The following is a 285633-nucleotide window of genomic DNA, read 5'->3' as shown; positions in this document are numbered from 1 at the left end:
TCACTGCAGAACACAGTGAAATATAATGATATGCCAATAAATAATTAACATCATTAAGACTTTAGATCCTACACCCAGTTAAGATTGCACACTCGAACTAAGCTCAGGCTTAAGCAAATGGTTCAACATAATGACAAGCGGTGTCACGAACACATCTTTCCTGCTTGACTTTGCCACTCCATTAATTTCAGAAAAAATCCTACTTAGACAAAACAACAGCATTGCCTTGCTCCACAGAAGGATCACTGAAGATGTACGTGTGGCTAATAAAATAGCTCTTGGAAGTAACAGCTTAACCAACATGCAAGCAAAGAACAAAAATAGTAGGCCATCCTAATACAAAATTAAACCACAAAATTCTAATAAGGACTTCTAATCAAAACTTAACATAACCTTAGAGGACAAGGAACATGAGAATTAAGTAAATTTACCTATTTTGGCTGTAACACAAGCAGGTGGGGACATCAATAAGGAAATTATTTTAAATCTGCAAGATGAAATCTTAATAGTTATTAATAATTTTGCTTAGAAAAATCCTAAAGACCAAATTCCAGATCTTTAATTCAAATTTTAGTTTTGCTTTTAGCCTAATATATTTAAAAGCTGAAAATATTCCAGAATAATAGGTAGATGCATAATGGCCTGTGAAAGAAAACATATGAAAAATTTGTAGATATAAATCTAACAAATGCAGCATTTTCTGACACCTTCACCTCATCCTAAAATTCAAAGAAGACAGAAACATGAGAAGGTTGGCAGCAGGTGAAGCCAATTCACCTACTGTGACAGGTGTTGGATAATACTAAAGTGCTGGCAATTTCAGACTTTAACAGCACAAGGTCATCCAAGGATACTGGAGCTTTCCCTGTGCCCGTGTTACTTCTGGTGTTCTGGGAAGAATCTTTTGTATGTTGTTCTGAAAGTAGGTAATGGAATACACAGATTTTTCTCTTTGCAGCTCATTAAGTTCACCATCACTTTAACCTTCACAGCATTACTAATCCAGAACTTAATCTGATGCAAGTTATTTATTAGTTAGCACGAGTTTGTTACAGTGGTGTCCTGCTGTTAGCAAGGAGGCTGTACATAGAGCTCCATTTGAAAATCGTTCAGGTTTACTAACGGTGGGCAACACAATTTTATGGACAGGTATGACACTGATATTTGGAGGGTTAAAGGCAACTGTTAAATGGGTGGCCTCACCAACATCGTAGAACCATGAATTAAAACAATCCTTACATACCTATCAGTCCTTTATCTGTGATTTATAAATAGAATCTTAAACTCAGAATATACTCCAAACCATTTTACCTTTGGAAAGCCATCAGATAACTTCTATTTCTACTTCTAGTTTTTATCACACAAATAGTAAACAAGGTCAGAACTGTTAAATTATTCTTTCATACATACACACCTGAAGCTATTCTGGCCACAGTATTTATATAACTTAACAAACAATTCCAAAACCAAAAAATAATTAGCCAGGCAAAAATATATTTGGAGTCTTCCCTCATGAAATTTCTCACGCATCCAGTTTTGTCTTGATACTTTTGACAGAAATATAACATTTTGTTGTTCTGCATAAAAGGATTTAAAATTCCAGATACCAATATGTTAATGTTAAAGCTTTAAATAGGTTTTTAATGTAATATATGTATGTATATTACATATATATATAATTTCTCATTGTTTCCTATTGTAGGCAACATGTACTACCCGCATCAAACTTTACAAAATACCATGTTGGAGACAAAAAGTTCCTCCTGAGGCTGCCTGCTGCTTACAGGTCTTTGAAGACCAAAGTTTCCCTTTATCTCCTCCTAGACCATTGAAATAAGGGAGATAATTTGCTCAGGAGGGAACCTGTATGACTAATATGCTTCAGTCCCATACAAATAGGAAGGAAGAGAGTATACAGAAAGCAGAAGGCTCTGTTTATCTCCTTCCCCTTCTGTATCTTTTAAAAATCCAAGCTCTGTCATTGTGGCAAAAGCTCTTTATTTCTAAATAGCTTGTGAACTCCACAGAAAGTTTTAACATCATACACCTGCAGTGACAGGTAGCATGGAAAGAGATCCTTGCACTCTGACTTGGAGGTTTAAAACTCAATTAGTTGCTGCAAGCTCTCTCTGTAGGCCACAGAAAGGAACAGGGACTTTCAGAGGGTGATTCACTACATAATATAAAATACTTCGCTCTGGTCTTAATAGATCAGATGAGATGTTCTCTGTTAGTTTCCACTGACTGCAAAGGCAACTAGGCTGACAAGCTCAGATTTAAACATCATCTTTCACATATTTAAAGCTGGCTGAGGTGAATCTCTACAGTGTTAACACTGAAATCTTCTAAATATTATGATTAGAACTGCTTGGATTAAAGGGGTTTTGATGCTGTCTCTCACCACAAATATAGAAATTCAAATCAAGTCCAGCTGAAGGTGAACAAATTTTTCCTAAATATAAGAGAAAAAAATACTTCAGATTGTACATATTCAAAGTCTAAATATATTGTGAGTTTATGCTTTTTTGATTCCTTTATTTCATATTTGATTATGAACATTATTTTTTTTTGTCATGAAGCCAAGTATCAGCGTAAAAGACTACTATATTCTAACATGTTCTGTTCTTTCTAGCCTGTTTTTAACCACATTTTAGCCTCATGCATGCTAGGAAGTATTCAGCAAACTCACTAGTCTTAGTTATGAAAAGTTTATTATTCCTGTCTTCTACCCAGGAAAAAGCTCTGTGAGGCATGCAGTTTCATTTTGGTGTGTTTTCTCATACTTTAGCGTAGCTTCATTACAATATAATTTAGCAATTTGCTATGGGGAAAAAATGAAGAACTATCTAGTCCTATTTTCAGTACATAGAGCTGTTAGATATTTTTTTTAATTGAACACTGCTTAAATGTATTATTAAAAGAACTACATAAATGGAAAACAATTATTTTCTTATGTGTTATATACAGAACAATGGGAAGAGAAAAGAAAGGAATGTTCGCTACACCTACATTAAATACAAAGTGTTTGGACTAGTTACCAGTGGTCATCTTGATCTTATCATTGGGTTTACGCAGCACAATACAGAACTCTATGCAGAATACATAACAAGCTAATGTAATTTACTTGCAGTGAGAAGTGCAGAAAACAGCAAAGCTTTAATGCCCCCCACAGACCTCTTGCTTCTGAATGAATGAAATGATGGAGAGAGAGAACATGATATGAATTATTTCTGCACAATAAGGAACAACGTCTTGTGCATACAACAAAATCTAGATGAGAATTCACAGAACAGAATGAAGGGGCAACCTTTCAGTACCAGAAGGACTGATAAGAGGGTTTAATTGCAAGATAGACTGTGATTTTAGATAGATAGATATACAACCTGGTATTTCTTTTTATTGGAGAAGATACAACTAATAAAATATATAATGCATAATTAAAGGATATCTCCACACTGTTGAGTCCACACTCTCTGAAATGGGAAGTATTAATTGCACTACTACTTTTGCATTCTACTTCTTATTTCCTAAATATTCCATTAACTCTCCATTATATGTTGATACCCACTGTTTTTCATGAATTACTATAATTTTACTTCTGATGTTTTGTTATTGGAGGGCAAAGAAGGACCCCCCATTGCTGTAATTTTAAAAGCCAGGAAAAAATAAAAACGCAATAATTGGCTCTAACTGTATTTCATTCATTTCATATTACTTGCTTTCTATTTTGCTTTTGAAATGTAAATATAATTGCATTCATGTCATGGGAGTTATACCAAAGTTGGTCATACACGATGTGTTTTACCAGCTCTGTGGTACCAATTTATTAGTGGTCTTTAACTTTACAAATCACCTTGTATTTGAATCAATTATTTAAGAACACTTACGGTTTATTTACCTAACAAATTGCTTGTGGACTTAAGAAGGAATTCAAGCAGCTTCCCTGGGGTTTCTCATTTGGAATCTGGTTTATCCTATTATCCCTGAAATGAAGAAAACCAAAACCCCTTTGAAGTTCAGAGGCATCAGCACAACCTTAGATTTAAAATATAAATATCACTACAGAGTGGTGTAGTCGTCCTGACTGCTTGACCATTTTACATGGCATGACCACAAACATGCACGACCAGCACAGCCCTCAGGCCTGTGCTGCACAAATTTTGGCTGCAGGACAAACACAACCACCTAATTTTAACAGCAGAGCCTGAAGGCAACTCCCACTCGGTACCAGCAAATACACCACCTGCCTGACCTTGCTTTTATCTAACTGTGCAGCAAAAAGTTCTCATCAGAACATCCCTCCTGTCTGAGAGTAGAAATGATGAATAGAATTGTTTCCTTGTAAGAAAACAAGGAGTAGCTCAAAGGACCAAAGAGGGATAATCTCTTCTATGGATGGGGTCTGTATAGCATGCAGCACAGGCATTGGGAGATATTACACCACCTGGGGTTTCAAGCATCTAAAGGGACATAAGAATACCTAGATTATTTTTTTCTTTTAGTGTTAACTCTAATAAATAGCTTTTTAAATGATGCCTTAAATGATGAGTGTGAGTGCCTTCCTTACCGGGATCTTAATGGAAGAGCAACCACATCCAGGTACAAAACAAGGCATTTTCTGTCATTTATCTTGACTTGAAGATATACTTCCTCATTTCTATGAAAGATATTTTGCTGATGCAAAGGTTAAAAAATAATACAGATACCTCATTATCTAACTAAATGTCCACTGTGAAATGTCACTGCAAACTAAATGGAAGTTGCATTAAATTGAGATTGGTATTTATTTCAAGACCAATTTTTTTTTTCTTGTCTGTACTTGAGGAACTAAATAAAGAAGCACGCAATAGCAAGACTCAGAACCCATAGAAATGAAGGTAACATACATGGTCATACTAGAATTCCAGGTTTAATTCCAAGTTTATTTACCTTATGCACTGACATACAAATCTTCAAAATTAATTTTTACTTTGAATGAAAATAGCATAAAAGAAGCATTTAGGTAAAAGGCAAAATATATCCTTCCTGAATTTTGTGATGTGCGAGTCCTTGAGAAGGGAAGGCCTCCAGACTTACATCCATAAAGTTGAAATCTACATCCATAAAATCGAAGAATTTAATTTTTCATCTTCAAAGGATTTCATTAGCATAAATTAGTCCCCAAATGACTGCAGCAAATTATAGGTAGAAAAAAATCATTGCTCCCTAGTTCTACAGTGAGCAGGAGAGGAACAACAACACCACACAAAAAATTACTATTGGCAATTTTATTTTTTAAGTGTAATTTTGATTGGTGAGATCTTTAAAGCATTGGTAAACTAACATTAGAAGATAATGCAAGGGGTCTACAGAGATGTTTCTAAATCTAGTTTTGACAGAAGCAGTGTGTCTTTTTGTAACCTGCTGTCGAGGAATGGATAATCTGGAGATCTACTTTGGATTTCTTCTGTTTGCATTGTATCCAGGGTATCCCTTAGCAGAAGAACAGCTTGCCATTAGTTTTACAATTGAAGCTAGGGATATGTTTCTAATAAAAGAATACCTTGGCAAACAAGATTATGAAGGGCAGGGAGGAACAACAGAAGTATGTTCATTTTACCATTTTTAAACCTCCTGCTGTCTCCCTTTTCTAATCTACTAAGGAAGACTTCCAGCTAAGTCTGGATGCACTTTCAGTGCAAAGAACCATGCAGAGGAAAGCAGAGATAAGTTCATCTTTTCTGGTAAAATGAATAATACAATTGTAACTAGTTGCTTATACTGGCTCAGAGCCCAGCATGATTAATGGTGCTTTCAAACTTGTTTTAGAGGTGCACTTAAACTTGCCCTTATGAATCTCATGTCTGTCAGTTTTCCAGTGCTTTGCCTGTTTATTTGACGGCCCTGTTGCTTAGAGCAAAACAGCAGGCTAGGACTGAGGAATTTTCAATTTATAAACTTATATGTTGTTAGATGGAAACATTTCTGCCAAAACTCATATGAGAAGGGAAAAATGTGAACTTTGGACCAGGAAATTAGTGTCAGTAGTGATAAAATAGGTTTATTTGGTATCTGACTATTAGCTGCATTGATCAACATGTCCATGGTGTACAGAGTCCAAGAGTGAAATTTCCTTCCTTGCTTTCCTCAGGTACAGGAAGAACTGGAGATGGTGGAAAGGTGGGTCAACCAGGAATTGTCAGTGTACGTGTTTACATTTCTCCCTGAATTGGTCAAGCTTTTAAAAAACAGACTGTAGTACTTCGTTTCATTCAAGTTCTTCCCCAAGTGATATAGTGCACTGTATTGACAGGTCCTACAATACTTACCATTTCAACTTAGGCAAAACTATTTGAAATTATTAATTCTGCATACTAAGAGGAGGCAGATAGAAATACCATAGCTTTTAATTTACTTCTTTTAAAAGATAATTTGCCATGTACCTAGGAGGCACACTACCATCAGAGGAACTTCAGTTGAGTAAGCAATCAACTTCCACTTCTATCCGTCCTCTCCCACAATACTGAGCACTGATTAACAGCTAGATCCCCCAGAGTGCAATCCATTCTTCGTGAAAGTTGATTTAGTCTCAGTGTATTGAACATGCTCCCAAATCTATTTGAAATGCACAAATTTGTTTTTAAACAAAACAGAGAACTTGAAAAAAGTAAAATAATAAAATCATAGCAATTATACTTTTCCATAAATCTTCCTGACCTTCATCTGGTCAAATAATTTTTTAGCAGCAAAATAAAAACATATTATTGATTACAACTTTGTATATATAATTCACAAAATAAAATCATTTAAAATGGAAACTCAAAACATTCTTATGCCATAAGGTTCTTACCAGATACCTCCACTTTTTTTTTTTCCTTAATATTTTAAAATTTTCACTTCTGACTAAAAATGTTAATGTTTGTAAGATCCAGATACATTGTTAAAAGAATTACACTTGAAAATCTTCAACTAGTTTAGCTGTAATACAAGTACTATTCAGCAATGACATCATTCAGGTTGAACAACTACTTCCAGTGTGCTCCTTAAATTTAAACTATCCAAGCAGATGATATATATGCTGACAGAGAAAACATATCACTTATTGACAGCTAATTAGCAAATAGTTAATCCCTAATCATTAATCTCTTCATTTGTTACAGTTCTACTGGGATTTATCTGAAGATTTTATATTGAAAAAAAAATCTTGTTTCACTGATTTATTTTATGTTCTAAGGTTTTTGGAAGCAATAACTTGTTTGTGAAAAAAAAAAAAAAAGAAAAAAAAAAATTACGTTCTTCTCTAACTGACAGGGGAATATCCACTAATCTACAAACAGATTTAACAGATTTATGAGAGATACTCCAGCATCAAAGAGATGAAATCATCGACATTGTTGTCCCCAAACAATGAGGAGAAGACTGGAACTAGAGAGAATTTTAGGCCAGCATTAAGCCCAGCCTTTTCTTAGCAAGCCATTAAATAAAAATGAGATCATAAATCAAGAAAATAAACAAAATCTTGATATCATCACAGGAAAACCTGATGAATAAGTTAATTTTGAAGAGGACAAACTCAGTACTGATAACAGACATGGGAAAAAAAAAGTCAGAGAACTTTCAAATACAAGGTCTTTCCTCAGGCATTAAAACTGAGAAGTACAGAAACAAACAAAACCAAACCAACATATCAAAGTATCAGTCACTTGTACTTCCACTGAAAGGACAGGATGAATTTCTCCATAAACGTCTTGTTTTGGGAGAAAAGTGTTAACTTTCTTTACAACATGAAGAATCTTGGAAAAGAGCACTATTTCTGAAAATGAGAACTTTGCAAGATGAATCCAAGAACACGTTGTCTAAAAGAAGCAATGTCCATAAATTCACTAACAGCTGCACAGCTTATAAATCAAGTTGAAAATTAGATGTCTAGGTCTCCAAACTTGTAAAAGACAGACTCAGTGGAAGAACTATCTATTGCTTTTAGACCTCCACAGGAGAATGCATATCCAAGAGAAGAGAAACAATTCTGATGAAAAGAAAGAAAACAAGACCACAAACTTTTTATTAAATTTGCCATCTAAAGATGAGGTGGGATTCCAATGTATAAAGCAAAAGTATGAAGATTATAATAAAAAAAAGAAAGAAAACAAAAAGGAAGACAAGTCAAAAAAAGAAACCATTAATACATTAAGTCCTTTCAAGGAAAACCAAAAAAAAAAAAAAAAAGTGGGTTCATCTTTCCGGAAACAAAAACTACTTCTGAAATACCAGGGAGGATTTCCTAACTTTGTAGTCCTTGTTTTTTAAAGTTCAAATATGCAAAGAAAGTTATTGAAAATATTAACAGATCTTTTTAAAAAGGACAGGAGTTTGCAAAACAAATCCTTGCAGCGGACACTAATATGAGAGCTTTCAGTTAAAAATAACCCATATAAAGAGAGCTTAAAAGGACAACTATGGGCTGGAACTTCTCCTGTACTGCACAAGAGGCTGTTGCCATCACAGTGGTTTTATGCACCAGAGTAAGGCATGTCTCCACAGTGAAAAGTCTCCTGACTGACATATCAACACTATTTTATTTTAGCAAAATCTGTTATTGAAATACCAAAGAGGTCCCAAAATCATCTAAATAGGGAGAAAGAGTATACAAGCACAGACTAGTTCCTCTGTCAGTTTACCTGGATTGGTCATGCTGCAGTAAGTTGTCGTAGTGAAGGGAGAATCTCCCTTTGTTCCCCACAGCACATCTACTCCTGCAGGACATCAGTTTTCTAGAATGGGATCATTATCCATCTTTATTAAAATCCAGGTTATCAAAATTAGGATTTGTTTGATGAACTTGGGCTGTGAACAGTTATGAATAAACAAACAAAAAAAAAATTAAAAAGAGAAAATCAGTATGAGATTCTTCTGCTTATATTTCAGGAATAAGGATAACTCCCCAGCCAATGATAGTATCATTGAGAAAACCTAGAAAACACACTGCAGAAGTAACACAGCTTCCTAGAGTTTGTTATTCCACATCTGGAATGATCTAAAACTAAAGAAAAATTAGAAAACTGGGGAAGTAGAGTAGAGAAATGGACAGTGAGGTGGACTGAAAACTGGCTGAACTGTTGAGCTCTCAGGATTGTGGCCAGTCACTACTGGTGTGGCCCAAGGGTCTATACCAGGGCCAATACTGTCTAACAGCTTCATCAGTGACCTGAATGATGACACAGAATGCAGTTTCAGTACATTTACAGATGATACAAAACTGGGAAGAATGATTGATAGACCAAATGGGTGCACTGCCATTCAGAGGGACTGCAAAAAGCTGGAGAAACGTGCTGAAAGAAACCTCAATGAAGTTCAAGGCTGGGAAATGCCAAGTCCTCCCCTGGGGAGGAATAACCCTAGGCAGCAGGGCTGACCAGCTGGAGAGCAGCTTGGAAGAAAAAGACCTGGGAGTCCTGTGGACAGCAAGTTGACCATAAGCCAGCAATGTGCCCTCGTGGCAAAGGCATCAACAGCCTCCTGGGCTGCATTACGAAGAGCACTGCAGCAGGCTGAGGGAGGTGAGCCTTCCCTGCTGCTCCGGGGAGGGACACATCTGGAGTGCTGTGTCCAGTACTGTGCTCCCCAGTACAAGAAAGACAAAGACATACTGGAGAGAATCTAGCAGAGGGCCACAAAGGTGATTAAGGGCTTGGAGCACCTGTCATACAAGGGGAGGCTGGGAGAGCTGGGACTGTTCAGCCTGGAGAAGAGAGGGCTCAAGGGAATCTTATCAGTGTGTATGTAAATACCTGATTGGGGAAGGGTAAAGAAGACAGCCAGACTGTTCCCAGCAGTGTTCTGTGACACTCTGTAATTATGTGGTGCTATGATAAAGGCATAGTTGTGTCAGATTTGTTGTCACAAAGGACAGTCCTTATTAGTTTTAAAAATTCACGAGCGGTGGAAATGAGTTCCTTGCTTTTTTGCCATGTGACAGAACCAAAGAAGCTATTTGTACTATTAAATAAACTGTATAACAATGACAGCATAAATTTAATCTTAATCCCTCTTAGCAAAGCATTAGCAACTAAGAAACAAAATAACAGTGGTATGTAATATATAGGACTTCTTTCCATCAGGTTCCTTATTGGAATGACAGTGGTAAAATATCCTTCTGTAAGAGGTGTCATGCTACATTGATACTTTCTTATTTTGCGTACATTAAATTGCGTGAATAAATTGGCGGAAATATTTTGTAGAAAGAAGATCAGCATACATCATTTGCTGTACATTTTCCTAATTTTCCATATTTCCACACATATTGCTGACTTACAGCTATGCAAAACGCAGCAAATTTTCCAAAACATTATTAACATGCCAGTCATTTTTTGTACATTAAAATAGGAAATTTAGTAACAGGAAAAAGACTTTGTACTCCATTTTCTATAGCTCCTAAAGAGCTTCTGCCTAAATGGCAAAGCAAGCATTCTTCAAAGAGAAAAATACAGAAAAAAAAGCTGTTAATAAAAAACTCAGATACAGCATTGATCCCTACACCAAAGATTTCTGGAGCCCTAGTTAAGGAAGGTTCCACAACATTCACCATTTCAAGTGAAAAGAGAAATTTAACTCAACTTGGGGGGAAAAAAAAAAATATATATATATATATATATATATATATGAGAAAGGATATGGAAAAAGTAATTTTACCAAAATTAAGGTAGGGCACAAAAGTAAAATCAATTTTTTTCAGCTAGGAAAAAAAATGTTTTCAGTCTTATTATTTATTTGATGCATGTGCTTCTCTCGGCAAAAAAAGGGAATATTATCCTCATTAGAAATAGTATTTGGAGGATAAAATACTAGCACTTTCTTCAAACAGCAGACATTGAAGACGGATGATACAGCATTTAGAAGGGATTTCAGTATTTCACATCCTTTCAAGAAGATGCAAGATGTACTGGGTTTATGGCAAGGTTTTGGTAGTGAAGGGACTACAGCGTGACCCTGGTGAGACAGACACCAGGAGCTGTCCATGCGTCCAACTGAGCCAGTTCCAGCTGGCTCCAAGAGCGACCCACTGCTGCCGAAAGCTGAACCCACCCACAATGCTGGTGGCACCTCTGGGATAATGTATTTAAGAAAGAGCAAAAAACACTGCACAACAGCTGGGATAGAGAGGAGTGAAGAAATGTGAGAGAAACAGCCCTGCAGACACTAAGGATGGTGAAGGTGAGGAGATGCTCCAGGCACTGAAACAGAGATTCTCCTGCAGACTATGAAGAAGGTGATGGTGAGGCAGGCTGTCCCCCTTGTACCCATGGATGTCCACAGTGGAGCAGATAGCCACCTGCAGCCCATCGAGGACCTCACACTGGAACAGTGGAGATGGCCTGAAGGAAGCTGCAGCCTTGGAGAGCCCACACCAAAGCAGGCTCCTGGCAAGAGCTGCAGGTTGTGGAGAGGAGGTCACGCAGAAGCAGGTTTTCTGGCAGGACCTGTGGCCCACGGGGGACCCTGGAGCACTCCACTCCTGAAGAACGGTACCCCATAGAAAGGACCCATGCTGGAGCAGTTCTTGAAGAACTGCAGCCCATGCAAAGGACCCTTGTTGGAGAGATTCATGAAGGAATATATCACGTGGGAGACACCCCATGCTGGAGCAGGGGAAGACTGTGAGGAGGTAGGAGTGGCAGAGAAGAAGTGTTAATGGACTGACCACAGCACTCATTCCCCATCCCACTGCACCGCTCAGGGGGGAGGAGGTGGAAGAATCAGAAACGGAATAAAGTTGAAGCTAGGAAAAGGGGAAGGGTGAGGGGAAAGTGGTTTTAGCTTTGCCTTTGTTTCTTGCTATCCTACTTTATTTTTATTTGGCAATAAATTGAAATTTTCCCAAGCTGAGTCCGTGTTGCCCATGATGACAATTTATGAACAATCTCCCTGTCTTGACCCTCAGCCATAAGTTTATCTCTCTTTTATTGTCCCAACAACCCATTGAGGAAGGGGAGTGATAGAACGGTTTGGTGGGCAGCTGGCAGCCAGCCAAGGCCAACTGACCACACAAGGTATACAATTTCCAAGTCTTTAACCTAATCAGCAAGATTATATTAGATCTGCTGACTAAAGCAGGAACGAGTAGCAAAGCAAAGGGTTTGCTTTTCTGTTCAGACTTTTTAAAGATGAACAAAAGATCTCCTGGAAACCACTGTGATTTTATTGCAAGTATCACAATATTAGATGTTTTTTAAATCTCAGACATCAAGCTGAAAAGTACATTTTTTTTTATTCAGAATGGCTATAGGGTGGGTTTTTTTAATTATTACTTAGAAGAGAACTGAATTCACTACCTTCCTGTCAAAACCCCAAATATTACCTATCAGTCCGTCCATGTGGAAGGACTTCTTCATACAAGTTTGCCAGATCTTATTTTCTTATCAGAAGAAAAATATGATCTTTATGAGGTATATGGACTGATGGGTTAGTACAAAAATTCTAACAGGAGAAAAAAGAAAAAAAATCTTAAGCATTTAGAAACTGTTCTTGTCACATAGATTTGACATGTACTTTTGCACCTTTCTTCCCTGCAAGTTGTTCTGTTTCCAGCCACAAAATACCACTTGACACTTCAGGCACAGATGGCAGCAGAAAAAGGAACCAGGGACAGCAACATCTTCATTGCCTTACAAGCATAACGTGAATAGATGATGGTACCAGTCAACAAGTGACAAGACAGCTTTACAAAACTAAATGCCAGCCACTCTGTACAGAGGGTACAGGTAAGTTGCTTCTCCTTTTTTATCTCCATTTTGATAAACCAGGAAGATCAGGAATAACAGCAGCACGAGGAAAAGATGATGTGCAGGAAGGATGTTTGGGGAACCAAGGGAGTGTAGGGAATAGTATGATAGGATAGAGGGAAAGAGGACATTGACACAGAGACAGAACATCAGGAAAAATTCTTGTGCTAACTTTTGAAACACAAATATTTAACCATTAAGGTTTTGTAATTGAGATGGAAAGTTCAACCTGGAGGATATTTGGTCCCTTGAATGGCAAAATTGACATTGTTATGATGGTATAGTAGGCAATTCAGCAACACATACAGACAGCTTTCACTGAAAAAAGGACTGGGCACGTTGTTTAGGTCACCATTTTTCAATGCTTGTCAAAAACTGAGGACTGTCAACTGTTCAAACATTGAGCAGACCAAAAGGAGGCTACTCTCAGCAGCTACATCATTGGATAAAATAATCCTGCTGACCAGAGGCAAAATGAAAACTTTTAAATTTTCCCTATTAGATTAGAAAGGGAAATACATGTTTCTCTCTTCTTACACACATCCAGTAAGAACTATGTATTGCCTGGCAAGAATGGTTTAAAACATGGTGATCATGTATTTTCTGAAACCTCAGGGCTATAAGACAGCTTCCTGGAATTATTAGAGACACTTTTCCTGTTGTAATATGCAATTGTTATAGCATAACTTGTTTTTTTTTTTTTTTCCAAAATAAAGACATGAGTCTGTGACCTAATTAAAGTAGAACTAATTCATCTCAGGACCAAAACAGCAGGAAAATGCACTAGAAAATTTTATCTGCAATTTTTTTCAGAGACAAACACAACAAGGAGAGCTAAGGCAGCTAACAGTGCAAACAAGGAAACATTTTGAAATCAATAAACCCTTAATATTGCACATTACTAAGTAGAGTTAATGGACCTATGGCATGAGATCTAGAAACATAATGTATTTGGGCAAGCTGTAAAGAAGCGGAGTTATGGTGTCTGAAAACTTGTGAAGAATCAGAAATAATATAACAGAGTGTGAGTATTTGCTCTGCAGGAATAGAAAGACCACTTCCCTGACAGCATTCAAGCAGTCTCTTGACATTTATATAGCTGCAGAACAGTGGAATAGACAATGAAAACCTGTCTTGACAGTACAGCTTACTGAGGCAGTATGCAGGAGGAGCATGTATGGCTTCTGACTCTTTATAAATAGGCAAGATGAGGCACAGTGGTATTTGGGGCAGATTTAAGCAGATAAGGAGCTGACTCAAAGGTTTTTCTTGTACAATACCAAGAAGGAATCAGAAGAAGCTGAAAGATGCAGGCACAAATTTAAGGAACTTTGAGTCTCATCAGTAGTCAGCTGTTGAGAGAGATTTCATTTCCCCTTTTGCCTGCTGTATAAAAATATTTTTTTAAAGAAAATATTTTATTCTTTTATTGTTCTAACATGATGCAGCATATTGTAGCAAACAAGATATCAAATCCTATTGTGTAACATGGTATATTATACAACCATATTTTTTAACACATATTTTTGAAGTACTTTGGACAGGCAAGCTCTTCTACTTCTACAAAAGACCTAACATATCAGTGGGTATGGGCTGGCTAACAAGTATAATCTAGACTGGATTCTTTGTTCAGTTGTGCTGTTGTTGTTCAATTAAGCTCCAGCACTTTATTGTGATTACTTTTATGTGAAATAGCTTGAAATTTTTAGATGGCAGTAACAAGCTATATTGCACAACTGAAGTTTTACTAACAAAGTGTAATAATTCACTAAAATAAATTTTAACTCAGTTTAGTTAAAATGCCTTTACTACTAATCAGTGTTCACCTGGACAAAAAGTTTCTGGCCCTAAAATGGGTCAGAAGTCAGGAATTAAAATTCTAAGTGTAGGTTATGTTACTGCATGCATGCACAGAGAACACATGCATGTAGTACATATATAATTTCTAGAATATTTCCTATTAATCATGAAGAATTAATATCTCCAAAACCATAGATTATCTATTTTTATGTACTTAAATGCCAGTCTTGGTTGCTTTCCTCCCCATAAGAAAAATCTGTATTTAGACTCCAGAAGGAAGAAGAAAGAAAAGGAAAAAAAAAAAAAAAAAAAAAAAAAAAGAGGGGTTTGGGGTTCCAAGTAAATATACAGTAGTCCAGGACTTGTATCTGAAGAGACTTGAGATAAGTTACTTGAATCACAGAATGGTCGTGGCTGGAAGGGACCTCTGGAGACCATCTAGTCCAACCTCCTGCTAAAGCAGGGTCACCCAGAGCAGGCTGCACAGTCGCATCCAGGCGGGTTTTGCATTGTCTCCACAGAAGGAGACCTCACAGCCTCTCTGGGCAGCCTGTGCCAGGGCTCGGTCATCCTCAAGGTAAAGAATTTTTTCCTTATATTCAGATGGAACCTCCTGTGCTGCAGTTTGTGCCCATTGCCCCTTGTCTTGTCACTGGGCACCACTGGGCCTGTCCTCTTGACACTCACCCTTAAAGGTCTTGATCTTGAAGGATGAGAGTACAAATACCAATACCTCTCATAGAATGTTGTTAAGCAGTTCAAGCAGATTTCACACACCAATTTACACAGATATACCAAAAATCAGTTCCAGTTTTGATTAGTACACCAAGGAAACATAAAGCAGTAACACGTGGAGGCTTGTGTCCAATACTGACAGCACTGGAGAAGGTTATGACAAAACACGATCGGTGACAAGCTGACAGTACTAGACTACCAGTTCAATCACACCAGGACTTACAGTCGATGAAAATCTTTTTACAGCCATCTACTCAAAGATAACCTCCGAGAAGGATAACTCTAATTTACTTGTTCCTGTAAGTCTGAATTCTTTCTGATCTGTACCAGGCCAACATTGTGATGATGACTGGAAAAAATCCCAGTGTCAAGGTTGTGACAAGGAACAACAGAGTAACACAAAGAGGACATTATAAAGCAGGATATTTCAATAGATCAGCATGTTATGCTGTTAAAAACCTCTATCCCTTATGTGTTATGGAAATCTGTTTTACTTGTGTTAATAATAATCAAATATTAAAGGAAGAATCTTAATGAGATCTGTCATGTAAATGATGCATAAGTAATACTGAGATTTCTAGAAAGGGGTGGAACATGTGCCTGAAGATTAGCACATATGACTAGAAAAGTGCACTAGTTATCTTGTAAAAATAGCCTTCTATAATTTATACAAACATTTTTAGAACTGCTTGCTGGTTATCTGTGCACTTATAGGCAGCGACAGACCCAGACAGGTGAAAGCAAGGAGATAGCAATGATTTCATCTGACTCTACATCAGAAGCCTATAGTTGAAGCATCATGACACGTAATTTTTGTTTATGTTGTCTTGTCACAGGGTGAACCAATTGCTGACAAAAAATTTAAAGCTTTGTAACACCCTTGGAGTGGGATGCCAGAAGGTGACAGGGACCCAAATAATGACTACTAATCAGCTTTGGGTATGGGGATACTCAAAGAGATTTTCCTGGGACTGCATAACTCAAGAGGCTATTGATGGCTTATGGAGACTAAGTTCAAAACAATAAGTAGTGAAAACAGTCCTGGCAAGGGGCATCCAAAGATATCCAGGACTGTACAAAAATCTAGGACAGCTACATACAGGTGACAGGCTACTAGCCAGCACGTGGGCACACTGATGGGTTGGAGTGAGCAGCCTGTTCCGCCAAGCCCATGGCACCAGTCTTAACTGGAACACAGGGGTAAGGACCCGTTATACCCAGAATGTTTAAATACAGTTTTTATTTTATTTCACTGAATAGTGTGGTTCTTGTAGTTAACCTACTGTAAATTCACTCAAGACAGTTCTCTATTTGGCCTCCATACCACTGTTTCCATCACTGCTCAAGTTTCCCTCTGAGAATCAAGATTTTTATGACCAATAAATTGAAAAATATTACTAAGCGCTGCTCAGTTGATTGCCTTGGCTAGAGAATTATATTAAAGTTGCACTGTTCCTCCAGCTGGAGTTGTACTTTTCTCCTCCTTGTGCTTTTCTTAAGATTTTGGGAGGTTTGGTAAGGAGCCCTGCTTCAACTACCTGTTTGGGAGAATATAGATAACTGTGGCAAGTGAGAGATTAAAACATTAATATATATAACACAAATATATGCATCTAAATCATCTAGAATATGTTAAGTCATTTCTTACTAGCATTGCCACATAAATATACTGACAATGCTTTTTTTCTGTAACAATAATGGCATCTTGTGGTTAGTAAATTAATTTTTTTATCTGTGAATAATTTAAAGGAGAAGTCTAGACTATATTCAGTATCTATTCACAAGGTTTAAGAAATACAGGCAACAAAAAATTTAAGCCTGACACACATTATTCAAGGTTACATTTTTACATGCTTTCATTTTACTCACACACAGTTCTAAAACCAATCAAAAAAGGGTAATATGGTTTTGCAGACAATATAATGGCATTATCTCACAGATAATTAAAGTATCTTTTAATCATAAATCTTCCACACACTCAGATTTATGCCAAGGCAGATAAAATTAATAATTCAAATGCCTACACTTTAGGATTTTGGAAGGATCTTTTATGAAAGTTTAAAAAATTGTCTTGAATTCTTTGTCTTAGAGTGGGAGTCTGCGCAAGTAAAATAGGATACAGTAATATGAACATTGCTGGAAAGAGCATCCCCAATAGTTTTCTCCGTGTCCACACAAGGTACTGTGAGGATGGATTTTCATGTTTAAAGGAAATACTTTGACTAACTGACGAGACCTAGGATACTGGTATTTTCACTTGTTCCCTCTGGTTTTCTCCTCCCATTTTCTCCCTCCATATGTACAATAACTAGTCACTATTGCTGCCGTATATGTCTGACACTGCACAGTACTTTCCTTAGTAAAGTGCCTCCCCCTAGCCATTTTTTCCACCACTCTGAAAATGCCACATTAGTATTCCTCTCTTCTCAACTTCACAAAGCAGTATTTCAGCACTCCTTAAGTCTAGCCCTACTGATTTCCTTCAAATCAAACCATAGAAGTACATATTCTTTCAAGAAAACAAGTGTCACAGCCAGTGAACAATTTTGGATCCTGCAAGCTCTGGAGGTTTAGACAAGGCACGGTTTAAACCTGAGTACTGAAATTTGTGCTATTAGTTGTTCACAGTAACAGAAGTATAATTTGTCTCTCATGTTCCAGTGTTTATAGATGTCAGATTTATATGACAGAATATAACTCCTCTAAAAATGTTCATAACCACTTAATAACCATATTAGGAGCATACAATGGAGTGCACGAGACTGGAATAAATCACTAGAACTGGTATGCTGGAAATGAGAATTAACTGGTGGTCGCCTTAATGTAAGAATGGAATAGTTCTCAATACTGCTATCTATTAAGTTCTTTTGGATCCATAACTTTCACCATGTCATTAAGAGGCCTAAAAGATGTGCATTCTGTCATCACAACTACCACGTCACCATCCTCAAAGGTGAGTGCCATTCTGCCAAAAAAATAAACCCAAAGAAAAACACCAAGAGACTTACTTGACACTACCAGTCAGAAGTTGAATCTAAATTGGTGGTACTTTGCAGTTCAAAGACCAGTTAGCTCTATAGGCATCAGCGAAGCTTACAAAACTGACATATAAAAAAGGCTGATGATGTCATCACACAAACACAATTCTGTGAACCAGAAATATACCTAAAGGCAATATTTTAAAAATCTGATGACACTACAAGTTTGTTAGGGTGCAGTACCGCTAAACAGTGTCTATGCTTTCCCAGAGCCATGGATGCTGGTATGAACAACAGAAATGGGAAATTTCCAAATATGCTGTTCATCTGTTTAATATTTTTGAATAATTTTGTCTTGCCTTAAAAGAATCAGGATCTTACGCTAACAGTAAGAATTACCTAGGTACCTTTAGCTTGTGACAATATTCTCTTTAACAAGGAAAGTTTAACCTTGTTCTGAGTATCTATAAGACTATCAAGGAGAAGATTAATGTATATATGTGTTCATATATTTTAAAGAGAAGGGCTTTGAGAAAATGAAAGCAGTAATATTTTACACTTCAAATATATCAATCGCTTTCCATATTGACAACTTTTAAAAAGTTCAGAAAGTTTTTACTGGTGATGTCTTTTCACGCTACTAATCAGTATATCGTCACTGTATGCGTACTCTAGAACCACACTTAACTGTCTGTCACACAGTGACCCGATCTCATTAACATCTTTTACCCTCTGGGCCCATTACTCCATCAGTACAACACAAAGCAATTTAGATTTCCCCCTTCTACTTACAGCTGATTGGGTAAGGGAAGGCAATTCTGACACATCAGTGAACACCGGTAGTGAAACACTTTACTCTCCCCTAGCTAGAATTTTATGTTACATATTTGGCTTCTCCTTACTCTATGATTTTTGAATATCAGTATGTTAGAACATGTAATTTATTTTTTTTTCCCAGAACACTATTACTTTCAGTTACATAATGTTTTTTTGTGTCCTGGAGCTGGGAAAAAAGATATTACATCAGCCAAGTGTGTTTTAATTACGGAACAAGAAAATATATTCTTTTTTCTTTAGAAATATCTTTAAGTATAACTAGCACTAGTTAATTTTTCCCTTTTAAGTTGTTCCACATTATACAGTCATAAACTTTAAATAACTTCAATAAGGAATTCCTTTAAAATCCAGAGTCTGTGCCGGATGATGTAACTCACATTGTCACATCAGGTTTCCCAACCTTACACACTTTTTGCTTTGCTGCCTGTGAGCAGCAGAGGGCATCTGAGGACTGAGTGATGCGAATAGAAAACCAAAACACCAGCACTTGCACCGCAAACCACGGCTCGCTCACGTTGGCGTGCATGCTTGAGATAATAAATATTTGAGTATAAAATTTAGTGTTTTCAACATAAATATCAGACCCATAGGATTTAAGTAAAATTTCATATGCGACATTTATTTTATTAAGAGCTATGTTTTCAAACTTGTTTATTGTACATGCACTGAACTACTACAAAAATTACATTTAGACAGTTAAACGCATAGGCATATTAAAACTTTATATAGAATACTCTTACAAAGCAGGGGGGGAAATCTGCACAGAACTCAGTGGCTGAAAGATTTCATTTAAGGAGCAAAACGCTTATTTCAGCAACATTAACCATTTAATTACATGTTCTTTACTTAATTTGTGAGATTATTTATATATCAGGTTAAAACTGGTTTTACATATTGGCTGATTAAAACCACACCATAAGTTTATGTTTTCTTAAATGACACAGTTCTTCAGCAAAACCTTGTGAGTTTCAGATGTGGCTCTTCAAAAATCACCTGAAAAATCTGAATTGAAAAGATACTGATAATGTTTAATTCCTACAAGTTAGCACAAATGGAAACAAGTGCTAAAAGAGCAGCCTTACTGGATGGTTTTAAAGGGTGTACACTCAAATCTGTTTGCCTCACTACACACTCAATTACACCAGCTGAGCTTTTCAAACATGGATACTCAGATGCTTTGATTTCAACTTACATCTGCTAGGGGTGCTTGTGCTTTATCCAGTCTGTGTGGAGTCTCGAGCTGCAGAGCAACCGCAACTGTGCCCTACTGCTGCTTCAGGTTGCAGAGTTTTAGTTTGCAAGGGGGAATGACAGAGCAGTTTGCACAAGCTCAGGCTGAGGAGGAACTTCAGCAGTAAAGTGATGTACATGCTCTCAGCATACAAGGATGTTGTCAACAAGGCCCTGGGACAAGGTTTAGCCATGGAAGAAGGTATTCACCGCATCCCTTCTTTAGCCATCTAAGGTGCAGAAATTGTGATATGACCTGCTTCTCTGGCTGTCATCTTCCACTGCCTGACAAGTCACGCTGTCAAAAGCACATATTCAGGATCGTTCACAGTTTAAGCAATGGTACTAAACATGAATTCCCACACAACAAGTATTATTTTGGGGAAGAACGAAATTCAATCTGCAAACCTTCCTAACTTCCATACACCTGCTGGGTTCCCCCCACAACTCACCATCTACGTTTTGGAAGAGAAACAACAAAATATTTCAGATTTTCATCATACTATTAACCTAAGCAACTATTTAATATCAGATGTGCAGTGCCCCTCTAGGGAGATAAAATGCTCTGGAACCATAATGACTGTATGCAGTCCTTGGTTGCACTGCTGTCTGGCAATTATTTGGTGAGGTGTAAGTAGCTATACAAAAAAAAAAAAAAAAAAAAAGGTTGGTGATCTTGGAGAGTTTCTACAGAAAAGTGCAATTTTCCAGTCTACATGTGTCCATACAGTTTACCAAGAACCTGAAAAACCTGTTCACATGAAAATCAGTTATGAAATAACACTACTTTTGGCAAGGCATACTCCTGCGGGAAATTCCCAGGCAAATGAGCAGTGTGATACTGATCTAATGAAAAGACTGTAATAGTGACAGAGAGGAAAAAAAAAGAAAAAAACCCAACCAAACTCAAATGCCTGACTTTGAGGAAGAGGTGAAAATAAGGGAAAAAAATTGGGAGTGGGGGGTGGGTGGGTAGGAGGAGGAACAAACTTAAAAAAACCCCAGGCTTTTGTGACTAAACAGGAACCCATTTAAGGTCACCTCCAAATTCCACCTAAATGTTTTCCAACATTTTCAAAGCTACGTCTACTCCTTGCCCTTAAATCACCAGCACAGGAAACTCAATATGGATTTTCAGTCATTTCAAGCGACAAGAGACCATGAAGTTCAAGGCACTGGATGAAATACTGCTTTTCTGAAGGTAAACCCTGGGTAAGTGATTGTGGTGGGACAAAGATCTGTCAGGTGTAAGTTCACCTCACATCCAGTGCAGCTTAACTCCTGCTGCCAGTGACAGAGACTGTCCCACTCTCCTGCCCATGCTTGCCTGTGTTTACTTTACCTGGTCTGGTGGCCGTGATGCCAGAGGGTGAGCTGCAGCCACCCTCACTGGCAGGGAGCAGCAAGAACAGGCTGCCCCATGAGGGAGGACACACAGGAGCCAAGGATGGCCATAGTACAGGCAGTGTCCTTTACCAGCCAGGGCACAGTCCTCCTGTGCCTGCATAGCATAGTCCCACATACAGCCCAGTCAGAAGCAGCAGAGACAGCACCAGAGTGAAAGCAAGACTAAAACATAGGTCTGAAATCCATCCAGGAGACAGCACCAGTGGCAATCAGCATCAAACATAGGTCTGAATCCACCCAGGAGACATGACTACAGCCTACAACGCAACTCAGACAAGAACTGACTGCCCAGGCTCAAGCTTAAAATGACCTCCTTAGATGGATGGGCTGCAACTAGAAGTGAATGTTCCAGTGAGACTGGTCAGGGCAGTGAAGGCATATTACTTCTCTCAAGGCACTGACATCTGTGTTGGGGAACAATAAAGTACTAAAGAAGGCTGCTCGATCACTAGGAATACTTGCAGCTATAAGGACAGGTTACTTGGCTCTAGTCTCTTCAGTGTTACGCACCAAATACACTTCTGATTTATCATTTAAAGAACTAAATTGATAAGCTTATCCTCCTAGCCTTCTATTGCTCAAAACAGTAGCTAATATTGATAAACCATGACTCCTTCCCACTCAGGTTTCAATCAATGATACGTTAGGGAAATAATGGCAATGCGCACTGACTTATGTCCTCTTTTCTGCTGGCAGATCTCGCCAACTGGAATTGCGCATTGGTGTCTCACATCGGTGGCTGGCAAACATGATGAGGCATTTACAGCCGTCCTTTAGCCCATGGTTAGTAAAATGACGCCTGCTTTGTTAAACCTGACGAATATGAGACTGCTTGAGAGACCTGAGTGTTTTCCATAAAGGCAGGAGATCACATCAATGCAGGCAGAGGACTTCATGGAAGAAAGCTCTTCTGGGAGGATGCACCTGTGTGTCTGCCTGTGTTCGTGCTGAGGGGAAGAGAACTTCTAATCTGAGAAGGATCCAAGTAACAGGTGACTGGGCTACAGTTAAGACTTTTAGATACATGTAAAATTTTTGAGGATGACAGGCTAAATGTAGGAGAATAGAGGGGTTTGGAAATTCATAGGCTGGCTAATGGACTTGCACATAGCTCATTCTTAATTTTCAGCCAAACAGCTTTAGGGGGAGACCAGGAACCATGAATCTCCCAAGAAAAAAATTAGTCAACATGACAGATTAAAAAGGGGGTATAAAGACTGCAAGGTCTGTCATGGACACAACTTTAACTTCAGCTCCAAGAGACTTTGCTCTTGAAAAGGCAGCAACTGTTCTAGGCTGGATGTCTAATTCACTCCATGTAATAGGGCATGTATAGGTTTTTGAAAGGCATTCACAGAATCATATGGCGCGTGTAGCAGTGACTAAGCTAGGGATAGATACAACAATTTGACAAGAATGGAAAGATCCATTTCCTCATTTTTTCCCTCCTGCATCTTACCATAGAGAGGAAGAAGGACTAAGACTTGAGAATAAAGCAAGTAGGCACTTTGTGCCCCTGCTGGACTGGCACCTATCCTTCTCCTATGTCTTCTCTCACTGCACAGGCATCTCAGCCGGGTCATAATTCTCTTTTCAAGCTGTGAGGCCAAAGAGATGCTGGGGCCAAGTCCTGCCAAATCACCTGACGCATTGAGTTGTTAATATTGTTGATGTAATGCTTTAGTACCACAATATACCAGTTCTGCCAGCAGATATCTGACTTCCTTGGCAGTTTGGATCCTTACAAGTGCCTAGTCCTGAACAGAGATTTTACCAAAACCTGGTTGTACAGGAATACAGGGGCAGGACAGATATCTACCCACAAAGCATGTCTTCAGGGAAATCATCACCTCCTGCCAGCAATCCAGCACAGTCTCCATCTGGATGATACCCTTTCCTTCCCCTACATCTGGATGGAAAAGATCAAGTTACTCCCATTCAGACCACATCTGCATTTTGTTCCAAATGTCTCATAGCTCACTCCAACAACAATCCAGCTTTCCTCACAGACTACCTACTGGTGTCTGTGGTCCTCTTGGCAGTCAGCATCATCCTTCCTGCCTTTGTAACTACAGACTGTTGAAGGACTTGGGCTTCACAGCAGCCTTCAGAGCGCTTTGGTGTGAGAGGAGAGGTATGTTTACCCATCAGCTCAGCATCAGGGGAGGTAAGGAAGGTAGGCACCTGGCTCTTGCTCTGATTATATGTAAGAAGGCGGAGAAGCTGCCACTAGGGACATGTGGCAAGAATAATTGGAACTAGAGGTCTTAGATTCAGCAAGACACATGGCTGCCCAACTCTGCAGGGAGTGCTGAGAGAGGTGGAATGAACTCTGGACCTCAGTGGGCTGTCAGGACACTTCCATACAGTTATGCATCCAAATCCTTTGGGAGCTGGACTGCAGAAGATACTTAATTTCAATGTAAAAGGTACCTAATAAAACAAAAAGCAATACAAGGGGAAAACTTAAAAATACCCAAGATGTCAAATAACTGTGTAAAGATTGTGTGCCCTAAGAGGGTGCATTCAGATGAATCAATGTGATCCTATTTCTCAGGAATGAATAATAAAGGTTATTTACTATGAGGCTCATAATTCTAATACTTTTTGCAGAGAATACAGCCACCACCTACTTCAAGAAGAAACCATCTTATTGTCATCCACCAGCATTTCCCTCTACCACGCCAAGGAGGCAGAGGAACAAAGGAAACAAGGAATCTCCACCCCTTGCTTGTTGTGGGGAAATATATGAATTAGAAGTAAAAACTGGAAAGTCCAAAGATATTACAGTAATAGTGGCCATAAAAAACAAGCTAAAAAGACTTGCATTTCTTGAATGAGTCAGACTTCTTGGCAGCCTCCCATGTAAGTTGTGAGGCCCAAGACTCTTCACCTCATAAGACAGCAAGCAGATAAGACTGTGTAAGTGATAATTAAAGATATAAAATGGCTGAAATGAGGTGGCAGCAATGGACAGTCAGAAGGAGCCAGTCTCAGTGTAATGAAAATATAAGGTAAATAGCCCATGCAGGCACTGACTACACTGAAGTTCAATGACTGAGTGTCACCAAACTTGCCACAGTACTTCAGGTCTGTATGAATATACAAAACTTGAGTTTGACTGTGTTTGTTTGTGTGTAGGAACACTTCTTTATATCAAACACAGTATTGGGATACCAAAGAAAACAGAAAATGTTAAGCATGTAAACCAAAAGCAGCAAAATAGTGCCAGCACAGCAGCAATTTTATATACAATGACATATGGCAGGTTTGGTAGCTGAATCAGCAGAGCTTTCCGAATGGAAACCCCCCACACCCCTTATTTTCTAAAGCTACAAAAATCTGAGTGAAGACGTCTGAAAGACAAGTTGTTGTACATAGGGTTTTGTTTTATGGTGTTCTTTAATTTTATGGTTCTAACTTGTTAGTTTTCCATGGTAAAGATCACAAGAGCAGTACAGTAAGAAAACTCTTTGTTGTGGTGGGCCCTTTTTCCTGAATCATTTGATATTTTTCAGAATATAGGGAAAAAAATGTATTTTTGTGGTAGGTAGTGTGTGTGGTAGGTAGTGTGGAAAAATCACATCGTTAACATCCCAAGAAGGTGTGACATTCACTGGATTAATGTTGCTCGTGTTGGAGAAAATATTACAAAAACATTTACAAATGTCTGTTAAAAAAAACTATAAATACTGTAGTTTCTTGTTATAAAGATCAGGAGAATGCTTACCAGTAGTCAAATAAAAAAAATTCTCCTCAATGTAAGCTATTACTTGTTCATAAATTTCTCTGAATAAGCCAGAGATTATGTGTTCAAATTAAATAACATGAAATTATAGGGTTTTTAATGTAAAATTAAAAATCAGTAAATCAGAAACTGGAGGTTACAGCCTGAAACATACTTTAAACAGCCCAAAAAACCCACCCGAAAAACAAAAAAAACCCTGAATTTAGCTTTAGCTAAGCAGCTTCAGATGTTATAGCTTTGCATTCACACAAAGAGTAATAATATAGTATTGCAGCTGATACATTTAAGGCTCAAATAAACAAGGTTCATTAACACAGCAGTAGAAGCAGTCATGTTCCTAGTTTATCTTGCCCAAGGGTCATCTTTTAAATTTCCTTGTCAAAAAAATTCTTTCCAATTAGTGTGAACTTTTGTCTGTATTCACCTGTTATATTCTTCTGCTCATGATCACTGGTTTGATACATGCTGGCCAAGCTGATTCAGGCTCAGAACTATCTCATTTAATTTAAGGAAGTGAGAAAATGCCAACAGCTGTAAAACAGGGATTACCTGAAATGCTGAATCTAATTCAGCTGAATTATTTCCCCGCACTGAATTTCACAGGTAACTGTCAAAATAGCAATAGCACTAAAACTAGTTCCAGGCTCAACAATTCCTTACAGTTATGCCTGATTGTTATGGCTAAAGAAACATCAGACTCCCAAGAGTTATAAAAATCACGATTCTTCAAAAGCACTCTACTGTTTTTACTAAAGCATTATTTTTTACATAACAGAAGCCAAAACCAGCTTGACTTAATTTTTCCTTGTAATCTACCCTTTTTTCTAGATGGTATATATTTGTCATCTTTTCCATGCTTTGGGCATTTTTTAATAACAAAAAACAATATAGTATCTTTCCTAAATCACACAGCTTTAGGATACATTAAATAAATTACAAACATTAAAACCATAAAGACATTTTAAGTAAGCTTTTTTAAAACTGCTTGAAAAATCAGGGCAAACAATTGTCTGTGTGTGTGTTGTTACTACAATGAAAGGAGAGCTTACTACCCTCATTTAATTTCTAGAACCTTCAAGTAGCAGAATAAAAATTGAGGTACCTATACACGCTATTTAGAAAACTTAATCTAAAAATCTTAGATAATCCTTAATGCAGGAAGCACCTACATTTTACCAGTGATGTACAAGTCTTATAATGCAGTCTTCAAAATGCTTGCCTAAATTAGCGCTTAAGTTTCTTTCAGTAAAATTTTCCATAGTGCTCTGGTTTGGTTTCTGCATACACCCAGACTATCAGTTGGCATGGCAAAGCAGGCTTATAGTTGCTTCTGTGCTGACCCTGACAGAAATAATCAGTAATGTGTTTATTAACAACACAGACTGATAGTTCAGCTAAACTAAAGGGTTGGGAGTAGTCCGACTTTATTTCATTCCCTCCATTTCCTGCCACTGTTAACATTGTTGTAGGGTTACTTCCGTGCTAGTGTGTCTTCCCTGATCCCCTGTGGTCTGACAAAGGCAAGGGCAAAGGGAAGGGCAGAATCACGCAGCTGTGGGTAGGAAAGAGCACTGAACTGCCCCTTTCTGTGGAGCTAGCTGCAGTTCAGCTTAGATGCCACATGCATTATACTTACGTATTGTACTGTACACTGGCATACGAGATACAGACCAAATCAATGCTGTACCAAAACAGCAAAACTCATCCTTTCCTAAAAGAAAATAAGAGAAGACTGAATTTTTTCTTCCGCTTCTTAGGCAATGTCAGTTCAAACTGACAGAGTATTTTCTGAAAAGTAAGGGTATCCAGACTTCTGAGCCCTTCTCAGCTTAAAAGAGCTTTAAACTATTAACACCCTCTCTCTCTAACACAACTCTCCCATCTTCCCAAAGCTGTGTTACAACCCCACAGCACATACACACACCTCCAGACACATCCTGCACAGGGTGATTTTATTTTGACCTGCACTCCATCATGTTCTGTACGCTGCTGTCAGGGCCAATACAGCATTTTTTTTTTTCCTTGTATTTAATATGAAGCATCCTGAAAAGCAGTCTGTAAACTTCATATAGGAGGAATACTTTAATCACTCAGTTTCTCACTTTACCCCAGGAAAGTCTGAGGTTATATCTTAAGTATGAAAGCTTTAGAAAAGTGGTACGGGGACATTTGTGTCCACTTACTCTTTAGAATTTTTATAGTAGGCATTTCTGAATTTCAAATGGTACTTGCAGTTTGAATCAGCGCAAAATTAGATTTACCCTTAATGGGATGAACACTAGCATGATTAAACCAATTCCAGGAGAATTAGTTGTTTTGTAAACATACAATAAAGTAGATGAGTTAGATCCAGTGTTGTTGTTTGCTTGTATTTTTGTAGTGCTCACAACCACTGTCTTGTAATAAGCATCCCACGCACATTTGCAACAAGAAGACAATCCATGACTGAAAAATTTTATAGCTAATGTTAAATTGGAGCAGTGAGAATAAAAAGATTATAGGCAATTGACATAAAACAGAAATGGCAACAGAAGTCTAACGTTCGTTAGTTTGCCTAAGAAAGGTTGAATATCTACTCTGAAGTAAAAGAAGATACCATCATTCCAAATATTCTGGATGGGAATTAAACCACTGTTAAGGCACAAAAGTATATGGGGAAAAAAAATCCACCAAAGCAAAAGATCCAGTTGTGAAATGAAATAAACATTAGAGACGGCAGTGATATATGAAGTGGGATAAGATGAGAAAGGTAACAAATAACTAGAAAGCAAGAGATCTGCAGGTGTGTGAAGATACTGCTGTTTCAGCATTCTGCTCTCCAACACTTAAGGCCTCCAGTCCAGAGAGTGGATCCTAACAAAACCTATGCCATGATAGACATCACACCTCAGGTGAAGATGTTTAAGTCTAATGAAAACAGCTGTTTGTGGGAGGGGAGGAAAATTTTCCAATATGAAGTAACTTACCTTTAATGACTTTCCTGTTAAATAGGTAGATGATGTAAGCTACTTCTGCCTGCAAAGTTCCTAATCAAAGTTTTCTGTTCCACATCACACAGCACCAGCGACCACAGAAAGGCCTTCTCTTTGGACTAAGCAAGGAAGACAATCTGTAGGCAGAAGTACTGCAGATTGGCACATTTTCTCTTGACATTGGCATGAGAAATACTGTTCTTTTGGCATATGTCCATCTCTGGTTCTGCCTGTCCTGTCTCTCTGCCTCAGCAATCCAAAGCCATAAGGCTACCCTTTCTTTTGAGAAGACCTAAATTATGTGGTTGGAAGATTCTGCTGTGGCCTGGAGGATGTTGTTTCATCATGGGCTTTACTGTTTCATTCAGACCTCAAACTGGTTTTCTACGTCTCTGTTATCACAATACTGTATGATTATGGTTCTTTTAATTCGCTTTATGCAATCATGTCTTTCATAAAACAGAACCTATTCTCCATTAAAAGGGAATTAGATTAGTTTACTTAAGCAGATGAGCAAAAATTGTACGATTTATCCCTAATACTAATTTCTTAACACAGAACCATGTTCACACAATCACTAGTTTTACTGAACTGCCCATCAGGACAAGAGAACATAATGATAGTGAAGCTGTAGCTCTAAACCTGAACTCAAAAGATTTGAGTTAGCTCCATGCTCTGTCACGGGCTTCCAGTAAAACCTTGAATAAGTCATTTAAGTCACTTGTCCCAGCTCTGTCAGAATGGTACCTTACTTTCTCACAGCACTGATAAGGCAAAGTTGTGTCTGTAGGCTGACTACCTACTACAGTCACTCTGCTTTTTTTCTGATATCCTGCATGACAGATATTATCAAAGCACAGCAGTTCAGCTTTCAAAATAGAGCCTCTAAAACTGTACAATCCTCATAAAAGACATCTGAACTTATTACACAGTAGCTTCTAAGAGATTTCCAGACATAAGCCTAGGATAAAAGAGCCATTAAAAATATTTGTGTTGCCTAAATCAAAGACACACTGGTAATTACACTACAAGATTGCAAGTGTACAGAATAAAAAAACAAATTATTAAAACTGTTTTAAAACTTGACTGCTAGATACATGCACAATAGCAAATTCAGTTAACATATGTGATTGTAGCTTTATAATTACCCAACTTTTTAAATACATAGATAATGGCAATGCTTCAAAATGTTTTCTTGAAAAGACTGATATAATTCGCTGTTGTGAAACTCCATGGCTGCATGAAATCCTACCACTCTTCTCATAAGCCATGAGCACAACTCAAAGCTGAGCAGGATTTCCTCAGAATCAGAGTTCCCTCTCCTTTGCATCAGGCTGAGATGCAGAAACTAAGTGACAAAAACTGAACAGCAGTTTTTTCAAGCACGCTGAGTAAGACCTCTCTTTGAAGTGGCAAGGGTGTAGGAAGAGGAAGCACTCGTTTGTTCTGGATACATAAGGTTAAATACTCACTTTGAGAAATATGTGAAAACCTCTCTCTGCCACAGCAACCAGCCACCCTTACAGAGTTTCGAGCCACAAAAAATCTATAGCAATTTAAATACTTGGATGACAGTTTGGGGTATTTTCTCCACAGAAACTTCAATTCTTGAAAAAAACATTGCAAAAATCTTAATATGTCAGGAAAATGCACTTTTTGTATCAGTAACCCAGAGACTTTAGCAAAAAATGTCAAACTAAGTCATCTTTGGACAGACAGGTTACTCAATGAGTAGTTGGGGTTAGAATGAGAAGACCAAAGTCACATATGTTTAACAAGGCTAAAACTATTTGATTCAAATCCCACTGAAAACAGTCAGAACTTCCCTTGATTTCAGTAGGCTTTCAATTAGGCCTAATGAAGTTTACCTTTTGAAAAGATAGATAAAAATGTGGATGGCTAAGAACTCACAGCCTTGCAACACCGATGTTAGGTTTTCAATTATATTTTCAGTTCTTTAGGGTATCTGATAAATCCCCCAGGGTTAGGAGCTATCAGTAGGAGAGAAAATGGGGCAATTCAGAGATATGATGTATCTAGAGATATCATTGGCTAAAATACAGGAGATAGGCAGAACCTTGAGAGATTTTCTACTTTACACACAATTTATATTACTTAGGGACCAGGATGGAACTAGAAAATTTTCTATGAAAAAAATGCGAGTGCTCTATTATCTATAGCTTTTAAGAAGAAATGAGACTATTCCAACATTTAAGTATCCTTATCACCAGCCATTTTTCTTAGTCTAACCTGAATCTCTCATGCTGCAGTTTAGACCAGTTACCTTTTGTCTATCTAAACCAAACACGTAAAACACATACTGCCTCCTCTTTGAAGTGGTCTTGTATCACCCCTCAGTATTCTCTCTGTACACAACACACACTACCTTCTTTCAACATGTCCTCTTGTTTCCTAGATCAGTATCATTGTCACTGCTCCCAGCTTATCCCTCTCCACCTAGTCCACATCCTTCTCGGTACACCATACCTGAGAAGAGGACAAGGTAGTCCAGCCCACAGCTAATTTTATAATGGAGCTGCTACAAAATGTGCCTTTTTGCAACAATGCAACATTGTTAATACAAGTTCAGCTTGTGAATCTGCTATAACCTCAAGATTTACATAAAACTTGTATTTAAAGAGTTGCTCATTATCCTGTATTTGCACATGTGTAGAATATTGCACTTATATTTATATTAAATAATTTTATATAAATCTAATCTATATAATTTTTATATATGTTGTATTATTTATATGTTATATTGTTAATTATATAAATTATATAATACATTTATGTTGAATAAATTTACATTCATATTGAATAAATAACTTTCTTCAGGCCTTCCCCCGCCTCCCCCAGGCCACTTCTTCACTGAAACTAGAGACCAGTTCTCAATACATCTGCAGGACTTTGCACTAGTTTCATCCACAGACTTACTAGAAAATTTTTTTGGTTTAAAAAGGTACGAAAAAAGTGGATTATTTTTGTAAACTGGATGATGAATCTGTTAAGTCCTTTGAACATATAAAGGACAAATATTATTTTAGACAGTAGCCTCTTCCTTCATAGCAGTATTCCTTTTAGTTATGGTCCTGACTCCTGGGAAAGAATAAATATTTATCTTTAGGAGGTGATTATTAAAACACAGATTTTATTATTCTAATGCAACAAAGATTGCAAAAGTAGTTAAATAGGGCAAGAGTCTTCAGAAAAGCAGATTTCAGCAAACAGGGAGATGGTAAGTGAAGGCATTTTCTGAAAGAATTTAAGGAAGGAAGGAGTACAGGTAGGATTACTGAAAGATTATTTTGTAAACCAAACTATTCCACAGTAAAAGACAGATAGTAGGAGTAGCAGAGACCATTATAGCTGCATTGAGAGCTCTTCAATAACTTGGAACAGTGAAGAATGAATCATACAGAAAATGAAAGGATGAACATAAGAGACCAAGGACATATCGATAAAAGCTAAGATGTGAGGGAATGTGATATGGCATATGGGGTTATATGAGAAAGGTTTAGAAGTAAGAAGAAACAGGAAGACAATGGGAATAGTGAGGATACCATTAGGAAACAAAAGATGCTGAGAAAGTGAAAATACCTAAAAGATGGAATACTAAACCACTGGAATGATTTGTCAAGCACAGAAGATATTCAGCCTGTTTAGTTTCCTCAGCAGCCTAGTAAATAACAAGTAGCAGTAAACTTTGACATTAACGTAATTTTTAAATGTTGGCCTGCACTGGCATCCTAAAGCACAAGGCTTATGAGCCTTAGCATCAAAAGTGTATACAAGCAGTTGGAAAAACTCACTTTCAAACAAGAAGTTTTCAGTAGCTCCCTGTCATGCTGGGAGAATCCTGTACAACACTCAAAGAGATATTTCCAAATTCCAATTTTTATTTATCAAAACCATTCATGATGGAATAGAAAATACCGTTGGTGAAAGGATCAGAATTTAAAATTATTTTGACAAATCAGTAAAGTAGTTTCATCTTACTGGGTTTGGATCAAATAAAAGAACACAATAATATGCAATTGTGAGAAAATAAAATACAGAATACTCAAACTACAGAATAAGAAATATTAGCTAGATGGTGGGGACAGAAATTGGCTAGTGTTCCAGTGGTTTATACGGTGATGTCCTTCCAAAGAACCATGTCCTTTTAGGATGCAATAATGGGAATGATAACTAATCTTACAAATTTGGCTTTGGTGAGTCCTCACAGGAAATTCTGTGTCCAGTTTATGACCCACATGACTAGCAAGGAACTAGAAAGAATTCTGTTTTTTGTTTTTTGGTTTTTTTTTAAAAAAAAAGAATAAGAGTATTTAAAAAGAGGACAAGTCTTTGAAAAAAGAACAAACGCCAGCGAGTTTGTTTGGTCTAGAAAGGAAGATGGAGGAGACATGGTAAAAACATCAGAAAAAGGACCATAATCAATTGTTCTTCATGTCCAAGGGAGAAGAAGAAGAAGGAATACTATTGACAGCAAAGATTAAGGTTGGAGAAGCTTTTCAGCAGTGTGGTTAAACACCAGATGATACTATCTGAAGAAACTAAGAAAATAACCTTATTGAGAATATTAACAGGTAGTTGAGGTCTTTCTCAGGGATGGTTTAGGCACCCTTGATCGAGCATTGGAGAGGAAATCCATACTGCATGCTCCCTTTGATCCTCTCTGGCCTTAACATTCTGTATTTTTATGTATTAAAAACATGGGGAAGAGCAGGAAGGGAAAGTCACTACAATAGACAAATTACACAATATTCTTTCTCCAGTACTAGGAGGAGAGAGCAAGAAAATACATAATATTTATCAATGCCTAGTTTAATTTCAGAATTCCAGATTAGAAGCATCTGTTCTCTAAGGTAGCTGTCTTCAGCCCGTATCATTTGCATAATTACAATGCTAGACAAGGACCACATGCAAGCAACTACACTGAATAGCAAAACAGACTAGCAGCAACTTTAGTCGCAGCTTCATTTCCCATGGCTCTGAGCAACATCAGATAATTTTGTGGGCCACGTGTACAACAGGTTGAGGACTTTTAAACAGGTATCTTCTCTCCTTCTTCCCCCAAATATGGGTTTATCATTGAATAATGCTCAATTTTACATTACTGATAAGAAAAATTAAATCTGGATAGTTTAACATCACAGCAAACTTCATTTCAACACTTCCACACTATTTTCCATTCTGCGTCTTTATCAGTTAAATGAAAAATTACCCAGGTTAGCTATGATAGCCTAATTTAATAGTTTTTTCAGATGGGTGGCTTGTTTATTTTTAAATATATTTGTAATATATTTGACATGATTATCAATACATTTCTGATTATATACTCCATGAAACTGCTATATGAAAAAGCAGTTACAACAAAAAAATGTGTAGGTTTTTCTTAGAGAAATGCAAAGTCAACAGGACTTTAACTCAAACAAAACAAGCTACCCTGTAGATTATAGCGTAAGGAAACATAGCTATTCCACTATCGACAGGAGGGCTACCCTGTTGTTCCCTTAACGTAATGAAAACATTATGAATTAAACAAAAAATGAAACAGTGATGAGAAGAGGACAGAGTTCAAAGAAAGTGCACATTTCCCTTGTTCACATGAAGATCTATTGTGCATTCATAGATGGAGCCATGAAAAACAGACTTCACTTACTATTTGATTTGGTTTTATACTAAAACAAGAAGCAGTTCCCTTCTCTTGGCAGTAAACACTTCAATATCTTGGAAATTATAATGTAACTCACGTATTTCAGAGGAAGAAGGGGAAAACCCACGTCATAGCTGTTATGAATTATACAGTAAATGGAAAAAAATGCTAAAACCAGAGTTCCCATATAAAGAAAGAATAAGAGTATGTTTAGCTAAAATATTGTTCAGCAGTTTAATGTTGCACTTTATATCTTTTGTGCATTTTGAGATTTACTGAAATAATTATCCCTAATTTATTCTAGTACAATCATGTTGCTGTAAATCCTCAAGGGGACACTGCTCTTCAGTGATAGGTATTTTAGTAAGCTTCCAAGTGTAGATAAGGTTATGAAAGTAACTTGCTTCTGTCTCATTAAACTGTCTCAGTTTCCCTACCTGTGAGAAGAAAAATATATTTCACTGCATTTATTTTGTTCTAAACCCAACCTTAGACACCCAGAATCATAGCCTGTGTCTTTCTCCCTAGGACTGCTACTCCATGGCTTCCACATAAATTGACTAGATTTAGAGAAGAGTGGGACTAGAATACATCCTTGTAGGCTTCAATCACTAGGCACAGAAATTATTCTGCCCTTATATGTCACAAAGAATACCTTTTTTCTGGATTCAAGCAGAACTAATAAACTCAGAACTACTTAGTCCTATCAAGACCTAGGCACTTCCTCGTATGCACAACAACAGAGCTTTAGGTAACAGAGAGTTAGAAAGGCATCCAGGCAAACAAATTACTGATTTAGTTTCTGGTTTATCTATCTCCATAAGCACATAGGTAGATCAATGGAAAAATACTTAAAGATTTACTTCAAAGTGACATTTGTTAGGTGTTTTCTCAATCTTGAATTGCATTACTTTCTAAGTAAACTTTTATGTAATTAAATAGTTTTCAGGGGAGAGATTGCTTTTGGTAAATTGGTAGTACATGTCTCATCCAACATTTCTATCACAATGTTTAACTTGGCCAAGTGCAGATTTATCTTTTTGAACTGAATCCAGGCTTTTACTTAGTAAAATGCTTTCGTTGCTTTATGACTGCTTGTACAATTTGCCCTTTGGATGGGCATTTCAAGCGTGTTCTGTCCACACAGGGAAGTATTAGCAACGGGTCTACCCTGCTTGTTACAAATGCCCGTTATTGGGAGTTGTTACAAGAGTCAGCTCATTTCTCACACCTGCTCTGCTAGGGTGAACATAACAGATCTCAGTGCTCCCAGGAAAAAACAGATGACACTGTATCATAAAAAGACTTCCCGATTTTTTTTCCCCCAGTTATCTGCTCAGCCAATCTAAATGCAAATTACCTGCTAGAGAGTACTGAATGCTGAGGACTTAAATCTTCCAGTGAATGGCAACTAATGTGATACATCCAGGAGCTCTTGGCCCTACTGACTTTCATGTCATACCTTACTGACAGACATAGCAAGGATAAACTAGTCTCTTTTTCCACTTAGTTAAACAGAATGCAGGTTACAATTACTACATAAAATTTACAGTGAGATATAAAGATTAGTTAGAAATTAATAAATACCTTTTCTTTAAATATCTTATGTATCTGCAAATCATACTATGAGAACTACTAGCTGGAGAAAATGATGCCATCTTACTGCTCTGTATACGTAGATCTGGTTCTGCTCCTGAAAACCAAGAAGCATAGCAAAGACTTTATGTGTGACCCTCTACCAGTTGCCATATCTTGATGTCTGTTACCACTACACAGTATATCTGCAATTGCTGTCTATCTAGTTTCCATACTGTGGAAGGACACACAATAAAGAAAACAGCAGAGATGTCTGTCCACTTTCCCTCTCTTGCTAAGCTTTCTGTGGCATCCCTTCCACCATGATCTTCAAAAGTGACTGAGCTTCCTTTAGGCGTCTTCTGTTATTCCTTTCTCTCAATGTCTAACAAGGAAACCCACTTTGACCCAAACATTTTGTGAAGGTGTTAGCACAGGGCTGAGCTGAATGCACCCTGCCTTTTAGCTCATTTAGCACCGCATAATCACCCAGTTCTTATCTGGTGTAAATTTACAGCCAGTTGCCTACGGGCAGCACTGAAATTTTCTTACCTCTGCCTATAGCCTGTTTCTTCTTTCATGTTGAAAGTGATACAAGGGCAAGGCCAGCAAGGATGGCATCCACTTATGGAACCAGATTTTGGATGTGAAAGAATAATTTTGGATACCAATGTTAAAACTGAGTTTCTTGCTCTTCACCTTGATGATGACTTTAAGATTCCCATTTTTTACTTACTTCTATCAAATAAACCAAACAAAGTAAATAAAATATCTAAGTTACTTACAGGATAATACAAACAAGAGGCTATAACTGAATTCCAGCAAAGAATACGTGACTCAAGTTTCAGTTGAAATGTTACATCTACTACCTTTCAGGTGCTTTGCTTCAAGAGTGAAAATTAAAGCATGGGGGCACTTCTCTGTAGTGTCTTTCTACACGGAGTGTCTTCTACACTCTGTAGCGTCTTGGACACAGAGAGTGATCCAAAGACTTTTCATGCTGAGTGGAGCTCCCTAAAGCTGTAAAGAAGAAATATGAGGCAAGTCATCTGAAGTTTCACCCTTCTGGAGATAGACACCGTGAATCAAGACTGCAGGTACCTAACATTAGTTTTCCCTCTTTGTAGGCAAATGCTTTTGCTACTAAGATATATAAATGAAACTAGCCGTCCTCATTACCTTGCTGTGATTTTTAAGCTGCCACTTCTGCTGCTTCCTGTGGAATGCTGAGCAGCCTTTGTCTGCTCAGCTACTTATACTGCATCAATCCCATCTGAAAGATGAGTTTTTTCTCACTGCAAGAGGGATTTGGGAACCACTTGTCTAAGTGTCTGAAACTAATGTGTATTAGGCACCTAATTCTTCAGGTAAATGCTATTTTGAGCATACCAGAAGGCAGAACCAAAGTGAGTTAGGGAATATTCCAATTCAATGGAGAAGTACCCAAGAGGCTTAAGCAAACACAGCGTAAGAGTTACTAAACATGATTTTTAATTTCAGCTTTGAACTTTGCTGTTTGAAGCTTCTCCAAACCACTTGGAGCTAGCTCATGTTAAAAAAAATACAGATTTTTTAAGAAATATTATTGATCTGTAATTATTGATTCACAATCCAAAACACTGACAGGAATGCACATGTGGGCAGACCTTTGTCCACAAGAGACCAATGTTTCAGAATAACATTATCTGTACATACTAAATCACATGGTTTGGCTTCTAAACTATGATTTTGTCTAGCTGCTCTCCTCCTCTGACAATGCTAACATGCAGTAAAAAAAACCAAACCAACAAAACAAACAGAACCCATTGGCAGCTATATCATTTAACAATCAGTTAACAACATGGAGATTGTATTCCAGACAGAAAGAATACTATCGCTTTCAGTTTCAACATAAAAGAAATCATGAAACTCACTTACTTCCCTGGTTCATTTTTATTTATTTTCTTTTTTATTTTTTTATTTATCACTGTTAGCCAACATAAACTTAGCATCTAGGATCTTAATTTAATAAGTAGAAACTGAAAACTTTTAATATTATTTATCCTAGCAAGTTACTGGGAATATTGACAATTCCCATGAATAAACCAGTGGGAAACTTAAATAAAAGAATATTTTTAAAGAAGCTATAACTGACTCAAATACTCTGTAAATAATTGCTGGATTAAGGTTTTCTGTGCTATTAATATTTTCTGTGCTATACAGGTACAGAGCTAATCTTGTACCTTTGAGCAGTTCCAGTGGATTTACAAGCATCAGTGTCCTTGCATATTTTTGCTTACAATCTCGCACTCTTTCAAGGGAAAGCAGCAGTTTTCAGAAGACAGAGCAATGACACACAGCTCTTAGTAAGTAATTATTGTGTACATTGAAAGAGAAGAAATAACCAGGAAGTTGGCAGAGTCTTTATTCTAAAATATTCCTCTCTAGATAAGAGACACTCATGGTTCCTGTCTGCATTAACTGCCGAATTAACAGCATCTAACAGAGCCAGGTAGAGCCATAACGTTGAAGTCTGCATGTGTAGCCATTTCCTCACTGTACAAGCAGGGGATGTACGTGGCAGTCAGCTGTACCCACACACACCTCTCTTTTCCTCTTCCTAGGCAACCCAGATAATAGGACTGTGATAAGAACATGCCCAAGGCATGCTCATTTGAGTACTGAGGGAGCTAGCAGAGCAGCTCACCAAACCATTCCCCAGCATTTATCAACAGTCATGGCTAACTGGGAAGGTTCCAGAAGGCTGGAGGTCAGCCAATGTGACACCCATCTACAAGAAGGGCAGGAAGGAGGATCTGGGAAACTACAGACCTGTCAGCCTGACCTCGGTGCTGGGGAGGGTTATGGAGCAGATCATCCTGAGTGCCATCACGCAGCATGTGCAGGAAAGCTGAGGCATCAGGCCCAGCCAGCATGAGGTTATGAAAGGCAGGTCCTGCTTGACAAACCGGATCTCCTTCTATGACATGACCCACCTAGTGGATGAGGGAAAGGCTGTGGATGTTGTCTACCTGCACCTTACTAAAGCCTTTGACACTATCTCCCACAGCATTCACCTGGAGGAACTGGCTGCTCATGGCTTGGATGGATGTGCTCTACACTGGGTTAAAAGCTGGCTGGATGGCTGAGCCCAAAGAGTGGCGGTGAATGGAGTTATATCCAGCTGCTTGCTGGTCACAAGTGGTGTTCCACAGGGCTCAGTACTGGTGCCAGTTCTCTTTAAGATCCTTATTGATGATCTGGATGAGGGAATCAGGTGCACCCTCAGTAAGTTTGCAGGAAACACCAAGCTGGCCAGGAATATTGATCTGCTTCAGGGTAGGAAGGCTCTGCAGAGGGATCTGGACAGGCTGGAGTGATGGGCCAAGGCCAATTGCATGAAGTTCGACATGGAGAAGTGTCAGGTCCTGCACTTGGGCCACAACAACCCCACGCAACACTACAGGCTTGGGGAAGAGCGGCTGGAAAGCTGCCTGGTGGAAAGGGACCTGGGGGTGCTGGCTGACAGCCAGCTGAACATGAGCCAGCCGTGTGCCCAGGTGACCAAGAAGGTGAACAGCATCCTGGCTTGTATCAGAAACCGAGTGGCCAGCAGGACAAGGGCAGGGATTGTCCCCCTGTACTCAGCACTGGTGAGGCCGCACCTCTAATACTGGGTTCAGTTTGGGGCCCCTCACTGCAAGAGGGATGTAGAAGTGCTGGAGCGTGTCCAGGGAACGGCAACGGAGCTGTTGAAGGGTCTGGAGAACAAGTCTTATGAGAAACAGCTGAGGAAAAAGCATAGAGAAAAGGAAGCTCAGGGGGACCTTACCACTCTCTCCAACTACCTGACAGGAGGCTGTAGCGAGGTGGGGGCCGGTCTCTTCTCCCAGATAACAAGCAACAGGACAAGAGGAAATGGCCTCAAGTTTGGCCAGGGGAGGTTTATATTGGATATTAGGAAAATTTCCTTCACCAAAAAGGTTTTCAAGCATTGGAACAGACTGCTCAGGGAGGTGGTGGAACCACCATCCCTGGAAGTGTTTAAAAAACGTCTATATGTGGTGCTTAGGGACATGGTTTATTGATGGACTTGGCAGTCCTGGGTTAACAGTTGGACTTGATGATCTTAAAGGTCTTCTCCAATCTAAACAATTCTATGATTCTATGATTCTCTAGCCAGAGTAGAGCCATTGATTGGAAATTATACTTCAGTATTTATATTTAAAATGGAGAAATCTGAAAGAATTGATCTGACCTCATTAACATGTAAGATTTTAGGATAAGCTCAGAATAACAAACAGAGAAGTGGATGAAAAAGGACAAAGCTCCCCAGGGTTCAGAAAAAAAGGTATCTCCTTTTTCATTTACCTCTTCACAGCTACTGATAACATCAGGCTAACTCATTTACTAGAGCATTCTACTTAAGGGACTGGTGCTTCTACCTACTTAGTTGTCTAAATTACATCTTTCAGTGCAGTTCACCCACTTATAGCATACTGGTAGTTTTCAAGAAAGACTCTTTTTGGTATGCCTAGGCTTCTCCCCAGTTTCTTCTATCTTTTGAAGTCTTGAAACTTAGTGTTCTACTAGGGCCCTACACTGGAATCTTCTCAGGGAAAATAAATAAATAAATAATGACAAATATGTTTATTTCCTGCTCACTGTAAAGCTTAAACCTTTCTACACTTCCCAAATGTACCTTCAAATACCTTGCGTTTTCTAGAAAGCAAAAAATTACATGGTTCTACCTAACTCCAACACAAAACACATACTAAGACACCTTTTCATCAAGATTTTCATCAAGTTTTTCATCAAGTTAACCCCTATGCAGGTATGCCAAATCACTCATTTACTATATCTTCCTCCAGATGCAGCCATAAATGCTCTTTAAGCTCACAGGTTAACTAAAAACCTTTTCTCTGTGGAAGATAATGTAGGGTTGGATGAACATCTGATCACATATTGCTTTATGAAACAAAGATCCTTCTTAACAAATATATTTCTTTTAAAATAACAGCTTTTTCTAAGGAAAGGGAAGAACAGTACATGTGAACTAGTACGATTTTTCAGGATATTCAATACACTGCATGCTGGGAGATTCTCAGTTCAGCTAAGAAAGGTGTGGGTTGTTCTGAGAAGCATGCAGAACCCATTAAATGGATAATGGCAAGTTACTTGGAGGAAGGATGTCAGACTAGAGGGAAGTTCTTAGTTAATCTTACTGAGTACACTATTAGTATTGGTCTCATTAATATTTCCATTCATGATCCTGTATACGAAAAGCAGCAATGTGGTTATGGAACTTCTGAAGATGAGATCATTATATAGTAAGAAATGAGTCATCCTGATTACCAGAATAATTACTCTGAACTAAAATGCTAAGTACTTGTTTTTGCAACCAATGAATATCTCTGCTCTAACTTTGGAACCTGCTGGTTGAAAAAAGAGGAAAAGAAAGATCTAAGTGACTTAGCAAAGCCACAGAAATAATTTCACCATGAAATAGACAAATATAATTCTTATCAAAGGTGTTTAGCACAGCAGCGTAGTCACTAACATGGCTAAACAAGGTCTTGTGTATAATTTCAGTAAACCATGATCAAGTAAGATGAAACCAAACTTGAAGACATCTAGACAAGAACTATGATAATAAGGAAGGAAATTAATATTTTATTTTATGACATAAAGCTTTGATTTATTTAGCTGGCTTAGAGATTATATTTTTGCATTCTAGAACTACATCAATGAAGATATACATGGTAGAAGGCAAAGAATCTTTTCAGCTACAGATAATGCTGAAGAAAGAACAAACGTGTCTAAAATTACTCTGTGAATATATGTAGGCTTAAAATTAGGTTTTTAATAATCAGAAAATTTCTACTTGGAACATCCTTCCAGTAGTTCAACTGGATTTTAAATGAGGTTTATTATTTTACAATTGAGATTACATGCTATTATCTGAAAAATCAAGGAAACAAACTTGTTAACCCAACAGTCCTTTCCAGTCTTATTCTTCCTATTATTAGAAAAAGAATTTGTCTGAGATGACACATTGATGAACAGAGTTTTGTGATCACTGTGAATTAAAAGTCTTCAATGGATCGATTAGTAGCAACACTGACAGCTAGCTCAGAGTTAGTCCTGTGGCCAAGAAGTTCCAACCTTGTAAAAAAAGAGATATTTTTTTTTTTCACTTCAACAAATTCTACAGGCCATGTGGTTAGAAATTGCAGCCTCTTTTCTGCATTTCTGACACAACAATCTATTGTGAATAAGAAGAAGTGAGTTTTAATGCAGGGTTAAGAAGTGTGAAGAGCACAAATTGCATCAAGGAACTACAACACGCAGGGGCTTTGAGCCTTCCTCCACTTTCGTGTTGAGTTGTGTAAATATGGAGACTGTGAATGATTTGTAGGAGTGTGTGCACAGCCAACAGGGGAGCATCACCGTCTTTTTGAAAGATATTTTTGGCAAGAGGTGGGCTGTCCTGAGGTACTCCAATGTAGCTGTTGCTGACTTGAAGCTGTGTTTACAGACAGCTCTCCTCAAACCCAGCACGTACATTTGTATACATACTTGCATATTGACACTGTACATCTGGAAAAAACCACTCCAGATAAACATACAAGAATATTCCAAAGTGCTTCTGTTTACTGAGATAAGCCCACTCATGTACTTGGAAAGTAACAACTTTCCTGTGGTAACTGGGCTCGCAGTTTCTTGATGCTCCTCTTTAGGGTGGATTTGGTTCAGCTATCCTGGTACAGCATCCCAGTGCCAAGGCAGAACATGGATGTTCCTATCTTTTGTATTTCCTTGGTCTCCACCGCCTCCTCCTCCTTTGCATCCCGCTCTCTCCTCTCACCACCCACCTCTCCTGGAGCACTGCCCCGCCACAGGCCCGCACAGGCCCACCGGGCAGGCTGACCAGGGCCGCGCTGGGCTCTCACGGAGGATCCCCCGGCACAGCAGGCACGCCGGGGCTGACTGCCTGAGGCCCAAGCACCCTCCGCTCCTCTCGCTGTAGTGGACACCGGGCTGGCCGCTGTCGCCCCCAGCGAAGGCGGGCTGCTCCCTCCACCCCAGCCGCTGACATAAACCGGCCTCCTCCAAGCGCAGGGTTCTAAACAGCCCTAAGCCTCCCGGCCCCTGAGGTGGATCCTCCCTCCCCTGGGCCTCCCAACGCCTCAGGTAGAGCGAGGGGGAGCGCCGGCCCTCACCGGACCGTGCGGGCCGTCCGCGCCCCTCCGCCGCACCCCGAGCCGGGCCAGGGCCCGGCCGCGCCGCCGCGGGACGGCCGACAGCGGAGGGGGCGGCGGCGAGCGAGGGGCGGGCACTGCCGGGCCGCGTCCCCGGCGTGTGAGCATGCCGCGCCGGGAGGAGGGCGTCCTCGGCCGGGCCGGGGGAGGTTCGCTCTGAAGTTAGGGCCGGGGAGGGAGGAAGAGGGAGCGCTGCCGGAAGCGGCGGCGGCGCTGGGAGCCCGCGGTGCCCCGGGACAGCATGTAGCTGGGTGACAGCGACCGGAGCGCGCTGCCTCCGCCGCCAAGGGCCGTCTGCCTCGCCGCCGGCGCGGCGGGCGCCGGTGCAGCGGGTCGGGAGCCTCTCCGGGAAGGCGGAGCGGGACGGCAGTCGCTTCTCGCCTCTGCCCCGCTTTCCCCTGTGCCCTCAGCGCCGTCTCTCGGCGCGGCCCTCCTTCAGCCGCCCGCCTCTGCGCCGCCGGCCGGGGGCTGCGGCCGCTCCGCCGCTGCCATGGGGCTGCCCACGCTGGAGTTCAGCGACTCCTACTTGGACAGCCCGGATTTCAGGGAGCGCCTGAAGTGTCACGAGATCGAGCTGGAGAGGACGAACAAGTTCATCAAGGAGCTGATTAAGGACGGCAGCCTCCTCATCGGGGCCCTGCGAAGTGAGTCGGGCGGCGGGGCCGGGGCGCGGGGGAGCCGGGGGGCGGCGGGCAGGCGAGGGGGCTTCTTTTGTTTGAATGGGCGCCGGGAGCGGGCTCCCCTGCCGGCGGCCGCGGAAAAGCGCCTCGTCAACTTTCTCCCCCTCTCCCTCGCCGCTCCGCCTCGCCTCGCCTCGCCTCGCCCGGCCGGCGGCGGGGCTGGGTGGGTTTCCCGGGAGAGCGGGGGCGGCGCGGGGCCCTGCCGCACCCTCCCCGGCGGGGCCGGGGCAGCGGCCGGGGCACGGGGTCCCGCCGGGGACTGGGGCGAGGGCTTGGGCGCTGAATGTCGCCCTGTAGAGCGCCGTACGGACCAGGCGTGCAGTGCTGCCGGGGGGGGCTCGGCCTGGGGCGTCGGCCGTGCTCAGGTATCTTTAGGTAACGGAGATGTCCCTAAATCTCCAAAAGCAAAGCAAGACATTGAAGTGAATCCATGTGAAAGAGAGTTTCTCTCACACCTTTACATCCCGCCTGCCCCCCCCTGCCCTTCCCCCCCCCCCCCATCCTGATGTAGTAGATTAACTTTTATGTATTTTGAAAGATTCTGAAAGAAGAGAAGAACAGGCAAGGGTGAACAGTTTTGTGCTTTTTTAAAGCTCTGTGAGTTGTGAGCTGACAGCTTCGCAGGGCATGAAAACGTCCCTCACGCTTTGAAAAGCATCGAGTGAAAACTAGCAATTGCCGTGAGCATTGCGCGACTGGGCTTGCCCTCCTCTCCTGTGACTCTGCCACCTACTTCTTGTCTTGAAGTCACCTAGGATCTCTCTTACCTGTTACCCAGAGCTTTCCTTCAGGTAGAGCAAGGAAGTAATTTACAGCTTCTCGCGCTGCAACATGAGATGTTCGAGGAAAAGAATCACTTTAATCCTCAAAAATATCTGCCACATTGACATGGTATGCTTTTTTTTAGTAGGATGAAGCACAGCAATGCTGCTTTTTATGTGAACAGGGAACAGGTGTTACTGTGAGCTTCTTAGCTCATGAGAAACCTACACTGATGCTAACCCGGAGTCCAAACCCAAAGTTTGTTTCTTTACCTGGGCTAGGAGGTCAAATTTCGGAGATTTTGTTTAGCCAACAGTAGGATTGAATGTTAACCGTTCTTGTTCGTGCATCAACTGTGTATAGTTTGTTTGCAGCATTGTTTTTACATAAAGCAGCTACTGTCTTTTTAAGACTTTTTTCATTAAGTGCATGTATTTCTGGAGACATCTCTGTTGTTGTGAGTAGCTGGATACAAATCTAGCATCTTATGTTACTTTGTATTAAATTCAATAAATTCATGTATCCATGGCCACAGAATGTGAGGTGATAGAATGCATAGAAAATCTGTCTGTATATATAGCTAAAAACTCAATGGTACATTATTCTTTGAGATCAAAGAGGTTTGGTTTTTAGTCATACCTTAAGTTTCTCTTTGCTAAAAAGCATTCTCCATGAAACAGGAGGCTTGAGCTTGTTTTAAGTGGTAAAATGTAAGTTTAATAAAAAATTACTGTTGCAAACCTGGTCCTGTAAGATGGTATGCACAAATAGTAATGATAGGTTAGGATGCCACATGGGTACTTTTTTTGACCTGGACTAGCACTGGAAATTGACTGCTTTTTATTTCAGATCAAATTCGAACAAATATAACTTTCTTCTTAAGTCATCAAAGACAGTTTGCTGTAGAAGGAGTATTGTTTTTTTGAAGGAATTTTTGTGAAGAATACTTTTGAGTCGTTGCTAATTTAGACCCTACATCTATCTACATGTTTAACATTTTTCTCTCTCTTTGAGGAGAAGCAGTATTTCTGTCTCAAGTAATGATTAACTTGTGAGTTCTCCTGATGTTTTAGAACTTTTTATTTCAAATGTTATTGTGTCTGACACAATGCTTATTGTATTCTATGTGCAACTTTAAAATGCTTTGTGCTATAGTGTCTTTTAGCCTTCGGAAAATAAGGTCTTGTCTAGTGTAGTAAGAAATATTTCTCCTTTTGTTCACTTCAGATCCCTTAGTTTCATTACCATGCTTTGCGCAGCATACTGCCTTCGTTCCTGTGTTAGGATAACTGGGGAGGTGTCTGTGTCTGGATTTTTCTCAACCAAGTAGAAAACCTGGCTTCATGCTGTACAGACTCTGGTGTAGATGCTACAAAGACAGTGTACCTGTTACAGCAAGTAGTGCTATCGTATATTTCGTAGAGAGAACTTCTGACTCCTTAAAACATACTAGCTACTCAGCTTTAAAATGAGTGGAGTGTGAAATACTTGTGCAAGGCTTTGTGTGTGTGTGTGGGTTTTTTTTTTGTCATTGAAAATGTAATCAAACAGGAGAGTAAGTAGTTGATGTCAGAGATGAACTCTTATGATTTGATCTTTGAATATCTAATAACCTACAGGCCCTGGAGAAAAATAGGCATTATTTCGATGTTTTATCTCTTTAGGTGATCTGGGATTTTTCATTTACCTACATTTTGGAGGATCTGTTCTGTTGGGGGAAAAATCTAGACTGTGCTGCAGAGCTTCAGTGGAAATGAGTTTTGGAACGTGTCCTTCCTGCCCATGTTTAGGGAAGAGACAGTGAAGCTGGCTCAATATGATTAGAAAATACTAGAATATTTTTTAAGTTGCCTAAATATAAGATACTATATGAAACCACAATACGTGCGCTGTTTTTCAGGTGGAATTAAACTTCTATGTTATAAAAGTTACAGAATACTAATTTGTGCACAGTCCAGTGTCTAAGAAGCTACTGTAAAAAGGCAATGTTTAGAAATACCTGACAGGAGATTCCACATAAATTGAAGGAAGAAGAGATATGCTTCTTGTAGTATGCAAACATTTTGCATTTTAATTGGAGTGGTCCCAGGGTAAGGTCAGACTTTATTTTAGTGTGGTTTTACTGCATTCGTTCTGAGGAGTGCTGCTTTCCGAAGTAGTTATGCAGAGCTGTAATACTGTGTTCCATGAAGCAGCAGTTTATTGTGAATGCGGTGAGAACTGATAGTGATAGGATTCATACAAAATCCTCAGCAGCCTTTTCCTAGTGTTTTTTGCACAGTTTCCTTCTCTTTCTAAATATGTAAGACTCTGGGAGTACCCTAGGAGAGCACAGATTATATGGTCCAGTTCAGTTAGGTGTCAACATTACTTTTGTATGGCCATTGTGACTATTTCAGCCTTGTCCTACAATTAGTATTTGCAGTAAGGCTACGTTTTCTTTTTCAAATCAGCTGAGGTACTAAATACATTACTATCTCTTGAAAGGCTTAGCTTATGCATATAATAGGTGTTCCTATTATATTAAAAAAGTTATCTTTCAACAGAGGTTTAACTCTGTGTAGGCACAGTTAAGTAGTAGTATATAGTTTTCTTTGCACCTGGAGGAGGGTTTCTTTGTTGTTAACTTACGAATTAGGAAAAAAACCCACAAATGTCTTAGAAAAAAATATCTACAACTGGCCTTCTTGATCATTAAGTAATTGTTGATTTCATAACTTCTTCCAGCACCTAATTTAATGGTTCTTTCAGATGAGTGTTTAAAGTGCATATGCTTAAATGCTTCACATAGTGAGGTCCAGCTGTGGCTGGACTCCTGAAGCAAAATAGAAATTTTTCCTTCTCATTGATTCCAGATTGTTTTCAATTAAAACATCAAGTCTATTCTTCCTGTACTTTTTGCCAGTAGTGTACTTTGTAGTTGCTTTGTGAAAAAGCAGCCTAAACAAGGGTGCTGTCATATAGATTATATAGGAAATTTCATTATAGAATTACTTGTATGCTTTTAGTTTCCATAATAGGCCTACTGTTCTGCCAAAGTTAATGAATATTGTATTAAACAATCCAAAAAAGTAACTTGCATCTTGTATAGGTGATATCATGGCTTATTGCTGTTGCAGAAGCCTTCAGCTTTTCACCTTGATTTTTGAGGCCTTCCTCTCCATGTTGTCCTATTTTAGCAACAAGTTCATCTACTCAAAGATGCGAACTACATACGTTTTGGGTTGAAAGGTTGAAAGTTCAGTGGATTTGCAGCTGTTTTAAGTAATGCTGTAACTTTTTTGAGTGTGTTTTTTGTGATGTAAACAGTAATATAGAGCTATGTTGTCATATAAATAAGATTCAACAGATTATCTTTAGGAATTTGTAATTTAGTAGCAATTGCGATAGTTTATTTTCCTACTTAACATGTGGAGAAACAGACACGAGATGTAAATACCATCTTCTGTGGGGAGTGTGAGGGGGTATTTTTTACCAGGGTTTTATAGAAATTCCAAACAGAAAAGACTGTCTTGAAATTGTTTTGGCATACAGTTTTCAGGGATGATTTTCTTCTCTCATAAACCTAATTATAAAAATACAGTGATGTCTATATGTATGAAAATTTTGGGGTTAGCTGGCTGGGGAAAAAAAAAAAAAAAAAGACAAAATTACAGCAGAAGAACCTGTGATCTTGTTATCTCTCCTGGGAATTTTTTTCATGTAAAAAACCCCAAGCTGTTTGTATCTTTCCAGAGAGATGCATTTTCCCAGATATCCTGGCCTCACATATTTTCATGAGATTGTATCTTTACAATGTCTTTTCCAGATTCTAACTGGAGCAGGACTGAGTTCATTGAATAATAACTGCTGAAGTTTGATAGTAATCATTCTCTTTTATTAATTTAGATTTTAGCTTCTTCATATTCCTTATGTGATACAATGATGGTGAACATGGAGTTGTAAAAGTATAGCATGCTAGTGAGAATTTCAGAAATAACTCATGTTGCCTTTGAAAACATTGCTTCTAGTTGTTTTAGTCCTATAATACAAAAATGCGTAACTTGCCTTTCATAGAATCATCGTAGAATCATAGAATCATTTAGGTTGGAAAAGACCTCTAAGATCAAGTCCAACTGCTAACCCAGTACTGCCAAGTCCACCACTAAACCATGTCCCTAAGTGCCACGTCTACATGTCTTGTAAATACCTCCAGGAAGGGTGACTCAACCACTTCCCTGGGCAGTTTGTTCCAATGCTTGATAACCTTTTTGGTGAAGGAATTTTTCCTAATATCCAATATAAACCTCCCCTGGCCAAACTTGAGGCCATTTCCTCTTGTCCTGTTGCTTGTTATCTGGGAGAAGAGACCGGCCCCCACCTCGCTACAGCCTCCTGTCAGGTAGTTGGAGAGAGTGGTAAGGTCCCCCTGAGCTTCCTTTTCTCTATGCTTTTTCCTCAGCTGTTTCTCATAGGACTTGTTCTCCAGACCCTTCAACAGCTCCGTTGCCGTTCCCTGGACACGCTCCAGCACTTCTACATCCCTCTTGCAGTGAGGGGCCCCAAACTGAACCCAGTATTAGAGGTGCGGCCTCACCAGTGCTGAGTACAGGGGGACAATCCCTGCCCTTGTCCTGCTGGCCACTCGGTTTCTGATACAAGCCAGGATGCTGTTCACCTTCTTGGTCACCTGGGCACACGGCTGGCTCATGTTCAGCTTGCTGTCAGCCAGCACCCCCAGGTCCCTTTCCACCAGGCAGCTTTCCAGCCGCTCTTCCCCAAGCCTGTAGTGTTGCGTGGGGTTGTTGTGGCCCAAGTGCAGGACCTGACACTTCTCCATGTTGAACTTCATGCAATTGGCCTTGGCCCATCACTCCAGCCTGTCCAGATCCCTCTGCAGAGCCTTCCTACCCTGAAGCAGATCAATATTCCTGGCCAGCTTGGTGTTTCCTGCAAACTTACTGAGGGTGCACCTGATTCCCTCATCCAGATCATTGATAAAGATATTAAACTGAACTGGACTCATTGTGTTAGGGTTGGATGAGAGGCAGGGCATTACAACAGGTTACATTTCATTGTCTCTAAATACTTGATTCCCTTAGCAATTGACAAAAAACCCCCAATGTTTTCCATTAAAAGGAAGTTGAAATTCAGTAATTGGCATTAATGTTTTGAAGTCATCTGCTCCCTTGTTGTTCTGTTACTTCTGACAGGCATTTGTGCTGTCCTGCTCAACTTCTGCTGATGTCTAAGTTATCTATGGATTGGGGATGTAACTCAAAAACAATTCCAACTGCGTTCAGCCTTTCATGCAGAGATACCAATGATAAGCTGGTTCTTGGCCAGAGAAGGAGCCTAATTGCTTTCTCTAGTGTTTAAGCAGCTGCAGTCTCTTATCATGTTATCTTTAGCTAAATATATATGGAGAAAACAAATACTAGTATGTGGTGGACTGTTACAGAGCGCAGTATTTTCTATCACATGATTCATTTTGAACCAAGAATCCCTGCAAGTGAGTTCCCGTACTCTGTGACAACTACTGTGTTAATGAAGTCCTTGAATAGCTCAACATGGATGTTCTTGTGTTTTTGTATTGAAACAGGTATTCTTTAGAGAAATTTTGTAATCTGATTACCTCAGGTTACCTAAGGATTGGGTATGAGTTTCAAATACCATATGAAATGACAATTCTGCTTTAAGAAAATATGCAATTTTTTAAATAAGGATTTTCAAACTTTTAAACTGATTTCTGAAACGATCAAATTTAATCTGTTTCCTAATGGGCTTGCTGGCATGTTGTCTATTAAGTGCTTCATTTGCTGTGAATAAGATAAATGAATTCTATTAATAAGAGACCAGCTGCTTCATGAATATTGTCTTTACTACAATGGAAAATATGATGCTGTGGTCACTGAACTTGTACAGATCTCTTGGGTTTATGTGGGCAGAAGTGCTACAGCCATTTGCAGTTTCCTGTAATAGTAAATAATTTCATATCCATCCTCTTTGAAAAATACAGAGGACAATGCAGTCGTCCTTTCTACTGAATGATATGTAAAACAGTGCTATGTCTTTGTCTTCTGATTTTTTTCCTGTAGTCTCAAAACTGTAATAATAAATAAATTCAGAATATAGGAGAATTGGGTATCATGGATTTCCTTTGTTAAATCCAGTCTCCTGCTAGTGTAACATCATGAAATCCCTACTTGTCAAACTCCATTTTAAAAACATTTTTTATCTTTACTGTTTCTGCTAGAAGGCTGTTCTAGAACCTTGTTACTCTGAGGGTTGAGTAACTCATTAAAAATAAACTTACTCTGGAAATTCAAACTTGTTTATGCTCATTTTCCTTTCACTCAACATTTCTGTACTGCTGTTTACTTGAATTTGCTTGGGGAATAATCACATCCTTTTGCTAGACTGAACAAACTGTTCTTATCCTCTCTTCTAAGAGCTTCTCTCATTTCTTGTCATTTTAGTAGCTTTTTTCTAATTCTCTTTGAATTTGCTTTTAAGTGTTCAGGAGTTGAGAAGTAAAAGTAGGGGAAACAAAAGTAATATAATAATGTTCACAGGATAGTTCTTTGTTCATGTTCTGTGAGAACACTGATCATTAAAAGAAATCGGTGTTTACGTTGTTTTGACTATGTGGTGCTATGGATTCCTCGAGTGTATGATTAAAAGGTGAAAAAGTCTTGGAATCTTATAAGCAGTAGCAATGAAGTAAATATTAAACTGAAGAAAAATATCTTTACCTTCTTCCATATTAATATGACATTGGAGTACTGTTGGGCAGTAATCTAACCTCCTGTTGGCACCCTGTGAAGTGCAAATAACTTTCATTAGAAAGATAATATATTTCACAGCATGTTATGAACTCTGGGCTATGTTACAGTATCATTTTTAAGATCAGGGAAGTGATTTAAGTTGGTAACTTCCAACTGTCCTGAATTACGCAAACTCGTATTTCACAGGATGCCAAGAGCTTAAACAACATGTTGTTGTTGTGCTGGTGTTTTGTTTAGTATTATTCAGGCATGGGAAAATAGTATGGAAATTCGGTGTGTCTTCAGTAGTCTTATCTTCTTTTAGTTTAACATTCAAAGCAGGATAGAAGGTGCTGCAATGCTTAGATTGAATAGTTGGTACTGCTGCTGATGTTGCTTGATATTTTGCAGGTTGCTTACAGGAGAGAGGTTAGCATGTCACATGTGCATTGTAGTGTCTCTTTGCAGAGGTACTCTTGTTCCCTGAAAGATACTACGTAAGTGAAAGTAGGTATCACCAGCAGGTTTATTTTTCCTCTGTAGAGAGCCTTCAAGTCAAATAATCATGATGAAAAATAAAACGGGTAGCAATAGAAAGATGATCACTGAGGTCCCTTCCAACCTGATATTCTATGATTTGATCCTGTAGAATTACAAGGACAAATAAGCCTCTTACTTTGATTATTCTTGGCCTTCTGTGCTTTAGGAAAATCTTTCTTCTTTGGTTTCTTGTAGATGAGGACACTTCAAACATTTTTCTTCTATTCCCCACTGCTTTTTCTTTTCCTTCTTTTCCCCTCCTTTTCATAGATGGGAGTCCAGTGTTCTCTGTCAGTAATGCCTCCCTGCTCTGTGGTAGCAGCCAAGCTCTTCCAAAGTCAGAGTGGAAATGTTAAATCAGATTGGTCTCAACATTAGTCCTCAAATAATATCGACATTCCTCTTTTTGGGTGTTTGCCACAAAGCCTTTTCCTAGTTGTATCTTATCTATATAGAATCATAGAATGGTTTGGGTTAGAAGGGACCTTAAAGAACATCCACCCGCCCTGCCACGGGCAGGGACACCTCCCACTAGACCAGGTTGCCCAAAGGCCCGTCCAGCCTGGCCTTGAGCACTGCCAGGGATGGGGCAGCCACAGCTGCTCTGGGCAACCTGTGCCAGTGCCTCACCGCCCTCACAGTAAAGAATTCCTTCCTCATATCTAATGAAAATCTACCCTCTTTCAGTTTAAAGCCATTATCCCCTTGTCCTGTTGCTACAGGCCCAACCAAAAAAATCGATCCCCATCTGTCTTAAAAGCCCCCTTTAGGCACTGGCAGGCTGCTGTAAGGTCTCCCCAGAGCCTTTTCTTCTCCAGGCTGAACAGCCCCAACTCTCTCAGCCTGGCTTCATAGGAGAGGTGCTCCAGCCTCTGATCATCTTTGTGGCCCTCCTCTGGACTCACTCCAACAGGTCCATGTCCTTCTTTTGTTGGGGATCCCAGAGCTGAATGCAGCACTCCAGGTGGGGTCTCATGAGAGCAGAGTAGGGGGGACAATCACCTTTCTCAACCTGTTGGTCGTGCTTCTTTTGATGCAGCTTAGGATACAGTTGGCTTCCTGGGCTGCAAGTGCATATTGCCCAGTCACGTTGAGCTTTTTGTCCACCAACACCACCATGCCTTTCTCCTCAGGGCTGCTCTCAATCCGTTCTCCACCCAGCCTGTATTTGTGCCTGGGATTGCTCTGACCCATGTGCAGGACCTTGCACTTGGCCTTGTGGAGCTTCATGAGGTTCACACAGGCCCACGTCTCAAGCCTGTCGAGGTCCCTCTGGGTGCTATCCTTCTGATACCTTCTAACATAAGCTGTAGTAACTTCCATACTTCTGTAAAGTCTGTTTTAGCATAAAGAAAAAGGTTCTAATGCCTCTTTAATAGAAAGTACAGTTAACATAATAAAGATTCTAGTTTGCTTTGTGTACTTAATGCTTTTGTGAATTGTGTCAGCTGCTGTGTTATTCATATAAAAAGCTTACTAATAGTTGTCAGTCAGTGCCTTCAAGAGTTGGGGACTGGTATTTCACACTATCTTACAGCTTGGATTCTCCAACTGAGTTGTGCTTTGAGAAGCCAGACTGCGGAGGCTAGGCAGAGGTGCAATAGTTGAAAACAGACCTGAGGAAAAGAATTGCTACCTTCCATTGGTAACAGTCTGGTTAAACAGGACTTGGTTTAAGCCACAACAAAGTAAGATGGATTAAAATAATCTTTGGGTGTATTCATTTTTTATTAACCATATGCACATACTTTTACTGAAATGCAATATGACTAGTGCTACTTTCCTGACACATCCCCCCCCATTTCAGTCCAATTATTGTCCAAGTCTGCTGGTAAAACTGGAAAAAATAGTGCAGCTTCCTAAGCATCATGAATGCCTAAAGAGATGTTTTTTGACTCATAAATCTCCATCTAGGAATTAGTATCTGAGTATATTGTACAGAATGTATATTAGGATCTATTCCCTTAATTTCATAAATTAGGTGATGTAATTCCATACCACTGAAGTAGCAAGAAAGTGAATGCACTTTTCTCAACATTGTTTCTCCTTGATGACTGCCAGTGCTTTGCTTTAGTTTTTAGAGAGAATTTGCTTGCTGCTGCTTTTTGTTTTTAAAAAGTATGGTGAGACTTCTGTGTTGGAAAACTTGCTTTTCTTTTCCGAAAGTTGAAAATTGTTAGAATCACAGCAAATGTCACTCTTTGTTGCCCATGTATAGTCTGTTTGGGGACCTTTTCAACAAATCAAGAAGTAGCAAATGTGGCCTGCCTACAGGCCAGTTAACTACTTTTCATAGTCAGTGTTGGTTAGCGGAGGAGGAAGATGAGTACATTTAATAAGCTGAACATGCACTTAGGGATGTGGTTTCGTGGTGGACTTAACAGTGCTAGGTTAATGGTTGGACTCTATGATCTTAAAGGTCTTTTCCAGCCTGAATGATTCTGTCTTTCTGTGGGCTTGCAGGCTGACAGACGCCAGAAACGTATGATATCTGTAAGTATAAGTGGAAGGGGTTTATGGATATTGCCTATATTTATTGTGTTTATGGGTGTTGAGTCTGGTTCTGCTGCTTGTTTTCAGGAGAATGCTGGAAAATTGTGAAAAGTGAGAGAAGATCTTTGAATATATGAAAAGCATATGAAAATGCTCAAGCTCCTTAGAAACCACAAGCACCATAAAGTATATGTTTTTTGCAATTGCTTAATCTGAAGAGAAGGTTAAACATTTATTTATATCACAGAAAAGAATCTTGATGGAATGTTTCTCTATCTAACAGATGAAGGCATATGAAGATCCAAGTGTTGGTAGAAGCTATACAAATTGATTAGAAACATCCAGCTGTAAAAGTTAGTAAGATATTTCCTGAAGACTGTGATGGACTTTTTATTGTTGGAAACTCTTAAACTGTTGGCTTATTTTTTTTTTAACTCCCTCCCCCCATGGCCTGGTACAGCCCCGTTCACTTAGACCTGTTGGATTTGAAGTCCTGAAACTCCTGTTGAATGGTAGCTAATCTTGTTGATAGTATTGGTTCCTTGTTGTCTTAGAAAGAAATATTTTCAGTCTGCTTTCAAGTCTTCAAGTTTACATTACTTGAATGTACATGTCTGTGTGGAACTTTGAAATCTAGAAAGAATACATCCTTAAGATGTTTTATAGTTTAATGTTTGTCACGTTTTAAAATGGTCAGATAGTTCCTTCTGGTACTCTCCTTACTTTGTGTCATCATTGTGATTTGAAATGGAGGTGTTATGCTGTAACAACCGTCTTGGGAGGGTGGTTTTGGTGGGTTTTTTGGCTTTTTTTTTTTTAAGTGTGTGCTTTTTTCTTCTTCTTTTCTTTTCCCTTCTTAGTTTTGGATACTAGACTGCATGGCATATTTTAGTGTTTATACATGCATGTGCAAATATACATTGAAACAAAACCAAACAGTTGAAGATGGTAATACTACCTTTATTTCCATATATATGGACACTGAATAAATATGTTCAGTTCAGCTTGCTATGCTATGTATGTAAAGATAGCAAAGTTAACATTTCTGAAAGTTCCTTAATGTTAGGGAAGTGGGGTTACAAGCTTAGCTTTGTTAGCCTCTTGAGATACAGATTGTCTGAAGTACTTCAAACATCTTAAAATTCTCACAGTTCTTGTTTATACATTGTTTTTTCATCTACTACCAAGACTGGTTTAATCGGGAAATAGACAGATACACTGATTTAAAACCACAGAAGTGTGTCTCCAAGCAAATTCTTGTAGGCATAAATGTAAGGCTTGGCAATATACTTAATGACGTTTTCTCACAAATACAATTGGTATGGTTGGCTTTTTGCTGTGTGAGCTTAGAGCCGCTGCATCTTCATGCTGTTTGGGAGCCTAAGGTCACATGAGAAATCCAAAATATTTCATTTTATGAAGCAGGGTGTAGGCACAGCAGTGCATTTCCTGTTTATATAGCCAAATCTTTGTATGCCGAGAGACTTCCTGATACATTCAGGCAGGTTTTTTGAGTTGCACTTCAGCTGTAACTTTTTTTGCTTAGCTCATTGAAGATGCCATCATCTGCACCCTAGCCATTATGCCACAACTCATTTGCCTGTGGGGAAGGGAACTGAGATGATACTTAGCAAAGTCTTACCACGTTTTGTTTATCCCAAGATTGCAGAATGGAAGATGAAAACGTTGACGCCTTGTTTAAGTCATTGGTTTAGCATTTCTTTATTCAGGTTTCATTGGAAAGTGAAAAAATACACGTTTTCTAACAGGCACAATTTCCCCATTCTTTTTCCTGTGTACTCCAAGAAGCAAATTGGTCTCTGGTCTAAGTAGCCCACAGATTCACAGGATCCACTTGCTTCCTTCGATTACATACAAACTGAAGAGCTTCTGATTTTTGTGTTGCACAGTATTGGTAACTGTTCTGTTTAGTGCCTTCTCTATGAAGTTGAAATACAGCAAGTTAAAAATATGATTATTCTTATTTTATTTACGTTGCCACAGCACAGAAATGACGTGATTCTTTGTTTTATTGATTCAGTTCTTCTGCTCTTGTGTCTTAATGGAGTATATCCCAAATCTCCCTAGGAGTAGTGATTATCTTAGATTTACAAAAGTAATGTTGCAGATCACATCTTCTTTTCCACCAGCTTTCTGACAGTTTCCAAATAATTTGATAGTAAAATATGCATTACGCTAACTGTTACAATTCCTGTTATCACTGGCACTCCAGAGCCTCTTTGATTTGTCTTCTGTGAGAAGCTACAGTTTTTAATACAGCTTAAGACTTTATTTTACAATAAAAACACATTTTCATGCCTGCTTTTGTCACTTGTCTTGAGGAGTCATTATGAAGTACTGGCTACTGTGTTGCTGGGTTAAGTACCAGTCTTGCACTGGTTTTTTTTGAACATTTAATGTACCCAAAGATATTTCATGATATTTTGACAAACACTTCTCTTGTCCATTTGTAAATTAAAATGGCACTTAAACAAGAATATATTTGTACAAATGGAATGAAATACAGGACAGCAGTATTACTCTTTGTTAGTGAACACTAGTGGCTTGGGGGGTGATGTTTTAGTGGATTGATTTTTTTTTGGGGGGTTTGCCTATTTATTATTTTTTTTTAGTTTTCAAACATATTGATTGAAATCTTTGGGGTTTTTTTGTTGTTTTGTTTTTTTTTTTAATTTCTTTCCCTTTGTGGGATATGCAGGAGGGGCTGAGTGCAGTGAATAGGGACAGGGACTCTGAGCTTCTGTGCCAGTGGGAATTGGAGCTTCTGCATATCGAATTCTTGGCAGATAAAAAATTAGACCAGTTGAATGCCCAGTTCTTGCTTTCTTCTTGTCTCAGTTGTCCCACAGTAAAACAAAGCCTGTGGTTTTGGGGGATTTATCTTTAACTTCTGCCTATCTTTGTCTGTATAGATAGTAATTTTGTATGCCCTGTCTTTTACTGTATATATGCATGTGTTGAGTAATTTAAGCAGCAATTATGTATTAAGGGGAATTTCACTTCCATCTTAATTTCTATATATTTTGTATATATTTTATATATATATTTAATTTTTTTAAATTTAATTTAAAATTATTGACATTAACAAAATTATGATCTGTAAGTGTGTTAAATACTTTTATAAAGTTGTTTGGATTTGATTTGTCTACTTTAAAAAAGGCATTTTTTTATGTAGAAGGAGGAATCTTAAAACAGATGATTAGTACTTTGTAACAAAATAGCATAGAAGGAGTTGAGTATTTTTTTCTGAAGCTAAAAAGATTATTCAGATAATATTTATCTGTTCAGTAGAATATGTCATACTGTCTAGTAAAAATTTTGTCATGCTGTTTTGTTAAACTTCATTAAGTGTGCTGGCTCTTTAAATATGAAGTCTGATACCCCATGAACTCCTTATTCATTGTATTTGTGCCTCTCTGAGACAAATTTAGAAGGAGGGATTTATCGTCGTTTTACTATTTGAGAGATCCAAGAGCTACTATGTGGCATTTGGTCTCTCCAAAAGCTGGTTTCTGCTTCTAAAAGGATGTGAAGTATATGAAAAGTTGGTGTTTTCTTAAAGAAACGAACAAAAAACCTTGACATGATAGAACATAAGAGCTTTTCCACTTCTGTAAAACCTGTTTGTTTCCCTATGGAACAAATTAATGCAGTAATTAAGTCCTATAATTACTGAAACACGGGTTCAGATTTTGTGAGGCTGCTTTACTTTAGAGATGTTTCAGCATCTCTTCAGTTTCAACACAATCGGTTGCGGTCACGTTGCCTTCAGACCTCCAGAATAAAACTGACCAGTCGGTGACCCGTGCAAAAGTACTTAGTTTCTAAAATATGTCAGACCCGGAGAACCTCTAAATTGCGGTAGCATTCTGCTAGTTCCCCCAAGCGTCCTCAAATAACCTCTTTTCAGAAGTGGTTTCATCTAACCTGGGTTTGAATCCAGGTTTCCTGTTAGGCTTCACAGCAGTCTGTGATAGCCAGTGGGGAGTTCCACAGTGTCAATATGCACTGCAGGGTCAAAAGTTCATCCTTTGTTGTATGCCTGCAGCTTGGTTATTTTATCTAATGATGGCGATTTTTGTTCTATGAGAAATAGTAACTGTTACCTATATGCATGGCCTCTCCTGGAGTTCATGTGGTTTGGATTTTATTTTTAAAGACCTTTCTTTTCTCTCTTCTTCCTTGCAGGTTTTGTTCCCCAGCTACTCCGAAAAATTCTCGTCTAGTTAGTTTCTGCTTTTAAACAATCAAATCTGTCCCTCTGATTGTCCTTTGTCAACCTTCTTTGTGTTTTCCTTATGGTAGCTGTGCCCTTCCTGAGATGCATTGCAAGAAACTTCATGAAATATTGAAGGCGTGAGTGAACGCATGAAATAATGATATTTTCTGCTTCGTGCTTTTTTTTCCATACTAAACCTTAGTAATTTTGACTGTTGCTGATCATTGAGTTGACATTGTAAGAGAATGGTCTAAAGTGATTCCAAGATCTTTCCAGAATATTAAAGCTAATGTAAATCCCATCAGTATGTGAATGTAGTTATTTTTTTTTTCCTGTGTGCATTACTGTGTGCTTCCTAAACTTAATTTTCCCCTACTTACCTCCCTGACATTTAAGGTTGTGACATCCTTCTGCTTTTCAAGAAAGGAAAAAATAAAAGCTGATTATAAACATCTATATCAGCAGCAAAATATGTTACTCAGTGTTAACATCCTTTTTCCAATTTGATCTCCAGATTTTTTGATGGCTCTGATAAATAGTAAGGCTCCTTTGAGATCCAGAAAGAAATTACTTGGCAGGAAAGAGAAATGTCAAAAGTGATAATACAGAAAATCTACTAGAGTTTGATTCTGTTATAAGAAGCTGCAGCTGAGTGAAGTACTTGTTGCTGCCTTCTTGTTTAATTTTTCTTGCAGTAATCTTTTAGGCATACACTTGAGAGTTATCAGAGCTTCAACTTGCAAGTCTTAAGAAGCCAAAATTCTCTCAAGCCCTTCTACTTTGTTTATCTGTGGGGGGATGGTGAAAAAGAGAATCTGACTATTATTCACACTCAGAAAAGTGTTCTATTTTTTTCATTCAGTAGTACAAACCCATGAATTTTAAAATAAGTTTGTTAGGTATAGTTTGGGAAGCTGTGTATACCAGCTAGTAAGGTTAGCAGCTGCATCATCTCTTAGCCACTGGAGAATTCAGTTCAAGAAGACTTGTTAAGCTGAAAACTTTACTAAATTTTATTGCTAAGGCAGAACTTTTGAGGATCATTGCTGGATTTTTTCTTTGAAGGAAGATTTCATTTTTTGTGTTCGAAAGAGGAGGAAGAAAGAAGGAGGGTGAGGGGGTGTGGGGAGCTGCAACCTGAGAACCTGAGTGTCATTACTGAGAAACCGGCACTGTAAGTCCTAGTTTTTGTTGGACTTGGTGCTTTTTCTTAGTAACTGTGTATGGTGTATGTATCTCGGTGGCCTCCAAGCCAGTAGGAAAAGAATGCTCAATAAGGCTATTTATGTCAAACTTTGTGTTAGTTCTCTCATCCATATTATTTATGATTACTGCTTCCCACGCTAGTTTAGAGCACAGTCTTTACCCAGTTTATCATTAATATCCCACAGTGATCTTTTTTATTTTCTCTTCCAGCCATTATGAAAATTGACAGCAGAACACACAAGATTAATTTATATATTTAGCTTGAGGGTATGATAGCGAAGTTAAAGCTTATTAGCTCTTTGCTACTAAGTAATGAGCATGACCAGCTTGCACTGAGGTAGCTCCAATCATATCAGTGTTCTAGGTTTTTTTCTGTCCAAAGTGAATCCTAGGAGTATTGTTTTGTATTGAAAGATGCTTGTAAAAGGATTTAGCAAGCCTGTCTTTGTGAATAATTGGCTTGATAAAAGGCGTTATAATCCACTGTATATTTAGAGAGCCAGAGAATCACAGTCCTTATTAGGTGAGCTATTGCAACAGTCAGAAGGAGTCACTATGGACTGTCTTGACAATGTGTAGATTGGGGCATCCTTAATTCAGAAACAATTAACAAAACAGAATTGACTCCTTTGGTGAAACCATGTATTGCCCTGCATGTTAGAACCAAAGATATCTGTAAAAACATCTACTTATTGGATCTTGTAATTTTAAATAAAATAATTAAAAATAAATACATTAAAAGAACCTCACCTATCTATTGCTGTGTTTTTCTTCTCCCACAGCTGATATTTTAATGTGCTTTGTTTGCTAATTTCAAGGAAGCTAACATGAATGTTTTGGGAAGAAGGTGTTTTACTTGGCTGCTCATGCCGTCTCTTGAGTAATTCAAAGATCATAGGCTGTTCATTGATTCATATTTACTTACATGTTCAACTGGAGATGAAACAGCATTACAGTCAATACACATTGAGCTCTGAAAAGGCCATGCATTGAAGTTAAGCGTTTTACATGCTCATGAAAAGAAAAAATATTGTACTCAGAAGGCATTGTGTCCAAAATCCAAACTACTATGTTTGTGCTCTGATTGTTTGGTTCATATTTCTCATTGTGAACATCAAATGTTGCCTAGCTGATTTTTTTTTTTTTTTCCCTTACAGTTCTTTCTGAACTTCCTTGAATTCCCTTACAGAGAATTCTGGTTCTGTTTTTAAAAGAATTGATGATTTCAGAATTGCATCCAGTTACAGAACTTGTTTAGTTTTAATCCTGCTAAGATTTCCCATATTTTTGTGAAAAGTTATAACTTCATGGAAATGTTCCCACTTGTGTTAAATGGAGGATAGAGAAGCCAATATGTTAAGTGCTGTTGGACTTTTGAAATGAAATCTACAACTTCTTTAAGCTGCTTTTCATTGAGAAAAAGGAAAGGAAGATGAGCTGGAATGGCAATTCATCCAGCCAACAAACTGAGCTATGCAGAGCTTGTGTTCCAAGTGCAACTTCTTATGTTACGCTGAAGGGAGAATGATGTTATGGTGATGTTAGGGGCACTCTGCAGTCAGTCTTTGGTTAAAAATACAGGCCTAGGGTTAAACACCAAATTTTGTTTTATGAATACCTTAATAACAAGTAACTGGTTCAGGCTCAGAGCATTTCTGGTTTTTTCTTCATCCTCCCAGTGAATTATTGACGATTTACTGACTGTGTGTGGAAACAAGATGGATGTTTTCCAAGAGCATAGTTATCAGCTATTCCAGTGTGGGTTTGTATTTTTCAAGAAGGAGTTTTTCCCATTTCTCTTGGAGGAGACCTGTCCAGGTTTCCCTTAGAACTTGTGTACAAGCAAAGCAGCTCTCTATTTTCTGTCTCTTCAATATTCCTCTGAATATTGATTCTTGAGACTGAGCTATGATGAGGTTAGATTGAAATCTTAGTGTGAATTAATCGTAGTTAGTGGAAATTAACATGATTTTGCAAAAGAAAAATAAAATTTTGCAGCACCTCTAAACTAATGGAAACATGTTATATGCAAAACCCCTATAATAAAATTATTCATATGTAAACTGTTCTGATTAAGAAACATCAGAGTTTAATTGTGCAAACATTAATTGTTTTGTCCTGGTTTTGTTTCAGTCTTCTTTTGTGTGTTTTTTGAAAGATGCTTGAACTATAGTTTAGCAAGTGAGTTTTAAGTAAGCCTGTTCGTGTGTGGAGTGTTCCTCATTTTCTGGGAGACTGACTTGAAACAGATACAGAGCACTAACTAGTGCAGCTGGAGTAACTGGGCATTCTGCAGGGGCTGCTTTAAATGGATTAAAACAAGGTTGTGTTGCTTTTTTTTTTTGTTTTATTTTTAATGAAATTAGGGGTTTCTTCTTTCCTTTTAATCTACAACTTTATTTTTTTTTTTAAATTATGCCCTGTTGGAAGAAAAACTTGCTGCTTTTGTAGGGACAGGGAAGTGTGAGGAGCTGCATTCTTTCCAGCTCTGGTTAGCATCTCCTGGTTTGAAGGAATGGCATCTGGAATAATGGGCATGAAGCAGGGAACCACAAGGGTCTGCCTAATCACCAGTTTGGTGTGTGGCCTTAGGCAGTCTTGCTTTCAGCTTCTCTGTCTGTCAGATAGGGTAATGATGCTGCATATGACATAGAAATACCCTTCTTTTACTGCCTTCCTGGACTTGGCTTCCATGAAGGCTGAGATAATTCTGTGTGCATTACAGGACTTGGATGGTATGCAGTATGCAATAGTGGGAGGCAGAAAGGAGAAAGCAGTACTGAACTCTGAGGAAAAAACAAGTATTGAATAGTTGTCCACATAGTGACTGCCTTCATGCTAAGAAGTAAGTCAGGAAAAGATATGAAGGAAGAGTGTTAAGATAATATGTGTGTGCAAGCACAGAGTATGAAAGGAGTAAAGCTGTATAATCAGTCCTTATTGAAGCCCAAATGGTAGCCTAAATCAACTTTTGTCAGCTATTTATTGATTAATGCAGTTATTTTTGCTGTTAAAAGTTATACTTTGTGTACCTCATAGCAGAAATCACTAAACAAGGCCTTGCTAGAAGGATTACAACCTTGTAGCGTGACTAAAGGCATAGTGGTCTACTTCCTCTGGCTCTGGAGCAGTTAATGATATAGCTTCCATCTACCCATCATCACTCATCCCCTGGAGGATGTCTGCCATGGTTCAGCCAACAAGACAGAACATCTTCATGATCTTTAATTTTGCAGTGTTAAGTCAGTTCCTCCTCCTTTGTTGTTGTCTGTTCCCAAAATAGGTGACCCTAGGTAGGTGGCTGAAGAGTGCTTACTCTTGATGACGTATTGGCTCATCCATAAGAGTGATAACCTCCTGCTAGCAGATGGTGGTGATCAGCTAACGGTGTCTTGAGACATTCAAGTTATTGCAAAACATATGTGTCCAAATCTTCCTACAAAGAGCATAAGAACAACTGTGCTGGGTCAGACCTGAGGCTTATCTGGCGTTACATCCTGTTTCTAGATACAAGCGACTGCTCTGCTGTGAGTTGTTTTTCTCTCACATGCAGCACTGACTGCCCAGGGTAGGAATAAGAACAGGCAGAATGTAGTGATGCTTCCGCTGCCTCTGGCGGTTTGGGGCTTGAAGATTTCCTGAGCAAGGGGTTATGTCTTTAATAGCTCTCAGTGGATTTTTCTTCTGTGAACTTGTCTAGTCCTTTCTTGAACCCACATAAATTTTTAATATCCACAGCATCCGGTGGCAGGGAGCTTCATGATTTAATTACATGTTTTAAGAAAAAGCATTGCCTGTATTTGTGTTGAGCTTGCTTCTTGCTGTGTTAGATGGCTTTTTGTTTTCACTTCGGAAAAGATAGCCATAGTTTCTGTACTGCTTGTAATATTGTAGAACTCTTACGGCTCCCCAGTTGTCTTTTTTTCAGGCTGACGACTGTGAGCGTGTTCCTTTAAACAAGATGTTCTCACCAGTTTAGTTTAACTTTCTTACCTTTCTTACTATGCGTACCTCATTTTCCCGTATCTTTCTCAAGTGTTTTGGGATGATGTCAAGTAGTAAGACAAAATCAGTACATAATGTTTAAATGTAGGTCTCTCATGGACTCATAGAGTGGCATTAATGATATTTCTGTTCCTTTTCCCCAGTTTCAAATAATTACTAGTATTTTATTTGTTTCTTGACCAGGCCTGAGTTGAGTAATAAAACAAGCTAGTTATTATTTATCTGTTTTAATGACAAGGTCTTGTTCATGAGTGATAATAGTTAGTTCAGAACTCATTACACATGCTGTAATATAAACACTACTAGTACTAATGGATGGTAAGATTATTAATTAAAGGATATCACTCTGCCAGGAAGATAACAAGAGAATGTTGTCGTATGTTCGTAAATCTTTTTGTGACAGGAAAGTAGAACAAAATTCCAGAGAATTAAAAGTTGAAAAAAACACCAGTAGATAAAATATGTAGAAGCCTAGTTGGTCCTTCTTACAAGTTACTTGACTTAAGAAAAGCTAGGCAGACTTCAGCAAAACATCATTAAAGTTCCTTATTTTTGTCTGAGAAGTTAATTAGGTAAAAGAGTCCAGAGAAATGAACTTGAGGGATATTTCTCTCTTTCATGTAAAGTACAAACAGCCAGTTCTTTGAAATAGTTTTATATATAGAAACTTCATATGATTACTGCTTTTTACAGGGTTTATTTCTTTCCCTGTCTCGCTGAATGTAGTAAAACTGGAAAGTATGTAAGATACAAAAACTTTCATGACCATTAAGGAAATGATCACATGCAAATTGGAGTTATCTCCGAACTCCTTGGGAACACTTGAACACTTGATTCCCAAGCTGTACAAACAGGAGCTCACCTGGTGAAACAGATTGGTAGTTGTGCATTTCGTTATTTAATGAAGAGTATTTTGTGGCTGTTTTTCCCACTCATTATTAAAATGTAGGTAATTTGGTAACAGATTTTTGAGTTTAGAATACTGCAAGTGATTTAATTTAAACCCTCAGAAATGTATCTTTAAGACTTCTAAGTGCTTTCATGGCTCTTATCTTTGCATTTTCTGAATTCCTTTCATATTTTAAAGGTAGGAGAGGGTTTAACTAGCATATTAGGCTAGTTTGCTATATGAAACTGATGTGTATGGTATCCATTCTCCCTAAGCAGTGAGAAGTAGCTATATAGTGAACCATCTCTGTGGTGGACTGAGTGCAAGAAACTCCTTTAAGCCAAATTTGGTAAAGACACTTAGTGCCATTTAACTTCACTGGAAAAAATCCTGCTTGGTTTGAGATCTCAGTTCTTTCCTCCATGTCTGGAAGTGTATATCTAATTGTCTAAACAAATGTTACATACATCTGTTTGTGTGTGTCTGTATTAGGAAAAAAACCCAACCCACACAACCCTGTTAATGTGCAATAGTGAAGTTCATGTGAGTGTGATATTAGTTGTCTGATCAAAGGAATCTAATCAAGTGTTGTATTCCTAAGCTCTAAAAGCCTGAAAGAATTTCATATAGAAAGTGTTTCATTTCCTTTAAAGCAAAGTGGTAGTATTTTTTTTTTAATGAGCTAAATATACACATTTTAATTCTTTTCCTCTCTCCTCCTCCTTCTGTTCTTACAAAACATTTTACTTTGTTGCCCAAGTGCAGAAAACTGCCAGGAAGAAGGGTGAGCAAAGCTTCTGTTTCCCATGACCCTCAACTCTAATGTTGTTCCAAGAGCTCACTACTTACAAATGCCTTGATAACTGCTTTCATTCCTTTCATCCCTCCCCCGCCATCCAACACAGGCCAATATGACCAGTCCTCTTTTGTGCAGCCCTCTTTGCGGAACAGGGGAATCTACTTAATGTAAAAATCGTGGCACATAAAAGCATTTGAAGATATATTGCAGGAATCTTTACAGCTAAAGATCTGCATGATAGTTGCTGTAGTGATTTCTTCTTGGTTTTCCTGGAAGCAGTTTCTTAGTAGCTCCCTGTTCATGCCAGAACCAACTCTATTTTTTAATTTTTTTCCCCTGGATATGTATTTGGATAGGGGTGCTAGTGGGAAATTGCATCTCATTATACACGTACACGTAGGCAGCGCAGAACTGGCAGAACTGATCTTGCCCAAATAGTCAGAACTGTGTCTCCTTACAAATGCGTTGCAACTTAGGCATTAGTTATATTGTGAAATAATATTATCATATATTGCTTTTTGTTTCACTGTCTGTAAATAGGAATATGCACCTTTAAAATTTCCCTGAATGTATTGTAAGGTTAAGAAGAAATAGAGAAAACTGTATTTTAAACTGCTACTAAAAGACCCACTGATGCACCAATACCTTACATTACACTAGAAATCTGGGAATTCCCGTGTTTTTTCTGACAACTCCTTGGCTGCCAGACAGGAAGTCACTCTGCTTTTTCAACCTCTGGCAACATCTGCTCTTAGTTTCTCTGTCCTTTTTTTGTGGTGCTTCTCTGCCTGCTCACTGCTCGCCATCTCTGGGATATGCAAGGAGGAGCAAGGAATGATGCAGCAAGCCTGATAAAGCATGTTTCAATGAAAGAAACTGGGAGGGAGAAGACTGGGCTGGACCCAGCTCTCTGGAAAAGGCTGACACTGTTCTGGGAAATAAACATCCATGGGGAGGGGGAAGAATGTGGAAGATCATGAAAAAGCATTTAAAATCCCCAGAAGGAGCAAGAGAAAGTATGTTGAGGGTCAAAGCAAATTTGCAGGGAAGAAAGTTAAGGAACCTAGGGTGGTTAACAGAGTGGTAGAACACTATGCAGAAGTTAAAGTAAAATGATATAGAAGAAGATACAAAAAACTGACAAGAACAACAAAACTGTTAACATTCTTTTTCCAGTTCTTTAGGATTTCTATATAATCGTACACTAAGGCTGCTTCAATAAGTGTTTGTCATTCAAATGATTGTTGAAACAAACCTGAAATTAATTGTATTTGAAAAAGGGAGGAATGTCATCATCTATGCAGTGTTTGATGTTCACCAAACAGTTCCACGTGGCTGTGTGTCCTTGAATTGGACACCTTGGTGTGCTGTCTACATTAGTAGTACAGACATCTGAAAGAGGTTATACACATCCATCTGAGATTTTAGAGCAGCCTTAAGTTACACCAACTTGAGATGTTGCACAAGGCTCTCACCAGTATTAATGTTAATACCCTTTTGTTGTGTGAGAATCAGTGTATGATGAAGACTACAGAACAAAAGGATCATCATGTGGCTCAGGTGTAACATCTTGCCACCATGACCCAAACTCTTCTGGTGTGTACAGTAACTTGGAGACCAGCAAACTGCATCTCTTTGGAAAGTGTAGCAAAATGTACTGAAAGGTATAGGAAAAGAATGGTATACAGCCATCAACTGAAGTAAGCAACCTGAATGTCAAATCTATAAATAAGTAGGAGGGAGTGATTATTTACTGTGTGTTATATCAGATATAATCTTAGCTTCTTCTCAGGTATATATCATGTGCTTTATGGAGTGGTTAAAAAGTTAGATTAAAGAGTTGTATCTTCCTGATACAGAACTATGGAATAGTTTTATAAAGGGACACAGGGAAAATACTGGAAGAGTACAGATGAGTGAGTACTGATTTTCAATTATTTGAGAATGGAAAAAAACGGAAATGTGCTTGTTCTTAAAGATTTATTCTTCTCTAACAGGGAAAAAATATTGGAATATTCCAGTATTGGAAATACTGGAATCCTAACTGTGGATGTTTGCCAAAAAGCTTTACTGAATGAAAAGAAGCATATCTGCAAAATTGGCATTCTATAGAGATGTTGTGGTTGAATGTAACTTAGAAAAATGTAATGTGTTAAAAATAGTACTAAGTTATACCCTACAGCCAATCTTTATAATTTCAAAACTAAAATGAAACCAAATGCTTTCTGAAACTTTTTGCCATATTTGTGGAAAATATTCAAAAACCTGCAATTGGTAACAAAGGAAAATTTTCTGTTCTGCTTTTAACCTTGTGATCAGTCACTTATAAGGTTTTATTGTTGCGTTAATTCTGTGAATATGATTTGACAATTGGAAGGTTTAAACCCTAGTAATTCCATGCATAGTCTGTTTTCTTATCAAATGCAGCAGTATTGTTGAACAGTCTTAGAAGCTAAAATATTGAGAAAGAAAGGATTTTTTAGGAATGGTGTAATGAGAAAATGCAAGAATGTGGGAGTATCAAAACAAAATAAAATGACACCACTTAATATGGCAAAGAGCTATGAAGTTATATATGTACCCTAATTTTAGAGAAGCAGATGTGCAGTACATACTGTGCGGTGTCCTCCACATTGACGGTTATAGGGCATACATTTTTAGTTGTATTTTTGTTCTTTCATGTGTTTGTAACTAGGCAAAATCAAAATGACTTGGTCATTTTATGGACTTTACAGTTTTTGCATATTAAACTAAAATTAACTGCTTTCTGTTCTTCTAATTATGTGAATAAAGTTAGATTTACACATTGATAGATGAAGTGAGTTTGGGGTAAGGACAGAAATAGTGAAAAGAGGGATGGGATATTACCAGAATTGTCTTTTGACTGCATAACATTATTTGGTTCAACAGTTATGTTTCTGGGAAGTTTTGGTATGATTTTTTCAAGCAAGCATGCAAATTTGGCCTAAAAAATTCCCCTCTCATTAAATATCACTGCTCTGTGCTTGGGGTGTCTTCTTCAAGAATGTATTGGTTTTAGTGCTTGTCCATAGAGAAAAACTGAGAATCTACAAAATACTGCATAAGTTTCTCATGTATAAAAATGTTGGTATTAATAGCTATGAAGTTTGTAGAAGATACAGAGTTTTCAATAGCTCTTGCATCATAGTGTTAAGAAAGTGGGGATTTTGTTGTATTTGATCAAGGGGATTTCTCAGTGCTTACTAGAATGAGAAAATAAATTGCGCACTTTTCTCATGGAAATATTCCTGAGTAAGAAAATGACACTGAAAAATTTCAGACTGCTGTAGTGCCTTATTTAACCCCAGAGGAATGCAGCAACCATGGGCTATATGTTGACATACTCTGCTGATGTCCTTTCCTTGGAGATCATGAGAAAGAAATGAGCTTTCTGAAAGTAAGAGCAAAACATTGAGCCTAAGGTGGAAAAGTAATGTGGGATTGTTGGGGTAGGGGGTTGTTTATTTTAGTTGCTTATTATTGTTCCATGAATAGCAAGTTGGCAAAGAATACACACCAATGAAGCTAGCAAATAAAAAGGATAAAGAGTTCATTGATAGCAACAATGAAAGACTGTGTCAATACAGAGCAATGGCCCTTGTGTTGCAAAATCTTTGGCACTGGACACTGGATTCTGTATTTCTTTATGGTCTTTTCTTGTGGCTTCTTTGGAAGCCATTATGGCAAGTGGCCAGCATTAGCTTCATCTGCCCCTGCAGATAGCCTTTGTGCCAGCTTGCCCTGTGTTTTGCAAAATTAAGTTATTCTGCAGAAATTTGGAAAAAATGTGATCACTCCTAAAAAGATCTTTTTTTCTTCCTCTTTTTGTCTTCTTTTTTAAATATGACAATCAGAAGTTAATTTGATCCAGAAAATAATGCAGCTGAGAAATAAAGAATAACAAGTGTGTGTGTGTGTATGTAAATAATTTCATCAAATAGACTTCTAAAAATACAAGTGCCATGGACAGTATTCCATGCAATGGTGGTATAGGCTATGAACGATGTGTGGTAGGGAAGACTAGTATTGAAAGCCACTTGAAACTGAAGATGGCAGAAGCTATATCAGCTGACTATGCAGATTTTTGTGTGTGTTTAAAATGCATGTTAACATACATTTTTACATTGCTTTCTAACTATAGGTGATGAGGGCATGTGTCGTGGTGGTGTTTTATTAAGCTGGGGTTACCTGTTCTGGCAGCAAAATTCAGAGTTGTTTTCATGTCCAGCTGAGGGGATTAATTGCAGTACTGAGGTATGTGCCAGCACCCCCATGCTAAGCATTGCTGCTGTGGGCTAATCTGTAAGTCCTTTACAGGTCCACTTGTTTGTGCTGACCTGCCATCATACACATTGTGAAAGTGGAAGATTTTCTGTATATGATAGTTACCTACAGCCAATGACTTACACGTATTTTTCACTTTAAAGCAGTAGTGAGTGACAGAGTGGAAAAAGGCAAAAATTGTGAAGAAAATGTGTTTTGGTGCTGTTTACTTAATTAAGACCAACAACTATGAAGCTGGGATTTTCAATGAGAAAGCCTTTAAGGTGGGAAGAAATTTGAAATATAGTAGTGATATATGCAATCTTGTATGCTCACTGCTTTTAACTGCTTAATCGTTCATTCTGCCTAAATATAATTGTACTGCCAGCTGCTGTGTTTACAGTCTATGATGTGGAAAAAGATGTCCCACTGTGACATGTTCTAGTTACAATCAAATTGACTGTAGCAAACACAGAAGCTGTTGAAGTTCAGTGCTTCTCAGTGGGGTGTTCTTGTTCCTCCAGCTTATTCCTGGCTGTTGATAAAGCTTGCCTCTGTGAAGCTCGTTCTTTTATAAAATAACAAAACCAAGGCAGCTCCTGGTTTATCTTCACGGTAAAGAAGCATGTCATGAAGTATTTAAGGAGACGTGTCTGTCACAAGTATTTTTCTGTTAACTAGTGTTTTACAGATCTATATTTGTAATTCTGAAAGCCCTTTATTCACATGTATGAATTTTTAATGTTTCCTTGCTTCCTTCAAAATAATATCTCGGTTAAACATCTACTTTTTCAACTGTTTAGATAACTTAGCCAGAAAAATTATTTATAGGATGAGAGTTGCTTATGAAATAAATCAAGAAAATAAATTTATTTGTAAAGCAATTAAAACAAAACCAAAAAACACAACAGTGACTCATTTTCAGGTACTGAGGAATAAATGTCAATTAACTAGATTAACTAGGTTCTCCGCATTTTAGCCATCTTATCAAGTACTCTGGCAATATTGTTCAGTTTCTGCTGTGTTTCATTCACATATGGCTCTTTAATGCTTGGGGTTTGTGAGTAGCTTGGATTTTAATAAACCTGTATGTCAGTGCATGACCAAATGAGATAGCTCATCAAGCATGGCACCACAATGCATATAGTCAAACTGTCTAAAGGTTTGAAATACTGAAGTTGACGGTACGTGGTCTCCTTTCCAGTCTTCAACTGTCCTGAAATTCAAATGACTGAAGAATTGCCTCTAATATCCTGCCAGCTCAGCCATTGCCCCCTTGCTTCTCCTGTCTTTGAAGCCATACGGTAATAACTAGCTTTGTGTCAGATCACCAGATACGTTACTGTTACTATTTTAGTCAGAGTGCCTGTTGTTTGAAGTCCCATTTACTGCATTCCAGCTGGCACTCAGGAGTTCATTTAGGCATGTTTAATCTTCTCACTAGGTTTCAACTGCTGTTTTTCTTTATTAACTCAGTGAATGATACCAGACTTTTCCAGGATGATTGACATCAGTCAAGAACAGTGTTGGTTATAGGAACTCTTATTTGCTAATGAAGTCACCTTAGTAAGTAAGCAACTGGAAAGACTTTGGCTTTGATGTATTTGCTGAGAACGTTTTCTTGCAGACTGTTACTAGGGTAGGGATATTGGTCCTTTGCAAGTGCGTGAAGCTGTTGGACCTTGTTTGACTTCTGTCAAAAGCTTGGGCTTGCTTCTTTTCTTCCAGCCATCAGACTGGCAAAACCAACTAACTTTCCCACCCCAACCAAAAAAATTCTTTGTGCTTACCAACTTGTAGAAATCTAGTTAAGTTTCCTTATCTGTAGAACTGTATCCTTGTTGTGGTGGTTTGTGCCAAAACTAATATACTCACTCTTCTTTCCTTCTGATAATATCATCCATAATTTCATCACTTTATTGCAATGTATTGTTCTCTCCTCCTCCTCAAGGCTGTATATAAGAATTTATCTTATAATCTGTTTAGCAAATCTGGGACAAGAAAGTTGAAGAACAATTGTAGTTGAGACTACATCATAGTTTCATTACGGATATGAAAAGAATTATAGAATGGTTTGAGTTGGGAGGGACCTTAAAGATCACCTAGTTCCACCCCCCTGCCACGGGCAGGGACACCTCCCACTAGACCAGGTTGCCCAAAGGCCCGTCCAGCCTGGCCTTGAGCACTGCCAGGGATGGGGCAGCCACAGCTGCTCTGGGCAGCCTGTGCCAGTGCCTCACCGCCCTCACAGGAAAGAATTCCTTCCTCATATCTAATGAAAATCTACCCTCTTTCAGTTTAAAGCCATTATCCCCTTGTCCTGTTGCTACAGGCCCAACCAAAAAAATCGATCCCCATCTGTCTTAAAAGCCCCCTTTAGGCACTGGCAGGCTGCTGTAAGGTCTCCCCAGAGCCTTTTCTTCTCCAGGCTGAACAGCCCCAACTCTCTCAGCCTGGCTTCATAGGAGAGGTGCTCCAGCCTCTGATCATCTTTGTGGCCCTCCTCTGGACTCACTCCAACAGGTCCATGTCCTTCTTTTGTTGGGGATCCCAGAGCTGAATGCAGCACTCCAGGTGGGGTCTCATGAGAGCAGAGTAGGGGGGACAATCACCTTTCTCAACCTGTTGGTCGTGCTTCTTTTGATGCAGCTTAGGATACAGTTGGCTTCCTGGGCTGCAAGTGCATATTGCCCAGTCACGTTGAGCTTTTTGTCCACCAACACCACCATGCCTTTCTCCTCAGGGCTGCTCTCAATCCGTTCTCCACCCAGCCTGTATTTGTGCCTGGGATTGCTCTGACCCATGTGCAGGACCTTGCACTTGGCCTTGTGGAACTTCATGAGGTTCACACAGGCCCATGTCTCAAGCCTGTCGAGGTCCCTCTGGGTGGCATTCCTTCCTTCCAGCACGCTGACTACACCACACAGTTGGTGTCGGTGTCATCGGCAAACTTGCTGAGGGTGCCCTCAGTCCTGCCATCCTATATCCAGCATGTAAGGCCCTATCTGAAGCCTAAGTATTGTAATATACTACAGTTCAAATTAAATCCCTTTTGGCAGTTTGAAACAAAGTGAATATTAAATAAACCTGACTTCTGGGATAATGCAGAGTTTTTCTCCATATTTTTGTTGGGTAAATATATGTTAAGCAGATAGATAAAAATTATAAAACTTCAGGAAGAAGTACAATAGAGTAACATGTTTTCTGATTCCTCTGTGTCTTTCCTGAATGGATGATGGCTTTTATTATCCTTTCATTAACATTATGATACTGATGGTTGGTGTTATATGTATCCAAATTTAATACTGGTCTTCTATTACTGTCTTATGGTTAAGCAGCAATTATCCTTTCATTGTTTCTGGTCACAATGTAGTATGCTTCTTTTAGTACTTCCTCTGTCAGAGCTTCAAATAAACTATATTGCTGGCCACTTGACTTGCTTCAACCTTTACTAAAACAGGCCACTCTGTCTTCTAATTACATCTACACTGTAAGTAGCCTGTAGATGGCTGCTCTTGACTATATGCCTTACTGTAAAACTTAACTGAATCCTCCTTTGGTTTTGGGGAAAACTGGGAACAGAAGGTAAGGTGCAGGTTGAGTATTGTCAGAAAATAAATGTTAACATGATTGTCAGTTAGAAATTCACCCCTCTGTCAGCTGAGGGATAACAGGGTCTGTTTTCAGTCTTTCACTGGCACCCAGAGAGATTGCTCTTTGAATGTGTGCAGAAGAGCAGGGGCAACAACACTTACGGTATCATTGAGACTTTTGGGCAGCCTTCCTTCCCTGGGTGATAGAGTTGTACTGTCAATAAAAGCTAAGGTTTTTATAGTAACTTAGAAGATCAGTTGACTCAGCTTGAAAGAGAATTTTTTTCCTGGGTGAAGTGAAATATCCTGCTTCATGTGGACTCCATGAGAAGAGGGACATGACTATCAAATGTACATTTTAGAAGCTGAGTAAGAGTGATTCTTGCAATGCTCTATAGCTTGCAGATGGTAAAACGGTGATTGGTTTGGTGTGGTGATTTAATTTCCTACATGTGGAAGGAGCAGGATGTATTGGGGGCTCTCAGTGGCATTAAGACTCTGGGGTATAAAGCGGTAAATGATATCTTGTAAAGCTAGACAAGGTCTCTGCTCCATCTTCTGCTCTTTTTTTTTCTTTTCTTTTTTTTCTTTTTGTCCAGACAAGACAGGGTGCTAGTGGTATCATTTGCATTTTCTTGATTGAAGAGGCAGTTGCTGTTAAATCTGATTTAATTCAGTTTTGAATCTTTTTATGTCTTAAAGGAGGCCTGCTTACAGCAAGACTGGTCCTTTCTGTGACTAGTTAAATTTTGTAATCAAGTAAGGTGATGATGCTCTTAAGAAAGAAATTGATAAATGTGAAATTGCACTGCTTGGTCCAGTGTTGGTGGTTCAACTGCAAAGTTGAGCTTGGAGTTCTTACAGTGTAGCTCCTATTACAGCCTGTACAAAGCTGTCCAAGTAAGCTAGAATTTTCTGTAGAATAATATTTTTTTATATTTTCAGTTAAAATTAACTTTGTATAGAACCTGCAAATTAGTGTCACAGGAAGCATCTGACCTTGGAAACTCATTTTATGCCTTGCTACACTAAACAGCTTTAACCTTTAATATGGTATCTTCTGGTACTTTCAAGTTATTAGAATAGGTCTCATATAGAGGCAAAAATTTCCAAATGGAATCATTCTGGATGATTTTATCAAGTTATCTGATGAGCACTCTCATTCTTACTACATTCTTCATACCCACTATTTCAGAGTTAGGTTGAACATGCCTCCTTCAGGTTCAAAACATATAAGCATTAACGCTGTCTGATTTGCTGACACAATGAAAGAGAGGTCAGCATCTGTGTGTGACTAATCCAGGATATAAAATGGAGACTCCACCTTCGATATTTTTATCATTGGTTTTCCTTTCCCTTGACATTTGTTCCGCTGAGACCCTGCATGTGTAGAAGAGTGATAGGGAAGAGTCCATGCTCCTTTGTTTCCTTTCACATTCACAGAGATGCTGGTCATCAAGGGCAGCTATTAGATTGTCCAGAGGAAATATGCATTCCTATTAGTGATAATTAATTTTTACATTTCAGTGTACTTGCAATATAGAATCTTTTTCATTCAATCACCTTAAGGCCATATTATTTCTTTTGGCATCAATTAGCATGCAGCAATTTTATAGAAGGGTTTAGAACTCAATGTCGTAACTTGTAAGAGGCAACAATAAAACTGTTTCTTCCCTTTGAACTCGTAGCATCCTGCTGTGAACAAATCCATGTTTAAGTCTTTCTAACAGCTGTAGAACAATCAGTCACTTAGATATCAAAGATGTTGTATTTGCATAACCAGAGTGCCTCAGCTTATAAAGATCTATTTTGTTTTATCTATACAAACAGTAGGAAATACTTTGTGTTTAGCATCTGATTTGTTAATAGATTTAATAATATAATCTTTACATACAGCATAGTAGGATATGTTCAATAAGGATGCAATAATTCTGGGGAGCATTCTTTCCTGTTTTCCATGCTTTTTATCAAAAAGACACAGAATCGTTTACCCAATTTCTTATACCCTAGTTATTTATCAGATCAGTTCTGTCAGGTATAGAATTCCTTACTCATACAAGAAAAAAGTTGTTCATGTCTGCATTGTCTAAAGACTGCTAGTTGGCTTGTTTGACTGCTGTACTCTATAGCTGGGTGTGGAAATATGAAAGCAACAGGCACTAAGTAAATACAAGGATAGGGCAAAATCTTGGCAGGGATTCTGTTGCTTGATAGTGGTTACCTTTAGTTAAAAAAGAATCTCCCCAAATCAGTCATCTTGCTGTGTGGATTCTTACTTGGAAGTGTTTGTAAGGTTTTCAAACCTTATTTCATTTGGGATAGTGGAATGGTTATTACTGTTGGAATTGTTCAAATTTAACTGACACTTTGTTTTGTTTTGTTTGTGTCTGGCTTGATTTAGGACATCAGGCCAATTTGTGTATTTAAATGCTAGTCAGTATTCCTGCCAGGAAAAAGGTTAGCCTTCTGATTTTGTGTCCAGCATTGAGTAAATGAGCATTTATGTCTTTACAGTAACAGAGGCTTAAGGACATCACAGAATCAAAAAATGGCTGGGATAGGAAGGGACCTCTGGAGGTCATCGGGTCCAACCCCCCTGCTCAAGCAGGGCCACCTAGGGCCAGTTACACAGCTCCATGTCCAGATGGCTTTTGAACATTCCCAAGGATGGAGACAGACAGAAACGTGATGCTTTTGAGATAGAATTTATGACTTTGTTTATGTTCATAACTTATCCTTACTATTGACTTTTGATTACATTTAGAAAATCTAATTGCTAATTTTCCTGGCTTCAAAACAGATACCTTTTTCTTTTACATTATGTAATGCAATTACATTACATTTCTTTTACATATGTCCTCTAGGACATAGAGATTTATTGCTGGTTTTCTGGGCTCATCTGGACTGGTAATGGTTTTAAGTCTCAACCGAGTTCATTCATTATCACATTCATCTCTTCATTTGTCATTAGTATACCTGAAAAAGAAAAGAACAGATTTACGTGGTTACATTGATATTCTGTATTTACATTTTTGTTTTTGTAGTTGTTGGAGTGTGTACAATGCTAATGAAATTTTATGCTATGAAGTTTGGATTGCTTTGACATTTCTTTGGTTTGAAGGTCCACTCTGTGTAGTTCAGTGAAAATGGTGCTCATAATCCATGGACGATGTAGTTGATTGGCAAGCGCTTGTTCCATTTTTTCCATTCCATTTCTTTTACAAAGCTTTTACATAACACTGTATAATGTTTTAGTGTATTAGAAAACTTAGAATGTAAATCTTTTGAAAGTGTTTATGAAAGAAACTGTCATGAATTCTACTTTAATCTGGAAACTAAACTTGCAGTATTTTAAACAGTGGTCTAATTACATATGGAATTTACCACTAGACATTCATTTATTATATTAATTTCTTATTTTTCAAGAAGTACATAAATTCTTCAGTTGTCGACATAATATCTTTATTAATGTTTGAAATCTGGCATCAGTTTATTTCATAGGCTTCTGGGATAACTCAGGTGCTTTGATTTTGAAGTGGTGATGAGGTTTTTTGAAGGAAGTCACTGTCCAAAAAAGATACTAGAAAGGAAACTTCGTAAACAGAAAAAATGTTTCATGCATTTCTGGAGCCAACTTGTTCCAATGAAGTTGTAATGGGGTAATTCTGATTTGTTTTTATTTTTTTTTTCCTTTCTTGAATTTTAGATTTATCCATGGCAGTGCAAAAATTTTCACAGTCTTTACAAGATTTCCAGTTTGAGTGTATTGGAGATGCTGAAACTGATGATGAAATTAATATTGGTAAGTACATTCTGTGTTGTGATTGCAGTTAAATTTTATATTGTTTCTTATATATTTAATATGACGGCACATACATAGTGGGGCATTCACAGTTGTTTTTTTTAATGGAGCATGTAACAAAAATAGAAACATTTCAGTAAATAGAAATCATGCAAGACTAAAAGTATAAGTGAAAAACCTATGTCTTCATGACATAGCTTGATTCATTGTAGAGGAAAGTATCCAGCAGTACTTTGTCAACTGAGTAAACTGTGAATCTTCCGAATTCTGCTTCTGTATTTAATTTTTAGCCATTTTTGCTGAGATATGAAAAGGTACATGAATTTCCTATGAAATAATATATGTCTCCAAAAAACACTTCAGTGCCTAGTAAGACACAGGAAGTATTTAAGGATCTAAACCCAAGAATATGTTCTTTACAACTTGTGCATTCCAAAGTATATAGTTGTCTGAACTTTTGCCGCTAAAATTTACTAGCTGCTTAATGTTCTCCCTCTGCACACATCCAAAACTTCTACATTCACAGAACTGAACAGCTCAGCTTGTCTTGAATGTAAGCTTCTTTAATATCATCAAAATAGTTTTCCCTCAGCAGACTCATCCTGGAAACATTACCAGGATTCAGAAATTCAGCCACTCTTACTACAAGGCATTGCTGTGGTTGCAGTGATGCTTTTGGGCAGTAGCGCAGCAACTGGAGTGCTGTAGCTCCCGTGGTGATAAACTTGGATTATAATCCATTTTTGGAATGGCTACATTCAGTGTCATGAGTCTTACATACCACATGGCCCCCATGTCTTTCCCAAACATCTCAGAGGAAGGAAAACGGTTGTTAAAGCGTAGTGGCTGCTAAAAATAAATAATTTGGCAGTACAAGAAGGAATGTAGGACTTATTAGTTTTTTGTTGTTGTTTTTTTGTTGTTTTTAATCTGTGTAATGCAGAGAGAAAACTCAGATTTAGGCTTTTCCAAGTGTCTCACTATATTTTCACGTCTCTTCTCCCTTAAATATTTCTCTTTTTCTGACTGAGTTACTAATCATTGAACTAAAGGACTGAGCTGCTTGCTTTCACTGACAAGGTTTGCCTCATCCTCACCCTACAATACTGTGATAGTTAGGAGACTGTCATCAAAGATGGCTGGTATTGGGTCACTGTCTTCCACTCACCTTTGGCAGGGGTGTGGGAGGGGAGGTTTAATTTTACTGATATATACAAGTAGGGGAGTGAAACCACTGAGCTGCTTCTCAGGTATACAACTGCATACATTTTTCAGGTGTATCAAGATTGGAAAGAGACAAAAAATGAATGGTGTGTATGTTTTCTTTGACATTCTACATATTATTTATTTGCTTTTTAAGTTAGCTTGTTCATATTTTATGCATTTAAACTGAATCTACAGTATCTCAGTTATATGCCTTAGACTTGGTCAATAACTTTTTTAAACACGTAAGGTTTTGTGTTTAAAATGAGGTGGCTGAAGACAAAGACAAATTTCATTTTATTTGGAACCTAAATGTAGCAAAGAAAAGACATTTTATTGTTTGGACATTAAACAGGCATTTAAAACCATTTAGGAAAAAAACAGAGTTCATGAAGCTTGACAGCTGATTTATTTCAGTTAGAGCTTCAAAGAAGGGATTTCTAGCTTCTAAAGCACCCATTGCCTGATGGATTGTTACGTACATCAAAGAAAAGGTAAACTGACAGGAATCAAATTCAAGTCTGACAGAGCTTAAATGATACTGTGTGCTTTTATAGGGTAAGGCTCAATTTTTGATCTCCCTAAAGCAGTGACCTAGAATTTATCCATATCTTTAACATGCCCCAACAAGCTAGATGTTTGCTTATCATCAAAGACAGCTTTGTATAGATGAATCCTGCTCTCAGTGCCTCCTTCTGCTTTCACCTCCTTTTTTTTAAGAATATCTACAATTGTGCAGGCCACTTCAGTCTGCAACGATACTCCAACTTAATAAGGTTTGTATGAAACCAGTATATATATAGGGGCTTAACACAGGGACTACATTCTGAAGATTTTAAAATACATTTCTATTTTAATCAGTGTTGGTGATCACCCTAATGCATCTTAGCATTAAAAATTTACCTTCTGAATAAGGCTTCTTCTGTCATGATGTTATTTTTTTCTGTTTTTAAAAAAATATCAACTATTTTCAAAAATGAAGTCTAAATGACTTCTTTTCTTTTTTTTTTTCTTCTTACCGGTAATAAGTGTTTGGAAGTGAGTTGCTAGCTTCATGAACATTTTTGTTTGAGGCAATGCTAGAATTGAAGGCCTCCTTTCAGCAGCTAAGCGCAACATAATTTTAATTTTTATTTTGCCAACCTGAGCTGTGGTAACAGCTTTCAGTTTTATTTGCATTTCCTGTAACCTGTGTTGTTCGAAGTGCTCTGTTTATACAACTCATCTATTCCAATAAGCCCATTACACAAAATTCATGAGAAGTAGTTTCAGTTAAACTCCATGAAACAGTCAATAAAAACAGAATTATGATGGTGTTCTTCATATTTATTTTAATCCATTTATTATTTAATCCATTGATTTATTTGAGTTTTTTTTGTTTTCTTTCAATTCCTATCTTTGATTTCTGATTTTTATGATTTCTTACTTCAAAACGTTTAATTCTTCCATAGAAGTATTGTTGCTCTCTGACAAATAAAAATCTGCGTCTTTTCATGCATTTTAGGTATTCTTTCCATGCAGTTGCAAGTTACCCAGATTTATCTATGTAGTCACTTTCAGATGTAACATGCCCAGTTTAGAGTCAGACATTTTGTGTGTGGGTTGTAAGCTATTCCCCTGACTTTCTTGAATAAGCAGACTGTCTTATTCTTCTAAATCAGCTACAACTTTTTTTTTTTTTTTTTTTAACTGTGAACATCAAAGGATTTATGCTATAAAAAGCTTTTTCAGATTTTCAGATATTTGCCAGGAAATTTGGGTTGGGAAACAGTGCTCCTCAGCTTTACTAGCTTTTCTCATTTGAAAAATAAACAGCTAGCAACACTTGCCAGTGTTGTCTCTTCCTCTGTTTTGAAATGCACGTGGCAGCATGTGATCTGCAGCAACGCAAGGGTCATGATATTTGACAGGGCCATACTCATTAATAGTAGAACATGGATATTAGCTCCATTTGCCTGTGATTCAGCCAAGCTGTAATATTTTTGTGCAATTGAAAAGTTATGCAGAAAGTGGCATCTTTAAAGCAAAAATAACATGATGAATGGCAATGAATCATTAATACTAAAAAGGTATAGTGATGAAGGTTTGATGTAATTTACCTTTTCTCTAAGGAAAGGGTGTTGCTTCCCCCATATTACTAACAACTGTACCTTCCTCAGTCTGAAATAGCCAAGACTTGACAACATTTTGCCATTGACTCTTTTAGACATACTATCCTGTGCACAGTTACTCTCAGCCCCCTTTGTAATTAGTATTTTGCACAAAGATTAAATGCTTTAAATTTGGCAGTGAATGAATGTAAAGGTCAGTCATTTGCCATGCCCAGTGACAGTTTTGTGCAAAACTGATGCATCATTTTTACATGTTTCAAACCTTACAGGTAACAGAATGTTACACAGATGGGATAGGTGAAAAACCTATAATGTTAATGAGCAAGTGTCTTTTTCCTCAGCACACCCTGTGCAGGCATAAATTTTGTAAGGATAAGGTTTGCCCAGCTCCTCCTTTCTAGTACTATTCAGCTTGTGTCACCTGATTTCTTCCCCAAGAATCTCCCTGGTTTTATCCTCTTTTCTTCTGTTTCTGTTATCTGGATTGTGGCTGATACAGATGAAAATAATAAATATTTTTATTTAACTCCATGGCATCGTGTCATGTTTCTTTAACAAGTTCTTGTCTGTTTTGTATTACAGCTAGTTATAGATCAGTGAGATTTAATATTAGCAGTGTAAGACCATGCTCTTCAGAATTAATGGAAGCCAAGAAAAATAAATACATTCTGATATGTTGGCATTTTAGTTTAATATCTGCTTTTTATTAGTGTGTGCTATTTAGCAAAAACCATTGAAAGGCATGTGTATTTCACTCAGTTACTGCTGGGTTTGGATTTTTTTTTTTTTCCTCTGAAGAGAATCATATTATGACAGATGTTTCGGGTAGCATCAGATGCTTGATTTAGAAATGTGCTAGGATTATGATCATCTATGAAATCTTTATTAAATGACCCACAAGGAATAGGTCAGAAATTCTAAGATGTGGCACCTTTCCTTGTGCGAACTGAATTCTCCTCTTGCTCCTAGCAGTTGTGGCTCATGTGATCTTGCTGACTCACACTTAAAGTCATTCATGGGGTTATTAAAATTGCTAGCAAATGACCATCTACAGAACTCTTAACTCATACCAGGCAATTATGTTGTATACGGCAGTTAGTTTCAAGTTGAACTTTGAAAAATCAACTAAAATGTACAGAGAAATAAATAAATAATAATAAAAAAAGCTTTAATAGTACTCGTTCGAGTCCACTGCAGTTTTCTTAATGCTGTCTTGTCTGAGTTGAGTAAGAGTGCCAAAAGCTCAGTCTTTTTTCTTGCACTGGGCATCCCTATGCACAATGCTTTTGAGTTAGCAGCTGCTCTGCCCTCTTGGAGAGCTTGTCAGAGGACAAGCATCCTGTCATTCAGAACAGCAAATCGATCTGTCTTTGGAAATTTGTATATAATCCTACACAAATAAGAGAAAAAAATCAGAAAGTTTCCCGCCCCCATCTCTTACAACAATGTAAAAGTTTAATTGGCATTAAGAGGTGCCAAATTCTGTTTTTTTCAAATGGTATAAACTATGCATGCAATGCATAAAATAAGAGACACAAAAAAAGAGAGATAGAGAAAGAGTGACAATTTCTTGGGAGCTTTATTCCTGCCTGAAGTGTGTGGAGGCAAAAATTGGCAAATCAATATGTGGACATTGCAGTCTTCAAATTAGGAGAGAGACTCTTTTGGAGCCACTCAGAGGCTAATCAGAAACCTCGGAAAGTTGCTGTCAAGCTAGTCACAATTTCAAGCCACTGGATCTCTATTGTTTCTTGTGTGCCATGGCTTCTTGCATTTGCCTGGCTGTTTTCAAATTAATTATTAAATGCCATTGAGCCACCTACGGTCTGAATCTCTTGCGTATCTTACAGATCATCTCTTTAATCACTTGAGGTTGTTCAAGAAACATCTTTTTAGGGTTCACGTTCTACCTGCTTTGCAGTGAATTCCCATTCATAACCACATTTCTGGATTGGAATTACCAAACAACAATTAAATCAAAACGAATTCCAGTGGCTCAGGTCTACTACTGCCTTATCCAAACCAAGGAAAGAGGAGGATCTTGCCACCACCTCCAGGTTAAAGTTGTGGGGGCGGACTTTTTTAGCATAGGTATCATCCCAATGACTTTTGTAGTGATTGAGTTTGTTGACCTTGTGGAACATATTAGAGACAAGCATATTTACAAAAGGCGTTTTTTTCAGATGGGTGGGGAAGGGTTGAGTTCTGAATTAGCATAGAAAGCTATTTGCGGCTGAGAGTGAATTTGCATAGAAAGATTGTATGCTGTTTTTCCACAGTAATTACCTGGCTAGATTTGCCAGCTCTTTTTCATCCAGTTGGAAGAATGAATTTTAAGATTAACTTTTTAGGTGACCTTCACTCTTTGCATGAGCTACTTTTAAGATCTGAATCACAGGAGAGAGTTGTTTGGTACTGCTATTGGACTATTTTTATCTACAAAAGTTAAACAGTAACAAATTATGGGAGGAACTCAGCGCAATCAGGGTGTGAAATGCCTGAAGTATTTGTTTAAAATCTGTTAAATCTGTTCCTACCATTATGTTTTTTAATCCCTGTTGCGTATTTAAACAAATGCCACCTGTTTCTGGAACACTATTGTTTCTTGACCCCAAGATATGAGTGATTTTATGCTAGTGCTAGGATCCCGGAGGCTTCGAAACAGCATCTTTACCAAAAAGAGAAGGCTGGCATTCTGTTAGTCCAGCCAAGAGCTCTTGTCCTTTCTGTGGAAGGTCAAATGAGACTGACAAAGCAGGAAATAAAATAATGTTGCAATAGGCCTTTATCTGTGCAGAAGGAAAAGAGTAAATAAGATCAACAACACAGGCCTTGTTTTTAATTCTTCTTCAAGATATATATCAGAAGGTTAGAATTTGCATGCTTCATTCCCTGTTTGCCTTAAGATGTGTATTCAAATGAGAAAAATTAGATTGGGGTGGCTGATGCAGTTACTGTTCTTCCTGTCTGTCCTACCCTTCTTCTGTGGCAGGAGTAGTTGGATGTGAAGCAGGAGATCTCCTGAGTCACTGCAGTTCACATCCTGGTGTGCTAAGGGAGTCTAATATTCATGCTAGTTCATTTTATTAAATTGGACTGCAAACTGTGGTGTCTCAGACTGCCACTTGCTGTTTACAGAAAGAGGCTGAGGCAGGCAGTGGGCAGCAATAGCTTTGGTTCTTCTGGTGCATTCTGCTAAGGAGGTTGGGTGAGTCAACATTCAACCTGAACAGCTGAGTAAACAAGTAGACAACTCCATGCCACTCATGGATTAAGACGCTGTGTCCCTCATTAATAGTTTGATCTTCTGTGCTCTTGTAGGTGCATTCTACGTTACTGTCCTCATTCCATGCCTTCAACATACCTCTTCTTCCCTCTTTTATTACATAGCTTTGTTCTTTGTAGAGTTGGGCATCCCATTGGAAGTATGAGCGCCTATGGGGAGACAGTCTGAGGACAAGAGAATTGCGTTACAGGCTTGGTTTGAAAATAACTGGTCTGTACTGTAGCTGCATATAATACACTTGTAGTGAAAAGGCGTAACACTTTAGAGTTGTCAAGTTAGTATACCTCTTGAGCAATAGGCACTTGTTTGCAATAACAGGTAGTGGTTTGATCAGCTCAGCTTTGAGATACTCATCTTCAATTTTGAGCAAATAAGATAAAAGATTTTCATTTTCTAAAATCAAAATCCTTAGAGGTTAGAGTTTTAAGCACAGGAAGTCCTTGATCCCTTTGTAGACCTAAATTCCACAAAGCAATTATGGCAGACCTAACATGTGTTGAAGTATTTGGTGATATTTTACCTAATTAAAATATTTCACCATTCAAATAATAAATGCACTAGATTTTATAAATCAGAAAAAAGCCAGTATTGATGATTCTCAGCTGCATTCTGAGTACATTGGTTTTCCTTTTACTTCCCCTGTTTCAGCACCTGCAAAGAGCCACACACAAATAAGGTTTGTACAGCTGCAAAGATTGAACTATGAGTATTTTCCCCCTCATTTAGGATGTGCCTCTGAAGAATCAGAGATTGGCAAGCCTGAGATGTAATCATAATTACTTTTAACTCCTCTGTTTGTGGAATGCTGAGATTGAACGTTACTTTTGCAGCTGAAGATGATGTGTGTTGCCCAGTGGTTATTTCCCACATTGCCTTGTTGTTCAACTGTTCAGAAAACTTGAGCATGGAGTAGCAACTGTTTTCTCAGAATGAAAGTTTTACATGGAGAGTGGATTTATATTGTGATTCTTTTTAGTAGGAATGGGGGGGGTGGTAGGGAGGAAAGCAGGAGATTGAAAGAATCTGTGATTTAACCAGAATCCACCTTTGATTTTATCTATTTCTGAATAGTCCATGGCTTTTAAAGCTATTCTTCCTCTGACAGGCTGTGGATATCAGTTAAATCTGGAGAAGTTTGATCTGTTCAAATCAAAGGTTAATGGTTAATTTAGTTAAGGTAAAGATTAGTTAGATTAAATGGATTTTCACAGTATAGGAACTTAGGCTGTTATTTTCAATGGGTGCCAATTCAAGCTGCTAGGGCTTTGAAGTAAGTCTCCAGAAGTAATTTAAGATCACTTCATACCTGTTGGGCAAAAGCTAATGTATTGACTCTTGTTCCCAACACCCTGCTGAGCTATGCAGCTATGGAGTTCAGCCCTCGGACTGCTGTGCATGTGGCTCCATCAGGTGGAAATGGAGGCTGATTTGTCTTTGGCAGATACAATTTTAAACCCTATTTTGTTGTGGCATAGAGATGCAGTATATCTTGATGACCACTTGTCTAAAACTGTTGATTCTTTATTCTGTGAGAACATGATGAAAGTAGATTTGTTGTGGCTAGTCCCAAAAGCCTTCGCTCCTTCACAGAAGTATAGAAGGAAGGAGAGAGACAAGAAAAGTGATTTACTGATTTGTGGAAAGGTTTTGATACAGTGCTCTGTGAGAGCAAGTGACTGCCTGGAAGATCCATTCAGTCACATGTTTCTAACAAAATGGAAGAAATTGCTTAGACCATTTAAAATGTTTCTGCTGTCACTTCAGGATGCTACATTTTGGGAGCGGTGCTGTAGACTATTAATAGTCTAGAGTGGGATTTTTCTACCGCAGCTCTGCTAGTGTTGTATTGAAAAATTGTTGTGTTGAAGAATTCGTGCTGCAGAAGATAGATAAATTTCCAGATCGAATGATATATTTTCAAAATACTCGCTGCTTTTATGGTCAGAACACTAACACTGAGTAGATATACTGCAGCTGCTCTTTTAATAAAGTGTTAAAAGTGTGGTGGTGGTATTTGAATAATTGGTGTGGGTTTGTTTTGTTTCTGTTTTTAGTTACGTGCTGTGGGATAGACAGCCATTATAAATTTTAAAAATCTTTCAGTACTCTAGAGAATGTTTTGCCTTTGTTTGATCCGTTTTGAATTTTCTACTTGTATTTGCTTTGTGAGTTTCTGCATAAGTAGGGCATGGCAATTTACTGATAAGTTGTCAAGTAATTGGTTTTATTTAAATGGTGTAACGTTGCATGTCTTAAGGTTATCTCTCTGAGTATTGTGTCTGAGGAGCTAACAGTGGATCTGGAAATTCTAGATAACCTGACTTTCTTGCAAGTCTTCTTAGTTTGTGTATAAACATGTTGCTTTTTTTGTAGACTTTTGTTGAAAAGGAGTGGAGTGGAAAGTGTACTTGAAAGTATTTGTTTAAGCTTTGTACAAGGCTTATGTTTGCTTAAGTATTTGTGACACAATAGCTGCTTTTTAGAGCAAAGAGGTTTTGTGTATGATACTGTTTGTGCCTGGATTTAGATAGTTACACTGACAAAAGTCTGTTTCAATATAGCTCTGTAATGGGGAAAAGGATTTTTACTTCTAATAGTGGCCTTACGTTTTATGTTTCACGTATGTTTAGAAGAAAACCTTCATAAAATACCTTGCTATATTTGCTCTTTAAGTTGTGCAAGATGAAAATCCTTGAGTTAAAATTCCAGTTGCCTAATATGGTATGTACGTATTACAGTGTACTTGCAAACACATCTTGCAAAGCTTTGGGCTTTGATGAAGCTTAGGTCTTGTTTTGTTGTGTTACATGGTTCGCATATTAAGTCTGCACTTTGAGGTACAGGTTTACTGTGGTCAGGCGGGAGGTTCCATTGTTCCAGTGGAACTTGCTGGCCTCTTCTGCTGGTTTGTCTTGCCTTTATAGTATGACAAAACCCAGAAGACTGGTCAGGGGAAATGCTTGTGCTTGGTATATGGCCAGCAAGAGAAGGCCTTTTAAACATCTGTTCATGGGGAACACTCCCTAAAAAAACATACAGGGATTGAATGCCATAAACCAGGGGAGGTGAAGTGGGAGACCGTTTCTGAATATGTCATAGTTGCATTGCTAGTTTTGTCGACTTGCGGAATTTGAAGCACATATTACTATCTCCTGTGCTAATACTTCAAAGAGCCAATAAACTCCAAATTATGATGTAGAGGACAAAATACCATTGTATTTACTCTGAGTTTACAGTGCTTTAACTCAAATGAAGTAGAAAAAAGCCTTGTGTTTTGTTTACATTTAGTTACATGGATTTCAGTAGCTGTGCTCTGATAAAGTTCTCTGCTGGCCAGTATATAGTGCAAGATGTGATCATATTAGGAGAATATGATTCTTGAAACAAGACTTTTATGCCCGAATTTATAATTTTGTCATTTTTCTTGCTTCCTCATTTGTGTAATTTATTTGCAAAAGTTTTAAACCAGGCATTTTCCAACTCTGTGTCTCTTTGTCTTTTATCATACTTTTCCCTCCTGATGGATGTATAATGCATTTGTTTGGCAGATTTGGATTTATTTTTGTAAGGTATCACATTGATTTTCAAGAATTGGAAAAAAATGGCAGAATATCTTGCCTCACAGTTCAAGGCAGGAATTGCCACAGGAAAAAAAATAATTACCACTGTAACTTGTGCTCCCTGGGAGGATCTAAGTCTTACAGCAATAGTTAATATTTGTTTTTCTTATGGGCATGTCTGTGTTAAGTCAGGATAAACTATCCTTGAAATTGGGTGGATTTTTTTTGGGGGGGGATTTATTTTTTAGTTCATCAGAGTTGAAAGTTCAGAGTCTGGATTAGGTAGAAATTGCTTCAAAATCTGAAAGATCATGGTAATAATTGGTAAAACATCATGGATTAAGCCCTTGCAGAGTTTACTTACCAGATTAATCATGGAGCAAATAGTAAGAATGTTCATTTATTGAGTCCTAAATTGCTTCACTTTGTCTGCTCAGGTATGTCTTGATTCTGTCACAGAAGCAGTACAGACCAGACAGAGTTGCCTCTACCTTCGTGTACCTTCTCATGATGGAAGTCTTTAAGGAAATTGGTGGTTATTGGGCCTGTGAATTTAAACCACTGTCTGCTGGCAGAGTTTGCTGTCAATTTGAGAATGTCTGTTGGGGTATTTCCGTGTAATTTGAAAACTTGTACGTTTGAATCTTTGCTTCAGCCCGTGTCTTTTACTATCAGAAGAACATTTCATTGTATTATAGGAAGGTACAAATAGCTTTTTCTTTTTTTTTCTGGTTCTGATGGAGGTTGTGGTAAATGTAAACACAGACTAAAGGAATGCATGAGGTCCTTATTATGGATCCATAAAATCTGTTACCCAGATTAGAGAAGTAAGAGGAACCAAATGCAGGATAAGGCAGCTGATCCAATGTTAATATTCCAAGTTTAAACGAGACTGAAACCCCATGAAGGAATGAACTGTTATCTTGTTATTTTAACTTTTTCCACAATGGAATCTTCTAACATCATTTGTCTTTTGACACCAATACTCAGTTTAAAGTTAAAGCACATCTGACATGCTGTCAGTTTACAAACTGGTATTTACATAAATGCCAAAGCAATATTACCTTAAACCTAAACAACAGAAGGCAGTTGCTGTTTTTCCTCTAATATCTTGGGAATGAAACGCAGAAGAGAATGAAATTGGTAAGAAAAACAGTGGTTTCAAATCCTGCACTCCTGTCCCCTTCTTTTGTCTTCTTTTCTGCTTTCCCAGTAAATATTACTTATGGTGCTGAGCTCAGACTCCCAAACTGAAGTTTCTCCAAAAATGTTTCCACTTGGAAACTGAGGGAAGTGGACCTAGGGTACCAGTAGCAGGGAAAATAGCAGCAGCCAATGAAAAATTAAAATCTGAGCAATAACTGGGAAAATTTAGTAGACATGTATTTGTCCAAATACAGCTTTTCTGAAAATCTGGTTAAGAAAAATGAAATACTGTTTTCTGTAGGAATTGTTGCCTTGCACTACTGTTTTCTTAATTTTATTCCACTGGTGCTCAGCCCGGTCAAATCTTGGTTATGAAATATTTATAAATTGCACGAATTATTTCAATTTGCATGCTAAGGTGTTGATCCTGCAGCTTGTTGCATTTGGGCTAAACTGCAATTCCATTTAAAGCTGTAGATAACTGTACACTTTTAATGTTTTATGGACTTTATTCAGTAGAAAAAAAGGAAGAAAAAGAATTGTTAACAAATCAGTCCAGGTTGTGACAGCGGTAAAGAAAATCTGTGCTGTATAAATAGGGCTATATTTAAATTCATAGCAAACATCTTGAAAGACAAAGAGTATCAGAGGCTTTGAGAGCCCTATTTCAAGACTGTCCTCCTTTGGTTTTACATTTTGGCTTGTTGAAAACTTGCCATAGCGGTCATGCTTTGAGACATCCAGTTTAGTTACCTGCAGATACACACTAGAGATCCTATGTGGCTTTTTTTCTGACATCGCCAGTTCTTGTTAGGTAGAAAGTACTGAGAAATCAGATTATTGTCTCTTTATTCCAGATACTTGTGGCAGTCGGTCAGTGTTAATCTCAAATTTGTGATTTTTCTCTCTGATCAGGAAACCATTTGTTGTTCCTTTTGTGATACTTTCGTCCCCCATCCCCTGCCTTGTACTTTTTCAATATGGCTTAAAGCCGCAGAAAGAAGTATGGAAAATTTATTTGATGTGTTGTTTTTTTTTTTTTTTAAAAAAAAACCAACTGCTTGAAATGGCATTTGTGGTAGCAAATAATGCTAGTCATTACAATCTCTGGAAATATGTCTGTGCATTAGTAACTATTTAATAATATGTTTACTTTCATTTTAGAATTGGAAAAGAAAATTTCTTCTCCCAGCACTCATGGATCTTAAGTTTATTTTGCTTTGTTGCTGAACTCTACGAAACAAGTGTTTCCTTATGAAAATTTCCTTAAGGAAATTTCCTTATGGGTCTTAGGCCCATCTTGAATTCTGATTTAGTAACGTATTACTTCCTGGGAAAAACTCCCTTGGAGGCTTTACTTGAAGTTCATGCTCAAGCATGAATTCAGAGCCTGCTATAAGATGCCTGTGCTAGACATGAACAGTTGTGGAGAGGATGTACTGGACTGACCTTCCTGCCAAAGTGTGTAAGGAGCAATGTACAGCACAGTCCTGGCATTTCCCCAGTCAGATCAGGAAGATATGAGGAAATCTGTGTCAGGCTTGCACATTTTTGCCTCCTATGCAGCAAGATCTTGCAAGAATAAATGATGTATTTCTGTATGCGTATTTTTGCCATGCTGGCATTCACGTATCTGAAGATAGTGGTGATATCTGCTTAGAATATTATAGAATGTTGTTTGATGTACTTCAGAGTATTTGAAAATTGCCTATGCATTGTTTAAGACTGTGTCTGTAAGTAAAAGTTAAACCAACAGGCCATTTCACAGAAAAAAATGTAATTTTTATTGTCTTCTACAGTAACTTTCCATCCTATCTCAGGCTGAACATACCCTTCCAAACTTGGCTTTATGTCTTTAAATTTAGCATCAGTCATACAAAACTACTTCTTGGTTTCATACACATTGCTTTCCTTTTTCCGTTAAATATAGATGGCCTCATACCTATTGTAACATCTAGTAGTGCACTGTAACACTACTCTTCAGTATTAAGCTAATTTTTGATAGAGTAGCTTCAATAGTGTCCATAGGCATGCTGTTTTAAGGTGATACATTGTCTACACACGTCTCTAACAAAAACTTCATAAAGGTTAAGTACATGGTTTTTCCCCCTATGAACCACAGGGCTGATTTTAATGCAGTAAACCAGAATTCTACCTAGAGCATAAATGAGGCCTATTTGTAATAATGCATTCTAGAAATTCAGATAAATAATTTTTTATCCTTTCTCATTTCTTCCTCATTCACTTAGTCCTACATTAAACTTCAGTTCTCTTTTGATTGTGTGAGTATAGTTGTTTGTGGAGCTGTACCATATTTTTGAAACGATAAGGATAAAAACCCAAATTGAACACATGCATGTTTTGGAAAAAAAAAAAAAAAGACATTGTTCATCTACACCATTAAGATTTAAGATGTTGGCACAGTTAGTTTGCTTCCTTATGAAGCAAATTAATTGAAAAACTTTTCATTTCAGTATAAAGAGGGTGTTTTGGTTGGTTTTTTTTTTTTTTTTATATAAAGTAATGGGAGCTATTTCTCCTGAACAAGGGAAGTTTTGCAGCAAATTATTGCTGGGTTGGGAGCACTCCAGAAAAAACAGCTGGTGATCTGTTTTAATTGTGATGAATGTGACCACAAGCATACAGCCGGGTACATATACGATTGTTTTTACATGTTGGGTGTAGCTTTTCACAGGCATAATTTCCATCATGATGCCAAGTGTATCTTACAAGTCCTTTGAACAGCCTTTAAATAAAAACCAGACAGTAAAACTATTTGGATTTTGTAAGCTAGTATCTACTAATGACTTAGAATAAAGTATTAACGCAGCACTTTGGTTTACTTAAAATGGCCCACCAATAACAATAATGCTTTTTGAAAATAATTAAAAATACCTTCATATTTAACGTTAGGTTACATATTGTATTTTATATTACCAGTATGTTTTCAGATTTTATTTCTTATCAGCACATTCCCTTGACATTTCCTCTTGTAAAATCCTTGACTCATCCTCCCCCCACCCCCCTTTTGTATTTACAAAAGTTTGCTGTAATTCTTCTGTGTCTGTTCTGATTAAAAAGAAGGGGAGGAAAGAAAACCTAAACTATTGCAGCATTAGTAAGAAAAGATTGTGACGCCTGTGCATAAATCCTGGGCTTCCTGGCAGACAGCAGCAGCCTGTCTCTGACTCAAAAGGTTCTGATTTTTAAATCTTCTGGGTTTTAACTGTGCAAAAGCATCTCATATTGTTATTGTTGAAATACTTGTTTCCTGTTGAGAATGGTGAATCTTGAATTAGGTGTGTGTACCCTGTGCCTTGGGTTTGTGCTGAAGTCCTGAGAGGGGGCTGCGTTGTGGAGGGGACTGGCACCCCTGCTGTGCTCTCCAGAGGTGTCGGGGCAAGCTGTCCCGTCCTGTCCCGTCCTGGGAGCTCATGGCTCTGTATCCCTCCCTCTGCTCAGCCCAGCGCCCGAGTGAGGGGGGGCTGTCACCTGCCTGCAGCCAGAGGGGGGCTGTGGGAAAGGAGGGGAGGAGCAGGGAAAAACTTACAGTGGGAAAAGGGGAGCAATGGCTATCTTGCCTTCCCTTTAACACCTCCCGCTGCAGGTTCCAGCACAGATGAAGTTCTCTGGGGACAGACCCTGGCTTTTAATGAGGTCAGACTGAGTGAGGGTTGTATGGGGAGAAGGGTGTAATGACATGAAATATTCAGAAGTACTCAGTGGTATTGTAGGAGAGCTGATGGTGGTAAAGCCTCTTTTGACGTTATGCGGTGCCATTGCAAGGGCAGAAGAACCAGCGGGGTCACCAGAGGCATCCGTGTTGCTGTGCTCTGTTGGTGTACTGGGCATGCATGCATCCTTCGTTACGGTCTGCATTACATGATGCACTTGTTCTCCCCGTGTACCTCCTTGAGCTGGGAAAGGACAGTCTGTGGCTTCGTGGGCATTGACTGGCACAAAAAGGGTGGGTGCAGGTGTTGGACAATGAACAGCGGAGGTGCCATCGCTATTGATACAAAGGTGTCTGCAACAAAAGTGTCTCTAGGATCAGGGGAATGGTTTGTCTTAGTACTGCTGAAGGGTATAGGTTCTGTGTTCTTAGTGAAACTTTGACCTTTCTAATCCCGCCACAAAGGTGAGGCAATGGGGAAGAAATGAAGACAGCTTGAGTCTTTAGCTGAGACACTGTATAGGTGACGTTTTATAAGTGCTAAAGATTGAGGAAAATCTTGATTTGCATATTTACAGAACATATTTTTATAGTTTCTTCTCAGTCTGTCCTGGTTTTACTTAATTTCTAAGCGAAAGTTTTGACTTTGAAACTAAAAGCCCTCTGGTTCTGCCTTGAAATTAGGAAGATGAATCAAAACCTTCTCTTACTGGGTAGGTGTGTTTGGTTGTTTGGTTTTTTTTTTTTTTTTCCTCCTTCTCACATCTTCCAGTCATCCTTGTGCCCAGCTTCTGCTTCCTGCTGTTCTTCCTTTTACCGTATTTTCCCTCCTAAAATGCTGAGTGTTGCCTACCAGAGAGGATTTTTTTTTTTTTCTTCACAACTCTATTGCTTTTACTTGCCTGTCCCCCACCCTTTCTATTTGATTTAGATAAAAACCTGTCCATATTTTGGGCTGGGAACTGGCAGTATTTGTGCTTGGCTGATGGAAGGTGTAAACTGTTAACTTCCTCATTGCATATGATGAAGAAAACTTTTTTCATGAACCTTTGTTTTATTAAAGATGGTTTTAATGATGTGTTCAAAAACTTAAGTGAAGAGTACCGTAAGGCTTGATGTGGGTATGGAAAACTTAAGTTTCAGTAGGTTCTGGATCTGCTGACAGATATAGTGCTTGGTGTGGTCATTTATTTTTGAAATAGCTCTGTCATTGTGAGTGACTCCACAGTATAAAAGTGAAAAAAGGAGGGGGAATGGAGTTTTAACGTGTGACTGCAGTAACACATCATCTTGCGGTTAAAAATGACCAATTTCACTGAAATAATCTGGAAACAATTTCGTTTGCTGGCTTTACTAGAAAGTCAGATGCTTTTCTGAAGTGCATCCTAATTCCCTGAATAGGTAATAAAATTCAAGCAGTATGTTTATTTAGTTTATTTGAAAATATTAATATATTTTTTTAATGGTGGGTAAAGGATCACACTGCCATATGTGCAAGAGATGAACTGGTTCTGTCCCGTTTTCTACAGGCAAGGAGAGTTTCTTGTGAAGTTTTCAGGGATATCAGTGTGAAAATAAGAAATAGTTTGGCCATGTATGTTTGGCTCATGGTTTATTTAGTTTTTAGGGTTTTGTAATGGGTACATTGAATGTGCCTACCACTCAACAGACTTTTTATCAGGTAACTTAACCAGTCAGTTCATCATCTATTTCTTTATCTGGTTTTGACAGATGGGCCATTATGAAGTAACTCTAAGAGACTGAGTTAATTCAGTGGATAGCAAACTAAATTTTTGATATCAAGATGTAACTGTGATAAAGGCTGACCTGGTAAGTAACTGAAAGTCAGTAACTGAAAGACACAGCTGGTCGGCCTGAGTCACAGAGTTCAGAACTTTGTGCAGGAGGCCTAGAATTTCTTTTACTGAAAAGGTGGCAAAATGTTCTAGTGTTTGTGTTCTCAGGGAAAAATATTAAAGGAGAAGGCTCAAGACCCATCTGGATGGACATTGGGCTTACCAGGTGTACTTGGACTAAACAAAGAGCTCATGACTAATAACAGGGAAAAAAGAATTTGTCAGCAAAGAATTACTTGGAGGTCAAGGTATGCAGGTATAGCAGTATAGTTGCAAAGAATAGGCTATGTAAGGTCTTGCAGAAGAAATTGGAACAAACAGCGAAGTGTTCTTCAGCTGTAAAAGTTAAGAGCACAAGAAGAATACAAGGATGACTTCTGCAAGGTCCACGTGGGATAAAGGATAAAAATTATTTCAGTATGGTCCAAAAACTAAGGAGCAATTTGTGAATGCTGACAAGACAGTTAAGCTGGGTACTGGTTCCCTCTTGGAAGGTATTGGAACATAGCAGATCCTCTAAAAAATGTGCTTATTTCCTTAAAATTTTCAGGGCATTTTAGAGGGGATGAAGCTGTATTATTGGAGACTGACATATTTTGTAAAAACACTTGAGAAGATGGAAAAACAGAGAAGACGACAAAAGTTCTGTTAGCATACCCTCAGCAGTGTATGTCAGTGAACTGTGAAGACTTTTTCAAGCCTGTTCTTTTGAGAAATTCTTTAAGTTTTGTTTCCATTTTTTTTCTCTTTCAAAGATGATTTAGATTGCCTCAAGATTGTTTTGAGAAGCTGTAGGATTTATGAATCTGCTTTCTGAGATCAGTGCTTTAAACCACGAAATTCAGCATCCTGTCATTGGCAGCAATTACTGCCAGATGCATCAGGAGAAAGTAAAAAGAGCTATTTAGTTCTCTTCACATTATTCTTCTCTTGCATTTTGTCTGTGGAACTGTGATGCTGAATTCTGAATAACCCATATGCCCTTCAGAAAGTAATATAAATGGAAAGACAGACTTTTCTAGAGAGATTGGCACCATTTCCTTACATGAGAATGAAACCTTAAGCGTTTTTGGAATGTTTTCCCTTTCTTGCCCTCTTTTATGGGTTAATACTTTTATTATGTTTCTGTTGATGTCTGCTATAGCCCTTTCACTTATATTTGAAGGCAGCGTTAAGCAAAGACTCTCTCACAGTTTTAACAGAATTCAAAGCTTGGCTTATAAATCAATCATCGGTTCTTGTCACCTGAGAGCTTGTAGCTGTAAAACATAAAGCCAAAGAGCTGCTAAACCTAAACTATTGGCATAAGTAACAGTTTCTTCTAAAATGATGACTTTCAAATTTTTACCTGAATATTTTTCATAGTTCTTGCAAATATTTATTGTTGCACTTTAATAGGAGAAATTAAATGGTTTTTTTCTTTGCAGTGTCTTTCTGCTCCTATTGTGCTAATGTAAATTTTGTGGATGACTGTAGAATTCCTTGTTTTGAGACTGATCCTTGCATATTTCAGGAAAATCAGTTTGCTATATTCCATTTAAATATTTGTGATATGAGTCTTAAGACTGAGGTTCTTCTCCTTTGTTTTTTTTACCTGCTCTTGACCTGCTGCTTGCTTCAGTCTGTGCCTCATTTAATGACTACTGATTTCAGTGAAGTACCATATAAGAATAGAGTCTTACAAATACAGCTTCAATCCAAGTAGTGGACTCATCTGGTCTTAAAATGTCATTTTCACTAAGATGTTCTTTTTCTTTGTTTTCTTTTCAGCCCAGTCACTGAAAGAGTTTGCTCGGCTCCTGATTGCTGTTGAAGAGGAGAGGAGACGACTGGTAAGTTTGCTGGCAATAATATGTTACAATGGGCCTCTTTTTGTATATAATAGTACACTTTTCTACTATTCCTCCTGAAGTGCTGTTTTTATTTTTCTTATTTGTGTGGTAGATATTAAGTATTTCATAAGAATCACTTGAGATTCTGCAAAAGCAGAAATGTGCTAGTACAGACTGCAACACTTTTTAATGGAGTGTCCAGCCAAATACTTTTGCATTGATTTAAAAACTGTTCTATCACAAGTTCCTCCCTCCCTGCTCCCCACCCCAAATTAACATTTGAATGCTGCTTTCCTTTCCCCCATCTTCTCTTATTAGTCACAAGGTAAAGCAGTAAACTGTAAACAAATAGCTTATAGTGGAAATGTATATTGGTATTTATATATAATGAAGTACTTTTTGACTGTTGTCCAGTGAATGTATACCAGTAATCGAAGAATATGATAAATAAGTTGTAAGAAGAGAAACCAAATTCATCACCTCTAAGAAACTCTTGCAGAATATTATAGTTCAGACTTGTCAGGTTTGTCCTTTGTTATGGTATTCTTATTCCCTTTGGTTCCATACTGACAGATACACAGTATGCTTTCATTTGTATTTCTATTCAGATGTAACTTGGTTAAAGGAGTTTGAAGTGTATTCTTGTACAGGTATTTTTTTAAAAAAAATTCCACATAAGCAGTGAAACTACTTTTTTTGCTTCCTTGGAAGTCGGTCATGAATAAAGAAATGAGGCAAGGATTAACCTCAGTAGGGTTTTTTTAAAATACTGTGAAAGTTTAACTAACTCATATCTATCCAATGACTATGTTGGTCCTGGTTTTCCTTCCTCTTTTGAGTACTTAGGGAGGTGAAGAAAAGGATTTTCTGATTCAGATTGGAAGAATTTTATTAATCCAGGAGGAGGTTTACATAGGGTTCTGTTATTCCTGGGAGTGAATGACCATAGAATTGGTCTCCCGCTATTTCTGTTTATGTTAAAATATTTTAAAGTGGCAAAATCATAAGCACTCATGTGGTGCAGTTCCATAGTTAATATCACCTAAACCTACAAAAGTGCAAAATATTTGCTTCGTGCTCAGTACTTTTTCCTGGGTAGATGGAAGAGTGAGGTGACTGCTTGGTACTTAACACCTTAAAAGATGTTTACCAGAACACTTACTAATTATTTAGTTAAACAATGTTGCATATTAATAACTTTCCAGTTTAGTGTAAAGTTTATTGTGAGCTAATTTTAGAAAAAGCAATGAATGGGTGAAGGTTTTATTTTTCAAACTGGTAAGTCTTTCATAATATGTATATATAATTTCCCTTTTTTTTTTTTTTTTTTTTAACCCTCAGAGGAGACAATCCTTTTTTTCACTTGTAGAAGTTTCTGACCTCTCTATGGTTTTGAATTTGATCTTCCCATATAACGTTTTACTTTGTATCTTGTAGGACGGCCTTCAGAGTAAATAGGGGAAGGAAGCATTAATTAAGTGATGAAAAAAGACCAGTCAGCTAGAGAGATACTTGCTGTTCTGTTTCAGTATGACTTCAGTGGGAATGCATGGGTTGTATGGCTGAGTGTGGTGGGCTGACCCTGGCTGCAGGCCAGCTGCCCGCCGAAGCTGCTGTACCGTTTGTTCCCTTCCCCAGCCCCGCATGGGGAGAGGAAATAAAATGAAGGGCTCATGGGTCGAGGTAAGGGCAGGGAGATTGTTCAGCACCGTCACGGGCAAAACAGTCTGGACATGGGGAAATCAGCTTAATTTGTTACGAATCAAAACAGAGTAGGATAATGAGAAATAAAACCAAATCTTAAAAACATCTTTCCCCTCCCCCTTCCTTCTTCCCAGGCTCAACTTTGCTCATGATTCTTCTGTCCTCTTAGCCCCCAGTGGAGCAGGGGATGGGGAATGGGGCTGCGGTCAGTCCCTGCCGCTCCTTTCTCCTCGCGGGGAGGCTCCTCACACTCTGCCCCTGCTCCAGCCCTGGTGCCCTTCCAGAGGGCGCAGCCCCTCAGGCCCAGCCGGCTCCAGCCCCCCCGGGGGCACCGGCCCTGCCCGCAGCCCGGCCCCGGCCCGGGCTCCTCCCCGCGGGGCCACGGGCCCTGCCCGGAGCCGGCTCCAGCGCGGCCCCCGCGGGTCACAGCCCCCCGCGGGCACCCCCTGCCCCGGGCTGCGGGGGGAGCTGCTCCCCCGCGGGCTCCGTGGGCTGAGGGGCACAGCCTGCCCCGCCGGGGGCTGCCCTGCCCTGCCCGGCCCTGCCCTTCCCCGCGGGCTGCCGGGGAGCCTCTGCTGCGGCGCCCGGAGCCCCCCCGGCCTCCTCCGGCCCGGCCCGGCCCGGCCCTGCCCCGGGGGGCTGCGGGGCTGCTGCTCGCCCCTCCCGGCCCCCCTCGCTGCCGCCGCTGTTCCCCCCCGCGGGGGTTTTTCCCCTTCTCAGCCCCTTCTCCCCGCGGCGCTGCCCCCGCGGCTGCGGGGCTCGGCCTCGGCCAGCGGCGGGCCCGGCCTGGAGCCGGGGGGCAGCGGCTCTGCCGGCCGGGGGGAGCTGCCCGCAGCGGCGCGCACCGGCCGGCCCCGGCCCCAGCGCCTGGGCACGCGGCCCCGGCCCAGCACTGAGCTGTTGGATGCCATTGCAGGGTTAGAGACTTGGGTGAGATTTCAATCTCACAGGAAAATACTTTACAAATTGCTCTAAATTTAGTAGAATGCAGCCATCAAATCACTGTAAAGAAAGTGGCTAGTAGTATTCACGTGTGGAGAAGCTGCTTTTGATAGGGTATCATTTGCATCATCTTTTTGCTGAGTTTGAAATAACCCCGTTCTGTTTGTTTTTCAAACTGAATGCTCGTGCTGAGAGCATCAAGGGCACACAGTTATCATGGTAGTGGTATTTGAATAAGAAAATTCAGCAAACTTGGAGTTTCTCTGGTTTTAAAAAGTTTTAAAAAGCTGTCTGTTGGTGGAATTACTTTAATAGTTTATTCCAATAATAATTAAAGAATCACCTTTGGCAAAGGTGCTTGGTTTTTATTCTCTGGTTCTCTTGCTGTAGTTTTCTGCATGCCACCATAGAATGCAGAGGTCCTTGTGAGGATCAGTGTGCCATGCTATATGCTGAACAGATTGCTAGTAATAAGAGTTTTCTGCCTGACAAACTTGTGATTTAACTGTGAAATCTTCAAAGCTTTTTTTGCTTATTTCTGCGGAAGTATGGAGCATTATGCATACACTTTGATTTCTTCGCTGAAAGCACTTCAAGCCAGCCAATTTGCAGATTAGTGATGATTTTAGAAAAAGTTCTCAGCTGATGGGAAAGCTTAAGACAGGGCATGCAGGTCTTTAAGAATTTGATTTCCGTCTGTATAAAAAAAGAAAACTTGCAAAAGTGGATTTTTTAAAATAAAAGAAGCAACTTGTTCTTTTTGATATTGTGTAGAAGGCTTGAGAAAAACAGTCAATGTTGACACTGTTTATGGATACACTTCATCATACCATTTACAACTTTCTTTTAATTCTTGATGTATGTGACAGTAAAAGACAGTATTGTATCAGTGAATGCTGGATGTAAAGGAATACGGAATGACAGGTGTTCATTTTACTTATCAGAGCTTGTTTCCTTGCCTTGAATTTTATATTATTGATTTATGAGCATGCATATCAGTGCCTGCATCAGATTTGAATATGGAAAGTATTTATTTGTATCACCAATTTATTTCTCATCTGATGCCTATTAAATTCTTCAAAAGTAAAGTTATGTTTTTGTTTTTTTCTTGGTGAACACAGTGTCAAGAGCGCTTGAACATTGAGTGTATAAATTGTTTTGAATAGCCAAAGAAATAGTTTGAGAGGTGCTTAGCAAGCCTTCTTGCATAAAGAACCAAAAGGAACTTGGTTTTTTTTTTCTTTAGAAGCTAATGAAACAAGGTATTAAGAACAACATTACTGGGAAAAAAACAGTGAAGTTTAAATAAAACTGTATCATAAATATTCTGTTGTCTAAAGCTTCACAGCCATTATTATTGGCAGCAGTAATAATGTGGTGATTATTGTAAGTCAGTTTCTTTTATCCTTGTCTTTTATTTCCTGATGCTAAAAGATTGACTAGTAGGCTTAGAAAAAATGGAGGTCATGCAGCAGACATTTCCTCTTAAAAAGCAAATAAATGAAAAAGTAACTTGCAAGACACCTTTTTTATGATATGCAGCCTTATGTTTGATATCTGCCATTTCGTGGTGGTGTTAATTTAATGATGATGCTGGAAAATAGTGCATTAAAAAACCCAACCAACCAAACAGCTCTGACTCTTGGGTTTTACAAGTAACATAAATAAGATTAAAAGTCAGATTCATCCCCACTGCTTTTCCAATGACTTCAGCAACAAGCCACTAGGGAATGTAAAATAATGACCTCTATTTCCTAGTGATTATTAGGGAACAATAGAGAGGCTATATTTTAATTTCATGTGAATATTTGGATCCATATCAAGGGAACTTAATTAAAATAATTTCCTTCCACTCTCGCTGAATTTACATTGTTTCTGTTAAATACATTATATGCTACTTTATTTTAGAGATTCATGCATTGCTTATGTTTCCTGTTCATTTGATGATGTTAGTAAACTTTATAACAGGCAGAAATGTACTGGAAGTGATAGAAATTACTAATTCCTTTTCCTTTCATAGGATTATGCTGTGTTGACATAAGAATAGATTAATTGGTTCATGCTACTGATTTCCTCTTCTTTGAGATGCCCTATCAATTTGAAGCATTGAATGTGTTCTTGAGTGTTACGCTATCTTGAATGTAACTCCCTGATCATTTCTGGAAGTTTACTAAATCCCAAACAGAAATAGGTCTCTTTAACTGTTACATTCCTTCTTATTTACCCAAGTTTTTATGCGTTGCTGGCAAGTGATGAATGGTCCCAGAGATTTTCTTTCTGGCATTGTGAATCAGTGAGATGTGTATGGTTACTTTGAATTCTTGACCAATATTAAGTACTTCAGGGGATAGTACAAAAATGCTGAAGTGGATAGCTGTGCACTATGCTCAATGAATTAGGATTTTTTTCTAATATCTGTCTCTGTATCTCATAATCTTCATACTTCAGAGGGTATTCCATTGTTGTGGATTTTTTTTTTTTATTAACTGGATGTTCTCATTGTGGTTCTGTATTTGCCCTCACACAAGGGGTCTGATGCTATCTGCTTCCAGGGAGAGCATCAAAATATTCAGCTTCAAAAGCTGCACTTGAAGAAAAATAAATGTACTGTTAAAACTAGCTATCCACGGAATGGTACATAAAATCAGATACTGAAGGACACAGCATGTTGTTGAGCAGAATTAACCTTTTCCCTATAATGTGAAGTGGGTTACAGATTCCATCAGAAAAATAAGCAGTCTTCTATCCGCAGGTGCTCCTTATTACTTTCTTTATCAAGGGGAGAAATAAAATCACATACACCAGCACACTGAGACTACGAAGCATACACCTGACATTCTGTTTCACATGAGTTCTCTTAAAATGACAAAAAATAATGTATGATGGTGTTTTGATATACTTGGTAACTGCTCTCGGTGCTCTTCAGCTCTCATAGCAATTTTGGCATCAAAATTAATCTCTTTGGTAGGAACCTGCTTGCAAGGAGTCTGAAAGCATATTACTACAAATGAAGGAACACCACCACAAATAAGAGTATTTCTTCTATTTGCAATTAGGATTGGTTTGTTGTTTGGGGTTTTTTTGTTTGTTTGTGTTTCAGGTGCCCGTCCCCCCCTCCCCTTTTAAATTAATTAAAAAGCATCTCAAGGCTGGTTTTGGTAGGGGTTGTAGGGGTTTTTTCCTTACACTTAAGGTAACCTTTACAATATCCTATTGAGCAATTAAGGTAACATGTGCTGTGTTGTTCTTTGAAAGACTTTCTGAATTTGTGCATCAGACTAATAATTTGGAAGTACCCATTTGCTAAGTAACTGAGCTTTTCTATAGAACAAGGAGCAGTAAATCAGCACGGGTTTATTTTATTTTGTTATGAAAATTGTTTTTACATTTATTTATTCATTTATGATTTTCTTCCCCTTTTCTTCCTCCTACCCCAGGTGTGGTAGGCTACATATTTGATATTAATTGCAGAAGAAATCCATATCTTTGGTAAGCGGAATTCTGCAAGATAGGAAAATACTGACTTGAATGGTTATGTTCTTTTCTATTTTTTTTTTTTTTGACCAAGTTTTAGAAATTATTGGGAAAATTCTTGAAAACAAATCACATAACTACATACAACTTGTTTTGGTGAACCTTCATTTTGAATGCTTGCTATACTCATTTCTGGTCAGAAAGCATGTAGATTAGAAAAGATACAGAGAGACGACAAGGAAGGCTAGACACTTGGAAGCTCAAGGCAAGAAGAGACTGTCTGCAAGGAGGACTTTATTTCATATAAATTAGATTAATGTTATTTAGAGGCCTGGGATTCATTAATTGCAATGACATATCTCACCACCCTTTAAAAAATTTGGCAGATCAGACCTACTAGTCCTCAGCAACAGGTTAACAGTTGTCCTTGAAATTAAATTTTTTTTGTTTTCTGATACAGTTGTCAGTTTTACTCCCTAAGAACTAACCAGAACAAACATTTCAAGCCTTACTTCAAATATAACTAAACATTTCTGTTCACTATGACCCTGCTTGCTGCCCAGTTCTCCCATTGCCTTTTATCAGAGACTCTTCTGCTCCACTTCCTGATCTGAGCCATTTGCAAATACCATGACAAATGAGTGAAAAAGACAAAAGGAAAAAAGCACCTCATCCTTTGCTCTTCTGTTACTGAGTATATCACTAGAGAATTTATTCTGTACGCAGGGTTGAGGTATCAGTGCCAAATCTCTATGTTCCCACCAGCACAATTTTTTTTCATGCCTTCAAGTGGACAGGAAAGGTCTGCAGAGTAGGGCAATGCATCAGCAGATTATGTCCTAGTCCTCTTTTTGCCTTCTGGGCAAGGGAATTTGGGATCTAAAGGACTGGTTTGGGGAAATGCCTACTTCTAAGAGCTCAAAAGGGTAGTTGCTTTGCTAGAAGAAAACAAAATCTGCAACATTTAAGGACAGTGGTGCCTTAGAGTGCAGAGATCGGTGGTTGCCGCTTCATCCCTTTTTACTGTAAATTGCTCCTGGAAGTCTTTGGACTTGGATTACTCGCTAGCATTGGAGAGCTTAGTAGAGTATCTGCAGCCTCACTGTCTTTCTGCTTCCTTTTTGTCCACTGGAATTTGTCTCAGATTCCAAGCTGTGAAAAGACTTTGTTGATAGAGATGAGATTTGCCTAAGATATGGTTGCATGTACGTTGTGGACATCTACATTTTTTTCCAGTCTAGACTAACATTATGGAGTCTGTAGCAAGAAATGGGAATTTTTCAGATATTGTCAACCTTAAGAAGATGCTTGAAAAGTAATTTACTGATAGTGTGTGCAAATTATTCTTTTTGGGACATGTTTGAATTTTTTCCTTCTAGAAGGTTAATTTGGGTGAATCTTCAGTTTTTGTGGAAGATGCTAATTTATTCCATTTATTTTAGTTTATAGAATAATTTTTGCTTATGATTTTCATTTGTCTCTTCTGTAGAAAAATGTGGTTTGTCCTTAACTTACATAATGTAATATGAATTCTCATTTTTAGAATATGTAATACTATTTTGTTGGGACTTTTGCCTGTTAGCCTTCGAAATATTGCAGAAGAGCGACAATGTAGTCAGCAGCAGTGTATAGTTTTCTACTGTGTTTTAGCTCTGGAATGATTGTAGAACCTGTGCTACAGAAAATTTCAACTACAGAATGGTTTTCAGAACCAGCTTTCTGTCCCAAATCTGAATCAGCTTTGTGTCTCATGTACTGTCAATGTAAAAACTGGGAGGTAGCTCAAGTAGAGTTCAGTGACACCTAGAAGAATGTTTTTGTATTCGTATTGTGCATTTGTAGAGTATTTCTTGGACCCTTTAAGAAAATGTCCAGTCTTCCCTGTTGTGTTGGTACAAGTGTTTGTGTAACTGTGTAGTGAACATAACTGGAGAAGTAATCCAGCTGGAAAAATAATTCCTTTGGCCCTGACTTTTTATCAGCTCTTTGCCCTCACTTCAGTGCACACATGGAAAAGGGTGACTTTCTGAGCCAGAATTATTTATCAAGAAGATAGTAATTCCTTTGATATAATTGCTGTCAAAAAGATACTAGAACTATACCTTCACTTGCCTATAGATGTTATCTGTGACCACTATAACTGATAAATTAAATCAAGAAGTAATAGGCCTATTTCTGTCATGCAGGCTTCCTAGAGAGCAGGTCTGCAATGCGATCCTTTGGTTTGTTCTTGTTGAGGAAGAACTCACAATGTGGCTTTTCCCCCTTGCTGTGTTTTGGGCTAAAAGGAATCCTGTTTGCTCTCTTTCTCTGCACCACTCAAGTACAAAAATATACGTGTTCAGTGAATGTTTCTCGGCATTTGTACTCAATTAAAAAAGAAAAATATAGAGTAATAAGAGTAATAAAAGTAAACAGCTCACGCTTTGTTATTAATGTAGTTTAACACCTAACATCTGTATGTATGCATAGACATTTCTGAACTTTCCCCAAATAAAAAGCCACATACTAGGCCAGACAATTTGAATATAAAACTATGGGTGCTCTTAGTACAGAGCATTAAACTGGCTCTTCCAGATGACACTGTGTCAGCTTCCATAATTTTCTCAAATAATAATGTCTATGAATGCACATGGAGCTCTTAGTGTTACTTTTCAGTTTTACACTTGGTACATTCCTAATTTGTTTAAAGTATAGTTCTAATTTACCTAATAATTTTCATTATTTAAAATAATTTGTTCCATTATTTTTGTGGAAATGAAGACAAAATATGGAAGTCATGCTGTGACATTTGATTATGATAATATTTAAAAGATGAATTGATTTCACTAGAAACTAGTTGCATTAGTCCCTCTCATCCCTCTTACATTCTTGTTACTGCCCACCTGTTGACAATTGAGGATTGAAAATATAGGTCCCTGTTTTCTTTAACTTTGTAGAAAGTACTTCTGGAATCATTTTGCAATGGCAGAGCAATTAATGCAGAATTTGCTCAGAGTTTCATGATGATGAAGCCAACAGAGAACCTACTATTCATGTTTTGCATTGTGTTCCTTCACAGCTTTCTCTTTTTTTTTTCTTTGAAAATGTTAATTGTTTCCTATCGATATGAATGCCCACACTGAAGAACATTTGCATATGCACAGCCTTTTGCACCCTATCCTGCTCAGCCTGGTCCTAGATAATTCCATTGCCTCCTGAACCTGCCAGTTGAGGAAGAAAGCAATCTGGCTATTTTTAGAGACAGTCTTTGCTATTTTCCAAGATAGTTATCCGAGCGTTGAATTGCAACATAGTTGTTTTCTTGTAGTAAACATTTTTTATTGTTAGTGATGTGAAGCATAGTTCTGTCATGTTGATCTCTGCTGTTTTGTGTTGGTTGGTTAGCTGGGATCAAACAGGGAGCACCTGTCTGTCTCATGGGGGCCAAGAGACTGTGAGCAGGGCCCAGAGGACTGTTCAAGAGGAAAGGAAAGGGTAGTGGAAATAAGGGGCTTCACTAGCTCTGGTATGAACCCGTACATGTACCTGTAACACCTTACACAAATGGTGCAAAAAACCTTAAGAAGGCTTTGATAATTAGTGTCCTTATAGTATTTGCTCTTCAGTTTTCTGCAGAAAACGGGGAAGAAGAAGATCTGTTTATTTTTAAAATACAATGTGTGTTGCAGGACTGCCACACGTTAGATTCATATAATTAACTATTACAGTTTTTCCTGCTTTCTATATTCAGGGTGCTTGTATTTGCATTTATCTCTGTATAGGTATCTGACTAGGAAGGTGCTAGGATGATTGTTCCTTATTACAATGTAAAATGATTACAGGGGTCTTTAATCTTTGGTCTGTGAAGCATTTTATTAAAAGATCTGCCAGCTTGCTGTAAACAATCCCATGATTTTTGGTGTTCTGGCAAGCTGGCTTGGTGTCTTAGTAACGTTCTTTGCAGTTCTTAATTGACTTAATTGAGTTTGTCAGTGACTGCAACAAGAATAGGATGTGATTATTAAAAACCAATCATTAAAACAGTAACACATGGCCAAATTTCTGAAAACTTCTGGCTGACTTTGCAGCATTTTTCAGTTAGGAGAGAACATTCATAAAATGAGATTGCTTGCCATTCCCAATTTTGAAGAGTATTATTGAGAGACAGAGATATGAAATCATCCCTCCAGTAAAAGCGCGAAATAAGGGACTACTTGGAAAGCCACGTGGTACTTCTCATTTTATAAATCTAATATGTTCTTGATTTCATACACTCATTCCATGTTCCCTGTGTTTCAATGCATGTAATCTTGCATTACAGGACAGCACCTTCCCAAATTGTTTTGCGAGGCATTCACTGAGCAGTGTAGCTGGAAGGAGTTTATTTTAATGACATTCTAGTCTTCACAGAACTGCAGCTAGTTGCTATTTCAGCTTTCAACACAGTCACTAACCGAGTGTCTTCTCAGGTGACTGTTGACAGAGAAAAAGAAAAAGATGTTTGTACTTCTGAATAAGTATTTTTAAAGGAGCCTGAGTTTTGCTGGATCAGCCAACCTTACAACCTTAAAGTATCACACATTTATCTTGTGACTGCAGAGGGAGGAAATGGAGCTGCTTGCAGCAGAATGTGTGCTGTACCCGTTACTGACATGTCAGAACATGCTGTTACCTGACAGTCTACCACTGTCTTAATTTTTTTAATGGATTTTGGATTTATCTGTGCTTCTCCCAGTAGTATGAAAAATCGTACTTCATTCCTACAAACGACTTGGGTTTGATTTTTTTCTTCATTTAATCTGATCTCTTTAATGGTTTGAAGTCCCTGTATTTGTGTTCTTATTCAGTGAATTGGGAAATGTGTTTAAAAACAGAAAACAACACAAGCACTTTATGTACCAAAGGGTAATAGAAACAAAGATACCTTTATTTAAAACAAACAAACACCGAAAAAAACCCCAAACAAACCACCTTTCCACTAGAAAGCAAGGTATTCTCCCTTGGGGAGCACGTAATCTGCACAGGCCCATAGCTGCCTTATGCACAAAGGTGTTTTATTTGAAGTGTTCTCATTAGGCTGTTGTCTTAAGGTTTGCAGAACACTTAGATTGCTTTTGTTAATTCTTTTCAAAAGTCTCTAGAAGCTCCAATTGTTGTTACTCTGACAAACTTTAAGTGCATCTTCCCAGGAAAGTGCTTTTACTTTGAACTAAGACTGAAATAGATGAACTATTTTGTCTGTTTTTTTGGCAGCAATGCCAGTTTCTTATGTACCCACTTCAGAGAACTGACCTGGCTAAAAGCAAAGCAAAACAAACAACATTTTTTACTGGTTATTTTTCAACTGTGTTACCACAGACTGTTTCAGCATCACAACAACAGAGGGCAAAGGAAGCAGTCAAAGAGAGCATGAAGAAGCAATGCAAGATCAGCAGACTCTGTTTCAGCCGGCGTGACCACCAAAATAACTGTCTGCGGTCTCTCTGTGCAATGTTTGCTGCAGCCGTGCTGTTGCAACTGTTGTGGTCAAGGAAAGATGTTACTTTTCTGGTGGTAAAAGGAAATAATACCTGAAATCTCTAAGCCCCGGTGGTAACCTTTGAGTGATGGGGCCATGGAGTCTGGTAGCCTTAAGGATTAAAATATTGTGACAGCTGCTTCTTGGGATACCTGTCCTTCAGTAAATGCCTTTAAAGAAAGCATGCTAGACCTTTCTCTCCCCCTAAGCTGGCTCTTACACTATGTTTAGAGCTTTTTACATGCTAAATGAGAGCTTTCTAAATAGATTTATATTGTTAGTTATATTTGTGTGAGAGCAGAAAAAAGGATAAGAAACCTGTCTCTGATGCTTCTCCTAGCCCTTTTGCTCTAAATGTCTTGTCATGACACATGTCATCCTGTGTCCTGCATCCCTTTCTTAATTGTGTGCTGTTCCTAACATGCTCATTTTGAACTTTCACCACTGACAGTTGGTAGAACCTTCTAAATTATAATTCTTCAGCATGTGAGGGTTTAAAAACCTCTGAACGTTTTTCTGTGTGTCAGCTATCAGTAAAGATTTGCATGTATGCAGCCATAAAATTGTATTTCACAGTATGGAATTAACTTAAATTTTTCTATAAATCCATATAATATATTTTTGTATGAGTTTATTTATTATTATACCTGTTCTTTAAAGGAGCATTGTAACCTTTTCCTGTGGTTATAAGGAATTAGCCTGAACAGCTACATTGCACATTTCTAATTTATTCTTTAAATTTCACTGGGGGTACTGGAATGCTGTACACACAGTTAATGCTGTCAATAGCATGGACATATAAAAAGATTTTCTGTGGATCCTGTACCTACAAAAGTTTATTTTTCTCTGAATAGTTCAAATCTATGGCTAACATGCCTTTCTTCAGAAAATATCTTCAAAGTTCATACACGTGCTTATGTTTCCTGAAAAGATACATACTTCCAACGTCGGAGTTAACAGTTCCTGGGCATAGTACCATTACAAACAGCTTGGCTGATTTTGGCTGTATGCCTGGACATGTTCATTCATGAAAAAGTTGTTACAACAAAATACAACTTCTAATTGCATTCATCTCTTCAAATAGCTAGTTTCCTCAGCACTTTTATTATTTTTTTATTTTTTTATTTTAAGAATGATTTTGTGGCTTTGGTTTTGTTGGTATTGGAGAGATAATAAATACTAGGTTATTTGGATACTGCCATAGTTCTTGTATCAAGAACCAGACAAAGCACAGAAGCAAAGCATTTATCAGACTGCCCTTCTCAGTGTTTTCTTTCACAGCAAATGTGCAATATAATGCAAAGTGATTCCTGATAGCAACACATAGTACATATTAGCCCCACTTTTGCAGTTACTGGAATTGGCCCATGGAGACCTGCAGTGTCTGTGAAAATGAAAATTAATTTTCGTACTGGATGGTAGCAAAGTTTGGTCACAAATAGTTACTGCAGGGCCAACTATACTACCAGCACAACCCTGCCGGGCTGCTTAGTCAATTCTTGGCTTCACTTAGAGCAGCAGACAGCTAATACATGACAGCTAATAAACTGGTGCACACATGGTTGCGTAGTTCCCATGGCCACCACTTAGTCACTGATAAAGAGTTTTTACCTGGGACAGAAGCAATCATGTGAACCACTAAAAAAGTAGGTTGGTAGATCAGTAGCTAAGACCACATCCAGTGTGAACTGTTCACCTTGACTGCCAAGCTATGACTTGTCATTTCAAACAGGGCTCGATGATTGGGATTCGCAAAATAAATAAGAAGGCAAAGAGGAAAAATGATGGAGGTTTTTGATGAGTTCATAGGCCTGCATAGCTTTACGTTGTGCTCAGTTGTGTATGAGCCTTTCTTTGTCGCATTCTAAAGCTTTTTGGGATCAATTTTGTAACCAGCACAGATTTCACATAAAGTGCTTTGGATATTTATTCAAACCATCTCTAAGAGAGAAGCCACTTCTAACATCAGTGCTCTGGTTTGTCTATGGATTGGCATGTGTTTACCAAATATATTTCAGGTGCATGCATTTTGTATTTTAAACAATACTAGTAGTAACTTTCTGTGTGATTCTAGTGAGACCTCCATTAAGGGAAACCTGTTAGTATGAAATTATTTTCATGGGCCTACATCAGATACTTGTTTCCAAGGTGCCTGTTCCCAAAATGGCAAACAAAGAATAATACTTTAGGATAATATTACTATGATGAAAAGGAACAATTTCCAAATTATTTTTTTTTTTAATTATTAAGGGGTACAGTGTCATTGTCTTTAACATGGTAGCGAGAGTTACATTTGCAACCCAGCTGGCAGAAGAAAATTTCAGTAAAGATTAGTCTAGCATAGTATCCTAAAAATGGCAAAAGCTGTTACAAGACCATCAATCCTGGGAATGTGGTGGCTTTTCAAAGCTGTGATAATATAATTGCACTATCTGCTGTAATTTGGAAGGTCCAATTTCCAAATCAGCATAGAAAACTGATGGGGCTACTAGCACTTAAAATCTAATGCTGTTTTCCCTACTGTAATTATCAAATAGGTTTGCTGGGTCTACAGATATTAGTAATGAAGTTTTGGTAGTTGATAACATCTATATTCAAATGACAGTCATGACAAATGGCTGTGCATTTACACTGACTGTAGTTTACATAACCTATTAGTAGTGTGTCAAAAGTATGTTAGTAAATTGTAAGTAGTTAATGCATCCTTTACAAGCCTTTTCAGTGTCCTAATAAGCCAAACAAATCATAGTGGCAGAAATACATTAATACTTCAATATTGGTAGCATTTTAAGAGCAAAAAAAACCCAACACCTTTCTAAATTTTGACTCATATATGCGTAAGAAGCCAGGATTTTTCATATGTATATGAAAAAAATGCAGTGTATTTATTATAATAGATTAAACATTGACAGAATTGGAATAATTGTTCAAAAGAGTGTAGATACCTAAGCATATGTATAGATAACATATATATAACTTATCTGCTTCTGTGTTTATGTATTGTCCTCATCCTGTCACTTAGGCATTTTCAGAACTTGTTGAGTGTAAAAGCAATGAGCAAATGAAAGAGTGAGCTCAGGATCTGTTACAGCTTATTTCAGATGGTCTCATTTGCATTTTTTCTGCATGAGTTCCTGAAAAGAGAGAATTATAACTTCTCCATTTGTATGTTATTAGCAGATCTTTTATTTCTTTGTGTGGGAAGTGTATTTGCTGCTTACATAATCTAGCTAAGAAGAGGCAATCATCTGACAGGAAGACACTGGGAGAGACTTTAGGCTCAATGTCAGGAAAACTTACTCATGATGAGCTACGTTGTGAAATGCTTTGCCAAGGAAAACAGAAGTTTCTAAGGCACAAACTGAGATTGAGCCAAGTGTTGGAAAATGTAATGTAGAAACAGAGTAAGTATTTTCTATTACTCAGTGACCATGCATCCTTCTTAGCCTGAACCATGGTTAATCAGATTGTTGTTAAATATTGTTTAGTAACTTATTTCAAAAGATGCCTGTTGTGATAATGGGCTAAGAATACGGTGTATTTCTCAAGAAGACTTCCACTCTCTCTTTTTCAAGGTAGGGATTGTGGGGAAAAGGGAAACAATTGGAAGTTAGGCAATCTCTTATGAGTATCCGCTTTTCCAGTTGAATTTAAGAATTACCTTGTTGCCCTTAAAAACTACATTTTTCCAATGCCATTTTGTGTGAGGCTTTAAACAGATCGATTGCAGTATTTAGGAGCCTCAATTTTAATGGAGAGTTCTCTAGCTGGCCAGTTTTTGTTTGTTTCTTTCTTTTAAAGAAAATAAAACAAAGCTACCACTGTGTCAAATATAACCATTTCTGGCAACTTGAAAAATTTAAAACAAAATCCTAGCTCTAGTAAACAGTTCTGCCAACATCTTGGCTTCTTTGTTGGGTTATCCACTTGCTTATTTTTAGACTTGACTATTAAACTTCCATTTAGTTGGTTTTTTTTCTTTGTCTGTTTGTTTCTGTTGAAATTTTGGGGTGTTTGTTCTTATTTTGGACTCACGTTGCTGATGACATTTGGTCAGTCAAGCTTTTGATCTCTTTTAGAAGTCTTGCTAAAGAACAGATTGTCTATCTGCCTTAATGTCTCCAGCTTCTGTCTAGGAAGAAGACACCTGCACTCTGGCTTTCTGGTTTTTTTTAAGGCAGGCATATTTAGTCTGTTTCAGGAATTCTGACCAATGAAGCTTTTTTAAGTAAATGCTGTGGTGAGCTTAACAGCTCAACAACCCTTAAGGGATATTGTGTGCTAATTAAAAAACATTGATTTTACTTTTCATATAAGTCAGAAAGTTCTTACTTTGATTAGTTGTTCGTTTATTCCTTTATTGATTTCCAACTTTCCCTTTACATTGTAATGGACCTCAGAAGGAGGTCTCTTCAGGATGCATTCACTCCACTCTGGAGAAGTGTTGTTGTTGATGTCTGCACAGTGAGGGGAACAGGCCTGACTGCAAAATTTACAGATCAGGATTTGGAAGAGCAAAGAGACAAAGTAGTAAATGTACAGAACTGATCTGGGGTGACTTAAGTAGGTCTAACAACCAGAGTGAAAGTGTATAGGAAGGTTTAAACCAGAGACTTTATAAAGTAAATCTTGTTGCTTATTTGCTAAGATTTATCTTTATCAGATATTTTCAGATAATTTCTGTAACTGTTCATGTGTTGAATTTTTTAAAATATGAAAAGAAAAAAGCCACACAAACTTTCCACCAAAACAGACGTTCCTTCACTTCTTAAATTGAAGCTTCCCCCCAAGTACAAGATTTGGTTTTGATGTGTCACTTTTTCTTCATAGGAAGAAAATACTTTCCTTGTGATAGAAGTTTAAGAAGTGAAAGTTACTTGTAACATAGTAATATATTTATATTTACCAAAGTACTCAACAGAATAATTTATCATTAAAAATGTTGTGAAGCATAGGTATACTTGAATTCTGAATCTATTTTTAATTAATTAGTTCTGAGCTCCAGTTACGCTGTTTCCTGTGTTTATGTAGCCATTTCCCCCTTGATAATATGTAATCTAAACATTGAAGTTAAGGATTATTTTTGCTTGTTTGGAAATCCATAACGGGAGGAAAAACCAGAAAAGTTTTCTTCTGCTGGCTATCTGAAATGGCATTCTTGAGTTCTTTTTTGCTTTCATTGTGATTTGAACTCTGCCTATTCAGTAGACATGCACTGTTTGTATTAATGGTAGAGATAAAAAGGTAAATACCAGAAGTTGTAACTACACAACTGAGCTGTTTTTCCTTCATTGTGGTTGTACTTGTGATTATCTTTTACAGTTTTCACTGAGTTACAATCCATGGAGTAAGCCATAAAAAGAAATGGCATCTCTTACCAGATGATTAGCTACCTACCATGACGATATGCATTGCTGATTTATGGCTGTCTTCTAAACATTTTCAGGATTTTGCTAAAGAAAAAAGAAGAAAGCAAACTGGGGCTTTTTTGGGTTTTTTTTTTGTATGTTTGTTTTGGTTTGGGTTTTGTTTTGCTGTTAGTTTTGTTTTGTTTTGTTTTTTTTAACATCAGGTAGTTCTTTTTCTTCAGGTGATATAAATAGTGCCCGTATAGTGTAGATGGAATACACGCAACAAAGGATTTCTCTAGTTATAAGTGTCCGAGGTGCTGTGTTCAAGTTGTTGTCTTCTGTTGTTCACCCCTGGATACAAGGTAGTTACTTTTGAATAACACAATTTATTGATAGACAGAAACTGATAATTTTGGTGAAAAACAGAAAACCAATAGGAGTAAAATGGTTTAGCTCTTTTAGTTATGAAACCTACAGCTTCAGTCATTTTTATAATTCTTCATAGATCAGAAAAAGTTACATGCATTCTTTAACACTTTATGAAGTGGTACCACCTATGCAGAAAATAATTCTTCTGACACAACTAAGCAGCAAGACTAAGAGACAGGAGAGACTAAGAAAAGGAGCAGAAAGGAAACATACAGAGTTTCCAGTTCATGTTGTAAGTTGACAGTAGCAACAAAAATCCCACTCAGTTCTTGCCCACTGAAGGGAAAACAGGAATACAGGACACAGAGAAATCAGAAGTGCTTTGAAGTGTGTCCATGTGCAGTGAAGGAGTAGATGGCCTACATGGTCTTTGTTACTGAAAGGGTTTTTAGGGAAAAGAAAACATTAGCATACCCTGAAAGGAGATGGATGAAAGCACAGGAGATACAAAAATGGAGCCCCATATGTGTGCAGTAAACTTACCCCAGTATATTATCCTCAAGTGGGCTTTTACAATCAATTACAAGCTGTAAGTCGGTTGGGTTTTTCCCTTTTCCTTTTTAACTTAACTGGCTATTAGCTTCTGTTAATCTATTTAAAACTCCTGTAGGGTTAAGGTGTGAATATTTTTCATACAAATGAAAAATATTTGGGGGAGACACACCTTAATGTACAGTGCTTTTGGCATTTGAATATTACTTTACAATGAACAGTGCATGTAGGGTTCAAGTATTCATAAGCAACCAGGCTCTTTGTAGTGTCCGCTCATTGCTCCTGCTTTTTCAGTGAAGTCACTGGGTGTAAGCATGCTCAGCATTGCAGACTCCTTCACTGCCTGTTCAGGAAAATGTCTTTGGTAATGATTTAACACTGCATTATAGTAAGTGAGTCTATTTAAAACCCCAAATCAAGGAAGTAAGTGGAGAAGAACCAGTTCATGCCTTTTGGCTTCTGATTTCTGAGCACAATGAAGATGAGACACTTCAGTGCTTTGTAAGGTTTTTATTGTCAGTACTTAAAACAGGACTTTTCTTGAACATATTCTTGTGAGAGCTTTCTAGAGGATCAACACATCTTAGAGTCTGACCGTAAACATATTTTACCTTCCTTTTTTTTACCTTACCTTTACCTTACCTGTAACTTACCTTTTACCTGTATTTTACCTTGCTTAAGGTTATCTGGCCAGGAACTGTTTTCAAGTGATCTCTTCCTTCTGCGAATTACATGTAACAACATCAGGGTCCCTCTTCTCCATCAATCAGACAGATGTAAACATCTTGCCCTTCAGATTCCTGACATTAACTCTCTGTAGCTGAGCTGAAGGAGTGATTGTGAGTTCCTTTGTAGGCACTCACCAGGCACATTTGGTATTTTCTTAATAAGTTCACACATCCTAGGTTCAGTATTATTTTTGAATGTTAGGAATCTTGAGTTCTCATTTTTGTCTTTGGCACACAGCGGTAGCTATGTTAGTTGCAAGAAGGGTAGTCCAAGCTGTATGAACCCTCCGGCTATTAAAGATTACTGACTCATAGAGACAGGTTTGTAGCTTGCCCTGTTTGTTTAAAATTCAATTCTTAGAACTGCGCTATAATGAACATTTCCTAAAATTGATCTAGACACCCTATTTTAGATGTACAGCTGTGGCCCGAGAACCTGAATTAAAGATGGCTTAATAAAGCATTACAGCCACTTAGCTGAAAATTCTGTTGATCTATAAGTTGCTTGAAGTAGATATGACATGCTTCATTTTCGCATTGCTTCAGTGGTGCTGCTAGTAGTAAAACATAAGTACTTTATGCTGTCACTAAGGTAGTAGTCCTCTGAATACCAGCAGGGAGATTTCTGAGCACTGAAGACCTCTTAGACACTTTCATGCCCGTAACCACTACCTCAGGAATCACCAACACCTTAAATTTTGCTCAGAAGCTAACAGGGAGCAGGTAAAAAAGGTTTGAGCACTGATACTTATTGAGTAATTTTATCAGCCTTCTCATAGCATCTCCCAGGGCACATTACAGAGCCTAGCTAGGAGTTGAGAAGGTCTGAAATAACCCCTGTGAACTCCAAGTAGGTAGAAAAAGCTGGTATCCTAAGCTTTTGTATCAGTGCAGGGATGCTACAAGTTTATTCTTCTGTTGCTGTTTAAGAACCCATGAGCAGCAGCCCCCACAGCAGGACTGGCCAGCTGGGACTGGCTTGCACAGACACTGTTAGTAATTCAGCAAAGTGCTTTTCATTGCATGTACTTCAGCAATGCAAAGTTCAAGCAGCACTTCCACCCTCCAAACTTTTATTGCTAATGAGGGCCCTTTATTCAAATCCGTTACTTGGCAAGGCATACTATGAGAGGAATGAAGTCAATTTTGTTAAAAGTTACTGTGGGAGGGCAGTAACAGCATTGTTAAAACCCATGTCTGGGCAATTCCCTTGGTACCATTCTTTGCATCCTAATTTCCCCATGAAGCCTAATTAACAACATGCCAGTATTTACATCTTTATTCAGTACTTGTAATACTTGGGATAGCGTTTGACATTTGGAATAGAGACTTGGCACATGAGAAGAGCTGTGCATTTTTTTTTTCATTATTTTATTCAGGCTACCAAGGGGGAAGGAGAGAAATAAGACGTAGGGAAGAAGTTAGATTTTGAAATAAATATTTTTCATATGGTATTAATCTTTGAATTTTTTGCCCCTACCGCTTTAACTACATTATAAAGCATAACCTATCTGAATTTTTTTGGACCCCTTTTGTACACAGGTGTTTTTTCTGGGGAGTATCTAATGTTTCAAGAAACGCAGGAGTCCTTTCCCAGCTTGTATGCCGAGTAGGAGAGCAGAGAGAAGTTATGTGCTGACTCTGCAAACACTTTCAAGTCTGAGACCTGATTTCCTTCAATTTAACACATATAACTAGTGTGTGTTCATTAATGGTCATAGTACTAGCTGTGCTCTTTAATAATTCACCTGGACTTTTTTTTTTCCTTGATACCAACCTCTGGCATTCAGTATCATGAGGCCATTTTGTATTACTAGCACAATCTCATTTTTATTTATTAGTTATCAACTGCTGTCTTTCATTTCTCAATTTCCTTGTTTATCTTGTAAAATTTATTGTGGTGCCTTTCTTGAAGGCTATTTTCAATTCTATTTGTATTATTGGTAGATGGCAATACTTAAAGGTATACATTTTGTTATGTAATCTGTTATTACAAAGACCTTTTAAGTGTAAATTTTTGGTATAATAATTTTGTGGAAGAGTAAATATATTTTTAAAGTATGTATTAAGAACTTAGACATTTTTAAAGGTTAGCATCACATGGTTTTCCTCTTGTAATCTGAGTTTATAAAATACTATTGAATATGATGGGACCAGGAAAAGATAGTTTGACCTTATTTGGGTCAAATATTTGAGATATTTTAACCTGTCTCCTCATTCAAGCATCTAAAAAGAAAACTAAATCTAGCAGTCTTTTGAGATTTGCACTCAAATAAAGAATTATAAGGAAAATAAGAGAATATCTGACTTCATACATGTATACATTTATACATATCCTTGTGCCTATATGTGGAACATGGCTCTTTTCAGTAATCCATTTTCTGAAGGCTTTTTTTCATGCATCTTGAGGATGTAAAGCAGAATTAACGTAAAGGTGTTTGTAGCAATTTCACTTCAGCAGTTCACAATGCTTGAAAGGCATGTAACATTCCTCTGAGAACAAATCTGCTTTCTGTACACAGATGGCATTGTATGATATGGTGTAAATAATTTTTAAGGCTGTCTATAAAATGCATTAGACATCTCATTGCCACTACATGTTATCATAAGCATTTTTTTTCACTAGGTACGTGGCAGGTTTGTAGCCTCTGACTTTACTCTAGTTGGAGTGATTGGTAATACATATTTGCTGCACTTTCTCAACTCAGGAGGACAGTTTGAGCATCAGCTATTAAAAAGCCTTTAACAGTAAATTTGGTTTGTCAAACCAGACCATTTAGTAGAAGGTGATTATAATAAATGCAATTTCTGTTCCACATACAGTGGGAATTGAGTAGCTGCTTCTTGGTGCTGTTTAAAGTTGTTCTTGAAGTATTAGTGATCTGACAGTGCCCAAGAATCTTGTGTTTGTGACCAAGACAGATTAGCATACAAACATTAAAACTTAACTACTGTAAAGTAACAACGATTCTGAGAGTTTAAATATAATGATAGTTTCTCTTTAAATATTTATAAGGCAACAAAGACATTTTAAGCTTACTGCAAATTCTCAGATGTGGAATTTAAACCAGATGGAATGATATTTAGCCTTTCCCTCCGGAGACATCACAGGCAATGAATACATTGAGTTGATAGTTAAAGGGAAATAGCGTTAAAAGGAAGTATAAATGAACATATAGATAACATACTTTACCTAGATATACCAAACACCATTTTTCTGTTTTAAAAACTTGTAATATATGGAAGTTTTGTGGCTAACTACTCTCTTTTGCCTGCAATGCTAAGTTCAGCCAGAAATAATCTGCCTCATTATGCAAAACAAGAACTGTTGAGATGCATATGAAACTTGCTGCCATAACTTCATGGTGCAAGTATTCTCACCTAAGTGCCTTATTTTCTTTCTCTATGTGCCTTGTCATTCACTGAGCAATGTCTAAAATCAGAATCCAGTCTTGCAGTCATTTAGTATTGTCTGTTATGATTGCAGTTCATAAAGAAATGAACAAGTCATTAAGAAAAATAATTGTAAGATGCTTGAAATCATTTGTAAGACCTGTTACTTCCTGTATAGTTCTGTTAAATACTTGTTATGTTGGGAACTCATCCTCTACTTCTGTAAGACCTTGCCATTAGATAACATAGTGGTGTTCCTGGATCAGTGTTAAGAGAATAGGGTCAGATGGTGGAGCTTCTGATTTCTTAAGATCTGGGTTTTTTCTGTTGGTTTCCATGCTCAGGTTCAGTCAGACACCACTCCGCTGCCATGTTCCAGAGTCAACTGTTGAATACGGTGTCTTAATGTCTTAATATCCATTAATGACAGAAAACGTGAGTAGTAGAGACAGTGTGCTGATATGGGACTCTGCGACGTAGGGCAGGATGCTTATTTCTGACACTGAATAAAGTCCCATCTTAAAAAGAAATTATATGCAATGGCAAGTTTGGATTTTAACAGGAAAAATAGCTTAGATCAGACAAGCAGTTTTGAATGTGCCAGTTTCAGCACCCCACACATATATAGGTTGGTGGTAACTGTAATAACTATGCTAGAAATGAAGCAAATGAAAGGAAATCAAGAGGTATGATAATATTGTTTAATTTTGTGTCTGAGAATAAGCCATATACTGTATTACCTAATATAATCAAATTCAATTTATGTGTTCCCTATTTAACCTCACTTCAGAGTTAAAATATATTTGACTATTTTTTTCTTTTAAATTCTGAAGCAATTTATTTGCTACACATTGTCTGTGGTACTTTGGTAATTTATTCTTCATTGGTTTAGGAGTATGACTGCATTTGTGGTTCAGGTCTTCAGTTGCATATTGGGAGGGCTGTGTACCTTTGTGAGTGTGACTTTGGGCTGTGAAATTAACTTCACAGTAACCTTTAGTGAATCCTGTAATGTCTATAACATTTATGCCATCTCTGTTGAATGCAGATGCTTTATGCTGAATGAGAAGCAACTCTTTTGTGCAGCCACAGATTTCTTTGGTCTCTCCTATAAACTTTAAATGGATTTGCAATATCCCTGAGTGAGAGCAGACTTGAGGCCCAGTGGCCCAGACATTCAAATGCTTTGTTTTGGAAATATCTAAATAATGTGGTACTTAGACTTTATACCTCTGCTCTGAATTATCTTCACGGAAGCAGAATAGCAAACTTGAGTTTGATTACAGAGAACCTAGCAATTCCATGATGTGATGCATCTTGTCTGAAAGGCATCCAAATGCATCACAGGAATTGTGTGGTGATTTTCCCCCATTGATTGGGAAGGGAAGCTTATGTGGCTGTATCAAGTGCAGAGACTGATCTAATGTTAAGTTAATTGCCTGGTAAGTTCTTGAGACTCTTTGTACTGGTGTCGTTGCTGAGATGGCAGTGTCCTCTGCCATATCTGGCTGTTGGTAGTTCCTGGACTGATTCATTAGGGGACACTTAAAATTCCCACATTTTGTGAGGGAGCTGTTATTTGAACTCAAAAATACTTTTTTTTTTCTTTCTTTCTCTATTCACTTAAGGCCAGTCCTTAAAGCTCGTATTTCTCTGTTGTTAGTTGGACCCCAAAGAAAGTTAACCAGTTTTAGTACGGAGTGGTGTCCAGGGTCCAGGATTTCAGGGTCATTCACAAGGCTTTGCTTCTGTGAGGATGACAGGAGCTTCTGCTCCACAGTCATTGCACACGTGAAGGATATTGGTGCCATCTTTAAATTACTGTTTTTTATGAAAGTGGTACCTGACCTTGGGATCTTTTGGGTGCTGAAGTACCATAAATATACTTTGCCATAGAGATCAATATGCCACAAAAAATGCAAGATACTTGAGAGTGGTTGGGCTGTATTTGGTAGGTACTCGCTATGTTGCACCCTCATCTGAGATAGCAGAGCTCTTCTTCATCTCATTTAGGAGCATGTGGAAATGGCTCAGAAAGCATACGCCTCAAGTTTGAGACTGTTGGGTGCGAAATGAATAAAGTGTGGCTTATATAAACACTTTATTTTTGATTCTTGTACTGCTGCAATGAAAATATTTTAAACTCAATTCGTTTCAATTATATGCTGTGCTTAATAGGGTAGAGGATAGTTTAAAAATAATTTAAAAAAAAGAAGATATTGTGATGGGGTATTTAAAAAATGATGTGTACTTGCTCATTCCTGCCTACAATTCCTCACAAATTGTACTGATTTCAAACTGTAACGTTTTCTTCCTTGCCTGGTACTTGAGAGGAACAAAGGAAACTACCAAATGGGAGAGAGAGCCCAAGAGGACCTCCTGGTATTCGATATTCTCCCCAGCTTATGAGACAAGGTCACATCTGGTTGGTGATTACAGAGATGGTCACAGTAAATGGCAAGGTTTGCTTGTTTTTATACTGTGTATAACACTCTTCTTAGCATGAGTGGGGCTGTTTTTCCTTTGATTTTTTTTATTGATTTTCTTTATTTTTTTTATTTCTTTTTCCCCTTCAAGTGCAGTCCTGGGAGTAATCCTTGAATTTGCTTCCCTCAGTGAGGTCCTTGGCTTTTCTTCGTTCCATTAGCACGTAAAATGGTACAAGTACAGTCCTGGTGCTCATCGTGCTTTCAAGAATGATGAAATGTTTCTTTTCATTCTCAGCTTGGGAATGTCGTATCTTTCTGTTAGTACTAGTCTCAATTACAGTTGGTGTGATACTCTCTACCTAACTTGCCCTGTAGCTTACCTGTACTGGAGACTGGTGGAGGAAAAAGCAGAGTTAAAATTAACATTGCTAGGCTCTTTATGTTGTGAAGGATCTTATCCTGTCTGGAAAAGGAGACAATAGTGTTTTGCACAAAAAGAAGTGAAAGAACTACAAAATGTGCAGGGTCTCTTTGTATTAAAGAGAAGTATCATTACCTTGATCTGTGTGAAAGATGCACTGTCTTGAAATACGCACAGCAATATAAATTTCTGCAATAGCTTGAACTGAAGGGTTTAACAGAACTGAACCTCTGATATAAAAAATAGCTTTTAAATCTTTATTTTCCCTTCTCCTTCAATCTCCAGTTCAACAGCACATGCCTCTTGGAATTTTCTTTTTTGTGTCTTTCCTTTTAAATTCCTGGAGTGCCACCATGGTTAAGCATGGAGTCACAGGAAGGGCAGCAGGTCAGGTTGAATGCTTGGCTAATTGTTGTGGGATTTGAATATAGCAGGGAAGTAAACTGTAGAGTTGGAGGTCTCCTGCTTGCATGGAATTCGCAGTGTCCTGAAGGAGGAAAGCCACATGGGTGGAAGGGAAGAAGGAGGCTGGTTGAGGACAAGAGTGGTGAGCCATCACCTCCAGCAAAGGAGTCCTGCATGGGTGGAGCTAAGGCATAACTGACTGCGGAACTGGAGACCTCTGACAGTGTTAGGGTCACTCTCTCCTTCAGTCCTCACCTTAATTTTTTCTGTGCCAGAAAGATTTGAGCTTTGCAGGAGAATCTGGTTTTGGTCAAGATACGGGATTGTCAAAATTCTATCAAAAGTATCCTAAATCATCTCAGATCTTAAGGTCCACCAGCGATCTATGTTCCAAGATCAAATTTAGCTCTCCATAAATGAGGGGGTATGCTTTCTGGTAGCGCTTGTCTCTGTCTCAGCATCACTCAACAAAGAGAGTATGCCACCAGTTTCTTTTCAGATGAACATTAAAGGGTATCACTTCCCAGATGAAGGGGAAGATCAGGATCTCCTGGTTCATACAGGAGTGGATACATCATCTGTACTTGTCTCAAACTTTGTCAGTTTTTCATAGCCTGGAAGTAGGAAGAGGCATTGATGGGAGCAGAACAGGAGTTGATGCCCAAGCATTAAAGTACTACGGCATCATTAAAGGACACAGATAAAAAGACAGACCATTCTTTCTGTAGGACATTTGTCTCTGAAATATGAATGGTTTTAATGAAACCCCTATCTTACTTCATCTCTCCAAAAATCAATATTTCTGGAATAGTAAATACTTCTGAAAGTGTTTTTTTTTTTAAAAAGAGGGGAGGGAATAACACAGACTCTGATGGCAAATACTTGGAAAGATAAAGCTTTCAAATCTAGCTTACCCACTCACGCATAATTACATGGTCTGAGGGGAAAAATGTATCAGGAAGACTTTTATTTATGAAGACCCCTACCAAGTAATTACAAAGTCAGGATACAGAAAACCTGAAATTATGATTGCAGTGTTAAGTTTCAAATACTAGATGTACGAGCATTTTTTTTTTCCTGTGTATATATACACCTTATAGCAGTGTGCACTTGTTAGAATAAAAATGTTTAGGTTTAAAAAGTTGATGGTACAATCTGAGGCAGGAATATTCATGAAGACCAATTTTATCCAAGGGTGGATGATTTTTGTTCTGCTTGCTTTGTAATAAGTAGAGAAGAAAAACTTCTTGAGGAGACCTAACATCCAAAGTTAGATTCCTCCTCTATATTGTTCTTCAGAGGTGTGTTTCTTCCTCTAATGTTTCATGAGGACTCCGTAAGCAGACTTTTCTGTGCTAAAGACAGCATTTGTGCATATTCTCCTGTGTCATTTTTTGACTATTTGAAGGAACCGTCATTTCAGGTGTGACACTAATTACTATAGTAATTTATTTTTACACATAAGCTATGCAATATAGAAAATTAAAAATTAATGTTAACTTGAAAAAAGATGAGAAAAAAGTAATTTATTCAGCCATATATAAGTACTCCTGACCTTGATTGGCATGCGATTTATAAGCATCCCCTTGTGGCAGTGTATTAAGACCACTTGGTACAGCACTAGGTTTTTGCTTAGAAGCAGAATGTTGCCTCACCAATTCTACATGGAAGTGTCCAGCCGTTGTTATTACTAGTCCGTACTTAAGACTTTGTTATCTTCTGAACCTGCTTTACTGCCTGAATTTAAACTCAGCTTGAAATAACTGGCATTGTTAGTGATAATTAACACAAACTTGGATATTGTTTGATATCGTCTTTTTCTGTAAATGTAAGGGGATTAAGATAAACTTGAAATACATTTTTTTTGTTGTTGTTTTTTTAAATATGTGATTTGTCTGTGTAGAGTTTTCCGTACAGAGCTGTAAAAATATTTGTCCTACTAAGGTCAAGTAGTTACAGGCACTGAAATTCGAGTTACTAACTTTATGCAATATTTACACTTTTTAACTTTTAAAATAGAAACTGGGACTTAAATAGATGACTGATTGTTTTATCGACACGTGTATATTCTTTGTAGCATGTAAACCTGATCCATAACTAGCTTACATAAATGCCTGGTTGTCTGTGTTTGGTCTCTGCTATTGTATTTGAAGTTGTATTGATTAGGAGCTGTTGATACACACCACAGACTGAAAGAAGTGTTTTTTCTGACAGACCAGATGTTAGGAATTGGGGGAAGGATTTAAAATTAAATTATTTCTTGTTGTCTAGCAGAGCAGTATGTTTCTATATTAGAAATGCATTACTATGAATATATTAGCTATGAGATGTGTTCCCTTCTTTGAATGAATTGAATTGGTATTTTCTATGTGTCTTATACCAACATGAAGCAAATTAGTGTTTGTCATGAGTCACTATTTCAGGGAACTTGCTTTTATTTTCTATATGCAAGTGATAATTCTGTGTTCCAGTGAAAAGTACTTGTAGTGAATTTAGAGGGAAAAAAAAAAGTCTTTCCCAGACACAATATATAAACCAAAAGTTTTTCAAAGATAAAACATTTTGCTGTAATTCAGATAAGCTTGATATGATTCCTAATTCCATCACTCCAAAAGTGCCTCACTTGGTACTGTTACTGTCATCTTCTAGCAACTGGGAATTCTGTTAATTCTCTCTGTGACCTACCTGGTCCTTAGCCCTAAAATAAAAATATAAAACTCAAAAGCTATTAACTGTTCTTTTTACTGCAATTTAATATTGTAGATTGCCAAGTGAAGCTCAAAGCTTGTAAAGTACTTCAAGGCTTAAAATTTCAGTTTCTGTGTTGGTTGTTATTACTTAATAATATTGAGCTGCAACAATATTCTAGTTAAATTTCTCTTTATATCCACTGTTTATATCATACCTAAGTAAAAGAAAATGAAGAAGAATTATGCATGTACATATCATTCACTACCTCAAATTCAGGGCTAGAAAACTCATTCAAAAAAATAACATTGACAAATTTAAGAAAATCTAAAACTATTTACCAAAATTTTATTCTTGCCTTTCTAACATAGTGTAATGATTAGAATTCTCATAATGTTTTTAGTTGATTTTACATTTTTTTCTTCATTCTACTGATGATTGAAATTTTTAGTAAAAAAGTTTTGAAAAATGCTAGTTTAAAATGTCTCCAAGTATAGATGTAGAGTTTCTCTGTGATGTGTGAAAACCACAATTTAATCTCATTATTGGTACATCAGATCAGTTTCACAGCTAACTTCTGAAAGGAAGAAGGGTGGGCTGGAAAAGTGGAAGATCGTGAGGCTGAGTTGGAAAAGTGGAAGATTATGAATCACAAAAGACAACACTACAGTGCTTCACCACATTGGCTCGAATGCTGTCAGAACGTATTGAAATGTTGCAGTTATGCAAACAGAGAAGACCTCATAAATTGTTAAATCTGGCTTAGGGAAAGTATTTTTTATTTTTAAATGTTTCTTTTTAAAGTATTTTTTTACAAATTTAATGTGATTTTGGTGGTACTCACTGTAAAGGTATTTTTATCAGTAATACTAAGTAGCAAGTTATACATAAAGTTTAGAAGCTGATTAAGTTCTTTAGCTTAGAAAAATCTGTTTCTTTTTTACTAGATCTAATATATAGCTCTCTCAATCGTCAAAGTAATATTTTCCTATTATGCCTGCCTCTACTACTTGTCTAGCATCTTAATTAAAAAAAGATTGATGAACTGACACTAAGTTAAAACTGCATGATTCCTTTTTGTTGTTGTTGTTGTTTTGTTTTGTTTTTTTCTGGGGGAAGACCTGTGCTTTTGCCAAACAAGAGAAACAATCACATTATTTGACTGACTGCCACGTATTAGCTGTGCTGGGAGCTGGAACTGTGCAGCATTCAATAATAACTCTTGGATCAAGAAAGTGTAACTTCTTTAAGGGTGTGACTAATCTGAATAAGCTTTTAAGGATAAAATCTGTATTTAAAACAAAACATGGATTTCTAAGTTGCTATTTCCAGAAACTGTTACTGTCTTTTTGACATTGTTTGCCTGTTCCAAGTGACTGTGATTTCAACCTGGCACAGTAACTGAGTAGGAGGCGTATTATCATCTTGGCAGGAAGAAAGTTACTCTATTAGGACCACACAGTGAAAATTTCAGATTTTCTAAAGCAATCGGATTTCTATAGAAAGGGTTGTAGGAGGATTAGTTTCCTACTTTGGGGGAGAATTGGCATTTGTAACCCTTAACAAGGAAACTGTAATGTAATTGCAGTGGTAGGAATCGGAGATAAACAGAAATGAATAAATGCTTATGTAAGGCAAAAATTCTTCTTTCTCTGTAATTTTCAGTTTCCAAAAGCTAGGCACAACCTGGTGGAAATCAACAGGAGTCTTTTTACAGTGGAGCATTCTGCATCTTTTAATACCAGCTGTTGAAATGCGTCTGCCAGGATTCTCTCTGGTACTTTGCTAGCATGTTCTCCCCCCCCAAAGTCAGTTACTTGCCTAGCTCCTAATTTTACTTGGAGGTGAATTGCCACATCAGGGCTTTTGTCAGTAGAAGCTTTCAACCCAGGGATGAGCTTGCGGCATGTTCTGTTGATGTGGCTCAGCAGATCTATTCAGAGGTGCAGACCATGTCTAGATGATGTGCGTGACATATTTTAATTAGCCTTGTGATACCCACTGTCTATTCATAGTTGCATATATAACTGTGGGAGTGAATAACATTGTACTGCAGCCCAGCAAAGCCACGTCCCACATCCTCTGTGCTTAACTTTTATTTTTAAATGTAGCACATTTTGATCACTGCATCATTGAGCATGCCAAGTGTTGCCTTTGCTGTCTTGGACTTTGTTACATTAGGATGTCAAACAGAGTCTCGACTTCTCCTGAAACTTTGCCCTATGGAGAGATGTGGTGATTCTGTGGTCTTTCAAATTGTAATGTTAGGTTTGGGAGGAAAGGAAACATGTTTGTGTTTCAATGGGTTTATTCTATATGTTTATTATTACAGCCTTTTGGGAAGCTTTCGTGCTCAACTGACAATGTGACTTATCGATTATTGTTATGGAAGAATCACAAGAACAGTATTTATTCGCATTTGGCTTAGGTACATGTTATCTGTGCCCAGACCTCTAAACCTGCCAAAGCCCAATGTGGAATGTGATGAGTATGGTAAAGACTGGACTAGTGAGGAGAAAAAAACCTATTTGTGCAGAAAACCTAAAATTTTGTCTGTAGTTAGGTTAATAGAATACTGTAATATGTTTTATTATGCTTTATTTCTGATGTGTTGGCAGTTTTTAGTTTCATCTGATTTTTTTGCAGTAAAGTCAGTTTAGATGGTTATTCTGCCTATTTCTAAAAGGTACGTGGTGAAATAATGCTACCTTTTTTTTTTTTATTATTTTTTTTTATTTTGATGAATGGCTCGATGGCATGGCTGGCTTTTGTATTCTGCTGCACGTGTGCTTCCAGCACAAATGGCTAGGAATCACTTCAGGTGGTTGCTGCTGGGAACGGTCTTCAGAGGGGGGTTCCCAGGACTGGATTTGCGCTAAACAGAGACCATGAGGGGAAAACTGTGATTCATTAGGAACCCATGTTTAGGTTAAAGTGATAAAAATAACTGCAGGACATCATAAATTGGTTTAAAAACTAGAAAAGTGAAGGAATCCAATCTAAAGTATTTTGTAAATTGCCCACTTGTCAGAGTTGTCTGCCTTTAGTCTTCTCTGTTCAGTATAATGAGGTGTATCATCCAGAGAGGCAACCAAAAAGATTCAGCTATCAAAGATTCAGATTCTGTAAACACAGGCTTTTTCAGGCATTGCTGTTGGTACTACTGTGTTTGTCTTCTCTGTTCTGCCAAAACATGTTCCTGGAAGTTTTCGTTTTCTATTCTGGTTTTAGGCAAGATCCAAGAAATGGAAGTAAACCACTAGAAAGTCCTTCTGTATATTGCAAATAAACTTATTCCATCATTCCTTATAATTGCTTTAGTCATTCACGGAAATTTTCCCTAACAGACCAGTGAACACATATGTTGTATGTTTTATGTAAAGACAACATAATTGTTTGATTTCTATCCATATGCTTTTATCTGAATGTTATGGACATTAATTTTTCAGTCTTGCATATTGGCAGAGTTATAATTACACCGCTTTCTGCAAATAATCTTTATTAAAAAGATATGCTTTATGTTTAACTTTGCAGATCCAGAATGCTAATGATGTGCTAATAGCACCACTGGAGAAGTTTCGTAAAGAGCAAATAGGAGCAGCAAAAGTAAGTGGCTGTGGAAACAGTTCTTTTTCATTTCATGTTTGAGTTTTTCAGTGTTTTGAAGGCTGGACTGAAAACAGGCATTTTGTATTCAAACATACTTGATGCCATCCTTATTAATGTATTAGAAAATCACACTGTATTCTTTGCTTCAGAGAAGGAGGTGATTTAGAAATGGAGTTCAAATTGATTATGTGCATAGGGTACAGCTCTTGCTACTGTTGAGTATTCTTACCATCTGGAGTTATGTTCATCTTCTGATGTCTGCATTTACATTATGTTGCATCTTGGGTTATCCCAGAACCGTACAGGGGGTTCAGAGAGCTGCTATGGGTGCAGTGGTCCTCAAGGGGCTATTGTATAAAGACTGAAAGGAGTCAGTGCGCTTCAGGCATACTCTCTTTCAGTCTCTGCTTTCCCTCTCCACTTCACACAGCCAATGTAGTGCAGTGATTCATATTCATTTTGCCAGATTATTCATCTTCATGTTGCCCAGAGATTTTCCTATGGTAGAAGTGCTCCAGTTGGTGCTCTAAGCCAGTTCTTTGGTGTTAAGTGCTACAAAAGGAGGCTTAGGGGAGACCTTATTGTTCTCTACAACTACCTGAAAAGAGAGTGTAGTGAGGTGGGGGGTAGGTCTCTTCTCCCAGATAACAAGCAACAGGACAAGAGTAAATGGCCTCAGATTGTGCCAAGCTGAGGGAGGCTTACACTGGAAATTAGGAAAAAATTCTTCACCAAAAAGGTTGTCCAGCATCAGAACAGGCTGCCCCGGGAAGTGGCTGAGTCACCATCCCTGGATGTATTTAAAAGATGTGTAGACATGGTGCTTAGCGACATGGTTTAGTGGTGGACTTGGCAGTGCTGGGTTAGTGGTTGGACTTGATCTTGAAGCTCTTTTCCAGCCTAGTCGATTCTGTGATGCATGATTTTACGATCTGTGCTAGAGAAACAGTGCATGTTGTCTATACCAGGGTTCAGTAGTCAGCCCAGGAAATCAGATATAGCGGGGTAAAAGATGCTGGAAGGAGCTGTTAGTCCAGAAGAGCTATTTTCAGTCTGATCCTGGAGCCTTTAAGTAGTTATCAGTGACTGCTTTGATCATAGTCTCAGAAAGATGCATAATGGCAGCTGCTGTAGTCCGTTAGAGGTATTGTTAGTAACAGTTCCTGCTGTCTACATAAATACGCTGCTTCTGAAGCATTTTGCATCTTGTATTAGTGCTTAAAATTTTCTGGGAAATTTTCCATTTGTAAGGTTAAACGGGTACCAAAAAAATCTTTCTTTGGTGTTGTAGCTGAGGTTACACTTGTGCTGTACTCAAACAACCTCCGAAGAGGAACAGAGCTATTGGAAAGAGAGACTGAAGCTTTATACTTTTTGTATTGCTTGTTGTGAATGTGTAGCAAACAGATGAGGCTGCTTCCGCACAGGAACTAAGTAAATGTTTGGGAAGAATTTCTACTGTGAACTTGAGGTCAGATTTCTCTGAAATGGATGTTCTTTACCCTCTTACTTGATATGTTTTTGTGTACAACTGCATTCTTCTCTTGTCCCACCCCTATGCTGCTTTGAGATGCGGGGCTGGGAGTTTATTTACTATGCTGCACAAATCAGAATTTAATTCCAACACAAAATTATTTTTATTTTTCGTAGGTTTTATTTGCGTTGTTCAGTTCTTTGTTTACTGTTTCATTTCATATTCCTATAGTTTAAGGGATGTCATTCTTCTCTGCAGAGTGCCCTGTTTGAAAGCCTAACTTGCCCTACTATTGACTGGCCTGGTACATCTGAGAAATGAGCCACAGCTGGTTCACAGGGCTCTCTGCAGAACTGTGTAAGACATCCATGTCTCCTTTGAATATACTGCTCAGTAGATGTCAACAGATATTTAATGATCTAATTGAAAATGAATCTCTTTGTTTTTTGATTCAGCAAGTATTTAACATTAGAGGCAGGACACTACAAGGCAAGTTGGGCCCTCTCTGGTATATCACAATGGCTGGTTTCTTTTCCATAGCTCTTCCAGATAAAATACAGGTATTTTCCTATCTTATATAATTTGTGGAAAAAGTGATTGTTTTGACTTCTGTCTGGTCACACAACAGTCTACTGAATGAGTTCAGGAGAGAGCTTGGCTCAGCTAACTGTTATTCCAGTGTCTAATGCACTTTATTATGCAGTGCTATGTGTGTTTTGGGCAGTACAGAATACTGGCTTGACACGTTGATATCATAGAGAGAGCTCTTCCAGCTCATTGCTTTATAAAATTTCAAATAAACTCATCTTTTCTTGCACTGCTTATGGAGTTCAACTGTCAAGCTCAAAAATGAGACCACCTGCGTAACCTGGGTAGCGGTACAAATGTTTGCCTCTGAATTGATTTTTATCAGGGAAAGCAATTACAGCTGGCTTTTAACTAAGTGGAGTCGACACAAAGGAGTGAGAGATTAATTACATTTACTACTGGTTTTCTAGTAAATACAAAATAGCAACATGAGATCTAGGAGTAATGAGACCAATATGAAATAGAGTAGAAATTAGGGCTTTCTGAAACTCATTGTTAGTGAAGTAGAGCATGGTCAGATCGCTTACCTCATGGCTCTTCACTGGGCTCAAACTGACCATTTATGAACTCTTACAAATATGGGATGAGTTAAGCTTGCTAGTTATTTATCTGCAATTAATGAAGGTTTGCACAGAGATTTGACTCTCTGAACTCCTCTGAGATGATCTGAACTGATAGCCAAACAAAAAATGTAGATGCTTTCTTGTTCCTTGGATTTCAGCAGCAAGTTTTACAGGACACTGAGAATGTCACTTTTTATTTGAGGACTTCTCTAGACACATCAGCTATATGGACTGGACCATGTATCAAATGTTACTTTTTACTCTGAAATATCAGGCTTGAGCTGTTGTCTCCCTTAGTATTAACTTAAAACAGTGTGTAGAATTGTGTTCATATTAAACCCCAGATTGCTCCCATTTCTCTTGTTATCCCTCCCCTCCACAAAGAATCCCAAAACATTTCTTTGTGTGTTCCTTTCTGAAGAGAGGTAGAGATGGTACAGATTCCACAGGATAGCTGATAGTTATGTCATACTATATATTTCTAGAGCTTTGAATTTACAATTAATTTGCATCATAACATCATATGGACCGATGTTTTAAGATACTAGATACAGAAGCATGAGGTTAATTTTTTATGCCTTCTGTGTTGGCAATTTCAGCAGTAGCTAGAGATGCAAGTGGCTGGTGTTTGCGATCAGCCTTACGTTGTGAGAGTTTGTGTTATAAGCAGTGGTGGGTGTTGGATTCTCTGTCTTCCAAGTAGACTTTGAAAATATTAGTTTTAGTACCCTGTTAAGATGTGATTCCAAATTTTTTGGAGAGGAAAAAATTAGGTAGTTGTGTTACCAATATACATTGTAGGAAATTATATTATGTGCTACTGTCAGATTTTGGTGAGGGGAAGATTATGTGAGAAGCACTTAAGATTGCTTACTGGTATTTTTTCTTTGTTTTTTAAAACACCTGATAAATTGGAGATAAAACCAAGCAATCCCCACCCCACAAAGAGAAAATGTTATAAATTAATGACAGTTTTCACTATGGCAATCACAATTTCATTTTAATAATATGTAACTTTGCAAGATTTTTACTGCCATGATGAACTACGTAGGATTACCCTATTGTTGCATTTAATATAGAGAATGAGATTATTTTATTCTTTCTTCAAAAGCGACTAAAGTTTAGGCAAAGAATATGATCACAGAAATCAAAGAGAATATGGAGGATAAAATATATCCTGTTGATGTTACAAAGCTATATTTCAAATACAAGGACAGCATAAACCAGAGCGCAAAGTTCAAGTGTTTTTGGAACGTCACAAGAATAACATTAAAGACCAATTCTTCGCATGGACTTCAAATACCTGAAGATACCAAACAAATTTGAGAAACATTCCTTATAAAACATTAGTGTTTGTAATCAAACCAGCGATACGCAAATCTACATCACTTGCTCCTCTTGATTTATACTACTCGCCCTTCTGTTTTCATTCCACATATTTCAGTTCTTCCTTTTCTGCACACACTCAGTTTAAATAAAGCTGAGTCCTCTCCAGAGACTACACAGACCCAGCTTTGCATTGGATAGTCTGTTGATTTACTCCATCTGAGTTTAAAAAATATGACCTCTGCAATTATTGTGGAGAGGCGAGGGAAAGCTGGGTGAGGTAACTGGGAAAGGATCTCGGGCACGCAGCGTTTTCCCTTATTTGGTGAACGCGCTTTGCGAGCCCCCAGCTGGTAACGGGGGTGAGATCATCGTGTGATGTATTCTGCACAATAAGGCCAAACGCTCGTGTTTCTTTTTATCCATCGCATACAGTATTTAGCAATATTTGTCCCAATGTTCGTTGACCTTTAGTGCAACTTAAATTAGATCAAAGGCAACAGAAGCAATTTTGTTTTTAAGACTTAAAAGGAGAGTTTTGTTTCCTCCTTACGATTCCATCTGTTTGTTTCCTAAAATTATTTACTTTGGACAGGAGGATTATTTTTTATTATTACTTACTTTCATTCATTCATTCGAAGCTGTGAATTCCTTTCTACTTAGGAAACAAATCCATGTTCACTGCTGGGATTAATTTCCCTGCCTCTATGTCCACATCTATACTCACATGTGGTAGACATGCAGGAGCTGGCATGCTCTGTGTTTTATTTGGATTGTCCAGAAGTTGAGGAGCATAAAACAAACAACAAAACCCCATTTTTAAAAGTCTGTTGGAAAGCCGTTGAAGCAGAGTTTTAGGTAGTTACCTAAGATCAGTTAGAAATGCCAGAATGCCCATTTTGTGAACTGGATTCCTTGGTATCTGATCAAATTATAGCCCTTGTTGTCCTTTAACTGAGAAAAAAGAACGAACTCGCTCTAGTAGATACGGTGGAAGGTGTTTCATTACAAGCAGCATCTGTTACCCAGGGTTTGGTACTTGTGTCCACTAATTTTGGGACATTTTAATGTCTGTCTGAACCGTAGAGGGCAGGGGGACCCGGAAAGAAGCAGAAATAAAGGCCAGGCCAGGATGCTGGTGAAATGTTTTGAGTTAAAGTGCAACATAGTTTCCCAAAAGTGGTTACCACCAGAGTTACCTAATATCTTTTTTTATAAGCTAACTTACTCTGTAGGCAAGGAAATGCAGTGGATCAAACCTATTTCTATTTCAGCAAGGCCTTTAAAGCGCTCTTCATGAGACTTTAGTTTAGATGGGGGTTAGTGTAAGAAAGCAAATCTGCCTAAGGAACTGGCTCATGGGGAAAGGGCAATGAGTTTTGTTTATGGGAGAGATTGGGTGGAGAGCAGTTACTAATCAGAAGATCCCAAGGGGCGATTTGAGATTGGTCTGTTTTTTTTATTTTTGGTGATGACCAGATAGAAAAAAATCTGGTAGTGCTGACACAGCTGGTTGACACAGCTGACACACATAGGGTTGATGTAGGTTGGGGGTGTTGCCAAGATAGAGGAGGAGGACTGGAGGGTTGGGATGAAAGTGTAAGATGGAGTGACTGAGCATGAGGCTACTCAATGGTCATGAGTCAGCTGCAAACAAAAAAATCTGATGTACCAATAGAAAACTCAACTGACAATCTGTTTAGATATTATAGGCTTTTAGAGATCTCTCTCTGGTAGATAGAGAAGTACAAATTTTCTGTTACTTCTAGAAATCCTTGAGTTTTGGATTAAGTTTGTGAACTGTAAGAGAGTTGTAAATTGCAATTATAATTACTTTTAATTTCAAGGTATGGGTCCTAGATCATTTTTATCTGAGAAATAATTCAGAATATTTTGTTTAATCTCTTATCTTATTTAAACTGGTATTGACATATGCAAGATCTGAGAAATTAGGGGGCTAAGCTTAAAAAATATTGGTTCTGTAATGGTTAATTTTGTTTGTGACAGTTGTAGGAAAATCTGAAAATTTGAAAACTTCTTCAGATTAAATATTGTTAAAAATGTATGTTATAAGTTTTTTGCTGTTTCCTTCTGGATTTCAGTGTATGTGTATAGAATCTTCTGTGAATTGACCCAGATCCTAAAATTTAGAGTAGCTGGATGGGTATTTTATCAGCTGCAGCTGTCTACTTTCCCTTTGTAATTTGCATTTAATGGAAATCCATAGTGTAAAAATGATTTAAAAAATAGAACAAATGTATTTTCTTTTAAAAATATAGCTATTAAAATACATTTATGGAAATAAGCTGTGAAAGACTTGCATCAATTTGGTAATCTCTATTAAAACTATTTTTAAAAAAGTAGAAAATAATTGTATTGTAATGGTAAGACTAGCTGCAGCTTCTTTCATGCTTCTGTATGTGAAATATTTGGAAAGTTACAAAAATAATGGTGAAAAGCCCAGTGTGCACACACTTCATCTTTTCAGGCAGTCTTCTTCTGTGGAAAGCTAAACCATTAAGCTGGGAGATATCTCTGGCTGAGCACCTGGACCTAGAGATTTTTTGAAGCAACTAATCTGCTTGGGACTGCTCTTGTCATTCTGCAAATGCAGCAGATTTTTTTTTCTCATTGCAGTTTACTTCAGTTCAATAACTGTTTCATTCAAAGCTGGGAAACTTTTAGGAAGTTAACAGAAAAAAGAACAAACCTGTAAGATTTTTTGATGTCTAGTTACTACTTCAAAAAATAAGACCAAAACCTCAAATCTCAAAACTAAAAGATTATGGACACAGTGATTAAAAACTGTCAGTTCAATTCATTAACTGCAGGTGTTTGTTAGTAAACCAGTTTAATATTATGTGCAAAATCTGTTTTAATAAATTCTGTTAAATGCATTCTTTCTGTTAGAAGTTAGTATGATGAACTGGCTGACTCAATAAAGCCGGTTTCTGAAGTGGTGTTTTTTCTGCACTTTAATAAAATACTAATTTACATCCAAGAGAAAACAAATATAAATTAAGGCTAAATAAATTAGTCCTCTATAGTAAATATAAAATGTAATTCACTGTGTTGTGCCCTAACATGTAAGAATTAAGGCTTAGAATAAATGTGTTAATTTGTGGAATTGCTTAAGTGAGTATGCATTGCATTTTTGTTGGCAAGAATAACCGTTTATTTAAAAAATCTGCAGTTAGTAAACAAAAAAAATCAAAACTGAGATAAGTATCAGCCCTTCTACTGGAAAACAACAAAAGAACATAAAATTGCAAGAAAACATTCATATTTTCTAATTAAAGGGATTTTTTCTTTATAATTTAGATCGGCCCACTGTAATCCATGTCACAGGAAGGATTTATTGCATCCTGACCCCACACAGCTGCTAGAATCCTGCTGGACTTCTGAGCTGTGATTAAAAGTATGAGCAAGGACATTCACCTACAAACTTAATTTCCAGTTCACAGGGGAGCTGAACTTCTTATTGAGTGCTTCAAGGCATGGAGGAATTAGCGAATATTCTCGGTTTGGGGAAGGGGGGTGGGGGGGTGGGGGGAAGCTTTTCTTTCTTTCTCTGTGGGATACAGTAGCTCTATTCATCTATTATGTCCTTTCCAGCCTTGCTGTCAGGCCCAGTGTGGAGGGGATTACATTCCATACCTGAAAAACAGGTCTTAAGGTTTTTCATGAGACTCTTCAAGAATCTCAAGGAGGATTTAAGAAAAATACAGGAACTGGTCGATTGCCTGTAACACAGAGCAGGACAGGGCTTGCAGGAAGCAGAGTTTGGTATTCTGTTCCCTGCACAAGGGTGCATAAGGTCTTCATTCAGCTAGTCAAAGGCACCTATGCCCCTGCCCTCCCATGCTCAAAATAAGACTCCACCCTGAATTTTGACATCCTTTATCAAACGAAATTCATCATGTTTTAAGAAAGGCGGCTGCATTCTCTTACCCTACATGGATTATTTCAGAGTCATGGTCATGGATGTTGCATAGTGCCACAGCTGTACCAAACACTTCACACTTACATCACAAGGCTTTTCACATGAGTGAAAAAATCTTAAATCTTAATCTGTTACGGGTTGGGGGTTTCTTCAGCTGAAGAACTCCATTGCTTCTCTTTGTTCTGTGGTGTGTTTAAGACAACAGCATAAAAGTGGAACTATGATATTTGGGCATTAGTGACATTATATTGGCTCTGTGTGTCTTTATTCCACACCTATGGAGGAGCTGCATTTTCCATTCTAAATAGGAAACAATTTGATTGGGACACTTGGCTGTAGTGCCGCAGGTTCCCCTTCATCCAGTATCTTGCTGTATCTGTGCAGCAGGTCCTTGCAGGGGCCTGGGAACATACCAACTTGTACTTTCTTACCGTTGTAGCAATTTTGCTTTTGGCAAAGCAAGTATGAAATAGCTGTATTCCGAAGTGCAGTGGGTGATCGTAGCTGGAAAGCATCACTTCTCTACTGTAACAAAAGATGGGCATCATTACTTGAAACTTTAATGTATGTTGGTGTAGACAGGGGAGTACCAAGAATTCTATCTTTCTGCCAAGTGAACCAGCTTCGTTACTTCAGGATCTTTCAGGCTACAGTAGCCACCACAGAACCATTTGTTCCTGCGGAGCTTGCCAAGAAGGGGTGGTCCCACATGGTTGTTTTGATGAGAATGTCATCCCTCCCTAAGAAGTAAACTGGGAGCACTGGTTGAGCTTAACACCACCAGTGGGGAGGCATAACTCTTCACCCCAAAGTGATAGTTTGTGTTCCTTTATCAGTGTTGTAAGAGGGATTCTGAAAATAGATGCTTTCAAAACAAAACAAAATAAAACCACTGCTGACATTAACCCCAGACTGTTTCCTTTTTTTTCCTATCTGCAAACAGCACAGTTTCCAATTGTGTGTATTCATCTAAAAATTTTCTCATAACACTCCTCAAGTTCTTCCTCGGATCAGTGCTGCAGTCCTGTTGCGGTGACGTGCAAGGCGGCATGGGACCATAAGCTGTGCTGAACGTGCTGCTGACACGGAAATCAGTGATGGCGGCTGATTGGCTGGCATGGACAGAAGAGAGATTCCCAAGGAGTTCTTTTAAAAATAAATGACTACTTAAGAGATATTTTTATCTTCTGCTTTTCAAATAAAACAGCAAGTATGGGACAATTATAAGCTAGTCTTTCAGAATTGCTTTATTTAAATGACATTATATTCTTTTCAGCTTTTTTGGATTTTCTTTGCTTTAAGTGCACAAAGGAAAGAAAGATGCTAACTGTGCAGATGAAATGGCCTCTTCATAGACATTTTAGTTTGCTAGTGTACCAGGACATTCCTTAAATATACTTCAGTTGTGCGGGAATCTGGCATAGGAAAGGAAGTATGGAGAACCTGAAATGGCAGCACACCTCCGTGGGGAGGAAACAAGCCAGTGCTCATGGGAGGGATGCGGGTGAGGAGAGCAGCAACATCAGGTCTGGGGTGCCAACAAGGCAGCTGCTTAGGGAATGGCGATGGCCACTTAGGGAGACGGAGGAACAAAGAGAAGCAGAGAAGGCAGGAAAGGGACAGTGGTGGAGAGCAAAGGAAGTTGTTGATTAGTGTAATACAGTTTTTAACATTGGTCATTCTTTTTGTAGTTGAGAAATTGACCGTCCTGACTGTTAAGATGAAAGTGAGCCTTACTGTCAAATGCAAAGATGGCGCTACAAAAGCTGTTGTGCCTGTAGCAGCCCTGCGCTGTGCTTACACTCCCCATAGCTGGATACTGTACCTTTAGCATTTCTGTGCATTTATGTCAGTAACTACAGAGCCAAGTCTGTCTTGCCTGTCCTTAGTATGAGAACGAGAGAATAAGGAAAACCAAAACCTTTCTTTTCACTGTTGATGCAGCATTGGATAACAGGTTGGTTGACTACTGAACTTGAAAGGGCAACTTCTAGCTGTCTAAACATGGGTGAAGCTGAGAGATTTGTCCCTGCTTAGTCCAGTGCTGATGTAGAAGATTAGGCAAAAATTGGAGCTGCCTGTTCCCCATGAGTAAGACCAGTTCACTTCACTATTATCCGTTGTAATGCTGCTTTTATTCTGTCCGTGCAATTCATATGTGGCAGTTTGCATCAGGGAGTAAGCTAAAGCCACCAAACCATGCAATGGTGTTATTTGTCTTTACCTGTAAACCCCTTTTTCCTTCTGTTTGCCTGACTTTGTCATCTGAACTGAGCTGAATTTGATGCGTATGGAAATGAAGCAGAAACAACAAAAGGCATTGTAATTTCTTTTTTTTTTCTCTTTTTTTCTAATGAACTTTAGGAAGCTCTATAAGCTGGAACTAGATAATGAGAAAAAATACAACTACTTTCTACTTACGTAGAGAAGGTCTCCTCTCTGGTCTGATTTTGTAAACGTTAATGTTAACAGGTTTCCATGGATAGTCTTGACAACTCAATGACTTCAGCATTTTGAATATTCTAAATCACAATATGTGTTATTGCTGATTTACCTTTTTTTTTTTTTTTTTTTTTTTTTTTTTTTGTTAAGAATATCATGCCCCAAATCTCAGTTGGCTTCTTTCTTTTTATCATGCAAGCAATGACTTAGGATTGAGTTTTATCTTCTGTTCTCATTTACTTTCTATTCGGCATGTATAGCCGTATTGATTTCTAACAAGTATCTGCATTGCTTATGACATGAGCAGTTTATTCTAGATGACTTTTGATGAAGTATACACAGTTAATTCAAGCTTCTTTCTGAATTCCTAAAGAGCATGGGTAACTTTCTTTTTTAAATCATTTAAAGTCACAACCTTTTGTACAGGCATAGGAGACCCTCTTGCTGTTGTGATAAAACATTCTCAGCTTCAGAAAACTATCTTAAACCTGCCTCAGAGAAGAGTTTAAAGAGTCAGTTTCTCCTGTTCTAGGGAGTTTCTTCATATTTTTTAAACAGTAACACGCTAAGATATTCCAGCAAAAATACTTCATGTTTAGTAGACAGTAAAAACAATAAAACTAGATTACGTATGTAGACTTACCAGTCCTGCTGTTTGGGCAGGGATTTAACAGATTCCCAGACATCTAGCAGCTACTCCTGGAATCAGCAAATGCCAAATAAACTCCAGACAACTCTGCAGCTGAATAACAGGGAGTTTAATGTGTCCCGCTTTGGGACCTGCCAGTATTGGCGGGTTTGCATGCCTTTTCACAGCAGTGCTGGGAACTTGTAATATTTTTTTCCATTTCAATAGAGAATTTTTTGGAGAGAAACAAATGACATCCAGCAAGCACATTTATTCATTGAATAGTAACTGATTCTTAATTTGAACAGAATTTTAGATCTCACAGAAATAGTGAATCATTTCTGCCTTTTTTTAGTCTCCACTAGTAAGTACCTTCTGTATACACACATCTGATGGAATTACATAGGGAAGTGTTAGGGAATAGCTGTAGGATTCACCTCTTCCAGGAAACAGTTTTGAAAGTACCTTATATTTGGATTTGTCAAGGCATTGCAGAGGTAAAAGAAAATTTTCTTCAGAAGTTTAGGAACCTGAAAGTTAGACCATCTCTTGCAGGGTTATTCAGTATTTTACACAGATGTGAACTCCATCCTAAACTTCAACTAGTTTTGGGTGGTTTAAAGTATCTTCTAGTTCTATGCATAGCTTACATGATTATAATTTAGGTTCTTTTATTAAACTGCCAGTTTTTAATTTCTGTCTTCATAGCTTTAATGCTGCTAAACAGTCTTGTATTCCCAGTTTATTGCCTTGTTATACTTCGTAGTTGCAATATGTTCTTTTTATTATAATTATTTGTGTCTTACACCATATTCTTTTCTGGATATTCATGGATTACATATGGTTGTTTGTTTTTAGTAAAGAATTGATTTAAAGATACATAGTTGTTAGGTCATTTAATTTTCTACATGATGCATTCAGCTTCAATCTGGAAGTGTTTTCACTAGTAGTTATGAGTAACATAAGTTATAATTTATGACTATATTAACCTTATTTTATATTGAGCAGCAATCATATCATTATAAACTATGATATAACTTTGTTCCACTTCATATTATTTGCTACCGATACATAAATGATGCCCTTTAACCTCCAGGCTTTCTCACAGATTTGGAGAAAGCCTATAACCTCACGATATGTTAAATTCTGATTGAGAGCAGGAGGGAAGGAATTTTATATCCCCTTTTCATTTTTCCTTTTGGAAAATCTCTTTTGGCTTTATCTTGAGCTGCAAGCATTCATATAACAAATCAAAATCTCTACCAAAAAGAAATCCCCCCCCATCCAGTCATCTATCAAAATGCAGTCTGTAGTCTTATATGCCTATGATAATTTCAATTTTATTAAAACCAAACCAAACCCCCCACCCCCACAACCACCTCCATGAGAATTCTAAGCAAAAGCTCAGGCAAGATAAAATGGAAGGTGAATTTATTTCTTTTCTCCTCAGATGAGAAGTTGTGAGACTCTGAGATCTCGCGTTTTCCAGAAAATCTTTAGGATCTGAGTTCAAATCAGTCTTCCCAAGACTAAGTTGAGTTAATTTTCTAGTCTACAGTTCTACTTTCCTTTGTCCTGCTTCTTAGTAAGAGATGGTCCCCAAATTTACAACTCCAAACAAAATTCCAATAACTTTGTAGAAGCACATTTTGAATTTTTGTTTGGAAGGTAATGAAAAAGGTGGCTTTGAAACATTCGAAGTGTAAAATCCCAGCAATGAAACATCTCCAGTGTGTTATTATATTGACATTTCTGCAGTTGTTGTCAAAGAGAAAGAAGGGGGATGTAGCTTTATTGATCTCAATGGAGTTCACCATTGTCTTCAGATTCTTCCACTGACAAATGTGTCTGACTTGATCTATATTCGAGTCTTACTATTGCACTTTTGTGCCAGCTTCTATAGTTTCTGCATTTCAGCTTGAGTTGGTGAGAAAAATATGTACTAATTTTGGGTGGGGGACAAACAGAAATCATCACAGCCATGTTTCACAATGTTCACTTTTTTCCTAATTAAGTAATAGATTCTCATTGAATTTTTTTCTCCAAAAGGTTTCTTTGCAATGTTTTCTATTTTCATTTCCTTTCTTGATCCTTTTAAAATCACCTCTTACAAAACATGTTTATTTTATGGTTGCGCAAGGATATTGTTGTTGAAAATTAATCTGAACTACATGTGCAAGGTTTTTTTGTTGTAAAGATTAGCATTTTAAAGTCTAAATCTGAATTCTAGGACAAAAAAAAGAGTAAAACTCTTTTTTAGGGACAGATGTAAGATTTGGCTAAGATAAGGTAAGAGATAAGTATAGTACCAGAAGTCATTGCAACTAGAAGAAATGGAAAGACATGAGAAGGATGGCAAAGGCTCTTTGTGAAAAATAGAGAGGAATAATTTCTATAATAATTCTGAAGATACATATAACTATTTTGATGTCTAATACTGCACAGAAAGTAGTGGCAAACTCAGACCATTAAAAAAACCACACCTGCTTTCTTGATGCTCCCACTGGAAAAGAGAAGTCAACTTCAAATGTAATAACTCTTGCTGCTTTACATCCAAAAATACAACTTGTGGTTAAAATATGTAGGAAGTATGCCAGTGATTTGTTGTATGCATATGATCAGTTACAGTATGGAATCAAAGCCTTTCTAAACAGAAAAAAAAATCTGACTTAATTGAGTCACCTTTTTAATAATTGATGTCTGATCTTTTCATAGCCATAGATATCTGTAAAACAGAAGGATAGGAGAACAGCTTTGGAGTTAGACTTTCAACTGGCATATAATAGCTGTTCTATAGTGGTATCTTGAGTAAAATTTTTTTCTGAAAAGATGATTTTCCATTTTTGGAGACTGTCTAACCAGTTTTGAAATAGAACTATAGAGGAAAACTAAGCAGAGAGAACAAAACCAGGATTTAAACCTGGATCACACTGGGTACTGGAAAGTTAGTAGAATTCCATTACATACTAGAAGCTGAGTGTTTGGTTAAGGGCTCTCCTAATGGGGTTGTTAGAAATTTGAAGCATTTAAAACTGTTCTTGAACTTTTAAAATACTTTTTAAAACATTTTAAAACATTTTTTAAAACAAATGGTTTTTATATGTTTTTTAAATGTTTTTGAACTGATTTAAGGCTTAGTGACCTGACACACCTGAGAACAGTTAAACAACTACAGAGACATTTACAGTATTTATATTGCTTACAGTCTGCAGAACTTAGTCTATACAAAAGGTATTGATGGCTTTTACATCAATGTAAAACACATCAAGGTTTAATATTTTTTAATTTCTGTTTTTATGTGTTTAGATTTTTTTATTGCATCCTCTCTAATTATCTCAAGTGGGTTTTTTTTTTCATATGTTCTAGCTGATATTTTGACAGAAATGGCTGATAAGTTTCCAGGAAAAAGAGAAGGGATGACGATTACTTGCAGGAAGGATATGCAAGGAAGAAAGGAAGATGGAGGCTGACAGGAATAAGAGACATAGTACAGCAGCCAGGATTTAGCACCTTCCTAATGGCGATGTACCTTATGCTTTGTGTCTTGGCTGATGCTGTCTGTCCTGGTAACAGCACGAGCTCTCTTATCCAGCCACATCTCTTTCCTCCTTGGGGTTTGATCCAATGTGGAATCTAGAGGCAGAAGCAGTCCTCAGTCTTCTGAGCTGTGAGGAGATAGATTCACATGGAAACTTTCTTTGTAAACCTGCCGATGAGTGGAAAAGCAGGATTCTCAGTCTCATGGGCACAGATTGCTGGGACCACAGTTCAGATGATTAATTTGGGTAGCAGCTGTGTATAAGAGAGTGTTTTGAGGGTTGCATAAGAAAAGGCTAAAGCTGGAATGAGATCAGTCTGTGACTCCACTTAGGATGAGCCTGTGTGCTGTGAGTCACCGACTGAGTGTGCAAGGTGAGAGTTATCTTGGCAGAAACTGGAGTGTTTCTTCGCTTCCAGAAAATGAATCACCTGCTTCTCAGTGTATCTTTTGGTTGATTTTTATGAAGTAAACAGTTTTCAGAGGCTTCATTGCATTCAAGTATGTGTTTTTTACTGGCACGGCAGAGGACCTTTCAAGCAAAGGGAACTCACCTGTTGGGGCCAGTATTTTTTAGATTTTTCCCAGAAACATGTCTTGAGTAATCAGTACAGTACCAGAAACACTGTCCTGCTGGCTCTACAGCCTTATTCCCAGAAGTATTACCAAGTAAAGATACTAATGCAGTCAAAACTGCTAAGTGATCTTTACTTTCTAGTCTGCTTCTATTTATTCTCTTTGTTTTGTCTGCTTCTAGCTTTGAAGGGAGAAATTTTGTTGTGTTAAAATCTGGAAAAAAAGGAAGAAGTTAATACAATGTGCTGTCCCTGGAAACATTGCGCTTGGGCCAGAAGTTGACCTGGTGTCAAGAAAGCTCCAAATTGTTAGTTTTCTTCTTAACTGGTATAAAAACTGTGAAGGTAGTGGTTGCACAGACCTTTACAGCAGAGAGGTGCAGTCTTGGAGAAGACCAGCAGTGCTGGCAGGAGACCAAGAGAGGCTTCAAACTCTGTGTGTCCTCAGAGGTGGTGCAATGCAGATCTTTGAGAAGTTCCCCGTGAGGTACAAGATACCCTGCCACCGCAATTAGCATAGTTGAATACTTTTTTCCTTGTTCATGGGGGAGTTGTATCTGTTTAGATGCGATCATTTAATTCCTGTGTTTTCCTGTTTGCATATGAAGAGAATCATAGAATCATAGAATACTTTGGGCAGGAAGAGGGACCTTAAAGATCACCTAGTCCCACCCCCCCTGCCATGGGCAGGGACACCTCCCACTAGACCAGGTTGCTCACAGCCCCATCCAGCCTGGCCTTGAGCACTGCCAGGGATGGGGCAGCCACAGCTGCTCTGGGCAACCTGTGCCGGTGCCTCACCGCCCTCACGGTAAAGAATTTCTGCCTTGTATCTAATCTAAATCTACCCTCTTTCAGTTTAAAGCCATTATCCCTTGTCCTGTCACTGCCTGCCCTAGTAAAAAATCCCCCTCCAGCTTTCTTGTAGGCCTCCTTTAGGTACAGAAAGGTCTCCCCAGAGCCTTCTCTTTTCCAGGCTGAACAACCCCAACTCTCTCAGCCTGGCTTCACAGGAGAGGTGCTCCAGCCTCTGATCATCTTCATGGCCCTCCTCTGGACTTGTTGCAGCAGGTTCACATCCTTCTTGTGTTGGGGCACCAGAGCAGAATGCAGTACTCCAGGGGGGGTCTTGAGAGCAAAATAAAGTGGGAGAATCACCACCCTCGACCTGCTGGTCACACTTCTTTTGATGCAGCTCGGGATTCAATTGGCTTCCTGGGCTGCCAATTGCACATTGCCAGGTCATGTTGAACTTCTTGTCTGCTAACACCCCCAAGTCCTTCTCCTCAGGGCTGCTCTCATTCCATTCTTCACCCAGCATGTATTTGTGCTTGGGATTGTCCCAACCCATGTGCAGGACCTTGCACTTGGCCCTGTTGAGCATGAGGTTTCCATGGGCCCACCTCTCAAGCCTGTCAAGGCCCCTCTGAGCAGCATCCCTTGCCTCCAGCATGTTGACCACGCCACATAGCTTGGTGGCATTGGCAATCTTGCTGAGGGTGCACTGGATCCCAGTGCCCATGTTGTGGACAAAGACATTAAAAAGTGCCAGTCCCAATACCAACCCCTGAGGAATGCCACTCGTCACTGGTCTCCGCTTGGACATCGATCTGTTGACCTGCAACACTTTGAGTGCAGCCATCAAGCCAATTCCTTATGCACTGAATGGTCCACTCATCAAATCCATGTCTCTCCAATTTAGAGACAAGGATGTTGTGTGGGACAGTGTCAAATGCTTTGCACAAGTCCAGGTACATGACATCAGTTACTCTTCCCTCATCCACCAATGCTGTAATGCCACCATAGAAGGCCACCACATTTGTCAGGCACAATGTTTGCACTTAGTGAAGCCATGTTGGCCGTCACCAATCACCTCCTTATATTTCATGTGCCTTAGCATAGCTTCCAGGAGGATCTACTCCATGAACTTACCAAGCACCAAGGTGAGACTGACTGGCCTGTAGCTCCCCACGTCTTGCGTATTTCTCTTTTAAAAAATGGAGATTATGTTTCCCCTTTTCCACTCAGTGGGAATGTCACGAGACTGCCACAACTTCTCAAATATGATGTATAGTGGCTTAGCCACTTCATCCGCCAGTTCCCTGAGGACACTTGGATGCATCTCATCAGGTCTCATGGACTTGAGCACCTTCCAGTTCCTTAGATGGTCTCAAACCTGATCTTCTCCTGCAGTTGTATTTTAAAATGATTCAGTTCATTTTTTTCAGTCCAGTACCTTAACTTCATTGTCTTAGAAGGTAAGACAATATGCAACTGCTTGTACCTTTTCTTCAAAAGATAAGTATCTGTGGTGTGTGATCAGTGGAACTGAATTTCTGTTCATGACCAAAGGAGATGTTGAGATATTCAGGTTGCTCTTTCTTGATCATAAAGGCCTAGCACTTGAGTATTCCCCAATAAAACTTTGGCTGTGGAACCAACCTGTGCTTTCAGTCGCACAAAAGTTGATTTCTTGGCTAACAGGTCACTTGGTGACTCCTGCCTTCTGCCTTCTCTCTTTCTTGTATGAATATGTTTGGGAAGGATTTTGGAAAATAATTCATATAGCTTCTTTTCACTTACTAGGCAAAATACAAGCTTTTATTTTTTTTATCATTATTATTATTGTTTTTGCTTTTTTTCCTTATATCTGCATAGCTGCAATTAAGTACAGAAAGCCTTGGTAGTTTTTCTATATTGTTAATTAATATTTTGTTGAGTCAAGTGCCTTCTTTCCCTTATGATGTCTTTTGAAGATATTTCTGCTGTCAGGTAATGAGAACATGAAATGGTGCATATTTTTCATACTAAATATGTTTGAACTTTTTGTAGGATAGAAAGTACATGATGTGGTTTATAGTCTACTATAATTACCATTGTGAACTTTAGTCACTGGAGCTAATCAGTAATGGTTTGTTGTTACAGCTGGCTGATAAGTTTTCATTCATAGCATTAAATTCTTCCTTATATTTCTTATTTCTTTGACTGACCTGCTTTTCCTACGATATGACAAAGAAAAACAGGGTGGTGCTACAGTGCAGGGTAGTTATTTTTGTTTTGTATATAACAATTTCTAGGGAGAAAGGAGTGAGGAAAAGGATCACTATAGTTCTGAGGATGACCTGATGTTACTGCATTATGTCCAGTAATTAGTTTTTCCACCATTAATAACTTTTGCACATGTGTAAGTAGGACTGGTTGTGTTGAGTTTTCTTTTTGCTCAAAATATTCAATTTGTTAATCATTAAAACAAAACATTAGGACACACCTAAGATTGTAAAATTAACTGGCAGAGAGTTGCTCTTAACGGGATGATATATAATTTTATAATTCAAATTTATATTTTTATCATTACTAATACTCTGATGGGATATTTACTTTAAATCCTTCTCCTGTTTCCTGAAATTTGGCACTTCTTGAAAGATGGAAAAACTTTTGAGGAAGCTGTCGTCATCTTAAATTTCAGATTTAAATTTCATAATAGCTGATTTAAAAATTAATGAAGCATAAATTCTAAATTAGATTACAGAAAATAAGATGTTTCTGAATTTACTCAGAGCAGTAGCTCTCTTTGGTATTATGTATTAAAGTAGTTTTATGGTAGAAATGTGAGGATTGTCTGCACATGATGGGAAAAACAAGGAGTGGGAAAGGAAAAAGGTAGGGTAACTGTTTTAAATGAGACAAGCTTAAATATTCAGACACATCAAAACATTACTTGAAACAGAGTTTTGGACAAATTTCCTTTTGCATCCACATATGTGCTTTTCCATCGTCCTCATATTTTAAGAGTGCGGATGGAAAATAAGCATATTAGTCTTAAATGCAAAGGATAGGCCTGTATCATCATCAGGGGTTTTTTATACTCATCTACCTCTTCCACTATGTTTTTATTCACCAAAGACAGCATGACAGGTAAGTACCTTTATAAAACCTGGGGAAGATTATTTTGCATTAAACATCTGCTTAGGAAGATACCACCTACAAAAAAGCTCACTTATATTTGTTATGGGAAACTATGTGAATCTGTTGTATAGGTTTATTATTGATGGGAAAAATCCTGCTTAATATTTCATTTAATAATTGAATCAGTCCTCCTAGTATCTTCAGGCCTAATTCAGAATTAAACCCTAAAAACACTGGAACGAACAAAAATGGCTTTCTAACCAGGCACATTTTGGCACCTATTCTTTCTTTCAAGTTAGCAGTGATATTTAGCCAAATACTTTACATGGCAATGTTTTGTTTTTCAGGATGGGAAAAAGAAGTTTGACAAGGAAAGTGAGAAATACTATTCCATCCTAGAGAAGCACTTAAATTTATCAGCAAAGAAGAAAGAATCTCATTTGCAAGATGTAAGCACTAAGCACATTCTTAGCCGGTTTCACATTTGCATAGAGATCATGATAACAAACTGTTTCTCTTCAATTAATGCTATATTTTGTCAGTGTGAAATTGAGGTAATTTCTTGTAATCATGCTTGTTGTCAATATAAATTCTTGAGTGGGATTAATGTGACCCTAATAAGAGTTAAATAATTTAACAAGGCAATGTTCTACATGTCCAATTTTGTGTACATCAAGTACAACTAATATTTATTGGTTGCAACAATAGAATTCTATTACAATAAAAATGTGACTTTTATAAGGTATATGTGGAATATTTGAAAATCAAATAATTAATTGCTTTTTTGCTATTTAATTTATTACCCAATGAAATTACACTTCTTTTTCACATAAATTTTAATCTCTGAGTCTGAATTGAGATCACTCTTGCAATGCTTTTTTATGCTTCTTTTTAACTCTTTTTCACCTTATTCTGATATTGCATCCTGAATTTTTATCCACAACATCAGCTTTGAAGTGTCTGTATGGCTAATTATTTGTGTTTAAAACAGACAAACAAAAAAAAGATATGCATGAAGACTTCTAGTTTAACGGGAGGATTCCAGGGCTTTTCAGTATGCTGGTAGAAAATAATTATGATTTCTTTTTGAGGAAAATCACAGTAAACCCAGCAATTTTATATCAGTGACACTTTGGGATTTGCGCCAAAAGTAGAGAAAATTTATTTTGATGGGATTACTCTTGCCACAGTGACTTTTAAATGGTAGGGATTAGTTTGCAGATGGAGTTTTCACAGGAGATGTGACAATCGCTCAGTCACAAATTGTAGGATATTTTTTTCATGCTTATCAATAATACTGTAATTCAAATTAAATAAAGATTAGCAATTCAAAATTTGTAATAATGTTTATACTACTGAATTGTCATTGCTGTCTATATAATAATCAGTCTAGATAAGGCATTAGTTGTGTAGAATTGGTTAATTGTTCCACTTGCATGTCAAAGTTTTCTATGGACAGCTTTCACTTTTCCTAAGTATGCTGTCTTGATGAAGAAACATTTCTGTTAGAAGCCAAGCACAGCTGAGAAAAAAAATACGTATTTCTTATCAAAACGTGGAGAAGCACCAATTTACTTTAGAATAGAAATAAAATAAATAAAATATTTTACTCTTGAGCCATGAGGACAATTACAGTCTAAAAACAGCAACTGAAGTGAAAAGTAACAACTGTGAATCTAGTAAACTGTGGTAGAATAACAATGGATTTGGCTCAAGTATATAAACTAATGGAAAACCAGAATAAATTTTTCCACTGTGTCCTTAAGTGACATCTCTGGATTTAAAAGTCTTGTAACTGAGGCTGAGGTTTTTTGCTTTTCTGGATGCCCCATTTGCAAAGCATCTAGGCCATAACTTGTCATTTCTGTCTTCCCCAGTTTGATGCACCTATAGGTGCACTGAATCAGCAACACAGACCCACCCTGAGCAGATGGTACGATAGCAAATCAGTACCAGTAATGTTAACTGGGGAGACTTTGGGCCTGTACCTGTATTGTAAATAAAAAAACAGGCCAAGCACAAAAAAAAAATAATAAAAAGCCCAAAGTCCAAGTGACAGCTGTTGACTCACATCCAGCATGGTTTGGGTGAGCCCTGTTTATGTCCACAACAGAGGTTTCTGGAGCAGGTGGCGGCAGAGCTGGGGCACAAAGAACCAGGTGGTGCTGGTGGCTGGGGCTTCGGTGCTCAGTGCAAGTGACAGGCAGTCCTTGCCTTAAGCCACTGTCATGCACTTAGAGAGATTGGAATACCCTTTTTTTTGACTACTGTCATGCTGAAAAATACAACTTTCTTTTTTTAACCCACTGTTTCTTTGAATTGTTGAGGTTTCTTGGTACCTCATCACATTATTTGGGTTAGAGTACTGGGATGGGCAAGGCGTAGTTCTTGTACTGTATTGGGTTATTCGGACGTGGCACTTAGAGACATGGTGTAGTGGTGGACTTGGCAGTGCTGGGTTAATGCTGGGACATGATTTTCTCAAAGGTCTTTCCAACCTAAATGATTCTATGTTTCTATCATTTGACATATATCGCTTGAATGTAATTCAGAGCACCTTAATTAGGCATCTAAAGTTTGATGGTCTGGACATATTCTATAGAGAGTGGTTTGCATATATGCATCTAATTGAAATGTGTTGGATATTTTAAGAGCCTGCAAGGCTGTTTAAGCAGTTTACATAACGACTAGACTTTTTTTCCTTTAGCATCAAGAAGAAACTTCCTAATACTGTCTTTCCACTGCCTGTGGAAGTTCACAGTGGAGCAGAAAATGGTTAGAACCGAGTGATGTGAAAAAGTTAATAAACTCATTGTTTTATTTCTTTGAAATCTGCTCCAGAATCAGGCATAAATATAGAGCAAAGGCTTCAGTCTCCAAGCTGATGATGAGTTCTGGTATATATTTCAGTAATATCCCATATCAATGAAAGTATTACTCACTATAACTATATATCATGCAAATAGAGACTGGAAATCATATCCATCAAATCTTTTTATTTTTTACATGCAGTTTTAAGTCATAAAAGAAGTGTGAGAATCCTTTCAGCTTTTGAAACTTTAAAATAATTTTCAAAATAATTCTTAACAATCTGAATCCTCAGTGTTCATAAAAACTCAAACTTCTACAGAAGATGTGTTTTGGAAATTAGGATTTAGTCACTGTACACTAGTGGTGATTGTGGCCTTGATTTGGGAACCCATCCCTGAGTTTGAGATGGTACTTGGTTGTCCTAAGGATCATTACAACTACAATCTCCTTAAATGCTGTTCAGAGTAGAGATGGATTTAATAAGGTGTTTAAATACTTCTTCTGTGTCAATGCCTGAAAGAACTCATTTCTAAACCCAGGTTATGTTATTTGCTTACAATTAAATGTGAGAGCTGAGGTCTGTCTCAAGTGCTTATTGACAGCACTGTTGACAGTGTGAGCAAGGGCTCACTGGATCATGTCCCATAATGGTGGCACCTGGTTCTGTTCAGCTGTGTAGCATTGCCTTTGTGATACATTTTTTGCAAAATAAAACTATTAACAGAGCATTAAAGAAAGCAGTAGCCAAACGCACTATATGAATGGCACATGGCAGAGTTAATTCTGTGGTAAAGCGCTTGATTATTGGGAATTTTGAGTCTTGATTCCTGCTTCATAATATTTGTGTACTTAATTTTGTGAGTTTTTATAGGCATGGGAAAAAAATGCTAGTCCTGAAGCATTTGAAACATATAATTGAGGCCTGTCCTTTAAAGCAGCATTAGAGCACTGTGATAGGGAGATGACTCAATATTGTTAAGCCTCTGTGAGGCCAGTTCATGATAGTAGCATGTCCTTGACTGACAAAGCAATGTTAATTATATATGGTGCTATTGGTGACCAAGTCCTCCTTGAAGGAAAACACTGTGTTTGTAGTGTTTAAAGTACCAAACCTCTTTTACGATATGTTTGCTGTCAAGGGAAGACAACATCTAGCTTTTCCAATTTTCCCGTATTTGTTATTTTCAATGCCAGAATTGAACTAGAAAATATACAGACATATACTGCTATATTTTAGCTGGCATATGTCAATAATAGCTGAACTGGTCTTACTTCTATTGTTGATACTTGATAAAATTTCACTTCTACCTAAGATTAAAACCTAACAAATGCAGCCCAAAAGGGATTTGCTTGAGAAAATTATTTGTTACAAAGGAGGATGAATTAAAATGGAATCTGCATCTCTTTTTTAAGCATTATCCACATACTACACCCCTTGTCTGTTAGGTCCCTCTCCCATGGCTTGTTTAAAGTGAGGATAAAAGCCTATTACCCTCTATCAGCTGATAAGAGTTAATTCTTTAGCTGTTTAGGCAGAAGACACTGTTTTGGTACTGGATCTTCATGTCCGGTGATATTAGACACTTCTGACAAGTATGGCCTTGTAGTTCTGGCACTTGAAAAGCAAAACATGAAAAATAATTGATTTATGAGGTTAGAGACTTAAATATGTTTATATTCCAAGAGCATGTGACTCATACTATGAAATAAGTTGCAAGATGTCATTGTTAAAGACAGTCTACTTAAGAAAAAAAATACCTTCTTGGGAAGGTATTTGAAGCTGAGAAACAGGCACGATTTCAGTGCATGTGATACTCAAGCATTTCAATAGAAATAATTATCTTTTAGTCCCCCCTCAATTCCTATCCTACTCTCCTATTTCTTTTTCTAAATTTGCTATATACCAGAGACAGAGTTCCTCCTGTCACCTTTGTTTCCCTCCAGGCTTGTCCTAAATACTAGAATATTAAAGTGCCAAAAGTTAACAGGAAACCAAAAAGGAGTGGGGAAAAGACATGAGGCTAAAATGTGTAATGTTAGCTTCTTAAACTTGTGTTCACTTATTTTAAAGTAGGTATTCTAATTTTCAGGAAGAAAACTGAACTCCATAATGCCTGTAAAGTCATCTTATGGAAGATCTGTGTTAATTACAAAATCTGTTTTCAAAGCAATCATGAGAGTAAATGAATGCTGTCTGTATTTCATTTTGTCTTGTAGGCAGATACACAGATTGACAGAGAACATCAAAACTTTTATGAAGCATCATTAGAGTATGTTTTTAAAATTCAAGAAGTACAAGAGAAAAAGAAATTTGAATTTGTAGAACCTGTAAGTTGTATGTTTTATTTTCTTTGGAATACATGCATTTAAAGCTGAAAAATTAATTTAAAATATCTATGTTTTGCTCCCTTTTTAAATTGTGATTGTAGGTTGTTTGTGTATAGACAGACATTAAGATCTTGACTTGGGCACTTTCCATGTTTATTAAAGGATTATGTAAGAGTATCATATCTACTGTGAAATGAAATGTCTGATGACTTGGAGTGTGGGTAACATTTTAATGGGACGACATGTAACACTGTGTCCATGCAACGCATAATGGTTTCATGGCTGAAATTTTGAGCCAGTTTTTGGGTTTAAATATTCCATGTAGGCAGTGTATACCTATGCTTTTCTGAGTTACGCTTGAAATAAAGGGAATAGTAAGTTTTTGTGTAGGATGGGTAAGTTTGGGTTTTTTGGTAGTGGAGTCATTTGTCTTTAGTTTACTTTGCATATAGAAGAAATTATACGTTGACATGCCATAAAAGAGAAGATTTCAAAGTTTCATCTCTAGATCTTGGATTTTCTCTTGGACTGTGTTTCCACCCTCCACCTCTAACTATCTTCTGCGTCAGTTAATACCAAAAGCTGCTTGGATATGATGTGCTAGCATATTTCTGTGGCACATTAATAGTATTGCTACTGGTCATGTCATACAGGACTAGCTTACCAGTTTCCTTATTTAGTTAGTACCTGTAGCCCTTGACAGAGAACTTCCAGTGTCATCTGTCCCTTCCCATTAAGCACACTGAGTGTAGCAGAGCATCAGTTGTGAAAGAGAAACATGACAAGTATTTTTCTTTTTTTCTCTTTCCACACCATCTTCCAGCTTCCTTATAACTAACCGAAACAGCACTCCTGACTGTGAAACAGGTTGAATTACATGTCTAACACCCAATATCATTAAGAAGAGCTTCTTAGGTGCCTCCTTTCCATGAGATGAGAATGTATAGTACAGTGAATGTTTGACATTGATGCAAACTAATGAACCTGGATTCAGCAAGCAGTACTTATAGAAACCCTATCTTTATGGCATACAGCTGCCATATCTTAGAGATTAAAACTTTGCTCAAATTCCTAAATAAGAACATTTTTCTACCTGTCACAGATTAATCCAGTGTCTTTCTCTGTCTACTTCTGCAAAACTCTCACATCCTGGAAAAATCTAGCAATCTTGACCTAGCTCTGACCCTGGTATAGGAGATTTTATGTTCCTTTAAAGCAATAGAAAATTTCTGTATTGAGAAGGCTTTGTACGTTGGGAAATGTTACTGTGCAATTGCATATAGTTAAAATAGGACATCTTTCATCCTATTGTGCTAGACAGAGAGAAAAAACAAATTTGATTTTATGTATTTTAGCTGCAGATACTGAACTTTATCCTTTTGACCAGGAGCTGTACCCACATTATGTCAGCCATCACAGCAGCAGCTATGAATTACCGAAATCAAAAAGCGATTTATCAGGTCACCAGTGCTAATACTGAGCGAGCAAGCAAGCAGGGAAGGTTACTGGTAAACTCAGTCTTGTAGACCTGGGTGTTTCTGTAACCAGGTGTACACATGTAGTATGCAAAATTTACTTTTTAGTGGATCAGTTGCTATCCTGTGTCAGATCAGTAGGCATGTTAGCCCAGTATGCTGTTTGTTGGACACAGGTCATTACTTGATGTTCCAGAGGGAGGTATGGCAAATACTCTGGTGACTGGGTAATGATAGCCCTTGCAGGCAGTGTCTTCTGGTTCCAGGTGTGAATTTTCTATAATCAATCTGAATATAAATGGAGCTTAAATTGTAACATCAGTTGCAGAATTTTGAACCTTTAATTTTTAAATTTTTTTTCTAGTCTGTTGCATACAACATGCTGGAATAAAAGCATTTACTAAAACCCATAAGACAAGGTATGCCAAGTAAATTGTAATACACGTCAGCAATACCATGAGACAAAGAAAAAAAAGAAAGTCTTCAAAATAGACTTTCTAAAAATGCATAGTTTATGTAAGTGATGTTGGCAGTTTGAGCATGTGCTCCTAGATGCAAGTAGATAAGGATGTAGCCTAACACTTTAAAATCACATATCAAAAGAATTGCCATATTATAGTTTTCCTCTGTGTGCTCTGCAGATGTTCAGATGCTAGAAGATGCCTTGTGTTGTGTCTATATAGGCGTTCTTCCTCAGGAGCTCTGCTGGTTGTGGAGCATTCTAGTGCATGTGCTCCTTATGTGTCTGATTTATCAGCTCAGCGTCATGTCTCCATGTAATTCACAGCCTGACATGTCGCTAATTGATTGAAGGAAAATTTAACAAAATAAAAGAAAGGCTGTTAGTGCAGTGAAGGAGGAAATTGTGATGCCTATGTGGAAGAAGGATAAGTTCATGACATGGGAATAGAACTTGAAATGCAAATGATTTGCTGGAGCTTCTTCCAAGATCTTCGGCTTGTCTGTGCTAAAGGATAAGGGTGGTCTGGGAACCAGAGTGGGAGGAGCAGCCTAGCAAAAGTTGTGGGGTGGGTTACACCTAGGACTGTAGGACAGCTTAAGTTGGTTAAGAGTGGCGTGCGTTCCTTCCTGGAGGAGGGTGGGGAGAGATATTAAGGTACAAAATGCTAATGATTCATACTCTGAATAGAGGATTATAATATTTAAAGTAGGTTTATGCAGCTTCTCCTCAGGCCCTGGATTTCTCTGCTGTTCTCTGCATCTTGTTTGAAGTTGTTGCTAATGTGTACTAGTGTAACTGACAGCTGCGTATTTGTGATCCTCCTAGATCTTGATTTTTTTCCAAGGAAAAGAAACAAAACCAACCCTAAAGCTTTTCATATGGATCATTAATTTATTTTTTTTCTCAAGGACAACTTAATGTTAAAATTTACTTTACAGCAGGTTAAACACAAAGCAAAGTAAGTGACAATAATCTCTCATCCTAGCTTTGCCCTTGTGGGCCCACAGAAGCTAGTCCAAAGCAACGCTGCTTTCTGAGGGTGTTACACTTAAGAGAAATACAGACACCTTCCTAGAGCTCCAGTTTGTCCCTCAGCAATGCCAGGACTTCTTTGGCCTGTAGAAATCTGAGCAGAGTTCATAAGCAGTAAGCTATCTGAAATCTGAGGGGTGGTCCGTTAAATGTCACAAAAGCCCAGAAGTGTTTATTTAATAAAGAAAAAAAAATAACCAACAAACCCTGCCTGTAATTGCATGCAGTCCTGTGAGATCTCGCTGTGGACATTGAAACTCAGTTTCTCTTTTCTTGGATTTTCTACATTATTAACTGCATTCACTTTAATCTGATGAATAAGTGCTATCTACTTATAAATAAAATGAAACCAGGGAGAGACAGAGACTTCTGGCTGATGTGCTACAGGCCAAAGGTTAAATTCCTCCCCTATCCGAAACCTAAGTACAGTCTTCTTCCTGTGAGAATGAAATGACCAGGCAGTCTTGAGGTCACCAGCTCTACATAAAAATAAATAAAGTCTCAAGAAGTAGTTGGATTTTGTTTCAGGTTCTGTGTTGAAATCCTCATGGCACTGGGGTAGTGAGTACAATGGTATTACAGAGTTCAGACCTCGCTCTTTATTGATGTGACCGATTAGATACTCAGAATGAGGTAACTGTAAGGGACTTGCTGAAATGAAAAATTGTTAATATGAACACATCAGGCATCGTATGTGATGTCTGGTGAAACAAATCACCTCTTTATATGTGAAGACCACCTCAAAATACATTCTGAAAATGTTTTTTTAAAGAAAAAGAGGGCTGTTTTTCTTTTCTTTATTATTTAATATAAATCTTTTTTAAATTATGAGCCTGCCTTTAGCAGCAGTGCCACTTCTAACACCAGCAACAAGAAAACCCCATTGTGAGCATAAGCCTAAGGCAGAAGTCCTTGGCTTTTAGATCTCTTCCATGCGATGCTATGGCTGTACCTGTCCTGATGGAAGTGGTTATGAAGATGCCTTAACAGCACAGGCCCATTGCGCACAGGCCATTTTCTGATCCCTCTTCTTCCACCACTTGTGACACTTACATAGAAGCAAATACCATCCTTAGTATCAGTTATTTCAACAAAGAGTTTGAATAAACTGGCTTAGGACTTGCACAAAATAAGCATATTTTTACTTTTATTCCCATTTTTCTAAGTGCTTAGAGAGTGTTTGTCAAGAGAAGCTCAAGGCCAGACCCTCTGCAATGCACAACTGCCAGAATACCTAAGGAGTACTTTAACTAAAATGCATTCAGGTTTTTCTCGGGGTTTGGGGGGTTTTTTTTGCTATTTTTTTGCTTTCTGATAAATTCAGCTTTGCTGCCATCTTGTGTTAAATATTTTCCTCCTCAGTATTTCTTCTCATACTCCATAAAAGCATTTTGTATGGTGGAAAACAGTTTTCTTCAAGTATTGAAGCTGAAATTTAAACAGTCTATAGTGCATTCTCCTGAAATGCCCTTTAAACTGATCTTTAAAATTCAGGCATAAGCTGACATACTGAAAGATTCTTTCACTAGTTCTTCTGCTGTAATTTTGGTGTACTGTAATGTTCTGGTCTGGCTGCAGTTTTCCTGCAGTGCTTCTTCAGCTGAAAGGAGTGGGTTTAGCAGCAAGCTCCTACTTACAGGTTAAGTTAGTCCATGTCCTTTTTGACCGAACAAAGTCAGAGTAAGCACAAGAGTAGTTATGCTGCTGTATCTGAAGGAGCTGTAGTTGGGGACGCTCATGAGTAACTGCATCTATTACTGTGGGCATGGGCTTTGTACAGCTGGAGCCAGAGCAAAGCCTTAATTATAATTTACCTACTTATTTTATACTTTAGTTCTAAAAAAGGAAGATTAGTTTTCTTTTATGTAATTCTAGAATTACATTATAACCCTTAAAATTATAGAGCTCTTCCTATGTGTTTACATAATCAGAGATTTTTAAGATAAATTGTTGTATTTGGACCTTTGTTAGAACCACTTGAATAACCAGTAGGAGACTTTCAGGGCCAGGTCCTTAGCTGAGGTAATGATTTCAGCTGGACAGATGATGGTGTAAAGCTGAGACAATTTATACAAGCTGTGGAGCCCTTTACTTGACTGTGTGGCCTGCATTGTTTGTTTGATAGTGGAGTGTTTGAGGAATTCACACCCATTGTAGAGGCCTCACAAAAAGAGGCTTTTATGCCCAAGGATCTTCTCAGTTCTTCAGGCTCTGTGACCAACTTACTGGGCAGCCATCGGCTTTCACCACCTCAGCCTGAGGCCAGGGTTTCATCTGATCCTGCAATGCCGGTAAAAACCAAGGGTGAAGTCCTTCTCCAAGCCATGCCTTCATGCTTCTGTTTGTGTCGGACTGATGGTGTATTAACCTCAAACTGCTTTAATTTCCTAATGCAGCAAAACAGCAGCCTTCCCAAGACAGAGGTGCTCACTGAAGGGTTCAGTGATGCCAGAGCTGGCACAAGGATGTGTGGGATGTGTGACAAAAGCTGAATGGGGAACAAGACAGAACGGGAAGGGGAGAGCAAGACTTTGGTCTGGTAGCAGCAAGCCTTCATGTTAGCTCCTCTGCTCAGTGTGCTGCATCCTTGATCTCTCATCTGTCAAGCTGTGGAAGTTCGCTTGTTAAAGGATGTGGAATGTCTTGCAATGCTGGAATGGATGGGGCTCTAAAATGGCAAAAAAAATTATTCTAGCTATTCCCCTGAAATACGTATGTTACCTTAGTACAGCAGTCTCTTGGTGAACAATAGGAAGGAGGGAGGCAGAACAATTTCTTCAAGTAGGGCTGAGTGTAAATTTAGAGAAAATATAAACACAGTAAAAGCTACATTTTTAAGCTGTTTCACTTACAGTAATCTATGGTATTGGTAACACAAAGAAAAGTGCATTAAATATGAATGAAGGAATTTTTGTTGCCTGAGTCTAGGCTACTTCAATAGTCGATGGAGAGAGATAAATGTTTCCATTGGATCATTCATCCCATCCTGAGAGAAAAGTCTGAAAAAGGAAAAAGAATTATGGTCTTGAATACCTGTGGTTTTTTACTGAGTTAGGAGGCAGCCTGGACAGTCAGTTGCTTAGGCTAGATGATTAGCTCTTCAATGGCTGTAATACACTAAAATAAATCCGAACTGTTATTACAGCTTTTGTTGTTGTACATCCAAGTTAATGTCTCTTTTTTTTGTTGTTGTTTTCTTTACTTGTTTTTTGTAAACTGAATTATATATATAAAAAACCCCAGTCCATAATGAAAAATTAAATTCATGTTATTTAATAGCAGGTAAGATGGTTTACAGCAATGTCAAAGCACTTTTAAAATTTAGAACAGAATAACAAGGCTTTGAAAACTAATAGGTGGTAGGAACACATTAAATCAACAGCTAACACTAGTTGCACTTTTTACCACTTAAACATTATTGTAAAGCTAACTTTAAAAATAATTTTCAACTGGATAAGTACAGACTTCCAACTGTTCTGTTGGAGTCACTCACAGACATACCAGATAGGGTTTGCATTTTGTTCAGAGCAGGAAGAAGTAGTCTGGTTTTCTTGTGTTGTGTTAAGCTGTCCAAAGCATACTTTCAGGAGTCTCATTTGTAGAAAATAGGTCATAGCCCAAGCAATTGCTATGAAGACAGTGAAAAAAATTTTGAAGAAAACTTTAAACTCTGAAAGTATGAACTTGGAGAATGCACACCATCAAAGACTCCAGCTGAAATAGTGGATAAAATTACTAGGACAGTGAATTAAATTATTATGGAATTGACAACTGCATGGTGCAAAAGCCTGTTTAACTCCTCTCTCTCTTAAGGTCTGGCCATGGATTCCTTTCTCAGCAAAACTTTGCTCTTGCAAGTAGTGAAAGCTTGGTGTGTTCCAGGAGCTAAGACGCAGAATGTGTTTTGCTGATTGATTACTGTATTTTGCTGCTGAAAACTAACAGAAAATAAAGTGTCCTTAGTTTTTACTTTCTAATATCCATCTCAATGGAAGAAGTGCATAGCAGTTGCCAAAGCCTATTTTTTCACTGTCTCAGGCAATACCTATTCCTTGTAAGTTAGTGTATGTTCTGTTATCTTTGTGTTATATAGCATTACGAGCATATGTTAAAAATATATAACGCTTCTCAATTTTACTTTTTCAGCTCTTGGCCTTTCTTCAAGGATTATTTACATTTTACCATGAAGGATATGAACTGGCTCAGGAGTTTGCACCATACAAGCAGCAACTCCAGTTCAATTTGCAGAACGTAAGGATGATTTGTATTTATGCCATTTTGTTTGCTAATTTAATTTCAGGATATTAAAGTAGCCTCATAGAACTTTATTGGAACTCTAAATCTTGCTATGTTTCAGTAAGCTGAAATCAAAATAATATGTGAATAGGTAAAAGTTATTTTTGGTAAGGTTGATGTAATCAAGGTTCCTGTCAACAAATAACTTCAGAAAAATTAAACTTCAGATAGTTAATTTATGTTTTTCAGGTTCAAAATTTTGTGAGTGAGAACCAGAAAATGAGGACAGCAGCCAAGCTGTGATTAGAAAACAAGTAGTCCAGATAGGTTTAAACATGTGTAAATGCTTTCTTGAGTGTGGGACCTGTCTTCTGGAGTAGGCAAATGTCCCAGAAATGCTCCAACTGGTATAGAATGATGCAGTTTGTTTCTTTCAGATCACAAATAGCCATGAAAAACTTGTCCTGCTGTCTGCTAGCTTCCCACTATATATAAAGCATATTTGGGAAGCCATTCTTTGGAGCATCAAAGAACTGGTGGGGACTTCTTCCACAGTGAGCAGCTCTCACAAGCATGAAGTTCCACTGGAAGAAAGGATCTGCTATTTGTGTAGAGACTTACTCTCAACTGAGAAGGTGGATCTTTTGCTGTAGATTGGTCTGAACTTGGTAGTAAGAGCCATTCAAGGTGAACTGTACCTGAAAATTCCATAGCTTTCAGAAATAACAAAAATGCATTTAATCAATGTACTTCTCTACTCATCATAGTTGCTGTATACAAGTGTATATTTATTTCACTGTGTAACTCAAGATGTTACACTTACAAGGACATACAAGTAAGTAGATAGAAAACATTTTTACGCCTGATTTGCATTAAACAACTGTCATTTGCTTTTAAGGCAAAAAGTGAATTTCAACATGTTAATATTGGACCAGCCCTACATTTTTTGTGACAAGTAATGTCAAAGTACAGAACAAATAAAAAAAAAAAAAAGTGAAGATACTGTATCATTTGCTCCAAATGCTGTATTTTTTGCAGTTACTCCATTTCTTTTCCATTCTTTCAAGTAAAGGTACTCACCCAACAGAAATTTTTGTAGCTGCAGTAGAGTCAAAGAATCTACAGCAGTTTAGAAGATCTGACATCAGCTTTTCTAGATAGTTCCTTGGCCGCTGAACTTAGGGAATATGAAACAGGTCTGGGAGTACAAAAGCACCTTACTGTGCGCAATTGCTATTGTAATAAAGAGGTTGGGGTTTACTGTTAGTGTGGGTTACTGGAAAATAAAATACCGGCATTTTCCCTGTAGCAGCTTGCCATTAGAGAGGCGTATGTTGGCTTGAAGTTGGAAGACAGCATTGCCTTGGCACTGTTAATGTAGGTCTGCATTCTTAGGAGTACTGCACTCTTCCAGGCTTTGCTGCAACTAAACATGCACAGCACACCTCCGTGGTCCCCTCCCTTTTTATGTCTGTGGTTTATATATAGCCGTAGATCCCGTTTAAAATGCTGCTTGATGAAATAATGCAAAAACTCCTATGTGATTAACCGTTTCCTTTTGGATCAAAATGCAAATGTTGTATGTCTGTAGGGCATCTCAGCTCCTTGTTTGTCCTTTCAAATTATTTATTTGCTACTTTTGGTTTGCTACTGAGACTTTTCAGGTAAAGGCACAAGGGGTCAGTGTTGTTGCGCAGCACAGTTTCAGTGAAAGGGTGAAAAACATGCTTCAGTCCAGAGATTTGTTTAATAAGGCAGGTTCTGAGAGGAGTGTGAGCCCACAGCACAGGGCAAAACTGGCATTGTAAGTTAGAATAAGTTGGGATCTTCTATGTGCATATCTAGAGAAACAGAATTATTAACAGATTTTTTCAATTTCAGTGTTAATTAAGAAATAGTTAAACTTAATCTCTTCTTAAATATTAAATAAGTGCAACTTGAAGTTTTAAATAGACTGCAGAGGTAGAGGGAGATGTAAAGTTCGGCAGAAGGAACGATGTATTATGATATTTTGTATTATATTTCTACATCAGAGAAACATGTACATGAAGATATAGTGGGATACAGTACATCATTCACTGCTGTTATACAAAAGTTTGAATTCTGACTCCAGATCTAGATCCACATCTTCCTTTTGCTAGCTTGGCTGTCCACTGATTTGTCACTCAGAGGATCACCCGGCCTCAGACTGAAGTGAAATAATTTATGTAGAGAAAGACGAACTGAGGACAGAGTTCAGGGAAAATTGTGTTCAGCCTGTCTGTTGTATCTCTCAAAAGTACTCTTCTCCATTGCATTGTGTTTTAAGGTCTTGGAGAATAGTTGATCCAAACTGCTGTTTCTGTTCTTAAAATTGTCCTACAGGTTAGAGTAGGAGCAGTAAGAGCCGTAGGAGTAGCAGAGCAGTGGCAGACTGACAGCTCTTATCAGGTCACCATGTCCTAGCATGACCTGTTTTCACTTTCCCTGTTTCAGCTGGCCGGTGGCCTCTTTGTTTGTCCATTTGGCTTTGTCTTCTATAACTTGATTCAAAGTCCTGGCTACTTAAAAGTAGTCATTACATATTAATTAATTAATAGACAAAGAGAGGTAAGCTTTCAGAATCAAGACATTCCTCCCTTCAATGGCATGTCCCTCCTGAAGGTCTCAAAATGATCTCTGTTAAGTTCGGTCTGAAGTGATATTTCATCCTAAGGATATAATCTGAAAAGTTCAGGGAAGAATTTTACCTCCCTCTCTAATAATAATGTATGTCTTCAAGAAGATGTAACATGTATTATTATACTACTGTGCAGCTCCATGAACGGTCCGCAAAAAGGGGAAAATATTCTACCAGGGTGTAAAATCCTGAAAACATCTTTCTGACTAGTCTGATTAGAGTCTATAAGATGACTGCAGAAACATAAAATTCTTCCCTACTACCTGTAGGACAAAATGTTCAACACCTGGTATGTTGGTAGCAACCTATCAAACTTACAGCATCTGATAATAATGCTCCTTTACTATATCGTGCCAGGTACGTGGAGGGAAACCCTGGCCTCACTGAATTCAATAGGAAAAAATGTCCATTTACATGCATATAGATACTAGCAAATGTAAATAACCCACCTTGCTACCTAATTGTTTGCCTGGTTACACACACAATATTTAGGGTAGACACTTCCATGTTTTTGGCACAGTTTTGCCACTTGTGACCTGTTTCTTACCTAGCATATTTATGTTATTCTTTACTGTGGTGGTTGCATAGTCCTATCAAAAACTGTTCATGACATTGCCAGTAACCTGACTGTTCTGAGTATCAGCAGCTGTGGTATTACTGCAGATACGGATACACAGTACATTTGTCGCTTCCACACGTGGAGACACTGCAGATGCCTGGAGACATTAGCCTGGCGTTAACCCAAACTAGTGTTTTCTGTGCTGTACCTCAAGTTGTGCAGTGGGACTTAATACCTGGAGCTATGCTATCAGCAGCTTCTAGTTTAGCCTGACTTCCATCTGTGTATCCTAAAATACATGGAGAGAAAGCGTGCACCTGTCTGCAGAATACTATGTAAGCATACCTAAAGATATGAAATGACCTCCTTTCTGAGGTTCAGTGACCTGCAGAAAGAGGAATGTTACCGTTCTCAACTATGTTTCCTTTACACTTGTGTGCTGACATTGAATTCTTTATTACTATGTTGTTCCTAGGCTTCTAGAGAAATTAAAGGTATTATTCTTTATTGGGTTTTTTTTCTCTCCTTTTGTCTCTGTCAAGTGCTTCTGTTGGTCTCTGATACAGTTTTCTTGGCATTATGACTAACTAGTTCTTCATTATTGTTTTAGTACTTGCATGACATGATGAGGATTTTTTGTTTGTTTCCTTTTCCGGGTATTAGACACGGAATAATTTTGAAAGCACTAGGCAGGAAGTGGAGAGACTCATGCAAAGAATGAAATCGGCCAACCAGGATTACAGACCACCAAGTCAATGGACAATGGAAGGCTATCTCTATGTGCAGGAGAAACGTGAGTAAAACAGTTGTACCTTTTAATTTTATTTGAAAGGCATAGCAACATGCAAAGATGAGAAAATGGTTCAGTTAGCAAGACAACACATCAGCTCTCTGTTTGAATATCTGCAGACTTCTGCTGTAGTTGCTTTCCAAATGATTGAGAGGTTCAAAAGTGTTTGACTTTTCAAAAAGCTCTTATAGAGTAGCTACAGTCAGATGGGATGGTGATCAAAACACTTGTAAGCAACGCAACTCCTTCCCTCTGTCCTTGTGGGTAGGTGCCTGCTATGGGTCACCTCAGTGGCTGGTAGCAAGCTCTGCTCTGGCTGGCTACCCTACACCTTGCTGCAGAAGCTGCAAGATCTCAGCACTCTGCTTTGGCTCTACCTTTCAAAGCCTGCTGCCTCAGGTACTTTCCGTGCCTGAACAGGGCCTATATAGTTCACCCAGCAGGAGCAAGTTCCACCTTGTACCAGGAATTTCCACTTGACCCAGCCACCTTGAGAGTAAATGAACGTGCACATAATGAAAAACAGAGATGTAAGAAAAAGAAAAGTAATCTAAATACAGTCTGTCGGCTCCAAAATAGCTGCAAATCTATACCTGTGTTCTATTCACTTCATAAAACATGAGAATGAAATGATGAACTAAATGAAGCTATAGAACTAAAGTTGTCGTAAGTGGCTGAAAGTACTTGGAAGAGCCTAGCAGTACATCAAGTGATGAATGAAAACAGAACCAGGAAATAAGTGAGAAGGCAAAGGAGAGAATTCAAAACTATACATCAGCTGAAGTATCAGCTGTCAGTGATTTACACTCTAGCCAGTACAGAAAACCAAGCCAAACTAGCTATGTTAGGCAGGATCATACAAAACCCCCAGTAAAATAGTTTTCATTGCATGGGATACCCAGATTTATATATTTATTTAAAAAATTTTGTATTTGCTGTGGAATCAACCTGACACTAGCGGATTGTGTAGCGGTGTTTTGAGATAGTGTGTACATTCTCATGCAAGTTCGATGTTCATGCAAAAATTATTAAATGCAACTTTACACCTGATTTCTCAATCTAAAAATAAATAGAAGCCATCTGGATATAGAACTCCTGTGTCAGATTTGACCCCACTTGACCTCAGTTTTGAGGATATCTTCTTCACTGCTTGTTTTTAGGTGATAACTGCGCCAAAGAGACCACATGGAGTTATAGATAACTGATTTTTCATGAAATTAATCTTTATTCTATATGTGAGCTAAAAGAAAGAAGCCTCAATGCTTATCAGTTAACATCAGCCACTCTTATTAGCACTGAAAGTTTTAAGAAGACCCTCTATGTTTTAATTGAGTAATAATAATAAAAGAAACCTGTGTTAAGTGGAAATTACATTGAGCTCTGGTAATGGGAGAGGGAGAAAAGGAGTGAAATATTGGACACATGCTGTGCTTCATTAAATAGTGAGAGGTCAACTTGACATCCTTTTACTGAAAAGAAATTTGTTCATTAATTTATTCTGGAGTAAGAGTAACAGGGTCTGTAATATCTGTGTCAGTAGGAAAGGTACTAGTTGTATATTTCCTTGTCATGCAGGTTTACTTTCCTACAACTATCATCCCATAAATTCTTGTCAAATTATGGGTAATGGGGTTGAACATCTGCTATTCTTGAAAGTCAATCCTGTATATATTTATTACTGGTATGCATGGTGGCAAATATGTTTGGTTTTGTTTTTTTTTTTAAATGGCAGTAGGACATAAAATGTTTTCATTCAGATGGATGGCCATGAGTGACAGACTTAAAGTTGCAATGTAGGTGTCTTGCTACACTTTTTTAATGAAAAACGGGTGACTTCTAAACTCACTTAGAACTGCTTTGGGAGTGTTCATCCTTATATACGCTGAAACATTTAATGAAATGCCATCAGAGGAAAAATTGATGCAGAGTAATTATAGATTTTGTTTTGCTATGTGAAAATAAGCTTAAATATGGGAACAGAACAGCTAACTTCTGAGGGTGGGTAACTAGTTGACTTTTCAATTCATGACATTACTTTCCTGCAAAAAGCAGGCAATGGGAGAACTTTCTCCAAGCTGACATCACAGACCATGCAAATTTCCACATCTACATTTCTGGGTTGCCAGACATCTGACTTACAAGACTGATGCAGTCTCTTGTATTTCCACCACCCTTGTGGAAGGCTACGTTTAGAAGGCAAAGCCATTTTATCTATAGTAAAACTATTAGTTTTGTTTTTAACACTTTACATTTTTATTTTAACTGGTTACATTTGAAAAAAAAACAACACCACCACAAAACACTTGAAATACTACTTTTTTTTTTTTAACTCAGAGCTCTTTCATTTTAAAAAGAATTACAAGGTTCAGATATACTTTACTTTGAAAAAATTAATGTCTTATTTTTCCTGTGAGTGTTTACCATTGAAGTGAATTAGAAAATCACGTGTGGGTTGAAAGTATCATCTAGTCCTTTCCTATTCTGAATTCACACACTAGATACAATACTGCATTAGATACATATATATTTTGCTTTGGCATATACCTTTGCAATGGTTCTCAGAGAGGGACCATGTTTGAATGCCAGGCTCTGAAGCATAATGCTACCCAAGAGGAAAGAAATTATTTTCTTTCTTGGTACCTCTTCACACAGCCATTGTGTTTGTTCTCTGCAGCTGAGTACCCAGCAGCTGTGTCGATGCTAGTAAAAAAAATGGGGCTGTACTCAGCCAGAGACAAGCTTGCCCAGGGTATCCCATCCTCTGTGTTAAATGTCCTGTCCTCAGAAATCAGGAAGAGTTTTTCATGTTACCTAGTCAGTGTGAATGCTGCCAGCACTGTTTATTAACCAGTACAGTTATAGCCATAATCTTCTGACCCAAGGGGGGGCAGTCACACTGCAAAAACCTGAATTGTCCTGTTCTCTGCAGTGCACCACCCCTCCAGATGGATCTGTAAGAATCCGGGAGCTTATCTTGTTCTCTGTGCTACAGTAAACGTTGGGGTTTTTTCCAGAAAATTGTGGGAGATCTTAGCTGTACTTGTGGGACATGGAGAGAATTACGGAAATAGTGGGAGGATGTACTCCATGTCCTCGCAGCAAAGAACACGTTATAAATACAGGTATTTACAGCTAGGTTAGAGGATGAAGTTTAAAACACCATTTAGCTTAAGCTCAAGAGGGTTTTGTGTTTAGATTCACTGAAGGTTCACAGCAATGCCTGAGCAAAACTCTGGGTAATCCAGGAGTGATAACATCTTCTGCATCAGAGAGCCTATACTTTGCAGTCGGATTAAGAAGTAGCGTGGTGTGACCTCTGCAGGATAAGGCATACATCCATGCACTTGGGGATTGCTATAGATTTCATGTGTGGCTATCTAAATGAAAGACTGGTGAATCCCTAAGTACATTTTACTTTGGTGTTGTGAGTGTGTGCAGTTGTCAGTTTGTGGACAAGGTCCACTGTTACAGCCACCACTTCCCCAGCAGGACCCCTTTCAAGACATAAAAGGCCAGTGTTTCTTGCTGAAGGTGCCACCTCTGCCACCTAGCATTATATCCCTCTTCTCTAAAACACTGTTGGGTTAGAGTGCACTGTTCCTTTCCTTCCTTTCCACTCATGTAATGAAATCACCTGTTAGTGTTCAACTATCTTAAGATTCTGTCTCTGAGCCAATGCCATTTTACCCACTCCCTTAAGGTAACAGGTGGAAGAATAACTTCCCTACGATACTACCAAAAGTATTTGTTACCTTTGACAAGAACTCTGAAAGGAAAGGGAAATGCACTCTTGACTTCATGACTTCATCCAGTTTTCTGGATCTAATAGCAGACTTCAAGGTTTCCCTCAGAGCAAGGATGTAATACTGGATCGTTGTGCTTCACTTGGGTTCAAAAAATCTTCAACTCTATTTCCTAGGCAGAAGAATCCTCAGGATCTTGCCGTCTCCTGCCTGTGTACCCTAGTAAAATGCTGTTACCCATTCAGTTGCTAAAGAAAATCAGTCTGCTGGAACTTTGTTAAGTAACCTTATCAAGCTGTAATATTTTTTAAAATTATACCTGAACAACATGTTCACATTAAAAAAAATAGGGGTTTTATTATTATTATTATTCTCTAGTCTACATGTGATTGCTGTTACATTTAATTTCTCTATTCTAACTTCAACTAAAGTAATGATAAAATGCCAAAATAATTATTTTTAATATTGTCTCTCTTTAATCTAGGACCTCTTGGATTTACATGGGTAAAGCATTACTGCACTTACGATAAAGGAACAAAAACATTTACAATGAGTATAGCTGAAACAAAATCTGGTGGAAAAGTGGTGAGTTGCACATACATGAACACATACATGAACATGTAACTTATGTCATAGAAACAGATGCTGGTAAAGTTTTGAATTTAGGGAGTTTCTGAAATATAATGATTAAGTAACAAATATATGACAGAAAGCTCTTAACTGTAGTCTAAATTTATACACAGAGGAATTACTGTATATGTTCCTAAATAATATTAATCCCCATCTTAACGTGTTCTTTGGACTGTTTATACAGTTAAATTTGAGATGTGAAGCCAAGGTGTATCAGCATACTTGCTGTGCTAATTTAGTTTTGTTTTGTTTTATAGAATGGCCTTGTCACAAGCTCACCAGAAATATTCAAGCTGAAATCTTGCATCAGGAGAAAAACAGATTCAATTGACAAACGTTTCTGTTTTGATATTGAAGTCTTTGAGAGGTTTGCATTTTTTTGTTGTGTTAACAAATTGAAAATAATTAAAAATAGAAGCATTTGTAACAAGTATTTTGCAACAAAAATAATAGTTACTCCTGTAATAGGAACACATATTTCTCAATAGGCCTGTATCCAGACAAACTAGGCTTTCAAGACTTAGTACTTGTTTATTCAAAATTGTTTTTCTAAAAAACATCATTACATTTCATATGTGTTATCTTAACTATATTATATTTGTGTGCAGATACAAGATGGATTCTTACAGAACCTGTAGCACAACTGACTACCCTTTTTTAGGAACAGATCATAAATACTTTTATAAATACTTACTAATAAGCATATTCTGTACCAATCTTTATTTATTTCAGAAATATATGGGAGCACATAATTTTTCTTTTTTGAAAATTACTTCTACAACATTTTTCCCCTCTTTTTCCTGGATGTTAAAACTACATAAGAGAAATGAAAACAGCTTTCTCATATTTGAAGTATATGTATACAGTGCTTTGTAAAAGTATTTTTTTCAAGCTTGGGAATAAGGAGACATATTTAATTATTTTTTCCCTTAAAATCGGATAAATAGACTGACTTTTGTAGTCATTTGCTTAAGAAATATTTTATGACTGATACTGTCATTTAAATTCTATTCAGAACTGCTGTATTTACATGAATATTTTGAAACTACTTTAATACTTTCAAATATAGTACATTATTTTTCTAAAATAGACTTCAAGTGAGTCCAGGTTTAAGAAACAGAAATTTTATATGAACAAACGTTGAGACTAATTGGTCTCTTGAAAGCTCCTAAGCTTGAATTGACAGGTTGAGTCTGAAATTGGTAGTTTTTTCTTTCTAAGTAGAATTGCATTGATTAGACATATCTGTGGCAGTACCATAGTAACGTATTCACAAGTGAGTGTTGTCCCTTCTGTCTCCCTTGCTCTACTAGAATGTCCACAGTTCAATAGAACTGCACAGAACAATTAGTTCCATCTGCAGTTCTTCAAGTTCTCGTTAAAAAGATAGTTACAGGCACTTCTTGCATATCATTTATTCCCTTTGGACATTTTGATTGATTACAAATGTGCATGGCCTACAAGGTAAAGTCATTCTGGAAACTTGGGCAGGAGATGGGAAGGGCTGTAGGATACAAAGCTACCTGGTCATTATTGTAAGGGTCTAACTTTCCCAGGCTGATGGAAAGTTCACTTTTACAATTGATTTGGTATTCAGCAGGGAAGTAGTGATTTTTTTTACAAGTCAGCAGGGGAGATAAATAGACAATGGAATACCTAGAAATATTTGGTGGGAGTTCATATACAGGGGCAACATTAATCTCTTCTGAACGTTTTGTTGGTAAAACTTGGATTTCACCTAAGAAAGAGAAAATACAGTGGCTGTTACTGATGTCAGTAATGTGTAAGAATGTGAGAGTTGATGTAAATATAAGCACAGGACTGGAATACTGAAGATTCAAAAGTCTGTGATAATGACTGCATTTGAAATAATTTTAAGTTCAAGACTTAATATTATTTACTTGGAGTATAATGTTTGACATCACCTGCCAAATACAGAAAAACTTTAAAAGTAATGGGCATTAGTAAAAGGTGAGTTTCCTTAGTCATGTGAAGGTATGACTTTTCATAATGAAAAAACTTTTTAAAAATGTGCAGCTACACCAGTCTTCAAGATTTTGTTGCAAGATTTTGAGTAAATTCTGTCTCCAAATACTTTTATCCCATAGAACTAATTATCTCCTTATATTTTGTGCAACATTGTAGGAAAAGTTACATGAAATATTATTTTATTAAAAAATTGGAAGACCACGCAGACTGATGTGCACATCTCATTTCATGAAAGGGCCATGTTAACTGAAAGAAACCCTTGTGAACAAGTAATGGAGAACAGACACTGTCGGCTCTTCTAATTGACATAATTAATTTAACATTTGCTTTGGTGTCTGTCACACCTACATTCAGCTCAGACTTGTAAAAACTAATCTAGAGGTCACACCATCTTATTTGCACTGGAGCTATAAAAAGAGGTAGCATCAAAAAGTATGTTTTACCTTGAATGTAGTGTTAATTTCTGACAAATTACCAACTGCTTCAGTAACTAGAGAGAAAGTTAGCTCAAAACATATTGGAGTTTGTTTGGTGGGGTTATTTTGTTTGTCTTTTTAGAGGAAACTAATATTTGAAGGTTGTAGTGTTAGATATTTGAGTGTTAAAACATGATATACAATGACTGCAAACTTGGCCAACAGACTGAATCAGAAACCCAGAGCTAAGACCAGGTTTCTCTGAGCCTGAAGTGAAATGACACTGAGAAATTTCTGCTCTTACTGTACATGCTGACCAAAGGGACTACAAGTATAAATGCAATTTTCCAACTTAAATATTAATCAGTAATCAGAAAGAAGAAAAAACAAAAATCAGTTTCTATTTCTAAAATGTTTTTGAGAGAAAAATTCCTAGGGCAAGAATCTGTGAGTAGGGAGCAAGATGGAATGTTAAAACAGAAATAAACTTAGACTGTATATAGATAGAAAATAGAAATACAAACCAAAAAAAAAACCAAACCCAGAAACAGAAAAACAATCATACCTCTTAATCTGGATTAACTGTATTTTTTACACTTGTGATAGTAGATAGCAAACAGTACTCCGCTTGGCATTTTTATGTGTAAGGGCAGGGCTTGCTGCTTCTTGAATGGTTTGGTGTATGTGTGTGAACACACATTTTGATATTTTATATTGTCCAATTGCTTTCTTGCATGCTTTTTAAATAGAAAGTGACAGTGTAGGTCTTTTGGAGCAAGTGGGAAAAGGATGGTGGGGTTTTGGGTAGTTATTTTTTATGGTGGAAGATGAAAACCTAGTAAAAACTACCGTGTCCTTTTATTTGTGAACTTACCATGGAAAAATCACGGTTTGGGACAGTCTGCTGAAAGTTTTGAGCAGAGTTGTACTAGCCTAGTGTGGGTGCAGGAATTTTTAAAATTGACTGTCTCATGGGCATTCTATGTTCGCAAATCAGTGAATTAATTTCAAAGCATTTCTTAAAGGAGTAATTTGGCTATGATCACAAGTAGAGACTAATTATTTGTATTTACATGTCTGTTCATATAGTTGTTCCAGCAACAAAGACTGAAATTGGTTCCCTCATCCCTTCACTGGTTCCCATGACTCCTTTTCTGTGCAATGTCAAAGCTTCATCAACAGAGAGTATACGCCTATTTTTTAACTCCTATCCTAACAGTATAGATCACAGCCAGCGGAAAGAACTAGTTTTATGAATCCTCTCGAATAAAGAATTCCTGCTCCATGACAGTACTCAGCTCAGTTGGCTTTACATCTGCAGACTTGAGATACCATCTCAAAGTGCTCTTTTTAGGCAACCATTTTAGGGCACATTTCTTTTGACTGACTTTGGATGTCTATTATGGGGTATGATGGCTTTTAGATTAGAAGTACCTACTTCTCTTCATTTGCTATGAAAGGAATGTAGATAACTAGCTCAAAGCATAGACTATTTAGTCAAATTGAGCTGATGTATCTTGCCCTTAAGTTTTCCACCCTGAGCATCTCTCCCCACTGAAAACTGGGTTGTATGGGATCCTGTTTGCAGATTTGTAACTCATCATGCAATATGGAGGTGCCTAATACCTATTAGATGGCTGTAGCGTTTAATACTAGGCATCTAAAATCACGTGTTGCAGTACCAAGCTTTTAAAAAACAGACCTGTTTTTTAATCGAGCTCGAAGTTACTGTGTTATGTTGGAAGCTATTAGCTTTCTTTAACTTCTCTCCATCTTTTTTGTATTCACTTCATGTCAATATGCATGTGGATTCTGCCCTCAGATATGAAATTACTAGCTTCAGTGTATGTCTATGTTTTTGACAGACCTGGAATCATCACACTGCAAGCTTTTTCAGAATCCAACCGAAAACTGTGGCTTGAAGCTATGGATGGAAAGGAACCAGTAAGGATATTTTTTTCGTTTTCTTTCTTTTTACAGTTTTATGGCACACATATTAAAGAAAGAAGCTACTATGTATTTCAGATGCTGTGTTACAGTACAGGCAAATACCGTTCTGTTCTTTTTGAGACACTTATTCCAAGTACACAGCAAAGTTAGGTACAAAGTAGAAAGAAGAACTATTAATGCATTTAAGACTTGATTTGTATATTATTATGTTAAGATATTTAATGTTCAAGTAATATGATAGCATATTGTCTAATAGGATTCATGGTTCACATAACATTTGTGAAGTAGTAGGTTCTGCATTGGTAAAGACAAACCATCTTTTGGGCAGCATCATGGAGCAAACAGTACCATCCTGAAAGGCACTGCAGGGAGCATAAAAATGTGTTGAAACTTATGAAGAGACAGGATTGTGTGAGATTTCTTCCCACTATTAATCTTGCTCTTAAAAAAGTCACTGAATGAGGGTGATGCCAGACCTGCATCCAAGGGGAAAAAAATGGTTGGTTGGTTTTATGAGCTAGATGAGTGTTTTTACAAGCTGCTTGCTTGACTGAAACAGTAGAGAAATTACATCAGTAGTTGTATTGAAATTTAACCCATTTGGAGTCTGCAGATGTGATTTCTAACACATTTTAGGTGTCTACCCCAACACCTGTTAACCTGGGTGAGTGCTGTGGGGGTAAACATCTAAAGAAGGTGAAAGGCAAGGCTGGCTTTCCCCTAGCAGCAAGCTAATACACAGCATGTTGCAACTACCAATAAACCTGACAATAAAGATTTTAAAGCAGACACTGACCTGTTGTGTTTTGTGTGGTTTTTTTTCCCACAGATCTACACGCTGCCAGCCATTATTAGCAAGAAGGAAGAAAGTAAGCTCTTTCTTCATACAGAGTGACCAAATATTGCTATATTTCTGTAGTATGGTTTCTAGATACGTATGTGTAAGAGAGAAATATTAATTATTTTATGTTTTCTTTCTATTGCTATGAAATAACTGCTGGATTACATGATTGGGTTACACGAAAGCACGTCTAAGCTATGTAAACTGTGAGAAAGCCTTCAACTTTTGTATTACTATCAAACATAAATTGGAAGCAAATTTGATTGGGCCGGAAGCTATAATATATTTAACAAAACTGTAAAAAGTTTCTCAGTAGTCTGTATACCTAAATATAAATACATGTCAGTGTGTTGCAATAATACTCCTATATAGAATCATAGAATCATTTAGGCTGGAAAAGACGTTTAAGATCAAGTCCAACTGCTAACCCAGCACTGCCAAGTTCTCCACTAAACCATGTCCCTAAGTGCCACATCTACATGTCTTGTAAATACCTCCAGGAAGGGTGACTCAACCACTTCCCTGGGCAGCCTCTTCCAATGCTTGATAACCCTTTCAGTGGGGAAATTTTTCCTCTTATCCAATATAAACCTCCCCTGGCCAAACTGAGGCCGTTTCCTCTCATCCTCTTGCTTGTTACTTGGGAGAAGAGACTGACCTTACTACAACCACCTTTCAGGTAGTTGGAGAGAGCAATAAGGTCCCCCCTGTGCCTCCTTTTCTCCAGGCTAAACAATCCCTGTTCTGTCAGCTGCTCCTCATCAGACTTGTGCTCCAGACCCTTCACCAGCTCCGTTGCCCTTCCGTAGACACGCTCCAGCACCTCAGTGTCCCTCTTGCAGTGAGGGGCCCAAAACTGACCCCAGTACTCAAGGTGCGGCCTCACCAGTGCAGAGTACGGGGGATGGTCCCTTCCCTTGTCCTGCTGGCCACTCTGTTTCTGATACAAGCCAGGATGCTGTTGGCCTTCTTGGCCACCTGGGCACACGGCTGGCTCACGTTCAGCTGGCTGTCAGCCACACACCAAGGTCCTTTTCCACCGGGCAGCTTTCCAGGCACTGTGCCCCAGGCCTGTAGCGCTGCCTGGGGTTTTTGTGACCCAAGTGCAGGACCTGGCACTCAGCTTTGTTGAATCTCATACAGCCGGCCTCAGCCCATCACATCTTTTTGGGTTTAGGTGTATAGGCACCATTGAGTAATAAAATGAGCGTATTTAAAGTTACTGTGAGATCTATGTCTATAATTGTATTAACCTTATATTAACACATATTTGTTATTAACATAGTACTATATTAACACAAATATGTAAAAATAATTTAAATATATCTGTGGGTGTGTGTATCAGAGAGATGTGTCAGATGTGGACATACATCTTTATAGGAGGTATATTTGAGACTCTGAAATCTAAAATTGAAACCGCTATGTCTGTTTTTTATATGATAGTGTTTATTTTAATAGTGACAAATATGCTGCTTTGAGATCTTTATTTAGCTAGTTAGAGCAGTGAAGATACAAAAATTAATGAGAAATACATTCACTTCAAATAACATCACTAATCAAAGTCAATAACAAAGATTGTTTTACTGTGTTACCATTTTATGAGTGGTTATGTGCATGTGCAAGGAACAAAGAATGTTGTATTAAACCCAACAAATATATTCTGTTTATTCTGTCCTGAACTCTTCAAAGTGTTTTCCTCAGCAGAGGAAAGGGAATACAGTAATCTCCTATTAAAGCAGCAAGCTTTCAGCTGTGTGTGGAGAGGGGCTACTGATTTCTGAGAAAGACGGTAAAATATTCTGCTCCTAATGATACACTGATGATTAGAAAGCTGGATTTTGAGTGCTAAGGGTGTGTCTGCAAGAATACTATTACAGAATGTGTCGTAATCTTGTGGATAAATGTGTATCAGTTCTTCTTGACTAACATGTGAATGTAGCTAATCACAGAGATTTTGTGTATTGATAAGTTAGAAAAGAATTACCTTTTTTCTTCTTTTTATAGTGTTCTTAAATGAAGCAGGTTTCAACTTTGTGAGAAAATGTATTCATGCTGTAGAAACAAGAGGTGTGTATTAAATCACAAATTACGTATTAGATTATTTTAAGTATTATTTCTCAAATGCTACTTTGATTAATCCTACATGTTTTACAGCTGTGCTTTGGAGTGTGTCCATCATTTGGTTTGTACTTTTCACATTTTATCTGTATGCTTTACACTTAAAACTGTTGCTGCAAGTTACAACAAAAGTTCTTAATGTATCATTTAAGTGGGCTTTTAAAAGATTTTCTGAATTTCATGTTATTTAGGCAGCTTGATTCACACTTGCACACATATTTAATTTGTGTGCACAGAATTATGCTTTCTTTTGGTAAAACTGTAGTGAGTCTCAGCTCCCAACTTTGGTTTCTGGCATGAAACCTGAACACCAAAAAGTGGCATGAACACTCTGCTGAAACACCATTTTTGCAGAGCATAACTCCTATCATTTTATTCACTTATTTTGTACATGGTAAAATGTTTAGGAACTCTTTTTTTTGGCAGTGGGTGTATACAAAAAGAAAGTAATAATCACTCAGCTGCTGATGTGATATATTGCAACTCACAGCAAGTTTTTAATTATACCCTTCCAAATAAGGATGTATGGCTGTATTGTCTTCCATAAAAAGAGGTAGCCTTTTCCTGTCCATGCCCTGAACCGTCATTATGCAACTCTCTTCTAACCCAAAAGGTGTGTGGTCTTTCTGTGCAACATTGAGCTCAAGGTGAATTCAGTTTTTCAGGTAACAGTGTTATGTAGCTTTTGAATCACTGCTGATTCAGAGCTTGCATTTTTTTCCGGGGGTCGGGGAAAGGATTTCCAAACAAATTGCCTAGGTTATCTAAGTGAGGTCAGACTTTGGAATGTTGTTTTCAGCGGAAAAGTGGACAATTTTTAAATTGTAAGACCTGAGGTAGGCACAAGGGAAAACTTTTAAATCCCACTGATTTTAAAAGAGAGGTAAAACCAATAAAATTATCATCACTGGAATACTGAAATACTGTGTTGTGAATGTCACACTTTAAACGTTATTCGTTATTAGTGTCTGTGCTATAAAAAAAAAACAGCAATGGAAACTTATGGGTAAATTGGGACTTGTCTCTATTTTGCATGTGCATCCATGCATAACATATAAATTCTCAACAGCAGTGTTGCAACAGTGTACAGTACATGTGTCTATTTGGAGTCCAATCATTCCTGCTATAAACATCGATCAAATATTAATTATAAGGGATGATGGTCTAAACAAATATAGATGCATAATAATTCCACTGAAGTCTAGGTAAGATAAAACTTATTGACATGTAATGTGTTTTAAGACTGCTTTTGGGTCTTATTTTTCATTTTCCCAGCCATCTCCTTGTTTGCTAGTATGGGTCATTTCTATGCAAAAGGGCCCTGTTAATGGAATGCATTTATTGATATCCCAGAAGGTAGTTCAGGAATGTAATTGTACAATTTTCCATAAACACATTCAGATGTTTTGAAAACATACAGCAAGGATGCATCAGCATATATTGAAATAACCATATTTTCATTGTGCTTGTTTTCCCCAATGTAGGTATTACAATCCTGGGGCTGTACAGAATAGGTGGTGTAAACTCCAAGGTGCAAAAGCTGATGAATACTATATTTTGTAAGTATCTGAAGTAAACCTTTGTCAGTGTGCAGTGCATGTGCTGTGGTCCCTTTTGCCTTAACTCCTGTGCTCAGAAGAATATGTCATACTAGTTACAATTTTGTATGTGCACTTCGAGTGTACAGTCTTAAAATGAGTGATCCATCTCACTAGTTTCTTATGTGCATTAGGATTCAATTTCTACATGTAATCATTGATAAACATGAGCAAATTAGTAATAAAATGCATTTCTTCTTTTAGCTTCCAGGTTGTATTTATTGGTATCCATTTGGCGTATTTCAGAAGTGTTCCAAATCTTAGTTCTGTAACACAGCATAACTCAGTTTATAGACAGTTGTTCTAGTCTTTCACTTGCTAATTTGGCACTGCAGTGCCTGTGTTTGAATGTCTAAGCCAAATACATTTGTTGTTGGCTTGGGCTTACTTTACACTTTTATACAGTGCATATAGCTAATGTTTAAAGGTACTAAATATCAGTGCTACATTTATTTTTATTAATACTATGGCAGAAATTAAAAGATTCAAATTGTTCAGATTGGTAGTTAATCTGGCTAATAAGTGATCACATGAGCTAAATGACTGATCTGTTAGCTTCTGGTTTGCAGCTTTACTAGCTAGTACTATAACACAATCGTAATTCAATTTTCTACCAGCCCCTAAATCTCCTCCTGATATGGATATTGATATGGAACTTTGGGACAATAAAACAATAACAAGCGGACTAAAAAACTACCTCAGGTAAGTATGATGCTACACAAATCTCAGTACTCCTTTTCTGGCCTACTAATCTTTTGCTGATTAATATCATATTACATTTCATGTATCCATTAACATGGTAATAATGGAGTATATTATTTTGCCTAATGTCCCTGTGATTATGTATAATAATAAATCTAGAATTTGTAACGCACTTCTGCCTTATTAAGATAGTCATGCATTATATAGCCCTAAATTTGGCAGCATTTAATTATTTACATTTTTTAATTTAATTTTTTTTACATTAATCACAAAGCATGTTGTGCTTAGTCTTTCTTTTCTGAATCCCTTAAGCTACATACCGTGAGGTTTCGTGGCATCATTGTTGGAGCAGAATAAAAATCTCTGCAAAAGTTTAGGTTTCTATCCTATGCTGTTTGTGTCTTCACCAACACAATATTCTTCCCACACTACCATTTATTTTAAAATTTTTGCTAATAACAGACAGAATTTTCAAGAATTATGGGACTTTTAAGATAACTCTTTTTTGGGTCTCAATATATAACATTCAAAAGAAACATACTAAAAAGCATCAAATCCAGATGGTGGGTGTTCTATGCCTTCTAAAAATCTACATTTCCTAAACTGGTCACCTAACAAAGGGCAGTGTCAGAAATCCCTATTCACTCTGGAAAATACACCTAGGATTTAAAGTGGAATGATCATGTACGCTTCATTGAAAAGACTGGCTTAGGTTGAAGAAATTTATAATACATCTTCAGAAGCACAAATCGTTGTAGATACTGTGTGTGTGTGAAATTAGAATGTGAGCTAGCAGTAGCTGTGTGTTTGTCTATAAGGCAATTCCCAGCCTGCCTTTCAAAGGATGACTTTTCCAAGATCTCTCAGATCAGAATTTCAGTCCCAAATTTCATCATGTTTTGGCCTTGCTTGGGCAAAAGATTGCTTCTGCAGCCCACTGTACCATGTTCTGCAGCTGTATTTATTCATGTTCTGCGGTATGGAAGTCAGAAAACAGTGAGTCTCTGTGCTGACGTCAGTGCCAGTAACATTTCTCTTACTCATTTATATGGTGGCACCAGATTCAGCTCAGAGGTTTCCAGACTATGTACATGACTGAGTTGTATGCTACTTGTAATCAGTCATCACTGAATTGGGTTTCCTAAAACATACCAATACACATTGTGCAGCTGTTGAGGCTAGCATAATCACATCCATAAAACTTAAAAAACTTTGAGCAATGGTGTTTGGTTTTGTTTTTTTTTTTAATTTCCTTTTAATATTTTTTTACAACCAGGTGTCTCTCAGAACCACTGATGACTTTCAAGCTGCACAAAGATTTCATTGTTGCTGTTAGTAAGTAAAGTAATTTCACATTCATGAAAGCAATATTGTTTCTAACCCTTGCTCTCCTCAGTTACAATCCTTACTTCTCTCCTTGGTCTGTTATTCAGTGATCCAGCCATAGATCCGAGTTCTTCCATGTCACTGTATGTGACAGAACAGTGCCACATGAAATCCTTCAAAACAGAGAAGTCACACTAGAGAAAGCTGTGCAGTGGTTCATTCTGATCTTTTTAGAGGTGCTGTGTGACTGCCTTCTGCAAGAAATTTTGAACCTTGATTTATATGTATGTTTGTTTTATATAGGCTGATAATTCTTTTACGGCATTCATCAGTCTCATCTAGGGACCTTTATTTTCCCAGCTTGCCTTGAAAAATTGGAGGGGGATGATAATTACCTCCTTTTCACAACTGGAGTGATTAGATACAGAGATAGTAAGATTGCTTTTCTAACAACTTCAGTTTAGAATTTAAAGTTATTTCCCATTTCTTCTTGCCTTGGTAAGAATAAAAGACATTCAAGAGTTTTAGATATTTTAAATACCAAGGAGTAAAATCTTGGATTTCACTGAAGTGGCACATCAGGTCAACATTGCCCTAATTTTGTTGGTTCCAGAATTGGTGGTAACTGCTTTTGGTGACTTACTTGAGAAACAGATTTCAGAATGTTGTAATAAATATAATCAAATTGTCCTCATTGTTTTAAAGGCTAATTGTGTTTGGCTTCTTCTAATGCATGTGTATATTAGCATACAGGCATTGGTATCATTTGTAGTTGCATCTTAGCATGTGTCTAATTTACCAAGAATATTTGTTTTCTGTTTAATAGAGTCAGATGATCAGAACTACAGAGTTGAGGCAGTGCATGCGCTTGTGCATAAGTTACCAGAGAAGAACAGAGAGATGCTGGACATCCTTATCAAGCACTTGGTCAAGTAATTATTAATTTTTTTTTCTCTTTGGCACGATTGTAAGATGCGATCATTTCTGCTTTAAATTTGTCAGTGTTGCTTAATCCATTCTCTGTGTTGAAACCATGCCACTTGAAATTACATTTTATTTCTAAAATGCTGTTCTCAACGTAGCTGAAGAATACTTACTGTAGAAACAAGATAAAAACACCATAAACAGTCACCAAAATGACCAACTACATTTATAAAATTAACCCACTCAGTGTTTTTGTTCGCATTGCTAGTTACTACAGGAATTGTCACTAATTAAATTTAAGAAACATCTAAAACTATGCTAAGGTCAATAGAAAATGCTGGTTTGAATCCGACTCGAGGTCCCGCAGTGTTTCAGAAATGGAGACTAGACTAATGTGATAATCCTTGGCCATGTTTGATCTTATTTTTCTCTTAACAGCTCTGAAGTGTAGTATCATTTGACACGAGTTTGAAGCATTATTATTGATATTTTTTATATCTATATAAATGTCTAAACCCACTGTTCATTCTCTCTTGTTTCATCAGCTTCTCTGAGTATTAATTGTCAGATGGAAAAGAGTTTGCATTTCTTTGAACTGATGACCTTTTGTCTTCACTAAATTATACTTAGCATGTGCTGTGAGACAAAAAGGACAAGTTTTTATGTCTCTGTCTTATGTCTCCATATCACTAGCTATGATTACATACCATTATTACATTATAATTTATCTTATTTCTTCATGAAACATTATTCATGTAAGTTTTACTAAAATTTTGGTCAATTTATACAGGTATTTGCTGAATGCTTTTTAATATGTATTATACTTTCAGATTTAGGATGCTGTATACTTTTTAGTACTTTTATCAGTGATCTGGAAATGTGAATACTGAAACAGCAGTGTTCAGATAAGGCCTACATGACCAATACATGTAGAAGATGTAAGAGAGGTGTCCATATTGTTTTAATTTTGTTCATCATGTCCCAGCTATTGCACTTCTTTGATCACAGCTTGAGCCACAGCCTGCAGTAAGCTGTCTACAGTGGAGCCTAATACAGTTTTGCTTCCTCTTATATATGTGAGAACTTTGAAAATTTATTTGATAGGAAATTATTTAGCCCTTTATATCATCAGCCCCTGGAGAACTAACATGATAGCAAGCTGCTGTGAATGTTTCCATTGCAAAAACTGATTAGGCAGACCCTGCATCTCATTATACATGGGGTAACCCAGAGAACCAGATGAAAGTAAGTTTCATAAGTTTCCTTGCTCACAGAGCTGTTCGATTAGCTAACGAAGATAATATCTACTGCTTTCTAATCCTCTAAAAAGTTAAACATTTAATGAGGGTTTAATGATTTTGTAAAAGCTGTTCATCTGGAAGCCCCAAAATTAGAAATATATACGCTTAGGAACTGACTTATTTGTAGGCAGAATTACTTTTAGGCAAGTGTTTCTTTCTTGACCTCTTTTCCTGGCTTCCTTATTTTCAGTGTGACCTCAGGTGCATTTTCGAAGAAAAGCATGCCTGCAGTATTTCCTTCTTTAATTGTTCTCTTTAACTCTTGCCTATCTCATCTTTGATGTAATTCTCATTTCTGATGAATGTAGTCTTACCATTTGATACTGAATGTTTTCAGTTCTTTTCTTTCCAGCATTCAATTCACCCCTTCTAAGCTGTCATATAATTTACCAGCTGTTCTTTATGCTAGCAGTTCTAATGAGACTGAATTCAAAATTGGTCTCTTGAGTGTATTAGTTATATTCCTTCCTCAACTTTTTCCTACCACTTGTGTGGAGATTTTTTCAAGAAACAAATGGCAGATAAAGTGCCTAATTTTATGAAAATGGGAAAATATGAAAAAAACACATAGCCTCCTGTTTCTTTAATCTTTTGTTTAAAATCCAGTTTTAAAAAGTACATCCTTTCCCTATATTTTCCCTATATTTCTTATAGCTGTTCAGTTCCTTATGTATATTTTTGTGTCTAGGTGAAAATACTGTACCTGTAACTATGGGTTATAAAATAAGGGTAAGATTATTTTTTCTTGGTTTAGGCCTTAAGGTCTTACATCTCTGCCTATGCTGACTTTTGTGTCACTGTGCAAAATTAAATATGATCTAGATGTTGTGGGGTGTAGATCACACTAAAACCAAACCAAACTAGGAAATCCTGAAAAGCTCCCTGCAGAGAGGTGATACTGCGTGAGTATATATTCAGGCAGCAGCTAGACAAACATTGGAAGTTTGATGTTATTTTCACATAGCTAACTAATTTCTTTTTTTTTGTTTTTAAACCTTCCTAGTCAAAATACTTGTCCATTTTAAAGCATAAATCATTCTTTGGTATGCTTTAATAACACCACACTTTTCTAAAGTAGTTAGAAGTCTACAATCCGGCAGTATCAAAAATTTACTGGTGATAGATCAAAGAAAGAGATTGTGAGGAGAAAGCAACTGCACCTTAATGAATGTCGTACAGCTGCCTGAAATGCATCATTACTTTGGCTTGTATCTATTCAGTAGCCCAGCAACAGTAGGACTAGGTCAGGGGAAATTACCTAATCAAAATGATCCATTTACGGGCATGGGCTTTTTTCTCTTTTGGAAGAAACTGAGCCTTTGAAACACTTTGTAGAAAGTCCTTTCTGGTAACAATGTTATTAAATTCACCATTCCTTTTATTAACCAAGCTACCAAATTTGTAACCAAGGAAACCCAAACACAGGCACTACTTTCTCTCTTACACTGCAAGACTAGAATGTTTGTGTAAGAAACCTTAACAGTCACTGTGCAGCATAAAGCAGGGTAACATAGAAAGGGTTTGCTCAGTGGTTTTAGGTTTTTCTAACAAACCTAAAACTGAGTAATTCAAAATTCCATTTTAATTAAAATACTAGTGAACTTCCCAAACACCCTTTAATGACCTAAGCCAAACATAAGATCTGTAAAAGAAAATTAGATCAAGATAATTGGCTAAAAATGTGCTTTAACAAAGTAGTAGTTTTGATGATACGGCTTCCAAATAACTATCTCAGCCAGTGCATCTGAAGTAAAATTTTGGGAAGTTTTATTGGCATAACTTAATGAAGCAACATAGGAAACATATAAGAAGATTGGCATTTATTTTCCTGCAGTTTATAATCATGTTGTCACCAATACAAACCCCTTTCCCATATTTCTCGTGCTTCTCAATGTGAATGGGATGTGAAAACACTCCTCTTTCAAATATGAGGGGAGTTTTCATTATAGAAGTAATTGTACAGTCTATCTCACTTCTATACCAAGATAATTCTACTATTCTACTCATTCTGTGTATCATTAGTACCTACTCAACAGTGAGACTGAGAGAAAGGGTAATGTGTAAATCCTGGCATGGGTTTGATCCTGATCCTAACAAAATCCCCCAGTAGCCTAGGGAAAATCTTTTTATCACTGCCTTTTTAATCTTTGTTAAGGGGATAGTATTTGTCTTATTTGCTACCAAACTGACATCAGATAGGTCATTTTACTGATGTTTGCATAATATTTTAAGAACAAATAAAGCTATGTGAGAATATTGTTGGAAGGAAAATGTAGCAGATGTCTCTGTAAACCTGATTAATAAAGGCTGTCAGAGAAAACCAGAAGATAAAATTCACTCCTAGAATCTAGTCTTCTAGTATTTTATAGATTTTACTGTTTCTTAATTCTTAAAAGAAAAAAAAAAATGGTTACGAGAATTATTTTAGTTATATAAGAAATGGCTCAGTTTGAAAATGGTAGCAGATAGCAGTGAGAAGGAAGAGGAAAATGTGAACAAGTGCCTCGATAACTGATTCTATTTGGTAGCAGATTCAGTAAAATCAACCATTAAAGTAATTATAAAATCTTTACTTGGCATGATGTTTCTCAGATATGAGGCAATAGGGCAGCTGTGACTGGGGAACCACTGGCAGTTATTTCAAAGGATTTATAGTGAAACAGTTTTTACTTGGAAAATCTTATTTGTAAGGAGCGAAAAGGGGCATTGAGGATTACTGATTGATAGTTTTCATTTTACTATCTGATATGTTATTGGGACAACTAAGTTTCTGAATTTGGCTTTAAGAAGAAAAAAGACAGAAAATGTACAGTAAGCAATAACAGAATATACAGACATAAAAGGTTAATATATTGTAAAGCCAGATGTCATTATGATTATCTAGTGTTATCTATACCACAGAAACAATGATTTGACTGGCCCCATTGATCCCATGTTTTCAACATATTTACAAAGAGATCCTATTGCAATTTAAGTGTTTTCAGTAACTAAGCTTCTTTCCTCTACATGAAAGCTAAGGTATATGGTTGACCTCCATTATCACATAGTATTTTCAGCCAATCCAACAACAAGTATGAGTTCCTGTATAATCATTGGAGAGAGATAGGTGTCTAACCTAAGATTCCTAAACTTTAGATGGTCTGGATCTCTCTGTGGAGACCTTCAAAAATCGTTGCTATTCCCTGTCAATTATGTCAGGAATGTCAATATTTCCTTTAGGAAATCCTTCCTAAAATTAGGAAGACATGTTGTTATTGCAGGATGGGAGCCTTAATGGAAGTACAGTAGTTGTACTACACTGTATTTTGACTCTAGTAAAAGTGAAAGTTTTTAAAATGTTTTTAAAGGGGAGATGTGAACTTGGGATCTTCTTAAAGAAGTAGTCTTAACAGGTTTTTGCCTGTTGGAATTGTAGTTTAGCACAACAATTTAATTGCGTATTTTTTGTGTTCATTTAAAGGGTATCATTACACAGTCAGCAAAATCTAATGACTGTATCCAACCTTGGTGTTATCTTTGGACCAACTCTGATGAGAGCCCAAGAAGAAACCGTGGCTGCTATGATGAACATTAAGTTTCAGAATATCGTCGTTGAAATTCTGATAGAGCATTATGAAAAGGTAGAAATACATTATCTGACTGTTTTGTGATGAAGTGAAACTAGGATCTCATTTTTATTACCATCATTATGTTCTTAAGAGTAAGAAATCCAGCATTTTTAGAAGGTCATTGATAGAATACCTTCTTACCACCCCATGCTATGGATCTGTATTCCTAGCCATATTTTTGTGGCAGTGCAAGTACAGATCCAAGGCATCATCTCCCATGTTTTGAAGGAGTTTCTCTGAATCTTCAGTTGCCTTCTGAAGATCGCTGTGTCCTTCTTACATCTAGAAACAGAATGAGAAGGTCATAACTTTGCTCCATCTCTTCCCTGCTAGCAGTGTATGAAGGATCACTCTGGGTGAATGCATGGATTCTCCCCTGAGTGCATCAGGTCAGAGTCTTTCTGACCATTGCCGTTCTTCGGGGATACGCCAGCTGCATAATGGAGATCTAACATCATGAAACCCCAGCCATCCTTCAGTTCCTCTTTTCACAAGCAGCATCTATGTGGATCCCCAGCAGAATCCCCTATTTCTCTGCTGTGTGTCATTTTTCCTTTTGTAGATACTAGATTAAAAGTAAAAAAGCAAAAGGAAAAAATAATGTATCTTACATAAGGTTTTATTCCTAGTTACAGGTTTTAAGCCCATCATGTCTTTGTGATTTAAAAGTTCTTGAATGATCTGGAACGTGCAAACTTCTGTAGGTACTCTTTTGCTTTGAAGAAAGGCATGTCTGTGATTGCCTGATTTGTTTTCCCCAAAGAGGCCAGTGACAGCAAAGGTCCATCCCAAACTCTTTCCTGGAACATTGAATAAGAACTGTTTCAGAGCTTGAGAAGGAAATCTCAAACATTTACTTTCAGTCACTACCACTGCGGTTATCAGCCTCACTGAAAAGCCTCCTCAGATTTTGTTTTATTTTAAACTATTTGATTTGAGAACTCAGCAGAACAGTCAAGACCTTCTTTACTTGATGGAAAGAAATTATATTTTGGGGATCTTTTGCTGATATGTATCACCTTCTCTGATAACTAACAAAACAAAGTGAAAAAACTTTGGATTTTTTCCATTTCACATTACTCAGCTAAGGGGCAGTGTCTGGTCAATACAGGATCCCCTCCACTGGTTGGTCAGTAATTACTGACAGTACTGCTTGGTATCATCAGTTATATTTCACAGGGACTCCTCAAAACTGGTACGATATTGATAGCCTCCTTGGCTGTAACTCCAAAACATATATATTGGGGGTTTCCAAGACTGACTTTACCCTCCAGAAAATTACAAGTTCATTCAATACAAAGACGGTGGCTGCACAACCAACATCACCCTTGCTGTATTTCTCTGTCTACAGACATGGTTTTGTATTGGTGTGCTGCTCACTAATGCCAAATACAGTTTTAATGTACTCCATGAGCATCTCAAGATGTCCATTGAAGTATTTACTGCTGTGGAAGTATATTTGCTTTCTTCCACTTCTGTGAATGGCACAGAGGGATCTTTTCGTTGTTCACTTCATCCTCTCCTGGGAGTGCCCTGTTGATAGAGGGTCCAGAAATCCTTGCACAGACAAATTTTGGCGTTGCATGCTATTTATCCTACAACACTTGGCCTTAGGGAGACTGTATGTTTCTGATTCTTTTAGTAGCTTATTCAGGCAACCTTTCTCTGTAAAACCTCTTCTCCATTCCATAGAACTAATTCCACTTCCTTCCACAGAATGCTGTTAAGAGATACTCAGAGTTTACAGTCTGCCCTGGGAGGAATAAGTGAGAAAGAAGATCTGGTACTAAAACCTGCAAAACTTTTGATTATATTTTTTGCTTTGATCATCCTCCAAGGCAATGATCATTTTTGCTAGAAGTAACCAGGAAGATTTTTAGGGTCTTTCAAGATCTCTGCTGCCTGTGTCCTGGATATTGCAGAACAGGCAATACAAATGAGAGTCAACCAAATCACTGGACCTTCTACATTTTGCTTGCTGGTATGCTGGCCAAACTTACCAGCAAAGTGCTATTTAAAGCCTCATGTGTAGCTATGTCAGATTGCAGTAGTCACCCATAAAAATGTGAGGCTTTTCTGCATCAATGAAGTGCAAAATTGACCAATGGTAGCAGTGGTATGTAAAAGAGAAAAACCAGCAGATGCTCCAAACAGAAAGATGTTCCTTATCAAACTTGACCTTTTTGGCAAAGTAAAGTGGTTTTCTGAAATATAAACTGGACTGTAGTAAGTTACAACTGTGACACATTTCTATGACCTGCAAAAGCTTTCACAGGAACACAGAAAAATATCAATCTTTTCCTAATAGCTAAAAAAATGTATTACTTTCTGGGCAGGAGTTGGTAGTAAGCACCTATTGTAGGTTTTACAGTTTAGACTGTTAAGCACTTTTTAACAAGGGCTAAAAAAGAAAAATATTTAACCAAATATTATTATAATTAGTATAAATTTTAAGTAGAGCTCAGTATTGTGGTTCTTGGATTGTAAAATGAGATCAGAGGAAAGTTTATATTCTGTGAATTTACTCTTCTGTAATGTTTGGGACTATTACAGGATTAATTTTGGACACAGTGGTGAGGAAAACAAATGCATTAATAATGGAAGTGTAAGAGTACCTCTATTGTTTATGCATTTTTCCCCTTTTCTTTTTTAATCATGCAGATATTTCACACTGCACCAGACCCCAATATTCCTCTTCCCCAACCTCAGTCCAGATCAGGTTCAAGAAGAACAAGAGCAATTTGTCTCTCCACAGGTTCACGTAAACCCAAAGGAAGATATACACCCTGTCTAGCCGATCCTGACAGTAAGTTTGTCCTTGTTGACTGCTTGTCTTCCTTTGTATGTCTTGTTTTTTAACTTCCCTGGATAATATCCAACAGGTATTATGTTCCAATAACTATAAACATAGCAGATGTTGTTTCATCAGCTTTTTAACCTCTGTGAGTCACAGACACACTGTTGAATGACTGCATTACTTGCTTTCTCTAGATGAGGAAGGATGTTTGGTTTTAGGCAAGTCTTTTATTGCATACAGTGCTCAAAAATCACTTAGAGTAGACTTTATATTCTAGTCTAACTGTAGTCTGCTTTGAAACTGAGAAGTTCATTATTTGAAGTTCATCTAATTTGCTTTTAAGATGATTAGTAAGTTTGGGAAAATGTAAATACATTATTTCCTCTCCTCCTGTAATGAATGCAATTCAGTCAGAGTCAGAAGATCAAAACAGTTACTTGACTTTTTCCACATGCATGGGACTGTGGTCATTGGTTCAAAGTCAGCCATTGCCTAGGTTGCCAAAACCACTGAAACTTTGTTAATTTTTCTGAAATGGAAAAAAACTAATGGTTTTGGGAGAAACAGTATACTTATAGCTTGCTGTTTAACAGCAGGGAGTTATGTTTATACTTAATTGCTGCTTAGAATGCTTATTCATTTTTACATAGATGTGACTATTCAGAAGTTTCACTTAATTAATTTTCATCTAGTGGGCCATCACTTTTTTACTAACTGGCTGTAGCAGTAAGTATTGAAACTTTAGCAAAGAATAGGTTGTTAACAGTTCCACTACTGCAACAGACTTCCAAAAGAACTTCTGTGTCCCTTGGTTCTTCAAGGAGATTTACATGAAACTGGTACAGTGAATTAATCCACATTTAAGGTGCTTCTGTTCTTGAGGATCTGTAGTAATTCTTAAGAATTCTTAAGACTTAAGTCTGTAATGTTAGGAAATGTATCCTCAATATACTCTTGCACAGGTGCTGCATTTTCTATAGCTTTATATTACATAATTCCTGCCAGTGAGGGTTTAAATACAAAATGAGAGCAATAGCTGCCCACACATCAATTGCCAGTGTGAATGGCATGGGATGCCGAGTAAGAAGTTGCAGAGGAACCACCAGTTACATTCACCAGAGGACAAATTAGGCAAGTTTCAACTGTTTTTCACTGTGCAGCTGCAATGACTGAATGCCAACATAAAAAAAATAAAAGTAATTCCTGTGCAAGTATTTTGCAGAGCATGTGCAAGTTTATGCTTCATTCAGACACATATTATCCTGTTGACTCACTTGGAAGTAGGTCTGACCCAAGAGCTCTTCACTTGTGCTTTGCTTGTTAGCTCAAGCTCAGCACTTGTCTACACAAGTTCCAGTTAAGATCTCGCTTGTGCCTGGAAGGCTGAGGCAGAAGCAGAGGTATTCTCCTTGACAAATATGTCTAGGTGTAGCTGGAGACAGGCAAGAGGGAGCCTTGGCTTCTGGCAATAGTAATTTCTGAAGTACTGGGTGGTTTTAAGTCATCATTTAGATGAAGCACAGACGCTTAACTATATTGCGGGAAATTAAGGGATTCCATATGGCATGAGAAAATGGCATACAAGTTTCAAATGGCAGGGAATGATAGAAAATTATAGAAAATGCACCTGACAAATTTAGGCTTCGGCCAACCTTGCAATTTCAAAGAGACTAATGGTCTGTAGAGGGGCAGGATGAGGGACAATCTAATCTGGAATACCAGAATTCTGGCCAGAAGTGGACAGAGTATTACACTTCTGTTCCAGTGGCACTGCTGATGTCAGATCCACTCACTATGCAAGGCACTGGTATTTGTGACCTTATCTGTAGTATTCTGTGTCGTTATGGTCACTTGTTGCCAAGGATATTGAAACATTTGGAGGCAAAAGCAGCTGCATCATGTTGGTATAACTACTGTGTGGTTGAAGAATATACATTCTCTGCTTCTTGTCAAATTTGTGAATTTATCTCCTAGCTTTTAGGAAAAAAAAATCCTATTAGAAACTAATGTATGACTCAGTAGTCTGAATCCAGTCTTAAAATAATCCAGCCTTCACTGTTTCATAGGCCAGTCCTTCCTCAGTTCTGTGAGTGTTCCTACCTTTATATCATCAGCAGATTTCTTTAGGATATTCCTACTTTTTGTTGCAAAAGATTATTGGAAACATCAGTACAAAGATTTTTGTGTAAGTAGGTAAATTTCTCTAATATCAGTCTAATAAAAGAAATTCATCAAATGTTCAACGTTCAAGTTGTAAATAAAGGAATGAGTAGCTGTCCTTCTGCAGGATAGATTTCATGAAAGCTATGATGACTCAGAAAATAGGATATCTGTAGACAGACTTAGCCTTACAGAGACTGCAAAGATTCTCAGCAGCTTGGTAACAGAAGTAAAACTTAATTCTTGTGCCTGTTGGCAATAAAGTCATGCATTTACGAACAGGTGTGGCAACCACAACATTTGCCTTATTATGGAAATCCAGCAAGATATTCACCACAAAGACACTGCAATGCCTAACTGTTGTATTTTCTAAGGATTACTTGGATTGCAGGCAGTTCTTTTAAAATGCAAACTTCTGTGTGAAACAATTTAGCCTGTAGCCCGTTACATTCATCAGTTCTAAAGAAACAGCCACAAAAGGCATCTCTTCCAGGTTAAAAATAGGAATATGCATGAAACATGGCGTAATTAAATAGATATTTTGTCTTAAGAATCATTGCCTCTGAAACCACAGATTAATGAATTTGATGACCAGTAAGGTGCAAAGGGCTATAGGTGGCATAAGAGAAATGCACATGATTAGAAAATGTAAATTTTCCCCCCCTCTCTCTCTCCCCCCTCCCCTCACTCCTCCCTAGGTGACTCATACAGCAGTAGCCCAGACAGCACTCCCATGGGCAGCATTGAATCTCTCTCTTCTCACTCCTCTGAGCAGAACAGCACCACCAAATGTGCACCTTCACAGCCCAGGGAGAAATCAGGAGGGATTCCATGGATTGCCTCTCCCCCTTCTTCTAATGGCCAGAAGAGTTCAGGCCTCTGGACTACAAGTCCAGAATCCTCATCAAAGGAGGATGCAACCAAAACAGATGTGGAGTCAGACTGCCAAAGTGTGGCTTCTGTCACTGGACCAGAGAATGCCTCTCCACCAACAGACCTGACCAAAAAGAGTTCTTACAGCCTGTCCGGGCTGAAAAGGTCTTCAGCATCTTCCCTTAGATCAATTCCTTCAGCTGAAGGTAATTTCCAAGGGCTTTTGGGACATCAGTGGTTTACTGTGATGGATCAGAGAGCAAGAGCTGCGTCTGAAAGCTAATGATAATCATTAATCTTTTTTGTTTTCAAACTGTCTGATTGTTTCTTACCTATACAGCTCACACAGCTTAAAAGATATCAGTGTTTCTCAGAATTTAAAGTGCAATCTATCCTGCTATGTCTTATCTAGACCACTGACTTGCAAGGTGTTGTTTTATAAGAAAAGTTGGTAGCTATTGTTTATCACTGTGCCAAAGGAATGAATCCTTGCGATGTGATTGATACTGATCAAAGCTAGCATTTAAATTTTAAAAGCACTAGGCTTAACATGTCTAATTGGCTGAAGTAGGAGACTGAAGGAAAGGTGGTTTGTTTATGGGTTTTTGGGTTTTTTTTAAGCTATGTTTTTTACTGTCAATGCCTTTAGTTGAGGTAGGACTGGACAGATGGAATAAAAAGATAATCCCTGGCAGGAAATGTATGTCTGAAACCCTGCTGATGGAATGACTGCTTCATTCAGCCCTACTTGCATGGGTTGTTACCCAGTACTGCAAGCAGATTAACTTGAATGCAAGATTATGGATGAATTGCCCTGTATATAGACATGATGTGCAAGAAAAAACACAAGTTTGCAATCCCAACTTCAGGAATCCAATTCCAGTGCGTAAGTTAGGACACCAGTCTTCCTGTTCAGTCAAAGAAGAATGCTGCTTCAAAGATCCTGTATAGGATCCTGTATATATACACAAAAATAATGTATATGCAAACAAGGCAGCAGTCCACAGATAGGTCAGCTTAAAAGACACATGTGGCCATCCCTTGTATTCATTAAAAGGACTTCTTTGTGTGCAATACAGTCTGTGCAGCTATAGATTTGTTTTATCAAGTTACAGTAGCAATTTTTAGGCAAATCATGATCATTAATTCCTAAGTATTTTTTTAAAACTGTATGAAGCCTCTGTGGGTACTGAAATATTAATTCTTACAGATTAATGTGGTCTGATTTCATAGTGGAAGCTGTCTTGAGCAGGAATGTGGACTAGATGACTTCCTGAGTCTCTTCCAACAATTCCATGCAGTATACTACTTTATAAATGTTATTTTTATTGTCACTTTGTAGTGAATGTACTATCTAGCCATTTCAGTGCAATGTAATTTTTTAGCCTTCACAATTTCAATGTAATTTCTTCATTCTTGCTGCTGGTCCTTTTCTTCTGGCTTTCTGCCTGAAAGGCTGTTTCTTCTCGCGCTTAGTAAGTATTTTCTCTACCTATTTTGCTTCTTAAAAAAACCCCAAGCACACACACACACACCCATACACCTCCCAGAACCAAGAAAACCTTTGCTTTGCATGTTATACATGTTGTGAAACAACTTAAATTAGATTTAATATTCTCTATAATTTGGTTGTTTTCTTTAGGTAACAAAAGCTGCAGTGGATCTGTACAGAGCTTATCTTCAACAGATACCAAAGATACACCAAAGGCTCCACCAAACCCTGATTTACCTCCCAAAATGTGCAGGAGATTAAGATTAGATACCACATCAAGTAATGGTTATCAAAGACCAGGATCTGTGTAAGTCATCAAGACCCTTTGGAGATTTGTGTTTTTACCGTATTGTCTCTGTAAAGTGATCCTAGAGAGGTGCATAAGTACTTGAAAAAGCATCCATGAATACTTGATTTAAATATTTCTTTATTTGTGAATTATTTATTTAGCTTCATTAAAACTCTAAACAAAGGAGACACAGCATAAAGTGTGTTGAAGTCAGTTGGAAGACTCCCATTGACTTCATTGATCACAGATAAGGTCTATAATGGAGAAATAATCTTTGGAAAGTGATTAATATTGTTATCTCTGGTTCTCATGGAATTTAATGTTTCAAGGAGTGTAAATGTTACTTACTGGTTTGTTCAAGAAGATCATCAGATTTTATTTGTGTAAATCCAAAATTGGAGGAAGGAAAAGAAACCCCAAACTTCTGCTCTGAAATTTCTTTGGTTGCTCCATGTTAAATAGTTAATTTCTAGCAGTTGTTTTTCTGGATTTTTTTTTACGTTGAGAGGAGGATAGTTCTAAGCAATAGAGGTTATAATTTAGGCTGTTGAGATTTGGGTTAGCAGCGTTTCTGAGTGCTTTTAGCACAGACTTAAGAATCAAAAGATCTTTGCTGTATTCCTGACTTTGACCCCGCAAACAAGAGATTTCCAGATCCGCAGAGCGCCAAGAAGTTCTCCAAATACTGCAGGACACCATTCAGCCTCTCCACTTTTTAAACTGGAAGGGATCACTGTAGTAATTTCACAGACTGTTGTGTCTTAAACAGAGAATCCTGCACAGCTCAGAGTTCCAGCATGATAGTGACAGACTGGCAGTAAAAGCATTTCCAATACAACTATTGGCCATCCATGAACACTATTTTAAATCGGGATGTTGAGATTTCCCTTGCTGACTCAGCAAGGCACTAGAGCATGTGGAAGTCAGTGGCCCCAATTAGGATACACCCTTAAGAATTCTGTTGATTAGGGACTTAAATTCAGCTTTTCAATTTCCTCTGTTTCCCTGAGTAATTATAACAATTTTTAAAAGTGTGCCCAATGTCATTAGATGGTTAAAAGTGAAAGTAGTTTGTGTCTTTAATTAATGGGCAAAGTATAAAGCAAGGTGGTTTTCTTTTCAGAGTGGCTGCAAGAGCGCAGTTGTTTGAAAGTGCTGGTTCACTTAAACAAGTTTCTTCAGGACGGTAAGTGCTACATACTGTTTAACAATTTGTAAAATCCTCTATGTTATGCTGCCTTCAAAGTTTGAAATAGAAGTGTTGGAGATTTTTTCTGTGCCTTTTGGACAGCATCATATGGCATGAGAAATTTTTGTGGTTTATTAAACTCATCCTTTCTCCAACAGAAAGCTAAACCTAATAGAGAATAACAGCCAATCTGGCTGTTCTGTCACCTGCGGGAATTGCAGTGAGAGATGCTCAGGTTAGTGATCTGCTGAAGGACACAACTACAAGAGTAAATTACCAGGATTTAAGTTAGGATGAGGGTGCTGTACTTATTCCATACAGCTATGTGGAATTGTATATACATGATTTCAGCAGAGTAACAAACATGTTATTATGGTAATTGGCTTATATAGGTAGGTCTTGAACAACAGCTGCTTCAGAAAGTTCAGTGTTAACTCAACCAGGATTTCTGTCTTTACCATCACACTTCCATCCCTCAGGGTCTGTCTGGAGAAACTGTTGCCCTTTCTTCTTGTGTAGTGTGCAGCAGAAATTTATATTTTTTTTACAATTGTTTGCATTTATGAGGTGGATTCGAGTCATTCTTATGTTAAATTAATTTAGTGTTCTGGTAAGTGTTCACCTAGGAAGCATTATCTCCCAAACATTATGAACCCCCTTAAAATTAATAGACTAAAGCAGATAATTAAGTAAATGGATGTGGAGAAAAGTCTGTCTCTTTTTTCACTGTCCCTGCATTTCAGATTCTTTGAGACAGAACATACGTTTTGTATGCTGAGATGTGCAGCAGTGGAATATGGCTGTCCTCTCTGACAGGTCTAGCGGGGAGAGAAAGGGAAGGCTGACCTGCAAAAGCCCACTGATTTTGTTCAAGGGAAGCAGCTTACAGGAATCAAGGCTGATCTTGTTTTGTATAGTACAAGAACTGTAAGGTGACCAAAAAGGGGGATGGCAGGTGAGAAAAGAGGTATGAAAAAAGCACGGCAATAATTTAAAGAAGAAAAGTATAAATGAAGAGACTGGAATGTTCTTAAGCCAGTGCCCTAAAGCGGAGAGCAATGACTGCTTCACCAGTCCTGCATCATTTCACCTCCAACATTGTTCTTTCTAGTATTTTGTATTACTCCCTCCTGTAAACTGTCCCCTGTTGTTCCCTCGAGAGCCTGTGCCACCTGTATCTGTATATAAAAACTATGAAAGGAGCAAAATCTGACGAAGGAAAATGTACCAGTTTTATAATGGATATGGAGAACCGGTAACAAAGCTGAAAACGCTGAAAGGCTTAATAGCTCCTCTACTTCAGCCTTCCTAAAAAGGCAGAAGAGCAACAGCAACAAGGAGAATGGAAAATGAGAGGTCAGCAGGCAGAATTAGGAAGAAATAAGAAGTAGCTCAGCTGTTCTTACAGTGCTGCTTAAGTCTGAGTATGCTTTTACAATTCAAAGCCAGCTTTTATTTACCTGTCACGTTATGAACATGAAGGCTGATTTAAAACCTTATGATAATTTTTTTTTTTTTTTTAATTTGAAGTATGTAGAAATCATGGTAATTACATCTTGATCCACCCAGTAGAAAGGTCTTCTGTGTTCATAACTCTGCTATCTAAAGAGTTGATGCAGGACAGAGTGTAAGAAAAAGAAACTATTTTTAGGCTTTCTGGTTTGATACCAGAAGTACTCAAGTCAAGACAGTGTTGAAGTCTCTGCAGGGGTAATTTACCCTGCTAAAATAACTAGTTTTGAAATTTTAAGCTACTGCTTACCTATGCATTATAGTATCTAAATAGCTTCATTCCTAATTGAAGCACCTCTTGCGGTCATTTGTACAGCAGAGGGATCAAAAGTACCTATATGGCTTTAGCAGTCTCACATTGTTTTCTGTGTTCCAGCAGATAATTTTGCACTTGATACTTTACCACCACAGTGGCCTGGTTTTACTTAATCCTTTCTTCCAAGTAGTCTTTGCAACCCTGCTTTCTGCCTTCGTATAATGTGGTATCTCTATTATGAGTGTGTGTCTCCCCTTTTTCTTTTTTAATGCTGGGACGTTATTTGACCTGGCTGTTTCCTCTCCTTGTATACACAAGTACCTGCCCCTGTAGCACTCCCAGTTTGAACAGGTTTCTTTTAGTCAGAGAGAATGAGGGGCCACAGTACGTGTTTTAGGGTTGGAAAGGGAAGACCAATATGTTATGCCCTGTCCAGCCTGTGCTCTCTTTTTCCGATTCCAGAGTTACTTTGACTTCTCAGCCTTCCCATTCCTTCCCTCCTGACTTCAAGTTTATTATTCATCCATCTCCCTCACTGTGGTATTAAGCTACTGTGTACACTGAAACCAATCCCTATTGCTAATCTAATATACACTTGAAAGAGGCGAAAGAGTTTTCTTACCACTTTCACAAATATTGCAGTTAGATAACAGTCTTAGTAAAGCCTGAGTTCTCTTTATTGCAGCCTCTGTACAAAAATGTACCAACACGTAACCCCTGACTATGTTTTCTTAACTTTGATTCAGTTACATGGAAAGTCAAGTCTCCTGAAGTGAGAAACTGCATTATAAAGATTTTCATTAGAAAAGAATACCTGGAATGGGAAGGAGGACTCAGTGACAGCAACAGCTCTAGCTCGGCAGCAGGATCTCTAGGTGATGGGATGGGACTTTAACAGGAGTAGGGTGACAGTATGAAGCCCTCTAGACCCATGCTCCCCCTCCCAACCATACGATTAAATATCCTTTCCCAGCCATTCTTCTGTTTTTATTTGCATGCTATGTTTTGCATTTCCTTAAACACCTGGAATACCTTGCCCAGCCCAGCCCATGTTTTCTGCTCCATCAAGCCTGGCTGTAAGTCTGCCGTCTCCAGGACTCTATAAAACTTTCTTCTTCCTGTAAGATAATATTAATTGATGAGTCATCTGAGAGAGATTCATGTGTTTTCCCTCATTCCTCTTCTGGCTTCTCTTTGTCTTGCTAGACTAAAACTCATTAGGGCAGGGGCATAGTTTTAAAGCCTATTTATAGCTTTTTAAAAAATATTATTGTTATTATTATTAAAAGGGCCTCAGGTGGTGCTGACTGCCTGTAGTGAAGCAAAATAATTTATGATCTGATGAGCACTGCCCCTTTCACTACTAATATAATTTTATAATTATGGGCTTAAACCAAGTGTAATAAAACATAGGGAAAGAAAATGCATTTTTCTCATTTGGAGACTATCCAGTAAAGCCATAGGAAGAAAGAACTCCTAGGAAATGTGGATACCATTTTCTGAAGTTGTTGGGATTTTTTTCTCTGCACTAAACAACATGAATCAGACATTAGCATCTTAGGAGAACCATAATAGATGATGGTGATGTTATCGTATGTTTTTTAACAAACAGATTTGTTTGTAGGGAGGACGGTATTAACACCATAAGTAACAAGTCCTTTTTCATTAGTTGCACACCAAATAAAAATGCCTAAGAACCGGCAAGCCCTTTTCATGGTTAATGCTTCTAGCTGGATAGGGTTGAAGTGAGTAATAAGTAATATGGGAACCTAAGCAGTCAAATCGAGTGAGGAGACAATAACCAGGGACTTGAAAATTGCTCCAGAATTATGAGAAAATATTCTTAGAATCATTCTCTCATACCATCATGTACAGTTTGTAGATAACATTGGAATGTAATTACTCTGTGCAGAAGCAAGATCGCGGGAAGAATCCTGTAATTCGTGAGCTTTTGAGAAACTGACTTCTTTGTACCTTATCTCTCTGTATCTATATCTAAATGTCAAATGCTGGGAAGCTTTGGCTTTCCAGAACTCAGCAAGTCAGAGTCCATGTTTTCTTATCTTTTCAATTTTAAGGTAAACATACTTGGATCAGGTAAAATTGGAAGCTGAAAACAGAATAGTTCAGAAGACATAAAAGAATATAGGAGAATTTTTTTTTTTCCTAAGGGCACTAAAAATAGCATGTTATATTTCAATAATATCTTACATAATTCTGCCTCACATTTAAATATTGTTCTGTTTTATTATTGCCCTAAATGTCATTTGTCACAGCATTACTCAAATGTCCCATTCTTAACCTGGGAAACTGGCTTGATAGTCATGCCACTAAGTAATGAGATGCTACATATTAACCGGGTTTGGAGGCCTCCCCTGCACTTTAGTAAATTCATTGCCAGTTACCTTAAACTTATTGCAATGATAATCACTGTTAACAGTTACTCTACTGTTTTATATATGTAAAATCCATGATTATGCTACACAGGTGTACTGGGTCTGCGCGGCCAGGTGTCGGTACTGGGGGGCTGGGGGGTGGCTGCTTCGGGCAGCTGCTGGCAGCTCCCCCATCTCTGACAGAGGCGATGCCAGCTGGTTGGGAGTGAGGTTGAGCGCAGGAAGAAGGGAGGGCAGGAGGGAGGTGTTCTGAGATTGAGGGTTTATTTCTCATTACCCTGCTCTGATCTGATTGGTAATAAATTAAACTAATTTCCCCAAGTCGAGCCTGTTTTGCCTGTGACGGTAACTGGTGAGCAATCTCCCTGCCCTTGTCTCGACCCACGGGCCTGTCATTGTATTTTTCTCCCCTGTCCAATTTGGTAGGGCAGGGACAGAGTGGCTTTGGTGGGCACTTGGTGCCCAGCCAGGGTCAGCCCACCACAACAGGAAATAAGTTTTGTCAGACTGTTACCAACCTGGGTCAGTGTAATTAGAACCTTGACTTTGAAGAAAAATGATGTTGAGTTTAAAGGATTGAATTCTAGTTGATATCTGACCTTCAGGCAAGTCATCTAATCTCCCTCTGTATATTTTAGTATATATTATGTAGATTAGTGTGTATAATTTTGTATATATTTTGTAGAGTAATATGCTTCACACCTGTCTTGTCAACTGTATGTAGGTGGCAAGTTCTTCGTAACAGTGTGCTCCAAGGAGTTGTCTTGGACAAATGCTAAACAGAACAGTCTACACCAGCCAGAAAGCAAGCTGGTATTTAAGCAGTGTAGACAAACAGGGGTCCAGTGCTCTTGTTAGCAGTAGAGATGTATCCAAAATGACAGTACTATGAATTAGAAGTGTTTTCAACATCCTGAAAATGAGGTGCCCTTGGATATCGTGGGCACAACTCAAAATTCTTGACCTCCTCTGGAAATCTCAGCCTGAGAGTATAACCTTTGGTGAGTCAGCTTCTCACTTAAGGAAAACCATACCATTTAGTCTAGTCATTAGTCAGCTTCAGAGAAATGTAGGAAAAGCTTTTTCTTCAGAGAGAGGAATACTTTCTGGAAAGTTCACACATACAAACTTTGGAATATGTCTGTCCGCTCTCATGCCCTTTTAAAGATTGAGATGAACAATGGTATGCTAGTATGGACTGGCACCAAGTTATGAGGCTAGGGTAGAGGGATGCTCTCTGCTTCTGCTAGGAAATCCCTCCCTTCCTAACCTCCCCATGGAGGTGCGGAACTCCAGAGGTGAAGTGCCGTGGCCCCATCGGCAGTACACAAAATAAAATAGACTTTCTGTGCTAATGCTTATGATGCAGCACTGTTATTAATCTAACTTACAACTGTCTTATCTCACTATTTTGGAAGGAAAGGCAAAATAGATTACACGTCACTTGCATCTACATAGTCTCAAGAAGTATGCAAAAAATGTTAAACTTGACCACAAGTTACATATTGGGTCACTGAGATAAATCCTGGCTGGGAGGGAAAGCTGAATCAGTAACTCCCCATCACATCATATAAAAGTGAAATAATCAAGTTCATCTTCACTTGCTATAATGTAGGTTTCCAATAAGTTTAAAGAAAATCAGAAAAAAACTTGTGGATCTTATAAAAATTGCTTTGAGTGTATAAATTAAAGTCAAGGTATTAGGTAAAGCACAGGAATCTAGAGAGAACTCTTAATTTCCATCTTCATGTTCAGTCCCTCATTTTGTACTTTGCAGAATCATAGTGCTGGAAGCTGTATGAAGAGGTGACCTAATCTGTCCTCCTTCTCTGCGACAGAATCATTATATATCTGAGTTTTGCAACTATCTGTGTAGTGCCTTTTTTCAATTTGTTTTTTTAAATGAGTTTTAGTAATAGGAATTCTTCAGCTTGGGGGATTCTCCAGACCTTGGCACTTCCAGCACCTCACTGTTCTAACCAATAGAGGGGTCTTCCAGTTACAGATTAAGAGACATAAATTTAGCTGTCTACATGTAGGTGTCTTCATGTCAGGTATTACTTCAGGAAGTATTTCACTGAAGGATTCGCCACAGGCAGGGGAAGCTGGTGGAGCCATTCATTGCACTCTCAAGTACATGTCTACCATAGCAGAAGCCAGGCCTGGAGTGTCCATGGAGCTAACCACACAGGTTACGTACAGACATCTAAATGTAGGTGGCTGAAGCTGAAACCCACTCTAGACACTTAATTTAAATCTCCCTTGCTTCAGTTTAAATCTATTTAAGTCCTTTTTGCAGTAAGCCTGGAGAACAGATTACTCCTTTTTGTCTCGTATTTATCTTTTGCATACTATTTTCTTCTGTAGACTGGTCCACAGTGGTTTTGCACAAGTCATGTTTTTAGACCTTTAATGACTCAGTGATCACTTTTGAATTATCTCCGGGCAGTCGGTCACTTGTTTCAAGTAATACACTTAGTTCAGTACTCATTGGAATTACTACTTCAACTAGAACAAAGGAATAATTTTAGTAGTTAAAAGTTATGTTCCTGTTTAAACCTCTAAGTAGGATGTTGGTCTCTTTTCGCCAATAACATGGTTTTTAACTCCAGTAAGCTTGGAGCTATTATCTGCTATAAGTCTGTTCCTCTGAGCTGTTGTGTAATTGGTCATTATCATTCTGCATTTGAGCAGCTGGTTATTCCTGCACTTCCCAGGTTTTAATTTCTTTTTTTATATATATGGTTTTCCTTGTTATCTCATTTATTGCAAGACTGTATTTTTTTCTTTCAGACAAGCAAAAGCCATGTATTCCTGTAAGGCTGAGCACAGTCATGAGCTGTCTTTCCCACAGGGGGCAATATTTTCCAATGGTAAGTTATGTTTTACATTGTCTTTTTAAGTAGAAAAAAATAATATATATATAAAAATTGAACCATATTTATAAAATGAGAGTGTAATTCCATTTTCAACTCTCAATCTTTGCCCTGATCTTTCAATTGCTGTTGAATAAATACTATGTAAATAAAGAAATTAACCATGTATAGGATCTTGAACACTGTTAATTAATTGTAAATATGTTTTCTTTTTGTCTGGCTGTTTTTTTTGCAGTGTATCCATCAGTGGAACCAGGCTGGTTAAAAGCAACTTATGAAGGCAAAACAGGACTCGTTCCTGAGAATTATGTTGTCTTCCTCTAGTAATCTTTAGTGGACAGCAATATCTTCATGGTATCCATGGTAACAAATAATAAGCACTACGATTTTTATCTGACACAGATATGGGATCAGCCCGTTAGCTGAGTGGTAGATTTCCTTCAGATACTGCAGCTGCAGGTTACACATCTCCCTATCAATGGAACAGAATGTAATGAAACAGTTAATAGTTTCTGTACTGAAGATGGTACTGTTTAAATAACTTCCATTGTTTGCAAAAGGTTGTTCTGTTCTTCTTCTATGGGTAAGGAACACCAGAGCAATAAAATCAAAAAAGTTGCTTTTTAGCTGCAGGCTTTCAGGTCCTGGGATGTTGCTCACAGAAGTGTGAAATTTAGAGGCAGTGCACTCTGAAATTTCTTGCATTCTGTGTTTTTTAATATGGAAAATTGTATTCTTTTTATAATGTAAGTAATGCTTCTATTGTGATCTGAATTATCCCTTAGAAAACTTGATTCTAAAATTAGTCCTAATCATTTCAAATAAGAAATGAGTTTTCCATAAGTCAGAAGTTAGAACTTCTGTTAGTCATTGAGATTACAATATGGTATAGAATTTTTTCAACTGATAATAAAATCAGTTTATACACTGCCTGAGCAGTAAGTGCTCATTCAAAATGTGATGTTCAATGAATGTTTCATTAAAATACTTCTTAGATTTGCTTTCTTCTTTGTGTATAGATAATATTAATAACTTTCATTTCTATTATACCTGTCATCTGGAAGATATTGGCAGTGTACCTCAGAACATGCGTAGAAAACAAGGAGATGCTGAACCTGGAATGATTGGTAGTCATGTGAAGTGACCAGTGAAAAACAGCAGTATGTTTTGAAACCTGAGATAAATTGTAACCGAGTCCTTTTACAACTTTTTTCCATTGCAAATAATACAAATGGCCTGTGAAGTAGCTGATTGTATAAGCTATGAATGCTGAAAGCTCCATGTAGCAATAAAACTATTTAGTATTATTTCTCCTGACTTCTGCTAAACTATTTGATAAAGATTTCTCTCCTTCCATAGAATAAAAAAGCCAGCCTTACTTTTCAAAGGTTTTGTAAAGATCCATTGATTGTTCCTGGTAGGACTGAAAAAAAAAACAACCCACCACCAAAACCTACAAGCTGAAAAAGAAACCTCAAAAACATAAGCAGTTTTCTCAATCTGAGCATCTTTCTTGCACACCTTGAGGGAAAACACACTCTGCTTGCTTGGCTACTTACCATGCCCAATTGAAAACGAAGATATTTAAGCTCCATATTAGTAATTCTTCAGCATTAGTGCTACAGAAAGAATTCACTGTTTCATAGACCTGATTAGGCTTAATTTCATAGACGTATCAAGGCTTAGTTCTTTTTTCAGTAGCAGAAACCAACATATAAATCTTCTGTTGATTTCTAAGTTGTACGCTACTTCCAGAAATTTTAAGGAAGAACTTCTGTCAGGACTAAAAATGTCAGTAATCTTTTAGTTGTTTGTTTTTTTCTTTCCATAGCCTTTTTCTTTTTTAAATTAGAAAGTAAGATTTATTGCCAACATAAACAAGCACATCAGAACCTTCTTTATTTGCATGGAGTGCATGACTTCTGCAGATCAATTCTGTGTTGGAATTCAGGCTGGTAGCAAAAGCCTGCAGGATCCTTCTCCTCACCCATTAGTCTCGAGTGATGATCAGGGAAGGAGAGAGGCTGGAAGAGCATCCTCCCAGAAATGGTCTAGCTTTTCAGAGGGGGACTCTGTGTAAGACTGACTGCAGCCAGTTGAGGACAGACCCCTAGAATTAGTGACTGAGTGATCTGGGTTCGTTCTTCACTCTAAACAGTTTCATTAAGCCCCAAATCATGTTTCACTTCACCTTAAGTCCAGACTCTGTTCAGTGCATTGTGATGAAGGGTTTGTTGCAGATGTTGTCATGGGCAGTAAAGCAGACATGTGTGTGCTTATCTAATTTGCCCAGAGCAGATGTGAAAGGAAGTGAAGAGAAGGTCTTTTCTCACCAGGCTGAGCCTTTCTTAGTTTTAAGGCAAGCCAGGTTTTCCTAGCGTAAGCTACGCCTGAAACTGCTGTTGCCCTGAGAAGATCAACATGGTTTTGGCTGTGGTTTTGCTGTATTTCACAATCCAAGAGCTGCAGGCTTTCAAAAGGCTTACCTCTGGTGACCTTCCCAGGAGAAGTGCTGCTGCAGGCAAAAAGGAGCAGAAAGGGAGACAGAGCTTTGAGCAAACGCTGGAGGCGCAGCACATGTCCCACCCAGGCAGAGAAATGCAGCAGTCCGAGGAAAAATCCCAACTTCTATCTATTGCACCAGGGTCAGTGGCAAACTGACCTGCGTTGAACATCCTTTGATGACCTCTTATACCTCTTAGGAACAATTTAATTGTGAAATTCTTGAGGAGCAATGAAATAGAAAATGCTTGCTCTTACTTGGCACTTCTTTAGCCTGGTTTAAAAAAAAGGGGGGGGGAAAGCTAACCTTAGGCAATCTCACAGCCAGTGTATATAGCTGGATATTCTCCAGTATTGTGTTTTGAAACCAGCTGATCTGACTGCAAGCTAGAGGACTCAAAGACACCAAGTCCGTTAAAAACTTTGTAAACATGAAGTTCAGTTACAGATTAAGTATACCCTGTAAGTGCTGAGGGAAAGATTGTGGAAAGACCTGGAGGAATCCTGGCAGAGGAGGGGTGATCTGACTGTTCCCATGCATTCGTCTCACATTAGACACAAAATTGAATTGCAGAAGACAGCTTCATAAGAAACTGGATCTCATTTATCCTGCTGCTTGCAAAACTAAACTGTATTTTCCCCTGAGCCTTTGCATTTTTTCAGGCCCTTCTTCTGAACTAGCCATGATGATCACATAAATAACTTTAAAGTAGCTTAGTTTTAAAATGGCATTTCCATCTGAAAAAAGGTTATGCCCATTCTTAGTTAGAGTTAACCACTCACTCTCAACGAGTAGGGTTTTTCATTTTTTGAAATATTTTATGGGTTTTCTTTTCCTTTCTTCTGTGGTACATAATGCACTTTTTGTATAATCTCACTTCTGGGTTGTAGATACTTTCCTGCACCCACAGCTCTTCCCTGACTTTCTAAGAGGGAGTTTTATGTCTACAAGAAGCTGTAAAATGAACTGGAAAGTTAAGTAACGAGGTGTTCAAAGACTGAAATGGAGGGGAGGGCAGCACCAAAGCTTATCTAATGATGGTACTCTCAGGCCTGACCAGAAATCCCTTCTGATAATTGCAAAGGATCAGAAATCCATATAACATTTAAATGAAGATATAATATCTTGAAAGTGCCTTACCAGAAAATTCGGCAAGCTGAACTAAATTAGTTCATAGTATTGATTTACTGTTTTTTATGAAACTCAGATTCACTCTACAAGCGAAGGTTGCGCAATTTTTTAAATTATTATTATTATTATTATTATTATCCGCTTTAAAAGGATGCAGCATTTTTTTTCCAAATATCACTGTAGAACTCAAGGTAGATGACGTGTTGCAATTGCTGTTTGTCTTGTGGAAATAATGTCTGTACCCAAACTTATGTAATTGTCTGTGTTTTTTCTTTGTTAAACCTTTTGATACATGTTGCAGCACAACATGAATCAAATTAATAGTGTGAAGAACTGATATATTGTATGATAAATACATAAAGTATATTAATATTTTATATTCACGCTTTTTATTAATGTTAAAGGTGAAAAATTATTTTGGTGTAATTCCTATGAGTTCAGTATTAAAAAGTCCTTGCCATATTTTGGCATTTAGAGTTATATGTAACAAAACTCTTAAATTAAACCATAGCTATCACTTATGTCCCTAACTAATCTCTAAAGTTAGTTGTTCAATTATTTCTGGGAAAAAAAGATGCACGTATTTGCTGACTAGCGCTATTCAATGATAGTAGTAGTAACTTATTTTCCTTTTATATGTTTTCTGGTGCTGATCTCTATTCTTTGTCTGCAATTGGATTGAATCATAATGTGCCTTTAGGAAAGACATGTTAGGAGAGGAAATGTTGCAAAATTCAGCAGTCCAGAACAATAATTACAACAAAAAAAAGCGTTGTATGGCAGTAATTGGATTTCTTTTTGTTACATTTCTCCACTGGTCTATTATCTACTTAAGATAACATCAGAATAAATAATGAAACTAAAAAACATATTGCTCTTCATATTTCTTTTCCTAAGGCAGCGGTTTGTGCAATTTTGGATGGAGCAGCAAGGGGAGAAATCCCAGTAGGGGAGCACATCCTCCACACTGGGGTGGATCTTCTTCACTGATGGAAACTCTCAAAGCTCTAGTGAAGTCAATGACAGACCTTTGGGAATTTATAGTGATGGTTTGCTGGCAGAAGCCACCAGAAAGTAAATGCAATATTCTGTTAATGGAGTAATATATGATATGGCTTGGCATTATCCTTTCTTGCAGCAGAGTGCCCTATATGAATCATTCAGTTACCGGTGATCAAGTTACAGGCAATGTTCAGTCTTGCTTTTTGTGGTCACGCAGCCCTGACCGCTCCTGCTGCCACAGCCCTTCCAGTTACTGCTCATGCTAAAGTCAGACTGTTGATCAGGCTGTTTCAGCACAGATTAGGAGGTCTCTTTTTTGGGGGTAAGATTTTGCATGGGCTTTGGGATTTCACTTTGTTTTGTTTTAATAAGGTGCTTAATATCCAAACAGCTACTAATTCGATGTTGTAATTCAGTCACTGAAGATCATAGCATTGTGCTTCTTGTCCTGTATGTGGCAGTATTTAATAAACCATTGGATTATCCATGTTATTTTAAGTGTAAAGAATGGTGCTTGAAGACTGGGATGTCTCATCTGAAAGCTGTTCTGCATCTGAGCTTTTTGCAAGTGTTTTACCAGGAATTGTCATTAACGTTCTGGCACTAAAGACAGCACCATGATCTCAGCACTACAGGAGTTTATGTTATAACAAAGGGCAAAGCAGTTAACAGGGCACATGGATAGTCTCAATTTTCAATCATATTTATGACAATTTTGGAGGTATTAGAGTTTATAAGGGTTACTTTAGATACTATATGGTATTTTAATAGGAAAGTATATACAATCAATAACTATATATATATTTAATAAAGTCCTACTAAATTATCTTATTGAACTCTTTGTTTATTTTGTAGTGTGGTTTCAATAATTATCTGCACTCTGTATATATCTACATGTAAATAACTGGCATGACATGCATAAGCTGACTTGCAGACATAATTCTATGTTGTACTTTACACTGTATTTCAAAAATTTGAAAAAACAAATATTTTCAAAATAAAAAGCCTTTCTACACCAACTGGTTTCTTTATTATTTTTAAATTCGAGCTCCAGTTCAGCCTTTTCTTTTTTCAAAGTAATAACACCTTTGTGCTACTTCCATCCACACCTGCATTTTTGAATGATGTTTCACCGTTGAGGATGCTTTACATAGAGGACATTGCAATGGGCATGCGTATGAATAGTAGACAACCATGTATCACCTGCTGCCCTGGTCATGTGGAAATCTCCACAGATGTGCCTTCTGAGGAGAGGCACATATGAAAGCAAGAAGCACAACCCTGGTATATCAAAACATCACTGATGAAGGCTTTGCCTCTGAAAATTAGCGAGTGGGAGGGGGGTTGGTGACCCGATTCCAACAGCACTGCCTGTGAGGGAAGTAACATGAGTCAAGTGGTTTCTGCAAGTTCCCTCGCATCCCTTTCCCAGCATATCTCCAAGGGTTTTCACCTCAGGGACCTGCAGCTTGTCTAGCCCTTGAGAGGAAGTTATTTCCATCACCAGCCATGCCCGAGGCAAGGGGAGCTGTGAGGTGCCCTGCCTCGTCTCAGTCCTGACGGGTCTTTCCAAAATCCTAAGAGGCTTATATACCCCTGCAACAATCAGGCTTTATTGTGACATTAACTAAAAATAACTTCTTAAATCAGGAAGATCAAGCCAACCAGCTGATAAACTCTTTCCCTGTTCTACTGTGCGGTTGGGCTTGATAGCCCCAAAAACTGCTGCATCGGACCAAGGGGGGATGGGTCCCAGTCCCGCTGGCCTGGCTGCGGGCTGCCTGCCCAGGGCACACGTGGGCTGCCGCCGGCCTCACCTCGGCCTCCCCCGCGGGGCTGCCGGCCTCCCCCAGGGCACGTCAGCCTCACACGGGTGCTGCACCTGCAGCTCTGCTCAGGGGGACATCGGCTATCACTGAAAACAAAACAAATACCATGGCCATAAGTAAAGGTGAGGTAGCTGGAGAAGCAAACCAGCGCAGACCAGGGGGACAAAGCCTTTCCCTTGCGTCGCTTTCTAACAGCTAGGTGAACTCCTAGGTGAACCATACTTCATAGCTCTGCCCGTCCGAAGATTTTAGAGATACGGAGTCTGCTTCCAGGAGTCAAAGTCACCCGCAGCCTGTGGCCATCAAACACAACCTGTGCCTTGCAGCGTGGGGCCAGGGAGAAGGAAAGGCTCCCCTTGCCAGGGGCCGAGGGACGCAGCCAGCCTGGCAACGCTCTGCTGGAAAAACCTGAGGAGAGGGGCAGCAACAAAGGGGGTTAGAGCTCATCTGTAACTTGGTGTCCTTACTTAAAGCACACTGAACTACACCTGAGGTAGGGTGTAACAGTAACGAGGTAGGAAACACCTGTGACTGACCCTGTCACCACTCCTTCCCTGAGGTGCTCCCCGGCACCACAGGCACTGCCAGGGAGAAGGTGAGTGTGGGGGCCGGGAGGTGCCTCCCCTGCCCTCCTGATGGCTTCTGCCTGGTGGCTTGGCCCTGGGTCTGTCAGCCCCTGCCCCTGCCTGTGCCAGCCGGCACCGTGGTGGGTCTGGGCCAGAACCTATGGCTCGATTCGTCTCTGCTCCTGTTGAGGACCATGAAGGTGCATATTGAAGGCAGCTGCCGCCGCCCAGCTCTGCACAGTGAGTTGGCATTAGAGGATGTTAAGAACATGTGCATTCTGATAGTTTGCCAAAAATGATAGCTGGGTTTATGTTAAAAAAATGAAATGAAATGATTGTTTTTTCTACTAGAGCTTTCTGCCCTTTCCCATGGGGATACAGGCTCCTTGGCTTTCAAATCCTCTAATCTGCAGAAGTGACCAGTTTGGGGTCTAGACTATGCCCTAAAATAGAGCTCATCACACATTTTCCCAGCATCTATAGGGCCATTTTACTTGGCGTCACAAAATAACTAGGATTTTTCTCTATTTCTGGGAAACGTGGTCTGGCTTACTATATTTTTACATTTCAGTGAGCATTTAAATGTAAAAGGACTTAAATTCCTGTTAAACTAACACAGTATTGTGTTATCACCGAATTGAAAACCCAAGGGATGAGACACCTGTGTTCCTTACCAGAAAGTGTGACGTGAAATTTCAGTATTTGGTTGTGTTAAGGCACCTTACAGCACATGATTCTCATGTTTGGAAAAATGGATCACCTGCCCTGCAGGCTTTATTTCTTGATAAGCCTACAACATGGACGATTGAGCAAGTGACTTGTAGAAGAGTTGTGGTATAAAATGGCTGCTCACGAGAGCCACGACCGCGCAGAGCCCCTGCAGCGCTCAGCCGAGGGAAAGCAGGACGCAAGCGGGGCTCTGCCGCCGTGCTGGCTGTGCCCCCCGCGGAGCCACGCCGGCCATAGCCCCCTGCGCTCACACACAGCAGAAATTTCAGCGATCCAAAGAAACAGCCTAGGTGTAGACTGAGCAGGCTGCAAAGTCAGTTCACGTCCCAGTTGGGAACGTTTCTCTCGTTAACTGGGCGTGATTCATTCCTTCAAAACCAACCTGTCTTTCTAAGATGCACACTATGCTTATTAAATATGGTAAATAAGTTATTCGCACTTTTGTCTTCTAAAATCCTGTTTCACATTTTTAAAGCCTTTCCTATGCAATTTGTGTTAATCGCTGATACAGACAGAAAGCATTGAAAGATATTCTTGGCTTCTTTTGTAATGGTTGGCTGCTTTTCTATTGTATTTATGGCAACAAGCTCAAAAGCTGAACTAACCTAGAGCAAGCACCTTTGCCAAAGATCATGGTGTCCTTTTTTAGTGTAAACATGCAGCGATTCATGGGAACATTGAGTGACCTCCACAGCCGGTACAGAAAGGAGTCTTAATTCACTTGAAAGTACTTTGGTAATTGGAATACATCCTTCTGCCAGTATAATTGAGGAGCTGATTGGTTAGACTTAGCACGGGTGTATTTCATTTAAAATTACTGTTAATGTCTCTTGGGTGCCCTTAGAAGGGATTAGAGTCCCGCCTGAATGAAAAACATTAGCCATTTATTTTTGTTGGTAGTCATTGCTTTTGTCTTCTTACAAAAAAACACATCCAAAGGGAAACACGCAGCTTATCTGGATTTTGGGTATTTTTAAAATGGGATTTGAAATGGCATGCTTCATGCTACCACAGCCACAAGCTCCAATCCCACCAGCAGGCTGGGAGGGCTGGTGGGCTCAGCCCTTGGTGGACTCAGTGGGGTGGATGGAGGGCGTGCAGCATGTTCAGCAGAGCATGGCTCGGAGCTGGAGCTGTGGGCTCCAACCAAGCTCATCTGAGGGCTCTGTAGTCCAGACATGTCTGTGTGCTCACAGCACGGCTGGGGAAACATCAGCATACTCCATAAGCAGGTGAGATCACTGCACAGCGGGAAGCCCCTTAAGAAACCTTTCAGAGGGCCATTCACAGACCTGGGTGGAAGAAAGGTGTGAAACCTGAGCTTCATCAATCTATAGTGTTCCTCTAAATAAATTGGCCAGCATACAGGATGCAACTGATTCCTAGAATGAAACAAATGCTGTTTGCAAGGGCCTCACGAGAAGGTAACAAAGATTGGGGCTTCAGTGTGCCTGAGCCAGGAAGCTGAGCACAAAGCACTGGAAACAGAGGCTGTGAAAGCAGTGACGACTGCGAGTCCTGAATTACCACAAAACAAGTAGGATGCCTATCAGCAGGGAAAATCCACCAAAAAAACCCCATATCTGGGGGCTCTGGTGGCACCCTCCAGGGACATCTGAAGGAAGCGGGTAGATAGCAGAAGACATCAGAGAGCTTTAGGTGCAAAGAAATTTTGCTGGGTGGTGGTGATGCGAATATATCCTTACATAAAACCACAGCTTAAATAGTCATTTGAAGTTTGTTATTTTCTGCTGTTGCTGTTGGTTGAGGGATGCTTATGTTTAGTCCTGAAAAGCACCATTTCTCTTCTGTGATCATGACAAATTTGTGCTTGCCTTGGGTGAGAAAAAGGTCATGCTGCACATCGTCCTGCCTCCCCTGTTACAGGTTCAGTAGAAGGCCCTTCCTTGAGGAATTTTCAGGGAATGCCATACGAGTGTTTCACCCAGGTTCCAGCTGTGATTTGTGACACCATTTTGTTTTGGCACAGGTCCTTCTCTCTGCCCTCCCTATCCCCTTTTAGTTCAGACAAAACAAACAAGCACAATTACTCTTACCTTCAAAGCAATGAAGAACCAAGTTGTATGAAGAGGTTCAGGTTCTCCCACTGCTGAAGCCTTTCCTTAATAATTTTTTCTCATCTTTATTTAAATGATCCCTGGAAACATTTCCTGACTAAATGAACTGGGAAGCCAAATGTCCAGATATCTTTAAGTGCATCAGCACTTATCAGGTGAATATTGTTGTGGCTTTTTAGCTAACACAATTCGCTTTGCTGGGTAGGTTTTTTCCAGAGGAAAAATCAAGAAAATGTTTTTCTTTACCCAGATGTTATTTCTTTGCATCTTTCACAAACAGCTCCTCTCCTGAACACAACAGGAAAAAACAAGCTCCACTTTTCACAATTTCCAAGGCACTCATTCAGGTCAGCCTTCCCCTGTAGGATACGTCACATTTGAGTAAAACAGTGGTAACACAAAACCCATTGCAGCACAGAGGATGATTTAGGAAAGTGGATCTCCTCATAGCATCACCTCAGCCTTGGCTCAGATTGGTGCCTTCTCCAGTGTCACAGCATCTTCATTATTGACACATACAAAAATGATGGTTTCAGCTGAATTACTGCATGGCAGGATCTTTGACACCGCTTATTTGTTTCACTTAAATAATCGCCAACTAGCAGGGCTGGCTTCCCTGTGAGCAGCCAACAATTATTGCATGAACTCATTAGTCTGTTTAAATGGAAGTTCACATGTGCTGTGCAGAGACGCGTGGGTCTCTGTAGCATCTGTATCATTACAGAGCCTGAGATGTTACAATGAAAAAACATCTCATTTAGGCAGGCTGCTATTAGCTAAAGGTTGAAGCAAAAATTCGTTTCAAATAATGAGTAAACTCATTTTACTCTTTACACCCTTCCATTAACACATCTGTTAAAAAACAAAACAAAACACCCAAACCATTTTTCAGCAAGAGTTATGCATTAAGGCTGAATTTGGATGTAGCGTACACATCGGAAGTCATTCCACTCCATCCAGAGGAAGATCATTGCATAAATAATGAACTGTGGACTAAATAAAGGTACCAGTGCAGGCGTGCTCAACTGAATGCGTATTTAAGTAGGAGCACAGTCTTAAACTTTGACACCTTGTAGTTCTTCAGTGTCTCAAGAGCTCCTTAAGATTATTTTCTTCCGTGTGCTAGCTGCTAATAGAACTTCTAATTTAGAGAAGTCCATGTATTTTTTATTGACCACATGCTTTCCACTATTTTTTAATACTACATGGAATGTTTTAATACTAATTTGGAAAAAATCTTCCCTATAGTCAATCTCAGCCTTGTCAAACTGTTCCTAATGTGCACACGGAGTACTGATAATGTCTAAGAGATCAATTTGCAAGACCAAGGACATTCAGAAATCAAAACGAAACATCACTTTCAAGATGTACTGCGTTATGTAGAAGTAACATGAAAAAGTATCGTTGTTGGCATGGTTAATGCTTCTCTGAGAGCAAATTAACGCTGAAGTGCATCCTTAGCAAGGGGGTGACATCCAGACCACTGGACCAGACCTGAATTACCAGTGTTCCCTTAAAACAAGAGGGGAGAGAGGTGGTCTCTGCCACTGAAGAACACATCGTGCTGCCCAGCCATCCTGTGGGGCGCCTGTGCCCCTTGGCTGGGGTGCAAGTCCAGCTTCTTGCCCATTGCACAGCAGGTCAGAAGGCAGTGGGGTGGGAAGTGGGACATGTTAAGGATGAGGAATGGATCACCTGAATGATGGAGTCAGTTCCTCAAAGTGGTGATGTGCCCTGTTGGTGCAGTCAAGCAAAGGCTGCACCAGGCCTAGCCAACGACTCCGCTGTGCACTGGCAACAGGGAAGAGCCTTCTCCCCCGAGCCCGGGGACTGCAGGGTGGGTGGCATCCTGCAGTGTGCTGCATCTTACGCCTTGGGAGTCAGATCTGGCACACCCACGTTTGGCAGAGGAAAACTCCAGCTCTTGGTATGGACACAGCAGTGAGCTCACACAGAGCCTCTGTAAAATCTAGGGATGTATCACTCTCAAAACCTGGCTATAAAATACATATAAAGAAATCATTACCCAATGTGCAGGTTGCTGTGCTAGTTGTGTCTCTGCTCAGATATAACACAGCACAGTGCCACGGCCTCTGCTCCCACATCAGCACTTACTGTGTGTATTTATGCTGGGAGATCAGGAATACATTGTGATTTATTTTTCTGGGTTTTCTACACTAGCACTTTGACAGTTTCTAGTTTTTTATTAAAATCATTACCTTCCACATAAGTTAAAAATAAACATTATTGTCTCCCATTCTTTGAGCCTTGTAGAGAGTTTGAATTGAAAACAAAATGGGAAGTAATTCCCCACAACTACCACCACAATATAGGTTTAAATTCAACAAATAAGCATTGGGTGTTGTCTCTAACCTGGAGCTGCCAACGTGGCTCCACCAGCCTGGTACTGGCAACTGCAGATGCATGTCCTGTACAGCACGGTGCTGTTTGTAGCTTCACCTAGTGGTAACTGGAGACTTAAACACTTCTCATACTACTACAAAGTAAGCACATCTCTAATTTATTGGACATGACACACACATAGCTAGGCAACACCTTTACAAAAATACTCGAAAGCTGTTGTTTCAGATGTACAAATATATAGATGCAAGTTCCTCTTCACAAAATACAGAAATCTTATACAAGTCTGTTTTAAAAAAATAAAAATAGCAACAAACCATGAATCATGTTTATCGTGATCTTGAATGTTAAATACAGAAAAATACTATCATCAGTCCAAATATGTCTCAAACTTAAGGATTATTTGGCTTTCTACAGAATTTTCCATTGAGTATTACAAAGCCTCTACAAAGTACTAATGAATTACACTTCCAAGTAATCTTTGGGAAAGAAAGTGTATTGAAGTCAGGGGAGGGAGGGGAGAATAAACATTTTACAAACATGGGAACTGAGATGTAGAGATTGTGTGAAATTCAGAAACTGCAAGAGATCGTGCATTGCAAGAGTCCCCAGCCTGGTTTTTAACCCTTAGGTTGTGCTTTTTTCTGTTATGTAGTTTTTTCTTAAAATTAATGGCTGTCTTCAGGGAAAGCTTTAAGGATACTTTAAATGAAAATTTTCCCAAAGTAATATTTTCAGAATTTCAGAGGTTTGGATTTTTCTTGTCTTAATGTCAGATGTTTATAACCTTGTTTTGTGAGCAAATAGACATGACTTGTATTACAGAGCTTGAGAAAGCGTAGCCATTTCTGTCTCCCAGTAAAATATAAGCTGGCTGTAGCCATCGATGTAAACTGTATGTAACAGCAAACCCAATGCTGATGCTTTTGTGTAAAATTATCATAAGAAGTGAAATGGCTGGTGCACAACATGACTGTATCATAAGCCGAGCTTTCAGATACAAAACGTCTTTGAGTGAAAAGCCTTGCCATCCCCAGCTGGCCAACATGTGATAACAGTCCCAAAAGGAGATATTCTCACCCATTGTGCGTAATGCCAGCATGACAGACACCAATCTGACTGTGGGGACACGTCTGTCACACTCTGACTCCTTGCATATTTCAAGTCATGTGAAACTTTCTAAGATTCTGCTGTCACATTTCTTGTGTTTACCATTTTTGTTGAGTCTGTTGTATTTTGTCTATAATAGAATAATATGCTTACCCAGACCAGCAAAATCCACATTTTACTGTTACAAATGTTGCTGGGATCTGGAAAACAGTGGGGAACATATTAATTGCTCTACAGACATCTTTGTTGCTATTCTGAAAGGGAAGTACCCCATTTCAGATACAACGTCTCCACATATTTTAACAAAAGGAAGGAACCTACTTCTAACAGTCTGCCACCTGCTAGTCTGACATTTCAGTTCCTTCACTGAACATTTAAGTTGCAATCCCAACTTTCTGTGAGCTACGGGTGACAACTCATCCACTCAAACTGCTTTTGATTTATGAAGATGCATAAAGTGAACTATGATATTTCTATAAATGCATTTATGCAAAAAACCTATCCTAAGCTGCCTCTCTCACACACACGAAATCTCTTACACAATGGCTCGCGTTGGACATAGGGGTGCTAACATAGTGGCGTCTGTGTACGTTTACCTATCTGTGCCTGCATGTGTGTGACCTTTTAAGTATTTCAGCTATGGTGCTCCTCAGCTGTCAGAGAAAGTGCTTTATGAAACACTCGTAGTAATGGCTTTAACTTTATGTTTAGATATATTTGGTAGCAGTTGCAATCAACTGCCTTTCAAATAGATGTGTCCATTTGGGGGAATTTATAGACTTTGTGAAATTTTTCGTTGTCAAACATTATATAAGACTTCTTGGAGCTTCCTTTTATTGGAAATGACTTAGAGATGCTATTAACTTTTAGTGTAAAATCAGCCTTATTCAGGCACTATATAATATAATCATATATGCCTTTGAAACAAAATTTACTTTTAAAACTGCACAGTGATTGCACATTGCTGGGCGAGCCTTATTCAAGTACTACAAGTAAAAGCATTTACACAGCTTTCTGAATGTACATTGCCACGTGTACGTCTGTCTGGTTCTTTCCTTTTTCAAGCTCCATATAGCCACAATCGACCTGCCACAATAGGTTTTTTTGGATTGTGCTATAATGAGAACATTGTTCTCAACTGGAGGTTTTGCAGCTTAGAGTCTCAGACTGGACATAAACCAATAACACAGGATATTTAGTGTAAAAGCATTACGCTGTATTTATCTAGTATATGAAAAATCGGCATATGGGAAATCTGTACATCGAAGATGATATCAGCAACTTACACTGATGTTCACAGAAGTCTCACCTGTATAACACAAAGGTCTCCATACTGGTCTGCCCAGTTATTTCTGACTTGATGGCAAAGATATTTATTAAGCCCACTAGATGCTTTTCACCCAATCTAGCCCCTTATTTGCAAGTACACAGTCATGCAGTTCACTGATGCAGAGTTCTGAATTCCTGTCAATTAGATATTTCTTTTTCCTCAACACAGAAAAAAGAGATTTTAGTACTAAACTGGCTGGGTGGATATTTGAGCTGTGGGAAAACGCAATAGAGTGAGACTGTTTAAATGACACTGTGAGAACTTCCTCACTGATATGCCTGAATGCTGAACTGGTGGAACTATTGTACCTGTAGAGGCGAAAGGGTAATTTAGTTTTCATGGTCAGGAAAACATGATCTATGGCTAGAAGACTTGTGATGGTATTTTTATAATGAGCATACCACACGCTGAAAAGAAACTGAAATGTTGCCAATTTTAAATGATAAATTAGAATTAAATGAAAGCTCACCACTCCTTGATATCCTTTATATTCTTTAAATACCTGGTACAGAGCACCGGGGGCCCAACCCAGGAAAAAAATGCCTAGATGTGAGTGAAAAAATACATCAAGGGAACAGCACTGCTCATGTACTTGAAGTTACGCAACCACTGCATTAGTTCCAACAGCACTGAAGGATTATTTTCTGAGGATTATTTTCTCTTGAAGTTAAACATCCAGCTAAATTTTAACTTGTTATTATTATCCATGCAGCCACCTTTTACTGCATGTTTCTGTCCAAGCATCTGAGAAGCTACAGTACCATTCAGTATGCAAATAACATCAATCTAATAAATTAAGAGTGCTGATTGGAAAAAACCCCACCAACAAACCCTCATAAATTTTAAAACAAAAGCCACCTAAAATATGACTATTTTTCCTTTTCATCTTCCAAGGGGGAAAAGAGAACTAAATTACAAACAAACCCTCTGTTCAAGTCAGGTCATCATGACACAAAGCGGTACAAACCAATAAATCCAGCAAAGCTGACAGTCTAGCCTGGCAGTGTGCACACAGGCTTTCGAGCTATGGAAAGTTGGGAGGGCTTCAGATGCTGGCTCTGGGGCTGCAAGTTGACTTCTTGGACGGAAAGAAAGGTCAGCGTGCCACAAACGGCATGTAAGGCAAGAAATGCGCACTTGGGGGCCTATTCTCTCCTGCTCTGGGGATAAACCAACCTTAAGTTTATGCAGGTAGGAGAGTACAGGAAGGAAGGATCCCTACAGATGTTACTGTTCATGTACCGGTATGTCACTGACAACTGAGACAAGTGTTTGGTTTTAGATAGGAACACAGAAAAGCAGCTGACCTTCCCAACAAAGATAATTGAGAGTGACATATTACTGTACTGTAAAAGAAAAAAAAAGCAACCAAACTGAGGTACTAATGAAGCATTGACAAGTCAGGAAATACAAACTGAACTCTCAGCTTCTCTATATAGATGTAACACAAGAAAACATAACTGCATTGCAGCCGAAGGAACAGCTGGAGTTCAAAATTATCTAAGCTTCAGTTTATTATGCACACATATAACTGGACTATGCCAAAGTGCCATGAAATCAATTGAAAGTTTCTCAGACTACATCTCCCTTCATCAACAAACCAACACCCCCCCTTCCCTAAACGCCGGCCAAAACCCTCGATCCAACTAAGATCTTTGAAAACATGAGCCAAGTGTTTCACCTTTTGTATTTCTTTGAGCGCAGCAGGTACAACTGCAAAGCAACTTCTTGTGAAAGCGCAGGACAGCTTGCCTGGGCTGGAGGCCTCCTCTTCTCTGCACTGCGTTGTCACAGCTCTCCAAACACAGCTGGGCTGCCATAGCCAGGCACATCAACCTCCAAAAGTCTTTTAAAACTGTAAATTGTGATGCCTCTACAAAGCTGAATAACGACAGTAGAGCTCAAATGAAATGGTTGACTTCATGGGTTTGTCAGTTTGCTTTACTGAAGTACTGGCAGAAGACAAGGCAGAAGGCCTTGGATCAAAAATCCCTAAACTGTACAGAACAGGAGAGGCTTAGCCTCAGGCATAGCTTGCATTATATAGCTAAGATTAAGAACTTTTAATGATAGTTCAGACAAAATTTTTTGTCTGCAATATGCAGACGATGGCAAGCTTTCTATTTAGTACAACAGGTCTTATACCTTCAAAATGTAATCAGGCACATCATAAATGTCAGAAAACAAAAAAGTCCAGTCGCTGAAGCCTCTTATTTCTAGTGTGCAAAATGCAACATAAGAAGATCCAGCATTATTATAACTTGTTCAATATACTGAGAAGCACTACAAGGTATTTTATTTAGACCTATTTGTAAAGCTCAGGTCAAAAAAATACCTTGATCTTTAAACAAATATTAATGCAGAGAAACACAGACAACTAAAAAGCCTCGTACTCTCTAAAAAACTCCAAGAAAAATCTGGTTTGCTGATGGCTCTCTGGACATTGCTGCAGTGTTAAGAAGTCACAGTACACGAGATTTCTACAGGGAAGGAAGCAGTCTTGTGTTTTCATCAGTGTTCATGGCATCTGTGTAATCCAGAGCAAATGATGGTATCAAAATGGAGACTAAAGGCAATTTTATAAACCGGGCACGAAGCTGGAAGCGCTCCAGTTAAAACAGATTTTTCAAGCTTCAGACAATCACATAATGAACACCGGACTTTCAAATTGATATAGCAGCCACATTCAGCCAAACTTGTTCTGTCTGATGCAGTGCATTTATCGTGACCATGAAGTTCTGGGAATTTTTTAATGTGAGTTAGAGATCTTTAGGAAATACAATTTCAAGTTGTTTTTAACCTTTGATATCTATTCCCAAGACATCTTTTCTTCCTTTTTGATTATGCCTTTGAGACAAATATACAGCATTTCAGACTGCCATATTTATGGGACACAGTGACATGGCAGCCACTTGGAAGAAATTTTAGGGATTGTGGGTAAAAGGCAGATGTTGGCTGATCCGGGGCATTCCTAAGGCAAACATACTGCCTGCTTGGTTTTCTAATTTCAGAATTAGGGTGTTGAGGAATAATTTTTAGTGTGGGAAGTTTTTGTTAACAATTTAATCTAAACAGTAACATAGTCTGTTTATTCAATGGTAAATCATCTGGCAATGCTTAAAATTCCCAAAGAATGCATGAAAATATCGTTGTTACACAAAGTGGAATGGTTGAGATGGACTTTTTTCCTAAGCTCCACAATTACTGAATGCAAATTCAAAGAAAAATAAAGAAAAGAAAACTTCAATATGTAGAAATGAAGAATTTTGTGTTATTTATTAAAATATAATTGCTTTAAGGATCACGTTAAAAGTCAGACTGTAATGAATATGAAACAAATTGCTTGTCTCCGGGCAGTTAGAAATGACAAACCTAGTCAACTAACACAAAAGTCTGCTTACAGCATTTTATCCAGGGCCACATCTTTGTACCAGCTCTAGTGGGTTTAGTACTGTTTTTTGGGAATCTCGGAAACATCTTTATCCCCAGTCATAATGTGGCTTCTTCTTCATTGGTTTTATGAAATGATAAAGTTAGTTGTCTACATTTTTTTCAAGAATCAGGATGTAATTTTTATGAACAAGTAACACCTCTTACACTTTTAGCCAGGGCACCCTGATTTAGTCAGAGATACTGAACTTAGGTCTCATGGGCCCTTGTTCACCTGACAAGGATATGTCTATATAGATCAAACTATACCCCAACAGCATGCTGTCACACCACGGAGGTATCCAACATGTAACGGGGAAGAGCAAAAGTGTATGGCCAGCAAGTACCCTAGTAAGACTCACCATTTCCTACATTGTTAGAAAATTTAAGTATCATTTTCAGTGACTGGCAAAATTTGTCATATTTTAATAGACTCACAAATTTTTCTGGAGCTTTATCCATTTCTTTGTTGTTTGAATATATCAACAATTTTCTGCCTTAAATGCACGAGTTGCTTCATATCCACATCAAAGGAACAAACACCACATTATAATTTTTCAGCCAAATATTCATTTTCATAGTAAAACATGACATTCTTCTCAAATGTATAAAGCTAATTTAGTCTAATTCCTCTTTTACAGTTACCCCAATTATAATGGCATGCCTTTAAAATAAAATATGCGGTTCTGAGATTGTACTAAACTGAGCCTGATGTGTATCAAAATGTTTGTCGTCATATTTTCCATTTCTTCTTGCATTTAATCTCACTATAATTTGAAGTTAATGGCTGTTTGAGTATTCAGCACTGGAATTCAAAACATTATTAAGAGCTGTAGTCAGTGAAAACATCTCTATTTAAAGCTTCTGAAATACAGAATTTTAAAGCTGATGAATTTAAGACCATAGCTAAGTGATTTAGTTTTTATAAGTGCAGAACTTTTAAGGAAAATAATACAAACCAAAGCTTAGTGGGTTTGCACACACATTACTTCTGGTGTAACAGACACTGAAATTTTCCTAAGCTTTCTGATTTTTGAAGGAAAGCTGCACTGAATGGTGCAGAAAACAGTATGCTGCACTCAAGAGTTTCAATGCATTATGAGCACAAACAAGAGTATGAATGTATACTTTGTGCCTAGCACTTCAGTTACTCATGAAGGTATTGCAGTGACATCTACTTAATCCTGGACAGCTGACTTTGAAGAGATATTTCTGTGAAGCAGATTAGTTAATAAAAAGTGAAATACCTGTGAAAAAAACATGGGCAATGTTTATTTTAAATCCTCAAAAATCTTGTACCAAACACATGCCCACATGTTCCCATGCACACAATGTACTAAAGTTAAAAGTTTACACCACGTCGTATCAGAAATTTTAGCACGTGTAGTATGTAAGAAAAATGTATAACTGTTCTTTGAACATTGTCATTCTTATGCATAACTAAAAAGCAACCTAGCCAAGTTTACAAAACATTTTTTATGACTGTTGTGATTTTTGCAGTTAAGGAATCAAGAACTCACAATATGTACATCAAGCTTAAATGGCTTGTGTATGTTACAAGTATAAAGCAGTAGGCAGGGTAAGTATGACAAATATACTGAAGTCCTGACATTGCAAAATCTTGACCAAAATAAACAAAAAGTGACCCAGAAATCACCTCTATGATAAAAGACATTTCACTTTTTGTGAAAGAGAAGAGGTTTCACCATCCCTGCCAGAATCTTGGGTAGCTGAGCAGCAATCACCTCTGACATCATCTCAGGGAATTCAACACTCAGTGCACGGGACTGGAGAAAAGTGTTCAGACAGAAGAGATGGAGCTGTTTCACTAGCTGGATTTAATAAAATACAAACACGATAAATCAGGCTAACAGTAATGCAGTCAGATAAACATGCTGTCAATCACTTATACATCCATCAGCTGACACTATTATATACCTTCCTCTGTCATTTGTTGAATCAATAAGGGTACATGTCATTCCCTATTAAAATATCCTCCCATGACAGAAATCATAAATATAGGTAAATGGTATGTCATATAAAAACAGCGCCTCACTTATATTATAAAGTAGTATCATCCTCACTCATGACATGCACCATGAACAATGGCAATTAATAAACAAGTCTTTCATTTTATTCTCACATTCAACACACTTCAATGCCTTGTTCGCTAGATACTATTCTGACACTGCTTTAAGGGACAGTAATTACTATTTACTTGGGAGTCTTTCCTACTCCAGGCTTTAATGACATGCAGTCTCTTCAGTCTGATGATCTATCTTTTCCTTATATCTCACATCACTTTACCAGCCCAAGCTGAAATAGGGACATGAATGAAGATACTCTACAGACCAAACGCCACCCTGACCATCACTTTACTGGGTATTCTGCAGCAAGCCTCACTCACTCACTACCACTAAGGCTGCTTTACTTTAAGTATTTGAATTTAAGAGATTGACTCTGCAGCCCAGTACTCAAAGAGTTTTCATCTGGATGCTGTGACAATCAGATTGCAAATTATTACGCCAGGTAGGGCAGGAAGACCTTTCATCCCACACAAGACTGATCCAAACAGGTTCCTTGAGCACTGGGCTACTATGAGTAGTATACTGACCAGGACTTGTTTTTGCAAGTAGAAGGTAACTGACTGAACTCCAGGCAAAAGTTTAGCATTGACAGTCCCAAGTGACAACTGACTACAGTAAACAGTTAAAGCTAAGCTCCATGTCCTCCCCTCAGAATTTTCTATTGTCTACCTTAACCTGTAAGGATGTTTTTCACACTCTTCTCATTTTTCTTTTGCTGGTATCCGAGATGACGTTAATAGCTAAATGGTGAATGTGAGTTCTGTGGCTAGCAGAAACTCATGGAGAGGTTATGGATCAATAGACTCCAGACAACCTGGTGAACCACATAATTATCAGTCATTACCTCTCTTAACTCCCATAAATGGGATTCTCAAAGGTTGGTGGTTTTTTTTCCCCATCAGAAGGGGGAATTAGTGTCCATTAAAGGTTTTAGATTTAATAAGTTAACTTATTCATGAAAAATTAAATTAAAATGCAGATTTGCTGAGTGCAGAATACAAGCACACAAAGACCCCGTCCTTCCTTGAGCTCCCTGCAAGCTCCTCACAACCAACACGGAACTCAAAAGCATTCTTCTTAAACCGCCTTAGTGCCACTTCCCCAGCACTTGCTAAAAGCACCAGGTATGGCCCTGTACCTCTGCTTTTTACCTCTCTTGCAGAGATACACAAGCCATTACACAACATTCAAATGAGCAAAGGTTTATATGAAATGTAATTCCTCAGTTTTAATGGATGTTAGGTCAACAGGATACGTGCTTGGACTTTCAGCAATGTGGAAAGGATTCAGCTGCATCTTTTGAGACACTTATGGATCCCTATGATATCACCACTAGAGTTCTCAAAGATTATTCAATTCCCAGATATATAGACAGGCACCGAAAAAAATGGTATAGAATATACATATAAAAGTAGTTTAATTAAGATTGCAGAACCAGTCTTGGTTGTCTTTCTCTAATTCTTTGTGGCCTGACTGCAACTTGACTTGCCTATTCTTTGAATTATTTAAATATTTTCATAAACATGTAGACACATGCACACGCACATACACACTGCCCCCTACCAAAACCTGTAACTGCACTAATTAAATTACAGAAATAATGAAACAAAATGGTAGCTTTCAAATGCATGTTTCTCAAATACTTCTATCTTGTACACCATGTAATACAGACAATATATATTGATGCTGCATATATAGCTATGTATTCACACAAATATACACACTAAAGAAAGCGTAGGAGTTTTTCTTTTGTTGTTTAGAAAAGCTGACTTGCCATTTTCTATAAAATTGCTTTTAAAAATACTAGCCCCTTCTTACATAAAACCCAAAATACATTAACAAGTAAACTTACGTCATGCATGGAATCCATCAGTTTTGTAAGTTGATAGAAACGCTGCGAGTTGGCCACAACTCCTTTCTGGCGCAAACCAATTGCCTTCACCAGTTCCCTAATGTAACTCGTTCTCATCTCATCAAATTGGCTTTGACTTCTTAGACCTTCCAAAGGAACTAAAAAGAAAGTAACGCTTGTGTTGCAATTTATTCTGAAGGCAATGTGAGAAATTCAAAGACAGGAGCAAGTTCTAGTATTTCACACTTTACAGTGGAATTCATCATTCTAAGCCAGGTAATTTTTCCCATTGAACAGGTACTCCAGAAACAGTGAAACAGTTAAAATTAGATATACCAGCAACAATCAGTCAATTCTGCTAACTGCTGATGTCTAAAAATAGCCTTAAGCTTCAGCTATACCTGTCTGCTGAAAAGAAGATGGCCAAAAGAACTACTCCTGTCCTTGAGGAAAGATGTTATGGACTGGCACTTCTGAGGGTCAGCCCTCTTCATAGCAGATTTATGTTAAAGATCTAGCTGGAGTGTTTCAACATGGAGTCAAGGAATGAACCAACAACTCTTAGGTAGTGTAGACTGTATGACATCCAGGGCTCAACCTTCCTGTTTGGAGCTCTTTCACTTAACAGAATAGATGCATTATCAGTTTTAAATGTGAACAGCTTTTTAGAGAAATTAGCAGAGAGGAGCAAATGGTTGAACTCACTCTTCTCTTAATGGTCTGCTATCAGGACCAAAATGAGGACACAGAGAGAACACTGAGAAATGAGCCTATTAGTGACTGCTAGTGATAAGACCATATTTGATCACTGGTGACAAGTGTTGGTAGCATTGTAAGGGAACAGGCGTAAGCCCTAGACTCTAATTTCCTTGACATGGCTGAGTGTTAACAAACAAGTCTTATAACCTATGCTGTCAAAGGCAACCAAGAAATGAGAAACTTGAAGAAATGAAGCTCAAAAAAATATTCCTATCTGGCAATCAAACCTAAATCCTTGGTTTGCTGTAATAATCATACTTTAAAACATTGTCCTGTTTAAAAAAATACTGGTTTTGAAAGCTGTTACATTTCTTCCCTTTTCCCTTCTCCCTTACCAATGCCATTTCACACTGCAACATCACATTTAACATTCTGTATTCTGACATAAGCGTGAGGTAAATCCTTCCCCTCACCAAACTTTAGACATTTTACAGTACAGGCATATCCACCTGGGTTAGTTACCACAGCTACCTGTAGTCTTAGCGGGAAAAATCAGGCAAGTCTTGGGCACAAGGCACATTGAGTTTTAGCAGTGACCTTAGAAAAAAAATAATTATGCTGTAAAGATGCTTATTTTTCTCCATGGACTGTAAAAGAATGCCATGTGGACTAGCTCACATAGTTAAATAAGCCACCTGCTAGTTATCTAGGTATCTAGTACATCTTCAAACTGGTACCAGACCATGACTAACGTTGGGCCACAACAGATTTTGTTTGAATCTTTCTTTACAAACCCAAGAAACTTGGTTCATAATGACACTGACTTATTCAATATGGTAACACCTGACTTTCAGATGATTTGTCACTTTCTGGAATTAAAACATAAATACATGTGTGTACTGACTCTCTGTACAATGCACTGTATTGTTCAATACGTAGGAATGGAATTCTTAAAAGACAAGACACCCTAAAAAGGAGACTGCTGCACAGGGGTCGGACCTAAACCTATTCCCTGAAAAAGAATTAAGTAGCAAACCCTGCACCGAGAGCAAAACTGCTCTCCATTCAGAAACTATAAAACCCTGTTCTGACATCTGTTAAGTCAAGTATTGCCTGGTTCCTCAGAAAAATGTAAGAGGAAAGGAGACACTTCAGGCAAACACATTAAAATTAAAATTCCCTCACCTCCAGCTGAGAGCACGCTGACAATGCAGAAGCTCAGATCTCTGTTCTACCCGACTTAAGCAGAAGCCTCCTATTTAACAGGAGACTGCCCAAGAAAGGAAATGATCCAGTTTGCCAAGGTTGTCTCTTGTTTATTGATTGTCTCCTCAGACAACTGAATGTCTGGGGGAAGGAGGGAAACACGCGTACAGAAAATAGCAAGTTTAAAGACAAGTGTCTAAGCACTGAGCTAGTCTAAGGAAGTCAGGGTCTGCCACCTAACTAAAACAGAATTCAAACAAAACCAGAGAAAAGAAATTGTGACCACTTCCACAGAAAGTACATTTGTAATACCGTATCTAATAACAGTCCAGCCTTTAGGGATGCCATGTTAGCTTTCCTTTGGCAGCTGATGGAGATGAAATGCTGGATGAGGTAGGTTTTTATTTTGACTCAGTATGGCCTCTCAAGTCCAGACAGACAAAGGAGGTATGTGAAAGCGTGTCTGACACATCTACATCAAGGGTCCGAATGGAAGGGACGAGTTCTGGTTTGTGAGGAATGCAATGTGCTTAGGAGTAATACAGGCAGGAATACTCACAGCAGCGAAAAGTTATGTCATGGAAAAAAATAGCTGAATTTTCAAAGCATGGATGGTTCTGGATATGTCTTAACAGCAGATTTACAGGTATCTATGAAATGTTTTTCATACAAAGTGACATTTTGATGGAATTTAGGGTTAGGTGGATGCTATCCTTGACTCATATCTCTAAAACAGCAATTAAGTCCTTCCTTCCTTAAGTCATTCCCTTGTGAATTAAGTTAAAAGATCTCTTCCAGCAATGAGTGACCTGTTACCCTAGAATTCTACAAAACCAGTCACATTCCCATCTAATCACAAAAAAGTTCCACTACGCTGTTCATTTAAATGAAGAATTACAACGTCTTACATTCACAAATGCACCTTCAACACAGGTAGCTCAAATGTTCCTTCGCCCTGAACAGACGTGAAAAATGTGGATGCTTTTATTTGATGGCAAGAACCCAGCCAAAATCTTATGCAACAAGATTTTGCAATTCCTCTAAATCAAAAGTCTGGAAACTGTTAGAGCAAGAACTGAACATGCGATATGCTTATTTCTCTCTTTTTGGAATAGCTCTACTTTCTTAAATCGTAAGTCTTTCTGAACTATTCATACTATTAGTTTCTAGATGTATGTGGCCTCTGCAAGATGGAGCGCTGTTTAGAACTTATGGGGCTCTACTACACAACACACTATGTTACATATATTAAATAAGGACCTGTAAAATGGAAACAATTGTAAAAAATAAAAATGTTGGTCCACTTTTTGCAAAGACTAATTCTGCTTTCATGACAGCTTTGGAACTGTCATAAGTACAGTATCAAGAAAATGTCTAAGGGAACCAAGGGAAATTCAATGGAAAAACTGTAAAAAAAAATAATAATGTGAATACTTAGAGTGGGGGGGTGATTCATAATTAGAAATGTATCACGACTAACATTTAGTTATGTTTAATACAAATTACTGTTTCTTCAAAATTATATTAAAAGTAAAAAACCGTTAATCTAAATAATAAATCAAAGAGGAGACAGATGAGACTAAAAGTTCAGACTTGATTTACTATTAGTATATGAAAGCTTGAAATGGCCATACTTTCACATTGAAGAGGATTAAGATGAATACCATGACTAAAATAAAAGTAGTCTTAAAAAACACTTTATAGCAACAATGACGTTATATATATTTTTCTGAAAACAGTGTTGTGGAATTATATTTATACAGTACCAAACGTTTACTAAATGTCTCAGCAACAACGGTTAGGTGTGTTCCTTTTCCCAAAGATCTGACAAATTGTTTTTTCCTATAAGACAATAAGTGCGGGAAAGATCAAAAAGCAAAACTCATCAGCACAGGTAGAAATACTTTTTTTTAAACTCATTTCTTGAATATATACAAACATATCATCCTAAAAATGAACTTCTGAGCACAATTTATTTCATAAAGAATGATGAATAAATTTTGATGAACACTTAAAATTACGCACTAGTAAATGACAGGGATTGGACCACTGTAATGTTTATTTGAATTTGATTTGAACTTTCTGGGACAGAAATGGATAGCTATAATATCACAAATTTATCTAAGTTTTGCTGAAATTTCAAACTTCCCTCTAAGGTTCAGAAGATAGACAAGGGAGTTAATTGGTGATGCAAACAATGTGAAAAATATTTAAAACAGGAATACATTCAGATTCCAACAAAGCAACTGGAGTTATATCAGAGAGGGATTTTTACCCTCATTTTTATTGCTTTAGTAGAGTGCATGGTGTTTTGCTATTATTTTAGTAATTATGTTCATATGAGCTAAATTTAATTTTTACTTCTTATGCTCTGCTAAGACCAAAGTTTTTTTAAGCATGAACTTATGCAAAAACCAGCCAAGTACAGCTTAAGAAGAAATAAACTTTAATTCCTTATCTTTTACTAAAACTTTATACAACCAACAAGCAGGTTATGCAGGACGTGCATATCCCTCCTCCAACTCTCTGTATAGAGAACCAAACTTCAATATTCTTCCAATTATATTTCTCAAAGTGCTTATTCTCATTTCTAATAGCACCTGTACAATTTTAGGACTTTCTATTTGGGGATTCATAGCTAACAATTATGGCCTCAGCAGATGTACTTTTTAGTCTTTTAGAAAAGGTTTTGGAAGATAACTTCATCAGCTACCACATTTCCCATTTGAAGTGGAACACAGCTGTATGCTGGATTCTTTAAAGATGTGTATGACTAAAAGTGATCACACATTTTATCCTAGAGAAACAAACCAAAGAATAACATTTCCATTTGTTTATATCTATGCTAAAACTGATCTGTTTATAATGACAAGAAGTTAAATAAATGTCAGTATAGTTTGTCATGTCCACCTCTAATTTTTTTGAATAAGCATGCTTTATGTTCTTGGCCAAGATAAAGCCCTCAGTCCAGACAATTTATTAAATATTTTTAATACATTCCTAATGCTTGTGAGGTTTTTTTTAACCTGTGTAGAGCCATTTAAGCTGAAGGGCTTCCAGGCAGAAATACTGTGCACTTAATTTGAAAATGTGTAATACAGTACAGCTATATACCTAAAAGGATCCAACATTTGCTCAGTGCCTTTATGCAGAACAAAACCATTAGTGAATCAGAAATTACTTGTTCCTTATAAACACTAGAAAAAATATTTTTAGTTCTTGGAATACCAACATTCCTCCTAAAGAAGTTTCCATTTATTAAGCCAGATAGCTTAGCAATTGTCAAGTTAAAATTACTACTGATATGTTACAAAGAAATAAAAAGAACCTACTTGTGTTGAGAAGTAACAGTGCTTTCATACATAGGAACTCTTCTTGACTAACTTGAAGTCTGACAAATTCCTGTGGGAGTTGCCACATGGATAGACACAGGGAATAGAACGACGATTCTTTCATCCTCTGTCTTACACCCAGAAAAGGTAAAAAAAAAAATAATTTAAAAACCCATGAAAATAAAGAAAAATAATGGCTCCAGTACTAATTGTTTGAAGGAAGTGCCTTGTTAGCAGTTTAATTACCACATTACAGAACTTAAAGAAAGAGGTTATAAAAATAAATAATTTTCTGACTTTTTTGTACCTACACTATTTTTTTACTCATAATGAATGCACTATTATTTTGGATGTTTAATCTGTTACTGCTGCCCAGAAAAAAAACACCACCTTGGAGACTATCAAAGCTGAATGCTAACCACCAAAAAAGATTTTCTTTTATTGATTAAAAACACCCATACGATTATTGTGAAGTACTTTTTTTTTTTCTTTCAGATGTTGACAGATTTTTACATTCTCTGAAAGTATTTCAAAGTGTAAAATTGAAGATAAACCTGGAAGTTTATAGAAAACTTGCTTTTAGGTTTTGCAGAAATGTCTACATCAAAATACTTTGTTGCAAGTCTAACACTGCTAACAGATATTTTGTAGCGTTTTATGCCATTAAAGAAACAGTATATAATGTTACATGTAAATATATACAAAAAGTTTTAAAGTAAACTTAAGACGTTATTACAGCATTATTTAAACTCCTGCAGAAGTAAACAGGACATATCACACAAGGAAATACACAAAACCGTTCCGGTTTTTGCAGCACTCCAATTTTACTTTTCTCTTTGAGATTTTTATATACTGGGTATATGTTATTGTACATAGTTACTGGGAAGGCAGTTTTCAACTGAAATGACTGCAACACTAGCATTACAAAGCCTGTAATTTTGACTGAATTCATTATACATTAACCTGAAGATCCATTAACTTGGGCTAATTTCACAAAGTTGCAGCTAAATCCAGATGAATTGGATAAAACAATGATAACAAGATTAAATTTTGCCCTCCCACCCCCTATAAAATTCAGATCAGCATTTTAACCTGATTGCAGATAGTACCATCAACAATGAAAACAGGAGATATTTTCCATGAAAAAAAGAGAGACTTTTCTCAATGCACCGAGGGTTGGTGGTTTGTGGTGGGTTTTTTTGGTTTTGTTTTGTTGTTGTTGTTATTTAAAGTGTTACTGTTAGCTTAAAGGAAAATTATTTCAGCTTTGTTCAACATATGATATCCTGTAACAGCTCTTAAATGACTTCTAGAAATTTCATCTGTTAGATCTAAATGGACTGGTTACTTCTAGATCTACTTTAAATCTCCTTACCTACTCCTTTCTGATAGTCTGTTCCTAATGAAGAGTGATAGCAGCTTTCAAGGTATGCTTAAATGCTGGGTTTAGTCATGTTTTCAAACACTGCAAAGTGTGAGCAACAGTAAAACTTTGCAGGGGTTTAATACTAATTCATGAAATCTTTGTTAAACTCATATTCCTGGCTTTCTTTGTCTGAAATTGACCAAACACGTCATTCCCCGGGAGCACCACAACTCAGTTTCCTAAATGACAGAGTAGCTGTGAAACAACCTTTGGATTGTGGTTTCATGGTCATTTTCAAACAACTCAAGCGTGTGTTGCCTCTGCAGAAGGAATTTCCATTATCTCTTTCCACCTCTAGGTGTATGCTCCTGCTAACCTGGCATTAGCGCCTGCACTCCCACATGGGAAGTCAGCTCAGGGATCACCTCCACCTGCTAATTAATGGCTTTTTCTAGTGTATTTCGCAAGTATATAATTTCCTTAGCTGTTTGACAGTGCAGCCAGATAGTATTCAATCCAGCTTAAGCAAAATCATGGGGACACATGACCAGGGCAGAGAGCCAGGTGGAGCTACCTTTTTTTTGGCAGTCACCTTCACTTAGAGTGATCCTAGCACAATCTTAAAATGATCTTAAAGTGATCATGAAAGTACAATCTTAGACAACACCATAGACAAGAAAGTTGCTTACATTTTACTGATCTAAAAGCTAATTTATTTCCCCATAAATACGGTTGTGTGCCAGTTACTCTTCATGTCTAACTCTGTTTACAACATTTTTAATATGACCCTGACAAGATGCTCTACAACCAAGAGAAGGGTATGTTACCAGTCCGCCTCCCCTTCAATGTAGATGGTCTTGAGCTGCAAATAAGAAGCTGTCTCTGAGGGTTTATAATCAGGGTTCATAAATCTCAACCCTATTCTGGAAGAAAGTACTTAGCCTTCTTCACAAGGTGGCAGCAGTGGACCACAGGCAGAGTAATGCCCCAAGCCCTAACGTTACTGCCTAAAGACGGACACTCGGTGTTTCTTCCGAATGTAACCATGAGATATCTCATAGACTACGCTGGGACAGAATACAGTCAGAAAATTATCTCAATCCCATCCCTTCAAATTATTTCAATTTGTACAGCATTAATTAATTCACGTGGGAGAGGAAAGAATTCATTACTCTGTATCATAACAGTAATTTACAGTCATCTGGAACAGAAAAATCCAGGAGCTATGGGGCCTGCTCCACTGAATATTTTCTATAAAAAACCCTCACTGTCAAGAACTTACATGTTCACAGATTTTACATTCTGGTGCCCAAATCTTCTGCAAATCCACCTTTTAATGCTTAAACAGGTATGTCTTACACAAAAACTTGTTTAACTTTCATCTCATTTCATAGTAGCTCTTTTAGGATTTTAAGAAAAAATAACTAAGAAAAACGCATTAAGGAAAAAAAAATAGGCAGCTTAAATCACATTTTACTGTTCCTGGAAACCTCCCAAGTACTATAACTAAAATATCTAAAATTACAGCTTTGACAGTATTAGTTTGCATTATTTGACAATAACTGAAAACTACTAAAATGAAGATTTTCTGAACTGATCAGCACAGTGAAGGAAAATCTAAGCCAACAATCCCTGCCCCCCCCAAGCCAGAAAAGTGCCATCTCACATATTTTATCCTTGATACTAAAATTCCTTGCTAAATTATTACAATTTTCTAACAAGAAATGTACTTTAGAGAAGCAGTTTTATCAGAATGTATCAAAATGAAGTATTTAAACTATATACAAACTGTTTGCAAAAGCCACCCAGTAACCTAAAAAAATCCCATGTAGTTCTATTTATTAAACATTAACTCATGTCTTACTCAGATGAATTCAAGTAAATCTCCTGACAGCATATTTTTTTATTATTTTTCTCTTAGATAATTAAAATATTATTTTAACTCCTTTTGTTCGGCCATATCAACAGAATATTTAGGACTCCCACAAAACTCTTTCCAAAGTTACTAAGCTTTAATATGATCAGAGTACTTTGCTGTTAATTTTGAAACAGAACAAGTAATGAATGAAATCTTGGCCTCAATGAAGTCACATTCTCATTTACACAATTAAGCTAAAAATGTCATTCATATTATGCAAACAGCGGAGTCTACTTACTCATTTAAAATCAGATCTGGTGCAAAATATAACATCTGACCACTGACATGTTTGTATGATCTCCATCCCATTGCAAAAACCATTAGACTCATCCAGGAATACTGGATGAGGGTTATCTGATCATCAATATGTAAATTCCGAAATCCTGGAAATGAAATTAGAATACTTTATAATTCTTACTTAGACACTGGCTGAACAGGTTTTCTGGGATGACAACTTTGAGCTACAAAACTGAGAACACCTGTAAAGACAAGTGCTTTTGGGGATGTAGCTCTCAGAAGTCTGTGAAGCTTGTATAATAACTGGCTATCTCACATTGATAGCTTACCTCTTGGTTTTTTTGTTCTGATCCAGTATTTTGAACTGATCAAAGCAAAATTAACTTTAGCAGTCAAAAGTGACTATATTAGGGAATAGAAATGCACTTCCTTCACCTTTGGTAAATATATGAGAGTTTGTAGCATGACAACTGTAACCAACTCTTATTTAATATAGATAGCTTGGATTTCAGTGTTCTTAACAAGAGATACAGTTGTAACACAATAAGCATCCACATATGAATAACTTTCTTGCATTTAACTAAACAGAAGCATATTCAGTCATCTATTTGCTTTTGATAACTTCCAATCTTTGACAGCTTTAAGGATTTCTATGAATGATCTGTGTCAATCTAACAGCTTCCTGCCACTGAAAGCAGTGGTCCTGTTCTTCATTACCTGGTCCTGTTACCTCCTTCAAGCAAGCTCTGGCATTCATGCTACCCCTCAGTGAACTGGTTCAGCTCATGAAGCCATCAGAAAACTACAGAGAGTAAAAAAAAAAAGGTTTGTTTTCTTCTCACTTAATGAGATGAATCAGGTCAACCAAGAGGTCTAATAAGCACAACCAGCAATGGTGAAGAGCACTGATAGGGACTACCCTTTCCTGCAGCAGTGAAGTGTCAAATTGAACTCACGTGAAATCCCTTTTTCCAGACCTTCTGCTAAATATATTGATTTTTATATAGCCCAGGATCAGATATCTAGGACCATACAGCAGATGTATGGTCACATAACATACACACCTAACATGGACTTTTTTTAATTATTATTTTTGGGTTTTTTTGCAATCCAGTCTTGGCTCTTCATATGTTCAATTACTTCTCACAGCCAGTCTACTTGTAGAGCTGCTTAGTCCTAACTGGTAATATCTACTGCATTTTTTTCTCTGTTCAAAAATTCATTTTAATAAGATTAAGAGTAAGGAATATGCAGACATATAAACATATTTTTATACCAAAAGAATGAATAATAGAGTAGGAGGGGTTGGGGTAGAAAGGTTGCTATAACCATCACATACAAAAACTCTCCGGGCTTCTGTCATAATTTGGAGTGAGTCTAAATATTTAGATGCATTCCTTCACAAGTGCCCCCCTGTTAAAACGTCTTTGGTAAGATAATTTATCTGATTAAGTGGAAGCTTAATCGTTTTAGAATTTGTTAAGAATTAATTAACAGGCAGACGGCAATATTCTTTTTTGACTGCTCATCATATGACATATTTGTTTAACTAGAATTCACCATATATAAGGAGTGCTATTACCTGGTAGCAATTTAGACCATTTGACTACACAAAGAAGTTGCCTCTCACAAAGATGATTTAGACTGGTCAGCAAGGAACTTGGTGTTTCGGGCTTTGTATTGTCATAACCAGCATAGACAACTTCTGGCTCAATGCCTCGTAGAACACTGATCATTGGGGGAACAAACTGTATTTCTTGATTTGGAGAAAAGGACAGCCTTTGGGTTAGAGTCTGGCCTTCATCTTGAAGGGCTGCGGGCTGCTGGAGTGCGACATCTAATGTTCTCACAACCTTAATTTTGTTAAGCTTTTTTAATTTTCGACCTGAAAAACAAAATTGTTGATCTGTTAAGAATTAACCAGAAACAATATTTTCCAGTAGCTGAATTACATTTTTCATCTATACAAGGAAACTAGAACTGTCTTTGGAATAAGTTTTCTATTTTTTGACTATTTATATAATTAAGAAATAATCACGGAAAATTCTGAAAAAGTTTCTCCCTCCATATCCTTCTCTCTTCACTAAGAGATGAACAGCACACACCCATTAAAATTATTGCCATGAATTCTAGGTTACAGTGACCTCATAAAGTGTTTTCTGGTTCAGTTCCCACTGCTCTATCATATGCTGACAGCTGAGCCAACTGGCTCTACAATTCAGTTTCTATTCAACGTTAATTAAGGATACTGTTTCTTCTTTCTCCCTAGTATTCAGAAACAAAAAATCTAGAATTAATTACTACACATAGAAATCCCATTACTCCAGTTCCATAAAAGCATTTCAGTCTCATAGCTAAATTTCAGTTTGATGATCTGTAATGTAATATTTTCCTCCTGTTTACCAGAAAGAAAACAGAATTCAGGGGATGAGTGAAATTCCAACACGTACTGTAAAACCATATGCCAACACTTACAGAACTCTTTACTTTCTAACAGTAATTTCTCTTTCTCAGTATTTGCAATTCTTATTTCCATACCGCAGTGGTTCGAAAAACATTGACAAAAAAATATAAATAGCTGAACTGCCTTCCTAAAATAAACACAGATACTACATCTCGTATGGCTATAGAAATATAGAGTTCTAACTAGCAACTCTTCAAATTTCTTTCATGGAAACAGTCTGGCAGTGCACCATAGAGACACAGAAAATCAAACCTTGAAGGGTTCAAAGACAATAACCCTCAGTAACATATTAGCATATACACAAGTTTCAATAAAAAGACAAATCCATGTAGAGGTGGCTGCATGGAATATATTTCCTTTAAATAGGTACTGAAAGGTGATGAAAACCCTACTAGATCATTAGTTCTGCACAACAAGTTTGGCTTAGTGAAAAAAAAAAAGGATAAAAAAAATGCAGTAAAGATACTTATGGTGTGATTTAGATGATGGTGGGACAGTAAGAGAGATGCAGCATGATGGAAAAACAAAACAAACAAAAAAAAAAGGTAAATCATTCTGCTAACAAAGCAAAATAAAACATGTCTCAACCTTGAAGAAAATAATAAGGAAGAAGGTTGTGCTACAAAAAACACCCAGAATCCACATGGATATTTTTACTTGTTGAGGTGCTGCACAAGTATAAAAATGAAATTTCACTGAATGAAAAGAAAATCCATGCCTATCAAACTGCTGAACCACTGAGAAACTGCATTATAAAATGGCAATATGCAGATTGTCTTTGGAAAAATGGCACTTTATTTACAAGTGAAAGATTAGACAAGGAAACTCATCACATCCTGAAGAAGGTGACAGACTTCTCCATCTCTTACTGCCTTCCTTTTTAGTTAAAAGTAGTGCTGCACTCTCAGAACCTAACTAGTGCAGCAAAGAGGCCCTAGGACACAGGAGTAGGGAAGCACACCTAAACTCCTGCACATGCTCTGAATCCATTTTCAACTATTTCTGGAAGGAATAGAGATATGGTAGCACAGTCAGACTCATTATTATTTTCCTTCTTGGAAAGTCCCGGTCTTCCAAACTACACAGTAAACCAGAAAGGTTCAATAAAAATGGGTTTACTTAGGAACTTATCTATTCAATTTTTTTCAGGTGCTCCTGTATCATAGAAGATGAACACAATCTAAAAAGCCGAAATCAGCTTTTTTAAAAAAATAATTTTTTGTTATCCCACCACATATAAGCATATTCATGCATTTCACATACAAAAAAGTTGCACACGACAGTGTAAGACTTAGTTTTAAATAAAACAGTATTTAAAATCCAAAAGGAATATACTGAACAAAATTTCAAGAAACACACTTTACTGATAGTATAAATATGAGCGATGGGCTCTTCAGTAACACTTACCATCCAGTGAAATCAGGGATCATATTCCCACTAACTTCTTTGGGAGTTTAATTACCATCAAATGCCCCAACAACCTTATGCTCATTTTATCACTTGTGGTAAGAATATAAATATTTCTAAGTAGTGACTTAGTAAAGAACCAAACACAAACTTACACCTTCTGTTACTGCTGAACAAACACACACACACACACACACACAGAGCCCCCGAAGAATAGACAATATATTATGACAAGAGACCAAGGGCCAATTTCTATCATAACAAAGCTATACATAGTCCTAAACATGCTGGGAATTTCTCACTAACTGTTGTTCAGGCATGAAGGAAAACAGAAGGAACAATGCATTTGATAGCTCATAAATAATGATTTCAGGTATTTTTCTGAAATAATGGCTTCAGATACTTTTACAGTTCAGAGGACAAGTAAAGAAAGAAACTAAACAGAGCACTTATCACATGGAAATGTTAGTAGTTAATAAGTACCCATGTTTCCAAGTGATTAAATGTATCAGAATTAATGTCACACTGGTTTGCAGAATTGCTTATGTGTTTATTTCTAATTATGTTGCTTAACAGCCACCAATAAAGCAACTCCACTTGTTACCCATCTACTGGAGAGGTGACGACTAATAACTCACAGTAAACTTTCACATCTACCACAAGAAGACCATGTAAAATTAATGCAAACTCTTAAGGACATAAGGAAAACACAGAGATTTGGCAATAGCTTAGTTATTCAATTGCTGCCCACAAAAATATCCAGGTAAGTCCCTGCTGTAAGACAAACAATTGTCTCCACTTAGTCCTATAATGTGTAAAGAATACTAATCCACTCTGGCAACCATTCATCTTAATACTAAAACCTGTCTGTGCTTATTTGGACGGCACACCTTTGTAACATTTGTTTTAGATAGCCAATGACTCAAGCAGTTTCTTAGTACTCACAGTTAGTTCCCTTACCCTTGATTACTACAAGTAGTATGCATACTGTTTGTGTACTACACATACCTAGAAAACAAAGAAATTTAAAAAATAAAAGGTACTTAATCTCCTCATCAAATATATTACAATTTTTTCCCTTAATACTTAATTCTGTATTTTAATATTCTTTTAACTAGGCATACAGAACCAGGCAAATCAGACATTACTGATGGTAGTCATTTCATATTAAAACGGCTGGGTTTCTAGTAAAAGTCTAACATCTCACTATCCTTCCCCATACCCTGTAATGAGGTGAATAATATCAATCATTTATTATTCCTGACAGAACATTATGGCTCTGAATTTTAGGTCACTATGCTCTTGCATTTTGTGCAGGAGAACAAGCTGTGTACACCTTAGGAAGGTGTATACAAAATAAAGGAACAAAGCAGTAAAGTAATACATCTTGATCTTAATAAACCCTTTGATGCTACCTCAGAAAATATTACCTGGAAAATTACCTGGCCCAGCTACCTGCTATCCTATCAGACTAGAAAAGGGATAAATTAATGTGGCCAGTTACGAGATTGTAAAACTCAGACACAATTATCGTTTCCTCAAAGAATGACAATTAAGGAATTAGGAAACTTGTTTTCATTGACACTTCGCTTCTATAAATTAAGAAAGAAGAAACAGTCCATATAGTGAAATGGACTACTAAAGCTATTTGTTACTATTCTATAACTTACTTACAAGTGACTAGAATTTGTTTTAGAACAATTCAGGTTCATTTAATTGCTTTGAAATTAGCATCAGAAAGTAGAACTGCTGTCAATGTAATGTAATATTATTTTGTATCTAGATGGTTGCCACTCAGTAACATCCAGTGGAAGATAAGCATACTTCTCCCAGCAGTAAGTTTAACTTAATTAGTGCAGTTAGAATCTTAAGAATCTTACAGGTAACATCCTGTAAAATCTTAATCTTTCTCACCTTGATTAAACACTATTGGAGGTCTGCATCTAGTAATTGAAGGCTAGCATTAAAAAACCAAGTAGCAGGAGTAAAAGAGCAAAAATGTATCTAAGTAAGTTCTGAACGGCTGACATCAGAAATGCACAAAAAACCTTGCAGTATAATAGGCTGTAAACACAAGACAAGACTTGAAGTATTGATGATTCTGATTTGTTTAAAATACTCAAGGATGTATCTAAGTATGTAATTTGTTCCATGAATTGGAAATTTGCTTATGGAAACTTATGTCCTTGTGAAAAATCATGTAAGCCCAGCAGTACCCCATACACAATACATACTGCTTTGATCAGCATGGCAAGTCATGGGTGGGAAATATTGCTCATGTGATAGAATAAAGAAGAAATATACATACATAAGAAATGGTGGAAGAATAAAAATAAGAAAGATGGCAGTAAGAGCAGAAAGAGCACTATGGTTAAACAGTCTATCTTGAGATTATTTGTTGTTTTGAATTTTAAATCATCATTTACAAATAATATAATCTCATTCCAGTTTTTCTCATTTTTTGGCCTACATTTGTCTTTTCTTCTCCTTTTAGTATTAAGCATTTCATTTCAACCTGAGTAGAATAATTAGCTTCCTAATCCCCCCAGAACTGTTGACATCACCAAGAATGCCTGAAATACTACACTCAACCTGATGCAGCTGAGAAAAAACTAGATATACCACAGTCCTGGCTGGTTATGAATGAACACAGACTAGAAAGATAATGACATTACACACAGTATATAATGCCAGTTCTTCCTTCAGGGATAAAAATCTAACATAAAGTGCAGAGAGAGAGGAATGTTTGATGCACTAAAATAAATGAGAACCACCAGGGGTTTGTGCATATTTTTTTTAATTCCCTTTGAGAACACATTCTTTCTACCATCTTTTTGTAGCCACTTTCTTATAGTCTTAGCCATGTATTTTCAAGCTTTGTGTTGATCAAAAACTCTATATAGCTAAAGTTTTAATACAAAAAGATGAAAAAAATACAGGAAAAATATGCATTCCTGCATGTTAGCACACCAAAACTTGTCACGTGACAACTCGATCCTACTCCATTTTCTCCCTGTAGTTTTCAAAGACATAGTGCTCAATTTTGATTAATATTACATAAAAAAGTAAATCTGTTATGGCAAGAACTAATGCAAAGGGGATTTCCCAGCATCTAGCATGCAAAGTCTGTAGTGCTGGTGCAACCACCGCCTGGCCCTCTTTGGTGGAACAGAAGGACTGATTTTGTTGACATATACTCAAAGCAATTATGGAGAGCACAACAGAAAAGGGAAGGGGGTAGTACTGATTCCTGATTTTAGTATCAATCTCAATTTGCTTGTTTTTTACCTAAATCAAATTTTCTGATCCAAAGGTATTAATACATACCAAACACACAATTCCTGTCCTTGCTAGAAAATTAGTAGAAAGGTACACAGTAGAAGAGACAGATTCCTGCAGAAAGGTATTTTTGTTTCAGGATTTCCGGACTCATTAAAAAAAAATTATAAGGAATTTTAAAACATCAGGTAATTCTTCCAAAGATAATACTTTAATGGGGTTCCTTCCTTTACAGTATCGAAGTAATGTTTAAACTTAACAGACTGAAGGTACTGTTCTTGACTGCCTGTTTTTCTGAATCAGATTTGAAAAGCAGCTCACCTCCCAGGACCATACCGGCTTGGCAGCACTTCCTTAAGCGACATGCCGGACAGTTCTTCCTACGGATTTTATCGACTATACAGTCATTTCTTCCAGCACATAAATAGTTGTGCTGTCCTGTAGGCAAGAGAAAAAACAATTAATACTATGTTAACTAACATGACAAAATTATTTATATGTATAAATGTTCCAGAAATAACAGAGGATTAAAAAAAAGATATACTTGAACCATTAAAGGACTCCTTCATTTTATGCTAACTTTCAAATAATGATGTGTTACTATTTAAATAATTTATTTGGCCTGTTTAAGAGTGAAAAACCCCATCTACAAAATTAAAAAATAATTAGCAGACATGAACTGCTTAAATCATTGTACTATTACTTAAGTAAATCAGGCATGAGGACAAACCCATTAATTTCTTTCAAACTTATTTTTCTTTTAAGTTATTGTTCCTAATTTGAAAAAACTTAAGTAAATTTTGCTTGGATTGATGTGGAGTTTCTGACAGAAAACTGAATGAAAAAGTTGGGGCAGTGCAAAAAAGAGCCCTTTAAGCAGAGTAAATTACCTCTGATGGAGAAGCAGTTTTGCACTAGACCTGCTGAAATACCAGCTGAACAGATGCAGCCAACACAGCCAAAAAAGGACAAATCAAAAGTGGCTGTAACTGTTTGATTTAGTTAGCTCTTAGTTTATTGTTTAATTCTGAACAACTCAGGAAAAGCCTGTCATTACTGTATTAACATGGAATCTTTTTAAATGAAATTGGCTTCCTGTAGAGCAAAAAATTAAATTCAGCTGATAACCTGACATTCTTTTGACCACAAACTTCAATGATACTTCCAAATTTCACTTGAAGAGAATGAAAAAAGTATATTTTTTTGCTTTAGTATAATATTATAATTTCCACAAATTATTTTAATTTTGAAAAGTAAACAAAGCTAAGTACATAAGTAAGAAAAAGGCAAAGCTAATTTTCTGCTAAGCAAAGGTAATCCTTTCAAATTAAGCCCAGGTTTATAGTATAAGGTTTTACTTTTAAGATGTGCCTGTTTGTGCACATCATCCTGTACTCACTTCTGTATTTTCAATTTCTTACCAGTACCTAGCATGAAAGCATGAAAAAACACCAGAAAAAAAGTGTTTGAGAGCAACAAAATGGATCAAAAAAGTATGGACAAACTACAGAAGTGCTAATATCACAGATACTTCCTTCATGGCATATTGTAGATGTGGATCTCTAAATATCATCAATAGCAAACCTTTTAAATTTTCAGCAATTTCTAGATCAGTATCACTCTGACTCAGCCATCTGATGCCACCAGTAGCTAACAGATCTCAGTTGATTATTCAACTCGGATGCTGTTATTCAGCTTTCTTTATAATCCTATTCTGTCCTTTCTCTGCACATGGTAAAACGAGCAACTGTTTGCCGATAACTTTTCTCCACAGAAGAAAGCCAAACTGAAAATGAATCCTCAGATGAAAATACAGAAGAACATCCTATACTAACAAAAGAAAAGAGCTAGTGCTAAACCATGTGAAACAATGGATTTGTTTCTGTGCTAACATTTCTTTAGATAATTGATTTACTTCTTAGCCATACTTTTAAGAACATCTTATTTGGGCTTAGTGAAAGAAACCTGCCTGCCTGAAATTCATTTTTATAAGTTTTTGTTTGTTTGTTTTTGTTGGGTTTTGTTTTTGTTTTTTTAGAAAACAAATAAACGGTAAATAAAAGGTGAATAACAACAGTTGCCTCACACATTGCCTGGCATTTTACAAGTATTTAGTAATGCAGTCAATCAGAAGAAATTCTCATTTACTTTCTCCCATTAATTCTAAAGCTGGATTCCTTCTTAAAGGAAACATTACCAAAAGTAACTGAATGAATGAAAATCTGTCTTCCTTTTTGCAGCTGACCAGGAAGGAAAACACTTATTTTGAACACATCTTCCTTGGGATTATTTGCATTTTTTCCTCATCTTGCTTTGCCTTTATTAGCTACAAAAGCATTAAGTCTTTTGATAAGCAACAGTTTTAAAACTCTGTTAGCTTAACTAAAATCTATGAATCTATAAAGCATCAGATTGTCTCTACACTGTGGCATTCTGATGCTTTAATGTACAGTTAATTTACAAAGGTACACTCAAGCACAGATTAAGTTTTATTTGTGGGTGTCTTGGTTTTGGGGGTTTTCTTTGTCCCCTGAAACATATCTCTTCTGAACCTCTTTTCTAGGAAATCCTTTGAGTCTATACACCATGGTCTGAGTCCATATAGCCCATGTCCAATGCAAGACCAAGAAATGTACGTTATGGAGTAAATGCTCACAAACTGCTCACAGGCATTCAAGTTGCACTTTTCCCCCTATAATGACAGAAAAATACTTACCAAAGCCAATGCCGTATCATGAAATAGTGCTCTTCAAGCACTCAAGAGAACACTGCTTATACGTTCTGGAATAATGTCAGTATTCAGAATTTGCTCTTGATATCAGTGTGTGCTTTGCATACTGAACACCCAAGTGCATGCTCTAATCACCTAAGGAGGCTAAGGAGTTTGGGTAGAATCATTAATGGCAACTCTGTTCCTGCTAAAACAGGAAATAATCTGGAAAAACAGAAGTTAATAGCTTGATTTATACTGCTACACATTTAAATAGCCTGTATTATTTCAAAGAATCACAGAATGGTTTGGGTTGGAAGCGACCTAAAAGATTATCTAGTTCCAAACCCCCTGCCACGGGCAGGGACACCTGCCGCTAGACCAGGTTGCCCAAAGCCCCATCCAGCCTGGCCTTGAGCACTGCCAGGGATGGGGCAGCCAGAACTTCCCTGGGTGATGTGTTCCATCTGCACATGTCTCACCATCCACACAGTAAACAATTTCTTCTTAACATCTAACCTAAATCTACTCTCTTTTTAGTTTAAAACCATCACCTTTTGTCCTCCTGCAGCAGGCCCTACTACAAAGGGGCCTGTCCCCACATTTTGTATGAGCCAGCTTTAAGCACTTGAAGTGTTTCAACATTATGCACCTAAGTTTAAGCATTACAAATCAAACTTTAAAATTTTACATTTACATTTACACATTTAAGTTTATCTACAGATGTAAGAACCTCTTCATAACTTAGGGGTTATCAGTAGATCCAGCTTCCACTTCAATTGAAAATGCATTAATTACTTCATCATTACATAACAACTCACAAACTGCTTATATACATCCAAGACTGAACAAGATTTTTCACATTTGCAAACCAAATTTTAAGTGAATCACAATTATCAAAACTATTCTTCAATGTTCCCATGTTCTAGAGTTTAAGATCAGACAGGATTAAATAATCTCTTTGTCCAGTGCATACCATGGAAGAAATGAAGTATTTTATTGGAATTTAGCCACAGTAAGAATTTGCTTTGATCTTCAAAGGGTGAATATTATTTCATTCCCTTTCATTTAATAAATTGTATTTAAAAATCTAATAGTAACCAACAATCCAATCTTTATTACATCTTCACCTAATTTATTTCTTCAATAAAGACTCCATGATGATAGCATAAAAAAACCAGAAGCAACAAAAAGCCAAAATCCTGCCAACCGAAGCCTCCCATGAGATTATGGCAATAAATTCTCAAGCACTTCTTGATCCATATTGTCAACCACTTCCTTGTTTTCAAGCTACAAAAAAGCCACAGTCATATCCTTAATCTTACTTAAATCACACCTTCATGAGAGTTCTCCACTCATCTCTATCCGATCTCTCCCCAACACCTCTCATCCCAAAGTGTACTTCCTTTGTTCTGATTCAGCTGCAACTTAATTGCAAAACACATAAGGTTCAATTATATAGCATTTTTCATAGCCTCATCTGTCAGGGATTTTTTTATTATCTCAGTCACTTGATGGATCTCATATCTATAGATAAATATGAGTAAATGTTCTCATCTGAAACCGTTTCTACTGTTGTGCAGAGCTGGGTTCTGAGAACCTGCTACCTGCTTGACATTAATATTTAAGTGGCAGTAACCATCTGAAGCACAGATTGCATAAGAAACAGAAAACATGCCAGATATTTGGTTAATTTCAAAATTATGGGACAATATTTAGTTAGATGAAGCCATCTGGAATGTTTTCACGGGATACTAAAACATTTCTTTGAAAACATATTTGCTGTATCTCAGTCTTTATGATCATCTATATTTTAATTGATTGGCTTCAATATGTGAGTATTGATATTAAATGCATGTACTAATGAAGTATCCAAAGAGCCCTGTCAAGATAAAATTCCTGTTCAATTGGTAGCTTGTCATTCAATAAGTTTTATATGACTACTGTCATTACAATCAGGAAAAAAAACCCAGAAAAAACAGGATAGTGTAATCACTAGATCACCGGTCAGAGAGTAAAGATTGGTATTTGTGTTTATTACAAAGACATGAATCTGGTAACTTCCTAGAAACTGCCAATTGCTCAGAATTCTTCACCCAATGTTATATTTCCTCTAAGTTTACTTTTCACCTCTTTTTGAAAGTGTGCGTTGTAGCTCGCTCTCAACCTATCAATGTATCAGCTTGTGACCTGGATATGGTTGAGAATATGGAGAAAATACAGACTTATCTTCTGTATTTGTCTCATCTCTTACTCATATATTCCAGATTCTTGTAGGATAGCATTTTTCTTAACCTCCCTCAAAGTCCATTTGTGTTACCAAAGGTGGAAGTCCCAATGCAGACTGGCAAATACAGTTTTAAGTACTGTACTAACTATTGCTATACTGTCAGGTTTATAAGAGAAAGATGACAAAATGCCAATGGCCCACACACACAAACATGGTCACAGGTTTTGCTATCAGTAAAGCTGCACAGACCATACTCCAGCACTGAGACATTTTAATCCAAATACTACTGGAAGTAGCACGTACAGCGTCTTTAAAAACTGCATGGTCAACTTAGCTCACTGACATGCTGAAAGTCACCTAAAATCACTCGAGTAAACTAAAGTTGCAGAGGTTTTGCAGATGTGCAATATATGGAAAACATAAGGCTTTATCTGCACCAGCGGCATCAGACGCAAGCAATTAGTTATTTGGGTAAGTGCATCTGTGCTGGACTGCCGCCACCCTGCACAGAAGCAAACCACTTGTTAGCAAACTCTCAGTTCCTCCTGTCTGCAAATAGAAGCACTTTTTCAAATCTTTTCTCCCTCTCCCATATCCTATGCTGCCTCCCTGTATCTTAACTGGCAATGCTTTTGTGTAAAATCATCCTATCCGCGCCACTGAAGGACTGCTCTTTGGAAAACATAGCATGGTGTTTATTCAGTCTAGTTTTAATTTCTGTCTAAAAACTGCAGATATCTATTGCAACTCTATAAATTATTTTATTGCAAAATGTCTTCCAGTGTTGACTTTTTGCTTCCCAAGAGCTAGCCTCCAGGTTTTGCTCAGTAATTTACTACCAACATGCTTTACCTCTTAAAATATTTTTCAGAAGTACCAATTAAATCAATAGGTTTAAAACCCCAAAGGAATTACCCTTTTAACATCACTAAACTTGGAACTCCTTGTCAGGGGTTCTTGTGGAAGCCGGTAATAACCATGTTTTCAAAATAAAAAGGAAAATAGATTCACCTATACTAAACATAATGGTGCAGAGGTAGCTTTCAAGTAAAACATTGACTTCTGGAAGCTAAGACAATACACTAGGGTAAGGATTATTTTGTACCTGCTCTGGCAGTCAGGTTTTCCATAACTAGCGTGGTTCATCAACAGCAATTGGAAACACAACTAACAACCTTTGCTCTGATCTAAATCTAATGCTCTTCTATTTACACTGTTTCAACGTGCAAAGCAGCAGACATGGGTTGACTTTACCTCTACTACATGGGTTTATGAGCTTCGGTCTTGAAGAACTAGGAATCTATACTGCTACAGTTTGTAGTACTGAAAATATACCCTTCATGTCCCTGTACGCCATTATAGGCCATTACACTCTCCCAAGATTCCACACACCTCAAATAATGTTTTTTAATCATTTAATACCAATTTCATTTCTGGGCTAAACATTTTCTCAAAAAAAAAAAAAAAAGGTGTGACTGAAGACTCTGACCACTTAAAAAAATACATCCACCACTGACTTTACCATGCATAATCTCTTTACAAAAAGCCCAGTAGCTAGTGGGGGGCTCACTTTCAATTTCCCTCTTTGCCCATTGAAATAAAATTCTCATTTCCCAACTCTTAAGCAGGTGTTCTGACTACTACTACGAAGTCTATACTGGTCCAAAGACCTGCTACTGATGCAAATCTGCTTCACAGGAAAGGATTTAAGATACAATGGACCAAAGATGGCAAGGATTCCACCCTGGAATCTTCTCCCAGATGAAATAGTGTGGAATTCCTTTCTTCATAATGATACAGTTTGAAATGACTGATCACATCCAACAGCCTGGCAGTCAGAGCTGCAAGGAGAGAAAGGTGTGTCTGATCCGCTTCAGGAACTGGAGAATGATGAGCATGGATCTCATACCCTGGATGACTGACTTACCTCACCAATGTACTCAGTGATGGGGTTTGTGATTATAACAGGTACTAGTAATTCATTCATCTTTATGAATCTAGTCTTTCATTCCCTTGCCTTAATTACACGTGATGGAAAAAAAGGCTTGAGTAATAAAAGTTTTGTTCAAAAAGAATGTAAAACCCCAAAATGTTTATTCCTTAGTCAAACCTAGGTTTTTTTAATAGTCTATTTTGCTTTGGTGAACAGAATTACTGCAAGTAACTCTACACAAAAAAAAAAGTTTGGTATTCTTCTACTCCATTGTCTGCTGGTTTTAAGCGCGTAATCTTACGTCCTCTGTTAGTTTTGAGGGTTTTTTGGGGTTTTGGGGTTTGGGCGTTTTGTTTGGTTGAGGGCTTTTTTCTTTTTTTTTTTTTTCCCCTCTAAATAGACCAAAGAAAATTTGTTTCTCTAGAAGGGAAGCATCATTTTCAAATCACCATATCTCTCGCACTGCTTTCCTTCTCTTCAACAAGTCACTGCTGATGTTTGCAACACCCTTGACTGACTCTTTCTCTCTCCTGTATCCTGATCTCAAAATCTACCTGCCTTCTGCTGTGAATCCTGCAACACCATTGCCTTTTCCCCTCCAAAATCATTTCTGCATAATCAACCTGAGCACACTGGTTTTATACCTACAAAACAAAAATTAAAATGTAGCTACCCTATTTTCATTCATTTCTGGACAGAGCTAAAAGTTACACTCTGTTTTTAAATCCTTTTTAAATTTCCCTGTCTGTTCCATCATTTCCATAAAGGAAAAAAACAACAACACAACAACAAAAACAGAAAAACAAAATGAAGTAAAATTAAGTCCTATTTCATAGAAATGATCACGAACTGCAAAATCAGGGTTACTGTTTCATATTGATTTTCAGTTGGTTTGTCTAGATCATTTACCACATCAACATCTTGAAAGACATGAAGTCTTCCAGTCCAATTATGGGAACTGACAATAATGAATTTTTTTTCCACAGCTATTACCTTTCATAAGAAGATGCTGCTACAAGTCAGTATTTCCAGTTCTTTTTACCGCACTGTCACAATTGCTCCTTGGACAGCATTTTTAAGTAATTAACTATACCAGTGGTATAAATATGTAAAAAGATGGAACTATCAGCTTTTTTGTCAGTAAGAGGTCTATTTCTTTTAAGTACAGAACACAGGATTTAAACACAAAACCTACTTTAAAAACACTCCAACTATTTCAGAGGTATACATCATTAAAGTACTATTTGTTCTTCTTCTGATCCCCGAGTGTTATATTCTTTTACCAACATAAGAAGCGTTATATTTGTATTTCAGCCATCCTGTCTTTCTGATTTTTCTTCAAAGTGTCACAGCACATTGCCGTGATAAGTTTTTTGGTATCTATTTTCCTCTTATTCCTTGTCTTGTCATACAACTGAACTAGTGGGACAGGGGTCACTCACTCTAAGAGTAATAAGGTAGAAAAAACAGGAACATTAGTGCCAGAAAAAGGCAATGTGCCAACAAACAGGTATTGCTGTCAGTTGATTGTAACACCCAATGGAAAATAAACTGCTGAAAAAATGCAAAGAGGAGATTTATTTGATTAGATTCTAAAGTGTAGATATCAATCAAAACAAGTAGAATACACTCCTTTCTTGGGCATGAGAGAAAAACAGGCACTTCAGGATCTTGAGAAGATGTCTAAATGAGGGTTCTTTTATAGGCTGTTGCTCTCCAAAGGACATTTAAAGTGATTAGCTCAAATATGTATGTCTACATCGTAAATGTCTGCAGCTTGGTGAAACAAATCTCACATAAAATACTGTATTTGAGGATAAGTGAAGATAGCATCATAACAATTGGACAATAATAGGGTGATTTTTCTCCTGGATCTCAATGTCTGCAAGTAACTCTTTCTATGTTTTAATTGCAAAAGATTCCAGGTTATTGAAATGTGCTCATATGTTAATGGCTACTAAGCAACAGCCACTTGTGAAAATGCAGTTGTGACTAGGTATAACCAGGAGACCTCTGAAGTGCGACCTTGTATCACTACACATAATGGCAGATTGTAACATACCATCTGTTAAGTTTTTTCTATTCAGTAGTTTCTAAAGAACCACCTCTTACTAGCACATCATCAGCACTGTGGAACAGATACACAGCTTAAGGAGGTGGACACCATCAAACCTAAATCTGTCTTTAGGTGGTAACTGTTTGATTATAAATGCTTATAATTTCTAGAACATAAGTATATAAACTGTAAGTATTTTAATACTTAAATAAGAATTTATATCTAATAACTTATAATGTTACAAATAAGTAATATGAAATGGGTATTTTATATACTTATTATATTTTTTATATACTACATAAATGCATTTAGCTACCTTGTTGATTGATACGGGTGGGATTCATATCACTGAACACAGACAGCGTACATCCTCACACAACACTCCCTTAATGCTCAGTGCTGAGTTATAATTGACGGAGAACTTACAGAGAAATAAATAATGTTAAGAATACTGTTATTTTCATCCCAAGTAGATAATTAAAGCAAGTAAGTGAATTACTTCCTAGAAGTTCCTGTTTCTCTCCATTCACTGCAAAGTGAACTTAAGATGAGCAGCTCAGGTTACTCACGTTATGCTCATGTGAAGTTAGAACAGAGGAGTACCAGCAACACTGAGCAGTTGGTTGCTGGTGCCCTTGAAGCATGCAGTTTTACACTACTTGAAATAGCTTCTACTTCACTTGAAAAGGCATCTAACATGATATTCAATACTGTTTCTAGAAGACCCCGTAAAGTTAAGCCAAAAATTTTAGCAATTCAGATTTCTGCAGCTATGTTCTAAGCCAGGCCTATCAGGAAACCAGTAATAAGTCACAATGAGAGCAGTAGGAAGCCCAGCATTTGCACAATTGCCAAAGTACCAGAACAAATGCAATCCTAGTTCAGTTGTTGTGCCTCATACGAATCAATTAATTAACATTTGTCAAATGGCTGAACAACAAATAGTTTTGAAGTCATAAGCACAATTATGTATTGGTACAGATTATCTTTCCTTTCTCATGATGCAAATTCTTTGTTCTCACAAAGGTGCTGTTTCCCACTTGAATTTTAGGACTCTCAATGAAGTATTTGTATTTGTAATTTTCTGTATTTGAATTTGGAAATACACTTAGCTTACTATACATTAACACATTCTGATCATGTGCAAAATAAAAGAGCTTTAATAATAATGCATCTGTCACATTAAGTGAAAAGCATTTTCATCTCTCAACTTGCCAAATGTATGCTTTGTATGTTTTCTACATCATGAAACTTTCATCACTATTAGGTTTAAAGTACATGCAGTACCAAATCCTGATCCCAAGATCCAGCCTGGAAAGTTGGATTAAAAAAAAAAAAAAAATCAGAAATCCCTGTAGAGTTAGGAGAAAAAGGAACTTTTTACATCTGCCTCATCAATTTCACAGCCAAAAGGGTCTCTCTAGTAATGCATTTCACTCTGTTTTCAAAGAAGATTTTCTATTAGTGGTTGGCATTTTTAAAAAGATTTGCCATGCTGTGCCATTTTACATTCTTTAGCTATGTAAAAATACAACGGTTTAGCCCAGCAATTTTCTTATGTACAGTTTCACTAGTTACATAGTGAATCACACTGTCATCATAAAACTGCGTATTCATAACACAAGTCAGATAAACTTTATCAGAACGTTCGGCTGAAGTCATGGTCAGTCGTCTTATTGTGTAGATGTAGCTCATCTTGAATCCCTCCACTTTCCTCCATGGTACCTCTCCATATACAGACAGCAAAACCTTGTGGAAACCCCACCTTCTGTCAGGTAGTTTGCCAAATACAGGTCTTCGAGAGAGGAAAAGTCCACACTTGGCAGTTAAATGTTATTTGCTACATATGTTCCCTGAAGCTATTACATGCACAGAGCTGTAACCCTGAGCTTGAAGGACGCATTAAAACGAGACAAATCTGCTACACAATCATTTGATCAATTTTGTAATAGGGTTCCAGGTATTTAAACAAACCAAAAGTTAATTTCTGACCCATCCCGTGTAATATCATACATTTATGCTGGCCTCAAACTCTTCAGGTTTGGGCAACTACTGTTCATTAGATGTCAGTATTATAAATAAAGTGTATATATAAATATAGAACAGAAATGAGAAGTGGGACTTCATACAGGAAGGAAGACTTGATTTTTTTTTCAGGATTTAGGTAATTTTAATTTTTCATTAGTAAAACTACTGCAAGAGATACTTTCAACAAAAAGGCAAGAACACAGGCCACCAAGAAACCATGTGTTAGCTATGTATAACTCCAGAATCTCAAAATTCTACACACTGGGTTCCTGTTCAGGATAGGAATTTTACCATGGTGTTACACAAGCACTTTCATCATGGTTGCCCTGCATGGTTTTACATGAAGGTATGTTTATAAGACATCGCTAATGACCATTTGACAATTTAGCGCTAAAAAAGTAAGAGTTCATTTCTTAATATGCATTCTGCTAAAGCCCCATTGAAAATATTATACTCTATTTGTTACCATGAAAAAGATAAATTTCTAGCACATAAATAATGTCTGATCATCAATAGCAAGTTACTTTGCAAATATAGTAATTCTACATATTTGAAATACTTTTAAATATTATTTCTGCATGTTTTTTATTGCTGATTCCAAACTGCTCGTCACTCTCAGCTCACTGACAGAACAGAACTACCCATGAGCATACTGAGTCCAATTTTGCCTTTTCAAATTTCTTAAATGAATATAAATAATTGTTATTTTCATTACACCCAAAGGAGATCTTTTACGCATTTTTAAAAAGCCTTGTAATTTGTGTGCATACTAAGTTAACCCATGAACTAGTAAATCAGTTCTTTGTAAGGGACCAACAGAAGAGGTACAACCTCTAAATGCAAATATAAGTTTCCTAAAAAAAAAAAACTCTGTCCATTTTCTCCTCCCCACTTCCTGCACTAATTTTTTTTTCTGTATTTTCCAAAAAAAACTTTCATAGTTTCCCCAAACAAGGACTTGCATTTTTGTTTAACCTTCTTCAAGATTCTGCTTAGCGTAAAATATGGTTCTTGTATTAGCACCATCCTTTTCTTTGCATATATAGGCACAGGTCATACATATTTAAGAGTTCATTACCAACAGATATTCTAAAATAATTTTAATTCTAAATCTACACTTTCATCTTAGTGATCCACACACAGTTCTGACCCCCTGTTAAGCTGTATGTGTATCTACAAATTATAATCAAATGTATGACTAAATCATACTTCCTATAGAAACTTTCCTAGGTTTGCCTATACAGTTTCAAATGATTGTTCAGTCTGAGTATTTTACATAACCTCTGGTTTTATTTCAGATAGATTAGAGATGGGAAATGGGAGTTTTCTGGATAATGGTAACAGTCCATTTTATCCCAAAGGAAACATTTAACTACTACATTTTCCACACACTAGGGGAAAGTAAAATAAATGGCATATGAATAGGACAATTTCTGTGAAAAAAATTACAGAGACTATTAGATTTGAAACGGCCAACATAACTTAGATTACAGAAACAATTAAAATAGAAAATAGATATTTTCCAACAAATTTAATACCTTATCTATGCACTTGAAAACCTCATAACATACAAAAGAGATCTGGAAATACAGAAAAATCCATGAGGTGGCAAACGCCATCTCTTTCCAATCATGTTTTAATTTCTCATAATGAACAGTACTTTAGGGAAAGTATGAAAAGCAGAGTTTTGATCACAAATTTGCACTCAAAGTTTAAAATTTTATTTGCATTAATTATTATTTTAAAACCCCCACATCTGTAGCACAACTAAAAATTTTTAAAGGTACTTAATGTATTCTCACTCAAAGAAATGATGGGCAGGGGGACATCTTCTGTAAGAAAAATGTCTCAGATTTATAGAATTGCCACTGTGAATTTTTAAATGCTATCTTCTATTGCATTTACAATAAAAATTTTCTGTTTCTTCTTACAAAAAGAATCATTTGTCATCTTTATTTCTGATAAGAATTAAACAAAAAGTGCTTTAACTCTAAATGAAATCAAGTATCTATCCATAAATTGGATTATTTCAAGGCTAGTAATTATATCTTATGCTTCCATTAACATCTCTTTAAGGAACTCTCTGTAGACTTGCACTTTCTACACAAAACCAGGTAACTGTTCCGTTCATTTTGCTCATGCCTGTCATTCCTTCCCACAAGACTCAATAACCTGTATCTTTTCTTATTATAATCAGGTTTCTGAGATAGTTGTCCATTCTTTAAATAGTCTTACCAAAAAGCCCAAACATAATTCCTCACCATATTCTCAGTCTTTGGAATAATTTAAGAATTGAAAGTATGAAGTTGCTATGTAAAACCTAAGTCTTTTGTTTGTGTAACTCTGTTGACTTCCTATTTCTCTGTATGTCTACATTCTTAATCTGGTAAGATTCTGCAGATACAGACATTGTTTAAATAATCAGTGAAAACAACCTTAAGATGTATCTACTATCAATTTATATGCCTTCTTAACATTTATTGTTAAAACATTTATGCTGAACAGTAATAATCTATGTTTTCAAGCAGATTCACCTACTGCACAAACAACTGGACAGCGGTTTAGGAAAGAGATGACTTTCAAAAGTGGTAGAATCAAGTTCAAAATAAAAATTAAAATATTACTGGATAGGTAAAAAGCAAATAATAAAACTTCTTCTGTAATATGGCACTCATAAATTACACTACATTCATTCTTAAAACTTAAACTCCCTGACTTTTTGTAAAAAATATACGGCTGATTTACCAAAACAAACACAGCAAAAAACCTGCAGCCAAACCAAAAGACCAGTTAAGCACGGTGAGCAAAACTTAAATGTATTCCTGTAATTGACTTAAGAGCCAACTGTTTTCCTTGCAGCCTAACTCATATGTTTCTAATAGCTTTCTCATGGACCCCATTAAATGTATTAGAGAAACACAGCACTAGCTCAAAAGTTCACCTAGCCCACCTAATCTAGTGTTAGCACTTTGCAGGTATCTTGTATGGTAAAGAACGAACATGAGCATATGCTTAAAGTAGAAAGTAACAGCACACAAACAAAAATTCTAACTACATTATTTTGCTAAGCTTTTAATTTTCCAATGTTTCCCTTTTCGTTTGAAGGCAAATAAACTCTATAATGTTGAATAAACTATGTATCACAACAAGAAAATGCATGATGGATTTTTTATTATTGTTATTTTTAAGGAATCCAATACATTTTAAGAATGATTTTGTTAAGTATACGGAGCAGAAATTTTAATATCCTAGTTCTTACAGGATCAGATAAAAATCAGAAAAGGAGAGAAAGCATAAAGTGCAGAAGGATTTGTTTTATAATAGTTCAACTGATGAAGCAGTAACCTGCCCTTTTATTCATATATAAAATCTCATTGGACATGTTACACAATTAAAAAAGAAAAAATAAGCACAGGTATTGCTACTGATTTATTAAACCTGCAGCTTGACTTTGTAATTTAATGGCTATTTGAAACATGTGGCAAACCCACTTATTATTATTATTATGACTTGAAATAGGCTCAGTGAAACTTGAAATACTTCCATAATTCTCAGAAAGCCCAATTCTGTATCTTGCAAGCAAGACAAATTCCACAACTTAAAAAAAAAAGAGAATGAAGCCAAGATAAATTCTTATCTGCCTATCATTAGTTCATACCCACAAAATTTTCCTTTGAATAGCATTTACACTTTTTAAAACAAATTGTGTAATACACAAGATTTTTATGAAACCGCCTACTCAAAAAGACTGATAAATAATAAATAGCAAATGCCTGAAGTAAAACATAATACTAGCAAAATCAACTAAGAAACAATTTAGTCAGTATTCACTGTAATATTTAAACACTCACCAAAATAAAACCCATGACTATAGTGATAATACTTTTAAAGTTCAGCAATAAATAACCAGTATGTGCTTAGCAGTGCCTAGAAAGATATATTTCACAAAATTAGGAACAATGGCATCATATAGTACCTTCCATTGCCCTTTTAAAGAAGACTTTACAGCTTCCACAGGTAAGTACTCCATAGTGGCAACCAGAAGCCTCATCACCGCAGATGAGACAGATCTTCTGGGGTAGCGATTCAAAACTGTATTGAGAACTTTGGCTGGTTTCTGTATCTGGCCTTCAAAAGAAAAAGAATTAAGAGAGATGAAATCTAGTTTTGCAACAGTTAACTACTCACCTGTATGAATCAGTTTCACATTAAAAACCCCCTTCTAAATTTTGTAATCAAACTACATGACAAGGACTAAAAAAAAAAAAAGTATGACTGCCTTTCTGCTTAAGGGTTTGTCTCTACTAAGGTAAAAGGCACATTTGTAACATCTGGCCAGTCATTAAACAGGAAATTTGCAAGCAAAAAGCCTAGTTGCATATTAATCCGTTTTAGCTGAAGAAGGTACCATCTAGAAACACTGTTAAAGTTATCATCTTCCTCAGATCAACAACCCTTGTGAGTGAAGTCATACTGACTGATACTCTTTTTGCCTGTATATAGGGCAGTACAGAGACAGAATCAGATTGTAGTTAATTGAATTTGAAAAGCCTCTTTCACATAAGAAATAACTGAGTTTCACCTCAACAAAAAAAAATAAAAATCTTTAGTAATCAATTTGTTACCTCCCATTCAGCTGCAGCGTTCTCATCAGTAACGACCTCTGATGAGCACATTGAGGATATTTCCGAATTTCTCTCCAAGAGAAGAAACTGACAGACCTAGTTAACCATTATGTTTACAAAATAAAGGATTTCCGCTGGCACTGTAGCATTGCATATACGTATCCTTGCACAGATTTCTAGGTAATGCCCATCATCTTGGCACGATGATAAGCTGTTCCATTCTAACAAATCAATACACAAGTGTTTCAGTTTTCTGTGTGAAACTAACTGTATTTTTCCAAGTCAGGAATAATATTTTAGAGAATATTGAGGAGTTTTCGAACACCACCTCGCTGTCAGCGGGGCCAGCCCGAGCAGCGCTGTACTCCCCGCCTCCGGAGCCGGTCCGTCGCTCAGACATCGGACGGCACCGACCCGTCAGGCCAAGCTGCCGCCCCGAGGTGCCAGCTGGCCCCGGGGGACCCAGGCGCGCACAGACCGCGCTGCAAGTGGAAGCGCGGCCGCCGCCACCGCCTAAAAGGCGCAAACGGGACCCGGCCCGCCTGTGCCTCGGCACCTTCCAGGCGCCCCCGGGAGCGCCAGCCCCTCACCCCGCGGCACAGCCCCGCACCCCGGGGGGACAGCGCCAGGCTGGCCCGCGGCCCCTCGGCCCGTCCCCTCAGCGGTGGCCCGCCGCCTCCCGCTCCCCCCCTTACCGAACGTAGCCGAGGTAGGGCGGGCACAGCTGCGGCAAGCCCTCCTTCAGCACCGCCGCCGGGAAGCCCAGGGGCTGGTGCCCGTTGAGGCCGACGGGCGGGTAGAGGCCCGGCGGCGCGGCCGAGGTGGAGGGCAGGCTGTCGGGCGGCGCCGCCGGCCCGTAGGCCGCGGGCAGGAGGGCGGGCTCCGCCTTGTAGAGGACGCACTCCAGCGCGGGCTCCTGCCCGGCCCGCGGGGGCTGCGGGTAGTCGGCGCAGCCGGCCGCGGCGGTCCCCCTGCCGCCCGCGTAGGTGGCGGCGAGGCCGAGACCCTCCTCCTTGATCTTCAGAGCGGGCTGGAAGTCGCCATAGGCGAAGTGCCCCTCCTTGGCGTCCGCCGGCGGGTACACGTAGCCCGCCAGGTCCGGGCCGGGGGGCGAGGCGCGCGGCCCCGCGCCGCCACCCTCGTACTCGGCCACGTCCAGCAGCTGCCGCGTGCGCGAGGCCAGGTAGGCAGAGTTGAGCGGCAGCAGGGGCACGTGCAGGCACTCCTGCCCCGGCTCCCCCGCCCGCGCCCCGCCGCGCTCCCCGCCGGGCAGCGCCGCCAGCCCGGGGGCCTCGCCCTTGGGGGCCGCGGCCGGACCCTCCGCGCAGCCCCCCGCCGCCGCCGGCCGCGGTTTGTCGGCGGCGCTCAGCGCGTCGCCGGCCGGCCAGAGCGGGGCGGGCCGCGGCGGGGGCTGCGAAGGGCTGGCGGTTTCGCCCGCCTTCTGCGAGGGGCCGCGGCTCATCGGGGCGCCGGGCGCCTCTGCGGCCTCCGGCCCGAAGAAGGACCAGGGCGCCGCGGGCGCGGCGGACCTGGCATGAGCCGCGGGGGCCAGGAAGGTGTCCAGGACGGTGTCCAGGGAGTCCTTGTCCGAGAGGGAGCCGCTCCCCGGCCGGTAGGAGAGGGAGTCGCGGGGCTCCTCCTCCCCCGGCTGCTGCTGCTGCAGCTCTTCCTCCTCCTCGTCCTCCTCGTCGCTGCTCTTGGGGCAGAGCAGCCCGTCCAGGGCGATGTCGATGGTCTCCGCTTCCCTGCGGAAGGGGTCTCGGCCGGGCTGGCCCTGCAGGAGGACCGCCCCGTCTCTGGCGGGCGGAGGCGCTCGGGGCTCCTTGGCCTTCACCTCGGTCATGCTGTCCCGCGGCGGGGCTGGACGCCGGCGAGGCTCCGGCGCGGGGGGCAGCCGGGCGGCCCTTCACATCCTGGACGTGCCCGCTGAGGCGGCGGCGCAGGTCCCGCTCACATGGTGCTGCCGTCTAGGGGGGCGGCTCAGCCCCGGCCCCCGCCGCCGGGAGGGGCGTGAAACGGAGCCGGGGCGGTGCAGCCTAGAGGGGAAAGACGGCAGAGGCGTGGGCGGGAGGAGCCGGGTCCCCGCCAGGCTCCGGCGGCGACGGCTGGGCTGCGGCTCGCTAGCTCCCGGCTCCGCTTTTCCCTCGACCACTCGGCCCAGCCGCCGGCTCCACGCCCCCTCGCCCGTCCCTCCCCGCCCCTCCCCACCGCCAGCCCCTGCCCTTACCGGGGGGGTTGCGCTGCCGCTGCGGAGCACGGGCTCTCGCCTCTCCCGGCGCCCCGCTCCCCGCCTGCCCCGCCGCTCCGCTCTGCCTCCCTGGGGCAGCCGGCCCCGGGCGCCGTGGCTGCCCCGGCGGCGTTTCCCCAGGCTCCTCCTCCGCTCCGCCTGTCCCGGTCCTCCCAGCGCCCGCCGTGCCCCGTCCCGTCTCCCCGCGCTCCGGAGCTCGCCGCCCGCCGCTCCCGGCCCTTTCCCCATCCCTCGCGCAGGTGCTCGCCCTCACGCTTCGCCCTCCCGAGAAGCGCCGTGCCGTACCGGGCGCGGGCTACAGGCGCATTGCGCAGGTCGCCGGTTTGGGAGCAGAGAGCAAGACAAGCTTTACTTATTTGCAGTGACGACAGTGCAGCCTTCCCTTCGTCTGTTTCTCACCGTCCCCTTCAGACGTTCACTGTAACGTTTCAGGATTACGCTCCGGCCCGATTCCTTTCCTGATACATCCGTTTTCCAGCAGCAAATAAACCAAGCCCTTTAAATTACACTCAGGGACCTCAAAGTATGCTCTGCACCAAGAAAGCACAACATCTTTTCTACAAAATGTTTGGGGAATGGCGCATTCTTTGCTTCTGATATATTTCCTTTGATTGCTTTGTTAGGGTGAATGAGATAACATTTGAAATTGTTCGATGTTTACAGGGGCTGGCTGGCCGCGCCAGATGTAGCAAGTTACAATCCAGCCCGAGTTAGTTCTGACCAAGAAGCTGTCACCAGCTAATTACTGCCTGGCATTTTGTGTAAAATGCTGGCTTTGTGGTAGAACCCGTTGAGCTTAATAAGACAATTACTTATTGAAAAAAACCCCACAAAGCAACAAAAAGCCCAACCCTTAATATGATTCGCATTATATAGCAGTCTCAGAAAAGAAACTTGTCTTGAAAGGTAGAAAGAATAAATCAACGTAGGAGTCATCCTTGTGACTTTGAGTAGAATCAGCATATTTTGATTCATAAACATGTGCTGTTATATGCTCGTCTAAACTCTGTAAGTATAACGTGCTTTTCAGAAATTACATCTTTTTAAAAAACTCAAAATAGTTGCTTTTGTTGTTTTACTCTCAAAATATTTTCAGACTGAAAAGGACAGCTTCTTGGGGAGAAAAACATAACTTTTTGAAATTATTTCAGTGTTCTGAAAGCTAGCATCAGAAATCATGCAGGACAAGTTTTTAGAAGCAGTGGCTTCACATAAACCTTATTCGATGTGGTATGTGCTTTCTACGTTATTCCTGGCAAAATACTACTGGCCTATAGACTGCTTTGGCAATCTGCCTTTTATTCCTTGAAGAAATAGGAGAAATTATTTTTTTTTCTTCATTTGTTTTTCAAGAATTATGGCATTGTGGTAATAGCTAACAATTTAAAACTTTGATGTCACTTAGGCACCTATATATACATTCAGGGGGTTCAACAGAATGATACACATCAGAGTATACTTGTGAATAGGAATATAGAAAGAACTCTTTGACTAGCAAGTAGCAAGGATTGAAGATATCTTCACAAAACCTATCAGTTGAACCAATGTTAAAATAATATTTTCAAAAGGTGTTATCCAGTTCTGTTGTGACATGACATTAAAAAAAAATAATTTGAAGTGCTACTCTGGCTACTCAGTTTCTGGTTTTCGTGCTACAGTATTTCTCCCTTCTCCTCATGCTACAATATTTCTCCCTTCTCCCCAGCCTTCCTTTCCTTAGAAGAGACAGAAGTTCATCTCCAGCACCGTTCATCTTCATAATTTCGGTTTTGCCTGATGTTTTCATGCTTAGTCAGCTAGTTGTCAAGCCTGTTTATTGCCACTGTCTTGCTTGCTTATTTCCACTTCCCCAAATCCACACAGTGTTCATGGCCTGCATCTTTACAGAAATGTGCTGCAAAGGCTTGCTTCGTTACAGTGACTCCTTACTACTGCTTCAGGACGAGGAGAGGTAAGGAGCCACAAGAGGCAGGAATAGAGGGCGTCCTGAAAGCAAACCAGCACTGAGTAGTTTCCACAAGACCAACCTGCTGCTGCTAACGACTTGTGTGCCAAAATTCTACAATAACAAGGCCATGAGTCTGTAAATACCTGTAAATTCACAAGAAATATTTTTTTTCTATATGCATTACTTGTCTAAATGTTAGCAGTTAAAGACTGTCCAGGTTTTCAGTTGTCATTCCTAACTTCATTTTTAAGACCTGCCAAATATACTCAGCTCTTCAATGGCAATGGTGATTACACTGAGTTGTCATTGTTTAAGGAAGAAGTTTTGGGTCCTTTGTCCCAAATAAAGGACATTTATTGGACTTCGATTTACATTGGCTTCACATGATTTCTGTGAACTTCCACTGGAAATTTTTGCTATTTTCTTCATATTATTCTGTCCATAACCTTCATGCCCCATCCCTGGCAGTGCTCAAGGCCAGGCTGGATGGGGCTGTGAGCAACCTGGTTGAGTGGGAGGTGTCCCTGCCCATGGCGGGGGCATTGGACTAGGTGACCTTTAAAGGTCCCTTGCAACCCAAACCACTGTATGATTCTATGATTCCTTTGCTTCCTTTGGTGTCAGATTTTCTCACATCATTTAGATGCTTTCCCTGATACTGCTATGTTATCAGAAGTTTTTCAGGAAGAACATTTCAAAGTATGCCCTGTCAAATTTATTGATATTCTGATGGTGGTGTCATTTATTCATTTTGTTGCTGTTGTGACAATCAGCATTGCAGAAAAACAGGTTTTCTTATAGTATTTCCTCAGCTAATTTTCATTTACAAGCCATTAAAATTGAAACTGACATTTTCAATTCAGATCACATTTTTTTATATTCAATAAACTTTTACTGAACATAAAAAAAATTAAAAAGAAAACAGTATGAATAGATTTCCACTTCAGAATTTTGAACCAAACAGTAAAACATTGGAGGGTTTGATTGACAATATTGTATTTTTCAAAATTCAACCAGAACTTGCAGTATCTGAGAGCTCAAATAATTTTTGTGCCTATTTCCTTGCTCTGTTCAAAAACTGTGAATGAGTAACAGCTGCACTTAACACAACTTCTCAGCTGTCTTGCTTTGCAGCACAATTCCTGTATAAAATGTGAACAAGAGTTATAGAATTGTACTGAGAACTCTCATTGTAATGCAGTAGATTTGCATTTATTTTTTAAAGTATTTCCATTCAAACATTCAACTGTACACTTTTAAGCAGTAATTTTTTTTTATAGACTCTTCAAAATATTTCTAATGTTGTTGGTTTAGGTAAAAGGAGAAAATGCCGTATGAGAAACAAGACAAGTACACAGCCTCCCCAAACGCTACAAATATCAAAATCAAAAACCTGTTCTATGACCATCTTTTCTTAAAATAATCTTGAAGCATGGACTGGAGGTTGAAAAGATCCAAGTTCCATTTCTCGGACTGAAGTGTTCCATTTCTGTGTCAGGAGCGCTTCATATAACTGATGCCGTAAAATTAGTGACGATGTTTAAATCTGGGAAGAACAGATTAATTACACTAGAAAACCTGAACTAGCGTCTTAGTCCATACAGACCTCCGTCCATACGGTGACCGCATTATTGTTTTGCACAGGCTTTTTGGGAACAGAGCTTAGATGTTAAAAATAATGTTTCATTTTTTCACAGTTAATCAATGCCTGACAGTTTTGTACTATCATTGTTTTGGATATGATACATCCAAAAATGTGATTAAATTTTTAAAAACTAAGATGAAGAGAGACAACCTGCCTCAAAGAGCTTATGAGCTCATGATCAAAAAAAAAAAAAAAAAAAAAAAAAGCACCTTGCATAAGGAAAGGCTTAGGGGCTATAGGAGACACTCAGAGGCTTTTGCTTCTGTCACAGAAATTAGACCTCTGTAGCTGCATTTTGCAATTCCTACACTACAAAAAATCCCTATATTTTCATCATGTAGTGTACAGTGTACTAGTATCATGCAAATAACAGCACATTCTTGGTATATTACAATACTTGGAGATGTGTACTTATGTGGTTCTACCCCTATTCTGTAAATATTTAGACCCCTAGTTAGCATGCTAAATTTCATTTAAATTAGGATCCCAGCAGGCATTAAATATGAACTTCTCAGAATAAATTTGAAGCACCAGCTAAGTCATGAAAGCAGTTAAAACTAGGGATGTGGTCTGATCGTAAATGTTCACACCTGAGCCAGGTGATTAGGCTTCTGTAGTCAGGTAAGAGTCATAGATATTTGTGGGGACAGTTCATTTCATCTTCTGGAGCTTTTCAGAGACACTTAAGTCTTCTTAAAGAGAAGGACTTCTGTGATCTGAAGCACTTTGATTAAGAGCCGTGACTTTTTGCCAGTGAAATGTCTAGGATCGATGCCTAAAGTAAGAGGTCTGGAGAGTCCTAAATCTTTTAAATGCAGTATCAATGTGCTCTACTAGAGTGATTAAAAACATAGGAATCATAGTTTTGGAAATTGCACTGTAAGCATACTTTCTTTTCCCTTAAGTAAGGGTGTGCCACAATGTAATTAATCTCTGTGGTGTGTTATCAGATGTTTTGCTAGCTTAAGCTAAACCATCAGGTTTAAAAAAACAGTTGTCAAAATTGTTGGCTTACTAAATACAAGCATGTCTTGAAACAAATGTAGATGCAAAAGGGATCTGCAAACAGCAAGGTATGTGGTAAAGAAAGTAAGCAATAGAGTTATAACAGGAAATGCAGGAAAGGAAGCTAATCACAGCGCACGATATATTATTTCTTGCTCTCAGGTGCTAAAGTTGCCACAGGGCTAATATTGATACGGTAGCTGAAGTGGGCTCTAGACACATTTATCTTTATAAGTAGTCCAAAAGGGGGAAATAGATGGGTATTGAGTTATATTCATGAAAGTGATAGCTGCTTCTGGAACAGAAGTAATATATTTTATTTATTGTTCTTTTCCTGTTTATACTTTGGCTAATGCTCACTGAACTGCAGAACATAATAAGCTTGTAGCTGAGAAAATAAGCAGGAGCATCAGAACTGAGGAAAAAAAAAAGAAGAGAGATGCTTTCTGTTTTTATGCTCTACAGAGAATGCCGTTGCTTGCTGGACGACATCTTCAAAAACTTTCGCAGATATTTTGTCCTGTGGCTTTCAATGAATGCATCACCTCGAGGTGTCAAAGGCCACATATACTATGCATCCCTCAAGGCATAACCAGGAGACCTCTACGCAAACCCACTACCTTCCTCACAGTAGTTTTGTTCCTATGTTGTCCAGCCTCAGGACTAAGAAATAAAGGTTGTTTTATATCAAATATGGTATTTAATTATCTGCATATATGAAATATGTATTTCATATAAATATATAAAGTGGCTGTGTATACACAATTGAACTCAGTGCTGCTAGGTGTAATGAGATGACTGCCAGCCATTTAACATTCATGACAGTCAATGTATTGCAACAAGTCTGCCTGGAGAGTAGGAAGTTGCAGCCAGCGATGCTAAAGAGATGTTAGCATCTCTGAAATTCAGAAAGAGGTCATTAATAATTCTTCAGAAGTTTTAGAACTAATACCCTGATTAAATTGTGACTCCTAAATAATCATAGAAAAGAAGATAAAACCTGGATAGAACCTCAGGAAATTTACAAGTGAGTTTGGAGATCCCAACTGATGTGAAAATGCTGTGCATCACAAAGATAAAACAGGGGTTGAACCTAACTGTGGCACTTTCATAAGAGTTCATAATCTGGATAAAGTAGAGCTGACCCTGGAGTTGAGCTGCAGTGTAAGTGGAAGTAGGCGTGATTTTCTTGTGCTTTTGTGTAGCCTCTGCTGCCAACTTTAATTTCAGAAGAGACATCCTTCCTATGCAAATTCAAATTGTCTTAGTAAGGGTTAATCCTGCATCTACTTATTATATTCCCAAGCTTTTCTTCCTGTTTCTACTCAGTGCAATTTCCCACTAGGGACTTGGTTGTCCCATGAAGTCTCAAAGTTGACTCTTCAGCCTCAGAATATTAACAAACTCCTCTGAATTACCAATTTCCTTTCACAACCTCAGGTTAAAGGCACATAGGCATTTTTATATGGAATACAGTATTAATCAATTGCATTATACTTAGCTATCCCAAGATGAATTGGAAATGGCTAAATGGCATGGTATCAAACATGTAAAAGATAATCTTACTTACTTACTTACGGTGTCCCATCACAGCTAGATAAAGACTAAAACATAGCTTAAAAATCCACCCACTGTATAACAAATTTCCAGAGAGTTTTAGTTCTTACGGAGTTCCAGGTAATTTTATTTACTCTATCTCTTGTCCAACATGTTGTTCTGTGTCCTGCCCTGTCTACCTCTGCCTGTCAAACCACGCAGCTTTCCACAGGAAGCAGAGAAGCCCAATGTACCTATACCTAGCTGCATGCTTCTTGCACAAGCGTTTGTGCAACAGGAGGCAGGGAATAGTAAATTTTCTGTCTCCAAGCAGTGGCACAGGCAGAGTTAGTTTTCCAGAGCAGGCTGGTTGAAGCACTGGTGGAAACTTGAGTGCCAGCATTTTCCTGCTTCAGCTTTAGCTGGAATTTAAGTGGTTTGGGTGCCCACGTGTGGGCACATTGTTTTTTCACATTTCTGTAGGTGAATTGACTTCATAAGATTACTCTTGGGTGACAAAAGAGGGATTAAAACCAAAAGCTCTGTTAAACTTCATATTCAAAAAATCATGTGAAGTCAATAACCATAATACTATTTGTAGCAAAAAAGAGCCTTGCATTGGTGTAACCTGAGATACAATTCTTCCTTCTTTTCTTCTTTTGTTTATGTTTGAATCAGAAAATTCTTGGGTTGTTTCTTTAATTATGTCCTCTATCATTTCACTTCCTCATTAGAGCTCAGCAATAAAATTATTCAAAGCTTCCAAAATATAACTTTACTTCTCCAAAATACATATGCCCCTTTGACATGGGATAACCTATATAACCAAAGTAATAGAATAAATCTCAAAAATTGTTTTAGCAGTCTGCAAAATCCTATTTTGTAGTAAAATAATAGTCTGCCACATAATCTGGGAAAGAGAAAAGCACAAATAGGTCTTTCAAGGCATTATTTGTGTATGAATTTTAAAATGGCATAAATATTTTCCATGTCTGCTCACATTTAATAGCTTTTATATCAAAACTGCTTAGCTTAAAAAGGATTAGTCGTTTTCCTTGGTCTTTCTGCCTACCTAAAAGTTAGACCAAGCTACCTTCTATACAGGAATGAGCTGCATTAACAAAACTTCTGCTGTGAGAACATGAGGCTACACTGACAACGGGAGTTGGGCTCTGGACTCTGCATTGAATCTGTCATACTTGGTGTGTATATAAGCTCTGTGTAGCACACATCAGATTTCAGTATGGTACTTAATTAAACTTCCTGTTGTAACATTAATCTCCATTTAGCTTTTACTGCTCTTTCCAGGACATATTGTTATCTTACATTTGCGCCCAGAATGTAAAGACTAACTCTTAAGCCACACTGAATTATTCATCATCATTAAATTCTTTAAAATCAGAAATTATCCAATTTTTCTTCATGACCCCTTCACAACCAAGTGCTGATTTTCCACAGTATTTTCTTTGATGCATTCACCAATTTACTTGGTTAAAATACAAATTTTAGACTATGCGTTTTGCATCAGATACTCAAACAGCATAAATCAGCATGCCTGCATTAGATCTGGTGAAGGAATTCAACTTAGAAACTGTCAAAGCCCTAACATTCTTTCATTCTCCCAGTCCTAAAATGTGTCATTTAAGGAGAATAAATGCAGGGCCATTGTTTCCCAGGAAGCCTGGAAGACTCTCACATTTGTACGTTTGGGTCTGGATACTTGTCTAAATAGTGAACTGCTCTCAAGGTGTCAAACAAAACCAGTGTTTCACATTTGGCCGATTGAAAAGGGCTACTCTCGGGGAAGAGAGCATGACTCTGAAATGAGAGCAGCAAAAAGATGGTCAAGAAGCCCAGAAGTGGAGATTTGCCATGCAAATACTCAATTTAAACCTCAGTAGATTTTAATTTATTACTCGCTATTCAATAAAAAAAGAATCAGAATTAAGCCAAATCAATAGAGAAACTTGTATGGAATATGAAAAATAAGAGCTCACCACTTTAGTTGAGCATTATCTTCTAAAAGAAGAGAAGCGTCCCTAAATTGAACTGTTACAAATTCTGGGCTGTTTAACAGATTAAGAAAACATTATTTACTACAGAGCAAAACTTTCAAGTTACACAAACTCTTTCTATGTTCGCCTGAAGTGACAATTTGAAGATGCATCCCTTAACTAGACATGGAAAGATGTAAAAGGCCTAGTTCCTTGTGTTTTATGCTAACTCCAAAGAAGCAAATTTATTCATGTCAGTAAAAAGCAAAGACTTTCTAGTCCTTGATTTTGAGAAACTCTGGCTGAAATATTGCTTTGTCAAACAGCCTCATTTGTTCTGTCAGTTGTAGTTGCTGGTGGTGTGTTCATCCCTAGAGGTGTCTGTCATTGAGCAGAGCCTCCAGTTCTATAAGTATTTAACAGAACAAAAAATGTCCTGAAATCCACTCACAGAAAATTAGTTTTATATGAGTTAATCTCACATAAAATATGAATGTTAAGATGATGGTGTCTTTTGTCATAGTAATCTAGATACATATGAGGAACATGTTCATTTAATCACATGCCCAGAGCCTGTTAATCACTCTGCCCTAAAATTAATCTCCAGATATGCTGTCTTTGAAATTCTGGCCATAAAGCATCTTTACAGGGTTATGGTAGGGTGTGATTTTCTCATGACTTCTGCCACCCTTAGGCTAAAAAATAATAGCTACGTTTTCACTTTGAGGGGCCAGTGCACTTACAAGGAAACATAACAACAAAAAAATTGCATAGTGAGGTGCTATCTGTAGTACTGTTTGCCATAAAACTTAAAAAAATCAATGACTGGTCATGCAAAAGTAGATTAATGAGGTAGGAACCAGATTACCAGACATATCTCCAGAGCAGCGCAGCAGGTGACAGGAGGGATGAAGGAAGCAATGACTAGAAAGCAGAAGGCCTGGCAGTGACACCAATTCCATGGTTACATTTTTGGGTGCCACTGGGAGCCTCTGCTGTAAACATGGAAACCTGGCTGGGTTTGCTTCGTCATCATCTGTTGGTCCTGTTCTTCTTCACTTATTCACAACACATCTCATGTGAAGCCAGAACTGCTAGATTCCTGTAATATTTCCAATTAACAGACCAACAAATATCTGCTAAATTAGCATACAAATCTGAGTAAACAGATTAGGTATTCTCTCTAAGATTCTCTCTAAGATAACATGTTAAGTTTGATTCCTGATAGAATACAAACAATGAATGAATAAGACACTTGTTCCAAGCAGCAGAAAAAAGTGGAGTGGGATGAATAATATGAATATTAAAATAATCTTAAATATTATATATATTTTAAATTATACATTATACAAACATATCTATTATATAATTTTATATAACATTTTATATAAATTATATAAATGTATTAACTCTCCCCAAATTAATACTTTGGTTTAAGGAATGTTACTACTACCCTGACTCTACTCAATGATGTTCAAACTGCATCATTCCTCTCTCAGCTAGAAGAAAATTTCCGCCCCAGTCCCAAATCCCAGATTCAGAATACATAACCAATATACATCAATTGGATATGTTGAAATCTACTGGCAAAACAGGAAACATTTAAGGTTAAAAATTATAAACGAAGCTTTTCTTGTTTGACTTTGTATTTGTTCTTACATTTGTACATTTTTCTTATCAGTAAATAGCATTTTTTCCCGTAGTCTTTAACCCTAGTCTCTATTGCATGACCATTCTGCCATGAGTTATATTTGCTTTTTAGCATGTTTTCTTTCTTGGTTCACTCCTCTTTCTCTGGTCTTTCAAAATGTGATGTTCATTCCTGCTTTTTAAGTAATGAAAAGTGATCAACAGTGTATTTGTGTGAAGGTCCTCTAACACAACAGATAGAAAATAAAAAACATGATAAGAAGCTGATGTGTTTGATATGACACTTATTAAAAAGTCACCTATATTCTGGAAAATGAAGTACTGCAATTTCCAGGATAATATATGATGTTGTTTACAAAACACTTTGTTGTATATCTAGTTCTATTCACCCTTTTACAAGCAAATGGGGAAAATGAAGATGACCAAAGACACCATGTCTGATCCAAAAGGAAATTTGAACTGGAGCCACAGCTCTGTGCTTTGAGCATCATTATGAAATCAAAGCAAAAGCAGTTTTTGAGTAACCAAAGCATAAATACAAAATCAGTCTTAAACCAGAAAATGATACTGACTTATATTTAGATGCATCTCAAAGTCTGATACATTTAACTTGCTCTCTGTTACTAATGCAGGACTTTGCTTGTCAGAATAGGTTTCTATCTCTGGTATAAACCTCAGTCAGTGAATGTTCCAAAGCATTAGCAGTTGTTTAGAAATTATATGAAGAATGTTCCATTTCACTAGAACATTAAAAAGCTTTCAAATAGTACAGAATGCAATTACCCAAATAAGAACCAGGTCACAGCACTAGAACTGCTGTCCTGACCCATGCAAAAGCAGCAGTTGTTTTTTTTTAATGGTGACTGATGTTGAAGATGTGACACAGTGACTCAGAAGATCTGTACACTGTGCAGGAGTGAGCCGGAGAGGAGAATCAAAAGACATTTTTAAGGATTTTAAGGAGAAAATTAAAAATGTGAGTTAAGGCTTGCAGGTTTTTTTAAATGTATTTATCACTTTCAAGCTCTGTGCAATCAAGCATGCAAGAATTATGAGGACAAGGAGCAAGTAATCAAGAGGTCATTTAGTCTATCATAACAGTAAGGAAATGCAACAGAAAGCGCAGACTTGAAGTTTTTCCTTGTTTTCCTTTCAGTCTAGTGATGGCTCAGTGTAGACCATGGTCTGAGTTTTGAATTTGTGACGGTTCGTGGCAAGTGTGAAGTGACAATAGTTTTTTTTCTTAGACTGGCCTTGTTGTTTTAAAAAGACAAGAAATTAATCTCACTAGAAACTGCACTTTCTTATTGAAGGTGGTTCTGTCAAAGTTGATCTGAACAAAACCACCCAAACATTTGTTGGAGGATGTGGTTACCTTTTCATTTTAAACATTTCATGGTGTAAAGCCTTTGTTACCTCTCACCCACTTTTGATATGTGGGAAAGCAGCCTGATGGTTATGGAAACATAACTCATAGACCAGTGGTGATGTGGCAAGTATGCATGTACTGTAGTGGAAATTACTTTTCTTCCTTTTTGAGTGATTATCTGAGTGGATTATACTAATCTTAAAGATTTCTATGTGTTTTACTCATCAGGAGGAAAAGAGAAGAAAAAAAAAAGAAAATAAAAGAAAAAGGAGATCTATAGCCGGTCTGAAATCTTTTAGCAAAGCATGCTGGGAGCTGAGGATATAGACTAAGCTCCAGGAAACTCCTGCACAAATCACAGAACCAGGAATATTCATTAAGTAAGATCTAGTTGTTGAAATAGCGAGTATAAATGTATTCTCTTTTTCTGCCAATGTCCTGAACAAACTGGAAGATTTTCTCGATGTCTTTGCTCTATACGAAAGGATCAATGCCCCACCAGAACTAGTGCAATTTAATTTCACCTGGGCTGGGATAAATATTTAATGAAAAGAACAGGAGGATGCATTGATTAATTAAAACCAAAACCAAGGCTACCTAATTAAAAAAAGAGTTGTCTTCATGGGAGATATTGCCCTTGAAGCAAAGAAGGCCAACATGATCTAAGGCTGTACAAGAGTGTAGCTAGCAGGTATAGGAAAGTGATCCTGCCCCTTGCCCTGGTGAGACACATCTGGAGTGTGTGGCCAGTTCTGGTCCCTCCAGTACAAGTAAGACATGAGTCTAGTGGAGGCCACCAAACTGGTCAGGGGCTGGAGCTCAGAACATACACAGAGACTGAGCAAGCCGGGTTTGTTCAGCCTGGAAAAGAGAAAGCAAAGGGGAAGCCTTATTGCTGTCTACAATCACCCAATCAAAGGACATCAAGACAGAGTTAGACTCTTCTCGGAGGTGCACAGCAATAGAGAGAGCAGCTATGGACACAAACTAGAACATGCAAAGTACCAGAACAGTTTGCTCTGACAGGCTGTAGGTTTTCCATCCTTGGAGATGTTCAAAACTCAGCTGGATGAGTTGATGGGCTTGGATTAGGTGGCCTCCAAATATGCCTTCCAACCTAAATTGTTCTATGGTTCTGTGGTTCTGTGACTGCCCTAGCACCTAAAAACAGGTGGGGATGACAGCTAGATACACTTGAATGGAGGTAAATGAAAGCTTGTGTTTCTTTAAAGAGACATTTAGACAGTTTTTATATATGAACATATAATACATATATTTAGGCTACATATGCAGGTATATATATTCCAGGATAGGTAGAATTGCAATATATTACAAAAGTAATTGCCACACTATCACTCTGATGGAGCATTTCTTGCTCTTTGGGTCAAATTTCTGCTATTGCAGGTGAGGTGTTTCTGTGACAAGTCTGCGGCACAGACATAGCATCAAGTTGTCAGATAGAGGGAAATGTATCAGGCTAATGTGAAAAGTTGATCAGCTGATCAGCCAAGATACAGCTAACCTGTGGGGTCCAGAACAATCTTTCAGGCTCTTCTGTGCACTCTACGTACATCCTGGGTTCATCTCGGGATGAGACTGTGTACCATGACTCACCTGTACCCTTTTCTCTATTAGAACAAAACAGGAATGTGGGCAGAGAGGAAGCCACAGTATGATTCAGGAACTAGGGCTGGGAGGCATACCATAGTATGTTTCAATACAGTGCAGGGAACATGAGTACAAGTGCCAGAAATGCCAGGTCTAAACTGGCACTAATAGACTTTTCTGACTAAAGTCATGCCTGGGATTCCTGGTGATTTTGTGATTTTGATTAAGGAAATTGTGAGAAGATGCAAAATAACCTCAGAAACTTTGTTGCAATTCAAAGTTTTATTAGGGTGCTTATGTTGGGTTTAATAATGGAGCAAAGTTCTAATGTAGAAGTCTATCCCAAATATTTTCACGTTAGTATCTGCTGGTCCAGCCTTAGCATTTGTCATTCTGTATATTCTGAATTAGCCTAGTGCCTCCTTCATTGAATCTATGCTCAATGGTTCACGTAGGTATCTCTCAAAAATGTGCCACAGCATTAAGCACATTTGTAGATGCTGAATTATTATTTGCTTTTGTGTCTTTGAAGCTGACCAGTGGCTATAGGATTCTTTGACTGCTCCTTTGATTATCTCATCCCTGGAAAAATAAGAAATATTGGTGCTTCTTTTTATTTTAAAAACATCTTAAAGCAAAAAAATTGATTTAGAAATCCATTTTCAACAATACACGTAGTATACAGTTTGCTAGAAAAAGCAAGGCTCTATTTTCTGTCCAGAAACAAAATGTAAGGGTAAAGGTATATCTAATAGAAGAACACAAAGGAGAGGGAAGATAGGACTCGAGATGTCAGTAGGAAACAGATCTATAAATGCAAACCACAAAGATCCTGTTCTTTCTGACATCAAAATGAATGGTACTCAGTTACATTTACTGCTGCTCTTAGTGGAGCTGGTTTTTCCTGCCATGTTGAATGAGAAGGGGATCAGCAACCTCTGACATGGACTGGGAGGAAAGTTCAAACCTCTTCCCTTTTCCAGAATGGGAAAGTGCCGGCAAAGTAAGAAATTAAAATTCTCTAATTAAAGTCCTGGGAAAAATTGAGCCACCGAATTAATTAACAATTGTGATTGATGAACCTGGGAGTCTGAAGAGCTATTTATGACTCTAAATCACACACAGTGTTCTTCCTCTTATTAATATTTCATTATTGTTTTTCTTTTTAAAAAGTTACACAGACAATTCCAAGAGATATCCATTAAAAATGTCTCTTAAATATTTTATTGAGATATTAGACTGAGAAATAGATTTCTTGACAAAGAATTAAATACTATGTCTAAGTAATAAGATTTTTTCAGAAATCGTTTCTCTGACATTTTTAATGGTTATTGCCTTTTTCATTTGATTATTGTAAGTTAGCTCCCAAGGTAAAGAAACCTTATATGTATCTTTTCCTTTTTAATGCTTATATTAAAGAGCCTTTTGTGGCTTCACAGGCAGTTTAATTCTCCTTTCCTTTCTTTGCCAAAGGAAATAGTTGGAATTTTTTTCTTTTCTTGCTTCTTCATACAGATGATCTGTTTTTGCTGTGCACACTTCTCTGAGTCAAATTTTGCATTAGAGAACTGAGATTCTTTTAGCTTGCAAGAGCACATGACAGAAGCCACCAGAAAATATTTTTTTCATAGACTGAGACTGCAGGCATAGGTCAGTAGACATATTACCACACGGTATGTGTTTTCCTCTTTATAAAATCTGGAGTTATCTGTAAGGATTTAAATGATGGCAGTAAACATAAGGGTAGTATTAAGTTTTATGCAAACTGCTTCACTTTGGTTGTGTCCATAAAACAACTTAGCTCTGAGAACTACTGTTTGTGCCTCAGCTCCCATGTAGCCAAAAACACCTTTTATTGCTAGAGATTTACACAAAATATAATGTGCTATATTCTTCAGAATTCCAGAATGTGCAATATCAGCTAATACACATCGTCTTCCAAAATTCCTCGGTTACATATTCATCTTGTGAATGATGAGACCTTCCAAAGCTTAGAGATTAAATGGTTTTGCTCTCTGCTATTTCCTTCATTCTGTTAGCCACTTGAAAAATAACCTGGTTAGAACTGTAGGCAAAAATAATAAAACAACAAACTAAATTACGTTCACAGGAGAGGCTGTGGAAGTCATCAGTTAAAAAAATGCTACTCATAGCTGCTTTTACAGACTGTCTGCATGCATGTAATTACGAGAATATGTAGGTGTTTTGAACACTGACAAGATAAAATGAGGCTGTCAAGTTTTCCAGTTCTGAATTTGAGAAAGGTAGGTTGGGAGTCATTAAAAGTTATTATTTTTTTCCATTTGTACATCTGACCAAACTAAGGATCTGTTGCTTTCAGCATCTTTTCCATAAGTCTTGTCTGACTCATATCCTCTCATCTGATAAGTGACACGATCCTGGTTAGTAGGTCTCTTACTTCATGGGGTCAAATCTTAAAAAGACTGCTGTGTGGCAAAACAATTACTGTGTTCTTGCTCTCATCTCTCATTATCATAAAAGTAAGATTAAAGTATGCAAAAGAAACACTCTTTATGATCAAAATAATATGTGCCTGCTTTGTTACTTCTTTTTATCGATTTAGGTTTGTTATTTAAGGTTGATCTTATGCTTTTACTTTATTAATTTTTTAAATATGTCATTAGTCTTTGCATATTATGCAGTGTGCTGTGAGCTACAGCTAAAAAGCTCTACAGCCACCCTTCAGATCTTCTAAGGATGGGATGTCCAGCTCACTTGTTTTCTGTGGGCAAGGGCAGAGGTGCGATACCAAGCAAATGCAGTTCTTTGCCTCCTGGAGCAGCCTGGTTCTGCAGGAGTACCACCAGTTCCATCAGCATGAAGCCCAAGATCATAAGCCCTCCCAGGACTTGCTTGGCCTCACACAGGAATTACAGTTTTGGCAATTGAGTAGAAAAGATGGGAGACTATGAGAGCCAGGGGAGGGGGATTTAGGTTTCAGGACACGTAGTACGTCCCTCTCTCCTAGGTGTCAGTAGCAGTAACTGGAAAAGCTCTGGCCTGTCTGCTCCTGTTTTAACCCCTCAGGCCACTGCCAGGACATGCGTGAGTCCACACAGGAATTAGTACTACACTGTAAAAAACCCAGGCTTCATCTAGTTGTCTTGAGTGTAAACAATATACAAACATTGTAGTAAAGGTCTAGCATACTCAACAGCAGCTGGTAATTAACCTTGGCTGTCTTGGCAGCCGTCACTGTCTTGCCTTCAGTATTATTGGCACGAGCTGGGTACGTTGTGCTATTTTGATTGCATCTGCATAAGCTGCAGCAATACCTCCATAAGCATAAACACAGCGTGAACATATACACAAAACATGAGTAGGCGCCGTTGTCCATTTTCACCAATCAGATAAACAATGTGCCCTTGTCTTATTCATATATAAGGGGAAATAAATGTTTAAGTATGGTCAAATTTAAGATTTGGAGAGCTTGGCAGGCTATATTATGTGATTTTGGAGACTGGACTTTTCCAGGGAACCCTTATTCACCATCTGTGTGGTACTTTATTTTCGGTCAAAAGTTACAGTGTGTTTTCAGCTGCTCTATCAGAGCTGCTATTTTAACTGTTTCTTGATGGCAGCTTGGTCTGCCAAACTCATTAGATGTGATAACACTAACTAAGAGATAGAATAAGACAGCTAGGTAGGAAATTAAGTTATAAATATTTGCAAGCTACATATTTGTGAGTAAGAGCAATGCTGACTGCTTTGGAAGTGGGGTAGGCAATACACATACAATGAAGCATTCTGTTTTCCTAATGGAGCATTGCACAGATAGAAATCAAATCACCCATCCCCATTTTACTATTTTTGCACCAACCGCTCCAGGCCACTTACATTTTCACCCCTTGAGAAGCAGAATGAAACAAAACAATATGATTGCTGTTAACCAGGTCATGCCTTCATCTCTGTGTCTGTGAGAACATCAGTATCATTCTGATGCTCTGCTCAGACCTGTATGATCAAAATATTTAGTAGCATCAGAAAATACTTCTCAAATGTAAGTAGTGCTTTTATCTGAAAGAGTCCTAAAAAGCATACCAGAGGCCCAAACAGCTACATACGTATTAAGTCCATGCACAGATACCATCATCACATACTGCTGTACAACATCCCCCCCTTTTGTGAACATCCCCATATGAGACTGCCTCCATAATTCCCACTGTATTTGCTTTTTTCATTTAAGAGTTGCCCTAATATTCTGATTTGATCTGTTTCAGTGTCTTGCACTTGTTTTCTTTTCTTTCTAGTTGGCTTGAGCAGGGGATCTGATCCTGAGAGGGACCAAATTGTCTGTTCTTACAATTGATTAGGTCTCATTTTAGACAAATTTGCCTTCAGGTATCTCTATGATATTGGGAACAAATTGCATTTGTTGTTTTGTGTATTGTTTTCCAGTGACATATAAGTCTTATGCCATCTGCCATCTCTTGTGGACAAACAATTGTGTTTTGTTTATTGTTACTTATTTTCATTTCACTGTTCAGTCCTCCTGTGACCTTGGAGAAAGTTTTCCCCTCCTCATTAACTGCTCCAATAAAAATACCACTCCCATAAAGAACAGTAACAATTTGCATTTTTACAAATTAATTTTCCTAAACCGACACTGCACATTTATAAAATGTGAAAACTTGACTGAATTTTGTAGAAAGGAAGATAGGGACAGGAGACATTTGCAAGCAGCTTTTTGCCACTTATGGTAGTACCTGCCAAAGTGAGAAAAACCCTGCTATAGGGCAAGTTTGTGGTGGTCACTATAATTTTTGCCTCCTTCTACCTTCTTCTGAGTGGGTGAAAAAGGGGTTTTTGTTGGTTTTTTTTTTCTTTTTAGTTTCCTTCTTTCCCTTTTACCTGATATTCTGGCTGATGCTTTCCCCACCCATCCAGCTGGCCCTTTGCAGCAGCAATTAGCAGCTAACCCTGACTGCCTTTGAATTTAGTGGAATTTTTGAGGCAATAATAATGATTTCCAAAACCTCAGGTATTCTGAGCAGAAAATGATAAGGAAGGTATGAGAGAAGAAAAAGTATTTGAGAAGGTGGATCATAAATCTGACTGGGCTCTGGATTCTTTTAAAGACAGGGAATGTTCTTTTTTCCTTCTTGTTCTAACAGAGAAATGACAAAGAAATGGTAGAGACCATGGTAAAAACTGCAAGGTTTATGTTGCCTAATATTGGTAGGTATGTTGCTGTCCGCCTCTTCTGTGTATCTGGTCAGTCCTTGGCATATACCCATTTGGGGTTGTGCCTGGACACAAACATGGGGGTTATACACACTGTGCATACTCCACTATTTTCTGTTTCATAAATGCGATCATGTGTTATTCCAAATAGTGTTGTAACATAAGCAGATGATCATAGCATGGATGCTGCTACTTAGCACAGACTCATAGAATCATAGAATAGTTTGGGTTGGCAGGGTCACCTAGTCCAACCCCCCTGCCACGGGCAGGGACATCTTCCACTAGACCAGGTTGCTCAGAGCCCCATCCAGCCTGACTCTGAGTGATTCCAGGGATGGGGCATCTACCACCTCTCTGGGTAACCTGTGCCAGTGTTTCATCACCCTCATCATAAAAAAAATTCTTCCTTATATCTATTCTGAACATGTGTGTTATTTTATCAATGATACTAAAAAAGGTGCCATGTAAAGGACATCCCTACTGCTGGCTACTGAGATGAATGGGGCTATCTTGTATACACAGACTGGACAATGCGAGCTAAGCATGGCCTGGCTCCCGGCACCTGCCAAAAACAGAGGAAAAGCAGAAAACTGTTGCCTCTTACACAGCACAGAAAAAGTGGATCACTTTTTACCGAAACAAATGTTATTCTAAGTAGTCTTTTCCTGCTTTTTGACATCCTCCTTGTCCACAGATCGGTGCTGGCAGGCATCTTGCAACGCACTAAATACAAACCTGTTGTTTATATTTGGTGCCATCCAGGTGGTAACTTTTGCCTAGTTGATGCTGTCATTTTTCAGAGGGTGAGGGAATTCCAAAACAACAGCCAGAGTGAAGGTAAGTGCAAACTCTTCGTTGACAGTGTCCCCCTGGCCAGCAGTGCTATGCTGTCTGCTCAGAGGCCTGAATAGAATGTTTGGTCTCTATCACTTGTGTTCTGTTCCACTTGGCAGAGGAGTGAGCTAAAGCACTGGCCCAGTGGGCTTTGTTTCATTCGTGGGCTTGTTTATACAAACAACATTGATAATGTCAACATGGCTTTAAGTGTTTGCTAACTCGTTCTGGCTTTGAAACAACAGTTATAAAATACTGTAGCATTTTCACAAACCTGTATTTCCTCATTCATCATAAAGTGGGCATAGTGATAACGTTTTAAAAACAACAGGGACACTCCTCACTAAACCATAGCAGTGTAGAAGAAAACTTGGCTAAGCGTCAAAAGTAGACTGGGGATCTCTCTGAATTTTTGAAGCTATAACTAGCTCATACATTGACTATTTTTTCTGAGCTAGATATAGTTACATCACTTTTGTTCATTCATTGCAGAATGCAAAAAATACCAGCCCAAAGAGGGCTGTGGGTAGGGGAAATGTATCTTATCAATTGCAAGAGTTTGTGGGAAAAAGTGCTATTGAATTGCAAGATATTATTAATATTTAATTACTATCTGTGAAAAGTGTCAAGATATAATCAACTTAGGCCTCTGTTGATAGATGCTGTCTTTATGTTTTCACAGGACAATAACATCTACATACTTATTTTCATGACCTTGACCTTGGCTGTTTATTACATGTATAATAATAGTGCAGTAAAACAGTCTTCACCCAGCAAGGTAGGGAAACATTCTATAAATTTAAGCACACCATGCAACACTGAAATTGGTTATCCCGATTTTTTTTTTCCCATTATCAAACTGAAGCAGGACCCTAGGAAGAATTCATAATACACTTATTTTTGTTGCTTTAAAGTTTTGAATGTTTAACATTTTTTAAGTCATTTAATGTGCTTTGCCTTACAGCAGTTGTACACATATGTCACAAAATATATCGAGCATCCTGATCAATTTTGTGAATCAACAGCACAAATTAAACCAAAACATAATGTTCCTTGAATAAAGCTAAGTCAGTTAAATGCAGGTTTCAAGAGTGGTCAAAACTGCCAGTTCCTTTTCCTTATCCTTTCTGATTAATATCCTAGAGTTTTGGTATAAGTAGAAAAAAACCCACCAACAAAACAAAAAGAGGATATTCCTTTATGTTTTTTGGCGAAAACACCTTGTCAATTTAAAATTGTTGTTTAAGTGTCACCAGGCTATTTAAACGCGACATTCTGAGGCAGAGTCTGATTAACAGGTGCTGTGGGAAATTTTAGGTAAGCATGTATGTTTTGCATAAATTCTTACTGGCTAATGTGTATTTGTACGAGCAGGAACATGATGAGCTAGTAGAAAATCTGTAAAATAACTTGATAACTTTAATTTAATTTTTTCATCCAACAAAACTATAGAGATTCTAACAAACTTTTCAAAAAGGTAGATTTTTAGGTGGACAGTGATTTAATGGATGCATTCACCTGAACTGAGCAGGCACTGCTCTAGGCATGTTAATTTTCTCATGTGTCTGTGAAAATGAGGTGTTACAATTGTGGCCTTTGTCACACTCAATATAAGCCAGTGTAAATACTTAATTTCTGTAGTAGAATGAGTATCCAGAACTTGTTCTTCCACACTAACGTAGTTTGTAACCCTCCAATATTCAGAATTTAGTCTTTGAGCACAGTTGCCAATGACTGTTTTAATAAATCAAAAAGAAATGACAGCCTGTACTTCTGTACAGTACTCTGAAGGAGAGTCTACAGACTCTTTATACAGAAGTGTAAATCACTCAAATCCTTCTCTAGGTTGTTACCAGAAGTCAATAAAACAGTGAGAACAGTTGTTGGGCAGAGGTGGTGATGGCACCTGTGAGCTAGGTAAACATGGCCCGGAGGCATCTGAGGGGTGTCCTACTCTTGTAAGAAGGAACCTGGTGGTGGGGACAAGCACAGCACAGAGGGGAAGGTGCAATGTCTACCTTTTATTTGCTATTTAACTGACCCTCAGGGAGTGCAGCTATCTAAGGGACTGCAGGCAGGGACCTGGCAGGTGGCATGGCACCTCACATGGCTGGGCACATACAGGGGGTCTGGGGCATGCTTGGGCTGCTCCTCACTGTTGGAGCTTACCGTTTCCTCAGCAGTCAGGGAACTGCTTCTACATCTTCTTGGTCTTCTGGGAACTTTGGAGAAAATCTGGGAAGAGTTCTAAGAACTTTGGGGTGTTCAGAGGAGGCTGCTGAGATGGTGGGGCAGGAGCACCTGCCCCATGAGGAGACACTGGGGGAGCTGGGCTTGGTCAGCCTGGGACAGAGATATCTTTGGTGACACCTAACAACAGCCTGACAACAACAAAGGAGAAGTTACCAAAATGACAGAGCCAGCCTCTTTACTTATATGCAAAGTGGGGGAACAAGAGACAATGTTCTTAACGAAGACAGGAGAGGTACAGACTGGGCATAAATAAAACCCTTCACAAATGAGAATAGTTAAGCCCTAGCACAGTCTGCCCAGTGAGGTTGTGCAGTCTGCATCCTTGAACATTTTCAAGACCTGACTAGAAAAAGCCCTGAGCAACCTAGTTCAAATGCAGTGTTAAACCAGCTTTGAGCACCATGTTAGACTAGAGACCTCCTAAGGCCCTTTCCAACTTGAATTATCCTATGGTCCTAAGAGCAAGTCTCTTCTGAGATATCACAATACTGTTACAATTATTTATGTATGCATGCACATAGTCATATTTCACATGAGACAGTACCACACCTAGTGTCTTCCTGGCCTAAAATCTGGGTGGGTGTGGGGCAGATGGCAGGCTGAGAACAAGAGTGGCTTTGCAGCTGAAAGTGGCAGTAGGTTCAAAAGGATGAAGCTGACAAAAGATTTATTTTCCATTCAGAACCACACAATTTCGGACATACAGGTGCTCAAGTAGTATAATAGATGTAACAGAAATCTGAAAAAGGGTAGGCTGAAGAGACAGAGCACAATTACGCTGGCTCAGACCATGCCCTGTCATCCAGGCTGCAGACCGACATCGGCAAGCTCAGCCTTGCACCGTTTGGAAAGAATTTTGGTTTCCCTCTCAAAGAGCTGGAGCTGTTGTCATACACAGGATTCTGAGCTCGATGAACAGGTAATCTGCTCTCTGAGGCAATTACTGTGTTCCTGAGGCACTGAATGAGGTCTCAGGGACCCAGAGCAATATATTTCAGTAAATATAAATGATGTTGCTAGACCATGCCATTCTTATACCATCTCAGCATGTTGGGATCAGCAGCTACTATTATAGTGAGTAGTAAACAACAAAGAAAGTTTTAAAAATGTACAAACATGCCTCACAATCACATAAATTGCATTGGTTGGATTTTCCTTTCATTTAAACTAGCTTAATCTATTTGACTTCTTGAAGCGAGCCCAGTTTGCATTCATGGTTTAGCCTTGGGTTTCCACATACTCACCCTGTGCCTTGCTCAACTCTCTCCAAACCTGGCCACATTTCTAATATCCTTACACCCTCCCTATGACCTCCCTACTGCTGTTCTTGATGGAGACTCCTCCTTTTTTTTTTCCAGGTCACTTCTCAAAACTACCTTTTTCCATGATGCCTTTTCACAAACCAAAAAAACTTAATATACTTGGAAGAAACTGCATGCATTGTTTGAATACTATGCCTTTGATCGGTAGACCTTGTGCTTTAGTAGCCTTCTGGGAGCTTAAACACACTAACATGTTGACAGCATTCAGTAAATAATTCAGTTGGAAAGCTTCCAATTAATTTACTCAGTGAAATATCAGCCTTGCATTACAATCAATTTAGATTTGGTTAGGAGAAAATAGACCACATATTAGTAATTTTCTGACATCAGATGATATTATTTTACTCCAGTCTCTAAATGTCATACTTCAACTATGGCCTTGTATTTTTTTAAACCTATATGTGAAGGACTGCACACTATGTGCTTATGGAAGGATTAAGATGGGAAAGTTTTAGTGTGCAAAAAGAACCTTTGTATTGAATTCTGATTAGAAAGAACATTTACGTTACTTGTGAAGTTACTCCAACTCATTTGTTACATAAAAGCTATCTTGATAGAGTGTAAACAAGACATAGAACACTGAAAAAAACAACTTCTGTTTGTTTTCTTGTTTATAGGAGTACATGTAAAACTACTCTTAGATTTCAGGTGGACGTTTTCGTTATTAACATGTCTTGTCTAAACAAATTAATGCTAGTGATAAAATTACAGGGTTTTTTCACTTGAAAATGAGTAAATAATCTTCATTGAGCATGATTCAAATTTCCTAGTACTATGTAATCTACTGGCACGCTATCTTGTACTAAAGAATCCTGCTTGTCTAACCTTGATTTAATTGTGCTCTGTGCATAAGCAGTGACCTCACTTGGGTCATGAATCGCTGAATCAATGGAGCAAAAAGTACCACGTTTGACCTTGCCATTAATGGCAAAGCCTTAAAGAGTGCCGTATTATGTTCTTCTATGTAATAGGTATATTTTCCTGACATTAGGTAGTTTTCATTGAAAAAAAATAATTTAAAAAAAGACAACTGATATTCTGAATGCTGCCCTCTCCCTCCCCTTTAACCCAGCAGGCTGTCCCTGAAAAAGTTCAGTTCAACTAATTACAAGCTAGGATTTATAATATTAGCAAATTTTTGCTGGAGTTTTGATTGCAAAATCGCACAAAATAGGAACTGTATTAAACCCGCAAGATAGTGGTCTTATAGCATATTTGAAATTTTAGTTAAAATTTTTAGTCCATTCAACAGTTTTATTGTAGTGGGATTATACAGGCATTTAATGTGACTGTAAGATCCAGCCAGCTGACAATGAGAAAACTAGGGAATGTTGCTGCTGCTGCGTTTATCCCTTCAGAAATAAAATTGTACTTTCACGAATAATATACCTTACTTACACATAGAATGCCACTTGACCTGCATCACTGGCTTTCCTGTGGCATACCATGGGGCCCATGTCATCGTTTTTATTTGCTTGCTTTTTTACAGTTCACAGTACTGAATAATAATGTGAGAGTGGTTGCTTTGTATAATCTGATCCCGAGAGCATGTCACATGCCTTGGGATATGGCATGAGAGCACACTGAAGTGTCTGATGTGTTTGGATAAGGCTAGAGGACATTGTAGGGGCAGCCAGTGCCAAATCTGGAGCAGCCTGGTTTACGCTATTGATAGGGAACACCTGTCAGAGAGAAGCGCCCCTAAAACCACCCTGGATTCTGCACTGTAGGGAGCTAGGGGTTCACCCTAGAAGACATCCCATGGTGTGCACAGTCAGGAGATCCAACCAGCTCCAGACACCAGCATGGGAGTTAAGTTATCGATGGTGTACCTGCACCTAACATCCATCCTGCATCACGCTGTGGTACATTTTGCTTCATTTACCGGAGTCAGATGCAGAGCTGGAAGTAATAAACCGCAGTGTGTTGTTATTGGTTTGTGTTTATCTCATTACTTCAAACTGTGTTTGTTATTTTGTTTTTGGACAACCCAACAGTGTGTTTGGGAGCTGTGAGGACATTCAGGCTGATGTGACAGTGAAGCAGCTTGTGGGAAGACACACTGTGTAAACATGCCATTTGCTATCAAATTTGCAGTTGAACAAAATGAATTCCCCTCCTGATTGTGAGTGGAGATGTTTTTCTTTGAGAGGACACAGAGAACGGAACTGTGTTTTTCTGCATTTCCATTTTGCAGGTGGACAATGTTGGTGTCAAGTGACCCCCAAATGGATACCTGACTGAGCAGCTTCAGAGACCTTTGATTCTTAAGCTGAAGCCCAGTGGGAAAAGTAGATTTACAGGCTTTCAGTCATGGAGGGAATTCAAAAAGATCTCTCTTTCCTCTTGCAAGACTTTGGTCTGTAGGCACAGTCCTCCACAAACATATCAAACAGCAAAGGTCTCTGCTGTGGTTATCCCATGGGCTTCCTGTGTGTCATGACTTGAACAAAGATTTTACAGTAGTATTCTCCCAAGTCAAACTGTAATGATTTCTCCTAATCTTTGCTTCCTTGTCACCTCATTGTTTCTTGTACCATTCCACTCTGCTGTATTTATCAGCTAAAGTAGTTATGTTAAAATATTTGAACCAAAATGGTGATAGAATAGCTCTCCGACTATCATTCCTGATTTTTAGCAAGAATGAGATGCCATGTTCTTTTATTATGGTCTGCTTGCAGGACTTGGATGGCACTCCAGTGAGCAGCCCATCTGAGACAAGGTGCTATCTCTGAACAACTTTTTTGTGCCATGGCAAGAGAATGCATAGTTCTGACCAAATTAAAACCTTACTGAGATGAAAATGTACTCCTGAGAGGCAAGAAACAAGAAAGGTTTTCTTCCTCCCTTTATTATTCCAGAGTATTAGCTGTTACAAAGCCTTCTTTGTAAGCATAATACCCTCAGTCCCTCTCTATTCCATCTTATCACTTTAGAAGAGTAGAAATGAGTAGAATTTTTCTCTAGTAGTTATGGAGAATGGTTCTATTTTGAGGATTTTCACTGCCTTGTAGAGGTCATGCTGGCACTTCTAAGAGCTACTTCAGACTTCTCCAAAATTTTTTTCATTATGTTGTTTTCTGTTGGGGACTATAATTCTTTAAGCTAAAAACAGGCTGACATTAGTGCTCAAGAAATAAAATCATGGGCACAAAATTTGTATTCTTACAGTAGCTCCCTGAACAGCAGAGTGCTCCACTGTTATCATCTGAAATGTCATTTAAGAGAAGTTTACTGTCATTCAGTTCAACTTCTGCAAATGTAGCTGTCTTTACTGTAATTTTGTTGTGAAGTTCTTGTTAGGTTTACTGTAATTATCACTTACTACTTGCATTACTAAAACAGCAGTGTTGATAATGGCATTTTTACACTGAGCTGTACATAGTAATTGGGCAATTGTGCTGTGTAGATGAAACATTAAAGTCACTGGAAACTTTCCTTTTGAGATGAGTTCAGAAATGAAACTTCAGAAATTACTAAAAGCATCATTAAAAATTTACAGACAGTCTGGAACCCTAACATTATTTTCTACAAAGAGACCAAGTCATTTTCTCTTATCTTCAGCCTCTCTTTTTATCTAAGAGAATCTGTTAGTTCATCTGTGCTGTCAGGTAAGTAGAAAGTTAAAGCTTCAGGATTGAACAGGATTGAGCAACACTGTGTAGGTTACAGTTGCTGATATATATTTCAGAAGGACCAGAAGGCAGGAGCAGAGGGACTTTTTCAGGTCATCCAGTGATCACAAGCACTTAATCATGACAAGGTAATAGGTCATACAATTTAATGCTATTGATAGATACATCAAATTCCCTCTTTGGTTTAGTTATGCTAGTGTTAAAAAGTTTTACAGCATCCCACTTACAGCACCTCTATGTTTATTTCCAATTTCCACCAATGACAGCAAATATACATCAATCCAGTTATAGTTTCATTCTTTATATACTAACTATATCTAAGCTATATGAAGATATATATCTAGAGTATATATTTCTCTTTCAGGAATTTATGTAGGTAGCATCCTCTTGAATGAACTTTAATCTTACTGTCTCTTCTGACATGTTCCACAAGCCTATTACTCTTTCTATAAATAACTACTTCTGTGCATTTTGAATGGGAGTCCTGCTAGCTTCCTTGATGCCCCCCTTAGTCCTGTACTGCAAGAAAAAAATGATCAGTGAATCTCTATCCCGCTTCCACGACACTCATTGCTTAACAGACATCTATCACAGACCTCTCTTCCCAGGTCACGTTTTTCTCAGTTTTAGTAATCCTTACCCAGTCGTATTATCTATATTGCTCCTTTTTCCCCCTTATTGGCCTGACAAAAACTTTGAATGGTGAATTCCTGCATTCCAGGTTTCTTACAGGTGCTTCTTACCACCTTCTGATAATTTCAGTATTTGCATTTATGTATTTTGATTTAATCTGTTCATAAAAAAAAAAAGCAGTCAATACTACATATGGGTGGGGTTTTTTTTACCACCAATTAAACATGGGGTAAACAATAAACCTAAGCGAAAACAATCCATAAAACTCAAAATCCAGACATTCTCATATGCCCATCTCCATTCCAAAATACCAGTCCATTCCTGTGTACTTTCCCTATGATCTTCAGAAGATACAAGGAATAATAGCTACTAAGACCAATAAATTCAGAGGCTGTCAAACTCAATAGAAAATCAATTCCACAGCTATTGCCATGGCACTCTCAATTTCCAAAGCTGCCATTTAGCTAAACGAATATAAGGGAGAAAGTGGAGGATCCATTCCAAGAGATTTTCTGACCCAAACCCTGCCCTTACACCCAGAAGTGTAATTTCAGTGTCAGTGAATAAGCTGTCCCTTTTCTGAACTAGAAATCAGCATTAAGAATCGTTATCAGGGAGTGCTGAACGCTGGAATACAACAGGGGAAAGACCTATTTCTTACTTGTCCTTTGTTATTTCAGAACAGAATCCAAGTTTTTGAGCAAGTGACCCCCTTGGAACAACCAGCAGCTGATGAGTTGCAGGACCCACGTCCTGGCATAATTTCCCGTGGCTTTTGCAGAAGCTGAGTTTTAGCTCTGCATCCGACGTGCAACCTTGCGTTGCCTGAACTCTAGCCTACTCTGCAGAGGCTAAATAAAGAACTTGGAAAACAACGGGTGATTCAACATCAGTTTCCACAGGCTTGTTTATACTCCAGATTCACCGGCTGGAGGGTGGGTTTAATGTGTGGTTGTAAAAGTCACATCCTGGCCCAGGGCTGTCCTTTGGCATTTGCACTGCAGCAGAGCTGTTACAGCACTATATGACTGAAAACATCCTTGACCTCTGGGACTTACAGCATACTGAAGTGTGCTTTTTAATCTCATTTGATTAGTCTTTTTAGATAATGTCTTTATTCTCCCCTCCTTTTCTTAGAAAGGAGAATTTAGTGTGATAATTTAAGTACTGCGCCTGTGAACTCTGTATTATGGGAAAAGATAGGCATTGCCAACAGGCAACAACAGAGAATCAGAAAAGAAATGATATGGCAAAGAAAACCAACAGCACAGAGTTATGCTTTTTTGCTTTTTATTTGTGCCTCTTCCAAAAATTTTCCTTAGTCCTGTCACACAAGACTTACCCCCATGGCTTTAAGGAAGCAGCATGCATTTCACTGATGAACCACTAGTGACAGTGATGTTACAGACACATAACATTGTTGTCGTTAATAGATTATGATTAGCAGTGATAGTAATATTACTAGCAATAATTATGGACATATTTGGCCCTGTAAAACCATGAAATGGCACAGGACCTAAACCAGCACGAATTTTATTACTTATGCCTGTACTTAGAAGGTTTTTTGTTGCCTGAACATCAAAGTGTTTTGTGTCTGGCCCTGAAGAAGAATTCCATGTTCAGGAGAAAACTAACTCTGTGTTCAGTGTCAAAAGATGAGAGAGGTGCCTTGGAGAAGCTATCCAAAAAAGTTGCACCACTGAAGTGTCTGCTGTGGTTGATGTTGCTGGGTGTAAATCTACCTGATGCAAAATACAGTAATATGGGGGAAAATCTTGGCTGCTTCTTCATATTAGAATAAACCAACAAAACAGACACTTGAATGCATTTGAGATAAAGTGGCACTCAGCACAGAATATACAAGATTTACTAGTCATAATAACATTACATTTTTCTTCTCTGTTTTCAAATTCTTCTTTTTCTTTTTCATATGAATGTTTTCTCTAAACATTAAAATTTTATCACAATTAAATTATGCTCTGTTAATTTCATCTTCTTGCCATGGTGATGGTGAAATAACCATTTTGTCCAAAAGAGCATCTACTCAAATTAATAATGATTGGGCAGAAAGAATTATTATATGACTACTTTCCTCTAAATTAACCATTAAATTTAATTAGGGTTGATTAAATCATCACCTCCTGTTTAGAATGAGTTTGCTTTTAAAACCTGCAAGGATTACCACTTGTGAGAGCAACTGGCAGCACCTGTAAGGATTACATGCAGTATATTAGATAATTGTAATAATATCCAAATAGCAAGTAGGTCTTTGGGAAAAGTCTGTTCTGGGTTTGTACAGTATCCAACAAGGAAAGTCTTATTCTATCTGAGAGGTCTAGGCATTACTGTAATAAAATTACATGTAATGTATTTTATATATTAATTATATGTATTTTAATAAAATAAAATTTAGTCAATGTTGCAATATTTTAACATATCCATATTGGAGTGAGAAAGTACAAAGGTAGTATGCACCAATACTATTTTCCTTGGGAAATGCTGCATAACTGTAAATGTATGCTCACCTGCCTTGGTACCAGTGAGACTCAATGACATAATGCAGTTTTTCTTTTCCTGTAATATAAACCTACATCTTTAAAGCAGAGTATATTAAAAGATAATATACATGGTTTTTTCCTCTCTGTCTTTGTACCCTTTCATCATCTTTTCATTCGGAAGAGAAGTGAAAAACAGAAGTTGTTTTATACCTTGAGGCTGTGGAGTTTCTGGCACAGTACAGACTGCCAGTCAGTTTTTTCAGTAGACAACCGCTTCAATTATGACATGTAGTAAATTCCAGAATTACGAATGTCACCATCCTGTTTTGCTTGTAACTGCCAATGCCAGTCTAGCAAGGCTGTTTGTCAGGACTGCAGGGTCCATCAGGACTGTAGTATGGTTACAGCTTTATGCAGCAGGGTGACAGTGATCCTTCACTGAATCCTTAGTTGGGTAGCCTAGCTATATAAAGTATTGATTGCTGCTTATATGACGTCTAGCATTTTATGTGTGTACTGTAGGCTGCGAAGATCTTGGCCAAATTAGGTTAATTTCTGCCCATCTGTCCTTATCGTACTCGGAAATCTGGGGGTTTGCCATTTTCTCTTTGTGACAGAAAACTGTGAACTAGATCTGAATCTCTTCTGAACCATTCAACTGAATAAAATAAAGCATCACTGACATGTTGCAGCAGTCTACAGTGGCAGCATTTACTACATCATCTGCTGGGAATCATTATCCAAATCAAAACCATATATTCATAGTGCAGCTGATCTTCTAGATATGAAACCCGTATACACTAATGATTATTTTTGTTCTGCATGACAGCCTGTAGCAAAAACACTGAGATATATAAATGGTTGCCCTTTAACAAATCACTTCACAACCCCACCCCCCACCCCCCTGTGATTTTTAACTACAGATTTGTGCATGAAATAGAATATTCTTCCGTGATTTGTGCAGGCTTCTTATTGATTCTGTGCAGGTGTGAATATTGGGATGAAGTTTTTTGCTATAAGATGTAAGAACAATCATATTTCTGGGTAAAAGAATAGGAACATAGAGTGTGTATATGAGAAAGCTTGAAACTTGCAAAAATATTTGCTTTTTCATTGAAAGTTTAAATAACGTCTACCTTGTGCTTCAGGGTTACAGAAAATATTTGACAACTGTGGACACAAATGATAGACTATATGCTTGGTAGAAAAGTTGGGAA

At 38.0% G+C, this 285633-nt stretch overlaps 2 protein-coding genes across 2 annotated transcripts; one reads left to right on the top strand and one right to left on the bottom strand.

The window, feature by feature from the left end:
- The first annotated feature begins 43048 nt into the window (after positions 1-43048).
- On the top strand, positions 43049-205191 carry ARHGAP42 (Rho GTPase activating protein 42). The gene is made up of 24 exons (XM_005230550.4): positions 43049-43587; positions 76887-76982; positions 95588-95649; positions 127140-127211; positions 146545-146646; positions 151226-151336; positions 158453-158557; positions 162424-162553; positions 166778-166878; positions 167181-167290; positions 171194-171272; positions 172108-172147; positions 174124-174186; positions 175722-175796; positions 176453-176537; positions 177814-177872; positions 178690-178795; positions 183549-183708; positions 186358-186502; positions 189352-189732; positions 191169-191325; positions 192431-192493; positions 199454-199533; positions 199772-205191. The coding sequence occupies exons 1-24, from the start codon at positions 43434-43436 to the stop codon at positions 199858-199860; spliced, it is 2625 nt and encodes an 874-aa protein (XP_005230607.1). The 5' UTR covers positions 43049-43433; the 3' UTR covers positions 199861-205191.
- A 12233-nt stretch (positions 205192-217424) lies between these two features.
- On the bottom strand, positions 217425-255462 carry PGR (progesterone receptor). Its single transcript, XM_055802388.1, has 9 exons — positions 255261-255462; positions 253729-255069; positions 252385-252536; positions 237773-237889; positions 231884-232186; positions 230303-230447; positions 226781-226911; positions 221544-221701; positions 217425-219436 (listed from the first exon to the last, which is right to left on the bottom strand). The coding sequence occupies exons 2-9, from the start codon at positions 254874-254876 to the stop codon at positions 219281-219283; spliced, it is 2310 nt and encodes a 769-aa protein (XP_055658363.1). The 5' UTR covers positions 254877-255069; positions 255261-255462; the 3' UTR covers positions 217425-219280.
- Between the last annotated feature and the right edge of the window lie 30171 nt (positions 255463-285633).

The sequence above is a fragment of the Falco peregrinus genome, chromosome 4, assembly GCF_023634155.1.
Source record: "Falco peregrinus isolate bFalPer1 chromosome 4, bFalPer1.pri, whole genome shotgun sequence".
NCBI lineage: Eukaryota > Metazoa > Chordata > Aves > Falconiformes > Falconidae > Falco > Falco peregrinus.
This window is presented reverse-complemented; position numbering and strand designations above follow the sequence as displayed.

Coding starts and splice junctions, on each gene's coding strand:
- ARHGAP42 (XM_005230550.4), top strand. CDS start 43,434: ATGGGGCTGCCCACGCTGGAGTTCAGCGACTCCTACTTGGACAGCCCG. Junction 95,650..127,139: donor AAGAGGAGAGGAGACGACTG/GTAAGTTTGCTG, acceptor TTAACTTTGCAG/ATCCAGAATGCTAATGATGT. Junction 176,538..177,813: donor GGACTAAAAAACTACCTCAG/GTAAGTATGATG, acceptor TTTTACAACCAG/GTGTCTCTCAGAACCACTGA.
- PGR (XM_055802388.1), bottom strand. CDS start 254,876: ATGACCGAGGTGAAGGCCAAGGAGCCCCGAGCGCCTCCGCCCGCCAGA. Junction 237,890..252,384: donor CTTTAAAAGGGCAATGGAAG/GTACTATATGAT, acceptor TCTTGCCTACAG/GACAGCACAACTATTTATGT. Junction 226,912..230,302: donor CCAGATCTGATTTTAAATGA/GTAAGTAGACTC, acceptor TCTGGGTGTAAG/ACAGAGGATGAAAGAATCGT.